Here is a 288,358-nt window from a genome sequence, read left to right as displayed (position 1 = left end):
TGGGTTGCCAAGGTTATGGCTGGCAGTCCCTTTGACAGGCCAGGCCTTTTTGCCTAAGGTGGCCAATTAGAAGCTTGTTCCAATCTACAGTCTCATCCATGCATTGACGTGGGCACTAGGAGAGGCCAGAGTGAGGTTGCTGTGTAGGGGATGGAAAGCATGCTTTACCTCAGTGGCCACCATATTTATGTCTATGGGAAAACAGCATCTATTTTGGTGGAAATTCTCATGGCACGATATTCATTATTTTAGCCATGAAAACAATGCTGCAGATGTCATCCACTTATCTCTATGTTAGTCCAGTCTGTGTATAGGCAGTGGGGTCTGGAGACCAGATGTTAGTTGGCATGCTAAATAAGAGATGTGCCAGCTGGACTTGTTTTCACTTTTCCTAAGTCTAGAAAAGTTGGCACTTCAAAAAACATGCCTGTGTTTCATCGGCCACAGATTACTTTGCACCTTCATAATCACCAGGGTAAAGTCAATGAACCATTGTTAACCCCAGATTCTTTGAATACTTTTCAGAATAAAGCATCGCCCCATTATAAAGCTAATCCTATGAGTTTTCATTTCTGGTAAAACTGAAGAAATATCTGATCTGCAAAGACTGTTTATATCAGTTTTTTACTTTTAATGTGCCAGTTGATGTGCTACTTTGTGCTGAGATTCTCTGCAGTTACTTCTATTCTAAACCAACTGATTTTCTTAAAGGACTTACGAGGCTAAATATTGAAAAAAAGTTATTTCTCTCCTGTAGCGTGAATCGGGGGAAGACCCTAGAGCTGCGCAGCCGCACTCGCGCATATGCGTACTGCGCAGCCACAGCCAGCTCCGGCGGCCATTTTAGTGGAGGCTGGAGAGCCCGACCCAGGCTGTGGGGTCTGGACCGGCCCGGGAGGGACATTGAGCTGCGGGGTCCCGGCGGAACGGCACGGAGGGCGCGGATGGCATTCTCCATGCATTGATAAATATCAATGCACGGAGAATGCCATCCGCCATCATGCAGGTATTTAACTTTTTTTCACTATTGCGCCTTTTAAGTCCTTTAAAGCAAACCTGAACAGAAAATTAAAAGTCAAAATAAATATACACGTCATACTTACCTCCCATGTAATCTACTCATCAATCTCTTTCTCCTCTCCTGCCTCCTGTTTGTCCACTGTGATCAATGGAATTCTCTGTCCTCCATTTTAAAAATAGCGATGACCCCTAACAGCTTCCAGGTCAGCACTCTGTCAAATTATGATATTGTCCACATGATCCATGGATAAACATGGACATTACCTTGTGCATTAGTTGTCCTTTTAGTTATAACTGACAGCAACTGATATATAACTGACAGCAACTGATATATGACAGTTCCGACAAAATCTTGTCAGAACTGGACGGGATCACTGTAAGAAGAAAATGATGAGCTTCTGAGCGGAACTGACAGTGAGGTACGTATGTAATATTCATTTGTAGGTACATCATGTGGCTATTTTAAATAATTTTACTCGGTTCAGGTTCACTTTAAGCATCAAGCTGTTGTTACTCTTCTGCATCTTCAAACAAGTCTACTACATACTGGGATTTTAATACATGGAGCGTGTACCCCTTGGGTTACTTGATGGGAACCTGAAGCAAGTAAAATTACTTCACATCACTTGGCTGCAAATGAATATTACATACTAACCTCACCATCAATTCCTCTCAGAGGCTCACCATTTTCTTCTTACAGTGATCCCTTCCAGTTGTGACAATATTTTGTCAGAACTGAGATATAGCAGTTGCTGTCAGTTATATATCAGCAGCTGTCAGTTACAACTGAATGTGCAAGGTAATGTTCATGTTTCCGTTTGGCTCAAGTGGGTGATATTACAGTTTAACAGTGTGCTGACCAGGAAGCTGTTATGGGGCAATGGCCATTTTTAAAATGGAGGACAGAGTATTCCATTAATCACAGCCGACAAACAGGACGCAGGAGAAGAGAAAGAGATTGAGAAGTACACTATACAGGATGTAAGTATGACCTGTGTATGGTTATTTTGACTTTTTATTTTCAGTTCAGGTTCTCTTTAACCACTTCAGCCTTCAGTGTTGTTTCACCTTATGCATCCGAACAACTTTCACCTCCCATTCATTTGCCAATAACTTTATCACTACTTATCACACTGAAATTATCAATATCTTGTTTTTTCCGCCACCATTTAGGCTTTCTTTGGGTGGTACATTTTGCTAAGAATTATTTTATTCTAAATCCATTTTAACAGGAAGTTTAAGAAAGAAATGGAAAAAAATCATTATTTCTCAGTTTTCGGCCATTATAGTTTGAAATGAACACATGCTACCGTAATTAAAATCCATGTATTTTATTTTTCCATTTGTTCCGGTTATTACACCATTTAAATGATGTCCATATCAAAATGTATGGCACCAATATTTTATTTGGAAATAAAGGTGCATTTTTTCAGTTTTGCATCCATCACTTTTTTAAAGGGACTCCGAGCAGTGCAGAAACTATGGAAAGATGCATATCATTTTAAAGCTCTCTTTCTCCTCTTTCCAATGATATATAAACCATCACCCTACGCCTTTTAGTTTTCGCTATTTTCGCGATTGAAATTGCCGCGGCCGCGATTTCGATCGCGAAAATAGAGAAAATTAAAAGGCGTAGGGCAACGATTTAGGTGTCGTCAGAAAGAGGAGAAAGAGAGCTTTAAAATGATATCCATCAAGCCATAGTTATATTGTATTACACAGGGCGACTTTTTGTCAAAGTCAGCAGCTGCATTCAGCATAATGGAGCTGCTGACACTGGGGAAAGTGTCGTCCTGTGTAAGGCCCGGTTCACATTAGCGGTGGCCGTCCGGAATCGCCGTGCCGGAGCCGCACCGCTTGCAGAACGGACGGAACGGACGCACGGCATAGCAATGAAAGCCTATGCGTCCGTTCACATGCGTCCGTTCTGCCGGACCGGAGCCGGACCGGATCCGGGCCGGATCCGGACTCCGGCCTCCGTTCCAACATGCGCTATTTTTTGATCCGGCTCCTCCGGCAGCCGTATCCGGGGCGGAGCCGGACTGCACCATCCGGCCAATACAAACCAATGGGAACCGGAGAGCGCACAACACACTGGCTGAGAAATCCGGATGTTCTACCCCACTTCCTATGCGGATTGTTGCGGCGATATTGGATGGGGACACATGGGCAAGCATTTTGGAGTGGAGCAGCACAGCTGGATCCGGATCCGGAGATGTTAGCAGCATGTCGCAGGTGGAGGTGAGTGCTAAACAGCAGAGGGCCTGATTCCACAGGTCCCCCTTCTGCTGACCTCCCAGACCCCAACATTTTTTTTGTTTTTTACGTTACTTTTGCCAAACGGATCCGGATCGCATCCTGATGAACACCTGATGCAACCTGACCAGATCCGGATCGGATCCGGATCAGAACCGTACGGTTCCGATCCGGATCCGGTCCGGATCCGGTCAGGTCATCCGGTCCGTTTGGCAAACAACCGCAAGTGTGAACCGGGCCTTATACAATATAACTATGGCTTGATGGATATCATTTTAAAGCTCTCTTTCTCCTCTTTCTGACGACACCTAAATCGTTGCCCTACACCTTTTAGTTTTCTCTATTTTCATCGATCGAAATCGCGGTCGCGGCAATTTCAATCGCGAAAATAGCGAAAACTAAAAGACGTAGGGTGGTGGTTTATATATCATTGGAAAGAGGAGAAAGAGAGCTTTAAAATGATATGCATCTTTCCATAGTTTCTGCACTGCTCGGAGTCCCTTTAAAAGCCCATCATTTTAAAAATAACAGTACTATACCTTACTACATACATATTAAAAAAAAAGTTCAGCCCCTAAGGTAAGTATTTATGTATTTATTTATTTTTGTAATTTTTTTTTTTATTTACAAAAAAAAAAATTGTGTAGCTATTGGGGAGTGTGGGAGGTAAGGGATTAATTTTAAAAGTAAAAAAAAGTCATTATCTGGAAATTTTTATTTCCAGATGTAATTTTACTATTTGGCCACAAGATGCCCTTGGAGCTTACTTCTGCATGTGTAGTATTACTATGCAAGCGGAAGTAAAGCGTGGATGGGGCAGAAGGGGATTTATGAAAGACAGAGCCGTTTCATTGACAGCACCGGTCTTTCATATTGGGACTTAAATCAATGAATGGGATCTGTGTTCCCATTCAATGATCTCCGGGCTAACGGAGGGCGGCAGGAGCGTGCACAGGAGCGCACACTATCGCGTGCCCGGCTCAGCGGCAGCAGGGCAGACTGATATAGGGAAGGCGGATATATCCGTCCAGATAGAATTAAGTGGTTAAAGCAAACCTGAAGCGAAAATAAACTTATGAGATAATGAATTGTATTTGTAGTACAGCAAAGAAATAGAACATTAATAGCAAAGTCATAGATTGTTTCCAGTACAGGAAGAGTTAAAAAAAACTTCAATTGTTATCTTTGCAAAAGAGTTGCTCTGCGCTCTCTGACCCAACTTGGGTCGAATACAATTCTGTTTTCTGAAGCACTTAAACAACCAAGAAATAGGTTGAGATATGATTTTACTGCAGGTAAGTTCAGAAAGTCATTGGCTCTGCTCTGTTTTATAGTGTGGTTTGTAAACTGCAAATATGACAGAATGATACAATGTCATTAAAAAAAGTTATATAACTGAAAATAAAAATAAGAGACTCTTTGCAACTAATGTTCTATTCTATTCACTATCCGTACTACACATACAATTCATTATATCATATTCATTATATCATAAGTTTTTTTTTTTGCTTAAGGTTTGCTTTAAATTAGCCTATGGAAGCTCATGAACTTGTCAAAGGTCAATCCATCATAGTACTTTTTGAGATTTAAAAAAAATTGATAAGTTGTATATAAATAGTTATTTACAGTTCATTAAAAGCATCAAGGAATGTTTGAAAAGCATGTAAACCCAATTATAGCATGTATATGTTACCGGCAAAGTACAAAATTCAGGCATTCTATAGAATGCCTGACCATTTTAGGCAAAGTACTAAATGTCTATTTCTGTTACGTATTTTGCCTAGGCATTCATCTATAGAATGCCTAAGGCCCCGTTCACACTTGCGTTTTGCCATGCAAACGGACCGGATCCTGATCGGATCCTGATCGGATCAGGACCTGATCCGGATCGGAACCGTACGGTTCTGATCCGGATCCGATCCGGATCCGGTCCGTTTGCATCAGGCATGCATCAGGCTGCCATTCGGATCCGTGCGAAATTGTAAGAAAAAAATGTTGGGGTCAGCAGAAGGTGCACCTGTAGAATCAGGTTCCTCCGCTGTAGGCCTCACCTCCACCTCCGACATTCTGCCAAACAGCTCCAGCACGTCTGTCACTGCTGCTCCACTCCAGACAAGCTTGGCCCATGTGTCCCCATCCGAAATGGCCGCTTGGATACGCATAGGAAGTGGAGTAGAACGTCAGGTTTTTGTAGGCAGTGTGTTCTGTGCCTTCCGTTCCCCATTGGTTTCTGTGTTCCGGATGGTGCTGTCAGGCTCAGGTCCGGCTCCGGTCCGGGTGCGTGGGCCGGAGATCTGGACCCAAAAAATAGCGCATGTTGGAAAAGAGTCCGGAGTCCGGATCCGATCCGGCTCCGGTACGTACGGAACGGACGCGTGTGAACGTCCGCATAGACTTTACATTGCTATGCGGAACGTACGTTCCGTTTGTACAGTATGCGGCCTGGATCAGATCCGGAAAATCCGGATAGCGAACGCTAATGTGAACCGGGCCTAAGACAGGTTCGGCAAAGTGCGAAATGTCTGTTTTTTTGTTATGTACTTTGTCTCTCTCCTCTCCTGTTATGTCTGCAGCTCTCTCTTTCTCTTCCTTACTTTAGTTTTTTTCAGTAGTGCTCTCTTGTCTGTGCCTCTGCTTTGCTTTGTCAGTCTCACCAATGGCTGGTCTCTTCTTTAGTCTCTGCCTCTATTTTCTCACCCCTCAAAAAAATCATGCTTATTTCTCGCTGCAAGTAGAGCATTGTATCATGACTCTAAACTTTTTTTTTTGCTGCATCATGGCTTTTCAGGCTCCTCCCCCTCACTAGCCTTCAACTGCCAAAGCCCAACTGCCACCCCCCCCCCTTCCTTCCCTGCACATGATGCCCAGCTTTTCTCTCCTCTTTCCTGGTGCGTGCGTGCATGTGTGTGTGTGTGTGTGTGTGTGTGTGCGGCCATTGGTACCTGAAAATATGTTACAATTTTTGGCCAACAATCACTACTAAGGTGTACATGCTGTAATAACCTCTCCAGGATTCACACTCTCCTTCCTCTTTTACAGGCATCCATCTAATTAGTTACAGCACCTCCTTCCTGATGGAATGATGCTTGGTGCTGTAAGCAATGAGACGGATGTCTAGGAGGAAGAAGATAGACAACCTATGGATCCCAGAGAGGTGAGTTACACCCTTAGGCCTCGTTTACACTTAATCAGTTGCTCTCAGTTATAACTGAAAGGACAACTGATTTTCAAAGTAAGTCCCATGTTTTCCTATGGCACAGATCACACTTAACGCGTTTTAACTGAAATCTTTTTCACAATCCACTGCTATGGAGAAGAAAAAAAATACGTACCAACTGATTAAGTGTAGACGGGGCCTTACCCTGAGAGCTATGTGCCCTACAGCCTACTATTAAATCTTTAGCTAGGCTTCTTCAGTTCATGTGAACAAATCTGGAATTTTAGATCTAGGAAAGCTATCTGAAACAAGAAGGTGTTATTTGGTCTATCTGCATATTATCAGTTGTATGTTTAGATATGTCCCTGGTGATAGTTTGTTTGTGCTACAAAACCGGGCACATATTCCCCAGGATCCTACACAGTCACAATTCCAGACCCAGAATATCTGACAGGATAAAAAGTAAACAAACAGCACAAGCAGTGGCGTAGCATTAGGGGGTGCAGAGGTTGCGACTGCATTGGGGCCCTTGGGCCAGAGAGGCCCCTAGGAGTCCTCACTCAACCGCAGTATTAGCCCTTTATTGGTTCTGTACTGGTAATAATCACTTCTATAGATGCTTTGAATAGTGGTCATCATTAACAAACTGTTCCCCATCCCCTCTGACTTTGTGGTTGTCCTTGGCAGGTTTTAGTGCTCCATATCAATTGTTATGTAAAGAGTGCTTGGGGGGGGGGGGGGCAATGTAAAACTTGCACTGGGGCCATAGCTTCTTTGCTACCCCACTGAGCACAGAATCAGATTCTGTATTTTTATGTATTTCTGTGGTGTCTGTAGCAGTAAGTAGGATATTGTAATCCACGATGTAAGCTGCTGACCTTAATCTCTACTATACAGTACTTCCCAATGTTGGAGAGATTGAAAAGAGGGATTCCTTTAAGTGTGAATCTATTTAGTCAATGGACATGCCCCTGACACACAGTTATGAATCCTCCAGTGTTGGAATCCAATTAAAAGCAATTCATTGGACCCTAATGTAGGCCTGGCAAATGAATGGCAATATACACCTGTTCATGACCATAATTGGTAAACCCCGCCTCCATTTCAAGCCTGAAGCCTCTACTTTAAAGTGTGGAGCTCTGTGGCCACCCCCACAGTGTTGATGCGGCCCACCCCCAGCTAGACGGCCACCTACCAGATTGCAGTTGTTGAGCTGGGGGAGGGTTGCAACAACACAATGGGGGGGGGGGGGGGCACAGAGCTATGGATTTCTTGGGAGGCTTTGGGCAAATACCGCCATGGTGTTGTTTTCAACAGGTGTGGTGTTTGCCAATTATGGAGATTTCCCGGGACACAAGTGATTTATATCCCCACTCATATGCCAGATCTACATTACTATGTATTACTATAAGGAGAAGATTATTACACTCTTGTTTACATTGGAGTTACTCTTATTTAAGAGTTCTCAAGCAAAATGTGAATATTTCAAACATTTAGAGATGTCTGGAATAAATCCATCAGCAGCTGTAAAAATACAGAAAAAACAAACAAACAAACAAACAAAAACACAGCTTTTTTCACAAGTTTATCAGAAAAGGTTAGTGCAATCCAAAATACAACTGCTTCTGCCTACCAGTAAGTAGTGTTGGGCGAACATCTAGATGTTCGGGTTCGGGCCGAACAGGCCGAACATGGCCGCGATGTTCGGGTGTTCGACCCGAACTCCGAACATAATGGAAGTCAATGGGGACCCGAACTTTTGTGCTTTGTAAAGCCTCCTTATATGCTACATACCCCAAATTTACAGGGTATGTGCACCTTGGGAGTGGGTACAAGAGGAAAAAAAAATTTAGCAAAAAGAGCTTATAGTTTTTGAGAAAATCGATTTTAAAGTTTCAAAGGGAAAACTGTCTTTTAAATGCGGGAAATGTCTGTTTTCTTTGCACAGGTAACATGCTTTTTGTCGGCATGCAGTCATAAATGTAATACATATAAGAGGTTCCAGGAAAAGGGACCGGTAATGCTAACCCAGCAGCAGCACACGTGATGGAACAGGAGGAGGGTGGCGCAGGAGGAGAAGGCCACGCTTTGAGACACAACAACCCAGGCCTTGCATGAGGACAAGAAGCGTGCGGATAGCATGCTTTGTACCACCATGCAGTCATAAATGTAATAAAGATAAGTGGTTCAATAAACAGGGACCACGCGGCAACGCTAACCCAGCAGCAGCACACGTGATGGAACAGGAGGAGGCGCAGGAGGAGAAGGCCACGCTTTGTGAGACACAACAACCCAGGCCTTGCATGAGGACAAAAAGCGTGCGGATAGCATGCTTTGTACCGCCATGTAGTCATAAATGTAATAAAGATAAGAGGTTCAATAAACAGGGACCACGCGGCAACGCTAACCCAGCAGCAGCAGCAGCAGCAGCACACGTGATGGAACAGGAGGAGGCGCAGGAGGAGAAGGCCACGCTTTGTGAGACACAACAACCCAGGCCTTGCATGAGGACAAAAAGCGTGCGGATAGCATGCTTTGTACCGCCATGTAGTCATAAATGTAATAAAGATAAGAGGTTCAATAAACAGGGACCACGCGGCAACGGTAACCCAGCAGCAGCAGCAGCACACGTGATGGAACAGGAGGAGGCGCAGGAGGAGAAGGCCACGCTTTGTGAGACACAACAACCCAGGCCTTGCATGAGGACAAAAAGCGTGCGGATATAGCAGCAATGCTTTTTGCCGCCATGCAGTCATAAATGTAATACAGATGAGAGGTTCAATAAACAGGGACCGGAAACGCTAAACCATCCCAGATGTTCATCGGTCATGTTACTTGGTTGGGGTCCAGGAGTGTTGCGTAGTCGTTTCCAATCCAGGATTGATTCATTTTAATTTGAGTCAGACGGTCTGCATTTTCTGTGGAGAGGCGGATACGCCGATCTGTGATGATGCCTCCGGCAGCACTGAAACAGCGTTCCGACATAACGCTGGCTGCCGGGCAAGCCAGCACCTCTATTGCGTACATTGCCAGTTCGTGCCAGGTGTCTAGCTTCATGCCCGGTTTCAGGTCCAGCGGTGCCAGCCACAAATCCGTCTGTTCCTTTATTCCCCTCCAAATTTCCTCCCCTGTGTGCTGCTTATCCCCAAGGCAGATCAGCTTCAGCAACGCTTGCTGACGCATGCCAACAGCTGTGCTGCACTGCTTCCACGATCCTACTGCTGCTGGTGCTGGGTTAGCATTTCCGGATGAGGTACAGCTTTGAGATGCGTTGGAGGAGAAGGAGTCAGAGAGGTAGGTGCTGCTGTTGTTATCCAGCTGTTTGCGGCGTGGGCAACACCCGCGCCGTAGCAGGTGAGGAATCGCTGCCAGGCTCCACAAGGTTCACCCAGTGCGCGGTAAGGGAGATGTATCGACCCTGGCCGAACGCACTCGTCCAGGTGTCAGTGGTGAGGTGAACCTTGCAGGCAACGGCATTCTTCAAGCTTCGGGTTATTTAGCTGACCACGTGCTCATGCAACTCAGGCACTGCAGAGCGCGCAAAGTGGTAGCGGCTGGGAACCACGTAACGTGGGATGGCCACTGACATCATGCCCTTGAAGCTGTTTGTCTCCACCACTCGATATGGCAGCATTTCGCAGGCCAGAAGCTTGGCTATGCTGGCTGGCTGTTACTGCCACGGCCCGGGGGTCATTTGCTGGCAATTTCCTCTTGTGCTCAAACATCTCAGAAACAGACAACTCAACCGTAGCGCTGCACACCGAAGGGCTGTTGGTTGTTGTGTTTGATGAACACTGGGAGACCTCAAGAGCACTAGTCCGGAAAGTGACAGTGTCAGCATCGTCTGATGTTTGTGAATGTTGTGAACCACGCAATGGCTGGGCTACTGCTGCTGCTGAGGCGGGTCTGGTGGTGAGTCTGGTGAACCCAAGGGAGGCAGTGTTGCTGGTGGTACCCTGTCCTGCCGCGTTTGCCCACAGAGTGGGATGTTTGGATAGAATGTGGCGGCTCATGCTGGTGGTGGAGAGGTTGTTAATACTTTTCCCCCTGCTCAGGCGGGTCTTGCACACCTTGCAAATCGCCATGGTAACATCCTCAGTGCAGTCTTCAAAGAAAGCCCAGACTTTAACTGGCTGAGGACTCGGACCTCGTGCGTGATGTGCTGGTGCTGCTTAACCCACTGCTGGACGCTTGAGAGGTCATCCAAGTAATTATCTGGTCCTGTTCTTTTGGATCTGTGAGGGTTGTTGTCCTGGACAACATGGGCAGTATTGAGTGGGTTTTCTTGGGTGCTCCCCTGTGGCCTGTACGTGAACCGTCAGGGGAAACACCTCTTCCCTTGCCCCTCCCTCTTTCACCGGATTTCTTCCTCATTTCACTTATCCTTAAAGTACACGCTGACTGGCAGCAGTACAGTGGCAGTACAGAAATGCTATACAGTGGTGGGTGAGCGGTGTACCACTATTGTCAGCAGTGACACAGAGCACAATGCTATACAGTGGCGGGTGAGCGGTGTACTACTGTTCCCAGCAGACACAGAGTGGAAGTAAACACAATGCTATATAGTGTGGCTGAGCCGTGTACACAGAGTGGCATTAAACACAATGCTATATAGTCTGCTATATAGTCACCCCGAACAGGGTGATGTTCTGCAGAACCCGAACAGTGGCAAACACTGTTCGCCCAACACTACTGGGAGGGAACGCAGATTTTAGTACCTAAACACACGATACAACATGTTTTCCGGGGTCGGACTCTGAGGCACATACAGATGGTCCCGATCATCATCCTCATCATACAACTCTTCTCCTGAGTCTGACCCACCCACCACCTCTGCCACCCCAACATCCCCAGACACAGACCCCTCATCGTCCTCAACATTAACTTGGGATGCTGGCCTGAGCCAGACCTCCTCCTCCACATCAGGCCCCATCATCTCCTCAATGGCAGCCCTCATTAATCGCTCTGGCGACGGACTGATGGACACAACGTTCTCCTCCGGGGAGGGCTGCTGCTGACCACTGGCTGCTGGGGTGGATGTTATAGCTTGCGTGGGGCGTTGGCTGTTGCTGTTGTTGGGAGTGCTGCTCACAGCGGAGGTCTCTGGGGAACTCATGTTGAGCTCATATAGTGGTTGACGGTGAGTGGAGTATTACTGATCCCAGCAATATACACACTGACTGGCAGAGTACGCAATGCTATATAGTGTGGCTGAGCGGTGTACACAGAGTGGCAGTAAACACAATGCTATATAGTCTGGCTGAGCGAGCGGTGTACTACTGTTCCCAGCAGAATCAGAGTGGCAGTAAACAATGGTATATAGTCTGGCTGAGCGGTGTACATAGAGTGTCAGTAAACAATGGTATATAGTCTGGCTGAGCGAGCGGTGTACTACTGTTCCCAGCAGAATCAGAGTGGCAGTAAACAATGGTATATAGTCTGGCTGAGCGGTGTACATAGAGTGTCAGTAAACAATGGTATATAGTCTGGCTGAGCGAGCGGTGTACTACTGTTCCCAGCAGAATCAGAGTGGCAGTAAACAATGGTATATAGTCTGGCTGAGCGGTGTACACAGAGTGTCAGTAAACAATGGTATATAGTCTGGCTGAGCGGTGTACACACAATGCTATATAGTCTGCTATATAGTGTCAGTAAACAATGGTATATAGTCTGGCTGAGCGGTGTACACAGAGTGTCAGTAAACAATGGTATATAGTCTGGCTGAGCGAGCGGTGTACTACTGTTCCCAGCAGAATCAGAGTGGCAGTAAACAATGGTATATAGTCTGGCTGAGCGGTGTACACAGAGTGTCAGTAAACAATGGTATATAGTCTGGCTGAGCGGTGTACACACAATGCTATATAGTCTGCTATATAGTGTCAGTAAACAATGGTATATAGTCTGGCTGAGCGAGCGGTGTACTACTGTTCCCAGCAGAATCAGAGTGGCAGTAAACAATGGTATATAGTCTGGCTGAGCGGTGTACACAGAGTGTCAGTAAACAATGGTATATAGTGTGGCTGAGTGGTGTACACAGAGTGTCAGTAAACAATGGTATATAGTCTGGCTGAGCGGTGTACACAGAGTGTCAGTAAACAATGGTATATAGTCTGGCTGAGCGAGCGGTGTACTACTGTTCCCAGCAGAATCAGAGTGGCAGTAAACAATGGTATATAGTCTGGCTGAGCGGTGTACACAGAGTGTCAGTAAACAATGGTATATAGTGTGGCTGAGTGGTGTACACAGAGTGTCAGTAAACAATGGTATATAGTCTGGCTGAGCGGTGTACACAGAGTGGCAGTAAACACAATGCTATATACTCTGGCTGAGCGAGCGGTGTACTACTGTTCCCAGCAGACACAGAACAGTAAACAGAATGCTATATAGTGTGGCTGAGCGAGCGGTGTACCACTATTCCCAGCAGACACAGAACAGTGAACAGAATGCTATATAGTGTGGCTGAGCGAGCGGTGTACCACTATTCCCAGCAGACACAGAACAGTAAACAGAATGCTATATAGTGTGGCTGAGCGAGCGGTGTACCACTATTCCAAGCAGACACAGAACAGTGAACAGAATGCTATATAGTGTGGCTGAGCGAGCGGTGTACCACTATTCCCAGCAGACACAGAGTGGCAGTAAACAGAATGCTATATAGTGTGGCTGAGCGAGGTACACAGAGTGGCAGTAAACAGAATGCTATATAGTGTGGCTGAGCGAGCGGTGTACCACTATTCCCAGCAGACACAGAACAGTGAACAGAATGCTATATAGTGTGGCTGAGCGAGCGGTGTACCACTATTCCCAGCAGACACAGAACAGTGAACAGAATGCTATATAGTGTGGATGAGCGAGCGGTGTACCACTATTCCCAGCAGACACAGAACAGTAAACAGAATGCTATATAGTGTGGCTGAGCGAGCGGTGTACCACTATTCCCAGCAGACACAGAACAGTGAACAGAATGCTATATAGTGTGGCTGAGCGAGCGGTGTACCACTATTCCCAGCAGACACAGAACAGTGAACAGAATGCTATATAGTGTGGCTGAGCGAGCGGTGTACTACTGTTCCCAGCAGACACAGAACAGTACACAGAATGCTATATAGTGTGGCTGAACGAGCGGTGTACTACTGTTCCCAGCAGACACAGAACAGTACACAGAATGCTATATAGTGTGGCTGAACGAGCGGTGTACCACTATTCCAAGCAGACACAGAACAGTGAACAGAATGCTATATAGTGTGGCTGAGCGAGCGGTGTACCACTATTCCCAGCAGACACAGAGTGGCAGTAAACAGAATGCTATATAGTGTGGCTGAGCGAGGTACACAGAGTGGCAGTAAACAGAATGCTATATAGTGTGGCTGTGCAAGCGGTGTACTACTATTCCCAGCAGACACAGAGTGGCAGTAAACAGAATGCTATATAGTGTGGCTGAGCGAGGTACACAGAGTGGCAGTAAACAGAATGCTGAGCGAGCGGTGTACTACTATTCCCAGCAGCGACACACAATGACTGGGGGGGACCCTGGCTAGCGTGGCTGGAGCGCGAACTACCCTGCCTGCCTACCCAAAGCTAAACCCACAGACAAATGGCGGAGATATGACGTGGTTCGGGTATTTATTTACCCGAACCACGTGACAGTTCGGCCAATCAGAGCGCGTTCGGGTCCGAACCACGTGACCCGTTCGGCCAATCACAGCGCTAGCCGAACGTTCGGGGAACGTTCGGCCATGCGCTCTTAGTTCGGCCATATGGCCGAACGGTTTGGCCGAGCACCGTCAGGTGTTCGGCCGAACTCGAACATCACCCGAACAGGGTGATGTTCTGCAGAACCCGAACAGTGGCGAACACTGTTCGCCCAACACTACCAGTAAGGTACCAAAAATTGCACATGGCATCCTTAAGTACATGTTGTACTTGTTTTGTTTGAAAAATCAATAAAAATTGATTTGTTAAAAAAAAATGCACATGGCAAATAAACCCCAACCTTTAAAAAGTAAGTGAAGTAATTTAGAGGCTTAACAAAAGTTTTCACATGAGTTAAAAACCACATTTAGCTACAACAGCTAAGGTGAAGAGAGGGACAGGGACATGGGACATGCATCCCAAGGCACAGTAGCAAAGGGGCAGGAAAGCAGAGGTTAACAAGCCAGAGAAAGACAAGTGTTGAGGAATGCTCTTCCCTTCCCCAGAGACTAGATGCAGTGAGGCCTATTAAGACCAGGAGCCAGCCACGGACTGAGAGGACGAGGAAGAGGAGGAGCTGATGCTTCATTCAGTTCCTGCGGATATGGGAGGAGGAGCAGTGGTGTGCTGTGTGTGAGTGACTTGTGTCTTTGTGTGTGAGGTTGTGGACACTGGACAAGTGTGCTGTGTGTATGTGTGAGACTGTACTGTGTGTTTCTGTGCCTCCATTGGGTGTATACAGTGTGCTGTGTGTGAGTGACTTGTGTGTGAGGCTGTGGCTTTTAGCCTGATGAAAGAGAGTTGAGCTCTCGGAAACGCGTTGCTGTTTATTAGAATAAATACTTTTAACTACACTACACGGCAGCCGCCTTTTATCCTTTCTACCACGCACTTGCTTGTCAGCTCACAAACTTACCTCCAGGTGCCTGCTGCTTGCTTGTGTAAGACACGCAGAGTGGAGTTTCTCTCAGCCATTACTCCTCACACAAACAGCCAGTTCCTGGCTCCAAGAGCTCCTGCAGCCTGTGGCTTACAAGTGTAAAGCATACAGAGCTGCGTGGAGTATTATAGGCACAAACTTGATCCCTCCTGCACATCCAAGACACCTCTGTGCAGACACTCCTATGCATAAATGCGGCCGCCTATAGCGGTAGGTAGCATCTGCGAGGAGTGGAAATACATCTGATCCAGGACTGAAGTTCAGTGGACGGAGGAGCATATGTGCCAGTACATCTTGTGCAGGAAGATCGCTGGAAAGACCTGGTCCCCGGTTCTGAGTGGGACAAAAGCTCTTCAGCCGACAAACCCATATGGGCTAATCGGCAAGAATCTCAGGTGAGATTATTCCACGGTTGGCTAACCAGTTTTCTCAAATTGTCTATTAAGTGCGCTCTCCCCCTCCTTTTCCCCCCTTGTCCTTTACAGATATCTTCACCACCCAGAGTGGCTTTTAAAGGAGCAGCACCAACTAACATACTTAGTCTATACTTTACATCAGTATTGCCAAGATCGCTCCCTCTGTCGAGTACAGAGGTCAAACAACCCTTTCTTCCTCAACATTTAGTTACAAAAGCTAAGGTGAAGAGAGGGACAGGGGGTCTTGCCTCCCACCAGGTCTGTGCTGAAGCAAAGGCACAGATGACATGCATCCCTAGGCACAGTAGCAGAGGGGCAGGAAAGCAGAGGTTAACAAGCCAGAGAAAGACAAGTGCTGAAGGATGCTCTTCCCTTCCCCAGAGACTAGATGCAGTGAGGCCTATTAAGACCAGCAGCCAGCCACGGACTGAGAGGACGAGGAAGAGGAGGAGCTGATGCTTCATTCAGTTCCTGGGGATATGGGAAGAGGAGCAGCAGTGTGCTGTGTGTGAGTGACTTGTGTCTTTGTGTGTGAGGTTGTGGACACTGGACAAGTGTGCTGTGTGTATGTGTGAGACTGTACTGTGTGTTTCTGTGCCTCCATTGCGTGTATACAGTGTGCTGTGTGTGAGTGACTTGTATGTGAGGCTGTGGACAGTGTGCTATGTGCATAAGTGTATGTTTGTATGCATTCACTGTGTGTATACAGTGTGAGGTGTGTCTATTTATCTAGTGTGTGTGACTGTATAGTATATGTTTGTTTCTCCCTGGTATTTGTACTATGTGCACAGTATGTGTGTGACTGAGAAGACATGCAATGTGTGTTTGTGTGTCTCTGCTATGTGTGTACAGCACCCTCCTGCCTTGCCTCCCACTAAGGTGACCCCCACTCCATTGCTAGGGCCCTCTCTCCTCTGCGTTTTTATAATGCATCTTCTAATAACATAAGCTCATGCTGCATCTCATGACATGGCAACATAATTCTGTATCCACATGTCAGGGTTACTGAATCCTGCCTACAATGAAGGGAGAGCACACTTTGGTATCTCATCCTTGTGTGTTTGTGTGTTCCCCAGAGGGACAGTCCCTACAAAAAAAATGGACAGTCCTGAGTTAGGCTCTAAGGGACCTTGCATGAAACACACTTCATATTAGGTAGGAGAAATTTCAGTATGTAATCTCTTATGTCAGAAGAATTTATGTATTAATTAAACAGGAAAATGACCTCACTCCTGGCACTGCTTTATTATGAGATTACTCACCTCTAATCCTTATCCTGTGCCACTAAAGAATTTAAGTTGCTGCACTGATTTAAGGCAGGTCTATAGGGCCTGATTAGCTAACATTCTTCTGAGGTAGATGTCACTGGAAAATATCGTAGTCCTACAAACCTTGCTTGTATTTGTGCTTCTGTGAGAGTTTGCGTGCTTAACCTGAAGTGTCAGTGAATTAGTATTTGTAAAGCTGCAGATGCCTGCATGCACCTGTAGCTTTCTAATTCTAATAAACTGAGGCTATACTACATTTACAAAATCAAAAAGTTTTCCCGTGGCTGTGTAAAACGTGATTGCAATTGTACCACTGCTGATTCTACTGACCTCTTACTGAGTCTTCCTATGGTCCAATATTACCCAGGCAAGGTTTACAAACATTTGAAAAAAGTCATTTAAAAAAAAAAAGTCTATTTATGTTCTCTATTTATCTCAGCCTACAAAAATGTTTTCTTTTATCTGAAATCGATCAATTCAATGGATTTAATAGAGTTGCATTGTGTGGGGCAGAAACGGCTTGTACATTGACGGCCCATAGTATTGCACTGCATTGAACGGTGCAACAATTTTCAAAATATTGCTCAAATCTATTGAAAATCAATGTGCTGTATGAGGTAGGAATCAATTCCTTTCTAAATCAATGACGATCAGAGAGGAATTGATCGTTTTGCTAAATTGGGTGGCAATCGATAAGTGTATGGCCACGGAACACAAGGTAATAGTCTTCTGGTTATCTCTTGCTAGGGATGCTCACTGGATTCCGCGGAATTGTTAATTCTGTCCGGAATTTGGTCAATTCCGATTCCGTTAGTCGGAACGGAATTGCTAAACCTCTCTTTTTATTTCCGCGGAATTTTCCAGAAAACACAAATCTCTCTCTCTGCTGCTTACATACCATGGCTGGGATTTGAACCCAGGTCTCAGTGTGTAGTAGGTATCTGTCTTACCCCCTAGACAGGAGGAGGAGGAGGAGGATGGATTTTTTAAAAATTTCCGACGGAATCCGGAATTCCGTGGTATTTCATACAAATCCGGCGGAATTTTCATAGCGACGGAATCCGTGATTTCCGGCGGAACGGAATTTGCTAGTTCCGATCATCCCTATCTCTTGCTCAGTAGAACAATGCCTAATTGCTAGGCAGATAGATGGTTAGATAGATAATTTCCAACATATTGGAAATTATCTATCTGGCAGGTAAATCTACCTGGTAATTATCTATCTAGCAGGTAAATCTAACAGAAAATCTAAATTGTATGGTGTGTACCTAGCATAATGCAGGGAACACACAATGCGTTTTTTGTGGTTGATTTTTTCAGCATGATCCATTGACCATTCGATTCTCTGCTCGATTTCCTCGTCTACCGCTCGTTTTTCTTATCTTTTTTCCATTCACTTCTATGTGAAATCGAGTTGAAAAGAATCGAGCGGAGAGTTGGAATTTATCAATTTAAGGCATCTATCGAAGGCAAAAACGAAACGTTTGTTTCCAGCATAACAATTTTACCCCTAGACCCTGAAAAAGCATGAGGATCAGATGCTCTGACTCAAGTCTGACTAGATTATCTGCATGCTTGTTTTAGGTGTGTGATTTAGAGATAACTGATGCCAGAAAGATCAACAGGACTGCCAGGCAACTGGTATTGTTTAAAATGAAATTATTATGGCAGCCTCCATATCACTCTCACCTCAGATTCCCTTTAAAGGGGCCCATACACCTAACGATTTTCTCACCGATATACAGCAGATTCGATCACTGTGATCTAATCTGCTGTGAAATCGTTGCGCAAACATTGACCGAACGATCGATTTCTGACAGAAATCGATCGTTCCCATCGATTCCCGTCATTCCTGTCCGTGTGGAAGATTTTGCTCGATCGCCGGCGAACCGGAAGTCCGTAGATAGCGGCGTTCTAATGCCCAACGACCGACGTAATACAGCGGCAATACATTACCTGTTCCGCCGGCGCGTGTCCCCGCTGTCACCGTTGCTCTTTCTCCACTGGGCCCTGCAGGCTTCACTTCTTCCTGTCCCGGCAGGAAGTTTAAACAGTAGAGCGCCCTCTACTGTTTAACCACTTAACGACCGCCTAACGGCGACAGGTGACGGCTGGTCGTAAGTGGAATTACATGTCAGATCACGGAGGGTGTCTCCGTGAACAATCTGCGAGCCACCGATCGCGGCTCGGAGGCTAAATGTAAACACGCGGGGAAGAAATCCCAGTGTTTACATCATACGGCGCTGCTGCGCAGTAGCGGCGTAAAGGAGATCGGCGATCCTCGGCCTCTGATTGGCCGGGGATTGCCGGCATCTGATAGGCTGAAGCCTATCCTAGGCGGCGCAAGACGGATCTCCGTCCTACGCAGCACATAGCGAGAGGGAATCGCTGCGGAGGGGGGCTTTGAGCCCCCCGCAAATCACAGGTAGCCAGCGGCGATCAGACCCCCCCCAGCAGGACATCCCCCTAGTGGGGAAAAAAGGGGGGGAAGTCTGATCGCCATGCTGCAAACCTGATCTGTGCTGTGGGCTGGAGAGCCTACGCAGCACAGATCAGGAAAAAAGAGCCTGGTCCTTAAGCGATTAAACTTCCCTGGACATGAAGTGAAGTGAAGATGGAGCCGAGTGCAGAGAAGAAGATAGAAGTGACCGGGGGACTCGCGCCGGCCGTATCAGGTAATGTATGAGGGGGGGGGGGGCGGCAGCGGCAGCTTCACAGACTGTGATCGGTTTCATGTTGAAATCGATTCACAATCTGTTTGCATTAAAGGCAGCCATACGATCCCTCTCTGATCAGATTCGATCAGAGAGGGATCTATCTGTTGGTCGATCTGATGGCAAATCGACCAGTGTATGGCCACCTTAAGTCACTTGTGACCGGACTGCTGCCTGCATTTTAACTGAAAGATATCCAAAATAACAAACTATAAATAAACATTAGCTATTCAGCTCATAACTGCTACAGTTCTACCACTGGAGAGGAAGACAATTCACGATCAAAGAAAGACAAGAAACCTTAAAGTGAATGGGAACCGCATTTAAAAAAAATGAAGCAAATACTTACCTAAGGAGAGGGAAGGCTGTGGGTCGTGTAGAGCCTTCTGTCTCCTCTCTCGGTGCCCTCTATCCTGTACTGGCTCCCCCTGTTTTAATCCCCCGCTGAAAGGGTATTTGGAAGTCTTCGGGAGCCGTGTCCTCCATACTGCACAGGCGTGAGCGTGCAAGGGAGCGTGCTTGCGCAGGCGCAGTACAGGGCCGCCCTTCTTCAGGAGCACTCGGGCTCCCTGAAGACTTCTGAAGCCTCCTTCGGCCAGGTAAAGCAGTATTTGACTAATTTAGTCAAATACTGCTACCGGACGAGCCAGCACTGGAACGAGGGGACCAGGAGAGGAGCCGGAAGGCTCTATAGGACCCAGAGCCTTCCCTCTCCTTGGGTAAGCATCTGTCTCATTTTTTTAAATGCGGTTCCCATTCACTTTAAAGTGTACTAGAGAACATTAAATACAAAGAATCAATACTTACCCGGGGCTTCCTCCAGCCCCATAAACACATGTGAGTCCCTCGCTGTCCTCCCTATGGAGCTGGAAGAAGCCCTGGGTAAGTATCAATTCTTTGTATATGTTACGGCCAGAACCCGAAGTGTGGCCACTTCTAGTTCTGGCCGGCCACTTCGGGTTCTGGCCGGCCAATGTGCGAAGTGGCCGCAGCGCAGCGGCCAATGTTAGAAATGTAATGTTTACGCCGTCTCGCTGCAGCCAAATTGATGACAACTTGCTTAATTTAATGAACTATAGCCGGCGGCAATGTAATAGATGAAGCCGCCGGCTTTCGCACTGCCTCTCTCCTCTCTCCCCGCCTCTCTCCTCTCCCCGCCTCCCATACAATATACGTAGCAGCCGGGGACATGCAGCCGGAGAGACGTTCGTCGCAGCAGGGGCAGCAGAGCGGGGAGGCTGCAGACATTGCTTCTGCCAGCACCCGCTCCGCAGGAACGGCAGGATTCCCCTGCCGCGATGAACGACTCTCCGGGACACGCGTGTCCCCGCCGGCTGCTACTTATTGTATTTTATTGTATGGGAGGCGGGGGGGGGATCGGGGAGAGGAGAGAGGCAGTGCGAAAGCCGGCGGCTTTATCTATCACATTGCCGCCGGCTATATTTCATTAAATTAAGCAAGTTGTCATCAATTTGGCCGCAGCGAGACGGCCGTAAACAAAACATTTCTCACATTGGCCGCTGCGCTGCGGCCACTTCGCACATTGGCCGGCCAGAACCCGAAGTGGCTACACTGCGGGTTCTGGCCATAACATATATAATGATTTCTGGTTTACTTTAAGGTGCCCATACATTATTATTATTTAGTATTTATATAGCGCCGACATCTTCCGCAGCGCTGTACAGAGTATATATTGTCTTGTCACTAACTGTCCCTCGAAGGAGCTCACAATCTAGTCCTGAGCATAGTCATATGTCTATATTGTGTAGTGTAAGTATTGTAGTCCAGGGCCAATTTCAGATAAAAACCAATTCACTTATCTGTATGTTTTTGGGATGTGGGAGGAAACCGGAGTGCCTCGAGGAAACCCACACAGACACAGGGAGAACATACAAACTCCTTGCAGATGTTGACCTGGCTGGGATTTGAACCGGGGACCCAGTGATGCAAGCAGGGGCGTAACAATAGGCCCTGCAGCGCCTGCGCCCGCGGGGGGGCCCGCCCCCCCCCCCCCCCCCCTGGGGCCCGCTCGGGGCCGTTTTTTGGGTGCTGGAAGGGTGGCAGCATGAGGGGAAAGCCTTGCCCACAGTCGGCGGGGAGAGGGGAAGTTCCCCCCTCTCCCTCACCTCGGGGCTCTCCCCTCTGCGCTCCCCTCCAGCTAGTGAACCTGTGTGGGCAGCGAGCAGCAGCGGCGGCAGGATACATACCTTCTTCCTTGCGTTCCATCGCCGCCTTCTCGCTCTAGCGGTTGACGTCACTTCCGCTTCCGGAAGTGACGTCAGCTGCTAGAGCGAGAAGGCGGCGATGGAACGCAAGGAAGAAGGTATGTATCCTGCCGCCGCTGCTGCTCGCTGCCCACACAGGTTCACTAGCTGGAGGGAAGCGCAGAGGAGAGAGCCCCGAGGTGAGGGAGAGGGGTGAACTTCCCCTCTCCCCGCCGACTGTGGGCAAGGCTTTCCCCTCATGCTGCCACCCCTCCAGCACCCAAAAAACGGCCACGAGCGGGCCCGGGGGGGGGGGGGGGGGGGGCCCGCTCTGAAATTCTGCAGGGGGGCCCGGTGGGGCTTAGTTACGCCCCTGGATGCAAGGCAAGAGCGCTAACCACTAGGCCACCGTGCTGCCCATCATCAGATGATGTATGGGCAGATCGACCAAGAGACAGATCTCTCTGCTAAAATCTGATCGCATAGAGATATGCTGCCTGCCCATACACCACAGACTGATTACTGTTTAATTTCAGCATGAAAACTCTCAGGAATGATATCAAAATTATTTTTAGTATTTTCTTGCTTTCAGGTGGCTTAAAAGGCATTTTATTAACAAATTGAAAGATATCACCTAGGAGAAAACTCAGGTGAAAAAGTAAATTGCATATGGCCCTCTGAGTTCAATATGCACATTGTAAGTTTTTTATCCAAATACACCTTGCCACATAAATTCCTCCTCCATAACTCCTTCAAACCAGTGGGGTTGGATATATTTTACCGAGACAATGGTAGATAAGACAGATGTTAATGGCGTTAAAGTGGTTTAGTGAATCAGCACCAGGGCTGAGCTCTCGGATTCCGAATTTCGAGTTTGCCATCGGAATTTGGCAGTAAGCTCTCGAAACCCGAAAATTCGGCAATTCCGAGTACCGAATTCGCGTTTACATTGAAGTCAATAGTGCTAAATTCCATGGTTAATTGTAAAGCCCCCTTACATGCTATCATCACCAAATTTGGCATATATGTTAAGCAGATGAGTAGGAACATGGTAAAAAAAATTTGTGAAAAGACCTTAAAGTTTTTGAAAAAATCGATTTTAAAGTTTCATAGGAAAAATGTTTTTTAAACTGTGTAAAATGACACTGCTGCAGAACAGGTTACTGCATTCCGAGTTCTGTATACATATTGTATACATTTCATGAAAACAGACAGCGTGAGGTCCCCCCTCCCAAGCCTCCTTAACCCCTTGTCCCCCATGCAGGCTGGGATAGCCAGAATGCGGAGTCCCGGCCACGTGGGGCTTCGCACCCTGAGCTATACCAGCCCGCATGCAGGGCCGGATTACCGACCAGGCAACAAAAGCAGTCGCTTGGGGCCCCATTCAGAGTCAAAGGGGCCCCATTAGCACATAAACCAGCCCTTGCCATCCTGTCAGCGGTGGCTGGATGGTATAATGGTTAAAGGGACTCTGAGCAGTGCAGTAACTATGGAAAGATGCATATCATTTTAAAGCTCTCTTTCTCCTCTTTCCAATGATATCTAAACGGCTGCTCTATGCCTTTTAGTTTTCGATATTTTCGCGATTGAAATCGCAGCCACAGGACGACTTTTCTCCAAAGTCAGCAGTGGCTGGATGGTATAATGGTTAAAGGGACTCTGAGCAGTGCAGTAGCTATGGAAAGATTCATATCATTTTAAAGCTCTCTTTCTCCTCTTTCCAATGATATATAAACAGCTGCTCTATGCCTTTTAGTTTTCGATATTTTCGCGATCGAAATTGCGGCCACAGGACGACTTTTCTCCAAAGTCAGAGGTGGCTGGATGGTATAATGGCTAAAGGGACTCTGAGCAGTGCAGTAACTATGGAAATATGCATATCATTTTAAAGCTCTCTTTCTCCTCTTTCCAATGATATCTAAACAGCTGCTCTATGCCTTTTAGTTTTCGATATTTTCGCGATTGAAATCGCGGCCACAGGACGACTTTTCTCCAAAGTCAGCGGTGGCTGGATGGTATAATGGCTAAAGGGACTCTGAGCAGTGCAGTAACTATGGAAAGATTCATATAATTTTAAAGCTCTCTTTCTCCTCTTTCCAATGATATATAAACAGCTGCTCTATGCCTTTTAGTTTTCGATATTTTCGCGATCGAAATTGCGGCCACAGGACGACTTTTCTCCAAAGTCAGCGGTGGCTGGATGGTATAATGGCTAAAGGGACTCTGAGCAGTGCAGTAACTATGGAAAGATGCATATCATTTTAAAGCTCTTTTTCTCCTCTTTCCAATGATATATAAACAGCTGCTCTATGCCTTTTAGTTTTTGATATTTTCACGATCGAAATCACGGCCACAGGACGACTTTTCTCCAAAGTTGGCAGCTCGATTCAGCACAATGCAATGAAATATAAGGAACCCAGGGGGATATAATTACAAACATCATGCTGGTAGGTGTGAGGATGTAATGAATTAGTTGTGGGTATGCTTAAAGGCATATCCACAGGCACTGCTTGGAGTCCCTTTAAGGGCTCTGCCGCTGACACAGGAGACCAGGGTTCGAATCTCAGCTCTGCCTGTTCAGTAAGCCAGCACCTATTCAGTAGGAGACCGTAGGCAAGTCTCTCTAACACTGCTACTGCCTATAGGGCGCGTCCTAGTGGCTGCAGCTCTGGCGCTTTGAGTCCACCAGGAGAAAAGCGCAATATAAATGTTATTTGTCTTGTCTTGTCAAATGATGCCGTGCGCTGCTGATTGTCTTCAAAGCCAGGCTCTCCTCCTAGGTCCCCCTCCTGCTACTGTGCGCTCTGCCGCTGCCCACTCCACCCTCCCTTCCCCCAGAGAACCACAGCTGCAGCAAGAATGATAGCAGCAGATGGCAAACGCTCACTCACCTATCCATGATCCAAGCAATAGAGATCCCATCATCTGAAACCCATCGGTCTCTTCTACAGTGCAGCCGCTCGCTCTGAACTTCCTGATTCTCAGATCAGACATGAAGTAGGAAGTAGTAATAGTAGTAGTAACAGAGCAGCAGCACTCTAGAGGAGACAGATGGGCTCCGGATGACGGGACCTCTATTGCTTGGATCGCAATAGGTGAATGTGATTCATCTGGTGCTGTCATTCTCCCCCACTGCGGCTGCCTTCTCTGCTGGACTATCGTATTCACTGGGATGGAGGCTGCATGGTGGCTGTCTAGTTTGGGAGGAAATTGGTTGTTCGGTGGTGGGAGTGGTTATGTAATTCTGTCTGGGGAACGGCTTCCGGTTTGGCGGTGTCCAGAGCTTTCTGCTATTGCCAGGCTGGAGATGCAGGGGGAAAGTGCTGCTGTGATATCTGGCGCCCTCTTCACAGGGGTGCCCCAGCCCCTGAGTGCAAATGTCCCAGCCATTCATCTCTCACTCTGCATTTTGCCGCTGCTATTCCCTGCATTGTGCACCCACAGAGGAAAGCGTGCTGTTGCCCATAGCAACCAGTAGCTCGGCTGCCCGGTGTGTGCGACATATTGCTGTGCAGCTGCATCTTCTGATTCTATTACGACATGATGGGGGGGGGCCCAAATCAGTTACTTTGCTTAGGGCCCCATTTAACCTTAATCCGGCTCTGCCCGCATGGTCCATGGTATGGGGGGGCTCTGGAGGAGAGGGGTGTCCAACCTCCCCCTCTCCCCCAGAGCCCTTGTCCAATCCATGGACAAGGGGCTCTTCCCCACCTCCGGTGCCCCAGGAGGAGGTGGGGGCCGCCGACGTCCTGGGGGGTTCATGGTGCCATCCGGGGTTCCCCTTTAACAAGTGGACCCCGGAAGCCGCCCCCTCCCCAGGAGAAATGAGTATAGGGGTACACAGTACCCCTTACCCATTTCAGCAGAGTTAAAAAAAGAAATAAAAACACGACAACGAAAAAAGTCCTTTATTGTTCTAAATTAACCAGGGATACTTACCTTGGGATAATCTCACGCCAGTATCCTCTTAGGACATCTCACCACCCTCCCACACTGACGAGCTCCCACCACTGAATGGTCACAGTCAGCCTCTGCATCTGTATAGCAGAGGCTGAGAACACGAAAATGTAGCCTTTAAAACAAGAAATTTCGGCAAACAGTGATGCAATCAAAATGGCCACTGGGAAATCCCCGATCGCTGGAGGCCACACTAGAGTGGCGAAACCAGTGATTTCTCACATAGATGGTGGGTCCAGGTGACCAGAGCAGGAGGTGCCCTAATCCCCTGGACCCACCCATTCATGTGAAATAACTTGTATTCTGACACTCTGAGGTGGCCTCCGGGGAACGGGGATTCCCCAGCAGCCATTTTGTTTATGACACCGTTTGCCGAAAATTCTTGTTTTAGCAAACAATTTTCGTGTTTCTAGCTTATGCAATACAGATTGCAGAGGCTGTCTACAGCCATTCATCCCCAGGAGTTCTGCAGGATCGGCAGGTGCGCGGGACCTCCTAAGAGGATAGAGGGGGGCACAGCGCAGGAAGGTGGGAAAGTGGGCACAGAACGGCGGGGAGGGGGGGAAGCCTCCCCTCCCTCACCTAGGGCCCCCCCTTGCGCACTCCCCCCCACCTCCAGAGTTCCAGCCAGCCAGCGGAACGGCTTACCGAGAGCGATAGCTCTGTGTGCCGCTGGTCTGGTATTCTGCACTGACACTGTCCAATCACGCTCTCACAGTACTTCCTGTGAGAGCGTAATTGGACAATGCAATGCAGGAGACCAGACCAGCAGCGGCACACAGAGCTCTTCTCTCGGTAAGTGATTCCCGCTCGCTGCCAAGTTTCCAAGTTTAGGTAGGCAGGTATATAGGTGTCCCCAGTATAGATATACCCAGGTCTATAGGTGTCCCCAGTTTAGGTAGGCAGGTCACCAGTTAGTGGGGGCCCCCCATGCTGGAAGGGGGGGCAGTGGGCACAGAGTGGCGGGGAGGAGTGGAAGCCTTCCCCCCTCCCTCACCTAGGGTCCCCCTTCCGTGCTCCCCCTCCAAAATTGCAGCCAGCAGCGGCAGCGAGCGGGAATCACTTACCGAGAGAAGAGCTCTGTGTGCCGCTGCTGGTCTGGTCTCCTGCATTGCATTGTCCAATTACGCTCTCACAGGAAGTACTGCGAGAGCGTGATTGGACAGTGTCAGTGCAGAATACCAGACCAGCGGCACACAGAGCTATCGCTCTCGGTAAGCCGTTCCGCTGGCTGGCTGGAATTCTGGAGGTGGGGGTGAGTGCGCAAGGGGGGGCCCTAGGTGAGGGAGGGGAGGCTTCCCCCCCCCCTCCCCGTTGCTCTGTGCCCACTTTCCCACCTTCCTGCGCTGTGCCCCCCTCTATCCTCTTAGGAGGTCCCGCACACCTGCCGATCCTGCAGAACTCCTGGGTATGAATGGCTGTAGACAGCCTCTGCAATCTGTATTGCATAAGCTAGAAACACGAAAATTGTTTGCTAAAACAAGAATTTTCAGCAAACAGTGTCATAAACAAAATGGCTGCTGGGGAATCCCCGTTCCCCGGAGGCCACCTCAGAGTGTCAGAATACAAGTTATTTCACATGAATGGGTGGGTCCAGGGGATTAGGGCACCTCCTGCTCTGGTCACCTGGACCCACCATCTATGTGAGAAATCACTGGTTTCGCCACTCTAGTGTGGCCTCCAGCGATCGGGGATTTCCCAGTGGCCATTTTGATTGCATCACTGTTTGCCGAAATTTCTTGTTTTAAAGGCTACATTTTCGTGTTCTCAGCCTCTGCTATACAGATGCAGAGGCTGACTGTGACCATTCAGTGGTGGGAGTTCGTCAGTGTGGGAGGATGGTGAGATGTCCTAAGAGGATACTGGCGTGGGACCACTCCTGAGGTTACTGGCGTGAGATTATCCCAAGGTAAGTATCCCTGGTTAATTTAGAACAATAAAGGACTTTTTTCGTTGTCGTGTTTTTATTTCTTTTTTTAACTCTGCTGAAATGGGTAAGGGGTACCGTGTACCCCTATACTCATTTCTCCTGGGGAGGGGGCGGCTTCCGGGGTCCACTTGTTAAAGGGGAACCCCGGATGGCACCATGAACCCCCCAGGACGTCGGCGGCCCCCACCTTCTCCTGGGGCACCGGAGGTGGGGAAGAGCCCCTTGTCCATGGATTGGACAAGGGCTCTGGGGGAGAGAGGGAGGTTGGCCGCCCCTCTCCTCCAGAGCCCCCCCATACCATGGACCATGCGGGCTGGTATAGCTCAGGGTGCGAAGCCCCACGTGGCCGGGACTCCGCATTCTGGCTATCCCAGCCTGCATGGGGGACAAGGGGTTAAGGAGGCTTGGGAGTGGGGACCCCACACTGTCTGTTTTCATGAAATGTATACAATATGTATACAGAACTCGGAATGCAGTAACCTGTTCTGCAGCAGTGTCATTTTACATAGTTTAAAAAACATTTTTCTTATGAAACTTTAAAATCGATTTGCTCAAAAACAATAAGCTCTTTTCACAAATTTTTTTTTTTACCATGTTCCTACTCATCTGCTTAACATACATGCCAAATTTGGTGATGATAGCATGTACGGGGGCTTTACAATTAACTGCAGAATTAACACTATTTAATTCAATAGAAATGCACTCGGAACACGAAAATTCAGAACACGAAACTCGGTTTTCGCATGCGGTACACGAAATTTCGACGAAATCGGAATTCAGCTGTTCCGATCAGCCCAATGTGTCCAGGAAAAAAGCATCTGCATTGGTCAGGCACAGTGGCGTAGCTAAAGAGCTATGGGCCCCGATGCATATTTTGCATTGGGAACCCCCAAGCATGCTATACATAACAATTGATACGGTTCATCAAAACCAATAGAAGACAACCACAGTGTCAAAGGTGCAAGAAGAGGATAGGGAACAGTTTGTTAATGATTACTACTATTCAAAGCATCTACAGAAGTGAATATTATCAGCAAAGGACCAATAAAGAGCTAATACTGTGGTTGAGGGTGGGGCCCCTCTAGCCCAAGGGCCCCGATGCAGTCGCTACCTCTGCACCCCCCTATTGCTACGCCTCTGGTCAGGCACCTCCCTGAATGGTGTTCTGAAGCAAAAATCTTGTAATGACAAAAATAACACACTTGTTATGGAAACCAACCCAATCCACCAGTTCTTTGAGGTATCACATTCTGCACTGAGACATTCTCCCAGGCATAAGCTACAGTTTGGTGGTTGGGATGTCCCAATATTGTCTTAAAGGGAAGGTTCAGGGAGGGTGAGGAAAAAATAAAAATCAATTTCCACTTACCTGGGGCTTCCTCCAGCCCGTGGCAGGCAGGAGGTGCCCTCGCCGCCGATCCGCAGGCTCCCGGTGGTCTCCGGTGGCCGACCCGACCTGGCCAGGCCGGCTGCCAGGTCGGGCTCTTCTGCGCTCCAAGTCCTTGTACTTCTGCGTCCCACGCCGGCGCTCTGACGTCATCGGACGTCCGCCGGGCTGTACTGCGCATGCGCAGAACTACTGCGCATGCGCAGTACAGCCAGGCGGACGTCCGATGACGTCAGAGCGCCGGCGTGGGACGCAGAAGTACAAGGACTTGGAGCGCAGAAGAGCCCGACCTGGCAGCCGGCCTGGCCAGGTCGGGTCGGCCACCGGAGACCACCGGGAGCCTGCGGAGCGGCGGCGAGGGCACCTCCTGCCTGCCACGGGCTGGAGGAAGCCCCAGGTAAGTGGAAATTGATTTTTATTTTTTCCCCACCCTCCCTGAACCTTCCCTTTAAAGGCATTCTAGATCTGCAGGGACACCTCTAGCTCCTTGTCTTACAGAGAATTGAACCAGTCTTTTTTTTTCTCAACACTAAAGTCTACAAATTCTGGTACACAGTTTAAACCCACAGTTAGCTTTGGATTGCCTTGGGCTGGGGACTCTGCTTTCCATTGGTTCCAAAAACAAGAAAGAGTCCTGTCCTGATATGACACTGTGCATTAGGTATCCAGACATGCCAATCTCATGCACCACTTCGCTGCATTTGGTTTTCAATGTGACTGAACCTGTAGGGTAATCCTTGGTGTCCCCACAGCATATCAATACACTGTTCTTGAAACTGATTTGGGGCTTCACACGTAAATGATCTATAACTTGTTTTTTTTTCGCCACAAATTAAGATTTTTGTGAGCGATACTTGTTTTCAGTAATTACTTTATTTTCTATGCATTCTGTTAGATTATTTTCTGTAGGGACTGGTCATTATCTCTGGTGCATTGTCTTCTGGTTACACACAATGCACACACAAAAAAAGAAAAAATACACTATTTCTCCAATTTCACCAGCTATAGTTTTAAAATAAGCAATGCTACTATAAATAAAATTTACCAATTGTATTTGCCCATTAGTCCTGGCTATCACAACATTTAAATGATGTTCTTAGTGCAATGTATGGTGACAATTATTATGATATTATTTTGAAATAAAGGTGTATTCTTTCTGTGTTTTTTGTGTCCCATCAATTGTAAGCCCTTATGTACTAAAATAACAGTAATATACCCTCATGGCATACATAGTTTTAAAAAAGCTAAGTCCCTAAGGCAACTATTTTTGGATTTTTTTCACAGATTTTTTTTTTGTTAATGTGTTTGCTTGGTAGCTATGGTGGGGGAGGGGGCTTTGGAGGTGATTTAATTCTATCAATGTTTTTACTAAAAAAAATAAAAATCTGTGCAGTGAAATTTAACTTTTCGCCACAAGATGGCGATAGAAACATTCCCTGGTTTACGAAGAAGTGTTTGTTATGTTTTTTTTTTTCAACTTTTATTCACGTCCATTCTTATGAATGGACATGGCCCCTGATCATGGTCATGTCCGTTCATTACAGGTACTGCAACTGATTCCGGGAAGCTTTGCTTCCCTTCCCCAACCGCTGTAACGGAAAACTGCTGGGGTGTGCAGGGCCGTAGCCCTGCTCGCACTGCCGCTTGCAAATTAGATGAGAATACTCATCCAGTTTGATTTTACCTGCACTTATCTGTATGAGAATACCTGTCCAGATACACTTAAGTGGTTAAAGGGGAACTGAAATAAGAGGTATACAGGTGCTTCTATATTTATTTCCTTTTAATCAATACCAGTTGCCTGGCAGCCCTGCTGGTCTAGTTCTCTGCAGTAGTATCTGAATAACATCAGAAACAAGCATGCAGCTAGTCTTGTCAGATCTGACTTTAAAGTCTGAAACACCTGATCTGCTGCATGCTTGTTCAGGGGCTATGGCTAATAGTATTAGAGGCAGAGGATCAGCAGGGCTGCCAAGCAACTGGTATTGCTTAAAAGGAAATAAATATGGCAGCCTCCGTATACCTCTTACTTCGGTTCTCCTTTAATAAACTGTGTCACTCAGCTATATGTTATTTTCCATATACATGCGCAATACAGTTCTTAAGTAGATTAGTACACAAAATGGTGCGTTATACCAGAATATTATTTTTTTAACAATGTTCTGGTAATATACTATGTACTGACCAACATGACACCTTTATTATTGCACATGTACTTGGAAGACAAACATATAGCCAAGCATGTTTTTTTTTTCACTTTAGACTGCTGTTCACTTGCTGTTTAAGGTAGTCTGTCTACTGTTCTTGGGCCTGTGTTTGGTGACAAAGAAGTCTGGCTGTTGCCATGTGCTGTTGGTGGGTCAGGGGTGAGCCTGGGGTGCCTAGCACCTGGGTGCAAGATTTTCTCTGGCGCCTATGGGAGTGGTTAAATTAACCGTGCCCAACCCCATAACCACACCCATGTCCTGCCTAATCACACCCACACCTTCCACCTCTTTACGCATTCATGTGATACCCCATTCCTACCCCTCTTCCATGGGCTTGCTCCTGGCTGGCCTTAGCTGCCTGCTAGTCTCTGGACTGACTCAGGCTGAGAGGCTCTGCGAGTGCGACGCAGTCACACACTGCGTATTTATGGCTGCCTGCGGCCACCCTACTCTCGCTCGCTGTTGTCAGCTCCTCCCCCCGCCAAGCCCAAGCGTGAGGTGGGCTGCCTGTATCTTTCCCATGGCACCGCGCAGCCTGCCAGTGTTGCCAACCTTTCACGTATTTTTTACTGACAAAAGATTATTTTTGCTGACAAAATTTCCCCACTAAATGCACATAAGAGACCGCATTTCACCAGTAAATGCACGTAATGACAGACAGCTTTTCCCCAGTAAATGCACATAATGAGAGACAGCTTTTCCCCAGTAAATGCACATAATAAGAGACCGCTTTTCACTAGTAAATGCACATAACAAGAGACCGCTTTTCACCAGTAAATGCACATAACAAGAGACCGCTTTTCACCAGCAAATGCACATAATAAGAGACAGCTTTTCACCAGCAAATGCACACAATAAGAGACAGCTTTTCACCAGCAAATGCACATAATGACAAACAACCAGTGTCCCCAGTATATGTAGCCAGGGATATATGTTCCCAGTATATGTAGCTAGAGGTATATGTCCAAAGTATATGTAGCCAGGGATATATGTGCCCAGTATATGTACCAAGTATATGTAGGCAGGGGTATATGTCCCAGTATATGTAGGCAGGTGTATATGTCCCAGTATATGTAGCCAGGGGGTATATGTCCCAGTATATGTAGCCAGGGGGTATATGTCCCCAGTATATGTAGTCGGGGTATATGTCCCCAGTATACGTAGCCGGAGGTATATGTCCCCAGTATATGTAGGCAGGGGTATATGTCCCAGTATATGTAGCCAGAGGTATATGTGCCCAGTATATGTAGCCAGGGGTATATGTCCCAGTATATGTAGCCAGGGGGTATATGTCCCAGTATATGTAGCCAGGGGGTATATGTCCCAGTATATGTAGCCAGGGGGTATATGTCCCAGTATATGTAGCCAGGGGGTATATGTCCCAGTATATGTAGCCAGGGGGTATATGTCCCAGTATATGTAGCCAGGGGGTCTATGTCCCAGTATATGTAGCCAGGGGGTCTATGTCCCAGTGTATGTAGCCAGGGGGTCTATGTCCCAGTATATGTAGCCAGGGGGTCTATGTCCCAGTATATGTAGCCAGGGGGTCTATGTCCCAGTATATGTAGCCAGGGGGTCTATGCCCCAGTATATGTAGCCAGGGGGTCTATGTCCCAGTATATGTAGCCAGGGGGTCTATGTCCCAGTATATGTAGCCAGGGGGTCTATGTCCCAGTATATGTAGCCAGGGGTTCTATGTCCCAGTATATGTAGCCAGGGGGTCTATGTCCCAGTATATGTAGCCAGGGGGTCTATGTCCCAGTGTATGTAGCCAGGGGGTCTATGTCCCAGTGTATGTAGCCAGGGGGTCTATGTCCCAGTATATGTAGCCAGGGGGTCTATGTCCCAGTATATGTAGCCAGGGGGTCTATGTCCCAGTATATGTAGCCAGGGGGTCTATGTCCCAGTATATGTAGCCAGGGGGTCTATGTCCCAGTATATGTAGCCAGGGGGTATATGTCCCAGTATATGTAGCCAGGTATAGGGACCCCGTTTAGGTAGTGAGTGACATGAGGCGAGACAGACCGCCCGCCCGCTCCCTCCCTCCCTCTAGCCGCCGCCGCCCCCTCCTCACCTGCAGCATCAGTCAGACCTCAGGATCAGCGGGCGACCCGACCAGAGCGGGCGCCGGACGCACCCGCTCTATATGCGGAAGTGATGTTACTTCCGCATATCAGTGCGGCGTGCTAGGTCCTAGCGCCCGCACTATTGGTCGCCCCCTGATCGAGGTCTGCGTCTGACGCGGCACCGGCGGCTAGAGGGAGGGAGCGGCGGCCAGAGGGGGTGAGCGGCGTCCAGGCGGCGCCTTTTGGGGACAGGCGCCTGGGTGCAATGCACCCACAGCACCCGCCCAGGCTCGGCCCAGTGGTGGGTTGAGGGAACATTGTCTAATTACCTTAGTGTCACTTTACCTAACTGTGTTGTGAGAGAAAACTCGGGCCCACTGTCTTTGCATTACACTGTTACATTACCATTAGCTCTGCTCACATACTATCATGGCCACACCCATTTTCACTGCGGCGCTCTCACTCCTATTCTGGTCCGGCCCCTCGGCCAAACTTGAGAACCCCATGTAGCTCTCGAGCTACTCTGTTTCAAATTCAATAATTTTTTATTGAAAAATATAAGACATCCCTCCAACTGATATGCTGCTCTATCAATCATGCACAGCTGAACTAAGCCACATCTTGTATCAAAAACCTAGCTTACATGTTGGTTAGGGAAAGCGGAGAGATACAACTTTAGCAATAAGTACAGTATTAAAAATTTCAGCCGGCTGTACGCACATTGCACCCACTCAAACAACATACACACAGCTCATCAATCTGTCATCATGCCGATCGGGAAAGCTGCCTAAAATCCTTAATCTGATCTGACATCCCCTCTAAAGTAGAAACACCTGAAGTCTAAGGCATCAAAACCATATAAGGCATGGCACAATGGCAAGAAATCCCAGGGCTACAGTTATAGACCATGGTCAGGTGTGTTCACTAAGATGTGGCCACAACATGCATGATGCACAAGTGAGGAAATAGTAGCACATTGTGCAACATGCATGCTGTGGTCACATCTTTACTCAATATGGCGCTTTAATTTGTTCACTTGTGTTAGTTTTAAATAAGGGGTAAAGTTCAGGTTAAGGAAGTGTGTTTATACTGTATGTGTGTGTGTATAGACAATTTATAGTTTGATGCTATGAAAATAGTTAGGCTAAACTATTATTTTCTATACAAATTTTTATCAAACCTCATTTTTCCTTTCCTCGTACAAGGTCTTTTTGTAGATGGCGAATGTTTTCAAGATGAGAGTGCCTTGCCTCTGCTCTCAGTAATGAGAGAGTATTTCTTTGGCTCCTCTACAAATCAGTAAGGAAAATGCTGTAATGGACTGGCAGGAAAGCTTCTCTCTCTCACTGGGCTGAAGGGGCTTACTATTTTATTCCCTTTCCTGGATATTAGTAAAACAAATGGCTGTAAATACTGAGGCTAGCAGCCTTCTTTGGAATTTAGAAGACAAAAGCAAATGTCAATGGGACTGATTCACAGAACATATCTCATGCTTTATGACTCCTAACTTATTTTTCTTCTCACATATAAAATATCTTTTAAGCACTTTCATTTAATACATACTAAGAGCAGTTATGGCACTATAGCCACACCAGCCACAGTATGCGACAGCGATCAAACGCTGCTTGTCTCAGGCAATAAGTCATTTCTATGTATATGAATACCTGAAACTATGTTTTATTGCAAAGAAAATACATCAGCAAAATGCACGTTTTACAATAATTGGTACCCAAAAGGCATCATGCAATATAAAATCATCACTTAGACAATAGAATACAGAGGTGCCAACAGAGTAAAAGTATAAAGTTTAAAGGTTATAAAATGAGGGGCAAGGGTGGACTTACCTCCCAGACAAAAACACAACTATTGTATAAGATCAAGAAAAACGGTATTTATTCTGACTCCAAAAACAGTTTTCAACGCGTTTCATGGGTCTCAAGCCCGCTTCCTCAGGCAAAAATACACAAGGAGCAAATTTCAAGTTATGTACGCTAGAGAAGCGCCTCTGTTATGAATGCTATATAAAAGGCAAATAGAAAAAAAAACGATAAACCAAAACTAGCATCATTTTCCATGGAGAATTAAAAAACCTATTATAGCTACATCCATTCCAGGCCAGGTTACCCAGTTCCTTGAGCAACAAACATGCGAGCATTGGACCAATCATCCCAGACAGCATTTAATTTACGTAAAGTATTCTACATGTTATGTTAGAGGAAATCCATCAACTGTACCTCTTCCACCATGTTCAAAATTTGATCAAATAGGATCATAGCCTGCTTCCAGCTACAGCCCAGAGGAAAGACCATACTAAAACACAATACACTCTTCTCCATAGTTTTGGGGTGCTAGAATTGGCCGTTGACAATAAAACATGCTGAACTTCAATCTCGACTGTTGAAGAAGACAGATTACGCAGGCCCTCTTTTAAGTTTTTCCAAATTTGGTTAGCCACTGGGCATTCTCAGAAGATGGGGAGGAGGGAACCATATGCTTGACAACCTTAAAACATATAGGTGAAACATTGGGGGATATCTAAGGCAATCTTAATGGGGTGTTGTACCATCTAGTGGAGAGTTTTAGAACCATATAGCCGTATCCCTAATCATTGTGATCTAGGTAGCCTAAACAGGTAAAAAGTTTCAGTGGCCGCTATTTTATCAATAAAATAGCAGGCGGCAAGTCTTCACACTAAGCAAATTGTGGCGTTGCAAAGTCGGAGAAGTCAGCATCCACTATTTTATTGGGTACCTCCCTGCACCCAACTTGACATCATTACCACAACAAATCTCTACGGCGAGAGGTTAAGATTTAGGCACTACCGACGTACGTTGGTATGAAGGGAGGGGAGGTTAAGGGTTACGAGACACATGGGTAGAGTAAAGCATCAAAAGCTGCAACTTATGGCAATGACAGTAAATTTGGGCGCACTGACGACGTTGGGAACACCAATATTTTACTATCGCAGTTCAACAGCAGAATATTGCTTATTTTAACAATATTCTACTAGCGACAATCTCCTGTGCCCTTTTTTCCAGGCGCCTGTTTTCATGTACACTTTAGTGACAAGCATTAAATGCAGGCATAACTTATATCTTATCTCATCATATTTTATGCCTATCTGGTGGGTTAAGGTCTATTTCATATTTACATTAAATTCAAGCCAGAACTGCCATGGAATAATTTGAAGGACATTTACCTGCCCTTTGTCTACTTTTATGCAATAAAACCAAGTTAAAGAATAATTTGAAGGACAAGTACAATTTGTTTGTACATGTGTTATGTATTCCTGAATGTATCTAAGAGCTCTCTGGTTGTTATACACTGTACTATACTACCTCTGCATATGATATGAGAGGGAGATGGTAAGCATCTTGCTTTTGTAGTAATGCAGTAAGAGACTGCACAGCCAATTAAAGGCAAATACTGTGTGAGTATACGATCACCAACAAGGCTGTAACTGAAAACTACCCTATAAGCTTTTTATACCTGAAAATGGGCTAAAAGTTGAGAGTTGACACAGGAAGCATGTTCGTAAAAAGCAGCTACCTTCACATACAGCCACATCAAGTATGTTTTCAGTGCTTTTTTTCTCCAGTCAGCCATTACCAATCAAGTATCAATACTAAAACTGTAACTTAAAAAAGGTAGTAACTGTAGCAGAGGTTATATGATGTATGGTATATTCCAGGTAGATGCTGAGCAGCAGTTGCTAAACAGTCATCCAGGTCAGAGGTAGCTACAGCATGGTCTTCCGTGTTTCAGTGGCGTGGCTGAGGTCAGCTGGCTATTAGAAGTACAGTATGTATAATACCTATATCTAATATATAGATGAGGCATTAATTCCACCTATTTGCAAATATGAAAAGCAAAACAGGAGGAGCGCTACGTAGTGTGATGACTTTTAATCCAGGTTAAAAATGGGCAGTATTACATGCACTTACTAGATGAAGTTTAAAAACAGCCATCTGATTTGGCATAAAGCCAAAAAGAATACATCCCACCAGAGAAACAACCTGAAGACTGCAGTGGCCAGCAGAAGTGGGGGGGAAAAGTGACCCGAGGTGTCCCCTGCGGGGTAATAATGTGCAGGTAACATCAAAATGAACCCGTAGTGTGAGAAAACGCGGAAAAGCCGCCGCTAGTATTCAGAGTAAGGCGGCTGATTCCGCGTTCAACATGACTGTTTGCGCGCATGGGCCTGCATCCACAAGCCTGACGGAGCGCAGAGAAACCGCCGCATGCCCAGTGAACTTGGCAGCGGATTCCGCGTCCGACGCGGAGGTTTGCACGCATGAGCTTGCCACCAGCAGTAGGGCTGAACGCAGAGGAACCGCCGCATGCTCTGACAGCGGTGCGGCCGGCTCCGCGTTCAAACCAACAGATACATTGCAACACATGTCTGGTGTGACTGGGACTGGTAGTCCACACAGGTTCAGAATGACGCGCGCGCGCGCTGAGAGTCAGAGCCTTTATAAAAGTCAGAAGGGTGTCAGCTGATCCAGCTGATCAGCTGACAATTCTATCAGGTTCCATTGGTTCAGCACTTAGGGGAGGCGCTGGAGAGCGCTGGTGTATATATACTGGGTGCTGGTCATTTCTCTGGTGTCTGGCGTTGCGATCACTACGTGGTAGCACTCAGACCTTGTCAGTATCTGTGATATTTTCTGTGTTATACTTCAGACTAGTTCCAGGGTGTTGATGATCAAGGAACTCACACCCAAGACTAGGGAACTGTATTACCATTCTGTTATACTTCAGACTAGTTCCAGGGTGTTGATGAACAAGGAACTCACACCCAAGATTAGGGAACTGTATTACCATTCTGTTATACTTCAGACTAGTTCCAGGGTGTTGATGATCAAGGAACTCACACCCAAGACTAGGGAACTGTATTATCACTCTGTTATATATCAGACTAGTTCCAGGGTGTTGGTAATCACGGAGTTCACACCCAAGACTAGGCATTGTTGATTATTTGTTATGACCTTCTGCTTTCCTGACTACTCTTCTGATCTCTGATTAGGTACTTCGATAGATCTGATACTCTGTTACTGAACTCTGCTTGTCTTAGGATTCCGCATCTGTTTCCTGTCTCTGTCGCTGATCTGTCTGTCTGTTGCCGACCCGGCTTGTCCGACCTCGAGAGCTATCTCTCCAGTTTAGAGATAGCTCACAGACCTGCGAGTGACATCCTTCCTTGGTGTTACTCACACCCTGTCCTTCCTCCTCTTAGTCTGACCCCTCCCTCGGAAGAGGCTCAAGCTTGCGGAAGGAACGTGTTTCTGTACAGTACTCCTTACTGTTGGGCACCTGCTCCTCAGGTGCATTACTCAAAGTATTTCTGTTACACCAAACACTCTCATTACTCAGGTGTCCAGAGGTTAGAGATATATCTGATTATCGGTGATACTGCAGATCATCAATAATCGGGTATATATCTGTATTCTCGGTGATACTGCAGATCACCGGTAATCAGATCCTCTCTGTGTTACACCGATCGTTACACGTAGATTGACGAAGGCGTGGACATGGCAAAACACATTTTGACCTTACCTGCACATGATTACCCCACAGGGGATACCTTGGGTCACTGCTGCTCTGAAGGGTTCTTGCACAGTTTATGCCTATAATTGATTGACCAGCGTCTTCACGCTGAGCACTTGCAAACTCACTCTCAGTTAATACAGTGTAATGCGTTTGCATTATTGCCTCTAATTTGTAGATCTGGCCAGATGATCATTGCATTGTACTATCCATGCTGTTCCTGTAAGTAATCTTCCTGCTTTCAGGGCAGAGACGGGAACAGCAAGTGTTATGCTTACAGCAATTGTCAGGCTTAGTTACTGTTTGATTTAAACTGTATACAGTTTACTGTTGAATGACATTTATGCAAACAATAAATCTTCCGGGGCTTTTTTATCTGTCGTCAGTGAAGCAAAGTCAATAGTGCATTATTATATTAATCTGAACATTTGTGTGGGGCTTTTCTCCTGTCGGACTCAAAGCGCTCAAGAGCTGCAGCCACTGGGACACGCTCAGGAGGCCACCCTGCAGTGTTAGGGAGTCTTGAACTCCTTACTGAATAGGTACTGACCCTAGCCAGGACTGCTTACTGCATTATTGTTCAGGAAGCAAGTCATATCATAAAATAACATACATTTTACTGTATGTGTTTCTCCCTGGTGAGTGGCTCTAGATTAGTGCCCAGGGTCATTTGCTGGAAGTTTTTTTGAGAGGCATTAGAAGAAACTAATGCTGCTAATTATTCCTTACATTGTCCTCTTTCCTTTTAGTATTCAAATTTCTGATCAAGAAATGTAGTTCTGTAAGAATAGATAGCATGATTGTTGTTGTTTTTTTATTTGATCTGGTTAGCTTGGTTTGAAAAGCTGTCTACTTCTGCCTAAAGCCGCATCTACATGCGTAGATGCGGCCGCGATGTTCCTTATCAATCGAGCCGCTGATGCGGCTCGATTGATAAGATCCGACAGGACGGATCTCCTCAACGCCGATTCCCTGCCCGCTCCCCGCAAGGGGACAATGGCAGGGAATCGAGCGGAAGATAAGCGGCGCCGGCGGGGATGAGCGGGGAATCGAATCCGGCGCGCGCGCGGCGAGCGGGGACGCGGCGGGTACGCACGGGGACGCGGAAGAGGGATCCGGCGGCTAATCGAGCCGACGGATCGCTGCAACATCTCCCCGTGTAGACGGGGCTTAAAGCCGCATCTACACGCGTAGATGCGCCCGCGATGTTCCTTATCAATCGAGCCGCTGATGCGGCTCGATTGATAAGATCCGACAGGACGGATCTCCTCACCGCCGATTCCCTGCTCGCTCCCCAATCTCAGGGAATCGAGCGGAAGATAAGCGGCGCCGGCGGGGACGAGCGGGGAATCGAATCCGGCGCACGCGCTAGTCAGCACAGTCTGATGTCTCCACTCATTTGCTGCACAGCAGTGTGTTCTAGCAATGCACTGCTGCATGCATTTTGGTGCTCTGAACAGTGTGATCACACTCAGTGTAATTGACTACCACAGTGGCCAGCAACGCAGGTGCCTTGGGTTTCTTTAAAACATGCGGCCACCTGAGTTGCTAGCCAAAGCACATGTGTGGACGGGTCCAAAGATAGATGCTGCTTGGCTGAGATAAAAAAAAAAATTCGGTATGCTGTCTTTTTTGTGTGTTTTTTCATATTTCAGATCTTGATTGCAAGATGTTGGCAAGAAGTTCAGACCCTTGGACCTTATGATGTGCTTGTCACATAGGAGGGGGCTGCATGAATTAGTTAAACAATATATACAAAGTGCATGAAGATCAACTGCAGATAGTTGTAAATCCTCAATAACAACAGATACAACATTAATCGATTATGGACCGCACCGCTCTGGCCCCTTAAGACAAGAGCCTTGTTTTAACACGGCCATTGTATGATCACTTTGATTGGCTCACAGTGATCACCTGGTAAGGAGCTAATGAAACTGGCTCCTTACCGATAGGAGGAAGTTGGTCTGTCACATGACAGCCAAATTTACTTCCTCCAGGAGGAGGTAGAGAGCCACAGATGCAGTGTAGATTCTACCCACAGCGGTCCCCAGCCAGTTAAAACTTCACTTTCCTTAGTCACAGACTCTATAGAGGGTGTGCAATCCACCAGTAATAGCTAGCATCTTGATTTACTACACTTTACAGCTTTAAGCCATTTAATTGGAAGGCTGAACATTTAGTGAAATGTAGCTGCATACCTTTTAATAACTCAAGCATGTCGATGTGATGTTTATTTATGAAACTATGCATGGTTTAATTTTTAAATACTACAGTTCCCTTAAACAGTAACTTCAAGTTTCAAAGCTAGAATTCATAAAACTGGCTAAGCCTAAAATACATCTGTTACTGTATACTTTATGGAAGTGTGTGCATTTTAATCATAAATCCAGAATATTTGTTAGTTGTGAGCAGGGGTGCTCGGATACCCCTTTTCAAAATCCGAATTGACCCGCATCCGTATATACCCAGATATCGGGATCCAGATCGGATATCCGGATCCGAACTTTTGGGTATAGAATCGGATATCTGACCCCAGTATCCGGGATATCCGGGCGGTTTCGGATATCTGGATAGGGAAACCGGAAGTGGCCTTTAAATTGCTTTAAAAACGTTTTTAAGGGTAAATGAGGCATGTAGCATCATGTTTTTTAAAGGGAAACACAAATTGATGACGTGGGAACTTAAAATCCCCCCGCCACCCAAGAAAATGGCTGTCAATTAACATCAGGACTAGGTATCCAGATAGCGGTCGTGCAGCCCACATTGTGTCCAAAGTCCAACCGCACATCTGGGACATGACTGTTTTCAGCCCAGACACCTCCAAAAAATACGCAGCAATTGTGTTTTGGGTTAAATATAGGTGGTATCAGCACAGCAGCAGTGGCCTGTGGCACCCTGGCGGTGTGAGCAGCATAGGCAGCAGGAACAGGGCAATACAGCAGCAGCAGGTGTAATGTCTGCCAGGAGCATGCCGGACGTGGCACTTGGCAGTGGCACTTTGCATTTGGCACTTTGCACTTGGCACGTAGCACTTTGCACTTTGCACTTGGCATGTGGCACTTTGCACTTGGCACTTTGCACTTACTACAGAACTAGGCTAGCTGGCCAGCAGGCAGCAGCTGGCCTGGTCTGTGCACAGCACACACACAGACACATAGCAGCTGAAGCAGGCCTGCAGCACACACTCTGACTGTCACTAAATGAAATCAAGCTAGCTGGCTGCGACCTAATTAACAATATAACAATAGTTTAGTGATAGTGAAGGGGTTAATCACTGAACAGCTTTAGGTTTATCACTGTATACAGCACTTGCTAGGCCAGCAGCACTGGAGCATGTCTCTCAGTGAGCATTCACAAGCAAGGAGATTTCTCATCATGGCAGCCCTCCTTATTATACAGGGGGGGCTGGCCATGGTTCCTTTCTGTGATTGGGTGCCAGGGTTTTGGCTGGGAGCCCTCTGATTGGCTCAATGAGGTCAGGTGGGGCTGACCAGGGTTCCCTTCTATATTTGGTTGCTAGGGCTTCTGCTGGGAGCCCTCTGATTGGCTCAATGATGTCATCTCCTTAGTTACAGTATTCGGATCTGGATATCTGCCGGATATCCGCGGATATCCGGGTATGCGACTAAATATCCGCAGATAGCTATCCGGATTTGCACAGAAATCCGGAATCCGAATCGGATAGCTGAAAAAGGTCGGATATCCGGGTTACCCAGATATCCGGAATCCAGATGAGCACCACTGGTTGCAAGCAAATAAAATTTGAAGTGGGAAATAGTAGGATTCTAACATATTAAAGATATAAAAAATGGCAATGGCCCCTTTTCAACAAACAGCAGTAAGCTTGCTTTGCGCAAGCAATGCATGGCAATTTTATTGGTACTAACACCGGGAGAAACACGGCCGATACCCATGCTACTAACAATTGGCATTTCTAGGATCTGGGAAGATCCTGGCCACCAAGAAGGTGGGAATGTGCAGCACGCCAAAAAAGGGTGTGTGAGTATGATGAGTCATAGGCAGAGCCAAAGTATATGAACCAAGCAGCGGTGTAATTTAAATTCAGTGGACCTGGCCAGCAAAACACTGGGTAAAGCTGCCTCTCCTTTAATACATAATAAAGCCTCAGTTACCATACAAACAGCCATGTGAGATGTAATATGTTAGGCATTTTCCACAACATTCACTTCACTTCTTAGATTATAATTAAGCAGGCAGATTCTCTATATAGAAAAATAGGCGGCATGTTAACCCAAAACATCACAATTAGCAGTGTATCCCCCCAAAAACATGAGTAAATAGAGTGTTGGCTCCTATCAACATAATTAGGCAATGCTTCCTACTAATTAGGCACACATTCCCATAAAAAAAAATTAGGTAGTGTTTCCTGTCCACAAAATATATAATTAGGCAGCGTGCCCCCCAACCCTCACCACCGCCACTTTAATTAGGCTGCCTCTTCCCTCAAATATAATTGGGCAGCATTTTCCATAAAAAGGTAGGCAGTGTCCCCTAAACATAATCAGGCAGAAGCAGCCCAGAATAATAATCAGGTAGCCCCCCCCCCATCCCCAAAAAATATACAGTCATAGCCCTTCTCCACCTAAATCTTCAAACATAATTAGGCAGAGCGTCCCCTTAAATCTCCAAACCTAGATTGGCACTGCCCCCCTAAATCCTCAAACATAATTAGCCTGAGTCCTCCTCTTAAATTCCTAAACATAACTAAAACATACAAAATTGTACTGCGGGTGGGCTCAGCAAGCAATTCAAAAGGTTACTATGGCTACAGTGCTGAATGCCTTCAGAAGTTCGTCAGCATCTGAGGACTTAATGGCAAACTGTGACAAAGGGAACAGGAATTGGAAGGTAATGGTACACATCCCCCATATCCCCAAACTTCTTTTCCCTCCAATCCCCAAACATGTTAAGGTGGCCACACACTATACAATAAAATGATCCGATTTTACGGCAATTCGATAAAAACGATCGGATCTCCCGAAAAATCGAAAGCTTTTTCTTCATTCAACTTTTTCGATTTTTATCTATCCTTTGATTTTTATCTATCCGGAATGCCAGATATTTCTCTTCAATTTCTCTAAAGATTGTATGGTGTGTGTTAGATTGTCAATTTATTAATATACACACCCTAGCAATTTTCTCAGAGTTTCCAATCATTTTTATCATAATTGGGGAAACATTGAACATAGGTGTGTGTGGTACATTGGTCATATTTTTGAAATGTTACAATCCGTCAGAAAAATTGATTGCAATTCTTAAATTGAACAGATATTTAAAAAAAATGTATGGTGTGTGGTCACCAGATCTCCCCAAATCTCCTAACATAAATAAGATACAGCCCCCCCAACCCCCCCCCCCCACCCCCAAAATATAAAATTAGGCATGGTCTTCCTTAAAACCACCCCACCACAACTAGGCAGGGCCCCCCATCCCCAAAATTAGTTAGACAGAGTCCCCCACCCCCTTTAAATCTTCACACACATCCCAGGTGTTAGTGGTAAGTCCCTGTAAATTAAAATGAAGACAGGATTGCACCTGCATCTTGGTTCCTCATGACTTTCCTCAGCAGTTCAGCCTAGTGTTGGGCGAACAGTGTTCGCCACTGTTCGGGTTCTGCAGAACATCACCCTGTTCGGGTTCGGCCGAACACCTGATAATGTTCGGCCAAACTGTTCGGCCATATGGCCGAACTAAGAGCGCATGGCCGAACGTTACCCGAACGTTCGGCTAGCGCTGTGATTGGCCGAACGGGTCACGTGTAGTGTTGGGCGAACATCTAGATGTTCGGGTTCGGGCCGAACATGGCCGAACTCCGAACATAATGGAAGTCAATGGGGACCCGAACTTTCGTGCTTTGTAAAGCCTCCTTATATGCTACATACCCCAAATTTACAGGGTATGTGCACCTTGGGAGTGGGTACAAGAGGAAAAAATTTTTTAGCAAAAAGAGCTTATAGTTTTTGAAAAAATCGATTTTAAAGTTTCAAAGGGAAAACTGTCTTTTAAATGCGGGATATGTCTGTTTTCTTTGCACAGGTAACATGCTTTTTGTCGGCATGCAGTCATAAATGTAATACACATAAGAGGTTCCAGGAAAAGGGACCGGTAACGCTAACCCAGCAGCAGCACACGTGATGGAACAGGAGGAGGGTGGCGCAGGAGGAGAAGGCCACGCTTTGAGACACAACAACCCAGGCCTTGCATGAGGACAAGAAGCGTGCGGATAGCAATTTGCATTTTGTCGCCATGCAGTCATAAATGTAATACAGATGAGAGGTTCAATAAACAGGGACCGGAAACGCTAACCCATCACAGATGTTCATTGTCCATGTTACTTGGTTGGGGTCCGGGAGTGTTGCGTAGTCGTTTCCAATCCAGGATTGATTCATTTTAATTTGAGTCAGACGGTCTGCATTTTCTGTGGAGAGGCGGATACGCCGCCGATCTGTGACGATGCCTCCGGCAGCACTGAAACAGCGTTCCGACATAACGCTGGCTGCCGGGCAAGCCAGCACCTCTATTGCGTACATTGCCAGTTTGTGCCAGGTGTCTAGCTTCGATACCCAATAGTTGAAGGGTGCAGATGGATTGTTCAACACAGCTACGCCATCTGACATGTAGTCCTTGACCATCTTCTCCAGGCGATTGGTGTTGGAGGTGGATCTGCACGCTTGCTGTTCTGTGTGCTGCTGCATGGGTGTCAGAAAATTTTCCCACTCCAAGGACACTGCCGATACCATTCCCTTTTGGGCACTAGCTGCGGCTTGTGTTGTTTGCTGCCCTCCTGGTCGTCCTGGGTTTGCGGAAGTCAGTCTGTCGGCGTACAACTGGCTAGAGGAGGGGGAGGATGTCAATCTCCTCTCTAAAGTCTCCACAAGGGCCTGCTGGTATTCTTCCATTTTGACCTGTCTGGCTCTTTCTTCAAGCAGTTTTGGAACATTGTGTTTGTACCGTGGATCCAGAAGGGTATAAACCCAGTAATTGGTGCTGTCCAGAATGCGCACAATGCGTGGGTCGCGTTCAATGCAGTCCTAGGCCGAAGAGGTCATAGCCTAGGGTCACAAAACCTGTTTATTTGGGCAATTTTAATGGTGGCGAGTCTGACGTACATAAATCGCAGCAATGGCCGTTAGCAACGTCTGAATCTCACGAAATGTCTCATGCAGGTAGAAGACATATTGTTAGACTTGGGTTCCAAAGATGGGTTCCCTACATCTCTGCAAACCAGAGTTACAGGGCTCCAAATTTGGTAAAATCCCCCATAGGCTTTCATTGGGCCTCCTATTTACAGTTCCAAAATCTCACATCTTTTCAAAGGGCAATTACTCAGCAGTGGCAAATTTTCTAGCATTGTAGGGACCCTTAGGGGGAACATGACTGGTGAGTTTCGGGCCCCTGGGCCAAAGAGGTCATAGCCTAGGGTCACAAAAACCTGTTTATTTGGGCTATTTCAATGGTAGTGATGGTGACGTACATAAATCGCAGCAATGGCCGTTAGCAAAGTCTGAATCTCACGAAATGTCTCATGCAGGTAGAAGACATATTGTTAGACTTGGATTCCAAAGATGGGGTCCCTACATCTCTGCAAACCAGAGTTACAGGGGTCCAAAATTGGTAAAATCCCCCATAGGATTTCATTGCCTCCCTATTTCACTTTCCAAAATCTCACATCTTTTCAAAGGGCAATGGCTCAGCAGTACCAAATTTTCTAGCATTGTAGGGACCCTTAGGGGGAACATGACTGGTGAGTTTCGGGCCCCTAGGCCGAAGAGGTCATAGCCTAGGGTCACAAAAACCTCTTTATTTGGGCTATTTCAATGGTAGTGATGGTGACGTACATAAATCGCAGCAATGGCCGTTAGCAAAGTCTGAATCTCACGAAATGTCTCATGCAGGTAGAAGACATATTGTTAGACTTGGATTCCAAAGATGGGGTCCCTACATCTCTGCAAACCAGAGTTACAGGGGTCCAAAATTGGTAAAATCCCCCATAGGATTTCATTGCCTCCCTATTTCACTTTCCAAAATCTCACATCTTTTCAAAGGGCAATGGCTCAGCAGTACCAAATTTTCTAGCATTGTAGGGACCCTTAGGGGGAACATGACTGGTGAGTTTCGGGCCCCTAGGCCGAAGAGGTCATAGCCTAGGGTCACAAAAACCTGTTTATTTGGGCTATTTCAATGGTAGTGATGGTGACGTACATAAATCGCAGCAATGGCCGTTAGCAAAGTCTGAATCTCACGAAATGTCTCATGCAGGTAGAAGACATATTGTTAGACTTGGATTCCAAATATGGGGTCCCTACATCTCTGCAAACCAGAGTTACAGGGGTCCAAAATTGGTAAAATCCCCCATAGGATTTCATTGCCTCCCTATTTCACTTTCCAAAATCTCACATCTTTTCAAAGGGCAATGGCTCAGCAGTACCAAATTTTCTAGCATTGTAGGGACTCTTAGGGGGAACATGACTGGTGAGTTTCGGGCCCCTAGGCCGAAGAGGTCATAGCCTAGGGTCACAAAAACCTGTTTATTTGGGCTATTTCAATGGTAGTGATGGTGGCGTACATAAATCTCAGTCATGGCCGTTAGCAACGTCTGAATCTCACGAAATGTCTCATGCAGGTAGAAGACATATTGTTAGACTTGGATTCCAAAGATGGGGTCCCTACATCTCTGCAAACCAGAGTTACAGGGGTCCAAAATTGGTAAAATCCCCCATAGGCTTTCATTGGGCCTCCTATTTACCGTTCCAAAATCTCACACCATTTCAAAGGGCAATGGCTCAGCAGTGGCAAAACTCACCAGTCATGATCCCCCTAAGGGTCCCTACAATGCTAGAAAATTTGGTACTGCTGAGCCATTGCCCTTTGAAAAGATGTGAGATTTTGGAAAGTGAAATAGGGAGGCAATGAAATCCTATGGGGGATTTTACCAATTTTGGACCCCTGTAACTCTGGTTTGCAGAGATGTAGGGACCCCATCTTTCGAATCCAAGTCTAACAATATGTCTTCTACCTGCATGAGACATTTCGTGAGATTCAGACTTTGCTAACGGCTATTGCTGCGATTTATGTACGTCACCATCACTACCATTGAAATAGCCCAAATAAACAGGTTTTTGTGACCCTAGGCTATGACCTCTTCGGCCTAGGGGCCCGAAACTCACCAGTCATGTTCCCCCTAAGGGTCCCTACAATGCTAGAAAATTTGGTACTGCTGAGCCATTGCCCTTTGAAAAGATGTGAGATTTTGGAAAGTGAAATAGGGAGGCAATGAAATCCTATGGGGGATTTTACCAATTTTGGACCCCTGTAACTCTGGTTTGCAGAGATGTAGGGACCCCATCTTTGGAATCCAAGTCTAACAATATGTCTTCTACCTGCATGAGACATTTCGTGAGATTCAGACTTTGCTAACGGCCATTGCTGCGATTTATGTACGTCACCATCACTACCATTGAAATAGCCCAAATAAACAGGTTTTTGTGACCCTAGGCTATGACCTCTTCGGCCTAGGGGCCCGAAACTTACCAGTCATGTTCCCCCTAAGGGTCCCTACAATGCTAGAAAATTTGGTACTGCTGAGCCATTGCCCTTTGAAAAGATGTGAGATTTTGGAAAGTGAAATAGGGTGGCAATGAAATCCTATGGGGGATTTTACCAATTTTGGACCCCTGTAACTCTGGTTTGCAGAGATGTAGGGACCCCATCTTTGGAATCCAAGTCTAACAACATGTCTTCTACCTGCATGAGACATTTCGTGAGATTCAGACTTTGCTAACGGTCATTGCTGCGATTTATGTACGTCACCATCACTACCATTGAAATAGCCCAAATAAACAGGTTTTTGTGACCCTAGGCTATGACCTCTTCGGCCTAGGGGCCCGAAACTCACCAGTCATGTTCCCCCTAAGGGTCCCTACAATGCTAGAAAATTTGGTACTGCTGAGCCATTGCCCTTTGAAAAGATGTGAGATTTTGGAAAGTGAAATAGGGAGGCAATGAAATCCTATGGGGGATTTTACCAATTTTGGACCCCTGTAACTCTGGTTTGCAGAGATGTAGGGACCCCATCTTTCGAATCCAAGTCTAACAACATGTCTTCTACCTGCATGAGACATTTCGTGAGATTCAGACTTTGCTAACGGCCATTGCTGCGATTTATGTACGTCACCATCACTACCATTGAAATAGCCCAAATAAACAGGTTTTTGTGACCCTAGGCTATAACCTCTTCAGCCTAGGGGCCCGAAACTCACCAGTCATGTTCCCCCTAAGGGTCCCTACAATGCTAGAAAATTTGGTACTGCTGAGCCATTGCCCTTTGAAAAGATGTGAGATTTTGGAAAGTGAAATAGGGAGGCAATGAAATCCTATGGGGGATTTTACCAATTTTGGACCCCTGTAACTCTGGTTTGCAGAGATGTAGGGACCCCATCTTTGGAATCCAAGTCTAACAATATGTCTTCTACCTGCATGAGACATTTCGTGAGATTCAGACTTTGCTAACGGCCATTGCTGCGATTTATGTATGTCACCATCACTACCATTGAAATAGCCCCAATAAAGAGGTTTTTGTGACCCTAGGCTATGACCTCTTCGGCCTAGGGGCCCGAAACTCACCAGTCATGTTCCCCCTAAGGGTCCCTACAATGCTAGAAAATTTGGTACTGCTGAGCCATTGCCCTTTGAAAAGATGTGAGATTTTGGAAAGTGAAATAGGGAGGCAATGAAATCCTATGGGGGATTTTACCAATTTTGGACCCCTGTAACTCTGGTTTGCAGAGATGTAGGGACCCCATCTTTGGAATCCAAGTCTAACAATATGTCTTCTACCTGCATGAGACATTTCGTGAGATTCAGACTTTGCTAACGGCCATTGCTGCGATTTATGTACGTCACCATCACTACCATTGAAATAGCCCAAATAAACAGGTTTTTGTGACCCTAGGCTATGACCTCTTTGGCCTAGGGGCCCGAAACTCACCAGTCATGTTCCCCCTAAGGGTCCCTACAATGCTAGAAAATTTGCCACTGCTGAGTAATTGCCCTTTGAAAAGATGTGAGATTTTGGAACTGTAAATAGGAGGCCCAATGAAAGCCTATGGGGGATTTTACCAAATTTGGAGCCCTGTAACTCTGGTTTGCAGAGATGTAGGGAACCCATCTTTGGAGCCCAAGTCTAACAATATGTCTTCTACCTGCATGAGACATTTCGTGAGATTCAGACGTTGCTAACGGCCATTGCTGCGATTTATGTACGTCAGACTCGCCACCATTGAAATTGCCCAAATAAAAAGGTTTTGTGACCCTAGGCTATGACCTCTTCGGCCTAGGACTGCATTGAACGCGACCCACGCATTGTGCGCATTCTGGACAACACCAATTACTGGGTTTATACCCTTCTGGATCCACGGTACAAACACAATGTTCCAAAACTGCTTGAAGAAAGAGCCAGACAGGTCAAAATGGAAGAATACCAGCAGGCCCTTGTGGAGACTTTAGAGAGGAGATTGACATCCTCCCCCTCCTCTAGCCAGTTGTACGCCGACAGACTGACTTCCGCAAACCCAGGACGACCAGGAGGGCAGCAAACAACACAAAAAACTGAAGAAACTTGAAGAGTTTATATGCAAAAATACAAAAGATTTTTATTGAAGACAACACTTGTGCAAAAATATTCATAAAAAGTATCCGTCAGGGAACATTTTCCATAGCAAAGAATGGCAAAAATGCATCAGTTGTTAACATCAAGATTAGTGCAGTTGGCTCCTGCCTTGTGCGGTTCCTGTGTTTGAAAATTGGATGAGTGGTTATACCTGACTTGATGTTGTCCAGATGTTTATTAAGAACATGTGTTAACTATACAGATTTGTCTCTATTTGTGGAGGCCTGATGAAGGGTTTATCCCGAAACAAGTCGACGTTGTCGCCTCAATTTGTACAACTGCACTAATCTTGATGTTAACAACTGATGCATTTTTGCCATTCTTTGCTATGGAAAATGTTCCCTGACGGATACTTTTTATGAATATTTTTGCACAAGTGTTGTCTTCAATAAAAATCTTTTGTATTTTTGCATATAATCTCTTCAAGTTTCTTCAGTTTTTTGCTATATATATCCTTTTTATTAGTATAAAGTCTATGTAGGTGTTGTGGCACACCTGAGAGGATATTATCATCACTTCTTTTGTTTCCCTATATACGGAATACAGCAAACAACACAAGCCGCAGCTAGTGCCCAAAAGGGAATGGTATCGGCAGTGTCCTTGGAGTGGGAAAATTTTCTGACACCCATGCAGCAGCAAACAGAACAGCAAGCGTGCAGATCCACCTCCAACACCGATCGCCTGGAGAAGATGGTCAAGGACTACATGTCAGATGGCGTAGCTGTGTTGAACAATCCATCTGCACCCTTCAACTATTGGGTATCGAAGCTAGACACCTGGCACAAACTGGCAATGTACGCAATAGAGGTGCTGGCTTGCCCGGCAGCCAGCATTATGTCGGAACGCTGTTTCAGTGCTGCCGGAGGCATCGTCACAGATCGGCGGCGTATCCGCCTCTCCACAGAAAATGCAGACCGTCTGACTCAAATTAAAATGAATCAATCCTGGATTGGAAACGACTACGCAACACTCCCGGACCCCAACCAAGTAACATGAACAATGAACATCTGTGATGGGTTAGCGTTTCCGGTCCCTGTTTATTGAACCTCTCATCTGTATTACATTTATGACTGCATGGCGACAAAATGCAAATTGCTATCCGCACGCTTCTTGTCCTCATGCAAGGCCTGGGTTGTTGTGTCTCAAAGCGTGGCCTTCTCCTCCTGCGCCACCCTCCTCCTGTTCCATCACGTGTGCTGCTGCTGGGTTAGCGTTACCGGTCCCTTTTCCTGGAACCTCTTATATGTATTACATTTATGACTGCATGCCGACAAAAAGCATGTTACCTGTGCAAAGAAAACAGACATTTCCCGCATTTAAAAGACAGTTTTCCCTTTGAAACTTTAAAATCGATTTTCTCAAAAACTATAAGCTCTTTTTGCTAAATTTTTTTTCCTCTTGTACCCACTCCCAAGGTGCACATACCCTGTAAATTTGGGGTATGTAGCATGTAAGGAGGCTTTACAAAGCACAAAAGTTCGGGTCCCCACTGACTTCCATTATGTTCGGAGTTCGGGTCGAACACCCGAACATCGCGGCCATGTTCGGCCTGTTCGGCCCGAACCCGAACATCTAGATGTTCGCCCAACACTAGTTCAGCCAATAAAACAACTCCCACACCCCAGCTGATAATCGCTCAAGATCTACCATATAGGGGAAGAGTTTTAGGAGCATCCAGTCTGGGCATTTTGACATCTGCCCACAAATGGCACAGGATGCCATTCAAGATCTTTCTAGTCTTGCATCCAGTGCTCTTTTTGAAATAACCTTCATGCTGCTGGCGGTGTGGTCGTGGACAATCAGTGGATAAAGTCAATCGCCTAACTTTAAAAAAAACAAAAACAAGAGATGGGGTTATTGAAAACTATCAGCCACTTACCGGATCAGACACTACTGAACCCAGAAGCACCGGCAGGACAGCCAGCAACAAGTGTTGCTTGAAATGAAATACATTTGGCAGCTTCCATATACCCATCACTACAGTCTTTGTTTAAGGCTGCATACTATCTTTGACAACTTATCTGTACTGTCAGAATTATGAAATAGGGCTCTTCTGGACTCCAGAAATTCCCCTAACCTACACAAAGGGGAAAGACTGTGGCTAACCCCTTACTCCATTAATACTAAATACTTACTCTGTGTTTACTAATAAGACATGGAAGGATGGGGAGGGGCTGAACTTCCTGACATAAAGGTCTGGCTAATTATTCTATTACAATTCCAAAGTGCTGGTAGAATAGTAAAGCTACTCAGGACTAGCATGCAATCTCATCGCCATTGTCTTATGGTGGCCACTAATGATCCAATCTCTTTTATCCAATCTTACCAAATCTATGTAGTATAAGGGTAAACTGAGTGAATATACTGAATGGATACTTCAGGCAGTTACCTTATATTACATAGAAATGGTAAGATTGGATGAAAAAGATTGGATCATTAGTGGCCACCTAAGTATTACAATGGTTTCAGGCCTCTTTAAAGCCCTGAGCTGGTTTTCATTGCTAGTAATGGTGAATAGGGAAGTATTACAGTACTGAGTCAATTTTTAGACTTGATGCATTTTTGGAAGAGTCTGTCATGTCACCTAGAGTTCCCTCTAGAAAGAATGAAGCTAGCAGCAAAATTAGTGTTCAGCAGCTAGTGAACATCTCTCACTCCCAAGCTCCTCCCTGTGCTGTTGGGAAATGTACACTTTGTAGGAATGCAGAGCAGCTCACCAGACAGTTAACCTGTCAGCAGGGGGACAGGTGGATAGGGTCTGATGATCTCTACGCACAATGAGAAACTAGCCACTGTCCCCTAACAACTCCTCCCTGACTACCTCGTGATGTGTGTGACCATGGGATAGGGGAGGAGTCAGTACAATTGCCAGTCCAGTAAAATTGTGGAAATGGTAAGAACTGACCTATCTAGTCTGGTATATTTCAATATATTTATTGCAAAAACAGTATGTATATGTAAAAAACTGTGCATTACAAATTAATGCACATTTATTATCAATGAATTTAGAAAAGGGAGAGTGATCTAGGACTTTAAGATTTCATAGCTACATTACATTTTAGTGTCACATTTCCCAGTGAGATGCTCTATAATATTGGCCTGTTGATATAATCTATACTAGGGAAAAATAGTAGATTTGGCAATCCATTTTCAAATTGTCTTTAGTCACACAAGATCATAGCTTGGCTGCCCACTATTAGCAACAATTCCACTCTGTGTGTAAGCATATCCGTTCTGGCAATCTAGGTCTCTGTTACTCTTAATTCCATTTCCAGTGTTTCCAGGGCTTGTGCCAGCATATTCCGTGCACACAAATAACTGAGCTAGACCATACTATACTCATACAGGCACATTAAATCTATTAATGTAGTTAGCTAGGAATTGTCACATGGCTATAGAACAAGGCTAGATTTCATAAATGAAGATTCAATCTAAAAGTGTGAGCTTAGATCAATGTAGGCAGAATTCTATCACTCATCTTTGCAGGAACATGGTAACCTAAGCCCAAGTGAAATTCAAGGTAAGTTACAACTCTCTCCTTAGTTAAAGCCATTAGTAAGTCATTGTAGAATGCACTTTTTTATTTAAATAATGTGATTTCCAAGATTAAATGCTGTTTAAATTGCATTGCTAGTTTTAGAGAGATGAATCGGAAAACTAGAAGGCCTTAATAAAATTATGGGGACTTCAAAACAAGGACCCAGGTTGACCCGGGTTCTCTTCGGACAACTGTTGAACACAAAAGGCAAGGCCATTCCTGGGTGGGTTTGAATCACCAACCTTTCGGTTAACAGACAAATGCGCTAACCAATTGTGCCACAGAGACTGTGCACGCAGTTGCTGCTAAATGATTTTATGGGGATGTATGTGTGTCTTTTGGAGGAAGGAAGTAAGTCTGCTTCAAGAAGTTTAACACCACTTTTTCCTACAGCGAAGCATTCACTGTGTGGCAGTATAGTGGTGTAAATAGTCTAAATAATTAATCAGGGATATACCAAAGACACGGAAGATCAAAAATTGAAAAATTACTTTTTCTTTTTTATTTGCAAAAAGGTGCAGAAATATATACACAAAATCTTTAATCACGTAAAAAGTGCTTATGATTGCAGTATAGTGGTGAGCATAGCTGCCTTCCAAGTAGTTGACCTGGGTTCAATTCCTGGCCAATGTATGTGCGCTTGCTTTTGCCATCCAACAAATCCCTGGGAGACAATATCCATGAACAGGGAGGAGGTGGTGGAGGGTGGCGGGATTTTTACTTTGTAATCGGTTTCGAATCCGGATAGCTGCAATATCCACGGATATCCGTGCCATACGTCCAAATATCCGCATATAGCTATTCAGATTTTTTTAAAAAATCCGGAATCCGAATCTGAATCGGATAGCGTAAAAAAAGTTTGGATATTTTGACATGCAAGCCTAGTGGTCTTAATTCTGTCCTGCCTCATTCCCTTCTCAGAGACACTTGGTAACTTCAACAGCAATCAAAGGAAATCTCTGCTAGAGAACTGCAGCAGTTATTCCATAATGAGGTTTCTAGTCTTCCCAAGTATATGCAGAAATAAAGAAACAAGTTTGATGAATGAATAAAAAGTTATGCTTTTAAAACACTTCTGCATTGTTCTAATCAAAATATTTTAGGTCCTTCATAAGGTAAGGTAGCAACTGGTATCATTCTTAGCAGCCATATAGTATATTTATTTGAAAAGTAATATCTGTTCACTTTCTGGCACATTTTGCTGGATCCAATTATTTTTCTTTTTAATAAAATACACACATATTTTGAGTGTGCAATATGAGTGTGGTTGGCATGTAAAAACACACACATGTGCTAAAGGATATGCAGACACTCTAAATGCAGCAGGATCTGGTCCATTCTAAACAGTGGAAATAATTACAAAAGCAACACAATCTGAAATGTTCAAATAATCTAGACTTACTGGAATATTTTAACATTTATATTCCTCAACAGTAAAATATGTGCTCAGGTACCAAGAAAATTTCAAAGGTACTGTATATGTTTTGCTTTGTTTTTCACTGTGTGTTTTTTTTTTCAACTGTAACTATTTATTGGTACTTGTTAGAAGACAATTTCAACATATGCATTATATTTTCCTTAAAGAGGAACTCGAGGGAAAATAATGTAATAAAACAAGTGCTTCATTTTTACAATAATTATGTATAAATTATTTAATCAGTGTTTGCCCATTGTAAAATCTTTTAAATCCCTGATTTATATTCTGACATTTATTACATGGTGACATTTTTACTGCTGGCAAGTGATGTAGCTGCTGCATGCTTTTTTGGCAGTTGGAAACAGCTGTAAACAGCTATTTCCAGCAATGCAACAAGGTTCACAGACAGGAAACTGCCAGGAGTACCATGGTCCTCAGAGTTTCTTGTGGGAAGGGTTTCTCCACAATATCAGTCATACAGCACCCCCTGATGGTTTGTTTGTGAAAAGGTATAGATTTCTTATGTAAAAGGGGGTTTCTTATGTAAAAGGGGGTATCAGCTACTAATTGGGATAAAGTTCAATTCTTGGTCGGAGTTTCTCTTTAACATCAAACAGTCTGTGAAAAATACAAATAAAGAACAAAGTAGAACATTGCATATAATAGAGACATGTAGAAGTGTAATATTCTGCTCTACTATACAATTATGCACATCTCCTGTCCAAGTTTGGCAAGTCTATCAACTCAGTTGTGCATGTGTAATAATCATTAAGCCCCTACCAGTACTGTATTAAATTCATCAGAGAGCCTGAACAGATTAAAATAAGACCAAGTCTTGCTAAAGGTTTTCAACTTATTATGAGCTGCATAGGCTAGGTCTTCCATTGTTTGAAAGCAGCAGGGTTAGTCACACTATACCAAGAAAAAAACACATTCAAATAGATAACTACTTGTTCTACTTACACAACAGATGTATTGTACTGTCCATGTTTTGATTTTGGTGAATTTTATGCTGTTCCTAGCATTTGCCATCTTGGTTCCCTCTGTCTGAAGCCAACCCTGATGTCCTTTCCTCCCTTACTCCTAGAATCTAGCTTGCATTGTAAACGTGTGAGCTCAGCAAGATCAGGTTTCAGGATCCTGTCACACTGAACTGCCCTCAGCCAATCAGAGAGGAGCAGGGATGTGGGAGGGGTGATGACAAGCTCCCTTCTTGTTGGCAATGTACCAAATAGAGCCAGGCTTACAGATGAGATTTATTACAACAGAGACATTTCTGAATAGATTGGAGTGCTTGCAATGCAGGGTTAGGCTGCAGGATGCATAATAAACACAGAGCAGTGGGTATATGGAATTTGATTTTGTGGTTGACAAGCCCTCTTGAATGTAGTTCATTTCTTTGACCAATTCCCCAGTATCCTTTCACTGTCTGACCACATTTACACCACTGAACACATTTATCAGCATTTACAATATGTCTCAGAACTGACCTCTTATATCTTTTTGTTGAGATGAAGCAGGTAAAATTCAGGTAAAAATGGAATTTCCTCATCTGTCATATGTTTTACCAATCTTTCTACACATTTCAACAGAGGACAATGCCATAGCGTACCAGAATTACTGCCATATCGCCAACATGTGTCATCAATGTTAGAGAAAATTTGTTTTAACCTAACCAGGGTTAGGTTTTGTTATTGTACAGTCGATATTCAGCTGAGTCTTTGGTACCCCATGGACCACTGCACGCCAGGTCCCTCTATGCTCTATTGCCTTGCAAAGCTTGTCCAAGCTCGTGTTTGTTGCTTTCATGATACTATACAACCATCACATTCTCTGCCATCTCCTCCTCCTTTTGCCCTCGAACTTTACCAGCATTAGGGTCTTCTCCAGTGAGTCATGCTTTCTCACTGCTGGTCCAAAGTATTTCAGCTTCATCTCCAGCATTGCTCCTTCCAGTGAACAGTCAAAGTTAATTTCTTAAAGGATTGACTGACTGGCTCTTCTGGTAGTCCAAGCAGGGAGTCTCATACGTTTTCTCCCAACACCACAATTCGAAAGCATTGATTCTTTGGCACTCAGTCTTCCTTATGGTCCAACTCACCTAAACATACATTACTATTGGAAATACCACAGCTTTGACTACACAAACCTTTGAATAGAGCCCACAATGCCAGTGTTACCTGCCTATTCCTGTTTTTTCTGTAATTCATATACCTATATGCTGTGCCCATCTCCTTATATAGCACCCCATAGTATGTTTTGCTACCTGCTGCTTTCTTTTTTTGCACAAATTGTTTTTGTTTATTTAACATCGGTTACTTAGAACATCAGTTACTTTCAAGACGAGCCTTGTATATGGCCATGCTTTCACTTTGGGCCCTTTGTGGCATTAAACAACAACTGAAGCAAGAGAGATATGGAGGCTGCCATATTTATTTCCTTTTAAGCAATACCAGTTGCCTGGATATCCCGTTGATCTTCTGCCCCTAATACTTTAGCTAAAGACCCTGAACAAGCATACAGAAAATCAAGTGTTTCTAGATCTGACAAAATTAACTGCATCCTTGTTTCAGGTGTGATTCAGACACTACTGCAGCCAAATAGATCAAGAAGGCTGACAGGGAACTGGTATTGTTTAAAAGGAAATAAATATGGCAGCCTCCATATTATTCTCATGTTAATGTCCCAAAAGAAGAGCAAATGTGATTGGCACTCAATGCTGCTGGATAATAGTGCACGCTGGATCCAGAGTTGTTAACACTGTGCTCACCACCCCACCACCAATTCAAATGTTAGGAAGATTGTAGAGAGCAGGGCACCAGTGTAATTCTCAGTTCAAAGTTTTATCCAGCAGGTACATCAAGTAATAAACAGCACACAGGAATGTAAGCGGCCTGACAGCCAATTCATAGCCCCACCACCGACCCACCCCCACCTCCCCCCCACCCCACCCCCACCGCACCCCTGCTTTGTCAGAAGCCAAAGGTGGCCTCTGACGAATTCTTCTCACTTCGCTTGTCCTTTAAGATATGTGATTTTGTTTCTTGCATATACTGACTGTCTATTAATTTTTGCACTTGCCCCTTTTCTCTGATGGCACATCTGGCACTTTACCCTCTTGATAGCAGTTTATCTGGCATATCACTTTAAATCACTCTAGTGTGGGTACAGCTATATTTCTGAATTCTGCTAATTTTTTCAATTTGTTGTACAAATGGTTCATATATTGATTGCATTGGTCAGAAACCTGGGTTTCTATCCGAGTGGGGTCCTCAGTTGAACCACAAAGATCCATATATAGCAATGTTTTTTTGAATCCTATGTTTATCATATTGTGTGATTACTATAATACTATTTATTATTATGCAATTGGGGGGACATTATTAGATTTGTTTTCAGTGTTTTTATCATTGTGTTATTTGAATTGTGAATAAATATTTTTGATTACACTTTATACAGTGGTGCTATGTTTATTGACCTCATCTATTGGGAAGAAAATAGTGTTCATCAGAGTCTTTAACATAGGAGGAAAATTCTGGGTATAGATTTCTGGTAGGGAGTTTGAAATATTCGTCCCCAAGTATCTAACATTTCTGTGGTTCCATTTAAATGGGAAGCAATGCTTAACGTGCTTCTACATGTCTAGTGGTAAAATCAGCATCACTTAGTTGATTTTGTAATCTGACAATCTACCAAATCTTTCAAATTCCGCAATTAAGTTTGGCAGATTGGTTATAGGTGCCATCAGAAAGAACAGAAAATTTTAGGCATTAGGCAGTCACTTCATGGTTGATATCTGTATACCGGTGATATCCGTTCCATGTGACAGGACAAAGAAACGGTTCCAGCGGCAGCGTGAAAACCAGTGATGGCACCCTTATCTGGTTCTGTTGCTGATGATCAGACTAAATGCCTTTAACTTTTATGCAAACTGTTGGTTTGAAAGGGCATTATTGCATGTCATTATTCTACTACCCATATTAATCTGTTGAGGACTGCCCTGGTCAAACACCAGCTCACCGATCAAATGCCTTTTCGGGCTTCGGTTGATAGTACCATACAGTGTATATTTTTGACCCTTCGGTTGATAGTACCATACAGTGTATATTTTTGACCCTGAGAGCTGAAGCAGATCAAGCACCCTAATTGTATTGTCCCATGTCTCTCTATTTGGGTTAAATCCCATCTGGTGCCAATGTATTAAATGACCCATATAATTTGCCAACCTGTTGCCTTGGACCTTAGAAAAGATTTTTAGATCAATATTGAGTAAGGAGATTGGCCTAGTGCTGCCACAGGCTGAACGGTCCTTATTAGGCTTTGCTATCACTGTATGCAAATTTTTGCATTATTGTGTGCAAATATTTATGTGAATTTTTGAATGTGCCTAGCGTAGTTGACAGTCCATTACATGGGAAATGGATGCGTGGAGCAAAAATCTACAGTTGCTCAATTTTCTTTTGGATTGGAAAAGACTACAAGAAACACATTCAGTGGAAACTATTCCATTTAAATTGTATTGCTTTCAGTACTAATGTGAATTTTTTTCAATGCATATGCGCACTCAGAGGAAATTAGCCCTAATGTAGGTTATAGTTTGTGCATATGGCTTGCGCAGATGCTCAGTCACGACGAGCTGTCTTTGAACAAAATAGAATCTGTTGTGTTTGGAAATCCCAAAATGTAATACAACTGCGGTACAAATACAGCATACTTGTACTATGAACAGTATGGATTTGAATATTGTGGACCATTTGTGCTGCAGTTCATTCTGCTTCCAATAGTTTAAGCTCCCCAAGCTTGTTGCTTTAGGGCAGGGGTTCTCAAACTGCGTGTACTTCAAGCACCTCCCAGTGGTGCCTTGGCATGCATACCCATCCTTTGTGATTTGCAATCAGGTAATGCAACCGCAAATTGATATACAATGCGGTTGCATTAGCTGCCAGTTAAAGGGGCACTATGGCGAAAAATTGTAAAATGTAAGATATGTGCAAACATAAACAAATAAGAAGTAGTTTTTCCAGAGTAAAATAAGCCATAAATTACTTTTCTCCTATGTTGCTGTCACTTACAGTAGGTAGTAGAAATCTAACAGAAGTGACAGGTTTTGGACTAGTCCATCTCTTCATAGGGGATTCTCAGCAAGGCTTTTATTCTTTATAAAGATATTCCCTTAAAAGGATTTAAACAATAATGCTGGCCAGCTTCCCTGCTCGCTACACAGTTTTTTGACAGTTGATCAGAGCAACTGCCATTCACTAAGTGCTTTTGAAAATAAATATATCCCTGAGAATCCCCTATGAAGAGATGAACTAGTCCAAAACCTGTCGCATCTGTTAGATTTCTACTACCTACTGTAAGTGACAGCAACATAGGAGAAAAGTAATTCATGGCTCATTTTACTCTGGAAAAATGTAATTCTTATTTGTATATGTTTGCACATATTTTACATTTTACAATTTTTTCGCCATCGTGCCCCTTTAACCTTTAGTTCTGGCAGCCGTGGTTGAAGTTGGACATCACAGGATTCAGGGTGGAGCGACGTATCGATGCGGCTTGGCCTGGATAGGTTAGGAATTGCTTATCCAGCTAATGGGGGTCGCTTACAATCTGGAGGGGGTGTTGAGGTGATGTTGCATTATTAGATGGGCTGTTACTAACTGCAATACTCATGTGGGTAAATGTCTATATACTCTACAAGATTGACTCTTAATCGTTGCCATTTTAATTAAAGGAAGGGGGGGAGGAGGATGCATAATGGAGGGAATGCTGCCTCACTGGAGTGGAGTGCCTAATGGGGGAAGTCACTGATTATTTGGAGGAAGGTGCTGCCTAATAAGCATTATTGCCTAATAGCATTAAGAGGTGCTGCCTAATAAGATACTGGGAAGGGTGGGTGCTGCCTAATAATGGTCATAACTGCATTTCACTAGTAGTTTTTGCTGAGGGGTGCCTTGAAAAAAATTCAAAGCCATCACGGGTGCCCTCACCCAAAAAAGTTTGAGAAATACTGCTTTAGGGTAATATATGATCCCATGCTTCCCTTGAGCCCCTCCTGCTAAGCATTATATTGGAAGAGTGTCTTAGTTACCAAGGGTGTGGTAACGTCCAACGATGTTGGGCAGCATCATCTTTGGGTATCCTGAATGTTGGGAATGGAATAGCAGTAACATAATGACCCAGATATCCACCTCAATCCAAATGAACAACATGTAAAAGATGTCTTTTGCAAACCCCTTATTTGCCCCAAAGGGTTAAAAGTAAAACAGAAATAGCATACTTAAACTCATGAAACTTTAATTGAAAAACACACAAACACATCTGCTTTTAGAGCAAAGTTTACGTATATAACTCATTGCAACTCACATCTTTTTTTCAAGACATCATGGAATTTTGCAAGGTCTGCATTCTTGTATCTTCATCAGTAATTTTGTATCTTGTTGATTCTGTATGTTGGTTTGGCACTCAGCATATTGTAGGAGATCTTTATGTTCTGTAACCAGATAATCCCCTCTACCCTCCGGGGTCAATAACAGTGCACAAAAGTTTTGGCAGTACCAGATAGTGGTGAAAACATTAGCTATTTTATTTAACAATGGCTCATAAAAACATCCAGAGACAGCTGAGTAACGGTGACAGCCTGCTGTTTCAGATAAACATGCTTTGCCAAGCTACTCAGCATGGAATGTCTGTCCAAAACAGCAGGCTGTCACCATTACTCAGCTGTCTGTGTTTGCATTTACTGTATGAGCCATTTTTCAATAAAAGATCTAACTTTTTAATTACTGTGTGGTGCTGCCAGGATCTTTTTGCAGTCTTGGATCTTGATTGCAGATTCCAGTGATGTGGCATGTCAGAAGGTCCATTATTTTCCTTCAAAGTATTTTTTAACAACTGATGGAAATCCTGGTGCCAGGTTAATTAAACCCTGGCTAATCATAATGGTATATAATGTAACCCAGGGTTACCTGCAACAAATTCAAATAACCTGCTGCGAAGATTTCTGTAAAAAGGGCCGAACCCAAACGCCCCACTGCTTAAAACTTTAATTATATATATATATATATATATATATATATATATATATATATATATATATATATATATATATATATATATATATATATATATATATATATATATATATATATACAGTGTTGTGAAAAACTATTTGCCCCCTTCCTGATTTCTTATTCTTTTGCATGTTTGTCACACTTAAATGTTTCTGCTCATCAAAAAACGTTAACCATTGGTTGAAAATAACATAATTGAACACAAAATGCAGTTTTAAATGATGGTTTTTATTATTTAGTGAGAAAAAAAACCTCAAAACCTACATGGCCCTGTGTGAAAAAGAAATTGCCCCCTGAACCTAATAACTGGTTGGGCCACCCTTAGCAGCAATAACTGCAATCAAGCGTTTGCGATAACTTGCAACAAGTCTTTTACAGCGCTCTGGAGGAATTTTGGCCCACTCATCTTTGCAGAATTGTTGTAATTCAGCTTTATTTGAGGGTTTTCTAGCATGAACTGCCTTTTTAAGGTCATGCCACAACATCTCAATAGGATTCAGGTCAGGGCTTTGACTAGGCCACTCCAAAGTCTTCATTTTATTTTTCTTCAGCCATTCAGAGGGGGATTTGCTGGTGTGTTTTGGGTCATTGTCCTGCTGCAGCACCCAAGATCGCTTCAGCTTGAGTTGACGAACAGATGGCCGGACATTCTCCTTCAGGATTTTTTGGTAGACAGTAGAATTCATGGTTCCATCTATCACAGCAAGCCTTCCAGGTCCTGAAGCAGCAAAACAACCCCAGACCATCACACTACCACCACCATATTTTACTGTTGGTATGATGTTCTTTTGCTGAAATGCTGTGTTACTTCTACGACAGATTTAACAGGACACGCACCTTTCAAAAAGTTCAACTGTTGTCTCGGCGGTCCACAAGGTATTTTCCCACAAGTCTTGGCAATCATTGAGATGTTTTTTTAGCAAAATTGAGACGAGCCTTAGTGTTTTTTTTGCTTAAAAGTGGTTTGCGCCTTGGATATCTGCCATGCAGGCCGTTTTTGGCCAGTCTCTTTCTTATGGTGGAGTTGTGAACACTGACCTTAATTGAGGCAAGTGAGGCCTGCAGTTCTTTAGATGTTGTCCTGGGGTCTTTTGTGGCCTCTCGGATGAGTTTTCTCTGCGCTCTTGGGGTAATATTGGTCGGCCAGCCACTCCTGGGAAGGTTCATCACTGTTCCATGTTTTTGCCATTTGTGGATAATGACTCTCACTGTGGTTCGCTGGAGTCCCAAAGCTTTAGAAATGGCTTTATAACCTTTACCAGACTGATAGATCTCAATTACAGTATTTTTGTTCTCATTTGTTCCTGAATTTCTTTGGATCTTGGCATGATGTCTAGCTTTTGAGGTGCTTTTGGTGTACTTCTATGTGTCAGATAGCTCCTATTTAGGTGATTTCTTGATTGAAACAGGTGTGGCAGTAATCAGGCCTGGGGGTGACTACAGAAATTGAACTCAGGTGTGATAAACCACAGTTAAGTTATTGTTTAACAAGGGGGGCAATCACTTTTTCACACAGGGCCATGTAGGTTTTGAGTTTTTTTTCCTCACTAAATAATAAAAATCACCATTTAAAACTGCATTTTTTGTTCAATTATGTTATCTTTGACTAATAGTTAACAGTTTTTGATGAGCAGAAACATTTAAGTGTGACAAACATGCAAAAAAAATAAGAAATCAGGAAGGGGGCAAATAGTTTTTCACACCACTGTATGTATATATATATATATATATATATATATATATATAAATATATATCATAATTTTAATTATACAGCATTTACGGTTAAACATAGACAATGACAGAAAAAGGTAAAGGTTTACAACAGCAGGGTACATTAAATTAAACAAGGAATATGTGAAGTTTTTTTCTATTAAAAAAATTAAATTCGGCTTTAAATCTTATTTAATTTTTGTATTTGGAACTTTTATGAAAAACCCATTTTACTTATTCTCTTGGGACAAGCTCACTATCTTCCTGCTAAACACCTATTTGGCATATCTAGTACACTAAGGAGGGCTATGCTATTATTATTCTTTTTTAATTATATTCTTTTTATTATCAACAAGAACAGGATATACAGTATGACAAAGAACAGCATCATAATATATGAAGTAAATGTAGCCACAGTGACATATAACAGTTATATATAAAAGCAAAGGTAAACAGAAGGAACAGTGTCATTACACTATAACCACTATACACTATAACCATCCAGTAAGTATGTAAATCTGTTACATGTACATGTACCTTACAGCAAAAGTATATCCAAACTAATTAAACTCATCCTTGGTAGACAAAATATAACATTTGAACCCTCTACCTTATCCCACCCCCCATTTACCCCTCCCACTTTTGATCTCCCCTGGTGAATCATCCATGCATACAGACAACAAAGCATAGACCATAATATATGTTCATTTCTCGAATAGCTAGACTCCACATTACTGGAAAAGCATGAGCTATGATCTCACAGAATTATTGGAACAGGTTAAAGGCCTAGCATTGCTATTATTTTTTAAAGAATACACTATTTATGCCACTAATTAGATGGTAGAAAAATGCAAAAAAATATTACAAAAATATTAAGACTTATGATGAGAAAAGAACACAGATACACCGGGAGCCCACTTTGGTGTATCAACGCCAGATAATCAGGATATCATGAAGATAAGTGATAAATTATACTCACAAGGCTAGGATGTTAGGGAGGCAACCACTTGTAGGAGCATGTGGGGAAGTACTGTCTCCACTCAGCCTTGTGGACGCTGTGTAGCAGTCTTGGCTTCAAGGAAAAGTTCACTCTCTAGTTAAGTGAGTTCCCCTCTTCAGGGGTTTGGCTTTAGGTAGGTTAAAATGGCTGAAGGCCCCCAGAACAGTGTGTGTGCATATGCTAGACCATATATAAAAATAGGTCAATAAATAAAAAATGGAGGTGAGAAGGTCCTACCTTCAAAAAAATGCTTTTCACGTATGAAAAGTTGAAAAGAATATTTCAAAGCTTTATTGTGCACCTTAAGACATCACGTTTCACGGCATAAGCCGCTTCCTCAGGTCAAATATCGTGCCTTATCAGGTAGACAGGAATAGAAATGTTTTGTCTTAAGGTGCACAATAAAGCTTCGAAATATTCTATTTTTTTATATATTGGCCTATTTTTTATATATGTCTAGCATATGTACACATATTTTTCTTGGCGACTCTGGCCATTTTGTACCTACCTAGAGCAAAAAAATATGTCACCACGTTGACAAATAGCACTGGGGAGAAAACTGAAGTGGAAAAATACACCCAGCACAATTCTAAATGTGAGCGATAAAAGGCTTCTGGAACAAGTGCATTCTACAAATAAGTAAAATGTTGCCTCGTGTTTTAATTCTTTCTGTAATATACCTGGGTTCACAGCAGTCCACATATGTATACACTTAGGACATTCTGTGGGGTGGGGTGGCACAGAGGAATATAATATAAACTATATACAAAGGTATGCATCATCAGCCAGGAAGTCACAAGCAATGTGTGCAAGCAGCCAGGCAGTCCTTGGGTCGGAGTACACAAGTTCTCTCTAATTACTTTTGTTTAAGAATGGGATTTTTTTAGCAACATTTCAGGCAGTAACAACATAAACTAACCAAATGCATTAAAGTAAATCTTTGATCTGCTCATTTCCTTCACTAGATATGATTTTAATGCATTTTAGCCTTTCTTTCAATATGTAACAAAATAGAGTATAAAGTAAAAACTATGTCTGTTTGGTTGAGACAATCACATCTTGACAAGAGACAACAAATAAACTTGAAACTTGCTCTAGCTTTCCCCCTTTGTCCAAATAGAAAGATTTTCACTTGAGCTCAGCTCTAAATTAATTTACTTTTCCATGAATCTGCCTTTAATTATTTTCACAATATCACATTACTAAACTGAACAGCACTGAGCATATCATGTATATAGAATGTTATTGTAAAAATTACAGTTATGCTTTTTGTTTTTCTTTGAATGTTTTTCTAGTTCATGCGAGGGTCACATTCAACTTAGAAAAAAGCAAATCATCTACTTATAAGCGAATGTCAAAGTACAAAATAAGATTATAATAGAGTTCAGTGATAATCATATACACAAATATACACTAATAATGGGCTACAAAAACCAGAGACACCCCCAATGTAGATTTTACTTCACACATTGGGGGTTGGGGTAATTTACTTCAAAAAAACCAAAGCTGTGTCCCAATAAAACCTCCAGTCAAATGTAGGGACATTTTTATTAGAACATTTTCAGAACACAACTGGGTATACACAAAACTGAAATTGGGGATGAGTTCTTCTGACTCCTCTATCCACACAGAGTTTGACATTTCATAAAGAAACAACTTCGGAATAATTTGTCTGGCGTTACATTTGTGTCATCTTATGAAAGCTTTACGTTCTTGTGCTCTGATTGAGAGGATGGTGAGTGTGGATCATCATATCATACACACCACACATCGCATATTTATGAAGATGGTCCCAGGCTGGAGAACAGAAGAAAGCATAAATAATCCATCAATATTTAATAGAAATTTGCACAAAAGGCTATGAATCCAAAACATGCTTTTATTGGAAACTTGACAATAATTCTCAGTGTGAGTGATCCTTCCTTTCGAAAGTTATGCTCTGGATTGGCTGGAGTGTATTAAAAATTGCCTGCTATGAGGTGGTAAAAGTTTGGCAACTCTTGTCTTGGTCAGATCAGTCCATCCTTAGCTAGCTTACATGAAATGTTAACGAAATACATCCTGTGCGCTGCACACGGCAATGTTACCAAAAACTTCTAGAAGCAACCCCATGGGTATGTGAGGCAGCTGTGATATCTCATACAGGACTGCATTTTACTAGTATTTACACCTGTGACATAATGTGCATTGCGCAAATAGCGCAACTCATGTTACATTGGTAACGCATGCATTTCACTCACATAATAATTATAATTAGTTAATATATTCCTCTGGTTTAACAGTTTCCTTTCCCTCCATTGTAGATCAAGTGACCACATTAGCAGTCCCAGCAGCAGCAGGTTCTGCATTATCGGTAAGTGTTTAAGAACTTCTGTTAGCTTTTGTGCATTTACAGCATACTTTCTAGGCAAATTATTGATTTAACATTATATTTAGATATAGTTTTATCTTGTGTATAAGCAGAATTTTAGTCAAAATGAGTGACATATTTTATACTTATCTATGCCTATGAGAAAGATGAATCGTTCTTTATTGACAGTTGGCACCACTATTTTGCTTCTCTTCCTGAAGCATGTACACCTTAACCACTTCAGTACCAGCAGTATCTGGCCCCTTAAGGACCAGATACTGGTGGTACCAAGAACGGGGCTTACTGACATCTCACCACATAGACCCAGACTCTCTCGCCATTTACTCCACTCAATGTATTTTACTCACAGTGATCACAGGGTCAGGAGCCAATGAAATTCTGCTGTCAGAGTGGGGGAGTGGGCTGTAGCGACGGGAGAGCGGCACGATTGGTGTTAGGGGTGGGAGCATGTGGTGTGGAGATTGAAATCTATGCCTTGGCAGGGATAACAGGTCCCAAACAGGGCATAGATTTCAATCATCAAGGTCTGGAAGCGGTTAATAAGCGGTTAATAATGTGTCCTCCCCTTCATAAGTGAGGGCCACCAGTGCCAAATAATGTGATAGATCGGTGGTACGACCTCAAGCAGAGAGGAGAATGTAGTTTGTCACAGTCTCCCACATTCCTCTGTGCATTTGGCAAAGAGTAAGGGACAGGCCCTTATTAAGAGGAGGCAGGACAAAGACCTGCTGATGTATAAATACAGAACACAGGTATGCTTTCCCCCATTCCCCCAAAAAGCTGCCACATCATTATACCTTTTGGTTAAACACAGGATTAGACTTTACGTATTGCACACTAGAGGTTCACTTTGAGGAAATGAAGTAGGCAGAGATGGTCTACTAGTTTCTCAACTTGCGGTACGCGTACCCCAGGGGGTACTGCTGATGGTTCCAGGGGGTACTCAGGCTTGATATACTTAACCAAAAATAACAAATTTAGAGTTTTAGAAAATGATAAATCTTATTTAAACACCACCAAATTAGTATTTTAGCTAATTAAAAGCAATAGTAAAAGCTTGGAAAAGGTTTAAAACCAATTATAATGTACTACGATTAAATATATATTTGTCAAGGGGTACTTGTGATAATGTTTACTATGCTAGGGGGTATTTAGTGAGTATATGGTTTTAAAAGGGGTACATACCAATAAAATGTTGAGAAACACTATATGAACTGGTCACAAAGGAGAGGTCATATGTGAGGAGTTTCAAATGCATGCTAACACTGGCCTGCATGCCAGTCAGTTAGAGAATGAGAACTGATGAGTCATCACTGTAATCTGTCCTATTGCAAGAAAGATAACCCCGTATGGTCCGTTCACATGTAAGCAGTAAAAAATACCAGGCATTGAAAAAAAACGCTGTGTTGTGATGCATTTGGAAACATTGCCATGCAGGGTAACACTCATAGAAGTGTTTTTATCCAGTTTTATATATATATATATATACTCAATCCAAGCCACAGCTGGACTAAATAGTAGTTTTTACATTTCCTGGACTTTATCTGTAACTTTCTAACATTCTGAAATGCATTCATGATGAGAAATGAATTACATTTAAATAAGATCATTTAATAACAAAAAGTTAATATATTTTGTAAAATAGTGATAACAGCAAGCAATGAGCTTGAGCACACTGTTGTGTTGGTTTGCAGTGCAGGTGGTCTGCATTTCACAAAATGCATAGAACATGTGTTGCTCTCTATTGTAGCGCTGACCATATTTAATTAGACTGAATAGGACAGTACTGCCTTATGCATAGAAATGCATGCAGCAGCACGTTGTCAGAATGCACAGCAGCACAGATCATCAGTGTGCCCATCAGATAGTGTTGTCTAACACTGAGACGCATTGCTGAATCTGCTCAGAAATGCAAACCTCCACAACAGTGTTTACAGAATGACTAATAATTGTCATTTATTAAAGGACAACTGAAGCGAGAGGGATGTGGAGGCTGCCAAAATTATTTCCCTTTAAGCAATACAAGTTGCCTGGCTATGCTGCTGATCCTCTGCCTCTAATACTTTTAGCCATAGCCCCTGAACAAGCATGCAGAGATCAGGAGTTTCTGACATTATTGTCAAATCTGACAAGATTAGCTGCATGTTTGTTTCTGGTGTGAATCAGAAACTACTGCAGTCAAATAGATCAGCAGGGCTGCCAGGCAACTGGCATTGTTTAAAAGGAAATAAAATATGGCAACATACATATTCTCCTTACTTGAGTTGTCCTTTAAACAGAAACCGTGACCAAGAATTGAACTTCATCCCAATCAGTAGCTGATCCCCCTTTTTCCACAAGAAATCTATTCTTTTTCTCAAACAGATCATGAGGGGACTCTGTATGGCTGATTTTGTGGTGAAACCCCTCCTACAGTGTGATGTCAGGACCATGGTCCTGACATCACACTGTGGGAGCCTTGTTGCATTGTGGGAAATAACAGCTGTTTACAGCTGTTTCCAAATGCCAAAAAAAGCAAGCAGCTTCTCCTTTAACTGACATCACCTGCCAGCAGTAAAATGTCACCACATGATAAATGTCATAATGTATATTAGGAAGAGGAAATATTTTTCAATGTGCAAACACTGACTAAATAATTTATACATAATTATTGTAAAAATGAAGCACTTTTGTATTACATTATTATCATTGTTACTCTTTAAGTAAGTATATACATTTGCATCCCATTTGTGCATGTTTTAAATTGTGTTTGTGTTCTGCTTATGCTTGCATTTTTATTGAGGGAATAGTGAGGAAATGCACAGGGATTGTATTTGTGCACATTTTAATCTGTTTTAATATATTTTTGATGCACTTCCATTCACTATTCATTATAGAGTAAGGGCTCGTCTCCACTAGTGTGGCGTGCGTCTCGCATACGCACACTGCACTGAGCGGGTGGGCGGGATCGCAGGCGAATCCTATGAGCCGTGCCATGCACGGCTATGGGATTCGCAGCCTCCGCCACGAATTCTGCGGGGAGTTCCGTGCAAATCGCTCCCGCAAGCGATTTCGCCGTGGCCCCGTCATCCCCTAGGGCAGAGTTTCCTTGTGCGAATCATGTGCGGGGAAACTCTGCAGAATCGCCGCCGAAACCGCCCTGGTGGAAACGGACCCTAAACTAAAACTGTATCAAAATTCAGCATGCAGTGCTATCCTGTTCCTATTTAGCCTGGAAAAAAGGCAGAATGAGAGGTCACCTGATTAACATGTATAAATACATCAGAGGGCAATACAAAAGTTTGGCAAATGAGCTTTTTGTCCCTAAGGTTGTACAACAGACAAGGGGATATGATCTGTTGTACATCCCTCTCGGCGCCTGTCGCCGAAAATGGAAGTGGCTGCCGGCGGGGATCAGGAGCATTGGAGCGAGACTGCGTGGGCACCGGACAGCTGCAGGGGGCTGGTAGAAGCCCCAGGTGAGTAAAACTCATTTTTTTAGTTGCCTTATGTGTCCCTTTAAAGGCCAGCATATATTATATTCAGTGGTGCTCGGATACCCCTTTTTATTATTCGAGTTTGGTCGAATTCGAATAGTAAATTATTCGCATTCGGTCGAATATTCGAGTCGAATATTTTTTACTATTCGATTCGACCTCGGACTTCGAGCTCACTATTCGAGTCGGTATTCGAGCTCATTATTCGAGCTGACTATTCGAATTGGCCTTAAATAGCTTCCAACACTTGTTTTGAGGGTGAATGATGCAAGAAACATCTTTTTTTCCAAGTAACAACAGCAAGTGATTATGTGGGGATGTTCCTTTAAAAAAAAAAAAAGATGGAAAGAGAAGTTGTGTCCAAAATTCTTTTCAGTACAGTGTATATACTTCTTCTTCATCTTCTATATCTTCTTCTTCTTCTTCTTCTTCTTCTTCTATATCTTCTTCTTCTTCTATATCTTCTTCTTCTTCTTCTATATCTTCTTCTTCTATATCTTCTTCTTCTTCTTCTATATCTTCTTCTTCTATATCTTCTTCTTCTTCTATATCGTCTTCTTCTTCTTCTTCATCATCTTCTTCTTCTTCATCTTCTTCTTCTTCATCTTCTTCTTCTTCTTCTTCTTCTTCTTCATCTTCTTCTGCATCTTCTTCTTCTTCATCATCTTCTTCTTCTTCATCATCTTCTTCATCTTCATCTTCTTCATCTTCTTCTTCTTCTTCTTCTTCTTCTTCTTCTTCTTCTTCTTCTTCATCTTCTTCATCTTCTTCATCTTCTTCATCTTCTTCTTCTTCTTCATCTTCTTCTTCTTCATCTTCTTCTTCTATATCTTTTTCTATATCTTCTTTTTCTATATCTTCTTCTTATTATTATTTTTCTATTTCGTCTTCTTCTTTTTCTATATCTTCTTCTTCTTCTCCTTCTTCTTCTTCTCCTTCTTCTTCTTTTTCTATATCTTCTTCTTCTTCTATATCGTCTTCTTCTTCTTCACTTATTTCTCTTTTATTTTTATTTTTTTTAAAGAAATGCAGCTATTTTTGAGCGTAATAAATAGCTGGTGGCGCACGCATGTTGGAAGCGCCATTGTATGTTCTCCCTGGCAGTGGAAACACACAGACAGCAGGAGGTAAATTCAGCAGCAGCAGCAGGAGGAGGAGGATGATTGTGTGGCAGCAGGCAGTCAATGAGGCAGGCAGCGAGACATAATAGGCTGTGGTACCTAGCGGTGGTACCAGGCCGTAAATACACAGCATGAGGTTCCAGACAGCGGTCGTGAAGCCCACATCATGTCCAATACACAACTGGGACAACACAGTTTTCAACCCGGACACCTCTAAAAATAATATCACAAAGTATTAATAAAAAGTATATATTTTTTTATCGTTTTTTTAAAGAAATGCAGCTATTTTTGAGCGTAACAAATAGCTGGTGGCGCATGGTGGAAGCGCCATTGTATGTGCTCCCTGGCAGTGGAAACACACAGACAGCAGGAGGTAAATTCAGCAGCAGGAGGAGGAGGATGAGTGTGTGGCAGCAGGCAGTCAATGAGGCAGGCAGTGTGACATAATAGCCCTGGTACCTAGCGGTGATACCAGGGCATAAATAAACACAGCAGGAGGTCCCAGACAGCGGTCGTGCAGCCCACATCGTGTCCAATACACAACTGGGACAACACAGTTTTCAACCCGGGCACCTCAGAAAAATTAAAACTTTTTTTTTTTAAGGTAAATACAGGCAGCAGGGGCAGCTATTGTTTGACGTAATAGCTGGTGGCAGAGTGGCAGCAGAAGGTAAATCTGTGTACCCTGGCAGTGGGAAACACAGACAGAGAGCAGCAGCAGCAGCAGGAGGAATGGAGGAGTAGTGTGAGTGTGGCAGCAGGCAGGCAGCGTGACATAATAGCCCTGGTACCTAGCGGTGATACCAGGGTGTAAATAAACACAGCATGAGGTCCCAGACAGCGGTCGTGCAGCCCACATCATGTCCAATACACAACTGGGAAAACACAGTTTTCAACCCGGGCACCTCAGAAAAATTAAAACTTTTTTTTTAAAGGTAAATACTGGCAGCAGGGGCAGCTATTGTTTGACGTAATAGCTGGTGGCAGAGTGGCAGCAGAAGGTAAATCTGTGTACCCTGGCAGTGGGAAACACAGACAGACAGCAGCAGCAGTAGGAGGAATGGAGGAGTAGTGTGAGTGTGGCAGCAGGCAGGCAGCGTGACATAATAGCCCTGGTACCTAGCGGTGATACCAGGGCATAAATAAACACAGCAGGAGGTCCCAGACAGCGGTCGTGCAGCCCACATCGTGTCCAATACACAACTGGGAAAACACAGTTTTCAACCCGGGCACCTCAGAAAAATTAAACCTTTTTTTTTTTTTTAAAGGTAAATACAGGCAGCAGGGGCAGCTATTGTTTGACGTAATAGCTGGTGGCAGCAGAAGGTAAATCTGTGTACCCTTGGCAGTGGGAAACACAGACAGACAGCAGAAGGGCAGTACACAGCAGCCCACTGTAGATGTAAAATGTGTGGCTGCAGGCGACGTAATAGTCAAAGTGAACCAGGCTGGCTTAGTGAGCAGGAGCCAGGAGGTGGTAAAGGGTGGTAAGGCACATTAACGATGGTTCTTCCGGCAGCCAGTTCATGTCCCCCTCTCGCCGACAACAGGGGCCAGGAACTCGCCTTCCACCCACGCCTGGTTCATCTTGAGAAACGTCAGTCTGTCCACAGACTTGTGAGACAGACGTGAGCGTTTCTCGGTGACCACGCCACCAGCTGCACTGAAGCAGCGCTCGGACAGCACGCTGGAAGGGGGACAGGACAGCACTTCCAGGGCATACTGCGCCAGCTCGCTCCAGATCTCCAGGCGCTTGACCCAATACTCCATGGGATCAACAGGGGCATCGCTGTCAAGCCCGCTGTAGGACACCATGTAGTCAGCCACCATGCGGGTCAGGCGCTGGCTGTGACCGGAGGAGGATGCTGCTGCATGCACCTCCTCTCTAGTCACTGCTGCCGGAGCCTCTACAGTCCTGTAGAGCTCGTTGCTGAGAGACAGCAGGTCTGTGGGGCGCTTGCTGCTGGATGCAGGCACCTGCTGCTGCCTCTGTGCTGGCTGGACAGTGGGGGTGGAAGGCTGGGGGAAGGCTTCCTCCAAGCGCTCAACAAGGGCCTGCTGCAAGCTCCTTATTTGTTGCGCTGGCTCTCCTCCTGCAGGCGGCAGGAACGGGCTCAACTTCCCCTTGAGGCGCGGGTCCAACATCATGCTGATCCAGATGTCCTCCCTCTGCTTCATCTGGATCACCCTGGGGTCCTTGCGCAGGCACGTCAGCATGCGCGCTGCCATTGGGAAGAGGTGGGCCACGTGTGCTGGCACATCGATGGCAGTGCTGTCCTCATCCTCCTCCTCTGCCTCCTCAGCCTCATCCTCTCTCCACCCCCGCACCAACTCAGCTGCGCTGTGCTGATCCCCCTCATCAGCAGCAAGGTCAGGGACCTCCACCAAGTCCTCCTCCTCCTCCCCCTCAGAGGTGGACTGTGCAGCTGCATGCCGCTCCTGCTGGTCCAAGGCTGCCGCTCCCTGTTTCAGCAAAGCATCGAGGGCCCTGTTCAGCAGACAAACCAGGGGCACCCACTCGCAGACCATAGCATGGTCCCTGCTCACCATGTTAGTGACCTGCAGAAAGGGAGCCAGCACTAAGCACACCTGCTGCATGTGCCTCCAGTCGTCATCGGGGACGATGGACGGGATGTTGCTGGTCTTGTCCCTTTTCTGAGCGGCGGACACAGTGGCCAGGGCAAGGTACTGGTTGACAGCGTGCTTCTGTTCAACCAGACGCTCCAACATCGCCAGGGTGGAGTTCCAGCGAGTTGGAACGTCAATGATCAGCCGATGGCGTGGCAGCTCCAGCTCCTTTTGCATGTCTTCCAGGCTCGCACAGGCTGCAGCCGAGCGCCGGAAGTGACGCACAACATTCCTTGCCGTTTCCAGCAGTTCGCCCATCCCCTGGTAGGTGCGCAAGAACTTCTGCACCACCAGGTTCAGCACGTAGGCAAGACAGGGGATGTGGGTCAGGTTTCCCCTGTCAATTGCGGCAACCAGATTGGCCCCATTGTCGGCCACCACCTCTCCGACTCTGAGGCCTCTGGGGGTCAGCCAAATCCTCTCCTGCTCCTGGAGTTTGGCCAACACATGGGTTGCCGTCAGTTTGGTCTTCCCAAGGCTGACCAACTGCAGCAGCGCTTGGCAGTGCTGGGCCTTCACGCTGCTGCTGAGGCGGGGGGGTTGGCCAGGTGTGCCGGAGGATGGCAGAGGATCGGAGGAACCTGCTGCAGTTCCCCTGACCCTGCGGGGTGGCACCACCCACTGTGTTGCTGCTGCTGCTGCTGTGCCCGCTGCTGCTCTCCCATCCTCACCCCCTTCCACCAAGCTGACCCAGTGGACAGTGAAGGACAGGTAGCGGCCTGTCCCGAAGCGGCTGCTCCAGGAGTCCATGGTGACGTGGACCCTTTCACCAACCGCGTGCTCCAGCCCTCGCTCCACATTGGCCATCACAAAGCGGTGCAGTGCAGGAATGGCCTTGCAGGCAAAGTAGTGTCTGCTGAGGAGCTGCCAGTCTGGGGCTGCACAAGCAAGCAGCGCACGCATGTCGCTCCCCTCCTGCACGAGCGTGTACGGCAGGAGTTGGGAGCACATGGCCCGTGCCAGCAAGCCGTTCAGCTGACACACGCGACGGCTGCTGGGAGGCAGAGCCCTAACCACCCCCTGGAAGGACTCGCTCAAAAGGCTCTGGCGTGGCCTTTTTCTAGCACGGGAATAAGCGGACACAGCAGAGGAGGCCACTGAGGACTGGCTGCCAAACAGGCCTCAGTGTCGGCGGCAGGAGTTGCAGAGGGGGGAGGAGCAGTGCGTTTCCGCACTCCTGCTGGTGCTGCTGGAGGAGCAGGAGGGCAGGTGGCTGCTGTTGCTGTTGCTGCTGCTGCTGCTGAAGGCTGTGCAGTGATGGGTGTGGTGCCACTGCCAGCACCAGATGCCTTCAGCCTCTGGAACTCCTCATGCTGGTGGAAATGTTTAGCAGCAAGGTGGTTGATGAGCGAGCTGGTGCTGAACTTTAAGGGGTCTGCACCTCTGCTCAACTTCCGCTGACAGTGGTTGCAAGTGGCGTACTTGCTGAAAACTATGGGCATTGTGAAAAATCGCCAGATTGGTGACAAGAACAACCCCCTACGGCCTGGAGCCGCTGCTGCCTGTCTCCCTGTGGTGGTTGGGGGGGGGCTTGGGGGCGGCTGGTGGTGGTACTGGCAGATGCTGCTGCTGCTGAGCCTGAGACACCAGCAGGCTGTGGGACCTGCCTACTGCTGCCAATGCTTGCAATGATGCGCCTCCTTGCAAGGCCCACAAGCGCATCCTCCTCCTCCTCCTCAGAGCTGCTGATGATGACATCCCCAGGTGCTGGTGGTGGCGGCACCCAGTCTTTGTCTGTCACCACGTCATCATCATCATCATCATCCTCCCCCTCCTGAAACATGTCCTGCTGGGATGATGACCCCCCAAACTCCTCTCCTGATGCATGGATGGGCTGCTTGACTGTCGCCACAGTCTTGCTGTCCAATCCCTCATCCCCAAAGTGCCCATCAGCATCTCCTCCTCCAAATCGGCAACAACAGCAGACAATACCCTGATGGTGCCTGGGGTAAAAATACTGCTGAGTGACAGGTCGACAACTTGTGACGGTGAACTGGCCTCCTCCCCAGGCCCTGCTGGGCGGCTGCTGCGAACAGGGGTGGTGGTGAGGGTGGAGGCCTCGGATGCAGAGCTGATGGCTGATGAGTGTCCTAGTACAGTTACAGTATAATAACTACAAAATACAATCACTCAGTAGTAAAGGACAGCAGAAACACTGGTATAGATAAGATGAGAAATAAAGTAACAGAGGACAGGAGGACAGCTGCCCACACAGGCAAGGCCCTGAGGCCTAAAGCTGTGTAAGCTTGCCTGCAGCAGCTGCCTTGTCTCTATGTAACACACAAGCTACTAACTAAAATACAATGTCTATCTAAATAACAACAATATAGGTGTGTATAGGAGGTGTATGTGAGCAAAAACGCTAGGTAATTGACCACTATAGAGCTCTTGCTAAGCCAAAGCACAAAGGAGCAGATCTCTCTCTGTACAAAGTCAGGCAAGGACGGAAAAACGGAACATGGCGGCCGCTATTTATAGGGTAGGGGCTGGCCAGGGTCCCCCTCTGTGATTGGCTGCCGTCAGAGGGCCTGGGAGCCCTCTGATTGGCTCTAAGGACATCAATCTGGGCTATGACGCTATTCGAGCTCGGTATTCGAGCTCGAATAGCGCTGTTTGCTCGAATAGCTCGAATAGTGAGTGGGCTATTCGAGTTCACTCGAATAGCCCATTCGAATAGCTACAGCTATTCGAGCTCGGTATTCGAGCTCGAATAGCTGTGAACTCGAATAGCCCATTCGAATAGCTACAGCTATTCGAGCTCGGTATTCGAGCTCGAATAGCTGAAAAAGAGCTCGAATATTCGAGCTACTCGAATATTCGAGCTCTGCTGAGCACCACTGATTATATTGTTATACCTTATATCTTCTTAGATAGTAAGCCATTTACACTGGAATTATTTAGACATCTAACATGTGGCCTCTATGGCCTAGTTTCAAAATCTTGCATGTAGTGAGAAAGTATGTAATGAGAATAAGAAAGCCTTTGTAGGAGAGATCTGGTATCTTTTCTCACAAGTTTAGTGTCTAGGAACACATCCAAACACCTGCTCAATGTGTTAAGTTTCCTTTGGAAGATCATTTATAGCTCAGTATTACACTAAAACATATAAAAAAAGCTTTATTGTCTACATAGCTTGTAGATCAGAAGATACAAAGTCATTTTAAAGTATGGCAAATTAGAACAATCAAGGTTAAATCAAGGATAAATATCATATAATTCTGCCATGTAGGCTAAAATGGAAATCAATATACCTATATTTTCATAAAAGTTTTTGCAGTTATTTTGATTTAAAGCAGGCAGTGCAGTGAGCTATGTTGAGGTGAAAAGTGCAATGTGAACTATCAAGGTCCATTTTTCTTTTTTGCATCAGGTCAGGTAAGGGTCAGTTATAATTTGTTAAAGTGGACCCCAATTAAAAATACAAGATTTCAGAAATAAAATCTATTTTTTAAACTATAATAATAAATAGCAGCCTTTTTTCAGCTGCATGATGCCAAATATAACATATTTTACATCTATTGAAGGAACCCCTCCCTTCCTTTCATATTGCCGGGACAGAATCCGCCAAACTGGTGGAAGAGATAAAAAACAAAAGCAAAAGACAGTCTGCTACTGATGATTTCACAGGGGAGGTGATCTCAGCTTGTGTGAAATTTCACATAGACGACGCCCATGTGAGGGAGGGTAGCTGATGACAAACACACCCATGAGCTAAAACATCCTACTAAGCTCAGAAGTAATGGCTGCCACCTGTATAACCCTAGTTATGAAAAGAGAAGGGTGAAAAGCATGCACTGAAATACTCATAGGCTTGAAGGAGTTTTTATTTATCTTTGTATGTGTCAGAGTGGTGCAACTAAATATTTTGAATTAAAAAAAATGTTTTGTTTGGGTCCGCTTTAAACTTGATCCTGAGGAAGACGGCTGAGTCCGTTGAAACATGTTAGATCTGAACCTGCTTGGACCGTGTGTGGTATTATACAAGGCTCCATGGCCGCCTATCAGCCCCTCATCGCCCCATCGTAAGCACTCTTGACACACACAAGGGAAAGAGGGAATCTGCATACCAATGTGGAACGCAAGGAAGCATTGCAAACTGAACCGTGGAAGTGACGTCATGGTCAGAGGTGACCCGACAGGAAGTGATCACGGCTAATACACACATCTGCTGGTCTACACCGGGAACACCGCCACTACATGCAGAGTTTCCGGCGGGGACTCTGCTACTGAAGTTGCTTTTATAGAAGAGTGTGTCTAATACAGACTATGAAATAGGAAATAACAAGAATTGGCTCTCGGGTGCACGAGAAATAGAAAACATTATTCATCATTAACAGTCAAGACATATATAATTAGAAAAAAACGTATGTAAAAAAACCCCATAAAAACACACACATCAGAGGCAAAAAGGCACCAAACTGTCTGCAGTCCCCCACAATTCCCACATAATGGATTTTCCTGCAACACACACAGATGGACTGTGTATATTGTGTGTGAAAGTCCACAATCTGGTCAGAGGTGACCCAGCAGGAAGGGATCGTGGCTAATACACACAGCCACTGGTCCACGCCGGGAACATTGCCGCTACATGCAGAGTCACCAGCCGGGACTCTGCTACTGAACTTGCCTTTATAGAAGAGTGTGTCTAATACAGACTATGTCATTTCTAGCATAGTCCTGAAATCATACGGTCAAAACTATGGTATATGGAAGAGACATTTTCTATCTCCATATTATCCACAGGACTGTTAGGAAGATGCTTGTATCTGCAGTGGATCGTGCACAATAACCTATATACATAAAGGGTTTTTACCAGTGTTTTTTCAAGTTTTTTAGACATATTTTCTGCATAGCATTTGGTAAAAACCTATATTTTTTATTTTTATATTTTATTTTTATTTTCTATATAGTATCTTTTTTGATGGAAACACCAGCAAACTCCATGAGAAGTGTATGTGTGTAGTGTGATTGTCCATGAGGTGTGCCTATTTTTAGGATAATACTAATAAACATAAAGTGTATTCTACTTTTTAGCACACCTTGTTTTATACATAGCTAATTGAGCTTAAAAACCAAATTATTGGTAAATAGTGGAGGTAGTGGTGGACTTACCTCCTCCAAGTAGACACACAACGACTGTAGTAAAGACAGTCTATATATTTTATTTATGAACTCCAAATATGCAACGCATTTCGCAGGTTTGATCCCGCTTCATCAGGCAATAACAACGGAGCAATAGCATATGTAGTCAGTATAAGAGCCAGGCAACTATGACTATGATGCACTAACTCAGTTGTCAGTACATGACATACTATATAGCTCCTGTTTGTCCCACTTATGAAGTAACAGGATGTATTTTGGAAACATTTCCCCTTGCCCATTTTCTTTATTCATATGTCCCTCTTTTTGGTCAAATTATATCATGATAAACGTTATGTCCAACATTGCTTACTTGTGTTTCAATGCTATGAGAGAAAGTACCATTGTGATGTGAAAAGTGAAACTATGGGCCTTGTTTAGTAAGTTGAGAAATTGCAATTTTCAGCTTGTTTCTGGCATGATATAATGGCACTGAAATAAACAGAAAAACAGTGCACAAGTGTATATATATTTCCATAGTCATTGTCATAGATTGCACTGCCTGTTGGGCATTGCAGAGCAGTCTATGGTGAGACAGCATATATCATAGTCTAATTTTAACTATCAGCATCACCAAGTGTCCAAATTACCATTTTTTAAGGACCACTACAGCAAAAAAGTAAGCAGTTTAAATCGGACAGGTTTTTGAACTAGTCCATCTCCTCATGGTTTTCGTTTTTTTTTCAAAGGCATTTCCTGCATGACATTTGCTAAGTCGAACTTCCAAAATAGTGTGCAAGCGAGTAGAAAGGCTGGCTGGTATCTTGCTATTCTGGCAGTTAGACTTAGCAACTGCCATTCAGAAAATGTTTTTGAAAACAAAGAAAACCCTGAGAATCCCCCATGAGAAGATGGACTAGTCCAAAACCTGTTGGTTCTGTTAGATTTTCCCTGTTTACTTTTTTTCTCTACAGTGGTCCTTTGATCAAATGTATGTGTCCCAAGAGCTACTATGGCATCGAGTGAGCACACTACTGAGGAAAGGGAGACCTTTTGGTGATATGCCCGTACATGGAACATCCAGACAAGCATAGAGTGCTGATAACTAGAGCTAAGGGAGACCCATATGCACTGGTTCTCTCTCTCCTTACTGCATTTTTCTAAGCTTAGGGGGCAGGAGTTACCGTAGTCAATTTTCAAAAAGTTACCAACATGCCATTTTTTTCCTCTCCTCAAAACTCAATATGTTAAGAGCCTTGAAAGCTCTTTTCTGCAGTAACAGAGCTGACAGACTGCACCAGATAACATACGGTGTTGACTGTAATCATACTAGCTTGGATGTGACATACAACTCACTAATTTATGCACTGCATCCAGGAGCCTCTAAGAACACAAATACAATAAACTCGTAATTTGGACTAAGTAATATAATAGTTTCTCATTCTGAGCAAAGTAAATAAGGCATCCTATCTGGGATACTTGGTTGTTCACAGGGTGTCTCCAAGGATGCTGTAATCTAGTTCTATGGACTCACTTTGTTATGAATTTTATACAAATCAATAATGATGAAATACAGCATCAGTTTCTAAATTTTTACTTTTCAATAAATAAATATAATGAAGCTTATTGTGAACAATGATACTTTCCCTATAACTTTATCTTAAATTAAACTGCAAAACATTGTTTTCTCAGTTCTGCAAACAACAACAACAACAAAAAGTTATTCGATAGTTCTGTTGAGTCTCCACATCCACAGATTTTCTATAGGCTACCTCTCAGAGTCATACAGTGGGTTGCAAAAGTATTCGGCTCCCTTGAAATGTTCCACATTTTGTCATATTACTGCCACAAACATGAATCAAATTTATTTCACGTGAAAGACCAATACAAAGCGGTGTACACCTGAGAAGTGGAACGGAAATCATACATGATTCCAATCATTTTTTACAAATAAACAACTGCAAAGTGGGGTGTGCGTAATTATTCAGCCCCCTTTGGTCTGAGTGCAGTCAGTTGCCCATAGACATTGCCTGATGAGTGCTAATGACTAAATAGAGTGCACCTGTGTGTAATCTAATGTCAGTACAAATACAGCTGCTCTGTGACGTCTTTAGAGGTTGTCTAAGAGTATATTTGGAGCAACAACACCATGAAGTCCAAAGAACACACCAGGTAGGTCAGGGATAAAGTTATTGAGAAATTTAAAGCAGGCTTAGGCTACAAAAAGATTTCCAAAGCCTTGAACATCCCACGGAACACAGTTCAAGCGATCATTCAGAAATGGAAGGATTATGGCACAACTGTAAACCTACCAAGACAATGCCGTCCACCTAAACTCAGAGGCCGAACAAGGAGAGCGCTGATCAGAAATGCAGTCAAGAGGCCCATGGTGACTCTGGACAAGCTGCAGAGATCTACAGCTCAGGCGGGGGAATCTGTCCATAGGACAACTATTAGTCGTGCACTGCACAAAGTTGGCCTTTATGGAAGAGTGGCAAGAAGAAAGCCATTGTTAAGGCCCCGTTCACACCTGCGTTTTGGCATGCAAACGGTCCGGATCGGATCAGGACCTGATCCGGATCCGGTCCGTTTGCATCGGGAATGTATCAGGCTGCCATCCGGATCCATGTGGTAAAAACAGCGAAATTACTAATAAAATTGTTGGGGTCAGCAGAAGGTGCACCTGGTGCACCTGTAGAATTAGGTCCTCCGCTGTTTAGGCCTCACCTCCACCTCCGACATACTGCCAAACAGCTCCAGCACGTTAGTCACTGCTGCTCCACTGCTGCCCATGTGCCCCCATCCGAAATGGCCGCTAGAATACGCATAGGAAGTGGGGTAGAATGTCAGGTGTTTGTATCCTGTGTGTTCTGTGCTTTCTGTTCCCCATAGGTTTCTATTTCCGGATGGTGCAGTCAGGCTCCGGTCCGGGTGCGTGGGCCGGATGATCCGGACCCGAAAAATAGCGCATGTTGGAAAAGTGTCCGGAGTCCGGATCCGATCCGGCTCCGTTCTGTACGGAACGTACGCATGTGAACGTCCGCATAGACTTTGCATTGCTATGCGGAACGTACGTTCCGTTTGTACAGTATACGGTCCGGATCCGATCAGGTGGATCCGGACAGGGAACGCTAATGTGAACCAAGCCTTACAGAAAGGCATAAGAAGTCCCGTTTGCAGTTTGCCACAAGCCATGTGGGGGACACGGCAAACATGTGGAAGAAGGTACTCTGGTCAGATGAGACCAAAATAGAACATTTTGGCCAAAATGCAAAACGCCATGTGTGGTGGAAAACTAACACTGCACATCACTCTAAACACACCATCCCCACTGTCAAATATGGTGGTGGCAGCATCATGCTCTGGGGGTGCTTCTCTTCAGCAGGGACAGGGAAGCTGGTCAGAGTTGATGGGGAAATGGATGGATCCAAAGGTGAACCTCCGCCCCAGTCTCAAGTCTTTTACAGACTCCAAGAGGTTTTCTTGAAAGAAAACCTCTTGGAGTCTGCAAAAGACTTGAGACTGGGGCGGAGGTTCACCTTCCAGCAGGGCAACGACCCTAAACATAAAGACAGGGCAACAATGGAATGGTTTAAAACAAAACCTATCCGTGTGTTAGAATGGCCCAGTCAAAGGCCAGATCTAAATCCAATCGAGAATCTGTGGCAAGATCTCAAAACTGCTGTTCACAAAGGCTGTCTATCTAATCTGACTGAGCTGAAGCTGTTTTGCAAAGAAGAATTGGCAAGGATTTCAGTCTCTAGATGTGAAAAGCTGGTAGAGACATACCCTAAAAGACTGACAGCTGTAATTGCAGCAAGAAGGTGGTTCTACAAAGTATTGATTCAGGGGGCCGGATAATTACGCACACACCACTTTGCAGTTGTTAATTAAAAAAAACGTTTGGAATTATGTATGATTTTCGTTGCACTTCTCATGTGTACACAACTTTGTATTGGTCTTTCACATGGATTTCCAATAAAATTGATTCATGTTTGTGGCAGTAATGTGACAAAATGTGGAAAACTTCAAGGGGGCCGAATACTTTTGCAACCCACTGTATATGAGTTTGTCAGAGGCTGTGATGTGCCCTAGAGGTGCTATCATAGTGAAACATCGCAAGTGCCATCCCTGAGTACTGAGATGTGTTAATTAGAAGAATCCCAATTTTAGATGTTCATGTCTATCAGCTTAACACCACAAGTAGGTTATCATGTATCATAAAGATAAGAGGAAGGAAACAGTGACGTAGCTAAGGAGCTGTGGGCCCTGGTGCAAGTTTTACATGGGGCCGCCCCAAGCACTCTATACATAACAATTGATATGGCGCACCAAAACCTGCGAAAGGACAACCACAGTGTCAGAGTTGCAAGAAGGGGATGGGAAACAGTTTGTTAAGGATTACTACTATTAAAAGCATCTATAGAAGTCATTATTACCAGCACAGGACCAACAGAGAGCTAATACTGTGATAGAGGGTGGACCCTTCGGGGCCCCTCTGGCCCAAGGGCCCCGATGCGGTCGCTACCTCTGCACCCCCTATTGCTACGCCCCTGGAAGGAAAGCAGAAAGAGGTGTGAGCAACCCCAAAAATCACTCACTACAAAAATGGGTGCTTTTATTGCATTTGAAAGCGCTGTAAACTAATTTGGATGCAGGCTAAAAAAATATTGTTATAAAGAACGCAGGAAATAGCCAGTAGTGGAATATCGTACGTTCATTGATACAGTATTCTACAACTTAATTCTTATAGTCAAATATCTGTAATATTTGCCGATATTTGACTATGATCGAACCTCTCCCTACACTAACACAGAACCCTCCCCCTGGTGGTGCCTAACCTTATCCCCCCCTCCACGGTGGTGACTAGCCTTATATCGCCCAGTGGGTGCCTAATCCCCCTGGTGAGCGACTAACCTTAACCCCGTGACCATCTAACCTTAGCCTCCCCCCACCCCCTCCCGGCCTAACCTTAGTGGGTGCCCAAATTAGCTTGTGCTTCTTTTAGCTGTTCTTTTATATTTCCATCATCCAGTACTGTTTAGGTTGATTACCTTGGTACAGATAACTAGGCACTCATTTTAATTCCACTTGAAAAATGAAAGATGTGCTGCAACGCAATGGGGTTGATTCACTAAGTTAAATAGCGCGAGTAACCTCCTGTTACTCGTGCTGTTTAATCGGCGCACCTTAATTGTCATTGCTTGCACGCTATGCGCGCTACTGGCAGTGTAGCGTACGTGATTAGGCTTGAGTAGCGGGTACACAGCGCACGCTATGATATTGGGCCAATCAAAGTGCGGGGATCACGTCGTTTAAAGTGACTAGACCTGCCGGGGCTAAGGGCGGGACCAGTGGAGCACTCGTGACAGGCAGTCTATTGGGCCAATCAAAGTACAGGGATCAAGTCCTTTGAAGTGACTGGACCCACCGGGGCTCAGGGCGAGACCAGTGGAGCGCTCGTTATTTGTAGGGAGTGAGCATACGTTAATAGTGCTAGCTATGCTGCACTACCCGCACCATAGTGTGTGCTGAGTGTCCGCTCCCCTGACTAAGTGCGATTACTCATGCTACGCTAGAACTAGCGTGCGTAGCATGCAAGCAATGACAATTGAGGCACGTTGATTAAATAGCGCGAGTAACAGGAGGTTACCCGCGCTATTTAACTTAATGAATCAACCATAATATGTTTAATTTTCCAGTCAGATGGAGTTTGTTGCAAATGGCATGTATACAGATTGAGAAAGACATGAACTCAACAATGTAGCAGCATGGTTTGTTGATTGTTAGCAATGTGAAATATAATTGCGGCCCCTTAAGAGTGCCTTGGCCCAGTATCCTCTCACAAGTTGAGACAGAGTATAAACAGTGATATTGGATACTGATCAGTCCTGTTTTAGTTGAATGTGACAGACACAAAGACCTCACTTTTGGAAAACACTCAGCTACATTCCCCAGAGGCAGTATGTGTTTTATTGGAAACGGAAGAAAAAGAAATTACATTGTGTAATCTGCCAAACACAGATGATTTCAGCCCTTTGGCTTCAAAATCGGACTTTTACACATTTGCCAAAATGAATGTTACCAAATAAATTTCAATTCCTTGCCAACTAGGTCAGTTTTATTGAGCCCCCAAATAAAATTGCTTATAGACTAATAAATAATGAAAACACAAAGAACCTGCTTTACTAAGCCAGAAGATAAGAAATTGTGATCCGCAAACTTAGTAACGTGTGTTAAATGCTTATAGAAAGACAAAAGAAGAAATCGAGAGCCCACAATAGTGTAGTATGTCAAAGTAATGTAAGTATAGGTTCTTTGGGCTTGATTCACTAAAGTGTGCTATTTTTTAGCACGCCAGTGAAAAGCCACGTAGCACGTGCAAACTGGCTTTGCACGCGCTTATATGTGCGCAAAGTTAAGTTTCACGCGCAATGTTTTGCGTGCAAAATCAGCCGCTTCGCGTGCTAAGTAGCGTGATAAGCATACTTTGCACGCGAAGCTGCTGATTTGCGCGCAAACGGAATGTATGGCGCAGCGCCGATCAGTAACAGCTTTGCTGTGCAAACTACTTAGCACCCTAGTTTGCACGTGCAAAGCTTTTAAGCGTGCTAACAGTGTTAGCACGCTTTAGTGAATCAAGCCCTTTGTATTAAATAATAGGTAGGTAGATTACCACACAGGCATCTACTGTATAGACAGGTGGGGAACGTGAACCTGACTCCACACAGTTTAAGAAGTCGTAGATCCGAAGAATAGGGGCATACCCCTCCACTATGGGTGGAAACAGTATGAAATAGTAGTATAACAGAGGCACCAAGAATATTAATGTATACTAAAACAGTGGTGGACTTACCTCTCCATAGATGACTTTTCAAATAAAAAAGCACTTCATTACATACTATAATGTGCGATGCGTTTCATAGGTATAACCCCCTTCATCAGGCAAAATCACATGTGTGCATCTGCACCTCCCTCCTCCTTCACACCAAAGAATCTTTGACCCCCTCCTCCAAACAGAAGAATTCTGTTTTTTTAGTGAAGTAGTGAAGTAGGCAGTCAAATAGACCCTGCAAGGGGTGCATCTGCAGGGGGGCTCAGAAGCTGCAGGGGGGCCTGTGGGGAGAGAAGTTTCGTTTCCCTGTCCTCAGAGACTGACAACTAAGGGCATAGAGAGAGAAAAAAATTCTGCTCTCTACACAATTTTTCTAATGACTGCATCTGCTCAGCCACTGATAAGGAACCATACAAAGATTTGTAGACAGTCCCTATTCAGTGTTCAGCAGGCTCCATCCAAAGTTTTGCAGGGGGCCCAGTGAAAAGCCACGTAGACACTGTGTCCGTATGGACAGTCCCTTTTTTTTAAAAATGTAACAACAGTATAGGTTGCTCTTATATTCAAAGACTGATTAATGTCAGGAGAGTGCCCCTTTAGGCATCTCTTAGTGTGGAGAGATACATATCTGTGTGCTTAAAAGATTTTTGTGGAGGTCTTTGCTTATCCCCCACTAAGACTATTGTCCAAGTGGTGTAGCTATTCCACTGAAGATTGCTCACACACACCAAAATAGAAAACAGTGTATACCCAATGTTAGGTCAGTGTATAGTATCTACTCGACCTGCATGGTATAAGTTCACATACAGCTGCTTGCTAACAAATGGCTGAGGTAACAAGGTGCAGAATATATAAGTGGTGCTATATTACAACAGTGCTTGCATATGAGATTCTGACATGTTTCACCAAACGGCTTTATCAAAGAAAGTGCTATACATGTATACAAATGCAAAGGAATAACCCCCCACCACCAAAATGTCCCCCAGCAAAAAAGCCCCAGTCAGAGCTGTCGCACCCTGTCCGGTGCACGTTTATATACTGTGAGGATCAATGTATCCGCCCATAGGGCGGGTATCTAACACATATATTTTATACTGCTTACGTGGTACTCGTGTGTCCAATATGCGCATAAAGGCTGAGAGTGGCGAACCCTGTGTCGAGCGGCTTGGCGTCTAATGATGGGCTGGGTGGTGACGCGGATGCTCTTCCTGTAAGGGAGTATACGTCACATCCACCCGCACCATCGCCGCCGTTGCTAGGGACGCCAATGCGCTACATAGTTACGCCTAGAAGCTGCGCACGCATAGTGCGCTCACCATGGCGACCGGGGACGCGTAGCAGCCGTCGGATAGACGGCTGCCACTGACGCAGGTGCGCACGTAGTATGTGAAGCGCCTGCCCTAAAGACAGGCGCTTCACATACTACGTGCGCACCTGCGTCAGTGGCAGCCGTCTATCCGACGGCTGCTACGCGTCCCCGGTCGCCATGGTGAGCGCACTATGCGTGCGCAGCTTCTAGGCGTAAATATGTAGCGCATTGGCGTCCCTAGCAACGGCGGCGATGGTGCGGGTGGATGTGACGTATACTCCCTTACAGGAAGCGCATCCGCGTCACCACCCAGCCCATCATTAGACGCCAAGCCGCTCGACACAGGGTTCGCCACTCTCAGCCTTTATGCGCATATTGGACACACGAGTACCACGTAAGCAGTATAAAATATATGTGTTAGATACCCGCCCTATGGGCGGATACATTGATCCTCACAGTATATAAACGTGCACCGGACAGGGTGCGACAGCTCTGACTGGGGCTTTTTTGCTGGGGGACATTTTGGTGGTGGGGGGTTATTCCTTTGCATTTGTATATATGTATAGCACTTTCTTTGATAAAGCCGTTTGGTAAAACATGTCAGAATCTCATATGCAAGCACTGTTGTAATATAGCACCACTTATATATTCTGCACCTTGTTACCTCAGCCATTTGTTAGGAAGCAGCTGTATGTGAACTTATACCATGCAGGTCGAGTAGATACTATACACTGACCTAACATTGGGTATACACTGTTTTCTATTTTGGTGTGTGTGAGCAATCTTCAGTGGAATAGCTACACCACTTGGACAATAGTCTTAGTGGGGGATAAGCAAAGACCTCCACAAAAATCTTTTAAGCACACAGATATGTATCTCTCCACACTAAGAGATGCCTAAAGGGGCACTCTCCTGACATTAATCAGTCTTTGAATATAAGAGCAACCTATACTGTTGTTACATTTTAAAAAAAAGGGACTGTCCATACGGACACAGTGTCTAATTGTTGTTTTCCCTATCTCTTACTCGGTTAGTGTTTGAAAAGCCACGTAGCACATGCAAACTGGCTTTGCACGCACTTATATGTGCGCAAAGTTAAGTTTCACGCGCAATGCTTTGCGTGCAAAATCAGCCGCTTCGCGTGCTAAGTAGCGTGATAAGCATACTTTGCACGCGAAGCGGCTGATTTGCGCGCAAACGGAATGTATGGCGCAGCGCCGATCAGTAACAGCTTTGCTGTGCAAACTACTTAGCACCCTAGTTTTCTAATGACTGCATCTGCTCAGCCACTGATAAGGAATCATACAATGTTTTGCAGACAAAGATTTGTAGACAGTCCCTATTCAGTGTTCAGCAGGCTCCATCCAAAGTTTTGCAGGGGGCCCAGTGAGTTCTAGTTACGCCACTGGAAGTAGGATTTTGAAATCTATGTTTGGTAATCCACCTTCCATTCTGTGATGAACTGGCAAAGTGTTTACTTTATGCAAGTCATTATTGATGATTATTTAATGCAGTTTACAAAATACCTCTATACCTTTGTGCTATAACCCATTTATTGTGTGCAACAAACTAAAGGTGTCCTCATTATTTGCAGCCCTTGATGCATGTTTATGTTATTTGCACTGTTAATTGTTTAGTTCATTCTTTTATGGTATGTTGACTTTGACATTTTTTTTTATGAATAATTATTTTTCTTTGCTAAGTAACTTTGTCCTGCTATACCAAAAACATAGCCTACTTGAAGAGACTTGAAAAATGTACATATTAAACAAACCAAAAAACCCCACAGAAAATATCAAGCACCATGAAAAAATAAAAAAAAAATTACATGGTGAGAGCAAATTACCACAAATATTAGTTGTGGAATTCTCTAGGCAGCTGATCCACCTGCTGGTTAGGAAAGAGATGCTCTAATCAATAAACATTTTTACAATTTAATAAAAGCAAAGTTTCTAGTAGCACACATTTGCACAATTACAGCCTGATATGTCAGGCCAATTGATCCCTCTCCAAATGGAATTTGATTATCTGGTGATTGATTTCTACTCAAATTCAATAGATTTCCTTAGAAATGTATTGTACATTCATCGAACAACAAACACCTCAGTGCAGTGCATTACATTACTATGCGACTGCCATCATTAGGGATGCTCAGAAAATTCATCGGAATACCGTTCGCATCGATTCCGGTGTCTCCGTTCCATCGCACCGGATCAGAATTGCTCTAGCGTTGCGAAGGAATTTCCACGGAACGATGCGTAATTCCGAAGGATGCAAATTACTAAATGGAATTCTGTCTAAAACTAGAAATTTATGCACCAGCGGCTTCCAAATACCACCCAAACTAGCTAGCTCTCCTTCCTCCCTCTCCTCCTCTTGTCTTGTCTTCCAGGGATTTGTAGGATGTCAAAAGCCAAGAGAAAAATGAGCTTGCTTAGGGATTTGTAGGATGTCAAAAGCCAGCTCACGTACATTGGCCAGGAATTGAACCCAGGTCAACTGCTTGGAAGGAAGCTATCCTCAACACTATACCACCAACGCTACATGCTGAAGTCAGCCTAGCATGTACCATTGTGAATATACCCAAGAGAAAAATGAGCTTGCTTAGGGATTTGTAGGATGTCAAAATCCAGCTCACATACATTGGCCAGGAATCGAACCCAGGTCAACTGCTTGGAAGGAAGCTATCCTCAACACTATACCACCAACGCTACATGCTGAAGCCAGCCTAGCATCTACCACTGTGAATATACCCAGGAGAAAAATTAGCTTGCTTAGTGATTTGTAGGATGTCAAAAGCCAGCTCACATACATTAGCCAGGAATCGAACCCAGGTCAACTGCTTGGAAGGCAGCTATCCTCACCAATATACCACCGCTACATGCTGAAGCTAGCCTAGCATGTAACATTGTGAATATACCCAAGAGAAAAATGAGCTTGCTTAGGGATTTGTAGTATGTCAAAAGCAAGCTCACGTACATTGGCCAGGAATTGAACCCAGGTCAACTGCTTAGAAGGCAGCTATCCTCCCCACTATACCACCAACGCTGCATGCTGAAGCCAGCCTAGCATGTACCATTGTGAATATACCCAAGAGAAAAATGAGCTTGCTTAGGGATTTGTAGGATGTCAAAAGCCAGCTCACATACATTGGCCAGGAATCGAACCCAGGTCAACTGCTTGGAAGGCAGCTATCCTCACCAATATACCTCCAACACTACATGCTGAAGCCAGCCTAGCATGTAACATTGTGAATATACCCAAGAGAAAAATGAGCTTGCTTAGGGATTTGTAGGGTGTCAAAAGCCAGCTCACATACATTGGCCAGGAATCGAACCCAGGTCAACTGCTTGGAAGGCAGCTATCCTCACCAATATACCACCAACGCTACATGCTGAAGCCAGCCTAGCATGTAACATTGTGAATATACCCAAGAGAGAAATGAGCTTGCTTAGGGATTTGTAGTATGTCAAAAGCAAGCCCACGTACATTGGCCAGGAATCGAACCCAGGTCAACTGCTTGGAAGGCAGCTATCCTCCCCACTATACCACCTACGCTGCATGCTGAAGCCAGCCTAGCATGTACCATTGTGAATATACCCAAGAGAAAAATGAGCTTGCTTAGGGATTTGTAGGATGTCAAAAGCCAGCTCACATACATTGGCCAGGAATCGAACCCAGGTCAACTGCTTGGAAGGCAGCTATCCTCACCACTTTACCACCAACGCTACATGCTGAAGCCAGTTTAGCATGTACCACTGTGAATATACCCAAGAGAAAAATGAGCTTGCTTAGGGATTTGTAGGATGTCAAAAGCCAGCTCACATACATTGGCCAGGAATCGAACCCAGGTCAACTGCTTGGAAGGCAACTATCCTCACCAATATACCACCAACGCTACATGCTGAAGCCAGCATAGCATGTAACATTGTGAATATACCCAAGAGAAAAAATGAGCTTGCTTAGGGATTTGTAGTATGTCAAAAGCAAGCTCACGTACATTGGCCAGGAATCGAACCCAGGTCAACTGCTTGGAAGGCAGCTATCCTCACCAATATACCACCAACGCTACATGCTGAAGCCAGCATAGCATGTAACATTGTGAATATACCCAAGAGAAAAATTATCTCTCTCTCTCTCCCTCTCCCTCCCTCTCTCTCTCTCTCTCTCTCTCTCCTGAAATTTCAGCTTAAAACCATCAACGGATACCGGCGGAATTTCACAGGCAATTTCGGAATTCCGCCATATTGAAAAAGCAATCCCGTTCCAACCAAACGGAACGGAATGACCAAATTCCGCCCAAAATTGCGGAAAATACAATTCCGCAGAAAGCAGTGACCATCCCTACTAGAGAGAGAGAGATGAATCTACATGGCTATCTGGGGTTCTCTTCGGACAACCGTTGAACACAAAAGGCAAGGCCATCCCTGGGTGGACTTGAACACCAACATTTCAGTTAACAGCTGAACATGCTAACCAATTGTGCCACAGAGACTGTGCACCGCAAAGGCTGTGCACGTAGTTGCTGTTGAATGACTTTATGGGGATGTATGTGTGTCAGATTTGCCACCCTGTCCACTTTGAAAACTTTGAAAAATTAATTATCAATTTACAGTGATTATACTGCACTCCAATGGTAACCCAATAGTCAGGGGATCGCAGCAAAAAAAGGTTTCACTCCACCTTGCTCCACAATTCACAATGATTCACTGCGCTTTCCAGCCCTGCAACAATTTAAAACATGCACATAGTGCCAAATATTGTCTTAAATAGATCACACGCTGCACCCCGTGCCTGCACTCCTGGGGGTAGTGCAACCACCGTATATGGGATATTTTCTCTCTCTCCCAATGTGAATGCACTCACCAGAAGCGCATCTTGGACAATAGCATATCACATGTATTAGATGTCAGCCAAGGAGGGTCTCCACATGTAAAACCAGCTTCCAAGTTTATTGCCACATATGCGCAGGTTGACAGATAGTACATACAAGCCTACCGCGGATATAACAGACTCGCACGCCACCACGCCATCTCTCCTGCTTCTTTCTCGGATTTCCGTGACGTCAGCGCGCACACCTCCGACTCCGCCCTACGCATTTCGTCACGTAACGTGACTCATTCAGGGGCTGGAGGCTGCTACCCGACGTCTAGCTAAATACCATCCGCGCCTCCTCCGCTTGTGGCTCCACCTGCACCACCACCCTCCTTTGGTTGCTAGGCTGCCACACAGCGTGCTGACTATTATATTCCGCGGTTATGGTATACATTAAAATACATTCAGCTTACAATAAAAATTTACAATAAATGATCTTATCAGCCTTATCCTCTATAATCATAGGTTACAACACATTCCCACATAAGTTTTATTACCCCAATCCATAAAATCTCACAACTCGTCTCTTATCTCACTACTAGTGCTTCTTAGTCAATACATTCTCCTACTACTCTTAACACCATTATTTATTATTAAAGTGACAGTGCCCATTACATATAGTAGCATTCACCACATGCAATGATACTCATATCCTAACCCCCCTCGTTGTGCTTTACTTACTCAATACCTTCTCCCACTACTCTTATCACCAATTATTATTAAAGTGACAGTACCCATTGCATATGATAATACTCATCACATGCAATAATACATTAATTATCAAAAAAGTGACAGTGCTAACTTCATCTAACAGTGCTTCCACTAATAATTACTATATTCACCCCCCTCATTATACTATCCCCTGTTACAAGGGGTAAATCCACATGATTCATATACCACTGCCTATTGCAATCCTAGTGACTCAATTCCTCAATATACTAACTCATCATAAACTCATTATGTGCTCTATAAACACTATAAAGTGCAAAATACAAAGTGACGTGTGCATATTACCAAGATTTTCAAAACCCATTACAAAAACATCAAACCACACTAAGAATACCAGCTACTAGCCTTAAGTTAGACCCCCCATCTTCATCCATTTGCAATAAAACAATTAATATCTAATTCAATGTTTAAACCTTTAGGGGATAACGTTCCCAGCCTGTAAATCCATTCTGTCTCTTTTCTACATAACTGCTGCAGTTTGTTACTCCCGCGCCAGTGCGATCTTACGCGTTCTACAGCAGTCACTTTGAGACTTCCCGGATCACATGCATGTACTTCAGAAAAATGGGCTGACACAGTGTGCCATTTAAATCCCTTCCTAATATTGTATATGTGCTGATAAATGCGCTTCTTTAGCGGCTGTGTTGTCCTCCCAACATATTGGTGGCCACAGCCACATGTTAAAACATAGACCACATATGTTGAAGAACATGTCATAAAATCTCTTATTAAAACATCTCGTCTAAAATACCTAGACTGGACACTATCTGTCGATATACTCACAGTCTCTCTACATATACAGCAATCCCAACATACATGGTAACCCGGCCTCTGCCATGGAATTTTAAACTGAGTGGGTGGATCCACACAGCTTGGGACCAATACGTCCCTCAGATTGGGGGCCCTTCTATAGATAAATTTTGGCCTATCAGGGACAACTCTCCTGAGCTGGTCATCTTGTAATAAAACTGGCCAATGCCTACCAATAATCCTTTCCAGCTGTCTATACTGTGTATTAAAGGTAGATATGAATGGAATCTCTGGTGGGGTTCTCATATTATCCCCATTCACCCCCCTTTCCACCAATCTACTTCTCTCCATCTTCTTCACCTCTCTTTTCAGAGCCTCCATTTGTTCAGGACCATACCCTCTGTCCACAAATCTTTTTGTTAGAACAGAAACCTGATTCTGATAGTCTGTTATTTTAGTACAGTTCCTTCGGATTCGTTGGAACTGTCCCTTGGGGACTGATTTTATCCAGGAGGGGTGATGGCAGCTGGCCGTAGGTATAAAACGGTTACAATCAGTTTTCTTAAAAAAACAGCAAGTGTACAAGTTCCCCATCTCTTTATAGATGGTCAAATCCAAAAAATTAACACTGGAGAAGCTCACCTCAGCCTCCAGTGTTATATTAGGGTGCAAAGAATTAATGTCACATAAAAATTGGGACCAGTCTTCAACCGAGCCCCTCCACATGATGAACAGATCATCTATAAACCTACGCCACTCCATCCATTAATAGCAAAGGCCCCTTACATCCTAGCAACACCAAATTTGCAGGATATGTTAAAGTTAGTGGGAAACAATATTTAAAAAAATATATTTTTTTTTGTGCTGAGTGGGACATTTCCCCCCCAAAAATGACGTGGGGCCCCCCTTCCCGAGCCTCTGTAGCCCCTTGTCCCCCATGCAGGCTGGATAGCCAGAATGCGGAGCCCTGGACGACTGGGGCTTTGCACCCTAAGCCATACCAGCCAGCATGGTTCATGGTATCGGGTGGCCTGGGGGAGAGGGGCAGCCAAGCCGGGAACAGTAAATTCGGGCGCCTGAGGCAAGTGGACAAATCGGGCGCCGCCATTCACTCCCATAATAAATATCGTTTAATTGGCGCCCGACAGGAAAAAAGGGCGCCGGAGAAAAATAACGTTTTATAAGCGGCGCCCGGAGACTTTTACTGTTTTATAACTGCTTCTCATGATTACACATTATTTTATGATTTATAATTTTTTAAACATTATTTTTAAACGAAAAACAGTACAATCTTTTTTAAAACATTATTTTTAAACGAAAAACAGCACAATATTTTTTTCACATGTTATTAATGCTTATCACAGGGGGGTCTTAGGTTTAGGCACCACCAGGGGGGTCTTAGGTTTAGGCATCAACAGGGGGGTCTTAGGTTTAGGCACCACCAGGGGAGTCTTAGGTTTAGGCACCACCAGGGGAGTCTTAGGTTTAGGCACCACCAGGGGAGTCTTAGGTTTAGGCACCATCAGGGGAGTCTTAGGTTTAGGCACCACCAGGGGGGTCTTAGGTTTAGGCACCAACACGGGGGTCTAGGGGTTAGGGGTAGGTACAGGGAGGGTTACTTACTATTTTTTTTTAAACGTTATTATACGTTTCACTTTTTAAACGGAAGATTAACGTTTTCACAATTGCCAATTTCATGCACATTATTTAATGATTTATAACTTTATAAAACATTATTTTTAAACGAAATATAGTACATTATATTTTTAAACGTTATCCATGTTTATCGTTTAAAACCCGGCGCCCTTTTTTCCCAGCGCCCCTTTTTAACATACGCAGCCAAGCCTTCCCCTCTCCCCCGGAGCCCTTGTCCAATCTATGGACAAGGGGCTCTTCCCCACCTCCGGTGCCCCAGGAGGAGGTGGTGGCGACGACTCCCTGGGGGGGATTCATGGTGGCATCTGGTAGTCCCCTTTAAGAAGGGACCCCCAGATGCCCCCTGACCCTCCCAGGAGAAATGAGTATAGGGGTACAAAGTACCCCTTACTCATTTCCGCAAAGAGTTAAATGAAATAAAAACACAATCACAAAAAAAGTATGGGTGAGGGTGACAGGTTAAGGCAGGCGGAGAGGTCAGCGGGAGGCAGCGGCTATACGTCTGCATAGGATGAGCTTCTCAGCTATACTAAGGTGTATAGTTGAAACGCATCTTTAAATTTTGGCTCCAAGGCTCCCCATTGGTTCTTTAACAGGTGTCAGGCTAGGTGAGGGTGACAGGTGAGGAAGGCAGGCAGGACAGCGGGAGGCAGTGGTATGCGTCCTAAAGGACGCATTTTCAGCTATACTAATTAGTATAGCTGCACGGGGGCGTCGTGTGTGGCGTCGAGGCGGCGGAGATCTTCAGTCAAGTTAATGAAGATCGCAAGATTAGAGGATATTGGCTTGGGACATTTCCAAGGATATTAAAGGTACAGGTAAGTATTTATGGTTAATCTAGAATAATAAAATACTTTTTTCATGGTTGTGTTTTTATTTGTGTTTTTATTTCATTTAACCCTTTGCGGCAATGGGTAAGAGGTACTTTGTACCCCTATACTCATAGGCTTTCATTGGGGCCTAGGTTTTGAGGGTACCTGGGCTCGCTACATGATTTAAAAAAAAAGAAAAGACTGCTGCGCTGCCTCCTGGCGGAATTTATTAGACCGCCAGGAGGGTTAAAAAAAATAATATTTTTTTTATGCTCAGAGTGTAGGAAATACCAGCCCGCATGGTCCATGGTATAGGGGGCTCCGGGGAAAGGGGCCAAGCCTTCCCCTCTCACCAGAGCCCTTGTCCAATACATGGACAAGGGGCTCTTCCCCACCTCCGGTGCCCCAGTAAGAGGTGGGGCGACGACTCCCTGGGGGGTTCATGGTGGCCTCTGGGAGTCCCCTTTAAGAAAGGGACCCCCAGATGCCCACCCCCCTCCCAGGTACAAAGTACCCCTTACCTTCCACAAAGGGTTAAATGAAATAAAAACACAACAACGAGAAAAAGTATTTTGTTAATCTTAATTAAGCAGAAATACTTACCTGTATCTTTAAGAGAATGTTCCCACGCCGATATCCTTGGTAATGTCCCACGGCGACAGTATCCTCTATCTTGTGATCTTCAGAAATACTTACTTGTTAATTTTAAGAAAATGTTCCCATGCCAATATCCTCGGAAAAGGTCCCACACCAATATCCTTTAACTTGCGACCCTGATTGAAGATCTTCCGACCAGCGCAACCACCGCCACACACTGCCGGTCCCCGCGCAGCTCTAGCTATACTTAGTATAGCTAGAGCCAAAAAGCATCTTTGAATTTTGGCTCCCCATTGGTCTATTAACAGACCAATGGGGATCAGAAGGATCACCATGAGCCCCTCTCCCCCTGGGAGTCGTCGCCCCCACCTCCTCCTGGAGCACCGGAGGTGTGGAAGAGACCCTTGTCCATGGATTTGAAGGCTTGGTCGCCCCTCTACCCCGGAGCCCCCCCCATGCCATTGACCATGTGGGCTGGTATAGCTCAGGGTGCAAAGCCCCGGTCGGCCGGGGCTCCGCATTCTGGCTATCCCAGCCTGCATGGGGGACAATGGGCTACAGAGGCTTAGGAAGGGGGGACCCCACATCATTTTTTTTTACAAAAATTCACACTATCGGAACTAAAAAAAAAAAAATTATTATTTTTTTCATATTGCTTCCCACTATCTTTGTAACATATCCTGCAAATTTGGTGCTGCTAGAATGTAAGGGGCCTTTGCTATTAACTGCTAAAGTCGGCGGGAATTGTTTCACTAAGAACTGTCATTTGCCACATTTACAGTAAATGTATACTTTTCCTTTGAAATTTTAAAATCCGTTTTCTCAAGAACTAAAACGTCTTTTTGAAAAAATGTTTTTCCTCTTGTTCCCACTGTTCTTCTTAACATATCTGGCAACTTTGGTGTTCCTACCATGTAGGGGGGCATTGCTATTAACTGCTGAAGTCGGCGGGAGATAATCACAAATTAATTTTTACTGTGATCCCAGCAGGGCCGGATTTCTGGAAAGGCCACAAAGGCCACGGCCTAGGGCGATAAAATCAGATAAGATAAGAAGGGCGGCATGACTTGGAGAGAGAAGAGGTCATATGTCAAAATTAATCACCTCTTCTGGTCCCGCAGCGCAGCCAGCCAGCGCCCTGCTCTGCACTAATAGCTGAATTCCAGAGTTCCCCAATTCCAGCAAGTCTCTCTCTCAATCAACATCTGCTGTCACCTCATCTGATGATCAATTCCTCTTATCATGATCATACAAGTTGATGTGAGAAATACCAGGGATTTACATTACAAAGCAGATAGAACTAAGTTCTGCTGAGTTTTAATGCAGGCATTCAAAGACATCAGTGAATCCTGCTAATTTCTTCACTTTCTCCTTTACAGCTGTGACTGACACTGACCCCAGCAGCTTTTAATTACACTTTCTTATCTCTAGTCTACTTAAATTTATGGCTTTAGGGTTTTTTTTCTTCCTAGCCAGCAGTGGTCTCAGTTAACTCTTTCCTGACTCATTTTCTGTTCCTACCATCTATGAGAGGAATAAAAATGCTGTTTGCTTTACTTTCATTGCTAAACTGTGACTGTCACCTGAGCTGTTACTACCTCTATGCTAGTCTGTATAGTTTGGCATCCTTCTCCTTTCCTGTAGCAGTAAAGCATTGTACCATTTTAGCCATCAGCGAAAGCATAGTTACATAGTTACATAGTTATTTTGGTTGAAAAAAAGACATACGTCCATCGAGTTCAACCAGTATAAAGTACAACACCAGCCTGCTCCCTCACATATCCCTGTTGATCCAGAGGAAGGCGAAAAAACCCTTACAAGGCATGGTCCAATTAGCCCCTAAAGGGAAAAATTCCTTCCCGACTCCAGATGGCAATCAGATAAAATCCCTGGATCTAATCATTAGGCATTACCTAGTAATTGTAGCCATGGATGTCTTTCAACGCAAGGAAAGCATCTAAGCCCCCTAGCAGAGAGTTTTGAATGAGGATGATAACATTTATTGGCTTAAATGAAAAAAAGTAATCTTTCTGTGAATAAGCCTTCTTAAGACTTTGTTCCTGTATACTGTCAATATGTTAGAGCACACCACCATATGTACTTTCAGCATTCAAAAGAGATACATAGATTTTTCAAATATAAATAAATATCAATTCAGATGCTTTAAAGTGGAGCTGAACTCTTGCACAGGACAGAAGGAAAACATAGAAAAATCTACCTTGTATTTTTTTAGAGAGCCTGTGTAATTCCCCCTCATCTGTGTCTAATCTGACGTTGTAATTTGATCTCTCCTGTGTCCCCTGACTGCCACAACATCTAAGCTAATTTGAAAGCACAGGATGTTAACAATATGTCTGCTTCCATGAAAGCAGGAAGTAGACACTGCCGATTGATTGCAGGATTTGTATCAGCTGTAACAAAGAAATGTTTTTTTAAAGGTTATTATGTTATTGTGTATCTTTTGAAGCAGAGAGGAAGTTCTGAGTTCAGGTCCGCTCTAATTACAACCAAACATCCAAAGTGGGTATTGACAGGATGTTTGCTACTTACCTGTTCTCTGTTTCTCTCCATTGAGCTGTCCTGTCACCTGTTTGTGGCTCTGACTGCAGCCAGTCTCACAGAGGACAAAGAAGCAGCGCATGCTCTGGCCACTCACGCTCCCTGTCACCTGTTTGTGGCTCTGACTGCAGCCAGTCTCACAGAGGACAAAGAAGCAGCGCATGCCCTGGCCACTCACGCTCCCTGTCACCTGTTTGTGGCTCTGACTGCAGCCAGTCTCACAGAGGACAAAGAAGCAGCGCATGCTCTGGCCACTCACGCTCCCTGTCACCTGTTTGTGGCTCTGACTGCAGCCAGTCTCACAGAGGACAAAGAAGCAGCGCATGCTCTGGCCACTCACGCTCCCTGTCACCTGTATGTGGCTCTGACTGCAGCCAGGCTCACAGAGGACAAAGAAGCAGCACATGCTCTGGCCACTCACGCTCCCTGTCACCTGTTTGTGGCTCTGACTGCAGCCAGTCTCACAGAGGACAAAGAAGCAGCGCATGCTCTGGCCACTCACGCTCCCTGTCACCTGTTTGTGGCTCTGACTGCAGCCAGTCTCACAGAGGACAAAGAAGCAGCGCATGCTCTGGCCACTCACGCTCCCTGTCACCTGTATGTGGCTCTGACTGCAGCCAGTCTCACAGAGGACAAAGAAGCAGTGCATGCTCTGGCCACTCGCACTCCCTGTCACCTGTTTGTGGCTCTGACTGCAGCCAGTCTCACAGAGGACAAAGAAGCAGCGCATGCTCTGGCCACTCACGCTCCCTGTCACCTGTTTGTGGCTCTGACTGCAGCCAGTCTCACAGAGGACAAAGAAGCAGCGCATGCTCTGGCCACTCACGCTCCCTGTCACCTGTTTGTGGCTCTGACTGCAGCCAGTCTCACAGAGGACAAAGAAGCAGCGCATGCTCTGGCCACTCACGCTCCCTGTCACCTGTTTGTGGCTCTGACTGCAGCCAGTCTCACAGAGGACAAAGAAGCAGCGCATGCTCTGGCCACTCACGTTCCCTGTTACCTGTTTGTGGCTATGACTGCAGCCAGTCGCACAGAGGACAAAGAAGCAGCGCATGCTCTGGCCACTTGCGACTTGCGCAAGTTTTCTGCTCCTGCCCAGATGTGCACAGCAACCAACGCCAGTATAGTGTTATGCATTCTTGACAAGTACATATATCAACGTCATTTCTCAAGTATGCATTCCCAGAACACTATTGGCTGCTCTGCACTTTCGGGCAGGAGCACAAATTGCAGGAATTATTGAGCAGACAGAGCATCCTCTGATTCTTGGCTGAATGGGAGGCAGAGCAGCACAACTGAAATGAGCCCATTCAAACCAATGATCGATAGTCAGTGTTGGTCAGAATGTTTTTTGGTAGTGGTGGTGGCGGGGGGGGGGGGGGGGGGGTAGATGACAGCAGGCCTAGGGCACTGGAAAGTACAAATCCGGCCCTGGATCCCAGCGATCATGAGCGTGATCACAGCCTGAATATTTGTAATCACAGCATGCCTCATGGCCGATTTCCGTGCTCCAGAATCGATCACGGCGTCGAATACCGAAGCTGAATAGTGAAAAAATGCTCGTGAATCACGGCTATTCCGTGATCACGGAAAATATATGCCCATCACTCTTATACCTGCCTGAACTTTTGTGGAAATTTGCGTTCACGAATCTTAAATTTGATGTTCGGCCCATCACTAATGCTGAGACATTAGACATATAGCAGATTCAAACAACTAGAACTTTTTCGTACCTTGTAGGTTTGAGTTCTAGAGAAACAGAGACAGATAGCATTATGAATCAGATGTCATTCACAAGGGAAATGTTCTAGGTTTAAACTTTCCAAAGAAACTAAAAAAAATGTTGAGATAATAGAATTTTTATAGAATTAGTCATAAACCATATGTTTGTTAGTATGCCAGATATAGCTAGCTTCATAGTGTTTCTATGGGTACACAGCCATTTGTGCTGATGCCGAAGGCAAGTATTCTTCTTTGACTTTTTCTTATGGCAGTGGACAGCTTTCAACAGCAATCACTGTTACTTCATAACTGCCGAAATTCAGCTGAATAGGAAGGCTTTGGGGCCACTGCTGTAAGAAACATACTTATCAGAATTAAAAGGACAACTGTAGTGAGAAGAATATGGAGGCTGCTTTATTTATTTTCTTTTAAACAATACCAGTTTCCTGGCAGCCCTGCTGATCTATTTGGCTGCAGTAGTGTCTGAACACCACCGGAAACAAGGATGCAAGTAATCTTGTCAGTTCTGGCAATAATGTCAGAACCACCTGATCTGCTGCATGCTTGTTCAGGGTCGATGGCTAAACGTATTAAAGGCAGAGGATCAGCAGGATAGCCAGGCAACTGGTATTGCTTAAAAGGAAATAAATATGGCAGCCTTCATAGCCCTCTTACTTCAATTGTCCTTTCATTTTACAAAACAGCCCACAGTTGAATCATGGCCACATACAAGGGTCATCTTGAAAGTAACCAATGTTTTCAATTAATCAACCTAGGAGACAAATTGGATCGGGCCCTATGTATCCTCTGATTATTTCTCCACATAATCACCTCCATTTACCATATATTTTCCATGGGTTTTCAAAAATTGCGTTGCAGTTGCATCAGCCTCCTCATCTTTACAGAGTATACAAGGTGGTGCGGGGGGGGGGGGGGGGCAGATGGGACACACCGCTGTCCCATCTACCCTTCCCCCCCGCTCTCTAATCCCCCCCCCCCCCCCACCGCCGCGCAATCAACTTCCAAAATTAGCGACAAGCTTTTGTCGCTATTCCGGAGGGTAAAAAAGGAGAGAGGTATTCTCTGCTTAAACGCCCTCTTGGGACATTCTTGCAGGCCTTCTCCAGCTTCCATTGGGCAGCTCTCTCTCTCCCCGGCCATTCCCTCTCCCCGCCTCCCTGCATGCTGCTCTGTGTTTAAGACACAGAGCAGCTTCTTCCAGCGCCGTGACCTCAGGGATCACAGAAGTAAGACAGTGCTGGACACAGGAGCGGTGGAGAGCTGCGGGGATTGCGGCTACCTGATCTGCCCAGCCCCCGAATCAGGTAGCATTGTTCTTTTTTCAATTTACTTCCCCACCTTGGGTTCTCTTTAAGGGGGACGGGTGAATTTTGCATGCAATATGCAAATTTATGCTGCTAGAAGTACTCTTGAGCATGGAAAAATGTGAACACAATTTCATGAATTTTAGCTTGTGAATTGCAAATGTGCAAAAATATGCTCACCGCATATTGAATGGAACTCAATGGAGAATTCTCCATTGAGTTCCATTCAATATGCGGTGAGCATATTTTTGCACATTTGCAATTCACAAGCAAATTTTAATAAGTGTGAACCTTATAGATTTCCCTGATTGTCTTGTGACCCCACCTCCCTTAAATACATTTCCCTGGTGGTCTAGTGGTCCCCACTATTCCCCCACATAGACTTCCCTGGTAATCTAGTGGCTCCCTCCCCCCTTGTATACTTTACCCAGATAGTCCAGTGGTCCCTCTCCCCAATCCCCATGCATGATTGGCAGCATGCGTGGTAAGTATGATCACATCTGTCCACTTTTCCAGCTATGATTGGCACTCCCCTGCCTGCACTCCAGCTAGCCCCATACAGCCACATGGCTTAAAGAGACTCCGTAACAAAAATTGCATCCTGTTTTTTATCATCCTACAAGTTCCAAAAGCTATTCTAATGTGTTCTTGCTTACTGCAGCACTTAATACTATCACAGTCTCTGTAATAAATCAATGTATCTTTCCCCTGTCAGACTTGTCGGCCTGTGTCTGGAAGGCTGCCAAGTTCTTCAGTGTTGTGGTTCTGCTATGAACTCCCCCTTCCAGGCCCCTCTATGCACACTGCCTGTGTATTATTTAGATTATGGCAGCTTCTCTCTTCTCTCTTATCTTTTACAAGCTGGATAAATCGTCCTCTGAGCTGGCTGGGCTTTCACATACTGAAGAATTACAGACAAGGGCAAAGCTGTTTGCACTCTGCAGGAAGAAACAGCCTGACACTTCAGTGGAAGATAGCTGCAGGGGGAAAGAAACACACAAATGATCTCTTGAGATTAAAAAGGAAGGCTGTATACAGCCTGCTTGTGTATGGATGTATTTTCTATGTGTGGACATACTGTACATCAACCTACTTCCTGTTTTGGTGGCCATTTTGTTTGTTTATAAACAAACTTTTTAAAACTGTTTTTAACCACTTTTAATGCGCCGAGGAGCGGCGAAATTGTGTCAGAGGGTAATAGGAGATGTCCCCTAACGCACTGGTATGTTTACTTTTGTGCGATTTTAACAATACAGATTCTCTTTAATGATATCAAGCCAGGACCAAATGCTTGTGGCTGCATGAGGCTGGCTGCAATAGAGGACTAATGAGAGTGGTGATCGTTGGTGATATGAGGGAAGGTGAGATCATACTTTCCTCTGCAGAAAGGGAGGAGAATCTGACTCCAGGAAGGGCTTCTCTTTTTAGTATAGCTAAAATCCCAGAGGGTGATGAGCACAGTCACATGCTAACACAAACTTTGTGCTTAATACTTGTAGTGTACATAGATCTATGTCCTTTTCCTAAACTGGTACAGAGGATGTAGATGTACTGTAGTATAGTCACAAGTGATTAAAATTGGGAGGAGGGAGTGCTTGCAAGCAGCCCCGGGCCCCCCATGTGTCGGGTTCCTCGGGTGGCAAAAGTGGGGGGGGGGGCGGCACCCGCCAGGCCTTTGGTGGGGGAGGCGCCGAGCTGGAGGGTGTAGCAACCAGGAAGTGGGGCAGCAGGCACAATGGTGGGGAGGGGGGTTGGACCCTGTCACCTAGGTCCCCCCGATCCGCACTCATCCTCCAGCTATTAGCGGACTGTATAATTATCAGGCAGCCGGCGGTAAAGCGATGACTCACGTCCTTGACGTTCCAGTGCTGCGTTCCTCCGCTTTTCAGTACCTACAATGCCACCCACTAGTACAGTATAAGCAGTACAGTGAGCAGCATTGCAGGAAATGGCGAGCAGTGGAATGCAGCGCTGGAAAGTCAAGGAGGTGTGTCATCGCTTCCCCGCCCACTGCCTGACAATTATACAGTGCACTAATAGCTGGAGGGGGAGTTCGGATCGGGCGGACCCAGGAGAGGGGGGGGGTCCGACCCCCCCCCCTCTCCAACGATGTGTGTCCACTGCCCCATTCCTGGCTGCTACCCCCTCCAGGCTACCTATACTCGGGGCATTTATACTACCCATCAGGGGGGGGGGCGGGGTTTTAAACGGCAGCATCACAAGTTTGCCTCAGATGGCAAAAAATCTAAAACCAGCCCTGCTTGCAAGCAAGAGGCCCTGCAAATGCTTCATAGCACTGTATTTGCGGTGTACCACATTCATTGCCCCCTTTGGTGTTCCACAGGGAGGTCAGTAATTTGGAAGGCTTAAGTGATGTCTGCTTAAACTTCTAATGGGGAAATCAGATAGCTACCCCTCTCTCGGGAATAAGTATAGGATTATTAAAATGTTTGCCATTTCTTTACATTTTTTAAATCCCCAGTTAATTTTCCCGATTGACTTGGGGAAATAAATTATGGTGTAACCAGTCTTGCATGTTTTAAACCAAAATTTTAAGGAGAAAATCATGGACTCCCTCCACCTCTACAAGGAAACAAAAACATATAAAATCATGTTGTATGCCAGAAGGTTCACTCTTTAAATAAAGTTAAGTTCACACTGGATCTGTTGTGATGCCCATGCAGCACATCACAATGATTTTGAAAATCAATGCTTTGCTGTAACGCGTACTTTGTTGTACCGTGATGTCATTCATTTGTAATAGTGAGCTATCATGGTTCCCCCACACTTCTACGTAATGTGAGTGGTGTCCAGTAGCGCACAGTTCAGCTTGTGTAGTTATAAGATGCACAGCATTGACCAGCCGTACATGTGAATGCGCACATTGTCCGATCATTGGTGCATGATGCTTAGCAATTATAAATTATGTAATTATGTAAACATATTGTAACGATCAGTGTAACACAGAGAGGATCTGATTATCGGTGATCTGCAGTATCACCGAGAATACAGATATATACCCGATTATTGATGATCTGCAGTATCACCGATAATCAGATATATCTCTAACCTCTGGACACCTGAGTAAGATGAGTGTTTGGTGCAACAGTAATACTTTGAGGAGAGCACCCGTATCGAGGGTGCAAGGCAGTAAGAGATACTGCCCAAGAACAAGCTCCTTCCAATGGCCTGAGGCTCCCCAAGGGGAGGAGTCAGGCTGAGAGTGGGAAGGACCAGAGTGTGAGTGACACCGATGGTGGAGTGTCACTGACAGATCTGTGAACTATCTCTGAACAGAGGAGATAGTTCTCGAGGTCGGACAAGCCAGGTCAGCAACAGATAGACAGATAAGATACAGTCTTAAGGCAAGCAAGGTTTGGCAACGGAGTATCAGATATAGCAAAGTACCAAATCAGAGATTAGAAGAGAGGTCAGGAAAGCAGAAGGTCATAACAAATAATCAACAATGTCTAGTCTATTAGGTGTGAGCTCCTAGATCATCCACACCCTGGCACTAGTCTGAAGAATAACAGGATGGTAAGGCTAATTCCTAGTCTTGGGTGTGAGCTCCGTAGTCATCAACACCCTGGAACTAGTCTGAAGTATAACACAGATGATACACAGTATTTCTAGTCTTGGGTGTGAGCTTCGTAGTCATCTACGCCCTGGAACTAGTCTGAAGTATAACAGAATGATAACACAGATTCCTAATCTTTGGGTGTGAGGTCCTTGATCATCAACACCCTGGAACTAGTCTGAAGTATAACAGAATGATAACACAGATTCCTAATCTTTGGGTGTGAGGTCCTTGATCATCAACACCCTGGAACTAGTCTGAAGTATAACAGAATAATAACACAGTTACTGACAATACAGGTCTGAGTGCTACCACGTAGTGATCGCAACGGCAGACAACCAGAGAATGACCAGCACCTAGTATATATAGCAAAGCACTCTCCAGTGCCTCCCCTAAGTGCTGGACCAATGGGAAGTGGTACTACAGTCAGCTGACCGGCTTGGTCAGCTGACTCCCTTCTGGCTGTCATATAAGTTCTGCCTCTCAGCGCGCGCGCGTGCATCCTTCTGAACCTGTGTGGACTATCAGTCCCAGCCACACCAGACATGTGATGTAAAGCACCCGCCGCGCTGGACGCGGAATCCGCCGCACCGCTATCAAGGCATGCGGCGGTTTCTCCGCGTTCGGCCATACTACTAGATGTAGGCCTATGTGTGCCAACCGCCGCGTGGGACGCGGAATCAGCCGCCTTGTTCTGAATACATGCGGCGGCTTTTCCGCATTTTCTCACACATATCCTCACTATAGGGAAACATAATTCATTAATATCAATAACTGGTGCCATGTACTAGATGAATTACCATTTAAAATAACTATGGACAACCCAAACTTTACATTATCTGTTGATCTTAATGCACTTCAGTAACATTTACATTTTGTGAAATTTCCAAATTTTCCAGTTAATGTTTGAGTAAAGTATACAATACAATATACTCATTGTTACCACTCACTGAAAATACCATTTCAGTAAGGTAAAATTTTGAAAACTGAGAGCAAGCTCAGACTGCACTTCTTTGCAACCATGGCAACAGTACTGCACTTTTTTTTTTTTTTTTTAAATATACATTCTGTGTGTGAAACTTCATAAGTATGTCTACTTTAACTCAAGCTCTCCCTTAGTGAAATGGACATTTCTTCATTCTTACAAATTCAGAGGTTACGTTATGTATGTCATTACTTTTTAAAGAGAACCACAGCTAATGGAAGGAAACACAGTACAACAATATCACATTCTAGTTATGTTTAGGTAATCACATTTCTAGCATATAGAGTTAAACATTGTAAATATTGTAGTGGGAACACACCAACAATATTATACAAGTCAACCAAAAGTGCTATAGTAAACAAAAAAGAGCTCCCTCCCATCACCCTCTAAAAATTGTATGGCTGAAGCATAAACCGGTATCACCCAGAATTTTGAGGATATCAGTAAATAATCAGTTTTTGCAGCTTTTCCTCCTTTCTAAATAAACGGAAAGAAACTCAATACAGCTTTTCACACAATAAATGGAATACTAATGTTTTCAGTAAGGAAGCCTACAATGCAGGGCCTGGAGGAAAAAACAAATTTAATTTCATCAGACTTAATTATAGGCAGTTACAGCAGGTGAAGAGTACTCTGGGAAATGTGGTACCACAAAACATGAATGAGGTAGATCTTTATGTAGCCTAAAATGGAATACTGACACTAGGCTGAAGGTAAAAAAAGTGATTTTTGGAGCAGAAGAGATTCTGTGAGGACAACCTAGTTTGCAAGAGACTCAATTAACATATTTAAAGCAGAACAGTACATCAAGGTTTATATATCTAATGCATATATATTGTATGCAGGGCCGGATTTACCATAAGGCACTATAGGCACGCGCCTACAGGCGCCTGATGATGGAAAGGCGGCTCACTCCTCTCCCCAAGTTCCTCCCCTCTGTCTTACCTATGCAGAGTCCAGTGCGGAGTGTAAATGAGAGGTTACTCACCCCGGTCTTGGCATTCCACTGACCAGATCTCCCTTCAGCCTGGGCACATCTAGCTACTTGATACTTGGAGGCACATCTAGCTACTATATACTAAGTAGCTAGAGGAACCTCAGTATTGAGGATAGCTCTGGCTACCTAATACTAAGGGGCACCAGTAGCTACCTATGACGGGCAAGGGAAGTAAAAGAGAAGAAACAGCTGGGACAGCCAGCACACTTGTAGGTTTATAGATTCATGGAGGGTAAAGTATAGGGTGCCAGGACATATGTGCCTTTAGGCTCCAGTAATGTAAATCCGGGCCTGATTGTATGATAGCTTTTTATGTATACTGTTATTTAGCACCTTTTTACAAACAGTATAACTGCAGTAAACAGATAAATCATTGTGAGATCTGTAACATTTTTTCATTGGAGCGATTTTCCACATGGCTACCTATCACCTCATTATTACAGGAATCTAATGTAACAGTTCCTGGCACTGGGAGAATTTGGCTCACAACTATGCTTTCTTTATGATGTGTCTTTCCAAGGAAAATGAAAAGTCAGGGTTTCCCAAGAGAATTACAATGGCTAGAAATTCCTTACTAACTAGTTCAAGTTATTATGAAAGCATTAGGACAGCCCATAAAACCTAGAATACAAACCTAACAGAAAGCAACACTAGTTAATCCTGTAGCGATCCTGTTTTTGCCATGAGTCCATAACTGTTCATTTTCATCCCCAAGATCCCCAAAAAAACAAATGCTGGGAAAAGTTGTAAATTTATAGACTGATAGCTTAGAAGGCAGAGCACCCAAGTGTTACTTCCTCCAGTCATATAAGGCTTACAACTAAATATCCTGTTTATAAATTAAATGGGGCCTGGAAAAAGCAGAAGATTAAAGGACCTTACGCACATTCACAACTCTTACTGCCATGAAATCATCTTTGGGGAAATCTTTTTTAAACTAGTAAAAATAAATATTTTATTCAAACACATGCAGGAAAACTAGAAGGAGAGGAGCCTAAGAAAGATGAGTATGCATAAAACATAGTAAGCTCTTTAGATTGTGTCAATACCATAAACAGTTTAAGATTTAGACATGTATGATGCTTAAAAAAACAAATAGTGAGAGAAGTTATTGCATCACAACAGGACACTTTCACAGCGTTGGGGTGCGCATGACATCTGATTATGTACAGGATTTAAAAATCCATCAAAATGTATTAAAATTATTACAGAGTCCATATAAGAGTCCCTGCACACAATGTTGACTGAACTGTCAATTCTTGTTAGAATAAACCATGTCTTTAAGCCTTTTCTTCCAGGGTCGGACTGGGCCACAGTAGAACAGTTTTTTCCCTCGGTGGGCCCCCCCTCCAGGTCTCTGGTGGGCCCCCCCCCCTCCTTGTCTGACAGAGCTCCAATTGCTGCCTGCAGCACAAATATTCTCTTCTCAGTGCTGTAATCACTCATGCTGAGAGCATGCATGTCAGAGGTGCAAGAAGGGGATGGGAAATAGCTTGTTAATGATTACCACTGTTCAAAGTACCTATAGAAGTGATTATTATGAGCAAAGGACCAACAGAGAGGTAATACTGTAGTTGAGGACATTACTTTATATTGAAGAAGGGGACTCTATGCAAAGTTTTGCTGGGCAGCAGTGTCTCTGAATTACAATGCTGCTAAGATCATGTACATTTGGTCCTGTCCATAATACATCATGACCACGCCAACCTTCCGGTACATGGTCACGCCCTTTTTTCACCGCAATCATGGGATGTGTGGGCCCCAGGTTGAAATTTCTTTGGTGGGCCCCCAGTGTCCCAGTCCGACTCTGTTTTCTTCCATTCTGAACTTTTGTCTGAACTGTGGTAACCCAGATTTGTCTGACTACAGTATGTTTGATCTGTGTTCCATGTATTGATGTCAGCTTGTGATATTGTTACTAGAGTTGGGCCGAACGGTTCGCCTGCGAACGGTTCCATGCGAACTTCAGTGGTTCGCGTTCGCGTCCCGCAGGCGAACCTTTGCGGAAGTTCGGTTCGCCCCATAATGCACATGGAGGGTCAACTTTGACCCTCTACATCACAGTCAGCAGGCCCAGTGTAGCCAATTAGGCTACACTAGCCCCTGGAGCCCCACCCCCCCTTATATAAGGCAGGCAGCGGCGGCCATTACGGTCAATCGTGTGCTGCCTGCGTTAGTGAGAGTAGGGCGAGCTGCTGCAGACTGTCTCTCAGGGAAAGATTAGTTAGGCTTAACTTGTTCCTGTCTGGCTGCATACCTGTTCTGTGAACCCACCACTGCATACCTGTGCTGTGAACCCACCACTGCATACCTGTGCTGTGAACCCACCACTGCATACCTGTGCTGTGAACCCACCACTGCATACCTGTGCTGTGAACCCACCACTGCATACCTGTTCAGTGAACCCACCACTGCATACCTGTGCTGTGAACCCACCACTGCATACCTGTTCAGTGAACCTGCCACTGCATACCTGTTCTGTTCAGTGGACCCGCCACTGTATACCTGTTCATTGAACCCACCACTGCATACCTGTGCTGTGAACCCACCACTGCATACCTGTTCTGTGAACCCACCACTGCATACCTGTGCTGTGAACCCACCACTGCATACCTGTTCAGTGAACCTGCCACTGCATACCTGTTCTGTTCAGTGGACCCACCACTGCATACCTGTTCTGTGAACCCGCCACTGTATACCTGTTCTGTTTAGTGAACCCGCCACTGCATACCTGTTCTGTTCAGTGGACCCGCCACTGTATACCTGTTCAGTGAACCCGCCACTGCATACCTGTTCTGTTCAGTGGACCCGCCACTGTATACCTGTTCAGTGAACCCGCCACTGCATAACTGTTGTGTTCAGTGAACCTGCCACTGCATACCTGTTCTGTGAACCCGTCACTGTATACCTGTTCTGTTTAGTGAACCCGCCACTGTATACCTGTTCAGTGAACCCGCCACTGCATACCTGTTGTGTTCAGTGAACCTGCCACTGCATACCTGTTCTGTGAACCCGCCACTGTATACCTGTTCTGTTTAGTGAACCCGCCACTGTATACCTGTTCTGTTTAGTGAACCCGCCACTGCATACCTGTTCTGTTCAGTGGAGCCGCCACTGTATACCTGTTCAGTGAACCCGCCACTGCATACCTGTTGTGTTCAGTGAACCTGCCACTGCATACCTGTTCTGTGAACACGCCACTGTATACCTGTTCTGTTTAGTGAACCCGCCACTGCATACCTGTTCTGTTCAGTGGACCCGCCACTGTATACCTGTTCAGTGAACCCGCCACTGCATACCTGTTGTGTTCAGTGAACCTGCCACTGCATACCTGTTCTGTGAACCCGCCACTGTATACCTGTTCTGTTTAGTGAACCCGCCACTGCATACCTGTTCTGTTCAGTGGACCCGCCACTGTATACCTGTTCAGTGAACCCGCCACTGCATACCTGTTGTGTTCAGTGAACCTGCCACTGCATACCTGTTGTGTTCAGTGAACCTGCCACTGCATACCTGTTCTGTGAACCCGCCACTGTATACCTGTTCTGTTCAGTGAACCCACCGCATCAGTGCGCATACCTGTGCAGTTAAGTGAACCCACCTACCTACGTGAGTGCACGCAGTGTGATATACCACTCCGTGCATACCCGATATGGACAAAACAGGTAGAGGAAGAGGTAGTGCCAGAGCCAGAGGAAGGCCACCCGGCAGGTCTGCGCGAGGTCGTGTAAATGTAATTTCGTGTGGACCTGGCCCACAGTACAGTGCTCGGAAGAAGGCACGTCCCATCAACTCCCAAGATTGTCAGGACGTGGTTGAGTATTTAGCGACACCGAACACCTCATCTTGCTCAGCCACCAGCGCTACTACTAGCACCACTTCCGCTGCATTTGACACTTCGCAAGAATTATTTAGTGGTGAAATCACTGATGCACAGCCATTGTTGTTACAGCCAGATGAATTTTCACCAGCTCATATGTCTGAGTTACGCGGCAACACTATGGATGTAACGTGTCAGGAGGATGAAGGACCTACTGATGGTGCAAGTTTGGATTTGTCTGAGGCAAGCGAAGCTGGGCAGGATGACTACGATGATGACGGTAATAGGGATCCTCTGTATGTTCCCAATAGAGGAGATGAAGAGGGGGACAGTTCAGAGGGGGAGTCAGAGAGTAGTAGGAGGAGAGAAGTTGCTGAAAGAAGCTTGGGCAGCTCTTCGTCAGAAACAGCTGGTGGCAGAGTCCGGCACCATGTATCGCCACCTATGTACAGCCAGCCAACTTGCCCTTCAGCATCAGCTGCTGAGGTCCCCATAGTGCCCACATCCCAGGGTGGCTCAGCGGTGTGGACATTTTTTAATGTGTGTGCCTCAGATCGGACCAAAGCCATCTGTTCGCTCTGCCAACAAAAATTGAGCCGTGGAAAGGCCAACACTCACGTAGGGACAAGTGCCTTACGAAGGCACCTGGAGAAAAGGCACAAACAGCAATGGGATGGCCACCTGAGCAAAAGCAGCAGCAGCACACAAAAGCAAAGCCACCCTCCTTCTCCTCTTCCTCCTCCATCAGGTGCATTATCTGCTTCTGCCGCTTTCTCCCTTCCACCTTCACAGGCACCCTCCTCCACTCCGCCTCTGCCCTTGAGCGGTTCCTGCTCCTCTGCCCACAGCAGCAGTCAGGTGTCCGTGAAGGAAATGTTTGAGCGGAAGAAGCCAATTTCGGCCAGTCACCCCCTTGCCCGGCGTCTGACAGCTGGCGTGGCGGAACTGTTAGCTCGGCAGCTGTTACCATACCGGATGCCTGGTCTGCCAAGCACGGGCAGGGCCGCTACATTACCTACACAGCCCATTGGGTGAACCTGGTGGTGAACGATGGCAAGCAGGGCGCAGAGGACCAAATTGTGACACCTCCACGGCTTGCAGGCAGGCCTCCTGCCACCTCCTCTCCTCCTGCTACATGCTCTTCGCTGTCCTCCTCCTCCTTGGCTGAGTGGCAGTTCTCCTCTCCAGCTACACAGCCCCAGCTCCGCAGGGCCTATGCTGCATGCCAGGTAAGACGGTGTCACGCCATCTTAGACATGTCTTGTCTCAAAGCGGAGAGTTACACTGGAGCAGCTCTCCTGGCTGCTCTTAAGAAACAGGTGGATGAGTGGCTGACCCCGCACCACCTGGAGATAGGCAACGTGGTGTGCGACAACGGCAGCAATCTGCTTGCCGCTTTGCATATGGGGAAGCTGACACACATACCCTGCATGGCACATGTCATGAATCTAGTGGTTCAAAGATTTGTGGCAAAGTACCCTGGCTTAGCGAATGTCCTGAAGCAGGCCAGGAAGTTCTGTGGGCATTTGAGGCGGTCTTACACAGCCATGGCACGCTTTGCGGAAATTCAGCGCAAAAACAACATGCCGGTGAGACGCCTCATTTGCGATAGCCCGACTCGCTGGAACTCGACCCTGCTCATGTTCTCCCGCCTGCTAGAACAGAAGAAAGCCGTGACCCACTACCTCTACAACTACAGTAGAATGAAACAGTCTGGGAAGATGGGGATGTTCTGGCCCGACAACTGGACACTGATGAAAAATGCATGCAGGCTCATGCGGCCGTTTGAGGAGGTGACCAACCTGGTGAGCCGCAGTGAGGGCACCATCAGCGACTTAATTCCCTACGCTTACTTCTTGGAGCGTGCTGTGCGTAGAGTGGCGGATGAAGCTGTGAATGAGCGTGACCAGGAACCGTTACGGCAGGAACAGGCATGGGACCAATTTTCATCAGACCCAGCTGTTTCCTCAACACCTGCGGCAGCACAGAGGGGGGAGGAGGAGGAAGAAGAGAAGTCGTGTGCAGAAGACGAGTCAGACTCAGAGGATGATGAGCAAGGTGTTTCTTTGGGGGAGGAGGAGGAGGAGGAGGGGACAGCGGCAGGAGAACAACCTCAGCAGGCATCGCAAGGGGCTTGTGCTGCTCAACCTTCCCGTGGTATTGTTCGCGGCTGGGGGGAGGAGGTTGACTTACGTGACGTCACTGAGGAAGAGCAAGAGGAGATGGAGGGTACTGGATCCGACTTTGTGCAGATGTCGTCTTTTATGCTGTCCTGCCTGTTGAGGGACCCCCGTATAAAAAACCTCAAGGGGAATGACCTGTACTGGGTGGCCACACTACTAGACCCTCGGTACAGGCACAAAGTGGCGGACCTGTTACCAACTCACCGGAAGGTGGAAAGGATGCAGCACATGCAGAACCAGCTGTCAACTATGCTTTACAATGCCTTTAAGGGTGATGTGACGGCACAACGCCAGCAAGGTACCACTGCCACTAATCCTCCTCCCGTGTCCACGCAGTCAAAGACAGGACGCTCCAGCGATCTCATGGTGATGTCGGACATGCGGACGTTCTTTAGTCCAACGCCTCGCCGTAGCCCTTCCGGATCCACCCTCCACCAACGCCTGGAACGGCAGGTAGCCGACTACCTGGCCTTAAGTGTGGATGTAGACACTGCTGTGAACAGCGATGAGGAACCCTTGAACTACTGGGTGCGCAGGCTTGACCTGTGGCCAGAGCTGTCCCAATTTGCCATCCAACTTCTCTCCTGCCCTGCCGCAAGCGTCCTGTCAGAAAGGACCTTCAGCGCAGCTGGAGGCATTGTCACAGAGAAGAGAAGTCACCTAAGTCACAAAAGTGTTAAGTACCTCACCTTTATCAAAATGAATGAGGCATGGATCCCGGAGGGCTGCTGCCCGCCCCAAGACTAAGTCAGTCCCCGCACACACAGCATCTCTGCCTGCACGCCATGTGACTGGCTGCCTGGCCTGCCCCAAGAAGACTAAGTCGCTCCCAGTCCCTCCACACAGCATGTCTGCCTGCAGGCCGCTTGACTACCTTCTCCGCCACCACCAACAGGGTCCGAGACTCCAGGCGGATTGCTGAATTTTTTAGGCCGCTGCTAGCAGCGGCCGCTGTAATAATTTTTCTGGTGCGTGTACATGACTGCCTAATTTTTCTGGCTGCACTGCGGGCAGCTGCAACAACAAAAGAAAAGGCATGTACATGCGCCCATTCCCCTTCGTGATCATTACCTTGCCGTGGTGAAGGGGCTTGCGTATCACAATGAAGCAATGACCGGCGCCTAGATGAGTGTCTCGGGGGGCACACCCACGATAATAAGGTCGTTGCCTCATTGTGGTCAGACCAAATTTGATCAGCTGGACAGTCACTGTTCTGTCATTCAGCTACATCAGCCAGGCGACCATATGGGCTGTAAAGCCACCAAAACCTGCACTCTCGCCATGGTGCGCACCAGTCCAGCACGGCCGTCACTACACAAACAGCTGTTTGCGGTGCGTTACACGGTGAGTTTGGTGTGTCAGTGTGAAGCAGTACCTTAATTACACTACCTGATTGATGTATACACATGCAAGATGTTTGAAAGCACTTTAGGCCTGTTATTTAGCATTCAATGTGATTTCTGCCCTTAAAACGCTGCTTTGCGTCAAATCCAGATTTTTCCCCGGGACTTTTGGCATGTATCCCACTCCGCCATGCCCCCCTCCAGGTGTTAGACCCCTTGAAACATCTTTTCCATCACTTTTGTGGCCAGCATAATTATTTTTTTTTTTCAAAGTTCGCATCCCCGTTGAAGTCTATTGCGGTTCGCGAACTTTAACGCGAACCGAACCTTCCGCGGAAGTTCGCGAACCTAAAATCGGAGGTTCGGCCCAACTCTAATTGTTACTGCTGTCTGCCTGCCCCTGACCTTGGCTTGTGGCCTGATGATGCATTGATTGCTACTTGACCTTGGATGGTGCTCTGATGATGCATTGATTGCTGCTTGCCCTTGCCCTTGATGTGTGACCTGATGATGCATTGATTATCGCTTGCCTTTGACCTTGGCTAGGACCCATCTAAGCTGGTCTGCCACCTGCCTATTGACCTTTGACACACTATGTCTGCTCCTCTGTGTCTGTCAACCTGTCGTCCCTCCATTTTGCAGTGTCACTCTTCACTGAATTCCTTCTCTCTCTCCCAAACCTTATATAAGACTCTCAAAATCCTTCAGAAGCGATCCCGGCCACTGCTGCACACACTTCCTGACCTGTCAGGAAGTGTGTGCAGCACAGGAAGTGTGTGCAGCAGTGGCTGGGATTGCTTCTGAAGTATGGTGATTGTATGCTGCTACATTATTATCCTGTGCTTCACGCTGTGATTATTTTAATGGGACTGTTATATTAAATGTGGTTTTATACAAGAAAAGCTGTTTGTGTTGTTGGCAAGTCGGAGTGGACATCTGCTAAGGGGTTGCTAAGTCTGCAGAGCTGAGGTTAAAGGCAAAGCGACACCATTATCTGTCAGTGCACAAGCCAAAATCCGGTAAGCAGAGGATATAGGGGGAGCGTGACCCCTGACACCCTGGTGACAGGCACTACCTTGGCGGCTGTGGGCTGCATGTCTAGGGGCTACACGCTAACGGTGCTTGTATTGATGTATACAGTCTATGCTATGTTTGTTTATTTTTAATGTTCATGCAGGTGTTATGTGATCAGAAAAGTAGATGGTGTATTATAAAGGCTGCTACACTGACACACTGAGCGCTAGTGGATTTTGTGATTCGTTATTGGACTGTTTGGGTGGTCTTGCACAGCGCTCCACCATTGGATAGGTACTTTATCACGCCTTATTTAATCTTAAGCGCGGTTCACACCGTCTGTGTTTGCCTATAAAGAATGACCACGGCACCTTTATTTGTAAAGAAAATATTGTTGCCATACATTGTATTAGGAACATAATTAAAATTTTTAATAACCGGGACAAATGGGCAAATAAAATGTGTGGGCTTTATCCACATTAGCACATTAATTATTAGCAAAAAGTACCACCAAAAGAAAGCCTAATTGGGTGGGTGGCGAAAAAAACAAGATATAGATCATGTTGTTGTGATAAGTAGTGATAAAGTTATTGACAAATTAACCACTTGAGGACCGTAGGCTTTACCCCCCTTAAGGACCAGACCCTTTTTTTCCATACAGACCACTGCAGCTGTCACGGTATATTGCTCGCTCATACAACCTACCACCTAAATGAATTTTGGCTCTTTTTCTTGTCACTAATAAAGTTTTCTTTTGGTGCTATTTGATTGCTGCTGCGATTTTTACTTTTTATTATATTCATCAAAAAAGACATGAATTTTGTCAAAAAAATGATTTTTTTTAACTTTCTGTGCTGACATTTTTCAAAGAAAGTAAAATTTCTGTATACATGCAGCACGAAAAATGTGGACAAACATGTTTCTAATAAAAAAAAAAACATTCAGCCTATATTGATTGGTTTGGGTAAAAGTTATAGCGTTTACAAACTATGGTGCAAAAAGTGAATTTTCCCATTTTGAAGCATCTATGACTTTTCTGAGCACCTGTCATGTTTCATGAGGGGCTAGAATTCCAGGATAGTATAAATACCCCCCAAATGACCCCATTTTGGAAAGAAGACATCCCAAAGTATTCACTAAGAGGCACGGTGAGTTCATAAAAGATTTTATTTTTTGCCACAAGTTAGCGGAAAATGACACTTTGTGACAAAAAAGAAAAAAAAAGTTTCCATTTCTGCTAACTTGCGACAAAAAAAAAAAATTAAATCTGCCACGGACTCACTATGCTCCTCTCTAAATACCTTGAAGTGTCTACTTTCCAAAATGGGGTAATTTGTGGGGTGTGTTTACTGTCCTGGCATTTTGGGGGGTGCCTAATTGTAAGCACCCCTGTAAAGCCTAAAAATGCTCATTGGACTTTGGGCCCCTTAGCGCACTTAGGGTGTAAAAAAGTGCCACACATGTGGTACCGCCGAACTCAGGAGAAGTAGTATAATGTGTTTTGGGGTGTATTTTTACACATACCCATGCTGGGTGGGAGAAATATCTCTGTAAATGACAATTGTTTGATTTTTGTTTACACACAATTGTCCATTTACAGAGAGATTTCTCCCACTCAGCATGGGTATGTGTAAAAATACACCCCAAAACACATTATACTACTTCTCCTGAGTACAGCGATACCACATGTGTGGCACTTTTTTGCACCCTAACTGCGCTAAGGGGCCCAAAGTCCAATGAGTACCTGTAGGATTTCACAGGTCATTTTTGTTTCAAGACTACTCCTCACGGTTTAGGGCCCCTAAAATGCCAGGGCAGTATAGGATAGGAACCCCACTAATGACCCCATTTTAGAAAGAAGACACCCCAAGGTATTCCGTTAGGAGTATGGTGAGTTCATAGAAGATTTTATTTTTTGTCACAAGTTAGCGGAAATTGATTTTAATTGTTTTTTTTTCACATAGTGTCATTTTCCGCTAACTTGTGACAAAAAATATAATCTTCTATGAACTCACCATACTCCTAACGGAATACCCTTTGGTGTCTTCTTTCTAGAATGGGGTCATTTGTGGGGTTCCTATACTGCCCTGGCATTTTAGGGGCCCTAAACCGTGAGGAGTAGTCTTGAAACCAAATGTCGCATAATGACCTGTGAAATCCTAAAGGTACTCATTGGACTTTGGGCCCCTTAGCGCACTTAGGGTATAAAAAAGTGCCACACATGTGGTACCGTCATACTCAGGAGAAGTAGTATAATGTGTTTTGTGGTGTATTTTTACACATTTTCATGCTGGGTGGGAGAAATATCTCTGTAAATGACAATTGTTTGATTTTTTTTACACACAATTGTCCATTTACAGAGAGATTTCTCCCACCCAGCATGGGTATGTGTAAAAATACACCCCAAAACACATTATACTACTTCTCCTGAGTACGGCGATACCACATGTGTGACACTTTTTTGCAGCCTAGGTGCGCTAAGGGGCCCAACGTCCTATTCACAGACTAGTAAAGATAAAAAACACAGGCACACCGGGAGCCCAATATCGTGTATTATCGTTGTGTGAGATGATCTATTAGAGACAAAATATACTCACAATTCTGGGTTGCTGTTTAGGCAACCACCATCAGAACATGTAGTACCGTCTCCACTCGGCCTTGTCAGGTCGCTGCTCCCAAAAAAAGTACTACTATAATGAGCTTACAGTAAGTATACCCCCACGTACTGGGGTGTTGATACGTATCAAAACACTGTAGGAGGCGCCCTTAATCTCGTTATAACATATACAAACCAATCTGGCGCCCACGCTGCACATCTTCTGTCAAACAGCACTTTATTTGACCTGAAGAAGCGACTTGTGGTCGCGAAACGCGTTGTCTAGTTCATAGTGCTATAAATAAACCCAATTTATATGAAGTACGTGTGTACGAGCCTTCATAACAGGTAAGACACACTACGCTTACCTATGATTTGTTTGTATCTGTTATAACGAGATTAAGGGCGCCTCCTATTGGTCCTATTCACAGGTCATTTTGAGGCATTTGTTTTCTAGACTACTCCTCATGGTTTAGGGCCCCTAAAATGCCAGGGCAGTATAGGAACCCCACAAGTGACCCCATTTTAGAAAGAAGACACCCCAAGGTATTCCGTTAGGTGTATGGCGAGTTCATAGAAGATTTTATTTTTTGTCACAAGTTAGTGAAAAATGACACTTTGTGAAAAAAAACAATAAAAAATAATTTCCGCTAACTTTTGACAAAAAATAAAATCTTCTATGAACTCGTCATACACCTAACAGAATACCTTGGGGTGTCTTTTTTCTAAAATGGGGTCACTTGTGGGGTTCCTATACCGCCCTGGCATTTTACGGGCCCAAAACTGTTAGTAGTCTGGAAACCAAATGTCTCAAAATGACTGTTCAGGGGTATAAGCATCTGCAAATTTTGATGACAGGTGGTCTATGAGGGGGCGAATTTTGTGGAACCGGTCATAAGCAGGGAGGCCTTTTAGATGACAGGTTGTATTGGGCCTGATCTGATGGATAGGAGTGCTAGGGGGGTGACAGGAGGTGATTGATGGGTGTCTCAGGGGGTGGTTAGAGGGGAAAATAGATGCAATCAATGCACTGGGGAGGTGATCGGAAGGGGGTCTGAGGGGGATCTGAGGGTTTGGCAGAGTGATCAGGAGCCCACACGGGGAAAATTAGGGCCTGATCTGATGGGTAGGTGTGCTAGGGGGTGACAGGAGGTGATTGATGGGTGTCTCAAGGTGTGATTAGAGGGGGGAATAGATGCAAGCAATGCACTGGTGAGGTGATCAGGGCTGGGGTCTGAGGGCGTTCTGAGGGTGTGGGCGGGTGATTGAGTGCCCTAGGGGCAGATAGGGGTCTAATCTGATGGGTAGCAGTGACAGGGGGTGATTGATGGGTAATTAGTGGGTGTTTAGGGTAGAGAACAGATGTAAACAATGCACTTGGGAGGTGATCTGACGTCGGATCTGCAGGCGATCTATTAGTGTGGGTGGGTAATCAGATTGCCCGCAAGGGGCAGGTTAGGGTCTGATTGATGGGTGGCAGTGACAGGGGGTGATTGATGGGTGGCAGTGACAGGGGGTGATTGATGGGTGATTGACAGGTGATGACAGGTGATCAGTGGGTTATTACAGGGAAGAACAGATGTAAATAATGCACTGGCGAATTGATAAGGGGGGGTCTGAGGGCAATCTGAGCATGTAGGCGGGTGATTGGGTGCCCGCAAGGGGCAGATCAGGGTCTGATCTGATGGGTAACAGTGACAGGTGGTGATAGGGGGTGATTGATGGGTAATTAGTGGGTGTTTAGGGTAGAGAACAGATGTAAACAATGCACTTGGGAGGTGATCTGCGGGTGATCTATTGGTGTGGGTGGGTGATCAGATTGCCCGCAAGGGGCAGGTTAGGGGCTGATTGATGGGTGGCAGTGACAGGGGGTGATTGATGGGTGATTGACAGGTGATTGATAGGTGATTGACAGGTGATTGACAGGTGATCAGGGGGATAGATGCATACCGTACACAGGGGGGGGGGTGTCTGGGGGGGGTCTGGGGTGATCAGGAAGGAGCAGGGGGCAGTTTAGGGCATAAAAAAATAGCGTTTACAGATAGTGACAGGGAGTGATTGATGGGTGATTAGGGGGGTGATTGGGTGCAAACAGTGTTCTGGGGGGTGGGCAGGGGGGGTCTGAAGGCTGGGGTGGGAGATCAGGGGGGCTGTGGGCAAAAAAAAAATGCGTGGTGCATACTTACTACTGCTTCCTCCTCGCTGGTGGTCTCTGGAACAATGAGACCACGAGGCGAGGAGGAAGCATGTATGAAGCACTTTGTTTACCTAGCAAAGTGCTTTATACACTTAATTTAGCTCGATTGCGGATTTTCTCCGCCCGCCGGCGCTGCTAATTGGCCGGGGACTGGAGTCTAAGTCCCCGGCCATCGATCCCCGGCGGAGGATCGCGTCACAGATGACGCGATCGCTCCGCCCATGCCCGTACAAGGACCGCCACCTCTGTGCATGCAGCGGTCCTTGCGGGATCCACTTTCCGGCCGCCCCTGTGCAGTGGGTGGTCGTTAAGTGGTTAATAGGAGGAGAGCTGAAATGTGAAAATTGCTCTGGTCCATAACTGTAGTGGTCAAGTGGTTAAAGTTAGTTAAAGATAGGAAAAAATGTGTTTTAAATGTGGGTAAATTTATCTTACTGATCGGTAGTTCAGCTTTACATACAGTATATCCCTAGAAAAAGCAGAGAATTTGCTGCTGAATTTTCCTGTTGGTCAGTACACTGACAGTTTTATGACCAACAGGAAACCCCAGGGCAAGTTGCAACACTTTTGTCAGGGATTGCTGTACAGCCACAATTTCTGCACAAAGCTTTAGATTTTTCCAATCACAAAAGCAGTGCTTTTTTTATACTTAAAACAGTGTGATGCATAGTTTTGAATCATTGGACACTGACACGCAGGGATGTCTGCACATTACAACTAAAAAAATATTAATTAATAATGCAATTTACAATATGGCTCATGTAGCATCTTGTATTATGTTTAGCGAAAGCTGGTGCTGTCCAAGGTACTGAACAAGATTTGATCAAATTCTAAGCTGTTAAAAATGTTTATCTAGCAATTCAGCATAGGATGGATTGTATATCTGGTGAATAGAATAGAATAGTAACGACATAAGAGTTAATTTTTAAGCAATTATATGTGTTTTCCTTGTCTGCTGTGTAAGAGTTGGTCCGTGAATATACCCCTTTGTCAGTAGTGACAGTACATTCATAGGCTGGGGACAGTTATAGAAGAATTTAAGAGCTAGAACCATACTAGAGTTATTGAAAAGTGGGTGTACAGTATAGCGAGCTCTACAAACTGGGAGATAGTGAGGCAATGCAAAGCTAGGGCACACTGAGAAAACTGTAAAGCTGTACACGCATTGTGGGAAACTGGGGCATATTCTGGGCAATAAAAAGCACTATTCTCCGCGCAAAGGGTTTAAAAGAGTTCCATCAGATGCCCAGAAGTAAAAGTCCTCAGAGAGACTCCAAACAAGCATAAATTCCAAACTTCAGCGCTGCATAGTCTCTTAAATTATGAATCCGTCACCAACACCACTCACAGTGCAGGCTTACCAGCTTCTAATAAGACCCAGATTATAAGGTCTGCACGTTCAATATTCCCCACGATCAAAGTCTTCCTTGTAGTCACTTTTCAGATATCATTCCTCAAATGGTACTCCCAGCATGAGAAGATATAACAAACAAGATCTAAGTGCTCTCTGTTTTGATTTAAAAGCCGGCACATTTATTCATAAAATACAAGGTAAACAAATACTTACATAAGGGCCCTTATTACAGGGACCCTCAGTTGATAAAGCGTATAAGAATAATGTCAGCAGGATGCCACTCTCCCATCTGCCAACCGTTTCGCGAAACGGTTGGCAGATGGGAGAGTGGCATCCTGCTGACATTATTCTTATACGCTTTATCAACTGAGGGTCCCTGTAATAAGGGCCCTTATGTGAGTATTTGTTTACCTTGTATTTTATGAATAAAAGTGCCGGCTTTTAAATCAAAACAGAGAGCACTTAGATCTTGTTTGTTATATTATATCTTCTCATGCTGGGAGTACCATTTGAGGAATGATATCTGAAAAGTGACTACAAGGAAGACTTTGATCGTGGGGAATATTGAACGTGCAGACCTTATAATCTGGGTCTTATTAGAAGCTGGTAAGCCTGCACTGTGAGTGGTGTTGGTGACGGATTCATAATTTAAGAGACTATGCAGCGCTGAAGTTTGGAATTTATTCATATTCTGGGCAAGCAGAATAGCTTGGATACAAGTTGAGATGCACTGGGTAGCTGTAACATATTTTTGGAACGGTAGAAACTGATACACACTTTAGGGAGTGGTTCATCTCCAAATATTGATTGCTAAAGGTGATGCACAAAAGAAAAAGGTGCTTTTGATGGTAATTTAACAAAATTGTGTTTTCCGTTTCTCTATAACCTGTAGCTAACACTTTCAAATTAGGAGTACATATATTCTAATATCCTGGTTGTTGAATAGTGTTGGCTTGCCAATCCATTGCCAATAATGCCCAGCATCACAAAGGTCAGCTGGGCTGAGATGGCCAATCAGAAGCAAGCTCTTGTGTGCATATGTAGTCAAGTGAGCATGTGTATAAGTATTCGTGTCAAATGTTCACAGGTGAGCAGTTGTTCACAGACACATATTCATATCAGATTTAGCTGATGGCGATATTGGGCAATGTTCTCTATTACCTGCTATTTCACCTAACGATAGCAGATGGCATTCACCTAATTGATCACTTAGGGCATATTTAATATTTTAGTGACAAAGCTGCATCTGTGCAATTGTTTATCTTACCAGTGTTCATCTACTGTATATGTATATTTATTAGGGCAAACCTTAGAATAAAAAGGAGGGAGTAAATGACTTTACATTTTGTAGGAACTTGACAATCTATTCCTTACGGCCCGTTTCCACTAGAGCGAATCTGCATGCGTTTTCTGCATGCAGATTCGCATAACCAATGTAGATCTATGGGCCTGTTTCCACTTGTCAGAAATTCTGTGCGGTGGACTGTGCAGAAAAAATCTGCACAGCAGAGCCATCAGAATTTGCACACCGCAAGGCTAGTGTGGGATTCGCATGTAAGTTTGCGTACATTTCGCCTAAAATCAATGTAAAAGCACACAGGCACTGACATTGTTAAATTTGCATACTTACAAAAATACGCGAAAACATATATGTTTTCATGTAAAAATTTTCATACAAACGCGTACAAATTAGCATCCGCATGCAAATTAGTTTTTGCGTTTTCCGCAACGGAATCACACCGCACCAGTGGAAACGGGCCCTTATAGGAAGACTAACATTATTCCCACAGTGAAAACACAATTTCTGGTAGATGTCCCCTTGTTTTTTTTTAAGATACGGTGTTCTAATTGTTATAGAAGCTGCTGAGAATTATCCTGATATATTGATGTGTGATGTGTGATAGTTTACAGCCTTCATCTGCATTGCTTAATGATCTGAAGTCCATAAGTCACAGTGCCCCTCTAAGATATTGATGATGATGAAACACCTGATCTGCTGCATGCTTGTTCAGGGTCTATGGCTAAAAGTATTAATGGTAGAGGATCAGATAGCCAGGGAACTGGTATTGCTTAAAAGGAAATAAATATGGCAGCCTCCATATACCTCTCAATACAGTTGTCCTTAAAAGGCTGTCATATTTATTTCCTTTGAAACAATACCAGTTGCCTGGCTATCTTGCTAATCCTCTGCCTCTAATATCTTTAGCCATAGACCCGGAACAAGCATGCAGCAGATCAGGGGCTTGATTAACAAAAGTGTGCTAAGTGTTAGCACGCCTGTGAAAAGCCACTTAGGAAGCGAAAACGGAAGCTTCGCGGGTTAATACGCATGCAAACGTTTGCACGCGTAAACTTTTACGCTAAGTTGGTGCTCGCAAAACCAAAACATCGCACCTGATGCGCCTAAAACGGCGCACCGGATGCGACGTTTTGGGCACACCCGGTGCGACGTTTTAAGCGCACCCGGTGCAATGTATCACCTGCACCGTGCTGCGCTAAACTTTACACGCGCAAACTTTTGCGCATGAACAGTAATAGCTTTAGATGTGCAAACTACTTAGCACCCTTGTTTGCACGTCCAAAGCCTTAAGACGTGCTAACCAGGGATGATCAAATGTACCCAAATTCGATTTGAGTACATTCGAATTCGGGTTCGGGGCAAATTCGGGTTCGGCCATGATCACGACCAGTACAATTTGATTCAAATTTGAGTCGTGATCGGTAATTAAATTCGGGTAATAGTCGTGATCACGAATTCGGATGGCCTTAAAGCAAATTTTTTTTTAAAGGGAAATCACAATTAAATAGGTGTAATTTAAAAAAAAATTGATGGAAATCTTCTCCTTCTCCTTCTTCTTTTTTTCCCTTATAGAACTCAACTGTTGTAAACATTTTTCTTCAACAGCATAGCTAAATTTGTAGCGTAATAGCTAGTAGTGCACGGCAGCAGCACATAATTCTGCGGACCCTGGCGGTGGGAACACAGACAGCAGGAGGTTAAATGCAGCAGCAGGAGGAGGAGTGATGTGTGGCAACAGGCAATGTAACGGGCCATGGCACCTAGCGCTGGTACCACGGCTGTAATAATAAACACCAACAGCAGGAGGTTCCGGACAGCAGTCGTGAAGCCCACATTGAGTTCAATACACAACTGGGACAGCACAGTTTTCAACTCAGACACTTCAGAAATATATAATTTTTTTTTTAACAACAAAATGTAGCTATTGTAGTGGCGTAATAGCTAGTGGAGCATGGCAGCAGTGCATAATTCTGTGGACCCTGGCGGTGGGAACACAGACAGGAGGAGGTAAAATACAGCAACAGCAGGAGGAGGAGGAGTGACGTGTGGCAGCAGGCAATGTAACGGGCCATGGTACCTAGCGTTGGTACTACGGCTGTAATAAACACCATACAGCAGGAGGTTCCAGACAGCAGTCGTAAAGCCCACATTGTGTCCAATACACAACTGGGACAGCACAATTTTCAACCCAGACACCTCAAATTTGTTTTTTGTTTTTTTACACAAGAACAGAAATAGTAGCTATTTTGAGGGTGTGTTAAATTGCTAGTGGCAACAGCGCATAACGGAGTGGACCCTGGTGGTGGTGGTGCTGGGAATACAGACAGGAGGTTTAATGCAGCAGCAGAAGGACATACATGGCAGCAGGCAGCCTAGGCCCTAGCGGTGGTACCACAGCACCTAAAGAAAAACCAGGCCAAATTTGCAGGGGACTGAAGTTGATGTTCTGAAAAAATAATTCCCAGGCACTTCATGTCCTACTGTCACCGACAACAGGTGCCTGGAACGTGCCTTCAATCCAGGCCTGGTTGATCTTCAGGAATGTGAGTCTGTCTACGGACTCTATGGACAGACGAGAGCGCTTCTCCGTGACCACGCCAGCGGCCGCACTGAAGCACCTCTCGGACAGCACGCTGGAAGGGGGGTCAAGACAGGACTTCCAGGGCGTACTGCGCCATCTCACTCCACATCTGTAAGCACTCGACCCAGTACTCCAAAGGGTCCACAGGCTTCTCGTCGCCAGTGTCAAGCCTGCTGAAGGACCCCATGTATCCGGCCACCATCCGGGTCAGGAGCTGGCTGTGACTTTGAGAGGAGGATGCTGCTGCACGCACCTCCTCTCTCGGCTGCTCTACCGTCATGTAGAGTGCCTTTGTCAAGGACAGCAGGTCTCTTGGGCGCCTGATGCTGCTGATGCTGGCTGCAGGCACCGGCTGCTGTGCTGGCTGGACAGGGACAGAGGGGGTGGAAGGCTGGGGGAAGGCTTCCTCCAATCGCCGAACAAGGATCTCCTGCAACTCCCTTGTTTGCTACTCACGGTCTCTAGCAGGCAGGAACTTAGCCACCTTCCTCTTCAGCTGTGGGTCCAGGATCATGCTGATGCAGGCGTCCTCCCGAGCTTGCATCTGCTTAACCCTGGGGTCTGTGCGCAGACACCGCAGCATGTGCCTTGCCATGGGGAACAGGGTGGCACTTCCAGCAGAGACATCAGGGTCAGTGTCCACAAGTTTGCTGTCCTCCTCCTCCTCCTCTGGCCCCTGAGCCTCTTCCTCCTCTCTCCACCCTCTCACCACTACTGCTGCACTCCGCTTTTCCCCCTCAACAGCAACATCCAGCACCTCCAACTCCTCCTCTTCCAACAACTCAAATTCCTGCGCAGAAGTGGACTGTGCAGGCGGCTGCTGTTCCAGCTGTATCAGGGCCTCCTCTCCCACATCCATCAAATCACAAAGTGCCCTGTCCAGCAGACAATCAAAGGGCACCCACTGGCAGAGGGATGCCCGTTCCTCACTCACCAGGTTGGTTCCCTGCAGGAAGGGAGCCAACATCAAGCAGACCAGCTGCATCTGCCCCCACTGTGCGTTGGAGATGAGCTGGAGTTTGGTGGTGCCGGTGACAGTGGCCTCAACAATGTAGCAGTGGACAGCCCTCCTCTGCTCAACCAGTCGCTCCAACATCGCCAGGGTGGAATTCCAGCGAGTTGGCACATCAATGACTAGCCGGTGTTGTGGCAGGCCCTCGCGCTGCTGAATGTCGGCCAGGTTTGCTGCGGCATCGACTGAGCGCCGGAAACTGCAAACAATTTTCCAAGCCGCTTCTAACACATTGTCCATCCCCTGGTAGGTGCACATGAATTTCGGCACCACCAGGTTCAGGACATGGGCCAAGCAGGGGACGTGGGTCAAGTGTCCCCTGCTGATGGCAGCCAGCAGGTTTGCTGCATTGTTGGACACCACCAATCTGACTCTGAGGCCTCTGGGGGTCAGCCACATCTTCTCCTGCTCCCTCAGGTAGTGGAGCATGGTGGCTGCCGTCAAACTGTTCTTCCCCAGGCTTCTCATCTCCAGCAGCTCTTGGCAGTGGCGGGCCTTCACGCTGCTGTTGACAAGGGGTCGCTTGGCGGTGGGAGCTGCTGCTTCTCCCCTGACCCTGCATGGTGGCACCACATAGTGGACAACTGGTGCCACTGCTGATGCGCCCGAGGATGGACCTGCTGCTTCCTCGCTGGCGCATTCCACCAGGCTGACCCAGTGAGCCGTGAAGGACGTGTAGCGGTCTTTCCCAAAATGGCTGCTCCAGTAGTCCATGGTAATGTGGATTCGCTCACTCATGGTGTGATCGAGCGAGCGGCCCATGTTCGCGATAGCAAACCGGTGCAGTGCTGGATCCCATACTTCAGGAGCGTTCTCATGTCACTCCCCTCCTGCACAAAGGAGTATGGCAGGAGCTGGGAGCACATGGTCCGGGCAAGCAACCCATTCAGCACATGGATGCGCCTGTTGGTGGCAGGCAGAACCTTGGTCACACCGGGAAAGGACTCGCTGAGCAGGGTCTGGTGGCGTTTGCCTGCACGGGAGGATGAGGAGGCCACTATGGAGGGAGCAGATGATGTCACTGAGGACTGACTGCCCGGGGAGAGGGGAGCAGTGAGTTTCTGTGCTGCTGCTGCTGATGCTGGATGAGCAGGAGGGTGGGATGGTGCTGCTGCTGCTGCTATCCTTTCTTCGCATTCCCGGCTATTGCAGAGGGGAACGCAAAGAACGGATATGCTTGGCAGCCCTTCCAAGCGTATCCTTTCTTCGCGTTCCCCTCTGCTATAGCGGGGAATGCGAAGAAAGGATACGCGTGGCCAGAGCCGCGCAGGCGCAGTGGCCGACGGCAACACCGAAAGTAGCTGGCGGCGGGAGAACGGAGGCTCATCTTAGAAGTCGAGGTCCGGGACGTAGCGGCGGCGGGAGAATGGAGGCTCAGGCAGGACCGGCGTGGGACAGGACAGCTGCTGGGGGCTTGGGGAAGCCCCAGGTAAGTGAAACAATGTGTTAATTTTCTATCTACAGTTCCGCTTTAAATACTAGTAGTACTAGTAGTGTAGTCTACAGTAGTCAATAACTAACTCGTGTGACAGACAGTGACAAATAAAAGTCTTTCACACACGGACACAATCAATAGGGTCAGGCAGATGACAGTCACAGATCACAATGGATGCTGCCCTCTGTAAAATAACTAACACAGTACTGAAGCTAATAAACTCACAGACTAACAATAGTACAAATTAAGTAAAGTAGTACATAGGTAAATAACAACTAACTATAACTATAATCCCTAGTATTATTATTTATTGTATTTATAAAGCGCCTACATATTACGCAGCGCTGGACAATAAATATATACAATGATACAAGGATGACAGACATAACAAGGTTATACAACATAGAACAAAGTTATACATGCAAATTGTATAAAATACATGATCATGCAATATGGGCTGGTTAGGTAGGCCCAGTAATACAAGTACAGGCTGTCATAGGACAGGAGCACATGATACTGTAGATAGTAGTAGTGTAGTAGTAGTAGTAGTGTAGTAGTCTAGTAGTCAATAACTAACTCACTTTCCTGGAACTAAAGAAAGACCTGAAGAAACGTGCACAACTGGACAGCGACATCTTTTTCTTGACTACATGCAAAAAGGAAAAACTTATACCTCAAGGACTAAGGATACAGAATCCCACCCTGCATACATACAATAGCAGGTTTGCAGAAGAAATCTGCAGGAGGAGCTCGGAGAGAATACGGAATAACCTTTTAAGAGTCTGCTATAACCGTAAGAGGATTACAAAGGATGAGATACAGAGCCTGAAACTGCCTCTGAATGATGACCCCACTGGATATACATGGGATAAACTACAAACCTTCTATGGGAAAGTACAGAGATTCCTAATTAACAACAAAAAGAAAAAACTTCAGAGACTTAGAATTAAGAGTGGACGCCTGGATGCACAAGCAGCAGAAAAAGAGCAACCCACAGGTGTAATGAATCTTTCCTCTTATCGGGCTACTGAAGCTGAAATGTCAGTACTCTCCAAAGGCCTGTCATTCTGCCCTGCGAGACCCATAGACAGGATTGCACTCTGTGGAGATATGGAGGAATTTTTCAGAAAGCTGCGACTCAAGGAACACTACCATGATAAGGAAGCCTGTGATACAATGGATAATGGACCAAAACGCACCAGATCTAAAAAGAAAAAAAAGAAAAAAAGATGGACCCCCAAAGAAGGAAAAAACCCGGCCCTGGATAATTACATCAACAAATTCAGACGCAGAATCTCTGACAGGATCCTGAGTAAAAGAAAGACACTGGCCCAGAATGTAACACCACAGGAGCAACAGGCCATCAGATCCCTTAGGGAGAATAAGGACATTATTATTAAACCAGCGGATAAAGGTGGTGCCATAGTCATAATGAACACCAGTGACTACATCCAGGAGGCACAAAGACAATTATCCAACACCGCTCACTATGCCAAATTACAGGGGGACCCCACAAAAGGCTACAGGATGGCACTTAATAGGATGGTTAACAGATTGCCTGCAAACATCAGACTACATGTAAGGACCCTTATCCCTGAAGAGCCTAGAACAGCCTGCTTTTACATGCTTCCCAAGATCCACAAAGAGGGAAACCCAGGCAGGCCCATAATCTCAGGGAGCGGAACTCTTACAGAGAACATCTAAGGGTGGCTGGAAAACCTCTTGAAACCTCTTGTCTGTAAAAGACCCAGCTACTTACAGGATACCACCCACCTCCTGAACATACTGACAGCCATCGGCCCAGTACCTTAGGGAACCATACTGGCCACGATGGACGTGGAGTCCCTGTACACGAACATTCCCCATGATGATGGTATTGCGGCCTGCCGTAAATATCTTCAGGGTCAAGGCATACCTGTAAAGCCTATTACTGGACTGATCAAATTCATTCTCACTCATAATTATTTCACTTTTGGACAGGAACTCTATTTACAGCAGATGGGCGTGGCAATGGGTTCGTGATTCGCTCCACAGTATGCAAATATATTCATGGCCAAAATCGAAGAGGAATACCTCAATGCATGTGGCATAAAACCCTTGGCCTACTTTCGCTTCATTGATGATATTTTAATCATCTGGTCCGCAAGTGAGGATGATCTTCTCCAGTTCCACAGGAACTTCAATGCCTTCCATCCTACAATCAAATTGAAACTTACCTACTCTCACACAGAGATTAACTTTCTGGACACCACCATATACATCAGGGGTAACAACATACAAACCTCTGTGTATCGCAAACCTACAGACCGTCCCACATACCTAAGATATGACAGTTTTCATCCCAAGCACATTAAGAACTCTATAATTTACAGCCAAGCTATAAGGTACAACGGATTTGTTCTGACAGGATGGACAGAGACAAGCACCTGGATCACCTTAAGAACACTTTCATTAAACAAGGTTACAGTCCTCCCATGGCTGAGGCCCAAATCAGGAAAGCCAGCAACATCCCCAGGACTGAACTCCTGAAATATAAGCAAAACCAGAAAGAGGAACGTGTCCCTTTGGTTGTCACTTACAACCCACACCTGGAAATCTTAAGGAGGATTGCTAAGGAACTTCATCCCATTTTACACAAGGATCACAGACTGAGAACGATATTCCCTAAACCTCCACTCTTGTCATATCGGCAACCACACAATCTAAAACAGATGATTGTCAGGAGCTCTTTGAATAGGCCTCAACAAAACGGAACATCACCCTGCCGACAAAAAATATGTGGGACCTGCAGACACATTTACTCCACTGACAGGGTAACGATACCAGGTTCACAACAGGAGTACAGAGTACAAGGTAAATTTTCCTGTGGGTCCACCAATCTGGTATATCTGATCATGTGTGCTAAATGCCCCAATGTTATGTACGTGGGAGAAACTGGACAAACACTGCGCAAACGTATGAATGGACACAGGCACACTATTAATGATACCAAATCTGGACTCCCAGTTGCTACACACTTTCGGTCCAACGGACACAGCATGGATGATCTTCGTGTCACTGCCCTGAAGGGCGGCTTCAAAACGTCAAATGACCTATTAATAGCAGAAACAAAATTTATAAATTGGTTCAAAGCTGTGCAGAAGGGTTTGAATAAGGACAACAACTTTCTATATTGGTATGAGATTGATGATATATGAACTGTCTCAGCCACTCTAGCTGAACTTGTGAACTAAGAATTTACGATACCTCTGGGTCAATCCTAAATACCAGATCTGTGAGCAATGGAGTAAACAAGGATCCTTATCTTACCCCATTTAGATGGTCTGTTTGTATTAAGGCATCTTAATGACGTATTTATGCTTGAAAAAAAAATATCTGTTTTCCCTTTTGATGTTGCATGTATATAAGCTGTCTGTACCACCAGCTTGCAAACTAACAGGATGTAAACCTGACGAAGGCTGCAAGGCCGAAAACTTGTTTATTCTTATTCATTTGTAGTTAGCCAATAAATGGTATCATCCTGATTTAAAACTTCTAACTAACTCATGTAACCGAAAGTGACAATCAAAGTCTGTCACACATGGACGCAATAAGTAGGGTCAGGCAGAGATGACAGGCAGTCACAGATCACAACAGATGCTGCCCTCTGTAAAGTAACTAACACAGTACTGAAGTTAATAAACTCACAGTCTAACAACAGTACAAATTAAGTAAACTAGTACTAGTACACAACTAACTATAATCCCTAACCTACCTAAGCTAGTAGGCTAAGGCTACCTAGGCTAGCAGGCCTAGCCTGCACACAGACCTAACACTAGTCTAGCACAGTATACAGTATATACACTGACTGAACTATAACAATCAAATCACTATCTAACTATAAATGAGTACAATAAATGTGTTAAAAATGTGTTCAGGATGTAAAACGCTCTGTTTTCACAGTGAAAAGCACTTGCTCAGACACGCAGCAGCACTGGAGATGCTCTCAGTACCACACAGTTACAAGCAAGGACGGGTTCCGCAACATGGCCGCAGCCTTATATAGAGGAGGGGAGGGCCAGGCTCTCCTCCTCTGATTGGTTGCTAGGGCCTCGGCTGGGGGCCTTCTGATTGGCCCAATGACGTCATCCCCTGGATAACGAAGCCGAATTCGTGATCACGCGTTAACACCCGTGATCACGGCCGAATTCAAGAGGCACTATTTGGATACATTCGAATTCGGGATCAGTATCGATCTTCGAATTCAAATTCAAGTTTGGGAACCATGAAAAACAACCTGTGATCACGGGTAAATTCGAATTTGCGATCTCTGGAGAGCACCCCTGGTGCTAACTAGGTTAGCACCGGTTAGTGAATCAAGGCCCAGGTGTTTCTGACATTATTTTCAAATCTGACAAGAATAGCTGCATGCATGTTTCTGGTGTGATTCAGACACAACTGCAGCCACATTGATCTGCAGGACAGCCGAGCAACTGGTATTGCTTAAATACAAATAAATATGGCAACCTCCATATACCTCTCAATACAGTTCTCCTTTAAAAAAGACTTTTGTTTTAGAATACAACTATAATCCAGCCTGCTGTAGCCTGTATTTGTGGAGATTTTCAAACCACAAACACACAGTAGACTGCAAAGAAATGAGCAGTAGCTAGCTAAGCTCTCTCTACACCTATCACATCCACTAACTCTTTGTGAGAATCCGCTCAGCTGCCTGCGCAGGCAGGCAGCCTTTTGACCATTGTTTAGGTTTGCATGCTGCAGGACTCTGGAACAGAGACCTGTCTTTCCATTGCAGGTTCTGGTCTGTTCTCTTGCTGGGGAATTTGCATACATTCGCAAATCCCCTACCTGCCTTCTTTGATGACTGGCACTATAAGAGCTTTATGTTTCCCAGAAGGCTTTGCTGGTCATTTCCTTTCCATGGTCTGTTCCTGATGGACACTGCTGGAGTGTCAGCCATTGCTATCTAGTATAGTTAATTCCTGGGGGTTGCTTTAGGCTCCCCTTCTAGCCCAGTCAGGTTGTATTATCTGTATTGCCTGTTCTGTCTTGTCTTGCCTGTTGCCATTGTCCTGCCCCAAAGGTGGTCGACAGGAAATGGTTCTGATCTCTGTTCTTGGAGTATAGCTGGTGCAGTGGTTGCTACCAGCTATCTCTTCTGTTCTGTCTCCTGGGATCGCGCTAGCTACTTTTCGCTAGCGCTGGGGATCCTTCTGTTCTGCAAATCTGTACCTGGATCGCGCTAGCCACTTTTCGCTAGTGCTGTGGATCCTATCTCTCGCTTGTCCCTGTTTTCGTGTGTCTGTCTTGTCTGCTACGCTTGCTGGTGGCTCGGTGAGGTAACCGTTAAGCAAGCGCTCGCGTCCTCTGTTTCATGTTTGTCTGTCGATGGTTAGTTAGGCGTGCTTGTCTCTATTGTGCTTATCACGTGGAGACCGCGCATAACCGCGTGCAGTGGTGCTCAGCAGAGCTCGAATATTCGAGTAGCTCGAATATTCGAGCTCTTTTCCAGCTATTCGAGCTCGGTATTCGAGCTCCGAATAGCTGTAGCTATTCGAATGGGCTATTCGCGTACACTCGAATAGCCCATTCACTATTCGAGCTATTCGAGCAAACGGCGCTATTCGAGCTCGGTACCGAGCTCGAATAGCGTCATAGCCCAGATTGATGTCCTTAGAGCCAATCAGAGGGCTCCCAGGCCCTCTGACGGCAGCCAATCACAGAGGGGGACCCTGGCCAGCCCCTACCCTATAAATAGCGGCCGCCATGTTACGTTTCTCCGTCCTTGCCTGAGACTTGCATAGAGAGAGAGTTGCTCCTTTGTGCTTTGGCTTAGCAAGAGCTTTATTGTGGTCATTTACCTAGCGTTTTTGCTCACATACACCTCCTATACACACCTATATTGTTGTTAGTTAGTTAGACATTGTATTTTAGTTAGTAGGCTTTTGTGTTACATAGAGACAGGCCAGCTGCTGCAGGCTTACAGCTTTAGGCCTCAGGGCCTGCCTGTGTGGGCAGCTGTCCTCCTGTCCTCTGTTTATTTCTCTCTATTCTATACCAGTATTTCTGCTGTCCTTTACTACTGATTGTATTAGTATTGTAGTTATATACTGTAACTGTACTAGGACACTCACTGTCACTGTTCATAGGCTACTAGCTGCTCCTGCGTGTGTGCACTCACTGTCTGTGTACACACTACACACACTCTATTTCCAAGTTCTGATAACTGATTGATTATTGTAATTGAATATTGTAATTAGTTAGTTGTACTCACTGTTACTACTTACTGTACTAGGAGTCTAGGACACTCAGTCACTGTTCATAGGCTACTAGCTCCTGCGTGTGTGCACTCACTGTCTGTGTACACACTACACACACTCTATTTCCTTCTGATAACTGATTGATTATTGTAATTAGTTAGTTGTACTTACTGTTACTACTTACTGTACTAGGAGTCTAGGACACTCAGTCACTGTTCATAGGCTACTAGCTCCTGCGTGTGTGCACTCACTGTCTGTGTACACACTACACACACTCTATTTCCTTCTGATAACTGATTGATTATTGTAATTAGTTAGTTGTACTTACTGTTACTACTTACTGTACTAGGAGTCTAGGACACTCAGTCACTGTTCATAGGCTACTAGCTCCTGCGTGTGTGCACTCACTGTCTGTGTACACACTACACACACTCTATTTCCTTCTGATAACTGATTGATTATTGTAATTAGTTAGTTGTACTTACTGACTGTTACTACTTACTTACTTACTGTACTAGGGACACTCACTCAGTCACTGTTCATAGGCTAGCTCCTGCGCGTGTTTGCGCGTGCGTGCACTCACTGTCTGTAGTGTACACACACAAAATTTACTTGTGATTACTGATTATTGTAACTGCTAGTTGTACTTCCTGACTGTTACTACTTACTTACTGTACTAGGGACACTCACTCAGTCACCTCACCCACCAACCCACTCCATTAAAGTACCCCACTTTTCACCCGCCCTTTTAAAAAACTTTTGTCTATACGCCCAAAACATCGAAGATGTCTGGAAGTGGCAGCCAGCGCGGTTTGGGCAAGGGGAAGGGCAGCAAGGGAATCAGGAGGAGAGGGAGCAGCATTGTGGCAAGCCGCGGGCGCGGGCGCGCCACCATGCACAGTTCCGCAGCAGCAGCAGCAGCGTCAGTGGCTAACATTCCTCCCATAGCCACTGGCCGTGGACGCCTTGGGCGCCGCCCAGCAGGAGCATCTGCAACTCACGCTGCAGAGACACAGCAGCAGCAGCGTGTAGCACCTGCTCCGATTTTCCTCCAGCCGGGTCGGAAACGTCCCATTGAGGAAAAGCATGCAGACACTGTGGTGCAACTCATGACGGAGGATGAGCAGCCCGCCATCAGCTCTGCATCTGAGGCCTCCACCCTCACCACCACCACCACCACCCCTGTTCGCAGCAGCCGCCCAGCAGGGTCTGGGGAGGAGGCCAGTTCACCGTCACTCGCCGACCTGTCATTCAGCAGTCTTTTGACCCCAGGCATCATGAGTAAATTGTCTGCTGTTGTTGGCGATCTTGAGGAGGAGATGCTGATGGGCACTTTGGGGGATGAGGGATTGGACAGCAAGACTGTGGCGACAGTCAAGCAGCCCATCCATGCATCAGGAGAGGAGTTTGGGGGGTCCTCATCCCAGCAGGACATGTTTCAGGAGGGGGAGGATGTTGATGACCCGGTGACAGACAGAGACTGGGTGCCACCACCTCTAGGGGATGTCGTCCTCAGCAGCTCTGAGGAGGAGGAGGAGGATGCTCTTGTGGGCCTTGCAAGGAGGCGCATCATTGCAAGCATTGGCAGCAGCAGTAGGCAGGTCCCACAGCCTGCTGGTGTCTCAGGCTCAGCAGCAGCAGCAGCAGCATCTGCCAGTACCACCACCAGCCGCACCCAAGCCCCCCAAGCCCCACCCCCAACCACCACAGGGAGACAGGCAGCAGCGCTTCCATGCCGTAGGGGGATGTTTCTGTCACCAATCTGGCGCTTTTTCACCATGCCCACAGTGTACAGCAAGTACGCCACTTGCAACCACTGTCAGCGGAAGTTGAGCAGAGGTGCAGACCCCTTAAAGTTCTGCACCAGCTCGCTCATCAACCACCTTGCTGCGAAACATTTCCACCAGCATCAGGAGTTCCAGAGGCTGAAGGCATCTGGTGCTGGCAGTGGCACCACACCCATCACTGCACAGCCTTCAGCAGCAGCAGCAGCAACAGCAGCCACCCGCCCTCCTGCTCCTCCAGCAGCACCAGCAGGAGTGCGGAAACGCACTGCTCCTCCCCCCTCTGCAACTCCTGCCGCCGACACTGAGGCCTGTTCTGGCAGCCAGTCCTCAGTGGCCTCCTCCGCTGTGTCTGCTGATTCCCGTGCCAGCAAAAGGCCACGCCAGAGCCTTTTGAGCGAGTCCTTCCAGGGGGTGGTTAGGGCTCTGCCTCCCAGCAGCCGTCGCGTGCGGCAGCTGAACGGCTTGCTGGCACGGGCCATGTGCTCCCAACTCCTGCCGTACACGCTCGTGCAGGAGGGGAGCGACATTCGTGCGCTGCTTGCTTGCGCAGCCCCAGACTGGCAGCTCCCCAGCAGACACTTTTTCTCCCGCAAGGCCATTCCTGCACTGCACCGCTTTGTGATGGCCAATGTGGAGCGAGGGCTGGAGCACGCGGTTGGTGAAAGGGTCCACGTCACCATGGACTCCTGGAGCAGCCGCTTCGGGACAGGCCGCTACCTGTCCTTCACTGTCCACTGGGTCAGCTTGGTGGAAGGGGGTGAGGATGGGAGAGCAGCAGCGGGCACAGCAGCAGCAGCAACACAGTGGGTGGTGCCACCCCGCAGGGTCAGGGGAACTGCAGCAGGTTCCTCCGATCCTCTGCCATCCTCCGGCACACCTGGCCAAACCCCCCGCCTCAGCAGCAGCGTGAAGGCCCGCCACTGCCAAGCGCTGCTGCACTTGGTCAGCCTTGGGAAGACCAAGCTGACGGCAACCCATGTGTTGGCCAAACTCCAGGAGCAGGAGAGGATTTGGCTGACCCCCAGAGGCCTCAGAGTCGGAGAGGTGGTGGCCGACAATGGGGCCAATCTGGTTGCCGCAATAGACAGGGGAAACCTGACCCACATCCCTTGTCTTGCCCACGTGCTGAACCTGGTAGTGCAGAAGTTCTTGCGCACCTACCAGGGGATGGGCGAACTGCTGGAAACGGCAAGGAACGTTGTGCATCACTTCCGGCGCTCGGCTGCAGCCTGTGCGAGCCTGGAAGACGTGCAAAAGGAGCTGGATCTGCCACGCCATCGGCTGATCCTTGACGTTCCGACTCGCTGGAACTCCACCCTGGCGATGTTGGAGCGTCTGGTTGAACAGAAGCGCGCTGTCAAACAGTACCTTGCCCTGGCCACTGTTTCCGCCGCTCAGAGAAGGGACAAAACCAGCAACATCCCGTCCATCGTCCCCGATGATGACTGGAGGCACATGCAGCAGGTGTGCTTAGTGCTGGCTCCCTTTCTGCAGGCCACTAACATGGTGAGCAGGGACCATGCTATGGTCTGCGAGTGGGTGCCCCTGGTTTGTCTGCTGAACAGGGCCCTCGATGCTTTGCTGGAACAGGGAGCGGCAGCCTTGGACCAGCAGGAGCGGCAAGCAGCTGCACAGTCCACCTCTGAGGGGGAGGAGGAGGAGGACTTGGTGGAGGTCCCTGACCTTGCTGCTGATGAGGGGGAGCAGCACAGTGCAGCTGAGTTGGTGCGGGGGTGGAGAGAGGATGAGGCTGACGAGGCAGAGGAGGAGGATGAGGACAGCAGCACTGCCGTCGATGTGCCAGCAGACGTGGCCCGCCTCTTCCCAATGGCAGCGCACATGCTGACGTGCCTGCGCAGAGACCCCAGGGTGATCCAGATGAAGCAGAGGGAGGACATCTGGATCAGCATGATGTTGGACCCACGCCTCAAGGGGAAGTTGAGCCAGTTCCTGCCGCCTGCAGGAGGAGACCCAGCGCAACAAATAAGGAGCTTGCAGCAGGCCCTTGTTGAGCGCTTGGACGAAGCCTTCCCCCAGCCTTCCACCCCCACTGTCCAGCAGCCAGCACAGAGGCAGCAGCAGGTGCCTGCATCGAGCAGCAAGCGCCCCACAGACCTGCTGTCTCTCAGCCACGAGCTCTACAGGACTGTAGAGGCTCCGGCAGCAGTGACTAGAGAGGAGGTGCATGCAGCAGCATCCTCCACCGGTCACAGCCAGCGCCTGACCCGCATGGTGGCTGACTACATGGGGTCCTACAGCGGGCTTGACAGCGATGCCCCTGTTGATCCCATGGAGTATTGGGTCAAGCGCCTGGAGATCTGGAGCGAGCTGGCGCAGTACGCCCTGGAAGTGCTGTCCTGCCCCCCTTCCAGCGTGCTGTCCGAGCGCTGCTTCAGTGCAGCTGGTGGCGTGGTCACCGAGAAACGCTCACGTCTGTCTCACAAGTCTGTGGACAGACTGACGTTTCTCAAGATGAACCAGGCGTGGGTGGAAGGCGAGTTCCTGGCCCCTGTTGTCGGCGAGAGGGGGACATGAACTGGCTAAGAACCATCGTTAATGTGCCTTACCACCCTTTACCACCTCCTGGCTCCTGCTCACTAAGCCAGCCTGGTTCACTTTGACTATTACGTCGCCTGCAGCCACACATTTTACACCTACAGTGGGCTGCTGTGTGCTGCTGCTGCTGTCTGTCTGTGTTTCCCACCGCCAGGGTACACAGATTTACCTTCTGCTGCCACTCTGCCACCAGCTATTACGTCAAAAAATAGCTATATATCTGTGTAATTTCTTTTACAAACAAAACCAAAAAACCATTAAAAAAAAAAAGGTTTAATTTTTCTGAGGTGCCCGGGTTGAAAACTGTGTTGTCCCAGTTGTGTATTGGACACAATGTGGGCTGCACGACCGCTGTCTGGGACCTCCTGTTGTGTTTATTTACGGCCTGGTATCACCGCTAGGTACCAGGGCTATTATGTCACGCTGTCTACCTGCTGCCACACTCACACTACTCCTCCATTACTCCTGCTGCTGCTGTCTGTCTGTGTTTCCCACCGCCAGGGTACACAGATTTACCTTCTGCTGCCACTCTGCCACCAGCTATTACGTCAAAAAATAGCTATATATCTGTGTAATTGGTTGTAAAACCAAAACTACAAAACCATTACAAAAAAAGGTTTAATTTTTCTGAGGTGCCCGGGTTGAAAACTGTGTTGTCCCAGTTGTGTATTGGACACAATGTGGGCTGCACGACCGCTGTCTGGGACCTCCTGTTGTGTTTATTTACGGCCTGGTATCACCGCTAGGTACCAGGGCTATTATGTCACGCTGTCTACCTGCTGCCACACTCACACTACTCCTCCATTACTCCTGCTGCTGCTGTCTGTCTGTGTTTCCCACTGCCAGGGTACACAGAATTACCTTCTGCTGCCACACTGCCACCAGCTATTACGTCAAACAATAGCTGCTCACATAATTACTCCTCCATTCCTCCTCCTGCTGCTGCTGCTGTCTGTCTGTGTTTCCCACCGCCAGGGTACACAGATTTACCTTCTGCTGCCACTCTGCCACCAGCTATTACGTCAAAAAATAGCTATATATCTGTGTAATTGGTTGTAAAACCAAAACTACAAAACCATTACAAAAAAAGGTTTAATTTTTCTGAGGTGCCCGGGTTGAAAACTGTGTTGTCCCAGTTGTGTATTGGACACAATGTGGGCTGCACGACCGCTGTCTGGGACCTCCTGTTGTGTTTATTTACGGCCTGGTATCACCGCTAGGTACCAGGGCTATTATGTCACGCTGTCTACCTGCTGCCACACTCACACTACTCCTCCATTACTCCTGCTGCTGCTGTCTGTCTGTGTTTCCCACTGCCAGGGTACACAGAATTACCTTCTGCTGCCACACTGCCACCAGCTATTACGTCAAACAATAGCTGCTCACATAATTACTCCTCCATTCCTCCTCCTGCTGCTGCTGCTGTCTGTCTGTGTTTCCCACCGCCAGGGTACACAGATTTACCTTCTGCTGCCACTCTGCCACCAGCTATTACGTCAAAAAATAGCTATATATCTGTGTAATTGGTTGTAAAACCAAAACTACAAAACCATTACAAAAAAAGGTTTAATTTTTCTGAGGTGCCCGGGTTGAAAACTGTGTTGTCCCAGTTGTGTATTGGACACAATGTGGGCTGCACGACCGCTGTCTGGGACCTCCTGTTGTGTTTATTTACAGCCCTGGTATCACCGCTAGGTACCAGGGCTATTATGTCACGCTGCCTGCCTCATTGACTGCATGCTGCCACACACTCATCCTCCTCCTCCTGCTGCTGAATTTACCTCCTGCTGTCTGTGTGTTTCCACTGCCAGGGAGCACATACAATGGCGCTTCCAACATGCGTGCGCCACCAGCTATTTGTTGTTACGCTCAAAAATAGCTGCATTTCTTTAAAAAAAAAAAATGAAAAGAGAAATAAGTGAAGAAGAAGAAGACGATATAGGAGAAGATGAAGAAGAAGAAGATGAAGAAGAAGAAGATGAAGAAGAAGAAGAAGAAGATGAAGAAGAAGAAGAAGAAGAAGAAGAAGAAGAAGAAGAAGAAGAAGAAGAAGAAGAAGAAGAAGAAGAAGAAGAAGAAGAAGAAGAAGAAGAAGAAGAAGAAGAAGAAGAAGAAGATGAAGATGAAGAAGATGAAGAAGAAGAAGATGAAGAAGAAGAAGATGAAGATGAAGAAGATGAAGAAGAAGAAGATGAAGAAGAAGAAGATGAAGAAGAAGAAGAAGAAGAAGATGAAGAAGAAGAAGAAGAAGAAGAAGAAGATGAAGAAGATGAAGATGAAGAAGAAGATGAAGAAGATGAAGAAGAAGAAGATGAAGAAGATGAAGATGAAGAAGATGAAGAAGAAGATGAAGAAGATGAAGATGAAGAAGATGAAGAAGAAGATGAAGAAGATGAAGATGAAGAAGATGAAGAAGAAGAAGATGAAGAAGAAGAAGAAGAAGAAGAAGACAATATAGAAGAAGAAGAAGAAGATATAGAAGAAGAAGAAGAAGAAGATATAGAAGATAAAGAAGAAGAAGAAGAAGAAGAAGTATATACAGTACTGAACAAAATTCTGGACACAACTTCTCTTTTCACCTTTTTTTTTTTAAAGGAACATCCCCACATAATCACTTGCTGTTGTTACTTGGAAAAAAATATGTTTCTTGCATCATTCACCCTCAAAACAAGTGTTGGGAAGCTATTTAAGGCCAATTCGAATAGTCAGCTCGAATAATGAGCTCGAATACCGACTCGAATAGTGAGCTCGAAGTCCGAGGTCGAATCGAATAGTAAAATTTATTCGACTCGAATATTCGACTGACCTCGAATAATTTACTATTCGAATTCGACCAAACTCGAACTTTAAAAAGGGGTATTTGAGCACCACTAACCGCGTGCACTGTTGCGAATGAGTGCGGTGTTCGCGGTTAGCTAGCGTTTGTTATTTTCCGTATCTCCTTATTGTATTATTTGCTGTGCCTTTGCTACCCTTGTATTCTATTCTGATCTGCCTTGTGTCACGTCTGGCGATCGCACCTCTCGCGATCGCGTTCCTATTTCATATCTGCTGTTGTGTGTGCGCGGTCGCGGGGTGGCGACTGGATTGGCGCACACACATACAACCTGTCCCTTTGCTCAATCTCATTCGCAATCGCCTCTCTTGCGCTTGCGTTCTGCGCTTCGTACAATTCCTGTCTGGCACTTGTGGAGGTACAGAGGATTGGTTCCTCTGCACTCCCCAGCGCCATCTGCCGACAGGAATTTCCCTCTACAGGTGCGTAGCACCTTTTGCTGGGTGCCTGCAAATATACGCTTGTGGAGGATTTCCGCCGTGTCAGCGCACGTGTTGTGCGCTGATCACGGAGAAAGTTCCACAATCGTTACAGAATGACCAGCCAAACCCAAAACCCCAGTGTAGATGGAATTTCTGATTTGTACGATTTTGTCGAGTTTGGGTCCTGTGTCTTTAAGAGCTTTAAAAGGCTAAATTCAGAGACCAAGGCGGAATTTCTTTCTGAATGTGTGAGGTTTTGTCTGAATCCCACCTTTCAGATTTCTGATCCGTCCACGTCGGCTCTTCTTTTTGCCTATGTGCTCTTAAAAGACGATTTGATCACCTGGGCATATGATTTGTTAAAAATCAATTCCTGGAATGGTAATCTGTATCAGTTTCTTGCAGTGATATTCTCTCACTGGTTTAAACTGCCTGGCTTGCCACCTGCTCTGATTGAGTGTGTAGCTGCTGATAAGTCAGCTGATCTTTTCCTTCCATGCAAAACTTTTCAGTATGACAATCAGTTCAATGTGTCTGTTGCCACTTCAGGTTTTAAACAGCAGACATGCAAAGTGGCTAAAAAGAGAAACACTAAAAAACGCAAGCATCGGAATAAAACACTCCCTGTTGATGTTTGTAATGATGTTGTTCCGTCTCCGGCTTTTTTGCCCCAATCCAAAGCTCATGTGGATCCTGCTATAGGTAGGATCGCACACTATATTAAAGCAGTTAAACAATCTGTTCTTGTTCCTGAACTCCACCCCTATGGAGATTATTTGGATACTGGCCTGTTTGAACCCCCATTTGCTTCCTGGGATATTGGGGCCTTGCTGGAAGAATTCGATTTTGATTGGAAAGCCTTTTGCGATTTTTATATCGCAAAAAGCGAAAATGTCTTGAATGCTTGTCTCGATTCAATGTATTTTCTGATTGATTCCGATGAATGTGACAAGGATGATGTGAATCTGGTGATCTATGTATGGCAAACGATTTTGGATGAGTTGCACACACACCAACCAATTGATTCCAATAAAGAGACATCATTGTCGGATGATTGTTCCTGCCTTTCTGGGGTAAAGCATGAGAGTCTTGACTTTGTGCAATCTGAAATGAATGAGTGTGCCGCTGTGGTTGATTACTGTGCGAATCCTGAAGGATTCTCTCCTGACAGTGTGCAGTTTGAATCTGTGCGATCTGATGCCTGTTTCTCGGATGTTCCTGCAGATTGTGATCGGCATGAGTCTGCCGGTTTCCTCAAGGATGTGTGGGATCCTTTGTCATTTAGTAACAGATCTTTGAGATCTTCCGTCTGTGACCCTGCTATGGGGAAGAGTTCTCGACTATGCAGCGTCAAAAGTAAAATTAATATGCCTAATAAAGTTTGTCCTGTTGATGTCACTATTTCTTCTGCAGATAAGTCTCTGTCTCGCCCTGTTCACACCTGTAAGGGCCCGTTGCCTGGGGACAGTTGCTCCAGCGTTTCGGTCCTGGATGCCTTGCAGTCTGCTCCGCAGATCGCGGAGGTTTGCGCTATGGAAGCGTCAGTTTCACAACCTAAAGTGATTTTTGATTCGCAAGTTTTGTGTCCTGGCTCCTCGGATTTGACATTGTTAGCCGAATCTAAGAGTGAGACAGCGCTTCAGTTTTGCGAATCTGATGCTGAACCTTCTTTGCCTTATTCAGAGACGCTTTTTCTGAACCTGCCCTGTACCATGAATAACAAAACGATGTCCAATCACACTGACATTTGGGAGTCCCTTTCTTGCTTTGAAGAAAGTTCTGACTCTCCACCCTGTACTCTGGATGAGTCAATATTGCCTTGTACAATATCTCCTGCCCTGCCCCTAGAGGCTCGTCTAGGTATTGCTGCTATTTTTACCTGTCTTTCTGCAGTTTTGGAGTTGCAAGCTAGTTTGACTGCTACGCAGAATTCTGGGTGCAGCGAGATTAAAGTTAGGGAGTCAGTGTGTGGTCCAGTGAATATTCCTGTATGTTCCACTCATGATGATGAAATTCAGTCTCAGTTTATGGTGGAACCTTCCCTGGGACATCTGCCCTGTTCCCAAAATAAAGTTCCAGTTTTGCCCTGTAACATGGATAGTACAGAATCCTTCTTAGAAAACTTGAAAAATGATGTTCCTGAGGTCTTGTTTGATGTTCTGGAGGTCTCCGAGTTCCTCCCAAAGGGTGTAGAACTTGTAGGAGATGTCTCCTGCCCCCCAAGTCCTTCTGAGGTGTTACCCTCTTCCGTAGGCATTGCTGCCTTGCTGACTACTTTTGCAGCTCTTGTGGAGCTTCATTCATGTGTAGTCAATGATGATATTACAGTTACAGAAAATTCTGAATTTGAGTCCGAGTCTTCTTTTGAAAGACCAGTACCTGTGACCTTTACTCGTGATGATTTTCTGCCCGGTACTGGTTTTGGTCTTGTCGTGTCGGACTCTGAAGTTGGCAGTTCCCCGACATGTCCTGAGGTTTCTCCTGTACTAGTGTACCCCGATGTGCTCTGTGACCCAGAAAGCCCAAGTGTGCCTCGGTTACCAGCGTACTCAGATGCTTCCTCAGTGGAGACATGTTCCGATATAGCCTGCCTGCTTGCATGCCCAGAAGTGGTTCCTGAAAGTCCTGATCTTGATGGGTGTCCTGCTAATTTTGAGTCTGGAATGATCATAGGTTCCATAGGGGTTCTTGGTGGTTCTCCATGTGAGCCTGGTGAGCGTTCTGGCTTCTTGGGATCTCTGCGGAGCTTCAAGGCGTTCTGGGAGATTCCGGGAAAGGTTTTGCTTGGTGCCCTGAATACGATCAGCAATGGCTTTGGTGTTGTAAGGGACACTTCGAACAGGTATTGCGGCAGGTTTGGTATTCTTGGACGCTCCTTGGAAGGTGGTGGGTATTGTCTGGAGGGTGTCGATGGCTTCTTCTCTGGTGTCCACAGTCCTGATGGGTGTTACGCTGAGACTTGTAGTGCTGATGGGCATGTTTTGGTGGCTTCTGCTTCCGATGAGGTCGGTTTCGGATGGACTGACTCTGGAATTGGGCCTTGCCCCGACCTTCTTGAGTCTTCAGTTAGAGTTTTGTGATGATACCAGTTTGGAGGGATGTCTGGAATCCATCCCTAGAGGGGGGGGGGGGGGGGTACTGTGAGAATCCGCTCAGCTGCCTGCGCAGGCAGGCAGCCTTTTGACCATTGTTTAGGTTTGCATGCTGCAGGACTCTGGAACAGAGACCTGTCTTTCCATTGCAGGTTCTGGTCTGTTCTCTTGCTGGGGAATTTGCATACATTCGTTATGCAAATCCCCTACCTGCCTTCTTTGATGACTGGCACTATAAGAGCTTTATGTTTCCCAGAAGGCTTTGCTGGTCATTTCCTTTCCATGGTCTGTTCCTGATGGACACTGCTGGAGTGTCAGCCATTGCTATCTAGTATAGTTAATTCCTGGGGGTTGCTTTAGGCTCCCCTTCTAGCCCAGTCAGGTTGTATTATCTGTATTGCCTGTTCTGTCTTGTCTTGCCTGTTGCCATTGTCCTGCCCCAAAGGTGGTCGACAGGAAATGGTTCTGATCTCTGTTCTTGGAGTATAGCTGGTGCAGTGGTTGCTACCAGCTATCTCTTCTGTTCTGTCTCCTGGGATCGCGCTAGCTACTTTTCGCTAGCGCTGGGGATCCTTCTGTTCTGCTACTCTGTACCTGGATCGCGCTAGCCACTTTTCGCTAGTGCTGTGGATCCTATCTCTCGCTTGTCCCTGTTTTCGTGTGTCTGTCTTGTCTGCTACGCTTGCTGGTGGCTCGGTGAGGTAACCGTTAAGCAAGCGCTCGCGTCCTCTGTTTCATGTTTGTCTGTCGATGGTTAGTTAGGCGTGCTTGTCTCTATTGTGCTTATCACGTGGAGACCGCGCATAACCGCGTGCACTGTTGCGAATGAGTGCGGTGTTCGCGTTTAGCTAGCGTTTGTTATTTTCCGTATCTCCTTATTGTATTATGTGCTGTGCCTTTGCTACCCTCGTATTCTATTCTGATCTGCCTTGTGTCACGTCTGGCGATCGCACCTCTCGCGATCGCGTTCCTATTTCATATCTGCTGTTGTGTGTGCGCGGTCGCGGGGTGGCGACTGGATTGGCGCACACACATACAACCTGTCCCTTTGCTCAATCTCATTCGCAATCGCCTCTCTTGCGATTGCGTTCTGCGCTTCGTACAATTCCTGTCTGGCACTTGTGGAGGTACAGAGGATTGGTTCCTCTGCACTCCCCAGCGCCATCTGCCGACAGGAATTTCCCTCTACAGGTGCGTAGCACCTTTTGCTGGGTGCCTGCAAATATACGCTTGTAGAGAATTTCCGCCGTGTCAGCGCACGTGTTGTGCGCTGATCACGGAGAAAGTTCCACAATTGTTACACTCTTCCCAACAGATGCTGGTGTGTCAGAGAGCTAGTCTTATACTCAGGGAACTGTCTGTTGTTTAATTGGTTGTAGTTATATGGTTTCTGGGTCAATTGTGCTGCTAAGAATCATGGGAGGCCTAATATGGGGAGAGAAGACATTACTTCTTATCAATTTTAAAATTTTCATGCTAAGCTCATGTCGAATACAGCAGTTATTTTCGAAATTTAGTATTTAGGTGAAAATATGGAACTTTCCCTTTAAATTTCACTATTGGGCAAAAATTTAAGCTAAGTTTTGCGAAAATTCGACGAAAGCGAAAACGGGATTTTCGATGCGAAAATGACTTTGGTGAAAATTCACAATCAACACTGATGATGAAACTTGCTGTGGCCTTTCCATTGTTTTGTGCCATTTTGTACATCATCAGATGCATAACCGGGCATAAAACAGAGAGAACGCTCTCCATATTGTTTGGGGCGTGGTCTTTTAACTCCTGACACAATAGTCACTCCCACTTCAAACCATAACCTCCCATTTCATTAGTGATGTATCTTGTATCTGGCACTACAGATGTCGTTACGTGGCAACAAAGTGCTTAGCAATGCATTCCTCACCCCTCTGGGCAGTAAATGCTACTAAGTGGATTAAGCTGGGCTCAGAATACACGGGGGTGGGGTACGGCCAGTCCAAATTAAGCTGAGCTAAATGTTACATTGCTATTATATATACAGCACTTCAAGCTGGAAGGCAAGAGTAAATACTGGGGAAACATTGAAGGCGACCCACATCAGAAAAACAAAACAAAAAACAAAAAAATGATTTGTATCTAAAGCACGTCACACCACAGAAGGGGGAATTGTAATAAGTGTGTACCAGCAAATTAACCTTACATATTATTATATTTAAACTGCAGGAAAGTCCTAATTCCTGTATAAGCATGAAAGGCTGATATAGCATAAAAAACTATCACAAAATGTGAAAATGTAAAAAAAAAAAAAAAAAAAAACAATAACTAGGATTTAAGGAACACACTTAATTTCTATCATTAAAGGACAACTGAAGTGAAAAGTATATGAAGGCTGCAATATTTATTTCCTTTTAAGCAATACCAGTTGCCTGGTTGCAGTAGTGTCTGAATCACACCAGAAACATGCAGTTAATCCTATCAGATCTGACAATAATGTCAAAGACACCTGATCTGCTGCATGCTTGTTCATGGTCTATGGCTAAAAGTGTTAAACCCCATCTACACGATATGATTCTTTGTGCGATTCGATTACGATTATATTTACGATCCGATTAAATCCAACATGTCCGATTGGGACTCGATTCAATTCGATTTGCCATTGTTTTGCAATGACAAATCAAATTGAATCGAATTCCGATCGGACATGTCGGATTTAATCGGATCGTAAATAGAATCGTAATCGAATCGCACAAAGAATCGTATCGTGTAGATTGGGCTTAAGAGGCAGAGGATCAGCGAGATAGCCAGGCATCTGGTATTGCTTAAAATGAAATACATATGGCAGTCTCCATATCCCTCTCACTTCAGTTGTCCTTTAAGGCCCAGTGGTTCCAATCCATTGAGTTAACAAATACAGTAAAGCAGGCTTTACATTGTAGAGATTTAAGCAGTTAAGCAAGGGTTTAAAGCGAATCCGAGATGAAAAACTAACTATAACAAGTAAGTAAGTTGTCTATATATATTATCTAAAGTTTAGATCGTTTACACAGCAAATCTATCTGCAAACAGTTTCAACAGTTTATGAATATTTATTCCCGTGATACAATGAGGGCAGCCATGTTCTGTTTGTCACATTGTCACAGGCTGAGAGCTGGAGATGCTATCAGCTTGCCTCTGTGTAAATTAAGTCCCCTCTCCTCCTCCCTCCTCCCCTCTGCCTCTGAAATCAATGGCTAGTAACACCTCCCCCTGCCTAAACTGAGCTCCTATAAGCTCTTGCTATTTTCTGAAAATGCCAAGGCACTGTGAAAAGCTGTGGGCGAGGCTTGTTTAGTTTATAGGGAATTAGAGTATTAAAACAAACAAAAAAGTATTTGGCTTGAGGAATGCCCTATAAACTATATGTAAGGAACACAATTATGCAATGAATAAAAGTTCATCTCGGATCCACTTTGAAGTGAATGTTTACCACCTAAAAAATAGTCAGATACTCACCTAAGGAGAGGGAAGGTTCGGTCCTAATGAGCCTTCCCTCTCCTCTCCCGATGCCCAGTCCCACGCAGGATCCCCCGTAGCAGTATCCGACCAGTTCGGTGAAATACTGCCACTTCCGCAGCTGAAGGGATGTTTCGGAAGCCTTCGGGAGCACTCGGGCTCCCGAAGACGGGCCGCTCCATACTACGCATGCGCAAGCGTCATCTATGACGCAATCGCACGTGCGTAGTATGGAGCGGCCCGTCTTCGGAAGCCCGAGTGCTCCCGAAGACCTCCAAAGTCCCTGCGGCAGCGGACGTGAACGGGGAGCCAGCGCAGCACCGAGGGCACCGGGAGAGGAGAGGGAAGGCTCATTAGGACCGAGCCTTCCCTCTCCTTAGGTTAGGATCTGACTTTTTTATTTTTTACGCGGTACCCATTGGCTTTAAGCAGTTGGATTCCCATAAAGTTAATTCATCAGATTAGTTACCAAACAGAATACTTATAGGTGCTCCGTTACCCGTGTGGAATGTCCTGAGATGCTCCACAGTATTCACCCTTACACAACAGTTTTTCCCAATAAAAAAAAACTTGCATAAATTAACACATAATCACATAGACTTCAAAGGTTGTATGCCGTCTTATAATATCATGAATCACAGCCCAGCAGTGCACTACAAGATCTTCTACACAATTAATTGTTAGAAAGCAGCATCACCTGATACATTTGTTCAGTGTCTTACAACAATCATATGGCTGATATCATGGTTGCCATATACTTAGTATATATTTATGGTGTGCCAACACACAGTGCCATTAAGAGTATGCACACTGGATTTTGTTTTTCTTTTGTAAAAGAGGTATGGGTATAAAACATTTTTTTTGAGTTATCGGATACTGCATTCCATCATCTGAATATTTATTACAGAACATTTTTTTTTCATGTAAAGAACAACTAAAATGTACCTTCTAAAGTAAAATTATCAGCAATTAACTATGACTATGGGATGAATTATTGGTATTCAGTAGGATTAATCTGTCATATTTCTGCCTTCAGATTTCATTCATACTGGCTCTGCTGGACCACAACAATGAAGCTCGTCCTGGGCTTGCTTATGATGCTTAGTTGGTTGCAACTTTCATACACTCAAGACACTGGTAAGACTTTACAATATGTTCCCACTGCTGAATATTTTCTTTATTTCTCATAATGCTGTCCGGTCTTCTGAATTTCAGATATTCCCGAATATGGAGATCTTATATTTCTTCTCGACAGCTCAAACAATATGGGAGAAAAGACCTTCAACCAGCTGAAGTCCTTTCTATCAAAAACGATTGGTAATATGCAGATAGGAGTTAATCAGTATCGTATTGGGCTGGTACAGTACAGCGATGATATAAATGTTGCTTTTAGTCTATCAACGTACAAGACAGAAAAACCTATGCTGAACTATATCAAAAATAAGTTTTTATTTCAAGGTGGATTATTGAGGACTGGAAATGCCATAACAAAGATCCATGAAATCTTTGTTGGGGACAAAAATGGAAGAGACAAATCAAAATACCCACGTGTTCTTGTTGTAATCACATCTGGATCATCTAGTGATGATGTGAATCCATCAGCTGTTGCTCTAAAACAGGATGGCATCAGAATTATTGCTGCTGGAGTAAAGGATGCTTCCTCCGATGATCTGGCAGCTATGGCAACATCTCCTGAATTTTCTTTAAAGATAGTCAATCTTCGAGACTTAAATTCATTTTCAAAGGATATGATGACAACCATTCAAAAGGTGATCAGGAAGAGAGATGTGGAATTTGATCAAGGTGAGGAAATGTAACATAGCATAGTCTTATAGCACTTATAGCACTTTGTAAATCAGTGTGTTATTAAATAAAGGTACAGTTAAAATTTTTACTTGGCACTGTAGCTATATTTCAAGTTTTATTTTTTGCCAAAACTCAGTATAGATAAAGTAAAATTAAATTTTCATGGGTAAACATGTGTTACTGAGATTCTAAGTGTTGTGCTCTCTTTCTTAGTATTGTGTCGATACTAAGATATGGGCACTGAGGGCTGTTTCACACTGAAAATCGCAGAAGAATCATGGCAATTATGCCGCAATTCTCAATCAAGGAACGAGAATAACTCCTGAAATGCTGCATGCAGCACTTTTGGAATCGCAAGTGCAGCACCATTACTGAAGCATCGCCACTGGTGTGAAACAGCACCTACTGATAAACTGTGTAAGGCACTATCTTTATGTTTATATTTTCCTTATCCTATCAGATTAAAGGCTTTTTGGGGCTAAATTATTTTAGTGTCTTTTTCATTATCATTATGTATTTATACAGTGCTAAGTTCTTTTGCAGCACTGCACGCAGTATATAGTCATGTCACTAACTAAAAGCAGCTAGAGTGAACAAAATAGGGTTTTCATCAAAGTAGTATAGTTCATAAAGCATCTAGAAAACCCTGGTGGAGGGGTCCTGAGAATAATACTTGATGCTAAAGACAACTATAATTGTATAGGAGAGGTTATGTGCCTTACCTCTCTTGAAGAACAAATCAATGTTATTGGAAAACAATATATAGATTTAAACACATAAAGACATTGCTTTTCATGGGTCCTGGCCTGCTTCCTCAGGAATGCTTTAGTGGCAATACCATCTGAGCATGAGTAGCTCTACACCATATTGCCATTAGGGCACTGTATTGACCTGAGGAAGTGGGCCGGCACCAGTGAACCGCATTGTCCTGAGTCCCTACCATAGTCCAAGGTCACTTAAAGGATACCAGATGCGAAAGCATCTGGTATAAACTGAAGCTGGTAGATGATCGTGCGCTCCCCCTCTTCCACAATAAGCACGTTTCCAATGAAATTGTAAAGATATAGATCCCCTCTCGGGTACAGACTCACCAGATCCTTAGGTCTCAAGTGACCAAATCGCGCATCCGGGGGTGTTGGCCCCCCCGTCGCCTCTCTGGCTACTGTTTATCCTCCAGTGATTGCTGGCTCTGCTGGGCTCCGCTGGGCTCTCCTCCTCACTCATGCAGGATGTGGAAAAAATAAAAACAAGAGGACCTCTTGTTTTTATTTTTTTATTTTATTTTTTCCACATCCTGCATGAGTGAGGAGGAGAGCCTGTCTGTACCCGAGAGGGGATCTATATCTTTACAATTTCATTGGAAACGTGCTTATTGTGGAAGAGGGGGAGCGCACGATCATCTACCTGCATAAACTTTACCAGTACAACCTGGCATATCCTGCAGCACCCCATATAGTTGTTTATTCATATTTGGACTTTTGTGGCTAGGTGCCATTGGGACTTTATATACCCAGAGAGGTGGTTGTGCCATCTGGGGTGGTTACAAATTAATTGTGAGCGCTGAAATTTCCTTTTCATAAACTGAAGCTGTACTGGGTAGGGCGGTATAATCAAATACTCACCTTACCTTACCTTACCCTCTGCGCCTCACATTACCCTCCGCCGATCTTCTCTGGTCTGTCCCATGTCCTGGGTGACTTCGGCTACTCCAAACCCGGACATACTGCGCTGCACATGCATTCTGCACCCCTATGGCTGCATAGTGTCGTCACAGGACAGGAGCGCACTCACTCTTGTGTCCCGGCATGAGTGCTAATTGGAGATGTGGGGGAGCGAGTGCGCTCCTGTCCTGTGATGTCACTCAGTGCAGCCACAGGGGAGCAGAACAAACATACTGCGCATGCACGGTGCGGTATGTCCGGGTTTGGAGTCGCCGAAGTCAGTCAGGACGATGGGACAGACCGGAGAAGAGCGTATGGGGACGGAGGGGAATGGGAGGCGCGGTGATTATTATGCCCACCTACCCAGTACAGCTTCAGTTTATATCAGACGCTTTCGCATCTGTTATACTTTAACTTATCAGTGTGCTTTAGGGATGTTGGGAGAAAACCAGAGTGCCTGGAGAAAACCCATTCAAAAGCAGAAAGAACATGCTAGCTCAATGCAGATAGGGTCCATGCAGAGATTTGAATCTGAGACTCTAATAATGCAAGGCAAGAGTGCACTTATTTCATGTCAGCTCATATTTCACTAAACTTCAACTCTTTGAACAAAGTTTTGAGCAATATATGTACACAAAGTTTTGCACATTACGCTGTATGCATGAAAAATGTGTTAACTGTTATCGGTAAGCAATCATTGTATTATGTATTAAAAACACTAATGGACTTAGATTTGTTCATTTACTTTGTTTCTCATAAGTAACAACATGCATGGGGCATACATATTTGGGTATATAACTGTACCTTTGAGCACTTCATAGATCTTCTCTAACTACCATTATTTGATTGACATTTTTGATTTTCCAGTTCTGCCAACTGTCCTAAGCAGAGATGGTTAATTAGGTGCAAATATTGTCTTCTTGCATGCAAATTTCATTCAAAATACTTGCAGCTTGAAATATGACCAATCAGCATAGGCAGGAAGTTATTTGATAGGTCCAATTTCAAGCTCCATACCATTTGTATGAAATTTGTATGCAAGCAGAAAATATTTGCATTGACCATAAGTGCTCTGCACCTCAAGGTAACTTTTTATCAAATGACATGATCCCACTTTTAAAACTTGTAGTTACTTGGAACAAATTACCTGTATGCTGTGATGAGAACCTACTCCATTTGACATTAGTGTGTGCCTCTATGGTGACAGGGGCAATCACAGATAGATACAGTGAAGCTTTTCTGTTTAGCACAATACACCAGGCCAGGAAAATATGAAGTGCTGGATAAAGCCAACCAGGAAAATATGCATAGCTTTGGTAAAAGGAGAGTGCCATACTGTAAAATAATATTTAAACATGGAAAAGCAATGCCAAAATTCATTGAAAGTTGATATGACTGTACCCAGTGACTCTGCACAGACTGGTATAAAAAGATGAAGAGGAGACTGCCTCATTCATATAACAACTCCTGAACTGAACTATTGTAGGGTGTTTCCCTTTTTCTGTCCTGGTTGCATGATATGGAACAGCAGACACAATTGGCTTTCCACAGTGCTTTTGAGTAGAAAAGAAAATGTTTCCTGGCTAATGACATTACACAATTTTGTAGAAGTCTGTTGGCTAGTAGATAAAAGTTCAACCACACAATCTTTTTACAATGTTTTTTGCTAAACTATATTGTGATAATTGTGGTACACTATTAATTAAGAATTCGTCTTTCAAATGTAACAGGTGCCTTTTGTTATATATTGCTTTTAAGCATATTTTGTGATTACAGCAGCTGGATTGTGTCAAGTGTTTTATTTAATGAAAATAAGTTTGATATCCTGAGTATAAAAAGAAAAACCTATTGTATCACTGGATGTGTAGGATGCAGCAGCCAGCATTTGTCTCCCTAAAGCAGGCAGCTTGCTGCAAAGCCCCCCTCCCTCCCACCACCATGCAAAGGGATCCCCTCTCCCTATCTCTCTTTCTCTCCCCCTTCCCCAGTGCTAAAGAAGGGAGATTGCTGCAAAGCCCCCTCCCTCCCATCACCACACTGAAAAGAGGATTCAGTGGTGGATCAGCGAGTTACTGCTTCCCCTTCAGTGCTCACTCTGCATTAAATTACACAGAGGGGGAGAGATAGAGAGACACACATTTGTGTGGTGGTGGAAGGGAGGGGGCTTTGCAGCAAACTGTCTTCTTTAGCACTGGGGAAGGGGAGAGAAAGAGCCACCCCCATTCCTGGCTATACAATGTGAAATTTTGGATTGACTCAAGTATAAGACGGCCTCCACACTTTTATACTTTGAGTCAGTCCTACGCTTCTCAACTTATAGTGGATAATATACAGTAGTCATTTTTATTGATTAGATATGGTTTGGAGCAGCAAGGGCTTAACAGTCGTGTAGCTTTGTACAAAGCCAGTGGTGGCTGCATTTTGATCAAAGGTGGACACACTGATATCATTTTATGGAAGTTCATTGAAAACTACAATATGAGTTGTACAGAAAAAAATGTAAAGTTTTTTTTTTATTCATTTGAGAAATCCAGATCCTAGGGTTTTTTTTTTTTCAATAAAAGATTTGCATGGTGTGTTTTTCTGTAACACATATTTTCTACTTTTCCCTGTTTCTCAACCCATACTCTCTTTGTTTTCCTTTTTCTCAAACTCATTCACCTTTTCTGCTTTTCTTCATTGTTTGAATATATCATCGATTTTATGTATTTGCACATTTTTATGTCTTTCACTAGTTTTGCACTGGGGAATTGTACCTTGTCAATTCTGTCCTGGATGCTGGGGACTTCTCCTTTGACCCAGACAGCTTTACTTTACAAGTATACAGATTCTACTCTAGTTCCCTGTAATGATCACATGGGGTGGTTCAACTACTGAATACCACCTCTCCTCTAAATAAAAAAAAAATCTAATCAAGCCACATACATACTCTAATATTAACTTTATTTTTATCACATAATTAATGTGTACACAGAGAAAATGCTAGTATATTATATCAATAAACCATTATTCTACTATCACTTTACCTAACCCTCTTCCCACACACTAACCCACCTTATACCTACTTCTAACACTAACTTATCCATCTGCAGCTAAATTGTCCCTCCACTGATATCACTGTTTGTCATTGCTACATATATTTTCTAGTTTTTGCACTAGCACCCAAATTATACACAACATTGTGGTTTATGTGACGACAATATTACTGCTCAATCGTCAGCGCCCCTGCTTTTTAATTAACTGCCAACATTAGATTTGTCGACGATATAGATGTGTTTTTAAACAAGAACATAGTTTGAAGCAGAAAATACCTATTGCTTATCTTCTAAAGATTTATCTGCCCTAATGCCACTTCCAGGGTATTTACAAGTCTTTTATTTGGCCACACCCCCTATTATGTCATTATCCAATATGGTTCTTTCTGTTCCTTGTTTCTGAGGCAAATCAGTCAATAATGAAATGGCAATGAGCATGTTTGAGCTCAAAAGCTGAAGGCTTCTCACAGCGTCTGTTTCAAGAATGTGACTGCATTCAGTCATGGCCCATGGCATTTACAGGCATCATACGACTAAGAATATTGTTTAAATGTTTAATCCAGGCATAATAATTACTCTCAAAACTACCATTATGATTGGGATCTAAATATGGAAAGGCTTTAATATGAAATAATATATATCTTTTTGCTTTTCAGGAAATGTAATAACGACCATCCAAACACCTCTTATAACAACCACAACTGATGTCCCTAAAATCACAGATAATGCAACAGCAGGTAATGAGAATCTCCAAACATCTTACTGCAGTAATACAGTAGCGTCTAAAATGTTGTGGATATAGTTAATTTGCTTCTTCTTTCGCCTGCAGTTTGATGATAAAAATATGTTTTCATTGCAACTATAGGCCTTGATTCATCAAGCTGCTCTGCTTAAGCAGCACAGCTTAAAGGGGCACTGTGGCGAAACATTTTAAAATTTAAAATATGTGCAAACAGAGACAAATAAGAAGTATGTTTTTTCCAGAGTAAACTGAGCCGTCAATTACTTTTCTCCTATGTTGCTGCCACTTACAGTAGGTAGTAGGAATCTGACAGAAGCGACAGGTTTTGGACTAGTCCATCTCTTCATGGGGGGGGATTCTCATGGATTTATTTATTTTCCAAAGCACTTAGTGAATGGCAGTTGCTCTGTCCAACTGCCAAAAAACTGTGTAGCGAGCAGGGAGGCTGGCCAGCATCATTGTTTAAACCCTTTTTAGGGAATATCTTTATAAAGAATAAAAGCCTTGCTGAGAATCCCCTATGAAGAGATTGACTAGTCCAAACCCTGTCGCTTCTGTCAGATTTCTACTACCTACTGTAAGTGACAGCAACATAGGAGAAAAGTAATGTATGGCTCATTTTGCTCTGGAAAAACTTCTTATTTGTCTATGTTTGCACATATTTTTCGCCATTTTTCGCCACAGTGCCCCTTTAATGTAAAGGAAGCGCTCGCTGTGCACGCCTTACAGAACAGCACTCACTGCTATGTAAGTTACATAGCAATGCACGTAACTTTAACTGCGGGTGGTCCTGTGAAGTATCGCGACCGCGATACTTCAATAGTGGACACTACTATGTTAATTTACATAGTAGTAACTATGTTAATTAAGCATAGTAGCGCCCACTAGTGAAGTATCGCAGTCGTGATACTACACAGGACCGCCCACAGTTAAATTTACACGCATTGCTGTGCAAGCAACACGCGTAACTAAGGAAAGCATGCTCCTTACATAGCAGTGAGTGCTGGTATGTAAGGTGTGCATAGCTCCCTCACATTAAGTTGTGCTGCTTTAGCAGCGCAGCTTGATGAATCAAGGCCATAGAGCCATTTTACAAATCACACATCAATTCTAACAGAGTGCCTTAACAGTGGACAGTGCCATCTAAAAGCAAGATAACAATTTCCACAAATTGTATGGAACTGTCAAAAATAGTTTTGCTCTTAAATAAACACCTTTGGTATATTTTTCTAGAATATAGCTATGTTATCAATTACCACAATAATGTGAAGAAACTTATTGTTTTTCTATAGTGTAAACCTTATCATTAACTATATAACATTATTTTAACAATTTTACTCCTCAATGCATTAATACTTATACATATATTTTCATGTTTCCTTTTTAAAGTTTGTGACAAAGCTCTGGCTACAGATATGGTGTTTATGGTGGACGTATCCCAACAAAGCCCGAGGGACAGCAAAGACTTAAACAATTTTTTAAAAAATGTTGTGTCTGGCTTGGAGGTTAGCAACTACTGTGTCCATGTGGGAATAGTAGTGTTTAACAGCGTAGCAAAAAAAATTGCTTCCTTGGATGTGGGAATCAACCAGTCTCATGTGGAACAATTACTGGAAGGAATTGAAATTTCGAAAGAGAAGATTTCTAACATTGGTGCGGCCATTAATTTTACAAGACTGGAAGTGTTTGGGGATTCAGAGGCTAGCAGAAAGAAGGAGGGAATACTACAGATCGCTATCCTGGTCACCCACAGGTCCTCTGGAGACAATGTTTCAGAGGCAGCTTATCTACTTCGTCAAGAAAATGTCAAAGTCTTTACAGTGGGGATCGCACAGTCCAACGAAACACAGATGACCCAAATTGCATCTCACCCAGCTAATAGTTATCATATTAGGGCCAAAACATTTTCTGAGCTGTCAAAACAAGCTGATATCTTACTGAAAAAAATTACAAATGCAGCTGATCATGTTACTGTTGCAGAACCCGAGATTACAAATCTGATTAGAAAAGGTAAGAATGCTTTACTTATTAATTACAAGGGCATTTTGGTAGCAGTGTATTTCTTCGGTGGAAATGATCAAAGTAGGGGAGCAGAATTCTCCTTGTTAATCAGTTTTGTAAAATTAAATATAAATGTATTATCAACCCAAAAAAAAAGGAAACCTACTGATTCCTATAATGAGAAATAAAATACAATTTGAACAACATACAATAATGTAAAGGGGGAAGAGGCGCCCAGAGCAGATAAAATACGTTAAAAACAAATAAAATGAAAAAAGTGAGGTGGCTTACCTCAATGAAGACAAATTCACGTATTAATAGAATTTTATTGCACTGGCAACGCGTTTCGTGGGTGCATACCCACTTCCTCAGGCCAAATAGCAGTGCCTAATAGTGCTTGTAGCCACAAATAAGGCGCCTTATTTGTGGCTACAAGCACTATTAGGCACTGCTATTTGGCCTGAGGAAGTGGGTATGCACCCACGAAACGCGTTGCCAGTGCAATAAAATTCTTTTAATACGTGAATTTGTCTTCATTGAGGTAAGCCACCTCACTTTTTTCATTTTATTTGTTTTTAACGTATTTTATCTGCTCTGGGCGCCTCTTCCCCCTTTACCTTGTGCCTTCACCCTCCTTTTGGAGGGGGATCAACCCTCTTTGACCAGTTTTGGTCATTTGAGGTTTGCTTTTTATCAAAAGTGCGACCATCACCAGCTCCGTCTGGTCACCCGAGTGGAGTCGGGGTTATACATCTCCACCTGCTTCTAGTGGTCGGTTGCCCTTCTGCAACCCACCTTTGTGAGTATAATACATTCGCATATTTTACATGCTTCTGGTACTGTGACATACTGCACCATTTGGGCTCCTGTTGTCTCTGTGTTTTCTTCCTGCAGGGTGCAATTTTTATTATCCCTACTTTTTGTCCGAACATACAATAATAAGGACAGAGATCCACTAAAAACTCAATCATTTCATATGTAGGACAGGAAACTCATGCTGGAACGCTTTCTTCTTCTTGTTATTTTTATTTACATAGCCCCAACACCAGAGGCAAAAAGCCTCTACTTTGCTACTATTTGTATTAAATCAAGCCAAAAAAAAACCAGTCACATGCTAATAGGCTATTGTTAGACCTTACTGCTGGCCATAACTGTAACTGAATCAGGTCAAAGGTCTGCCTCACAGAAGCCAAGCACACTAGAAAAAGGGTTGGGAACAGAAGCCAAGCAGCAGATTACAGTTAGCTATAGTACACACATTTAGAGAGAGGGAGCACTGGTGTGTGCATGTAATAAAGGCGCTGGGAGATTTGGATGCCGAGTGAAGCCAAAAAACAGCTTACCCTGCTGTGGAAAATTTCTTGGCGACTTTAATTACTATTCGCCCCTTCATTGGTGTAAGCCATAATTTGGTTTCCAGTTATTGAGTTATTGCTGGCGGACAAATTATGTTTTTTTGTTTTTTGTTTTTTTATTTGGGCTCTGGCTTTTGGCAGTGCCCGGATTACTAACTGTCTCGAGCACTGGCACATGCATGGTGCATATAACCAGGAGCTAGATAGCAGCCTTTGAAAAACAAAAGTAGAGTTGTCTGAAAAATAAGAATTTTACTTTGACATATGCAGACCTTATCATGGTTTACTTGATGGATATTTTTTAAATTTTTCATTTACTTTGGTCAGCAAGGTCAGATGGTTTTACTTTGGCCAGGATAGGACCAGATGATGCAAACGCAAGTGTAATGTTTGTATAATAAAGGGTATGATGTACCCTTTATTCCATGTTAAGGGTACATCATGGTTTCATAACCATAGACAATACAAGGCGTGTATAGTATGGTGCACTTCAATCTGCTTTGTATTTAAAAAAAAAAAAAAAAAGTTATCAAGCATTACTAAAATGTGTTCATGCAAGCTACAAGTTCCATTTAAATGCTGAAATGGATAAATAGCTTGGGAGCTCAGATTCATAGAGACCCACAAGCATCCCTTACACAAAAGGCCGTCTCCCTCCTTACCTACATCACTGAAAAATTCAAAAGATGGGCCAAGCTTCCTCTGTCAGTGGCAGGAAGAATTCATGTGGTTAACATAATATCACTACCTAAAATTCTGTATGTTTTGCATCATTCTCTGGTCTACATCCCCCATGGTTTATTTAACCCTTTAGCAGTCAATGTATTTAGAGACTTGCAAGTGCTCCAGGCAAATTTATTTTAGCACATTTTTTATTTCTTATTTGTTACATTTCCTTGCTACTGCTACATTTCCTACTATTACTACATTTCCTTGCTACCACTAAGTACTGCTTTAATGTGTATTTCTGGCCACTTGTCACTAGGGGGCGGTGTGAAACAATAACAGATGACTTCTGCTTTTAGTTTCTATATCCTCTGCTAGCAGAGAGACATCAAAGCATTCCAAGAATTTACAGCACAATGAGTTCTGATGGCTAAGGTCAAAATCAGTGCACTATCTCAAATAAGATAATTCATTTGAATGTGCTAATGGGTTAAAAAAAAAACTTAAAATGACTGGTAATTAGTTTTGTCTGGAAAGCTTGTAGGATAAAGCTCAAATACCTGCTGCTTCAGAACCCCAAGGAGATGGGTGGTCTCATCCTAACCTCCTTTTGCCTATGGCTGTCCACTCGAAATAGGGAATGATACCTTTGCATTAGATGTTCTGCGGAGTTGCCATCTAGATGCAGGCAACAACATACAATAGTGCACCAGGCAATAGCAATATGGAAATAATTGATTACCTATCTGAAATTGAAGGGATTAAACTACTACACTACACTCTGAGATAACTCCACTTTAGCTGAACTACTACCACTACCAGATGCTCATTTTTTAATCAACAAAGGGATTGTGTTTCTTGGCCACATTGTCAAAAGTGGAAGAGTGATGCTTTTGATGATTTTATAGGTCAATACTCAGGCCCTGCTACTCAAAGATTTAGATGTTTGCAACTTTTACATGCCATGCATTCCCAGTTTGCCAGCACCTCTGTGGTCCAACATAACTCTCCTGTGCTAGATTTTTAAAGATGGCCCAGTTAAACGCTTCAGTGGTAACATCTACAAAGCTCTGATTGAACACGTTGCTCTTGACAACATATATTAATCTAAAGCTAAATGGACACCCCCGATTAGCGACCTAGGTGATGAAGAATGGAATGAAGCGCTATCAATAGCCAAGCGAACTACACCCAGTTTACGCAAAAGGCTTACACAGCTTTGCATTCTAAATCAATCCTACCTGACCCCTCTAGGCTGCATAAAATGAATAATGAAGTTCCTAATAGTTTTTGGTTTTTGAAAATCTTTTTATTGAGTTTCAAAACATAACACAACAACATGGAAGTGCCCGATACTTGCCCTAAGTGTCAAGCTCCCACCCCTTCTTTTTTTCAATCTTATCTGGAAATGATCCCCCCACCCAGTAGCCAAATAAAGTATTTTGCCATGTGATATATTCACTGTTAGATACAACCATTGTTTTGTTATGTACCGGAAAATGTTCAATACATGTACAATACAAAACTTTTTTGTTAGAAAACAAAATGTTGAAATAGCTAGATTGTTAGGTATGAGGGTAACTTCATAAAGACAACAAAGCCATCAGTGGTTAGAGTGTCCAGTTGCATGTAAAAGGTGAATTGAAAAGAAAAAATAGCAATTCATGCCTTTGCAAGTTCATCTAGTGCAGAGGTGCCCAAACTGTTTTGGCTTGTGAGCTACTTAACGATTAGCAAGTCAAATTGATCTACCTAGGTTCAATTTTAGGAGCACAATTGTATATGTTACAGCCAGAACCCAAAGTCTGAACACCTCGGTTTCTGGCCGGTCAAATCTAGAAGTGGCCGGCTGATGCGGCCAATGTGAGAAATAGACTTTAATTGTGGACTTTGGCTGGCCAGAACGCGTTGTGGCTAAGTGCACTGCCTGCACTTCTCAGACCTCACATCAGGGCAACCGGACTGGAGAGGCGGAGAGAGGCATATCGGCTCACATGCGACCCGCAGGACGCGACCACTTTCATGTCAAAGTGACGTCATTGATCACTTCCGCATGTGAAGTGTACGGGTCCAGGCGGGTTGTAGGCGCGCTGCTCTGCCTCTCTCTGCCTCTCTGGTCGCCCTGATCTGAGGTCTGTAAGTTAGCGCACGCAGCCCCCACATGCAAAGAACCCAGAAAAGCCCCCCAGCCATGCAAAGCACCCAGCAAATGCCCCCTCAGCCATGCAAAGCTCCCAGCAAATGCCCCCCTGCAATGCAAAGCGCCCAGCAAATGCCCCCCAGCCATGCAAAGTGCCCAGCAAATGCCCCCCCGGCCATGCAAAGCACCTAGCAAAGCACCCCCAGCCATGAAAAGCGCCCAGCAAATGCCCCCCAGCCATGCAAAGTGCCCAGCAAATGCCCCCCAGCCATGCAAAGTGCCCAGCAAATTCCCCCCCCCCCCCCAGCCATGCAAAGCGCCTAGCAAAGCACCCCCAGCCATGAAAAGCGCCCAGCAAATGCCCCCCAGCCATGCAAAGTGCCCAGCAAATGCCCCCCCGGCCATGCAAAGCACCTAGCAAAGCACCCCCAGCCATGAAAAGCGCCCAGCAAATGCCCCCCAGCCATGCAAAGTGCCCAGCAAATGCCCCCCAGCCATGCAAAGTGCCCAGCAAATTCCCCCCCCCCCCCCAGCCATGCAAAGCGCCTAGCAAAGCACCCCCAGCCATGAAAAGCGCCCAGCAAATGCCCCCCAGCCATGCAAAACACCCAGCAAATGCCCCCCAGCCATGCAAAGCGCCCAGCAAATGCCCACCAGCCATGCAAAGCGCCCAGCAAATGCCCCCCAGCCATGCAAAGCGCCCAGCAAATGCCCCCCAGCCATGCAAAGTGCCCAGCAAATCCCCCCCCAGCCATGCAAAGTGCCTAGCAAAGCACCCCCAGCCATGAAAAGTGCCCAGCAAATCCCCCCATCCATGCAGCCCCCCCCATCTGTGACTAATCACCACTGTAATTTGATCTCTTCCGTTTCACCTGACTGCCACGGCAGAACAGCTAATTTGAAAGCACAGGATGTTAACATGTCTGCTTCCATGAAAATGGGACGTAGACACACTGCTGATTTGTTGCAGGATTTGTATCAGCTGTAACAAATACATTTTTACTGTAAAAGTTATTATGCTGTTGTGTATCTTTCAGAGCACAGAGGAAGTTCCGAGTGCCAGTCATAGTGCTGTACAGGACCCGGGATGTTATGGGATTTGTGCATTTTGGACTTTGGCCGACTGACTTTGGCCATTTTGCAAATTGCAAATTGCAAATTGCATTTCTGGTTTTGGCCGTAACGTATATATAGGGCTTGATTCACAAAGCGGTGCTAACACGCCTGTGAAAACCCCCGTAGCATGTCTAAATGAGCTTTTCGCGCGCTGATTTGTGCGCAAACCGCATCGCGCGCAAAGTTATGTGCGCAAAACTTTACGCACGCACTGCACAGAGCGCAGGGCGCTCCGCGCGAAGTGCCCATTAAAGCCTATGGGACTTAGCACTCGCATAGGACTTTGTGCGCGGTACTTAGCGCGCGATCTGATTGAGAAAACCGGTGCTAACCTACTTAGCACCCTGGTTAGCGCACCTAAGGACTTTAGACGTGCTAAGTAGGTTAGCACCGCATAGTGAATCAAGCCCATAGAATGGAAAATGTAGTGCGGTCAGGATCTACCATGAAGTCCTTCGTGATCTACTGGTAGATTGCGATCTACCCAATGGGCACCACTGATCTAGTACTTATGATGCAGTTTATTTGTCCATAACTATAAATACTTGAATATTTTTCAGGATGCCTGAACACAGAATTAGCTGATATCCATTTTCTCATCGATGGCTCTGGAAGTATTTATCCTGCAGACTTTATTGCAATGAAAACATTTTTGGTGGATCTGGTGGAAATGTATGACATAGGACCTGAGAAAGTTCGGGTTGGAGCAGTACAATATGCTCAGGACAGTCGGCTGGAATTTAGTATTGATAAAGAATACAGCAAAACCAATTTGAAACTGGCTCTACAAAACATCAGACAGATAGGAGGAGGCACTAACACTGGAGCAGCTATTAATTTCACCCATAAATTAATAATGGACCCTCAACATGCAAGAGCTGAAAAAGTCCCTGTGTATCTAATTGTCCTTACAGATGGTGAATCACAGGACAGTGTGAAGGAAGCTGCTCAGATACTCAGAAGAGACAAAGTCAGTGTGTATGCCATTGGAGTTAAAGAAGCTAACCAGACTCAGCTGGAGGAGATTGCTGGAGATCCTAAACAGGTCCATTATGTGTACAACTTTGATGGCTTGAAAGACATAAAAAATGTGATAGCCCAACAAATTTGCTCTGACAAAGGTAAAGTATGATTGTAAAAATATGTGCACATTCCATTATGTTTTTCAGTGTTATTAAAAAATTGGCTTCCCATTTATATATTTTTGGTCTTCCAACATTGCCTTAAAGTGAAAAGTCACTTCCAGTCATTTCAACAGTAGGCGTTTTTTTTTTTTTTTTTTGTACAGGTTCACCCAGATCCTCATTTTGTCTATTCTTTTAATTGGCTGAAAAGTGTAGAAAGTAAGGTCTTCAAAACAGTACAAGCCTCTTTACCATCAAGTGGAAGCTAAAGCTTCTGATTCTCAATAATGTAAATGGCAAAAAAGCGGTTATTCTGAATGATGTGTTGGAGTTCACTGGACCCCAGAGAAGCTTGCTATTGTTTGCCTAAAAATGGGTGGGCACAGTGCTTTGGGTCAGGATTATGTTTACTGATGATGTGTTGTTTCTTGGCATCATGTTACCAGACATATTCTCACCTAATGACCTCCGGTATGGAGGAGAGTACAGGGTAAAATGAGATTACTTAGAAAAGGGAGTGGGGACGCACTTGCTTAAGGCTGGTACACATTCTCAATTATGATTGGCCAATCACTAACTGACAAATTTTACCACCTGCATGTAGTATACCTACACAATCGGTTACAGTAGTATAGTATTCAATAAATGTTTACCCATGTACTACATGAAGGTGGTAAAATTAGTCAGTGATTGGCCAATCACAATTGAAGGTGTGTGTTGGGCTTTACTTGTAAAGTAAACATATATAAGTGAAAACATGCATCAGTAATATATTATTACTTATGACTCAAGTTTAGGGCATATTTAAAATTGATTAAATTTATAAATAAACATTTCATTATGCAATTTTAAGTACCTGTTTATTCACACGAGTACCTTTGCAGTTAATAGCAGTGTATCCAGCCACTCTCCACTAGCTGGTGCTGATGCGGATTCCCTGCGGAACCCTCACCCAGTCACTGGTTACTTGGCATCATGTGATGAAAGAAACTTGAGATCGGAGAGTATAGTGCATCTGGAATACTGATGAATAAACAAAAAATGATAAATATGCTCCTTAGAGTTAATTTAAGATGTTTGATTAGGTTAGAAATTTGGTTTAGTGAATAGATTGATATTCAATTATGTTAACAGGTCAACCCCAGGTTAAATGTTGGTTACGGGGTAAGGTCTAGGGGAAGGCCTAGTTGTTGCATAGGGTAGTTTACTTAAAATTACTTTTTCACACATGATAAAATAAGTCTCAGCCACAGCTGAAAGCAGTGTGCAGAATGTGAGGCCCAAATGAAGTTGAAAATTAAAATATATTCCCATGTTTATTATTGAACACATGATCATGGCAGGGCTTGACATATTAACTCCCAGGCCTGCGCATTCCTTAACTTTAAGGGTGAAGAAAGGAGTTTGTTTTTTACCTGGTATACAGTATGTATCCTCCAAACTGGATCCTTGTTTTCAGATTTATGAAGAGGAGTCAAAAACTTTGCGGTTTCCTGCTTGATGAAGTGCAAATCCAAAGCTGAACCATAAAATATAGTTCTGAAGTACAATATACTGTTCATAAGCCTTTTTGTCTAACCATGGTCAAAGTTTAGCTAATTTTTCCTCTTCTCTTTAAAAAAACTTTTCAGCACTTTGCAATAGGAAAAATACCAAAAAGCAAGTGAAAAGGTGCTATCAAAATTATTTGGGGTATTTTCTTGTTTGCTGGTGGTTTTAAAAGGCATTCTATTGAGAAGAAGGTGTTAAAATATTATATAGAAAAAAACTCATGAGAAAAGTTAATTACATATGGACCATTCTTTGCAAATAACATTGTAATGGAATTCAGTATTGCACTTGGGTGAGGGCCCTGTTCTATAACATGCAAGCATTCAGTTACTGCTGCAGTATTCATTTATCCTCCTCTGGAATGCCCTTCCACAGCACATTCGCCACTCTGCCACCTTTGAAATCTTTAAACGCTCCCTCAAAACCCACCTTTTCCAACAAGCATACTCTCTAGCTTAGGCCATGCACCCTTCAACCTCGCATCTACATTTACTCCTAACTAAATAACCTAATGCCTGTACATATTCTGTATACTGCCCCCACCTCTTGTTTCCACCCCATTCCTTTAGATTAGGGGTGTCAAACTAAAATACAAAGTGAGCCGACATTGAACTCTGGGACCAAATCTTGGGACAATATCAATGTCTATTGCAGGGGTCAGGAACCTTTTTGGATGAGAGAGCCATAAACGCCACATATTTTGAAATTTCTGTGAGAGCCGTACAATATGTTTCAAACTAGGACAGTGCGCATGTGCAGCAGAGGGCTCCTGTCCTTTGTGCCATGGTGATGTGTAGACAGTTGATCCGCCAGGCAGGGGAAGTGTCAGACAGGTCTCCAACTTCTCTTGGGTTTCAGCAACATCAGTAATTTTCCCTAGAGCCAGACAGGAGAAATACCGGCTTGTACAATTAGCTAGCTCATTTGGGGGTTGATTCACTTTGTAGGATGAGATCCCCACACTTTGGCCCAATAGGCTGCCTGTCAAGTGACAGGCAGCCTATTGGGCCAATCAAAGTGTGGGGATCTTGTCCTACAAAGTCACTGGAGTTGACAGAGACTTTGGGGGAGCGCAAGTAAGTTTGTAGTGCATGATACAGCAGTAGCGTGCCTACTTTGAAAATTTTACTTGGGCTGCCACACTAAGCTGTGCTGCTTGAGCAGTGTAGCTTATTGAATCAACCCCTACTGATTTGTCTGAGAGCCAGATGTAGCCATCAAAAGAACTACATCTGGCTCCCAAGCCATAGGTACCCTACCCCTGGTCTAGTGGCTATTAGACACCAGGGCACCTTATAATGTTCCCTGGTGTCTAATAACTCCCTTCCATACCCTATAGAGTTCCCTGGTGTCTAGTGACCCCACCTTCCCTGTACGGTTCTCTGGTGTCTAGTGACCACTCCTCCATACAGTTCTCTGGTGTTTACTGGTCCTCCCTCCCCTATACAGTCCCCCGGTGTCTAGTGGCCCCCTCCTTCCCCTATACAACTACTTCCCTCCCTCCTCTATACAGCTCCCTGGTGTCTCATGACCCCCTCCCTCCTTCCCATATGCAGTTCCCTTGTGTCTAGTGCTTCCCCCTCCCTTCCCCATATGGCTTCCCATGTGATCTAGGGCTTCACCTCCAATATAGATTTTCTGGAGGACTAGAGTGGGCCAAACATAATGCAAAGTGAGGAAACTACCAGAGGGCCAAATGTGATGGCTCTGAGGGCCAGATTTGGCCCACAGGCCGGATTTGACTGTGCTTTAGATTGTAAGCTCACAAGGGCAGGGCTCTCACCCTTTTGTGTCATGGAATGTTATTTTAATTGCTTGCACTCTGTTATACATTTATACATTTTAGTCATCATGTTAATTTTGCTATTGTAATCACCTGTTCTGTATTTTGTACCAGTGTTCATATTTGATGTATATCATTGTCTGTATCATTATGTATCCCTTGTTTGTTTTCTTACATTGTACAGCGCCACAGAATATGTTGGCGCTGTATAAATAAAATAATCCAGGCACAATATCCAGGACTTTCCTAAATGCATCTTTGAAACTCTAATCATACAAATGGGCAGTCATAGGACAAATAAGGCAACATCTAGAAGGGGTGAAGGGGATGAAAGATGAATAAATAACGATACCCAATTCAGTTGTGGATTAGATTTCATGCAAGCCATTGAAATTGCAGAAAAATGACTTTTGTTATGAAATGTAAATGAAATAATGTCGATAAGGTCTTAAAGAAGAACTTTAACCAAAGATTGAACTTCATCCCAATTAGGCAATACCCCCTTTCCCACAAGAAATATTTTCCTCTTCTCAAACAAATCATTGGGGGGAGTTTGTGTGGCTGATATTGCGGTGAAACGCCCTCCCACAGTGTGATGTCAGGACCATGGTCATGACAGTTTCCTATTTTTGAACCTTGTTGCATTGTGGAAAATAACAGCTGTTTCCAACTACCAACCAAGCAGTATCTACCTCTGTGCATATATGTATAAAACAAAAACAATGTTTTAGCCTATCACATTGTTAGTGGGTATGTTTATAGATCATGTCTGCCAGTAGGAAAGATGATGAAACACAGGCTGATGAATTACACTGCGAGAATCAATCATTTATTGATCTATCGTCTATTTTTTACCTTCTTACTTTGCAAATTATTGTTTTTTCCCCCTACTACTATCTTTCAGTAAAGTTCCCCTTTAGGGTCTCCTTTTTTTCTTAATTGCTTCTGGCAATCAGCAGGGTTTGTTTTATTATTTACAGTTTTATTATCACCATCCACATATCCATTGAAGACATTTCTGCTCACTTCCTGTTCTCAGTGATATTTACAGGAAGTCAAAAAGTTGTAAGTATCGTGAGTAAAGAGCTGACACTATCCACCATATCACCACCTTGCAGGCCAATTATTTCCAGTGAAACAAAGTGCATCAGCAGGATAGCATACTGGTAAGGCTGTTGCCTTTTATGTAGGATTTGAGCAATTGACCATGGTTCAAAAAACGGACTCAAGACAGTATGTAACACAGTAAGGAGTCTTTGAGCAAAGATCCCTAATGAGCCAGGTCACCTGTGAAGCACAACCTAAGTGGCGGCAGCCCTGAAGCGCTTTGAGTCAGCCAGGAGAAAAGCGCAAAATATAAATGTTACATGTCTTGTCTTTATTGTGGACCACAGATTTATCATAATATGAATATTTACTTTCCTGTTATCATTAACTTGTACATTAACTGTGAAGTAGACATAACATTCTTTCTTTTTCGTAGTGTGTGAAATGGTAGCAGCAGATGTAATGTTCCTTGTGGACAGCTCTGGAAGTATAGGAGCAGAAAATTTTGCCAAAATGAAGACATTTATGAAAAATTTGGTGAACAGGACAGAAGTTATAGAAGACAAAGTACAATTTGGAATAGTCCAATTCAGTGGTGATGTCAAGGAGGAGCTCAAACTAAATAAGAATGGAACAAAGGAGATCATCTGGAATGCTGTAGATAACATGATACACATGAACAAAAACACAGAAACTGGTAAAGCCTTGACATTCATAGCTGACTACTTCACAGAAGAGAAAGGAGCTAGACCAAAAGTTAAAAAAGTCCTGATATTGATAACAGATGGAGCAGCAGATGATGTGGTGAAAACTCCAGCGGAATCTCTAAGGAACAGTGGTATAGTCATTATCTCTGTAGGCATTTTCAATGCAAACAAATCTCAGCTGTTGGAAATTAGTGGATCAGAAGACAGAGTTCATTATCTGGAGAATTTTGACATTTTAGAGAAAATAGAAGATGATCTGATAACTGAAATTTGCACTAATAAAGATGGTCAGTATAAATAACAAATATAAAATGTTCAGAGCACAGAAGTTTAAAGGTGACCACACGCACCATACAATTTTTTATATTTCTTTTCGATTCCCGAATTAGGATTTTTTTTCAATTCATTTTAACTTTTGAAACATTGAACAAATGTCTCTGAAAACTCTGAAAAATTGCTTAGGTCTATAAACCAAGAAATTGACAATCTACATCATTCATTCAATTTTCTAACACCCCCGAACAAATGATATAGAAAAAAAAGGAAATGACCTCTCTCTCTCTCTCTCTCTCTCTCTCAAAAAAAAAAAAAAAAAACAACTTTCAATTTTCCTATACACCTGAAAAACAGTAAAATGTAATATTTTTATTGTATTGTGTGTTGCCACCTTTAGGAAGGAGAATAAGAGGTTTAAAACAAGAACTACTTTATCTATTACATTAATTTATCATACTTCATTTATTGCTATGTATCCTAATAGCAGAATTAAAATACCGTATATACTCGAGTATAAGCTGACCCGAGTATAAACCGACCTCCCAAATTTTACCTTAAAATTCTGGGAAAAATGACTGACGCGAGTATAAGCCGGGGGTAGGAAATGCAGCAGCTACTGGTGAGTCTCAATAGTCTGATTGCAGAAATAAGCTGAAAGTGGACCTGAACTCTTGCGCATGACAGAAGGAAAACAGAGAAATTCACCCTCATTTGAAAGCACTGGATGTTAACCCTATGTCTGGTCAGTTGTGGAAAAAAGAAAAAAGAAAAAACCCGCAGGGGTACCAGGAGCCCTTATGGTGTATTACCTTCAGATAAAGGAATTAAAATTAAGAGTAAATATACTCACAAGTGTAGGTTGCTATAAGGCAACCACTTGTACAGGCGTGTAGGGAAGTCCCGTCCCCACTCGGTCTTTGTAATGCTCGGTCGCTGCTCCTTGGAAAAAGGCTTCACTTCTTGTTAGTTGTGAAGGACCCCACACGTGGGGTAATACAAGATTGTTTTTCGAAGGGGATAGGAGGCGCCCGTATAGTGTGTTTGGTGTTCCCTTTATACAAAGAGACTCCACTTGATGAATGGTTAAGAGGGTTTATTTAGCACAATAGACAACGCGTTTCGCGGTCCAAGCCGCTTCCTCAGGTCAATTACAGGTGCTTTTAAAATAAATAGGTGAAATCAATAAAAACAATAAAAGAAAACATAATAAAAAACACAATAATGAAGGCGCTCAGAGTTGTGAAACATAGGTGCTGACATATGGTAATATAGATGTTCTTAAAATAATAATAAATTAAGTTATAGCAACAGACTGTTAGAATCCATGGGATCCAATACTGGGTCATAGTAGTATGCATATAAAAGAGAACAAGAAATAATAATACCGATACAGAGGTTAATTGGTACACGTTAACTAGAACGCTATCTAATGGTGTAATAGGTGGTAGTAGAAGGGAGTATGTATATAGATTCTAGGTAGTGGTGGGATCTATGTCAGAGGTAAGATGTGTGTATGAAGGTAAGTTTCGTGAAGAGCTAAAGGTCTGGATGATCTAGGGGGGGGGGGGGGGGGTTTGGGAACGGGGAGAAGATGAACTAATGCATAGTAGGAAAACTATATATGTATATGTATAGACCACAGGAGAGGGGGGGGCGGGGTTTGGGATATACTAGTATGCTCGATAATGGTGTGGGGGAAGCTGTTCCCAGTGTAGCTGAGGGTCCAACCAGATAAGGTCGTTATGGGGGTCTATGGTGCGTGTGGGGACGCCCCAGTGATGGGTCCTATTGAGATGTACAGGGAGGCCAAGGCTAGTATAGGGTGAGCCAGAAGGGTCACCTGGGACAGAATTTATATATACTCTTAGGGTGGTATTAGTAAGCAGGAAGGGTCGCCCAGGACTGGTACTAAGTATCCTTTTTGGGTGGGTCTCAATATGAGCCTTTGTGTGGGAATCTGTGATGTAATATATGCAGATAGTTAGGTCCGAGTGGGGACCCCATGTGGGTATCTGGAGGCATCTTACCTTGTGGGAGAGCCCGGAGAGCCTGAGCGCCAAGCCGATGGCCTGATTGATAAGGGTTTAAATGTGTATCGGTTCCGGAAGTGGAGCACACGCCCCCCGCCTGGTCCGCTCCACTTCCGGAACCGATACACATTTAAACCCTTATCAATCAGGCCATCGGCTTGGTGCTCAGGCTCTCCGGGCTCTCCCACAAGGTAAGATGCCTCCAGATACCCACATGGGGTCCCCACTCGGACCTAACTATCTGCATATATTACATCACAGATTCCCACACAAAGGCTCATATTGAGACCCACCCAAAAAGGATACTTAGTACCAGTCCTGGGCGACCCTTCCTGCTTACTAATACCACCCTAAGAGTATATATAAATTCTGTCCCAGGTGACCCTTCTGGCTCACCCTATACTAGCCTTGGCCTCCCTGTACATCTCAATAGGACCCATCACTGGGGCGTCCCCACACACACCATAGACCCCCATAACGACCTTATCTGGTTGGACCCTCAGCTACACTGGGAACAGCTTCCCCCACACCATTATCGAGCATACTAGTATATCCCAAACCCCGCCCCCCCCCCCCCCCCTCTCCTGTGATCTATACATATACATATATAGTTTTCCTACTATGCATTAGTTCATCTTCTCCCCGTTCCCAAACCCCCCCCCCCCCCCCCCCTAGATCATCCAGACCTTTAGCTCTTCACGAAACTTACCTTCATACACACATCTTACCTCTGACATAGATCCCACCACTACCTAGAATCTATATACATACTCCCTTCTACTACCACCTATTACACCATTAGATAGCGTTCTAGTTAACGTGTACCAATTAACCTCTGTATCGGTATTATTATTTCTTGTTCTCTTTTATATGCATACTACTATGACCCAGTATTGGATCCCATGGATTCTAACAGTCTGTTGCTATAACTTAATTTATTATTATTTTAAGAACATCTATATTACCATATGTCAGCACCTATGTTTCACAACTCTGAGCGCCTTCATTATTGTGTTTTTTATTATGTTTTCTTTTATTGTTTTTATTGATTTCACCTATTTATTTTAAAAGCACCTGTAATTGACCTGAGGAAGCGGCTTGGACCGCGAAACGCGTTGTCTATTGTGCTAAATAAACCCTCTTAACCATTCATCAAGTGGAGTCTCTTTGTATAAAGGGAACACCAAACACACTATATGGGCGCCTCCTATCCCCTTCGAAAAACAACCCTATGTCTGCTTCCACGAAAACAGGAAGTAGACACACTGCAGACTTATTGAGGGATTTGTATCAGCTGAAATACTGTAAAGAAATGCTTTTCTTTAAAGGTTATTATGCTGTTGCTTATCCTTTAGAGCAGAGAGGAAATTCTGAGTTCAGGTCCGCTTTCTGATTGGCAGTGTAATAAGGTGCACCACCACCTGGAGCTGAGCGGTGACGGATTTTGTGAGTAAAGATTGATTTTCTGTGTGCCGCTGTCCCATCCCTCCAAGCAGAGCAGAGTGAAGCAGCATGTATAGTGTGCTATGGTGAGCAGCCGGCGGCATCTGAGCTGAAGCCTGGCTGCATTGCTCCCACCTGTTGTCTGCTGCCCGGGTCTCGATATGTATGGTGGCTGCTTCCTCCTGAGTGTCTCCGCTATTCCTCTGTCCCCTCATGTCGCTTTCCCCCGCTGTCAGTGCCTCGAGCTCGGGTCACATAGAAAGGGGCAAGGAATCCTCTGTAAACTGCTGGTCATAGTGTAGTCTTACTCCTATGGCTCCTTCTAGTGGAGCCAATCTGCCACTGCAGGAGTCATAGCAATTAGACTACAACGAACAGTTTACAGAGGATTCCTTTGCCCATGCTGTGTGACCGAGCTCCGAGGCACTGACAGCGGGGGAAAGCGACATGAGGGGACAGAGGAATAGCGGAGACACTCAGGAGGAAGCAGCCACCATACATATCGAGACCCGGGCAGCAGACAACAGGTGGGAGCAATGCGGCCAGGCTTACCGGCTGCTCACCATAGCACACTATACATGCTGCTTCGCTCTGCTCTGCTTGGACGGGATGGGACAGCGGCACACAGAAAATTAATCTTTACTCACAAAAGCCATCACCGCTCAGCTCCGATGAGCCTGTGGCAGGTGGGGGTGCACTTGGGGGGGTTGCTGTTTGTTAGAGACTCAAAAATAAGCCGAGACCCCCACTTTTGGGCCACTTTTTTGGGCTCAAAAACTCAGCTTATACTTGAGTATATATGGTATACCTAGAGCAGGATCATCCTCCAGGCAACCTAGGCAAGTGCTTGAGGCCCAGGGGGCGTCAAGGAGCCCCACTTGCCACCTTCTTTGACCTCTCTCCACTTCAGCTTACCAAAAGGACCACAAGGAGGCCCCAAAACTACTACCTTGGCTATTGCCCCATTACATCTTAATCCATCTCTGAATATACTACATTAGATGAAATCCATAAACATTAACACTAGATAAGTCACAGTGGCTGGCTGGTGTAATGGTTAAGGGCTCTGCCTCTAACACAGGAGACCAGTTGGAATCTCAGCTCTTCCTGTTCAGTAAGCCAGCACCTAGGTAAGGAGTAAGGAGTTATTTGGGCAAGACACTGCTACTGCCTACTGAGTGTGCTCTAGTGGCAGCCCCGCAAGCGCTTTGAGTCCGACAGGAGAAAAGTGCTAAACAAAAACTGGAATTATTATAATTATTAGAGGGTGAGCAGCAGGTGCCATTTTAAAAATTAAGATTCCCAGTATATAGTGATGTTGGCATGCCTCTGAAGAACATTAACATTGGGTTTCATTCAGATCTAGAGATTATGAGATTGATTCACAAAACAAATTGAACTATTAAACATGCCTGTAAACATCAATACTAGAAAAACAAGTAAGAAAAAGTTCTGTATAGTTCCCATAGCCATCGGGTCAACAAACAAACAAACAAAAAAAAGAAACAAGCACCAGACTAGCAAAATGGTACTTCCTGCGCCTGGTATTATCAAAACTCAGTGATACTGTGATGTAAGAACAGTTTGCATATTTAACTTGGAGTTCCTATTTATTTAAACTATGGTATTACTTCATGTTTAATTTAAACTTGCATGAAAACAATGACTTTTTTTCAGCATTCCTTCTTCGATGTTCTAACTGATCTCTTCTTTGTCATAGAATGCAGAATACAGGTGGCCGATATTGTCTTTGTTATTGACTCATCTGGCAGTATAGGTAACAAATATAGTATAATAAAAGACTTTGTCATCTCTGTGGTGAGCAAATCAGATGTTGGTCCACAAACAGTTCAGTTTGGAGCTCTAAAGTACTCAGACAATCCAGAAACATTATTCTATCTCAACCAATACCAGAACAAACAGAGCATCATAAAAGCTATCCAAGATGATCAGCTGTTAGGTGGCAATACATATACTTCAGAGGCTTTAAAATTTTCCAGCAGCTTTTTCACACAGAGACACGGCAGTCGTCATCGTTCTGGGGTCCCTCAAATTCTGATTGTTATAACGGACGGTGAATCTCATGATCGCATGAATCTTAATGAAACATCTAGGGGCCTTGAAGATGCTGGCATTACCATGTTAGCAGTTGGAATTGATCAGGCAAATATGGATGAGCTGAGAACAATGGCAGGGACCAAAGGAAAATGGTTCTTTGTTGAAAAATTTGAAGGGCTAAGTGACATCGTTCAAGACATATCAGATGCTGCATGCAACAGAACAGGTGAGTTTAAATTCCTAATTTCTTACAGAATTTGTAGGGAAGTGTGAAATAACACTGAACAGAAAAACAGTGATAAAATTAATAAATAGTATCTTATCGCTATGGGCAACAGGTATTGAAGGTGTGGCTGCATCTTAAGGTTTGGTATAGGTGACGCAATAATGGGCTAGGAAGGGGCTAAATCGATTTGTGAGCACTCACTACATGCAACAAACTCCCAAGTAGTTACATATACATAAATATAAATAAAGTAATTGTGACCCGCTGTAAAAAAACAAAAGTCAGATGCTTATCTAAGGAGAGGGAAGGTTCTGTGTCCTAATGAGCCTTTCCTCTCCTCTCCCGGTGCCCTCAGTGCAGCTCAGGATCCTCCGTTCAAATTCCCTGCTGCGGGGGACTTCGGAAGTCTTCGGGAGCCGAGTCCTCCCAAAGACAGGCCCCATACTGCGCACGAGCGATTAGCGTTAGAGGGCACTCGCACATGCGCAGTATGGAGTGGCCCATCTTCTGGAGCACTCGGGCTCTCGAAGACTTCCAAAACCTGCCTTCAGCAGCGGAGATAGCAACATTTGACCAAATTGGTTGAATGCTGCTACGGGGGATCCTGAGCTGGAATGGGCACCGGGAGAGGAGAGGGAAGGCTCATTAGAGCGGTGTAAAACCCTGACATAATATTCAATAAAAACATGTTTTCCTACTTTTTATATGCCATATGGTTATCATATTTGCATTTGTGCATAAGTATTATTATTCATTTAGAAATTGTAGGTTCCTAAAAGTACAGGTTTTTGCTTTGTGAGCTGACTTTGCATTTTATTAATAACTGGTTTAATTCATTATGTATTGAAGGTAGACATGCTTTCAGTTTATCTCTGTCTCCAGCAGCTTCTCCACAGTCAGAGAATGTGTCACATTCCTCACTTGATACATTTAAGTAAACACAAGATAACATTATCTACAACTTCAGATGCATCCAGATTTCAATGCACTGAACTTTCAAGCTGTGTGTGTAACCCTTCAAATGCTGGTCTAGCACACAAAAAAAATGCTGGTTGCATAAAATATGCTGTAAGTAATTTTTTAGAGTAAAGAAGAAATACTGGGTTATATTCCGCTTTAGGACTCAGAGCCTTCCCTCTCCTTAGGTAAGTATCTGACTTTTGTTTTTTTAAAGCGGTTCCCAATGACTTTAAAAACATAAAAGTCAAAAATTACATGGCTATTTCAAATCCGATGATAAATTATCCAGAAGTCCAGAGCGCCTCTCTACTAACTGAGATAAAAAAAAAAAAACACAATGGCCTAAATTCACTAAGCTGTATCAAACACTTTATCGAGCGTTTGATATTTTACCTCATGAGTAAAATCTAATTTTGAATTCACTAAGGTGTTATAGATTTATTGAACGTTTTATCGATAAAACATTCAATAAATCTATAACACCTTAGTGAATTCAAAATTAGATTTTACTCGTTAGGTAAATTATCAAATGTTCGATAAAGTGTTCGATAAAGCTTAGTGAATTGAGGCCAATGTGATGTTGGCGCTAATGCATACAGTAGGGATAGAGTACCCAAAAGTCCCATGAAATTCAGATGATGAGCACATTACACTATTCTCACTAGGAGACATGTCTTCAAGAGCTTAATTATTCTACACAAATTCTCTACAAGCATAGTTCAGACACAAATTTCATAGTAAACTACCCACAACTCCTTTAGTTTAGCTCAACTGACCGTATTGCTAAGAAACAGAGAGCAACATCTCATTGTGTAACTTAAAAAAAAAATAAATTCTCACACACAGTTAAAATTCTACTTACAAATCAGTCTCTTGTGTACATCATAACATCATACACTAGGAGGTTGATATCCAAGTCAGCCTGGCTCTGCCACTTGGCCACTTCCAACCCTCGTCAGTAGATCATTAAAGGTGAATACACTATGTTTACTACAAACAGAATGTATATCTTCATCCTGGTATGATCAGGGTCACAAGCTCAGCCTTATGAGTTTGTTGCAAAATGTAACCTATCAGAGGCCTGGAGTTAACACTTTATAGCAAGGAAAACAAGGGAGACACTCTCTGATGCAAGAATAATTAAAGGGGACCCGAGGTGGGTGTAAGGACTGGTCACTTTACAGACTCACTGGACTCTCGAGGATGACCTAGAAATAATACTCTGTGATTTCTTTACCAGTACTGGCTTTGAATCTGGTCAGCCACAATAAGAGACACACACACAGGTTGTGACTGATAAACAGATTGAAAATGTATTGCCTTTGATCATTATTTATACACAATTTTGTACATCCTGCGCAAACTCAATAGACATAGAAATTCCAGCCCCGATTTACATGTTACAAGATTTACATAATACATGAGAGGACTTTCCCAGCATAACCCATGACATATCTAGCAGGTGCTATTGACAGTTAGAAGTTACTCTCGGTTTTATTCGGCCGATGGCAAAAATAGGTCAGGAAAGCAGAAGTAACAAAGCAGTCTTGCATGACAGCTACAGTCTTCAAGCTCTTAGCTAGTTAGAAACTCACTATATTATACATGGATTCTAAGATGGCTGCAGAAGAGACAAAATGGCTGCTGACAGTGTATATACTTATGCTTATGCTTAAAATTCCTTACAATTCCCTCCTTTTTAGACATTTTCCAAAGGAAAAATGGCTACACAGACTATGCTGGTAGCGTCCCCCAAGGATTAGTATCCTGGGGGATGCCAATCTAATTGTATCTTTATGAAAAAAGATAATCATATCAATGTCAATTATTTAGCCTTATACAGAACTACTGTATCAGTGGGCAAGATTCTGGCCACAGTCTCCCAATGAGATAATGGACATAACATGAAAAGTTGTTTGCAAAATTAACTCTAGCACAAATACATGAATAGCAAACTGATCTTGAACAACCATTTAAACAATGGTCAACCAACTCAAACTAACCATGAAAGAACTAAATCAGAAAGTACCTCAGGAAAAAACCCAACAATTATTTTTCCTGATGCAGATCAGACCTAAGAACACCTTTCTTTCCTGATGTAATACAACAAAAATCTTATGTGTACCGCAGGCGAGGGTACACTCATGCGTATAACCTAGCCTGCGGCATGAACACTTCCCCTAGATCAATACAAGAAAGAAACTGCCTTATATCAGCACTTCCTCCAAGAGAAGCTTCCATCTGCTCCTGTCTAGAAAAAGGCTTTTCTAAATACTAGGCCTTAGGTAGGCCAAGGTCAAAAACCCTTATGATAGCAACTAACACAGGCATAAGGTGGCTATATTTGGGAGAGGTTGTTTTGACTCTACAATTTAGTTCACAAACCGTATGTGAGGCATGGCAGGCCACTCAACTTCCATCAGCCACTGTACTCCAAGCTATCTCTGCGTCCTTTACTCAGAGTCACACACTCCTGTTAACCCAGGGGGTGGACACCAACCCAAATACAATCATACTCAGGCCTTAATGCCCAGAGTACAGAGGCTGAGATCAGAAATACAGGAGTACTGCCAGAACTCACCAAACAAATCAAAACATAGCTACAGGCCTCAGTACAGGACGTATTTGTGAGAAGGAATGCACAGATCACAGCAGGAGACTTAGGGAACAAGGTTACATGAGACCATCAACATATCTGGCCTTCCAATTATCCCATATTAAATATACCAATCCGGTTGCTCAAGGCAACTGTGTTGCTGTGAAATTGTAGTCCATCACACCAATCATACCGACCGAAGCCTGTTATGCTTGCTCAGACAAACAGATACAACTCTGATTTAACAAGGGAAGGGAATGTTAACTAATTGACCTTTTTACCACAGTAATGGTAAATATCTATACAGACACCCTACAAATCAGAGCAGAAAAAGATGTAACTAATAGCAACTGAAGTCATAGATACTCTTTCAAAGATTTAACCATACTAGACGGACTCTGCTAATCACACATATGGACACTCAGCAATTATACTCATAGTCAGGATAGGACAAAATATAATACTCTAGCAAAGCTTAGCAAGACAACTATGGCCAACTTGAATCTACTAAAGACCAAGGTACCAAAAATAGGAGACTTGTACCCTGAAAATTGCCCACTGAGATCAGGTCTGCTGAATTATATGTGTAGCAACACGTAAGCGTGGGTATGTAGATATATATATATATTTTACTGTCTGATAAATATACACTTTTATAGTTATCTGGGTTGAAGAAAGATGTGTGTACATAAAGTTTAACCAAAACAAAGCACCACACCGGCCCATTTCACTGCTGATCCAGAGGAAGGCGAAAAACCCTCATAAGGCATAGTTTTATTAGCCCCATAAAGGGAAAATTCCTTCCTGACTCCAAAATGGCAATCAGAAAAAATCCCTGGATTATTCAGCATTTGGCCTTAGTTAGTAATTGAGATAAAAATATCAGCTCATTACATATCAACCCATTATCTAACTTACAAAAACCCTAATTCTAATTTTTACTTAAAGAATGATATAGCAGAGATGAAGGCTGTTACTAATTCAGAAAGCAGTAACCCATAATGTGACTTACAACTAGCTCTCTTTCTATCATATCCTTAATATAGTGACCCACCCCTCATAGCAGCTGATTCAATCATTGATCTAAGATCGGCATTAAAAATATCCAATCCTTGATCAGACAAGTGAACCCTATCCGGGCGGAATAAGTTAGGCCGGGAACCCTCAAGCTTATTATGCCAGTAAGAAAAACCCCTTATAGCTGGCAGGGATCTAGATAATGCCCTATTAATGAATGTCTTAATGGCCCTTAATCTATCTTGGGGAAAAATCCACACCCGTCTGGGAATGATTTCAGAAAAAACCAACACACATTGGGGAATGATCTCATGAATGCGCATAAAATCATATTTCATGCGGTGTAACAAATCAATAGTGTTAGCTTTACCCACGTCGTTCCCACCCAAGTGACAAATAAGAATGTCTGGCATAGGAAATCTCCGCATTAAAGAAGTAACCCTACCAAAAAACATATTCCAAATCATCCCTCTAATACTGAACCAATAGATCATGAAGTTATTTTTAGATAACCCAAGGTTTTCCCCATAGTCACTATTAGTAGCTTTCCTACGAGCCCAATACACATAAGAATGTCCCACAATCCATACAATCTTCCTGGGTCTGAGATCCAGATCTTGTTCCATTCTTCAACAGATGACACACGCAACTATGGAACTGATGAAAAAGTCTCTTTTTGGGATTCAGGCCTTAGTCGAACTATTTCACCCAAAACAGTGGATCCAGTAAGAAATCCTTCTGTTAAAGATAGACTCAGGATAGCCCCAGACTCCCTCTGGATGGATGACTTCCGGATGGCTCTGGTCAGGTAGTCAACCCTTATCCTCCTCAGGATAGATGTCTGACAAGTTGTTTCTGAAAGAATAAAGAAAAATGTGCGAGCATCATGTTTTTCCCAAAAATCCAATAAATCATTTATTTCTCCTAGTATTTGTAATACTAATATGATTCATACTCTCCACCATGAACTTCAAAACATACTTAGCGGATCTTTCTGTGATCCTAACGGATCTCTCGCAACACCCCGTTCGCATGTCGTCGAGTCGCTGTACCCGTGCGAGTATGTGACTCCATACATGGCAGAGAGGATAAATTCCCAATGAATTTTTACACCATAATGAATTCCCACTTTTCCATTCTTCCATTACAAGTCACACTCTCATTCCATCATACCTTCCACAATCATACCAAACCCTAAATAGTGATGTATTTAACCAGTTCGCATTCAGTCGTTTTTCGCTTCATGCATCCGAACAATGTTCACCTCCCATTCATTAGCCTATAACTTTATTACTACTTATCACAATGAACTGATCTATATCTTGTTTTTTCCGCCACCAATTAGGCTTTCTTTGGGGGGTACATTTTACTAAGAGCCACTTTACTGTAAATGCATTTTAAAAGGAAGAATAAGAAGAAAACGGAAACAAATCATTATTTCTCACTTTTCGGCAATTATAGTTTTAAAATAATACATGCCTCCATAATTAAAACCCACGTATTGTATATGCCCATTTGTCCCGTTTATTACACCATTTAAATTATGTCCCTATCACAATGTATGGCGACAATATTTTATTTGGAAATAAAAGTGCATTTTTTCCGTTTTGCATTCATCACTATTTACAAGCTTATAATAAAAAAAAAAAAGAAATATTTCAATCTGACATAGATATTTAAAAAGTTTAGACCCTTAGGTAAATATTTGTGTTTTTTTTTTTTTTTAATTGTAATGTTTTTTTTTTTTTTTAATTAAACATTTTATGTGGGTATTTTTGGGAGGGTGGGATTGAAATTGTATTTTTTTTGTAAATATATGTGTATTTTTATTTTTATTTAACCTTAAGATGTAGTTTACTTTTTGGCCACAAGATGGCAGCCATGAGTTGTTTACAGTGACGTCACTCTAAGCGTACCACGTACGCTTAGAGCGACATAGGAAGCAGAAAAAGCGTAGCTTCCGAGAGAAGCTGTCGCTTTTTCTGCGGGGGAGAGGAATCAGTGATCGGGCACCGTTGCCCGATTCACTGATTCACTGGCTAGCAAACCGCCGGCCGGGAGCGCGCGTGCACGCGCGCGATCGACCGCGTGGACGCGCAGGAGCGCACATGGCTTCCTGGACGTGAGTTTCACGTCCAGGAATGTCAAATAGTTAAAGAACTTAGGTGGCCCTAGTGCAATATGAACTTAGGTGGCAATATCTCACTACCCCTTCTTACTACACCACTACATGAAATGACATGACACAGATCACTAGGCCTGGGCAGGGCGGGCTCTTTCCCCTCTTTGACCATACATTAAAGTTATTTTAATGTCTGGTCAGAATTAGTGAAAGGCTAATATGAGCAGGGTCACAGTACAGCGGAACAGTGGCCAGCACTGTCTCCCTGTAATAGGGTTGGGTCCCCTTTTAGATTTAAAGCTACAGACATACAAAGAACATCTATAGTGTCCTTTTCCCCATAGTGCGCTTAAGGTACTATACCTATGGTTGTCCCCAAGACACACTTCTATAGGCACACATACAAAGAACAGCACTACAGAGACTAGGCTAAGGCCTCCTTACTAAACAGACACTGACCTACAGATCAAGCAGAACTGAAATTAAAAATCCTGTCAGGGGTAAAGCATCTAAACAGTACACTATAAAACAGTGTATTTTTTTCCTGGAGTCTTCAGAACAGTGAAAAGTCCGTAAAATAATTGTCATACCAACATCAAATGATTCTGCACTTTGTAAAAAAGTTCAAGCAAACTAAAATAAACTATTTTCCTAAGGATGAAAAAATGTACTTATTTTCCTATGCTGAGTGTAAGGATTTATTTCAATTTACTTTAAGGGTTTTGGGCTTAAAAAAAAACCATATGTTCTCACTAAAAACATGAGTGACTTAGAGTCAGAGCCTTAAACAGCTCTCTGAATTTAAAGGAGATGGATTTATTAACAGGAAGAGGGGTTATTAAGGTCAAAACCCCACTATTGGAAAGGAATTCCCATAATCTAAAGGGTGATATGAAATAAACAGCAATCGTGACCCAGAACTACACATGCGATCTTAATTGACCTAAAACTGTATACCTGTCCTGACTATTTAATATGTCCTCAATGTTTTCCATACATTTTCCCAAATGAATATGGCTTTCAGAGTTTCACAATATCCACTAAAATATAAGTACAAACAGTATACAATGCATTATTTTTTTTTTTCAATGGTTGCATGACATTTAGAAATATTGAAGTTACAATAACTGTGCTTTATCAGAGTGGCTTGGAGGAGGAGCAGTTTTCTTATTAACCTCTAGATGGCGAAGAGGCTGAGAATCCAGAGGGTGTGCTGGAATTTCTTGCACTGGGTGACCAGGCCAGTGAAGAATTAAATCAGACACAGTTTAGTTAGAACAGCAAGTAACACTTCAACAATGAGTTGCAAACATCATTAAATGCCTTTTCTGCTGCGATTGATATAAAAATACAGCCTACCAACTATGATACGATATTCAAGAAGGATTTATTTATGGAGAACTATTGAGTAAATCATTTGAATCTATATGCTTCAAAGTTACAAGCTATATAAATTCCGTTCAAATATGAACATTGTTCTAACAAACTTATGGCAAACTACCATGACATGGGGAAATGATTTAACTCTACTCACTTGTATAAGTCTGGGTGACAAAACGCCATTACCCAATTAACCCACTTTAGACCAAGGGAATTAGGTTGTATTAAAACTCAATTCATTTTACACAAAAAACTATACTAACACGGTGGTGCAGCAACCAGTGCTTTCGCTTTGCAATGTTATTCAAATCTCTGTCTGGTTAATATCTGCCAGGAGTCTGCATGTCCTCCTCATGCCTGCATGGGTTTTTCCCAGGCACTCAGTTTCCTCACCCAAAAAAAACACAGACAAATCAACCGGCTTCCTTCCAAATTGGCCCCAAACTATGATATATGATTACACTATACTACCTATGAAAAAATATCAGACCCCTTTTGGACACGATATAAAAACTCCAAAAATCTATTCTGCATTATGGGAAACTTCATTCAGATACATATGGACCTGGGTGACAGTTGGTATCAATTAATTAATCTGATTTAATTTAAAGATACTAAGTTTCAGGAGAAAAATCATTCTTCTTAAAACTTCTTATACTAGACTTGTGGATTTATTTAGAGACTGCCACGTGTGTAGTGAACAACACAGAAGCAAGTATATTAAAGTATTTACTAATCTCTGCATCTAACTAAGAGAAACCTAAGATGTTGTTTAGATAAATTTGACAACTAAATTACATTCTCACACATTACGTATTCAGAAAAGCTTTTGCACTTTCATTTTCTTCAGCAGGAAAAAAAATGACAACTAGTACATTTAAATTACTTCCTCATTTTACTGTTGGTGGCATAACTTCCTCAGAGAGAGAGAGAAAAAAAATCACTTTTAAAAAATGACTTTTAACCCTTGTTTTTCCAGACTCTGCCACTAAAAAATACATCCGTATATATGCAGAAATACCTGATATTTCTCCACATCTACGGACATATATGTTTCTTAATTAATCTAATGTTTTAATGTTAGACCCCATTAGATTAAAAAGTAATAAACTTTTTACTTCCTCACCACACAGATGTTGGCGGGCGCAGATTAGATCACTTAAGAATGACGTGTCCTCATCTTTAACCCTTTCAAACTTACAGGGGAATTCTAACACTATTTAATACGACAATTTAAGTATTTCTGATTATTTCAAGATTACCTCTAAAAATCATTACCTATAGGAGTGTGTATCTGTTTAATTAACTATTTGCTAACAACTAATTTAAAGAAGCAATGTCCTAATGAGAAAGAAGAAAATCTATTTTATTGAGGCAGATATACCCATAGTTTCAACATATAATTTAGCGGGTGCCTAGTGACGTAACTAAGGAACTGCGGGCCATGGTGTAGATTTTACATCAGCCCCCCCCCCCCCCAAGAACTCTATACAGGGCAATTGATACAGCGTGCCAAAATTTGTCAAAGACAAACACAGTGGCAGGGATGCAAGTAGGGGAGTGTACCCCCTCTATTTCTACGTCCCTGCGGTTATCACCTCTCTATCATACATCACAAGCATGCACTCAATACAACCTCCCACTTTACACACATATGTGTCAGGTTGTACACAATATATATGAATACATTATGATACATGTTCTTTTATAACTAGATCCTAATTTATAGGAAATAATTACATTACTGTATTTCGGAAATGTTCTCCTACAAAAAAGTTTATACTAAATGACCCATGGATAATTCAGATAATTTCTGACGGTCAATGTACAGATCTCAGTATAAACAGATATTTATTGAATATGGCATCTGAAACCAGGTTTGTACGTACATAGAATTTATACTGTAGATTTTGATAAGTGACCGTTCTCATCCGAATTTCATGAGTGTCTTCAATATTAATTTTACTACTCATCTTTCAGAAATACAGTAAGAATCTTATACCATCGCTTGCGCAACCAGACGGACATAAAACACACGTTGTTAGTCAACTGTTCGGTAATAATAATGCGGGGCAAATTCTAACCAATTCTTCGCTCCTTGGTACATATATTGATAATCCCAGTTAGTATTATATGACAAATCCTTTTTTCTCTTTAAACATAAGTCCTTAATTAAGTCCATATGCATTAGACTATTACTACCAATTAAGGGGAATTGTGGACTAAAATTCATTTCCCTTGTCTTTTCCACTATATTTTCTACCCAGGGATGAACTACATATCTTTTTCCAGATACTCTTATAACAAAATCTACACATGACTCAAAACTCATAGGCGTAGGGGCAGGAATTAACTTAACAATGTTCTGGCCCTCTTCACTCAATTCAAGTTTATAATATACTTTCTTGGCCATCTATTCAGGTTACTGTATTAGTAGAGAAATATATTATTGAAGTCTAGGGATTCTTATATATATTATTCAAGTCTAGGGATTCTCTTTAAACCCAATCTATTATTTAGTAAAGAACACAATACAGTGGAGCCAAATCACTCTATATAATGATTTGGACTTGAAGTTCCACACAAATGAAAAACAAAAACCAACAACTTATCTTATACTTCTATGCAACAGATAAGATAAGCAGACAACCAGACAAACATATATTAGAAATCACAAAGTATTTGAACCCACATAATCAATATGTACTATGGTGCCTATCAAAACCCTTATACTTAAACTCTTATGGCCTATAAATTCCTATATTCCTTACCAAAAGGAAAATAAACTTCTTCCCTTAAGAAGCCTATTTGCTGAGTTGATCAAACCCAGATAGACAGATTAGATTTTCCCAAAAAATCTAACACCCACTTCATTCAGACTTTTACCTAAAAAGTCCGAAAATTTAGACTTACCAAAAGTCAACCTATCAACCTATTACCTGTCATCCTCCCCCCCTTTTTTTTTCCAAATTAAGGTATATATATTTAAAGTATACTATCAAAAATCCAGACCCCAAGTCTGAATATTATTCAAACCCTGAGTTGCCTGCATCGACACCCACACCAATTCACATAAGTAACAAACAGTCTTCAAGACAAAGACATAATTAGTACTTACATGAATTGGAGAAGTGAGGTGTTCGAAGAATCCCAGGACGAGATCCCCAGCTGTAAGGACTGGTCACTTTACAGACTCACTGGACCCTCGAGGATGACCTAGAAATAATACTCTGTGATTTCTTTACCAGTACTGGCTTTGAATCTGGTCAGCCACAATAAGAGACACACACACAGGTTGTGACTGATAAACAGATTGAAAATGTATTGCCTTTGATCATTATTTATACACAATTTTGTACATCCTGCGCAAACTCAATAGACATAGAAATTCCAGCCCCGATTTACATGTTACAAGATTTACATAATACATGAGAGGACTTTCCCAGCATAACCCATGACATATCTAGCAGGTGCTATTGACAGTTAGAAGTTACTCTCGGTTTTATTCGGCCGATGGCAAAAATAGGTCAGGAAAGCAGAAGTAACAAAGCAGTCTTGCATGACAGCTACAGTCTTCAAGCTCTTAGCTAGTTAGAAACTCACTATATTATACATGGATTCTAAGATGGCTGCAGAAGAGACAAAATGGCTGCTGACAGTGTATATACTTATGCTTATGCTTAAAATTCCTTACAGTGGGGATTTAAAAAAAAAACCCACAAAAACAATGCTACCTGATCGGTGTGGGGCGGGGGAGTAGGGGGGTTAGGCTGATCAGGTACAATACAATACAATAACATTTCTATAGCGCTTTTCTCCCATAGGACTCAAAGCGCTTAGGCTCTCTCAGATTCAGTAGTTAGTAGGATGAAGTATTCACACAACAAAAGTTATATTTCTGCAAATGCCAGACTGAACAGGTGGGTTTTCAGTCTGGATTTAAACACATCCAGGGATGGGGCTGTCCTGATCTGTTGAGGTAAGGAGTTCCAAAACATAGGGGCAGCATGACAGAAGGCTCTGGGACCAAAAGTTTCCAAGTGGACTCTGGGTATGACTAGATTATTAGAACCTGTGGATCTGAGAATGCGGGGATTGCTACGCAGCTGTAACATATCTTTCAAGTATCCAGGGCCTAGATTATTCAGGGATTTAAATGTCAGTAGGCCGATCTTGAATAGGACCCTCCATTCTATAGGTAGCCAGTGAAGGGAATGCAGGACTGGCATTATGTGGCAGTGACGGGGTTGGTTGGTTAGCAGTCTGGCAGCAGTATTCTGTATCAGCTGTAGGCAGTACAAGACCTTTTTTGGAAGGCCAGTGTAGAGAGCATTGCAGTAGTCCAGTCGGGATGTGATGAAGGCGTGGACTAAGGTTGGCAGATCTTCTGGGGGTATGAGGTGCTTGATTTTTGCAATGTTCTTCAGGTGAAAATAGGATGATTTCACCACCGCAGAGATTTGAATTCTGAAGTTTAAATCCCCATCAATTAGAACTCCCAGGCTACGCACATGATCAGAGCTGCGTAGATCCGTGCCTCCTATTCCCAGTGGTGAAGACTGCAAGTTAAGTTGTTTTGTTATCATGCTCTGTCCTCCAATCAGAAGGACTTCAGTTTTGTCTGCATTTAGTTTCAGCCAGTTGTCATTCATCCATTGCTGTAGTTCACGTAAGCAGGCGTTTATAGTTAGAGTTGGGTCTGTCACACCAGGCTTGAAGGAAAGATATAGTTGGGTGTCGTCTGCGTAGCAGTGGTATGTCAGGCCATGTTTTTGGATTAGTTTTCCCAACGGTAGCATGTAAATCGTGAAAAGCAGGGGAGAGAGGATTGAGCCCTGGGGCACCCCATACTTAAGTGTTACAGGGGTGGACAGGAAGGGCCCCATAGACACTTTGTGGGTTCTGCCACTCAAGAAGGATTGGAACCACTGAAGTACTATGCCATCAATGCCGCAGTATTCCTGTAGCCTGTTTATCAAGATGTCATGGTCAACTGTGTCAAAGGCTGCAGAAAGGTCTAGCAGTATGAGGATCGAGCACTCTCCTCTGTCTCTTGCCATGAGCAGGTGGTTGCATATTTGGATGAGGGCAGTTTCAGTGCTGTGGTGTTTCCTGAAGCCAGACTGGAATGGGTCATAACTGTTATTTTGTAGGATTCTGGCTTCTAGCTGGAGGTATACAGCTTTTTCAATTAGCTTGCCCAGAAAGGGGAGGTTAGAGACAGGTCTGTAGCTGGTCATTGCATCTGGGTCCAGGGAGGGTTTTTTGAGGAGAGGCCTGATGATTGCTTCCTTCAGTAAAGCAGGAAATATCCCTGATTGTAAGGAACAGTTAACAATTTTGAGGAATACCGGTACGAACAGGTCGGGGCAGTTCAACATGAACTGTGTTGGGCCAGGATCCAGGTCACAGGTAGTTAGGCGGACGTGAAGGAGGATGCTTGATGTGACTTCTTCATCAATTTCTTTGAAGTTTGACCAAGGTGTTACGTTGTCTCTGCTAATGGTCTTCGGCGCTATATTAGGTTTAGATGCTGTAAGTTGGATGGCGGACCTTATAGCGGAGACTTTGTCTGTGAAGAAATGGGCAAATTGGTCACAGAGGTCCTTTGAAGACTCGATATTAAGTTTTTGACATGCTGGGTTGCAGAGTTTTTCCACTGTGCGGAACAGTTGGGCTGGTTTGTTAACTGCATTTGCAATCTCTTGTGATAGAAAGGATGATTTTTTTTCCCGTGATTACCTTTTGGTAGCTCTTCAAGTGGAAGATTAAGGCATGTTTGTCTTCTGGGGACTGAGATTTGCGCCACAGCCTCTCAAGTTTTCGGCCTTGTCTTTTCAGCTCTTTTATAGCGTTATCAAACTACTGTGCATGATGGTGTGGAGTAAGATATTTGGTGCGCAGAGGAGCAATGGTCTCAAAGGTGGAGGACACACATTTGTTGTATTTAAACACCAGAGTATCAGGGTCCAAGCTGGAGTCAGTCAATTCATCAAAGCTAAGGTTATCTCGGATATGTTGAGGTGTTAGCCCTTTTAAGCGGCGATATTTTAGCCACCATCCCTGCCGCTCCTGTAGCCTGCTCTCCTTTAGTTTCTGTTTTGTGACCTCTGGGGTTGCGATGCTGGAGGGAGAGCTGCTCTGTGTGTCTCACAGAGCAGTGTGCAGGGAGGCAGGGGTGCTGGCTTGAAGAGGCAGAGCTGCTCAAAGGCAGCTTGGGAAGGCCTGCAGGGACACCCCCAGTTAGCGTTTGAGCAGGGAATACCTCTCCTCCCTTCCCCTCGAGATTGGCGACAATCGCATGCTGCCAATTTTGGGGGGGGGGGTGATAGCGTGGCAGTGGGGGAGCAGAGAGTGGCAAGGGGGAGCAGAGGCATGCAATACAGCAGGGAACATGCCTGTGTGCCCCATCCCCGCACGCAATCACATGTACCTCCACGTGCAGGAGTGTTAGCGATGAGTGTGTGTACACGCAACAGTGGCTTTCCTTCCTTGGCATTAAATTAACATCCAGGAACCTAATGTGGTTAGAGTTGAAGTCTCTGCCATATATAACCTCATACTGATATGGCTGGTGTTCACTGTTGTTAATTGAGATCCCACAAAGAGAAATGTACTAAGAGAGGCCTGCTCAAGGATAAAATAAGGAGGTGAAAACTGATGTAAAATGTACGACAATACCCTGTTGTTATAATTACACCACACAGAAATTGCAATTGGGAGAACCAGATAATTTTGTTTTTATAAAGCTTTTGAGGTGATAATCAATATTTTGTTGCACCTTTTTAATATCTGTATTAAAAAGCTACAACTTTATTGAATCTACCTAAGTTGTGTTTATTAAAGTTGTATAATACAGTATGTTGTCCTGAAATCTCACTTTCAACCACTGATTTTATTTTGCAGCCTGTAGTGCTGAAGACACAGATTTGGCTTTCCTGATCGATGGATCCAAAAGCATTGTAGATACAGATTTCGCAGAAATGAAACAATTTATGATATCCATTGTTGATGATTTTGACGTTCGTCCTGGTAAAGTTCATGTAGGAATTGCACAGTTTAGTCACAAATACCGATCTGAGTTTAAATTTGCAACATATACAGATAAAGCAACATTAAAAGAAAACATTCGAAACATCACTCAAATATCTGGCACAACCCTTATTGGAAAGGCACTGACTACAGCAGGCTCTACACTGCTGAGTCCATCTGCTAACAGTCGTATTAAGGAAGGAATCCATCAGATGCTAGTGGTGATAACTGACGGAAATTCACAGGATGAGGTTGCTCAACCAGCACAAGCTCTGAGAAGTAAAGGCATTGATATATATGCCGTGGGAGTTGGACGAGTGTCTGACAGTCAGCTTGTTCAGATTGCTGGCTCACCATCATCAAAATTTTCTGTTGCCGATTTTACCAAGCTGAAAACAATCAAGGACAGATTAGTGCGAGAGGCTTGTACACCGCGAACAGCTAGCAGTAAGTATAACCTCCTTACATAATTCACTGTATTATCATCTTTTCTGCAATAATATCTTACAATTAATTATACAGCCCAAAGCACTTATAAAATACGTGTTTTAAATTATGTAATATTTGAAGGGCTTGTTATCAAAACCTGGCATAATTACCCCTGATAGAATGCCCGTCTTTCAAAGACAGTTTTACATTATTGACATGGTACTTGATAAATCTGTATAAAAAATAACATAACTGTTTCCAAACTAATCATAAAATCTTGCTAGGTTTTAGACATTGGTTGCTGTAGAGGTTAGTATTGATGTTTCTTATTCTAGTAAAGAGTAATTATCACACAATGCATTAATGCCATAAACTTCCCAAGACCTTGTTCACACTCGGATCACCAAAACGCAATTGGCAGGCACAACATTTCGGCAATTGCACTTTTACTGCCAAAATGCTGTATACAGGGTGTTTGCAGTCTGCACGCACTACAGTGAGAATTCTCCCTTCGGGATACATTTGTCACAGCACTTTGCTGATTGCCGGTGATCAGCAAAGCACTGGAATGTTACCCAAAAGGGCCAGAGTGTGAACCAGCCCTTAGTGTCTTTAATAATGGTTTTATTTTATATTTCAACACTTTCACTGATTTGACTTAACTGATTCTATACGATGAAGCACCTGCAAAACAATTTAACATTCATTTTGAACCTAATTATGCAAATAGACTAACATCTATAAAACTGTGCATAAATAATATTATTTGGTATTACTGAATGATTTATTACAGCTTTCAATCTGCCTTTAGATGTCTAACTTAACCTAGAGAGTGACTGACTTAACCTAGTGGGTACCTATATACTTGGAATACAGTTTAAGGCTGCATCTAGGCAGCTTTACTGTTACTCCACTCAGCGTCCTCTTGACAATGCTGTAAGGGCCCACATAGCTCTTTCCTCTTTCAGCAAGAGGTTAAAATAAGTTCTGGGCAATAGGACAGCAGCATAAATCTCTGCCCTTACAATACCATACACCCCATTGGGTTCAAGGCATGTTGAGCTCCCTTGCCCACCAGAAGGTCAAAGTGTTATGTGAGGGAGGGACGTCTTTACTGTCACACCTCTCATAACACCAAGTCCAATACAGACAGACATAGAGCAGCTGATAAACAGATCAGGGGTGCATGAGATCTCCCTCTGCCCATTACCAGGTCGCATGCCTGGGGGTGGGAGCTAGTACTGTTCTAATGGGGTATCTCCACATTTCCATTTGTTATACTATCCTAAGTGCTAAAATGCTTAGCACTTTGGAAAGCTTACAACCTGGGGTTACTTATTGCAGTGCTGAATTGTATTGCACCTGTTCACATATGATATACAGTAGCTCTTACATTAGCAGAGCTAAAATAAACATTTATTGAGGTTTGGTAACCTACAGTATTTTGTCCTATATTGTTCTGTAAATTGTCCTACATAAATGTAAGAAAACAAGCACAAGGGATGATAAAGGATGATTCCGCCGTAAGTCTTGGAAGAGGTTCTTTACAATATGAATGACTAAGCTTTAGAGGGATCTAGTTCCTAAGGAAATTTTAGTGACATTGGTAGCAGTATTTAAAAAAAGGACAAAATACATTTTTCTTAACAGATATACTCCACAATATTGTGCACTTCTATTATAATTTTAGTTATTTTGGGGATCAGGCTGGAATTTCCACTGTGAGGTAAAATTAGCTTCTAAGTTGTGTTTTATTTTGCCTTTCTGATATCAAATAGCTTTGGACCAGGAGAGGTTGAATTTGATGTCTGTGGTTTTCCGTCAATCTGTTTATTTATGTACCTATACTACTTTTTTTTTGTTTTCCCTCAGATTGTTCAGTTGATGTTGTGGTGGCTTTTGACATTTCTACATATTCTAACGGTGCCAAATTATTTCATGGTCAAAGACATCTGGAAAACCATCTTGCTGGTATTTTAAATACCATGACAAAGAATGTGAGAAGTGCAAGCTGTAACCCTGGTGTGAAGCCTCAGATCAGCATTGCTTTCCATATGCCAAACGCAAAGACCAAACTCCCTGAACACTTCCAAATTTACAGCCCTGATATAGCTAGAAACTTAAAGACTATGGAAGTAACTGGCCCCTTCTATCTCAATTCCTCTCAGCTGGACTCGATGTGGAGCTTATTTCAAAACAGGCAAACAGTAAAAGGCAAAGTATGCATCAGCCATTGTTACAAAATTCACTTAATCAATTGCGTATTTCTCATTAATCTCTCTCTCTCATTAATCATTCACTTTCTACATTGCAGATTCTAGTTCTCTTTACTGATGGCCTAGATGAAGATGTGGAAGATCTTGAGGACACAGTAGAAGCTCTTCGAAAAAAAGGTCAATTGTTATGCATAAAAATGGAGGGCTTGATTCTTAATCTCTTTGTGTTTGATTTCTAATTAGTAAAAGAAAAACAAAACATTTTTACTATTATTAGAAATGGTAATACTTAGGAGAACTAATGGAGAAGCATGTGCTTAGTTTGTTCAGCTGATTGTGATTATGACCAGCAAATCAGAACCTTGCAAATCTATCAGCTGTTCAAACTGAGCACATGCTGCTCCATGAGTTCTCCTAAGCATTGCCACCCATAACCACTATCTATCACAAATCAAAGACTAGCTCAGTGAAAATGAATGGGTGGGTGTTCGGCTTTAATTGAAAAAAAAAATACAAAAACAAGCATCACACATGAATAAAAGACTTGTATAAGTCCAAAAAGGGTGAAATAGAAATGAAGGGGGGGGGGGGGGGGTGCTAGTATGTTCAGCTCCAGCTCTCCTCCCTGACTAAGGATTGTTAGGATGAGCTATTGGTTGAAGGCGCCAGGAACGGAGAAGAAGTTGTCCCTGTGTCCTTTTGTCTGACAGTGATCCTGAGTTGATATTTTGTAAAAAAAATATATTTTTTGTGAAGTTTTACAGAATACAATCTTGTCAATGTTAAGTTTGTGCAAGTAGGGGGGCAGAGGAAAAGGAATAAACTGACACCCTTCCCGTTTCCACATTTCATTCTCATGATCTGCAGTGTAGTGCACTGCTAGCATGCTAGTGTTCTGGTGTTTATGATGATGACAAATTGCTACAGCAGTCTTCCGGGCTCCCAAGCTGTTGGACGCTGGCAACTGGTGACCGAGTGATAACCGGTAAAGTTCAGTTTGAAATAAATGTTTGGTTTGGGGGAATAAAACAACAAGGAGTGAATATTTTTCAAAACCTGCATTGAGGAAGAATATACATAAATATAATGGGATTTACAGAAGCATACAGAATAGATGTGACACAATCTATACCATCAAGTAATTGATATAATTAGGGATGAGGTAAGACCAATTAAAGAAGCAATGGTGGAAGTGTAAAGGTGGCCATACACTTATAAATTTGCAGCAAATTCAACCATCAGATAGATTTCTGTCAGATGCCTGTCAAGTCGAATCTGACAGGAATCTATCTGATGTGTGCCACACACTAGGAACAGATTTCCAATAGATTTCAGCATGAAATCAATTGGAAATCTATCTAAATGCATTATTGGACCATTAAATCCAATGCAACTCTATAGGTCATCGATCTGCAGCCAGCAGCAGATCAACCTAGATCTTCCATCCTGTCAGATAGATCAAATCCATCGAAATCGATCGAAATCGGCCACAAATCGATCGATCGATAGATTTGAAAGAATTGATTTCTCATCGATCGATTCTTTAGAACTGATCGATCGAATGATGGCTGAAATCGACCAGTGTATGGGTCCCTTAACAATGAATTAATCAAATTGCAATCAACTCAAAAAAAAACTTAGCACACCCAAAAAAGGAACAGTTCACGCACTGGAAATACATAATAAACAGATCATGGATATGACATCGTTTAAAAATGAAGAATATTTAGGTAAGAGGGATACTAACATTAATTCCCGAACAGAGTAAGAAACTTGGGCTCAAGAGACTTTTTTCAGGAAGTTTTGCAACATAGGAGCAGAGAGCCAATTTGGAAAAGATAAAATCACAAAATAGGAAAACCAACAATTACAGAACTGCTTTCTACTACTACAGTCCTGGCCAAAAGTTTTGAGACTGTCAAAAATATGAGTTTTCCCAAAGTTTTCTGCTAAACTTTGCTTTTAAATCTATATTTCAGTTGTTTATGTGATGTACTGAAATATAATTATAAGCACTTCATATATTTCAAAGGCTTTTATTGACAATTACATGAGATTTATGCAAAGAGTCAGTATTTGCAGTGTTGGCCCTTCTTTTTCAGGACCTCTGCAATTTGACTAGGCATGCTCTCAATCAACTTCTGGGCCAAATCCTGACTGATAGCAACCCATTCTTTCTTAAGGGGCCCATACACTCAGCCGATTTTTGGCCAATCGATCTATCAAAATCAATCGATCGATTGGTTGATTGCAAATCGATTGACCAACCGATCGAGTTGCGGCCAATTTCGATCGATTTTTATCGATTTCAATCGATCTGGCAGGCTGGAAAATCTAGGTCGATCTGTTGAGATTTCTTATCATTTTGCATTGACCCTAATGGAAATCTGATGGCAAAAAAATGCCATCATATCGATTTTCAATAGATTTCAAACTGAAATCTATTGTAAAGCTGTTCCTAGTAAAAAATGTTCCTAAACACATCAGATAGATCAGAAATCTATCTGATGATCTATCTGCTGCTAATCTAACGAGTGTATGGCCACCTTTAATCACTGAGTTTCTCAGAATTAGTTGTTTTTTTGTTTGTCCACCCGCCTCTTGAGGAATGACCACAAGTTCTCAATAGGATTAAGATCTGGGGAGTTTCCAGGCCATGGACCCAAAATTTCAACGTTTTGGTCCCCGAGCCACTTAGTTATCACTTTTGCCTTATGACACGGTGCTCCATCATGCTGGAAAATGCATTGTTCTTCACCAAACTGTTGTTGGATTGTTGGAAGACGTTTCTGTTGAAGGGTGTTTTGGTACCATTCTTTATTCATGGCTGTGTTTTGTGGCAAAATTGTGAATGAGCCCACTCCCTTGGATCAGAAGCAACCCCACACATGAATGGTCTCAGGATGGTTTACTGTTGGCATGACACAGGACTGATGGTAGCGCTCACCCTTTCTTCTCCTGACAAGCCTTTTTCCAGATGCCCCAAACAATCGAAAAGGGGCTTCTTAGGAGAATATGACTTTGCCCTTTGCCCCAGTCCTCAGCAGTCCATTCACCATACTTTCTGCACAGAGATGGCCTTATAGTATGCGGGGCCTGGGGTAAGTGTCATATGCAGGGCCTAGAGACATATGCTGTGGATACACACAGACACACACACACAGACACACACACACTGTGGAATCACACACTCTGTATAGGTTAGATAGGTTGGTGCCTGCAGTATAGTTTAGATAATTAGGTGCCCCCAGTATAGGTTAGATAGGTAGGTGCCCCGCAGTATAGATTAGATAGGTGCCTGCAGTATAGATAAGCTAGGTGCCTGTAGAGTTGAGCCGAAATTTTCGTAATTTCGCATTACTATAATTACGCATGCGAAATTTGCGATTACGATATTACGGTAGCGTAATTGCCATTAAAATCGTAATTGAAAATACCGTAAGCGTAATTTTCAACGTGTAATTTCGCGTTTCGTTCATGCCGTAAATTCGCATTAAACGCTACCGTAATTTCGCGTTTAGCCGTAACGCTCCGTATAATATAAAAAAGCCGCCGACTTTAAGGGTTAATAGCAAAGCCCCCTTAAATGCTAAGAGCCTCAAATTTGGAGAATATATTAAGGAGATCAGGAGGAATAAGAGGAAAAATTTTTTTTTCAAAAAGACCTTATAGTTTTTGAGAAAATCGATGTTAAAGTTTCAAAGTAAAAATGTATACATTTAAAAACCCGCCGACTTTAATGGTTAATAGCAAAGCCTGATTAAAGTTTAGGAACACCAAATTCCTAGGGTATATTAAGGGGATCAGTGGGAATAAGAGGAAAACATTTTTTTTCAAAAAGACCTTATAGTTTTTGAGAAAATCGATTTTTAAGTTTCAAGGGCAAAAATGTCTTTTAAATGCGGAAAATGTCAGTTTTTTTTGCACAGGTAACAATAGTGTATTATTTTCATAGATTCCCCCAAGTGGGAAGAGTTTTACTTACTTCGTTCTGAGTGTGGGAAATATAAAAAAAAAACGACGTGGGGTCCCCCCTCCCAGACCTTTTTAACCCCTTGTCCCCCATGCAGGCTGGGATAGCCAGAATGCGGAGCACCGGCCGCGTGGGGCTCCGCACCCTGACTATACCAGCCCGCATGGTCCATGGATTGGGGGGTCTCGGAAGGGGAGGGGCAGCCAAGCTTTCCCCTCCCCCTCCGAGCCCTTGTCCAATCCAAGGACAAGGGGCTCTTCTCCACCTCCGATGGGCGGTGGAGGTGGAGGCCGCGATTTCCTGGGGGGGGGGGGTTCATGGTGGAATCTGGGAGTCCCCTTTAAAAAGGGGTCCCCCAGATGCCCACCCCCTCTCCCAGGAGAAATGAGTATAGAGGTACTTGTACCCCTTACCCATTTCCTTTAAGAGTTAAAAGTAAATAAACACACAAACACTTAGAAAAAGTATTTTAATTGAACAAAAAACATAACCACGAAAAAAGTCCTTTAATATTCTTAATTAACCATTAATACTTACCTGTCCCTTTAAATAAATGATCCCTCGCAATATCCTCGGAAATGTTCTATCAGTTACAATGTAACAAAGTTATTACAATGTAACAACTTTGTTACATTGTAACTACGCCGCACCCGACGTCACTCGCCGCTCAGCCGCCGCACGGACCCGACAGAGCTCTGAGCTATATAGCTCAGAGCTCTCTAAGCATCTTTGTATTTGGGCTCCAAGGAGCCCCATTGGTCCTTAGCAGACCAATGGGGTTCCTTCTGATTTGAAGGAACCCCATTGGTCTGCTAAGGACCAATGGGGCTCCTTGGAGCCCAAATACAAAGATGCTTAGAGAGCTCTGAGCTATATAGCTCAGAGCTCTGTCGGGTCCGTGCAGGACGCTAAGTCCCCGCCGGCTCCGCTGCCCTCCCCGCCTCTCCCACATGTCACCCACATGTCACCCACATGTGGGTGACATGTGGGTGACAGATGTGGGCAGGGTGGACAGCGGGAGCTGCGGGGACTTAGCATCCTGCACGGACGCGTAATTGCTGCGGCGGCTGAGCGGCGAGTGACGTCGGGTGCGGCGTAGTTACAATGTAACAAAGTTGTTACATTGTAATAACTTTGTTACATTGTAACTGATAGAACATTTCCGAGGATATTGCGTGGGATCATTTATTTAAAGGGACAGGTAAGTATTATTGGTTAATTAAGAATATTAAAGGACTTTTTTCGTGGTTATGTTTTTTGTTCAATTAAAATACTTTTTCTAAGTGTTTGTGTGTTTATTTACTTTTAACTCTTAAAGGAAATGGGTAAGGGGTACAAGTACCTCTATACTCATTTCTCCTGGAAGGGGGGGGTGGGCATCTGGGGGACCCCTTTTTAAAGGGGACTCCCATATTCCACCATGAAACCCCCCCCCAGGAAATCGCGGCCTCCACCTCCACCGCCCATCGGAGGTGGAGAAGAGCCCCTTGTCCTTGGATTGGACAAGGGCTCAGAGGGGGAGGGGAAAGCTTGGCTGCCCCTCCCCTTCCGAGACCCCCCAATCCATGGACCATGCGGGCTGGTATAGTCAGGGTGCGGAGCCCCACGCGGCCGGTGCTCCGCATTCTGGCTATCCCAGCCTGCATGGGGGACAAGGGGTTAAAAAGGTCTGGGAGGGGGGACCCCACGTCGTTTTTTTTTTATATTTCCCACACTCAGAATGAAGTAAGTAAAACTCTTCCCACTTGGGGGAATCTATGAAAATAATACACTATTGTTACCTGTGCAAAAAAACCTGACATTTTCCGCATTTAAAAGACATTTTTGCCCTTGAAACTTAAAGAGAACCAGAGATGAAGCATCCTCATGTATTTTATTACATTTATCAGTGGGAACATGACAGTAAACACCTACCCTGCTTTTAGTTTCATTGTTATCTGCTTAATTAGTCTATTAGCAACTGTGATAAGAATCCACCGACTATTCAGTCGAGGTTTGACCTGGAATCATTATAGCTGAGTCACTCTTCTGTGTAGTCTTTTCAAGCCCAAGCCTTCCCCTCTCCTGGCTTAGATTTCCTGCTTTGCATACTGAGAGCTGTGATGATATGGGAGAGGCTGCTGCTCCTGAGAGAGAAGCTCTGTGGCTGTAATATGATCCCTGTGTGCTCTGTGTGCACTAGATACTGATAATAACGGCAGTTTCATTCCTATGAGAGAGACTTCCTACAGGCAAGCTGTACATCATACCAAAATGAAAGCACATAGATGAAAGGCTGCATTTAGCCTAGATAGCAGCATAGTCTCATATAGCCTAGACAGCACATCCAGAACAACTGATAACCCAGAAGGAGAAGGGATATGAGCCGGCGGCCATATTTGATTTTTCCTGGAGCAATAATGGATAAAAAACACTAAAAAAGGTACACCAGAGCGGCAAAATTATCAGGTAGAGCATTTATTCTTTACAAGCTATCAACTGATATGTTTATTTTGTGTGAAACGTTCATCTCTGGTTCCCTTTAAAAATCGATTTTCTCAAAAACTATAAGGTCTTTTTGAAAAAAAAAATTTCCTCTTATTCCCACTGATCCCCTTAATATACCCTAGGAATTTGGTGTTCCTAAACTTTAAGCAGGCTTTGCTATTAACCGTAAAAGTCGGCGGGTTTTTAAATGTATACATTTTTACTTTGAAACTTTAACATCGATTTTCTCAAAAACTATAAGGTCTTTTTGAAAAAAAAAATTTTCCTCTTATTCCTCCTGATCTTCTTAATATATTCTCCAAATTTGAGGCTCTTAGCATTTAAGGGGGCTTTGCTATTAACCGTTAAAGTCGGCGGCTACCTAACATTGATCCATGCGTCAATTTTTCCGCTTGGGAGCATGGCCATACGCATTAATTTCGCAATACCCAATGTAATGCGAAAATTACGCGAAAATTATGGTTACGCGAAATTTCCCTAAATCCTTCTTCATTACGATTATGTACTTACGGCCATAATCGTAATTACACTAATTACGCGAAATTTAGCGAAATCGTAATTACGTCATTACGCTCATCTCTAGGTGCCTGCAGTATAGATTAGATAGGTGCCTGCAGTATAAATTAGATAGGTAGGTACCCTGCAGTATAGATTAGATAGGTGCCTGCAGTATAGATTAGATAGGTAGGTGCCCCGTAGTATAGATTAGATAGGTAGGTGCCCCGCAGTATAGATTAGATAGCTGCCTGCAGTATAGATTAGATAGGTGCCTGCAGTATAGATTAGATAGGTAGGTGCCCCGCAGTATAGATTAGATAGGTTCCTGCAGTATAGATTAGATAGGTGCCTGCAGTATAGATTAGATAGGTAGGTGCCCCGCAGTATAGATTAGATAGGTGCCTGCAGTATATATTAGATAGGTGCCTGCAGTATAGATTACATAGGTAGGTGCCCCACAGTATAGATTAGATAGGTGCCTGCAGTATAGATTAGATAGGTGCCTGCAGTATAGATTAGATAGGTAGGTGCCCCACAGTATAGATTAGATAGGTGCCTGCAGTATAGATTAGATAGGTGCCTGCAGTATAGATTAGATAGGTGCCTGCAGTACAGATTAGATAGGTAGGTGCCCCGCAGTATAGATTAGATAGGTGCCTGCAGTATAGATTAGATAGGTGCCTGCAGTATAGATTAGATAGGTGCCTGCAGTATAGATTAGATAGGTGCCTGCAGTACATGTTAGATGGGAAGGTGGCTGCAGCGGTGGGGAGAGCGGGCATAGTTGTTAAAAACTCACGTTTCTTCCTCCGATGCTCACAGCTTCCATCTTTTTCCTGTCCCGGCATCTGTGTATTGGTAACAGCGCCCCCTGGGATGACGTGACCGCATGTCACCACAGGGGGTGCTGTTACCAATACACAGATGCCGGCACAGTAAAGAGAATGAAGCTGTGAGCATTGGAGGAAGAAACATGAGTTTTTAACTACTTTGCCCGCTCTATCCACCACTGCAGAGAGTGCGGGGCCTCTTCAGGCGCGGGGCCTGGGGCGATTGCCCAACTTGCCTACCCCAAAGGCCGGCTCTGTTTCTGCAGAAGATCAATCTGTCCCTGATGTTTTTTTGGGAGAGAAGTGGCTTCTTTGCTGCCCTTCTTGACACCAAACCATCTTCCAAAAGTCTTCGCCTCACTGTGCATGCAGATGCGCTCACACCTGCCTGCTGCCATTCCTGAGAAACCTCTGCACTGGTTGCACTCTGATCCCCCAGCTGAATCCTCTTTAGGAGACGATCCTAGCGCTTGCTGGACTTTCTTGGACGCCCTGAAGCCTTCTTAACAAGAATTGAACCTCTTTTCTTGAATTTCTTGATGATCCTATAAATTGTTGATTTAGGTGCAATCTTAGTAGCCACAATATCCTTGCCTGTGAAGTCATTTTTATGCAACGCAATGATGGCTGCACGCGTTTCTTTGCTGGTCACCATGGTTAACACAGGGAGATCAATGATTTCAAGCATCACCCTCCTTTTAACATGTCAAGTCTGCCATTCTAACCCAATCAGCCTGACATAATGATCTTCAGCCTTGTGCTTGTCAACATTCTCACCTGAGCTAACAAGACGATTACTGAAATGATCTCAGCAGGACCTTTAATGACAGCAATGAAATGCAGTGGAAAGGTTTTTTTGGGGATTCAGTTAATTTTCCTGGCAAATAAGGTCTATGCAATTCATCTGAACACTCTTCATAACATTCTGGAGTATATGCAAATTGCTATTATAAAAACTTAAGCACCAACTTTTCTAATTTCCAATATTTTTGACAGTATCAAAACATTTGGCAAGGACTGTAATGTACTGTGTAAAATACAGGAAATGGAGCATAAAAATGATGAAAGCAAGAATAAAAAGGCTTTTAAAGCGAACCTTAAGTCAAGTAAAAAAAATGAGATTTACTCACCTGGGGCTTCCCTCAGCCCCCAGCAGCCTATCGGTGCCCTCGCAGCTCTACTCCGATGTCCCAGGACCCGCCGGCGAGCACTTCCGGTTTGGCCGTCACCGGCCGACAGGCATGGGAACGCGAGTGATTGTTCGCGTTCCCAGCCTGTATATCGCCCCCTATGCTGCTATTGCGGCCAGGAGGTCGCAATAGCAGCATAGGGGGCGATATACAGGCTGGGAACGCGAACAATCACTCGCGTTCCCATGCCTGTCGGCCGGTGACGGCGAAACCGGAAGTCGTCGCCGGCGGGTCCTGGGACATCGGAGCGGAGCTGCGAGGGCACCGATCGGCTGCTGGGGGCTGAGGGAAGCCCCAGGTGAGTAAATCTCATTTTTTTTACTTGACTTAAGGTTCGCTTTAAAATTAAAGACCATAGCAAGTAATTTTGTCAAGATTCATCTCAAAGAATGATTGCTAGATGCAGACTGCTCAAACAATTTGCTAGAAAAATTGCAGCAGAAAGGACTGAGCTGCAGATGGGGACAACCACTGTCACTCTTAGTGAAAATGGGGAACAAAATAATAGTACTAAAGAAAATCCTCCTCAGAATCCTTGAGGAGTAGTCTCACTGGTTCACTTAGTGGACCAAAAGGGAACCCCGGTGGAAGCTCTGAAGATGCTTTCATCAGAGCTCCAGTTTTCAGTAAATAGAAGAAGAATCGGCAGATACGCATCGCCATGACAACTTACCTGATCTAAGCCCTTGTTTTTCTGGGTTAGTTCATCAGAAGGGGTAATAAACCTCATGTATTTATTTGTCTTTATAAGATATACTCAGAGATATTTATATTTGGGTGCCTCCACCCTTCTTCATTGCCCACTACACCTCGTTTGGAGGTGTCCTTCCCACAAGTGTGGTGCCATCAACAGCTAGTAAGCACCCCAGGAGAGCGACCACTCAGTTCGGTCAGGACCCGGAGTACCGAGCGGGTACGGTGTTTTCCCCATAGGTGATAAACGGTGGTTGGAGGTTCTTTAAAGCAAATAGTGAACCCCTTTTTCTTTATATATGTTTGTTATACGGCAGTAACTGTGAGCACACTGACAGGACACAATTGGTCCAGTGTGGTTCCCACATAATTATCTGTTGGACGCTGAGCCTGCAGTCCAGATGGTAAGATAGATACATTTCCAACATGTTGAACTTTAACTATCTGGCAGGTAAATCTAACAGAAAATTGTATGGTGTATTCCCAGCATAACACCTCTTTATCGGTGTGCTCAACAGCAATTCATTTTTCTTGTGTTATTTATCACAAGTATGACCATGTGGTACAATATAACTATATAGTGGTTGCTTGAGGACAAGCTACAACCCACCCTGTGGTAAAATTATATGCGCAGGTGTGTGTGGGGGGATGAGCAACAAACCTCTCTGTGAACTGTGTGTTGCCATATACAGATATACAGACACATATTTAATGATTTATATGAAGTAACTTTTTTAGTCTTTATCATTAGACAGTTAGGTAGTTTTGGTGCCTTGTCTTTTGGGACCTCGTATGATTAAAATGATTTTAGGTCAGTTGCTTGCTAGTCCATAATCTGAAAACAAACAATATGTTATTTATATATGTGGATATCGTTTCAGGATTAAGTGCACTAGTTACTGTTACACTGGAAGGAGCAAAGAATTATGATGAAATCCAATATATAGAATTTGGTAGAGGCTTTGAATACGACTATCAAATGCATGTTGGAATGCCAGATATTGGAATTAAACTCTCCAAGCAGATGGTAAGCTGAACATTAACCAAAGTCATGCGTGTTAGATTATATTTACATGTATTTTATCTAAGACAAAGAGGGGTTGATTTGGTAACATCTTCTCAAGCTGTTGTCATACCAGTGCATTCATTAACCACCCTGGCGTTCTGATAAGATCGCCAGGGAGGCTGCGGGAGGGTTTTTTTTTTATTAAAAAAAAACTATTTCATGCAGCCAACTGAAAGTTGGCTGCATGAAAGCCCAGTAGAGGGCGCTCCGGAGGCGTTCTTCCGATCGCCTCCGGCGCCCAGAATAAACAAGGAAGGCCGCAATGAGCGGCCTTCCTTGTTTTGCTTAGATCGTCGCCATAGCGACGAGCGGAGTGACGTCATCGACGTCAGCCGACGTCCTGACGTCAGCCGCCTCCGATCCAGCCCTTAGCGCTGGCCGAAACTTTTTGTTCCGGCTACGCTGGGCTCAGGCGGCTGGGGGGACCCTCTTTCGCCGCTGCTCGCGGCGGATCGCCGCAGAGCGGCGGCGATCGGGCAGCACACGCGGCTGGCAAAGTGCCGGCTGCGTGTGCTGCACTTTATTTGAAGAAAATCGGCCCAGCAGGGCCTGAGCGGCAGCCTCCGGCGGTGATGGACGAGCTGAGCTCGTCCATACCGCCAGGCTGGAAATGTGAGTTTCATTTTACATTTGATATCATTCTGCATTGCTCAAATGTTTATTTTTGTTTTGTGCTGTTTGGGTGTATTGGCTCAACAAAGCAACAGTTTTCCAAGGCGATGAACATGCTTTGCAGTTTATGTTAGGTTATTATTAATATGTGTTTTATAGTTCCCCAGTGCAGTACGAAGTCATGATGCCACTAACTGTTTCTCTGTCCCATTATGGTTTCTTTGGTGGAAGGGGGGAGACTAACTCATCAGTTTGCTTTTGCGAGTAGCATACATTTAAAAAAAAATGGTTGTGTTCCCACTTTTGAGCTCTGCTAGTTTCCCGATCATGCATAGTGACTGGGAGGATGAACAGACCCCTGCTGCATCATTAGCCATCCTGTTATATCAGAAATGAGTGTGGGGATACCTTGCAAGGGGGGTGGGGGCTGACAAAGCCACTTCATATTCACAATACTGTTCAGGCACATTGTTGGTCTCCCTGTCTCTAATTCTTCACCGAAATCCCTAGACACAAATGAGGAAGGAATAGATATATCTGCTACACGTTATGGAGGGAGCAAGGTTGGTGCAAACAGCAATGATGAGGGTGCAGGAGGGCAGGACCTTAAAGAGGGAGGAAGGGAAGGGAGGAAGAAAAAAGGAAGGTCACTCCTCCCCTTTATATTTCCGCAAGGCAAATTCTGTCCTCCTCTTCTCAGTGTCCCCGTGACCCAGTAGGAATGCTGATAATTGAAAAGTGTTGGGGTTATGTTATTAGGGAGCCCAGCGTCCTTTCCTTTGTAAAAGCATCGACATGTGACAAGAGACGCCGCTTTTACCAAAGAGGGGGCGTGCTGCAGCTGGGCGTGCTGCAGAGGAGAGGTGACATCGCCGGAACGTTGGGGGTGTGTCTACTGCTGGTATTAAAACATCTGGCTGTCTAAAGTGGGGCATCTCTGGCTATCTGAATGGGAAAAGGGGGCACATTTGACTGTCTAAAGGGGGCACATCTGGCTATCTATAGGGGGGAACAGGTTACCTATAGAGGGAACATCTGGCTATCTATGGGAGGGAAGGGGACACATCTGGCTATTTAAACAGCATTTCTACATTGGCTCCACCCATGACCACGCCCACAAACGAATGCAAGGCCAGGTCCATTTTTGTGCAACAGGACTGTCCAGAGTGAAGCAGGTCAATTCACCAAATGCTGTTCCCCATGCTGCACCATACCTGGGTGCCGCCATAGACATATTATGTTATTATGTCTATGGCCACACAGCAGTGTAATTTAGGTGCCGGTGATCGCCGGACCCCACATTACTTCTCCCTTCAAGTTGCTACGACTCGAGGGGGAACAATAATTAATGCCACCCATTATTTGAGCAGCAGCAGCGTTAGCCGTCATTTGTCTCACCCTGAGCCAAAGTGACCATGCAGAGAGAATACAGGTCCCCGGGCACTGAAAACCCTAGCTACCCTTTTGCAGATTTATTTTTGCTGATAACAATTTAAATATGTATAAATACATTACAAAATAAGAGATTTCTAGGCACTGCTGTACAATACATGTGTGTAACTCAAGTCATAAAAATAACTTCAAAATCACTTTTACATTACAGTCTCATGTTGCTGAAAAAATATGCTGCTGTGTGTTTTGTAAGTGCATCGGAGAAAGGGGAAATCCTGGATCATATGGAGACCCTGGACAAAAGGTACTCCAAAGCATTCTCTCTTTTCATATTTTAGTTAATTTCTCAGTGAAGTCAAGACTCACCAGAAACATAAAAAACATATTTATGCCTTATAGCTCTAAATCTGTTATTGCAATATAATTTCCCATGTATGAATGCAACATGCACATTATATGTTAATATTATTTATCATATGATAGCTAATGCTCCGTTATTTATAGGCCATTTAAGCTTAAAAAAAAAATGAAACAGCACTGTACAAGGTTAATATTGGATGGATTAATTCCAGATCAGACTATGACTCTGGTTCTAACATACAAGAGATATGTATTGTCTGCCGTTGACATCATTGTTCTCTTACATTACAACATCATGCACTCTGATTCAATACCTCTATTAAGGAGTTAATGAAAAATGGCACAGGCTTGAATAACAATGGTGCAAACATCAGTCCCCTAAAGACAAATATTCCTTCGTTATTAACCTGTAGAACTACCCTGCAGTTAACGGCAATAAAAAGTTCTCCTTTCTATAAGAGAAGATTGCATATGTGGTTACTTAACCGGTCCAACATCCCAAATATCTTATCTTTAAATGACCTGTTTAAGAAAGTCTAATGCTGGGTATACACGGTGCATTCCCGCACTCGATGCCCCGCTCGATTCCCGGCCGCTCGATTATTTCCGAGCATTTCCGAACGCATTTTGTTGATTGTTAGGTCGATTCTCATGCAAAGTATGCCAAATCGACCTAACGATCCATTGAAACGGGAATCGGACATGCCGGAAATAATCGAGTAGCCGGGAATTGAGCGGGGAATCGAGTGCGGGAACGCACCGTGTGTATCCAGCATAATGTAGTCAGTCTCTTATCTAATCTACAGCATCTACAGCATCTGAGCCCAGGGCAGAGCTATGGAAGCAGAAACAATCTAACAGTGTGGTCTGATTTCAAGGAAACTATTGAACAAGATATCTCAAACATCCTCCTAAACTACCCTCAGACCATCTGTGACCTGAACTCTGGCCCAGAATGGTTCATCTTGAAATGCCTTTGAGTTGTTTGTATCAAAATTCTACATTTCACAGAAATAATGGCACTTTTCTGGAGATATTTATACATGTAACAATCAGCTAAATGATTGCTTTTTTTATAAGTGTATTCTAGTTTCCCATAATTGAAGAAATATGACAATGACCACATATTAAAGGAGATAGCCTTACTTATAACAGAGAGATTAATCTAAGCATTAGGTCCGGTTCATGCTTGGGGTAAATAACGGTCCGTTCATGGATCGGAACAGATCCTAACTGATGCAAATGGATCCATGTTTAACCTACGGATCCATTCACATCCGTCTACTTTAGTTCAAATGGATTCATTCCGCACCATTCACTGAATGAAACGCAAGTTTCCCGCTGCACCAATTTTTCCGGACCGCTGTACCCAGAGGAACGGAAACGGAAGCTAAAGCATTGCATTGGGGGCAAGGAGAAAACACTAGTGAAGAAACGGACCATTTTAAGGGGCAAAATTCACTTTGGGGGTCTGTGGGGGATGTGGGGAAATGGAACGCAAGCAGCGGAACAGAAACAGAGTGAAAACGGATCTGATCTACCAGTGATCAGATCTGTTTTCATTGATCCATTAGCCACTGTAATGCAAGTGTGAACCAGGCCTAAGACAGTGTTTGCCACTTTCTTAGTTCAAATGTTATTGGCTACAATGGAAAACTGTGCTGTTGAAATAAACACACTGGGCCTGATTCACAAAGCGGTGCTAACAGTTAGCACGCTGGTGAAAAGCCCTTTATCACGCCTAAACTCAGTTTAGGCATGATAAGTTTAGGTGTGATAAGTTTAGGTGTGATAAGTTTAGGCATGATAAGTTTAGGTGTGATAAGTTTAGGCGTGATAAGTTTAAGCACCAACTGCGTTAGCACCGCAGTGCACAGCTGATCAAAAGTTTTGCGCTAGCAACGTCTAGTGCACTTTGCATAGAGTTTAATGGCGCTGCTTTGCGTGCGGGACTTTGTGCGCTATCTACACTTATCTAAACTTATCACGCCTAAACTTATCACACCTAAACTTATCACACCTAAACTTATCACGCCTAAACTGGCTTTTCACAAGCGTGGTGCAATGGTTATCACACCTAGGGCTTGATTCACAAAGCGGTGCTAACAGTTAGCACGCTGGTGAAAAGCCCTGTATCACGCCTAAACTCAGTTTAGGCATGATAAGTTTAGGTGTGATAAGTTTAGGTGTGATAAGTTTAGGCATGATAAGTTTAGGTGTGATAAGTTTAGGCATAATAAGTTTAAGCACCAACTGCGTTAGCACCGCAGTGCCCAGCTGATCAAAAGTTTTGCGCTAGCAAAGTCTGGTGCACTTCGCATAGAGTTTAATGGCGCTGCTTTGCGTGCGGGACTTTGCACGCTATCTACACTTATCTAAACTTAGCATGCCTAAACTTATCACGCCTAAACTGGCTTTTCACCAGTGTGGTGCAAAGGTTATCATGCCTAAAGTCTTTTAGGCGTGATAACTGAGTTATCACCGCTTTGTGAATCAGGCCCCTAAAGTCTCTAACTGGGTTAGCACCACTTTGTGAATCGAGCCCACTGTTTGCCAAAGACTGAAACTAAAAAGTAGGAGTAGTACCCTGCCACAGTATAAGTCAACAGCCCAAGTGCAACCACTATTTATAGCAAGACCTAACAGTGACCTAACAGCGATACGCTGTTTCAGTCAAATGACTAGAGCTTTACATTACCACTTTATTTTAGTAGCTACTCAAAGCAATTCTCACCACCATAATAAAAACAGACATGTCAGATATGGAATAGTAACATTTTATAGATTATTAAAATTAATTTTTACATAAAGGGCTAGTTACATAGTTACATAGTTATTTTGGTTGAAAAAGACATACGTCCATCGAGTTCAACCAGTACAAAGTACAACTCCAGCCTGCTCCCTCACATATCCCTGTTGATCAAGAGGAAGGCGAAAAAACCCTTACAAGGCATGGTCCAATTAGCCCCAAAAGGGAAAAATTCCTTCCCAACTCCAGATGACAATCATATAAAATCCCTGGATCAACATCATTAGGCATTACCTAGTAATTGTAGTTTACACGGGCAATGCTGGCTTGCAGACAAAAGGGATCCATACTTTGGTTGCTTTGGTATAGACTCTTTCACACCAGTTCATTGTGTCTTGGTGCACTGCGGAAAAAAAAGCAGCCACAGCAAATGTTCTCATATGCACACAGGCCACAACAGAGTGGAGTGTTGGAAATACAGTATATTAATTTGCATCAAGGCAAGTGAGTCAGTGCAACATACATATATGAACTGAACAAAAGTACTTTTTATCTTATTTCTATAGCATGAATGTCTGCAGGGATAACAGAAAATGTGTACTTTTGTGGTGCTTTATTTCATGGTTATGTTAATTTTAAAAGTCAGATGCTGAAACAAATAAATGAACATATTTTGCCGTTTCAATCATGCGCTTATTTCCATCCAGGGATGGCCTGGCCGTAAAGGGTCTCCTGGACATGAGGGCGAACAGGGTGAGGAGGTAAGTTTTCTTTTTAAAACACAATGGCGTCAATTCACCAGAGAGGATTTACTAAGAGAAAAAAGGTAGGTAGTTTATCTCATGAGGTATTTTAACACTCTGGAGTCAATTCACCAGTGTGAGAGGACAGAGAGAAAAATGTTGGATAGCAGGGGATAATGGAGAGATATGCATGAGGAAAGTGTGAGAAAGCAGAGAGTTAGGTAATCGGTATTAATGATTTACATGGGATACTTTTCCTCTCTGTAAGCTTGAAAGTGAAGCATTGTGGGTAGGAGGCGGAGTTTTACCACTACGTGACCAGAGTATTCCCGCCTTTTACTGCCGGATCATATCATAAATCATATCACGAGTGAGTCTGAACTTCTTCACCACCTCTGTCTCAGTAAAATTATCAAGAACTGTTCTCTCACGAAAAATATGAGAGGCGATTAAACAGACCCTCCGCCTGCGCCTTCGTCTCCTCATAATAGAAGCAAGCTCTAAGGCCTAGTGCACACCAGAGTGGTTCGGCTGCGTTTTGCGATCTGCTTGCGGCTGCGGATACGCTTGGGGTATGTATTTCAATGGGCTGGTGCACACCAGAGCGGGAGGCGTTTTGCAGAAACGCATACTCCCGGGCTGTTGCAGATTTTGGATTGCGGAGGTGTTTCTGCCTCAATGTTAAGTATAGGAAAAACGCAAACCGCTCTGAAAAACGGCACTTCAGAGCGGTTTGCCAGGCGGTTTTTGTTACAGTAGCTGCTCAGTAACAGCTTTACTGTAACAATACATGAAATCTACTACACCAAAAACGCTTCACAAAACCGCAAAATGCTAGCTGAAACGCTACAGAAAAATAAGAAAAAGCGTTTCAAAATCTGCTAGCATTTTGCGGATCTGCTAGCGGTTTTTGGTGTGCACCAGGCCTAACAGCGTAAGCTCAAAAGGTTCCATCTTCCACAGCAGAAGCTGCTGTGTGAAAACCACGATATCTCCAGGTTCATTCAGGGGATAAAGAGATGAAAAAATAACGAATGGCCACACCCCCTTTCTTCCCTGGTGAATTGTGATTTGGAGAAAAACTAACTACTAACTATCACTTATTTATCTCATACTTATCTCACATTTATCTCTTGCATTTCTCTCTGTCGATATTTTCCCCTATACTTCTGTAGAATTGCTATTTGGAGATATCACAGGAGGTAAATTACCTCCCAAGAGATAAATAGGTTGGTAACCTCTGGTGAATTGACACCAATGACATGGCAACGTAAGATGATGGTTGTATGGTCACACAATGTAATATTTATACATTTTTTTATGTAACTGTAGCATCTTCCATGATGCTGTACATAGTACAATACAGACAGCAGTGGGTACCATACAGACATACGTAGCTGAGGCACAGTGCAAGTGGAACACCCAGCAATTATTGCTGAGCAATACACATGAAAAAATACAAGTTTAGTTGAAGCAATAGTATTGTAATGCCTGGGGATATACTTTCTGCCCACCCAGAGCAACAAGGCTAAGTAGCTGGATAATGGAAGAGGCTACACAGGTTGCCCAGAGCAACTGCAGCTCTGGGCTTCCGTTATCACTAAAAATAAGACACAATGGTAACGCAGTGCGATGCTGCACTGCCTATGGTCTGAGTAACAAGACAAAGAACGAACAGACAGACTGACTGAAAGACTGTTGCCCAGGGTGGCTGCCATCTGAGCCTCTGGCTAAGTAACAAGACAGACAACAGAAAGACAGACAGAATGCTTGCAAGACTAAACGCTGCCCTAGCGATAGCAAGCATTGATACAGATACAAGACAGGACTACAGATTGGAGCATAACTAATAGCAACTGCAGCTTATAGTTACGTCCTCAGAAGCAGAGCAAGCAGGTTAACTACTAGTCACCAGCAAGCATCCACACCGGCAAGAACAAGACTACAGGAAGGAACGTAACTAATAGCAACCGCAGCCTATAGTTACGTTCCCAGAAACTAGAGTAGCAGGAGTACTACCAGTCACTAACATGGTGATGGCAGAATCCAAGCTATCAGGATAGTGGACTTCACTGACCCACCGCGGATGCAGCAAACGTCCATCAGGCATAGAAATACAGAACAAGGCAATATACAATTTACAATAATAACTTTACATAGTATGGACCCAGCGTCAACTAAGGTAGCTGAACGCTAGGTCGGGCGGAGTCTGAAATGGGAAGCAGACCTTAATGTGGACATCAGCCAATGGATGCAGGCATGCAAATTCCCACACAGCTGAATTACTCAATCCTGAGCTAGTCTGATCTGTTAGCTGACTGTGAACAAATACATGCAGTATTATGCAACAGCATGCATGTAGGAAATCCAGGGCTATCTGGCTGCAGTTCAGCTGCAGCAAGCAATGGGAGAAATCAGGACAGCATCCTGAGCTGCTCTGAACTGCAGAGTGATTGTAAATGACAATGAGGCTTATTGCGAATGCGCAACCGAATGCAAGCAGACAAGTCAGAACTGCCAGTCTGCAGCTCCACTGCAACTGACAAAACATGTTACAGGAGAGATCCTGACAAGTATCCAGGCATTCATATATATAAGAACATGTTCACTTGATAGAGAAAGTACCACAAAGATGAGAAATTCTAGCTGGAGGACCCTGCTCTTTACGAGCTTATAATCTAGAGAGGGGTGGGGTTGAAACACCAGGCAAAGTAAAGAAAGAGCTAGCAGATGAGGCTGAGATCAGAATGCAAGAGTATGTGCACCAGAGAGTCCAATGGCTTCTGGTGCACATAGCATGCAATGAATTTAACACACTATACCCCATTACTTTTCATAAATATGTAGTAGGTTTAGTTTAGATAGATTTCAAAGATAGAAATTGTTGTTTGCTTTGTGGCTTTCAAAATTTCATACTGTGTTTACAGCATTAATTTATGACATATTTCCAGAAAAGTACTGTTTCAAGTTAGCCATCAGATAAAATGAAACATTTGGAGTCAGGGCCGGATTTACCACTAGGCACTGTAGGCACGTGCCTAGGGGCGGAGCCGTTTGTGAGGGGCGGGCGGATCACCACCCACTATGCCTCTTTCTCCCTCCCTCCCTGTAGTTGTTAAAATATGGCAGCGCAGCAGGCAGCGGCTCCATCCTTCGGTGAGCGGCGCATTTAAATGATGTCCTGCGTTCCAGACCCTGCGCTGATGTCACTCCTCAGCAGCACCCCCTGCATCCTCTCCATGTCACGCTGTGTGTAACCATGGAGAGTACGCAGGGGGCGCTGCTCAGGAGTGACGTTAGCTGCCTGGAACGCATGGAGGAGAGAGCATCGTTCCTGTTACCGGCTTCCCGCCGAGGGGGAGACTTGGGCGGCCGCCCCTCCTCCGGATCCCATTTGCTCTCCTCTGCATGGCCTTCTTCTACCCCCAAGTTCCCCTCAGCCGCTGTCCGGAGCCGCGCGGCATACTTGGGAGAAGAGGGACTTGAAGTTTCTGCGGCTCCGCCCCCTCTGACCTGCCTGTATCTGAATTCGTGCACACGACAGAAGGAAAACAAGTAGAAGTGCACCGTATGTATTAGAGAGTTTAGTCCAATTCCCGCAAATCTGTGTCTAATCACAATTGTTATTTTTCCCCTGTCACCTGACTGCCACTGTACTTAAAGGAGTCAAACAGATAATGCTACCACCAGTATTACTTTCCCAGGGCTTCCTCCAGCCCCTCACAGCCGCTATGTCCCTCGCTGCAGCTCCACTCTCCGTCGCTGGCCCCCGCTCCCAGACCTCACCTGTGCGAGCGCCGCTGACATTCACCTCCACGTGGTGCCGGGTGTACCGCGCAGGCTCAGTAGTTTTGCTCCTGCACAGTATGCTCCGGACCATGTGGAGGTGATTGACAGTGGCACAGTAGAGGACACTGGCAAGGCACCGTCAGGGACCGGGAGCCAGCGGCAAAGTGCGGAGCTGCGGCAACGGACATAGCAGCTGTGAGGGGCTGGAGGAAGCCCTGGGTAAGTAGTACTGGGGGTAGCATTATCTGTTTGATGACTCCTTTAAGCTCATTTGAAAGCACAGGATGTTAAGCCTATGTCTGCTTCCATGAAAGAAGGAAGTAGACACAATGCAGATTTATTGCAGGATTTGTATCAGCTGTAACAGATCTTTAAAGGTTATTATGCTATTCAGGACTGTGGATTTAGTACAAAAATCTTCCGACTCCTCAGTTTATACAACCTCTGACTCCAGGTACCCAAAATTGCTCCGACTCCTCGACTCTGACTCCAACTTCACAGCCCTGATGCTGTTGTGTATCTTTTAGAGCAGAGCGGAAGTTCTGTGTTCAGGTCCGCTTTAACCCTTCCACTGACTGGTCTCTGCATGTGCTCTCTTTACCAGCAGCAAAAGCGCCATTTGCAGGGGGAGCACTGCCGCCAGTTTGAGGGACCCCTAAATTGTTGAACTGGCCGTGGTGTCTATTAGACGCTGCACCAGTTTTCTCCCAGCTACCCGCAGCTCGCCTCAGCCTGCGGGACTCTTCCAGGAAGCAGAGCAGGGCTACGGGAAGATGGCGTTCGAAGCCCTGCACTGAAGAATATTTAATACAATACAATACAATAACATTTCTATAGCGCTTTTCTCCCATAGGACTCAAAGCGCTTAGGCTCTCTCCAGTCTCCAGTACTGGGCTTAGGGTGCCAGCTTCCTTTAGCCCTTGCGATTATTTTCTGGTGAAATGCTGCCCTCATTGCAATTATTCTCTGGTGAAACATTGCGGCATTACGATTTTTTTATGGTGACATTCTGCACACATTATTATTTTCTGGTGAAACATTTCAGCATTACGATTATGGTGACATTCTGTACACATTATGATTGATTATTTTACGGTGAAACCTTGCGGCATTATGATTATTTTATTGTGAAAAGCTGCCCCATTACAATTATTTTATAGTGAAATGCTGCCCCATTACGATTATTTGGCACCTATTGGGGGGGAGGACATCCACATTTTCACAGGGGAGCCCAGTGATTTCTAGTTACGCCCCTGCACCTAACTATCCCCACTGAGTTCTCTCTGCTGTCTATACCTATCTACTGTATTTTCCCACCTACCTACCCCCACTGACTTCTTTCTGTGCCCTCTATACCTACCTACTGGGCTCTCCCACCTACCTATCTGGATATCTACATTACATTGTGTGGTTTTATTACATAAGAAAAGGGGGCGTGACATTAGAGGGTGTGGTCTGTGTTAAGGGGCGGAGTTTAGGGCGCCAGAGCTTATGTGCCTATAGGCTCCTGAGCTGTAAATCCGGCCCTGTTTGGAGTTCACACAGCATTTATTGATTAGTTCCATAGAATTAAATAAACCATTGAGTCAGTAAAAGGGCAAAACCATTACTTGGCTAAGTTTCTATTTTCTTCCACTCTCTCTCTTTTTTTAGTACATTTTTTTTTATTTACTGTTCAGTCCAAGTTGGTGAAACCCATATCTGTATATGACAGGATAGCCTCTAACACACCCAATCACATAGCACTCACCATCCTCACAGTAGTGTAATGGGATGTCTTGACACCCTGTAGGAAAAGGCACAGGAGACAAAAACGGGAGCCCAATAGTGTGGTATGTTAAGGGTAAATGTGAGTATAAATAGATAAGATGCTACTCACAAAGGAGGGTTGCAGGGGGGCAACCAACCACAGAAAGCAGGAGGAGACCATAAACCCGACTCCACTCGGGGTGGCCCTTGGTGGATCTGGATGCGGTCGCTCTCCTGGAAAAAAGGAGACAGATGTCCACCGCGGTGGAAACCACGTGTGTTCTGTCATAACCCCTCGAACAAGATTATGTACGGGGGTGTACTATGCACAATTGGGGGAAAGAGGCGCAAGGGCGCCTCTTTCCCCCAATTGTACCATACTCACAGACTTACTGCGTTGAGCTTGACAGCACTTTGGACTGATTTATAGGTCTCTCCTCCCCTCTTATCTCCACATGTTGCCACTAGTAAGAATCCAGTACTCTTCAGATAACTTCAATATCCACAGTAACTGATTTACACCATTTATACTGCAAGTAAAAAGGCCTCCTATAACATAACATTGTTAAGTTTTCATAATAAATTCATAATTAAAAAACCATTGCACTTATGGATTGGATGTAGTTGAAAATAGAGTGTTTGAAACAACCCTACCCCCCCCCCTCGAATGTGGTGGCCACTGGCAGGCTCTCCCCCCCTGTTTCCCCGTTTGTCACATACATCCCAATGTCCCAAGTGCTCTTAGCCTGGCTACTGTGTGCTCAGCCTGAATCTAGTCTCATATAGATGCTGGCTCCTCACAATATGCACATGTGTCTGATTTATTTATCTGGGGTAAACCCTACATGTTTTGCCACCACTCATAAGGGGCATAGACCTGGATATGGTGTGCATTGCTTTACGTGCAATAGGTGCCTCCTCCTCAGCTGACAATACAAGACCATCATCCTACTCCTCCCCCTCACACCACCTCTGCAGTTTCAGTCTGTCCCACAACTCCTCCCTTCTCCTCATCCAAATACCAGTGCAAGTAACCAGCACACCTGGCGCTGCACTGCCTCCCATCTCCACCCCTATCCAGGTCCCAGCATTGCAAGTCAAACTCCTACCCTCTCGAACAACACAAGCCTTAAACATCCCCCTCCCACCCCATCACATGCTTTTTCCCCACTTAACCCTCCCCTCTAAAGTACAGCATGTCTTTCCCTCTCTCCCGCCTATGTATTCAATCCCACCTCTCCCTGGTGAGAGGACAGCCTAAGGGAGACCCACTTACAATTACAAATCCAAATGTGCAATACATATTTGGTGAATTACACATAAGTAAGAACATTATTTAGACTTATGTAGTAGCGCTAGCACACTCAAATGTGCTTCCTTTTGTCAAATTTAAATTTACACCATATTACAGATGCAAGGTCTCCTGAGTAAAACAAATACAGCATTTTTGCAAGCTCGTCTGATTTATTAAAGAAAAAAAGTTCAACAACATTCATATCACCTACTGTATATGACAAAGTAATTGCATCTTAAACGTAATGCTTTGTTGTACCGCCTTTAGTAGCAACAACTGTAATCAAATGCTTCCAGCAAAAAGAGATCAGTTGTTGTCATCTCCTAGGAGATATGTTGTCCCCTTATTCTTCAGAATTTTTTTTTAATTCTGCCGTATTGGAGGGATTTCTAGTACAAACTGCCTTTTTAAGGTCCCACCAAACCGAACGTTGAATACCCAACTCTGAAATGTTATGTTCATATTTTCAGCAACGTAAATTGAACTTGTTTTGCATTGAATACATTGAAAGTGAATACACTTTCTTTGACCACCTTCTCGTTCTTCTCATATACCAAACTAAACTGCAGATTCCGTACAAAAATGGTGAAATTGACATTTTTGGAAATACTTTAAGCAGACAGACAGGCTCTTTACAGACATGGAAGTTAAGTAATTTCTAATACTTGTGTTGCTGGATTATTGATCTTGATTGTTTGTTTCTAAGGGTGCAAGAGGACTTCCTGGTCCAAAAGGTGAGATTGGAGACAAAGGATGTGCAGGATTGAGAGGTTATAAGGTAAGTCTGAAGTCTTTATTGTGGTCAAATCACATATGTCTTTTTATGAATAGCACTGATTATGTATGTATTACAAATGCTATAAGACCTAGTTCACGTTATAGACCACCAGCACAATCGCAAGTGCTGAACACTTTTGAAACCACTTTTTCTGACATTTTTAGAGTGATTTGCGATTTTTCAAATTGCTTTTGTTTGGCGATTATGTTTGTTTTCTTTTTTTACCACACAATCAGGAAGTGAACTCTTTGACCTGAAACTGAATCTCTTTAATGTTATTTTTTAAGAAAAGCGCTCACAAAATTGCTCTTCCAAGTGCTTTTTCAAGCGCTTCGCGATGATCCTATTCCTTGCATTGAAATGCTCAAATGCTCAAGAAATGGTGCAGGACCCGCGTTTGCGATTGAAAAGAAAGCCCATCGCTCATGTGAGAACACTCACATTGAGAATCATTGCACAAGCAATTTTAAAAATCACCAGCGTTTAAAAAAAATCAAAACCACTCATAGGGCTTGATTCACAAAAGTGTGATAACTGCTCTCACAGCAGTTATCATGCGATCTGCCGGCGCGGCGAGGTTTGCACGCGTACACCATTTCTCCGTGTGATAAAGGTAGGTTTGCCCGCCCGCGTGCGTGAAACACACAGCTGATCGTACGCAAACCTTCCTTTATCATGCGGAGTAATTATGTACGCGTGCAAACCTCGGCACGCCGGCAGATCGCGTGATAACTGCTGTGAAAGCAGTTATCACACTTTTGTGAATCGAGCCCATAGTGTGAACAAACCCTAAGTCTTGGTATTATAACTGTTTGATGACATAAATTCATGCTGGCTATTTGAATAGTAATACTTTTATAACTATCCATTCTCCATTTTTTACGTGGGATGGAGAGAATAACTCTCTGCAACAATTATGTGAGGTCATGCAAAATATACAAAGCAAAGTGCTGAGTTCATACACCCATAACAATCAGACCTGATATTACAGCAATCTGACCACAATAGTATTAAATCTACTTGGTTATAAGAAGCCTAGTTGAAAATGGTAAATATGCTGCAGATTTTCTGAAAGTCTGGGAAATGTCTGTACAACACTGTGTTGGTCCCTCACACCATCCACACATCAGACCAACAGCCTTTGATAACCAGGTGACATTCTGATCCTACTGACAGATTGTCGCAGTTTAACCACTTGTGTATGCTGTGTCTCTGGCCCCTTAATGACCAGAGACTTTTTTGCTAAAGAACAAGGTGTGATCACTGTGATTGGCTCATGGTGATCACGATGTGAGGAGCCAATGACATTGCCCCCTGATCAAGAGACAGAGCTCTGCTGTCAGCAGAGCGAACAGGCTGCAGTGTTGTGGTGTTGTTGTGAATGACGGGAAGGGCAGGTGAGCGGAATGCGGAAGTTGAAATCTACGTCCTGGCAGGAATAAATTGCCACATACCGGTAGATTTTAACTACTGCTGCCCAGAAGCAGTTAATGATGTTTTGTGAAAGGACTTCCATATAATCTTTACATAAAGTTTTATGGAATTTTATTTGGTAACAGAGGGACCTCTGAGAGTGTGCACTGTTACAAATATGCACTAGACATGGGAATAAATAAAACATTCTCAGAGTGCCTCCAATCAGTAGGACAGCAGATTTAGGATCCACTGAAAATATCTGTGTGCTAAAGACTGACCTGATGATTTATAAATCACAGTTCAGATAGTCCAGTCCTCACAAGACCAACCCCAAATGACTGAACTTTGCTTTCTAGCGTCACTCTTTTTTTTTTGGCATTAGTAAATAATTCAAGTGTAGTTGAACTGACATGTGACATGATGAGATAAATATGGGTACAAAATGTTTCATTCCTAATTTGAAATTGCCCATGTTCCCTTTTTATATAATTTTTTTTTAATTATTTCAAGGGTTACTGTAATATAACCAGTGCTTTATCTGTGCAGTCAGAGAAGTTGAACTGCAGTGGCAGCTCCCCCCAAAAGTACATTTCTGTTGCATCCCTTTGAACACACACTACTGATAACAAGATAGCACTGAAATGTTTGAAAGGTCACTCTTTGTATTGGAGTTGAATGAACCAGATTTTATGTTACACTTACATGGCTGTTATTCGCAGTGCAGACTTAAAGAGACACTGAAGCGAAAAAAAATGATGATATTATGATTTGTATGTGTAGTACAGCTAAGAAAAAAAACATTAAGATCAGATACATCAGTCTAATTGTTTCCAGTACAGGAAGAGTTGAGAAACTCCAGTTGTTATCTCTATGCAAAAAAGCTATTAAGCTCTCCGACTAACTTAGTCGTGGAGAGGGCTGTTATCTGACTTTTATTATCTCAACTGCAATTGAACTGTTTACTTTTCCTCTGCTAGAGGAGAGTTCATTACTTCACAGACTGCTCTGAAAGACTCATTTTGAATGCTGAGTGTTGTGTAATCTGCACATATTATAGAGTGATGCAATGTTAGAAAAAACACTATATACCTGAAAATAAAAGTATGATAATATTTTCTTTGCTGCTAATCTTCTAGTAATTATTCATAGTACACAACCAATTCATTATATCATATATTTTTTTTCGCTTCAGTGTCTCTTTAAGCAGGCCATACACGCATTGATTTTTCCTGGACAGAAATCCACTGCCGCTGAGCTGCATTGAGTATAATTTTGATTGATTTGTGGCAAAAATTCATTGAAATTACTACTGGACCAGGTGGAAGATTTCAGTTGATTAGATGTGGCAGGGAAGTGGCAGTAGATGAACAGCCCACAGCGTTGCAGTGTATCAAACAGTGCAACGCTGCAGTTCACCAGATTTTTTATAGATTTCATCCTGAATCATGTTGATTAGAATCAGATCAGAGAGTTATTGATCAGTTTGCCACATTGGGTTATTGGGTGGTAATCTATACATGCATGGCCAATCTATACATGCACAGGTAGCCATACACTGGTCGATTTGCCATCAGATTCGACCAACAGATAGATCCCTCTATGATCGAATCTGATTAGAGATGGGATCGTATGGCTGCCTTTACTGCAAACAGATTGTGAATCGATTTCAGCCTGAAACCGATTCACCATCTGCTGAGCTGCCGTTGTCGCCTGCCCCCCCCCCCCCCCCCCCGCATACATTACCTGAAGCCTGGTCCCCGGCATCTTCTCTGCATCACCTCCCGGCTGGCATCTTCTCCGCATCACGACATCCGGCATCCGCATATAACTTCTGTCACTGCAGTGACACAGGAAGTTATACATGGATGCCGGATGTCGTGATGCGGAAGGTGATGCGGAGAAGATGCCAGCCGGGAGTCGGGAAGTGATGCGGAGAAGATGCCGGGAGCCAGCTTCCGGTAATTTATACCTGCTTCGATCGTACGCCGCTAGCGATGCGCTCCCTACCCGCGGACGAACGACGGTAATTTCCCGCACGGAGCGATCGACGGGATCGATCTATTTCGGGACGAAATAGATTGAAATTTAGCATTCAGCGTGAACGATGTGACAGCAGATTCGATCCCAGTGATTGAATCTGCTGTCAATCGGCGGGTAATCGGCCTAGTGTATGGCCAGCTTTAGAATTCAATCCCTCCAAGGTGGAGGAAACAAATATTATACTCCAGGAACTTTCTTATTATTACACATACAATTATGTCATAATTTTATTTTCAGTTAGGGTTTGCTTTAACTAAACATACAGTAGATTGCCTTTTCAATACAGAATTGTAGAATCTGACTGTTAGTTTAATGTTTTGCTGAAACCAAATCTTGTTTTTCTTTGCTTTTGGGTGTGTGTGTAACAAATTCTGCTTTATTCTTAGGGACACAGAGGATTACCAGGAGACATGGTAAGTGCTTCTTTTAACATTTTTTCTTTTAAAAACCTAATCATTTCACCAATATATAACAAGGGATGTTGGAGGGTTTGATAGTATATAACAAAATTCAGTCCATTTATTTATTTTGCAATGGTCAAGAATTTTCTGGAAGCAAATATAAAGGAAAAGTAAAGCAGAGTATGCTTCAACAAAGACATTATAACAGTGAAACAGTGTAGTAATATAACTGTTTATCATCTATTGGCTGCGAAAGTCTCCAGTAGGGATGGTCAATACGAAGCAAAAAAAATTTAATTGATGCTGTATTATGCACATTTTGTATGCAAATTTATGCAGTTTGAAAATGAGCCAATCAAATCCTGCTGAAGTAAAATTTGATTCGATTCCATTTTCAAGCTGCATACATTTGCATACACAATTTGCATAATCGTGCATCAACTTGAAACTGTTTGCATCTCATTGACCATCTCTAGTCACAAGATCTTTTTTAACAAACTCGGCAAATGCCCACATCAAGCACTTATTATTTAACTAAAAAGGTATGTGTTCTGCCTCTCCAGTCTAAGCACTACAATGTGATCTCTGTAACTCACGGTTGTGTTGAGATGTGTGTAATCGCAGCCTTAGGTAGATTGGCGGACAGTGACTCGATCCAAACAACACCTTGCAGATCGTGAAGAAGTTTATTCAAACTGTGCAGATCATACACCGATGAACAAATGGATAGTTCAAAAAATCATAGTGTGAGCAGCTAGCAGAAGCATGTAGCTGAGATGCAGGGTTGAGCTAGAATGAGCAGTGAGGGAGGAGACAAAGAGCTGAGAGGAGGGTAAGGGAAGAGAGAGGAGACACACTTGAAAAAAGCAAACTATGCATGTGTAACATGACACTCCCCGTCGAAATCTATGATTTCTAATAACAATAATAACTTAAGTTCAAGTTCAAATAATAGTTTCCTTCTTGGAACACCTGCAACAAGAGAAACAGCAAAAAAGGAAACAGGAAAACATTACTACAATACTTGTAGAAGTACTTTTTCAAGTATAGACATGGACTTCAGAGGGGAAGGCAGCAACAGCACCAATCCTTACCTCCCTTTAACACAGTTGCTTTGAAGGTCTGTCTTCAGAGGGGAAGGCAGCAACAGCACCAATCCTTCTTACCTCCCTTTAACAAAGTTGTCTTGAAAGTCTGTCTTCAGAGGGGAAGGCAGCAACAGCACCAATCCTTCTTACCTCCCTTTGTACTATGAAGTCAGAGTTAGGAGTCTTTCTGTTTAGGCAGAAGCAGTACCAGTTCATTTATGGGTCTGAAGTAATGTCTTGCAGAACCTTCTTTCATTACTTTGACTTCTGCTTTCCGCACTTTGCCATCATTACTTGGAACAGTCTTTGTAACAAGACCGATAGGCCAATTGTTACGATGGGCGTCTTTTTCCTTGAGGAGAACAACGTCCCCGATTTGCAGGTCGGGTTTACTGACTTGCCATTTTCTGCGACTTTGAAGGTTGCAAAGGTACTCCATCTTCCAACGGCTCCAAAATGCATCAGCAAGATGTTGAACCCTATTCCATTGGTATTTGTAAACATTGGTACAATCAAAGGCCTGAGGTGGAATAGTATCTACTCCGATCTTTTGAGTTAGAAGGGTGGCTGGAGTTAGCAATACTGGAGACTCTGGGTCTGAGGAAACGGGAACAAGAGGTCTCGCATTGATTATGGCAGACACCTCGGCAAGGAAGGTGACCAAGACTTCATGTGTGAGATGGGAAGATTTGTGGTCCAGCAGCATAGAGTCCAGGATTTTTCTCGAAATCCCGATCATGCGTTCCCAAGAGCCTCCCATATGCGAAGAATGAGGCGGGTTGAATTCCCATTTACACTTGTTGGTATTAAAGAAGTTCTCTATCTTCTCTGCTCCAGTAAAATTTGTCCCACAGTCAGATCTGAGTAACTTAACAGGTCCACGAATGGAAACAAATCTTCGGAAGGCATTAATGAAGCAAGAAGAGTCCATTGATTCTATAACTTCAATGTGTACGGCACGAATGCTCAAACAGGTGAATAGCACAGCCCAACGTTTATTATTAACAACTCCGCCACGAGTCTTACGTGCAACTATGCTCCAGGGGCCAAAGACGTCAATACCGACATTGGTGAAGGGTGGTTCGGTACTCAATCTGTCTGTTGGAAGCTCTGCCATCTGTTGATTGAGATGCTTTCCTCTTAGTCTTTGGCACTTGACACACTTATGAAGTATGGAGGATATACATCTTTTCATCCCGATTATCCAGAAACCAGCAGCCCTCACTGCTCCTTCTGTGAAGTGCCGGCCTTGGTGTTGAACTTGCTCGTGGTAATGTCTGACTATCAGAGCAGTAATGTGGTGACGGCCTGGAATGATGAGAGGATTTTGCTCTTTGCTAACCACATTAGACCTTGCAAAGCGACCACCAACTCGAAGTAGTTTGTTTGGATCAATTGTTGGATTCAACTGGTATAGAGGGCTATCTTTGGATAGATTTAGTCCTTTTGACAAGTTGTGGATCTCTTGTGAATATACTTCATGTTGGACACATTGAATGATGACTCTTTCTGCTTGAGCAACCTCTGCAATGGTGGGAAGCCCTTTACAGATGTGCCACTTACGACACTCTTGATTAGTGTCATCTTTGCTTGCGAAGTGATGAGCAACGTGAATAAGACGTGCAGTCGCTCGTACAGCAGAAGACCACCTAGAAAAACGTTCAAATCGGTGAGGTTTCAGTCTTGTCTTTGCTTCCACGGAGGTGCTAAGTGTAACTGCACTGGCCTTGATTTCCTTGTCACACTCTGGATGGATAAGTTCAAAGGTAGATTCTACAGGATTTGAGAAGAATTCTTCGTTCAAAAGTACTGGTGGATTTATCCATGATGTATTCAGAAAGGCGGCAGCAGGCACTGTGCGACTGCCTAGGTCAGCAGGGTTCTGGTCCGTGGGTACATAGTGCCATTGCTCTAGCGTTGAGAATTTCCTAATACGATCCACACGGTTGCCAACATACACATGAAACTGTCTTGTTCGATTGTGTAGATATCCTAGCACTATCTTGCTGTCTGTGTAAAAGTCAAATGAATCAATGTCAAAGTCTGTTTCGTGCTCAATAAGCTCAGCAATTTCAACAGCTAACATGGCTGCACAGAGTTCGAGCCTTGGAATGGTATGTGCAGGCTTTGGAGTTAACTTGGTTTTGCCCATGATGAATCCTACATCTATTTCACCGTTGGAGAGTACAACTCGAAGATAGGCTACTGCAGCTATGGCTTCCATGGATGCATCGGAAAAGACATGAATCTCCAGTCTGTTAGCATTCTTTAAGGACGCAGGAGTGTAAGAGCGTGGTATCTTAAACTGTTCCAACGCCTGTAGGGACTTCTTCCAGGACTCCCACCTTTGTTCTTTTTCTTTGGGTAAAGGGGTATCCCAGTCGGTGTTCTCTGTCGTGAGTTGTCTGAGTAATATCTTACCCTGAATGGTAAAGGGTGCTATGAATCCCAAGGGATCGTAGATACTGTTCACTGCGGACAGTACTCCTCTTTTTGTGAAGGGCTTTTCGCAGGCTGATGTTTGAAATGTGAACATGTCTTGTTTCACATCCCACAGCAACCCAAGGCTGTGCTGTGTGAGGGAAAGGTCAGATTCTGGTTGGAATTCCTTAGCACTGGCAGCATGATCATCAGAAGGAAATGCTCCCATTACCTCATTGCTGTTGGAGATGATTTTATGTAGTCTGAGGTTGGCAGTAGCGAGCATGTTCTGAGTCCTGGTGAGAAGGTCAATGGCCTCTTCTGCTGTTGGTAGAGACTTGAGACCGTCATCCACGTAGAAATTCCTTTCAACAAACTGACGAGCATCAGTTCCGAACTCTAGTTCGCCTTCTTGGGCAGTTTTTCTCAGTCCGTAAATGGCAACTGCGGGGGAAGGACTATTCCCAAAAACATGAACCTTCATCTGATAGTCAATGACCTCATCGTTGACATCATTGTTGCAATACCATCGGAATCTGAGGAAGTTTCTGTTATCTTCACGGACGATGAAACAATGAAACATTTGTTGAATGTCTGCCATAATGGCAATTGGCTCTTGTCTAAAGCGGAGTAGGACTTCTAGGAGGTTGTTGTTCAGGTTAGGTCCAGAGAGAAGATTGTCATTGAGAGAAACGCCTTCGTAACGAGCACTTGAGTCAAAGACCACTCTAATCTGGTCAGGCTTGCGAGGATGGTAGACCCCAAAACACGGAAGGTACCAGCATTCTTCTCCTTGTGAAAGAGGGGGTGCAGGTTCAGCATGATCTCTCTCGAACACCTTCTGCATAAAGTCAACAAAATGTTTCTTCATTTGTGGTTTCCAGTTCAGGTTGCGCTCTAAAGAGTTGAACCGCAAATCTGCATGTTGTCTATTATTTGGCATTCTCTTCCTAGGAGTGCGGAATGGTAGCGGTGCCACCCAGCTGTTAGAATCATCTTGGTAGAACTCTTTACTCATGGTTCTCAAGAATTCTTTGTCTTCTATTGTGGCCGCTAACTCATTGTCTTTTGTGGTTACCTCAAACACTGTGTTATCAATGTTGTCATCTCGAAAGATAAATGCTTTGCCATCCTCTAGTAAGATGCTTTCTTGTCTACCTTTGGCACACAGCCTTTCTTTCACATGATAGTGATGTTGTTGTCGTGGAAAGTAAGTAGTACGTCCATTGGGCAGGATGTGTGTTTTAAAGGAAGAAATCGAGAGATGTTTCTTGGCATTGCTAACGCAGACGTTGCCTATAATGACCCAGCCTAGATCCAGACGTTGGGCATAAGGTGCATCATTTGGACTGTCGATTTGATCGCGGACCTTGTGAACCCTTAGGATGTCTCTCCCGAGTAGCAACAGGATATCAGCATTTTCATCTAAGGCTGGTATTTGATCAGCTATGTCCTTCAAGTGATCATGGTGCAAGGCAGCTTCAGGAGTGGGAATCTCATCCTTGTTGGTTGGGATCTGATTACACTCGAGGATGGTAGGCAAGGGTATTTCCAAGTTGCTATTGAGAGGAGTAACTACAAGGTCACTGGCTCTTCTACCCAAGACTTCTGTAATTCCTGCACAAGTACCTAGGGTATAAGGTAGAGCTTCTCCTGCAATGCCTAAGAGATCAAAGAACCTTGTACTTGCAAGAGATCGGTTGCTCTGATCGTCAAGAATGGTGTATAGTCTTATGGCTCTTTCAGGTTGGCCCTTTGTGTATACATGAACCAAGCATATCTTAGCACAGGATTTCTCACAAAGTCCTTCTCCACAGACTTCAGTGCATGTTGAGGACACTGGGGTGGAGGTAGCTGTTTGTTCAGCATGCTCCCCGCCATGCTTTGCCCTGGGGGGAATGTCTGTGGATGCCAGAGTAGTGCTGTTTTGGTACAGATGAAGGGCTTGTACGTGGTTATCACTACCACAATCCTTGCATTTAATGATGGCCTTACAGTCCTTTGCAAGGTGTTCCGTGGAGGCACAGCATCTGAAACAAACTCCAAATTCCTTTAAAAGTTCCTTACGTTCCTGTAGAGGTTTCTTTCTGAAACCGATGCACTTCTTAAGTGAATGTGGCTTCTTATGTATGGGGCATTGCCGATTCGGATCCTCAAGTTTCTTGTTTTGTCCAGTCTGTTGAAGAACTGTAGCAGGAGCAGGTTGAACATCTGTCCTTTTTACTGACACTGGGCACCTGCGGTCTCTGTGGGTTGTGTGTGTGTTTGCAAGTCCTGGAGATGGTGGACTGAGAGGATTACAGTCACCGTAGAAGAAACTTGGATCATTCTTAGTATCTGCAATTCCCTTTATGAAGTTACAGAAGTAGGAGAAGGGTGGAAAGGCAACGTCATACTTTTTCTTGTAAGTAGATCCCTGACTAACCCATTTTTCTTGGATGCCATAAGGTAGCTTAAGGACAATAGGGTTGATGCCACGAGGGGTGTCAAGGTATCTAAGCCCAGGTAGGCGGGTGTCAGCTTTAGCTAGTTGGAGCTCTAGTAGAAGATCACTGAGTTCTTGAAACTTTAGATTGTCTTTAGCTGTAATCCTTGGAAAACTTTGCAACCTTTTGAGTAAGGCATCTTCGATGGCTTCAGAACTGCCAAAGCTGCGTTCAAGTCTGTCCCATGCAGCGTTGAGACCTGTAGCAGGATTGGAAGTGTAAACTGTTTTAAGTCTCTTGATACGTTCAGCAGACTGGGGACCTAGCCACCTGATGAGTAGGTCCAGTTCCTCTGCAGCAGTGATATCTAACTCGCTGATTGTGGCCTTAAAGGTGTATTTCCAGCCTCTGTAATTTTCCGGTTCATCATCAAACATGGTGAGGCCCGTTCTAGTGAGTTCTCTGCGAAGGATGTACTTGGCAAACTGTGACATGTCTGTGTTTTCAGACTTTGGGAATACAACTGCAGGCGGAACAGGGTTGGTTGTAATGGCAGGTGCAGTGATGTTGAGTGACTTGGGAACATAAGATGGTGCCAAGGCATTTAACACCGGAGCTGGTGTACAATCCAAGGGTGTGTTGGTTTGCAGCTGTAAATTAGTGGGTTGGTTAGTAGGTGACAGGTCGATGGGATAGTGAGGTGGAAGGCCTTTTCTATCCGTACGTGTTTCTGTCATTTGAGTAGGAGCAGAAAACGTAGAGAGAACGCCTTGGTTAAGTGCTTTGGCTGCTATGACAGAGCTATGTTTTGACGAGGTCTGTGATGAAATTGATGCATAGGATTTAACAGAGTGATTGCTACCGACATCTCTTTCATTGTCACTTACAGCTTGCTCTAAGACTCTTAGTCTTGCCACGTCTTTGGCGTGCTCACATTGTTTTTCCAAAACTTCCATCTGTGCATTTTTCCATGCAGTCTCAGCTTCCATCTCTGCCTTCTTCTGCGCAGCCTCAGCTTCCATCTGTGCAGCTAACGCTTCCATCTCTACCTTCTTCTGCGCAGCCTCAGCTTCCATCTGTGCAGCTAAAGCTTCCATCTCTGCCTTCTTCTGTGCAGCTAAAGCTTCCATCTGTGACTTCTTCTGTGCAGCCTCAGCTTCCATCTGTGCCTTTTCTTGGGCAAAGGCTGCCTGGATTTTAGAAGCTTCAGCATCAGCGCGGGCTTTGATGAGTTGTTGGCTGAGAGTAGAAGATGTCGATCTTACAGATTTAGAAGATCGTGTGGAGCGCTTAGAAGCTGTGGAGAGATGGGATCTGGATTCATAGAGACGTGCAATTTTTACATCTGTTTTTGCCCTTGTTTGCATTACTAAATCATCTCTTTCAAGATTGAGCTCATTCAATTCCCTTAGTTCTTGTAAGGAATTTTCTGTGTTGTACCGCTTTAAGAGATCAGCATATTTGTCAGACAGTCTTTGATAGTTCTCATAAGCAGTATTCAATTGCTTAACAGCGCCCTCTAGGTGCAATACCTCATGAGTTGGTTGAGACAGAGCTGACATACATTCAATTGTCTTAGACCATACGTGGCTGATGTTACACAGCAGCTCCTCCTTGTCAGCCTCATAGTTCTCTTGAACTTTCCAAGTTGGTTTCACTGAACGTTTTAGCTTTATGTGGCTTTGAGGATCTGTGTCCTGAGCTGTAAAAAGTTCAGGCTCTTGCTGTGCATTAGGTTCTTCAGCTTGTACATTGCTTTGCTGGTGCATTGTGATGTTAGGCAGAGGGTAGAGTGAGTCACAAGGTGGTGTTTGCATAGAAATGTATCAATCTTCTGGCTCAGGGAGCTGGTTTCCTAGGCAACCAGTGGGAGGGGGAGCAAGTGTCCAGTTTAGCAATGGCTTTGCAAAGTTAACTTTGAATGCATATAGAACTTAGATTCACTTTCAGACAGAATTAATGCAGACAGTCTATTCTAGGAGCACATTAATGACAGTTGCATGAACAGTTTCTTCATTAATCTATGCAGCAAACTGATGAATCTTATGCTGAGATTTGCTGGCTGGCAGGAGTATGCAGGCTTTGCACATATATTCTGCTATATTCCAGTGTCCATATACATCTCACTACACATGCAAGCTGGTTAGAATCCTCTGAAAGATGTTTAGCTGATCTTTTAAGATCCTTTCACAGATTTTTTGACTGTTCTGCCTCTCCAGTCTAAGCACTACAATGTGATCTCTGTAACTCACGGTTGTGTTGAGATGTGTGTAATCGCAGCCTTAGGTAGATTGGCGGACAGTGACTCGATCCAAACAACACCTTGCAGATCGTGAAGAAGTTTATTCAAACTGTGCAGATCATACACCGATGAACAAATGGATAGTTCAAAAAATCATAGTGTGAGCAGCTAGCAGAAGCATGTAGCTGAGATGCAGGGTTGAGCTAGAATGAGCAGTGAGGGAGGAGACAAAGAGCTGAGAGGAGGGTAAGGGCAGAGAGAGGAGACACACTTGAAAAAAGCAAACTATGCATGTGTAACATGACAGTATGGATAGTTGTAATATACAAAGTTTCAATCATTTGAGATCAACATTCCATAGCAATTTTACTGCTATATTTGGGGAAAGAATCTATTTGTTGTGGGAAAGATTTCCTGCTATTTTCTCAGCTTTAAACCATAGGTGGTTTCGCCTCTTGGCAGGATCACAAAATATGATACTAATGTTCTATATTTTTATTAAACGGCTATCAGCTGCTTTTAAAGTAACCCTGGAAATTGGCACAAAAGGTACCAAAATCTAAATCCATTTGAGGCGGTTAGTGTTAGGAAAGCCAGAAGGAATCTTAAGACTCTGACACTATCTTAAAAAGTGAGTTTCTGTGATTACAAAAATAATACAACAATAAAAGAAGAATACAATGATATGTGTATCACCATAGGAAACCCGGAGTAAGTAGAATATTGGAGCTGCCATCTGTATTCCTTTAAAAAATGCCAATTGCCTTAACATACATCTGCAGTTATTAAGTATTCTGTGAACTTGTTAGACTCAGTGTGAGTACCATAGAAGGTATTGGAAGTAAAGGATCATCACAACCAGTAGACAAGGATATTAGCATCTTCCATATTCTAATCACTTCAGTCTTCCTTTTAGAAGGAATTTAACACCTAAGTTTCCAGGACTTTTTTGGGCTTTTTGGCTGGAACCAATTTTGTTGTTTTATATAAATTATTTGTAACTCGATATGCATTAACATAAACATTACAGTTTTCACTATTATTGCAGAATTATTATTTCTGATCAGAGGAGACAAAAAACAGACAGCTGATTTTTCTTGTCATTTTAGAATGAAGCAGGGGAACCTGGGCTTGATGGAATTCCTGGAGAGCAGGTATTGCATACAAATACATGTACTAATATTGATTGAGTAGTAGTTGATTTGTTACAGTAAGCTGTCTTATGGCTGGCTCATACAAACTGACAGTGGTGGTCTCATTGCTTCTCATCTTCACCAATGGAACAGCAGAGCATTGGTGGGTGATTGCAGGCTTTTGGGATGGGGCGGTGATATGACACCATACACATGCATGTACATCTGAGCAGGCAGCAGGAGGACATTGGTGGCACAGTAAGCACACTTTATATCAACCACTGATACAGAACAGCTATGAATTCCAGCATTCAATAAAAAAAGTAAATCCCCGGCAGATTGTTTGTTGAATCACAAAGCAACCACTTGGTAAGCTTAGGGTTCACCATGTGTTGTATGAACCTTCACATATGTGTTGCATCACTGGATTTCTGCAAGCAATTCACCTACGTTTCACCCATGCCAAGCAGGTGAGACTGAATGAACAAGGATTCATACCCATTGATTGTTACACATAGCAATTTCTAACTGAATGGAATAACTCACTGCAAGCACATTGCAAAGAAAAGGCAACCAGCTAGTCGTGACATGTGGGTCCCATCTACAGTATGTACTGTTCAAGTTGAGAACAAGAACATTGTGGTGCACAGTCTGAAGTTTCATAGTCTAGCCTTGCTTTAGTTATGTTTTTATTGTTATTTTAGGGTGACTCTGGAAACCCAGGAAGCAAAGGAGAGTGGGGTGAAAGAGGAGAAGCAGTAAGTCAATTATGACATTCTATCTAATGTTTGATCCTTGTAATAAACTGATTATGTTGAGTATGATCATTGTAATGGTACTACTGTTGCTGTTGGTCAATGGTCATGAGAATGATGATATAGTCATATTTCCATTGTTATTTACTTAACTAATTCACTACTGAGGGGGTTTTCATCTGTACTTCTGCACCAGAGCAATTTTCACCTTGCAGTTCTCCTTCTATTAATTTGCCTATAACTTTATTATTACATATCACAATGAAACAATCTATATCTTGTTTTTTCGCCACCAATTAGGCTTTCTTTGGGTGGTGCATTTTGCTAAGAATTATTTTATTCTAAATGCATACTAATGGTAAATAAAGAAAAAAATGGAAAAAAAAAAAATTATTTATCCGTTTTTACCGTAATTAAAACCCACACATTTTATTTGCCCATCTATCTCGGTTATTAAAACGTTCAAAATATTTCCCTAGTACAATGTATGGCGCCAATATTTTATTTGGAAAGAAAGGTGTGTTTTTTCAAGTTTGGCGTCCATAACTAATTAAAAGCCCATAATTTCATAAATAACTTTAATATACCCTATCGACATACATATGAAAAAAGTTCAGTCCCTAAGATAACTATTTATGTATTTTTTTTTGTCTTTTTTTTAAATAAGCATATCATTTATTTAGGTGACTATGGGAGAGGGTGGGAGGTAAGGGGTTAATTTTAAAAGTAATGGTGGGTCTTTTTATGAAAAAAAAATTAATGTAAGTGTAATTTTACTATTTGGCCACAAGATGTCCTCACGCATTAAAGGGGAACTTCAGCCTAAACAAACATACTGTCATTAAGTTACCGTACATTAGTAATGTTAATTAAAATAGATAGGTAATATAACCTCTTACCCACCCTGTTTTAAAAGAAGAGGCAAATGTGTGTGATTTCATGGGGGCAGCCATCTTTTTCATGGGGGCAGCCATCTTTTTGGTAGAAAGGAGGTTACAGGGAGCATGAGACACAATTCCAACTGTCTTGTGTCCTGATCACTCCTCTCAGCTTCAAATCTCAAATTCAAAATCAAAAAAACAACAAATTTGCGCCAAAACAGCAGAAGGAGAACAACCTCAGAAATCCCATCATGCTTTGCACAGCACCAGGGGTAAAATGCCCGGGCAGTTTTTTTCTGTGCAGCTAAAAATGAGGCTTGGGTAAGAAAAACTAAGTTCTGATGCCATGAAACTGTTAAAGAAACACCAAGCCTTTTCAGTGCTGCTGAGTAGATTTTTAATCTGGAGGATCACTTTAATTCTTATTAGCATACTATAAGTACACTTCACAGGAAGTGAAGCATGGACGTGTTACTCCGGTAGTTACAATGACGCAGGCATCTCATTGATGCCCGCGATCACTGACACGGGGACTTAGATTAATAAATGGGAACTGCGTTCCCATTCATTCATCTCCCCTTTAACGAGCAGCGATAAGTACCCGTATTTGTATATATTAGGAGACCAAAAAGAGATATCCTTAGTAGTGCGCCACTACACCATAGATTCACCAGTATAGATACAAGGATGAATGCGTAGATAAATCATTTGAGGAGAACAAAAATGTTTTCAAAGTTGAGCTTAAATATTTAATATATCAAAACGTGCAAAAAAGTATTTCACAGATTTGCAAAAAAATTCATCATTAGAACCAACATCCCATATAAAGGTGCAAAAAGACACATAGCAAGATCAATTGTTTAGTAAGGTGACAACGTCGACTTGTTTTGGGTAGACCCTTCTTCAGGCCTTCACAAACAATTGTGTATATCTAAAATATAATATAAAACTACAACATTAAAATACATCAACTGCAAGATGAATGATTACAGCACCAGAGAGAAAATGAAGAAAACCACTACAGAGATTGAGATAAGAATGGAAATATGTGACAACCGTGTATAGTCCCAAATAGCAAGAATAAGAAAGGAGCAGTGAGACTAAGAAGCAATGTTGCAGACCAGGGCCGGATTTACAACTCAGGAGCCTGTAGGCACAGGCCTCCTGGTGCCCTAAACTCCACCCCTCAACAGACCACACCCCCAAGTAAAAAATATACTGAACGCTAATCTCTTCATCAGGTCACTGAGGGCCTGAGCCCACTGCTGTATTTAAAAAAAAGAAACATATAAAAACGCATGCATGTTTCAAATGCATTTTCCTCTGCTGTAACCTGCACCCCAACCAATATTACACTATATCACCCCTCTGCTGCAGCCTGCACCTCTACCAATATTACCCCTCTGCTGCAGCCTGCACCTCTACCAATATTACCCCTCTGCTGCAGCCTGCACCTCCACCAATATCACCCCTCTGCTGCAGCCTGCACCCTCACCAATATTACACCTCTGCTGCAGCCTGCACTCCCACCAATATTACCCCTCTGCTGCAGCCTGCACCCCCACCAATATTACACTATATTACCCCTCTGCTGCAGCCTGCACCCCCACCAATATTACCCCTCTGCTCAGGGGCGTACCTTGAAATCCCCGGGCCCCCCTGCAAAAAAAAAAAAAAAATCCGCCCACCCCCACTCAGGGACAGGAGGGGTCGCAGCATAAGAGGAGAGTGTGGCAGATCGGTGGGGAGGGGGGAAATTCCCCCCCCCTCCCTCACCTCGGGCTCTCCTCTCAGCGCTCCCCCTCCTGCAAACATTGGTGGCAGCGGGCAGGCAGCAGCAGCGGCGGTGGCGGCAGGATGAATACATTACCTCCTTCTCGCTGGAGGACTTCCGTTCTCTAAGAGCTTCTTGCAACTTCCTGTGTAAACAGGAAGTTGCTCTTAGAGTACGGAAGTCCTCCAGCGAGAAGGAGGTAATGTATTCATCCTGCCGCCACCACCGCTGCTGCTGCCTGCCCGCTGCCACCAATGTTTGCTGGAGGGGGAGCGCTGAGAGGAGAGCCCGAGGTGAGGGAGGGGGGGGGGAATTTCCCCCCTCCCCACCGATCTGCGACCCCTCCTGCCCCCAAAAGTCCCTGAGCGGGGCCCTAGGGGGGGCCCCCCCCCCGCGACGGCAGGGGTCGCATCCCCTATTGGTACGCCAGTGCCTCTGCTGCAGCCTGCACCCTCACCAATATTACACCTCTGCTGTAACCTGCACCCCCACCAATATTACACTATATCACCCCTCTGCTGCAGCCTGCACCCCCACCAATATTACACTATATTACCCCTCTGCTACAGCCTGAATCTCCACCAATATTACCCCTCTGCTGCAGCCTGCACCCTCACCAATATTACACCTCTGCTGCAGCCTGCACCCCCACCAATATTACACTATATCGCCCCTCTGCTGCAGCCTGCACCCCCACCAATATTACACTATATCAGCCCACTGCTGCAGCTGACACACACACACACACACCTATGACACAAACACGTTCGCACACGCACCTCTGACACAAACACGTTCGCACACACGCACCTCTGACACAAACACGTTCGCACACACGCACCTCTGACACAAACACGTTCGCACACACGCACCTCTGACACAAACACGTTCGCACACACGCACCTCTGACACAAACACGTTCGCACACACGCACCTCTGACACAAACACGTTCGCACACACGCACCTCTGACACAAACACGTTCGCACACACGCACCTCTGACACAAACCTGTTCGCACACACGCACCTCTGACACAAACACGTTCGCACACACGCACCTCTGACACAAACACATCTCTGACATGCACACACCTCTGACACAAACACATTCGCACGCACACACCTCTGACACAACCTCTGACACAAACATACTCGCGTGCACACACCTCTGACACAAATGCACACACCTCTGACACAAACACACAGCATGCACACAGGTGACTCCCAAGGTGTGCCAGAGAAATCAGTTAATATACCACTCGTAGCCAAACGAATTTCATGTACCCTCCTAACATAATACATAACTATTGACAAAACTATACCATGCACAAAGGCAGCTGTATTCTAAATAAAGAGCCATGTGCTTTGGAAGACATTCTAACAGCCAATTAAAAAGTGCAGTTGGTTATATAAAAGTGCTATTGTACATGGTAGCAGCAATACAAATAAAAAAAGTGCTGATGCAGAAACAAAACCAAAACCAAAGTGAAAAACCAGAACTCAATCAGCTCATAAAGAAAACACCATGTGTGTGTGTGTATGTGTAGGAAATAAAAAGTTGAGAAGGGATGTGAGGGGAGAAAGAGGAACGATGTGAAAAAGAATGTGCCCACTACAAAGTGAAGTCTCCTGCTCTGGTGCTAAGGTGTCAGCTTACCGAAGGAGGTCAAATGAAGTACCCTGTCCAGGAGCGCACTGTCCAGGAGGAGGGTGTTAGACGGGAGGATGACTGGAGCCTAGAGGAGCAAGAATGAACTCAGTCACCCAATGCCCTGCACTCTGCAGTGCGCTCCCCACGAGGTATAATGTGTATGCAAACATCACCTGTAATAGCATGGACCAGGCAGGAGTGTGATTGTCTGAATGCAAACTCTGCAGGGTGTGAGTACAAGCGTTGCTCTCTGCCTCAGATGCAGGTGTCCTGTGCTGTGCTCCATTCTCCCTCTGATGTAGGATGCAGGAAAGGGCACTCACCCTCTGTCCTGCTGGCAGCGGCTCTGCATACACCGGCGGCGACCTTCTGTAGTGAAAAGGTCCTGACTTGATGACCTCATCAAGCAAGGGCCCTTAAAGAAACACTACACAAGATTGCCGTCACTGTAGTGCAGAGCCGCCGCAGGGACAGAGCGCTGCTGCCTGCTTTCTACATCAGAGGGACAGAGGAGAAAGGCGCACAGCATGGGGACACCTGCTTCTGAGGCGGAAAGGAGCGCGGCGGCGGTAGGGGGAAATCTTTATTGGTGGGAAGGTAGCACAACAGCTGCACCTTGTATCTCGCCAGGGGGCATTATGGGACCCGCCCCTCCCACTTAAAGGCGCCTGTAGGCACGTGCCTACAGTGCCTTATGGGAAATCCGGCCCTGTATGCAGACAAACTGCGATAGCAGAAAAGGAGAGAGACCCTATGAGTGAACCATAAGGAAGATTGAGGTATTGATAATAAAATACCTAAACTGCATAGACAGCAACAGATGGAACAACATCTGGACAACAATTAAGCCAGGAATCACCACCTAAAATAATATAAATACATCTTAAAAAGATACCTCTACATAGTGTACCAGAGTAGAACAAAACCTCAATGGAGACAAAACTCAATACGCTATAACAATTAACCTCAGCCCAATAAGATATAAAGGTGCAAAGCCAACCAGATAATGAGCAAATATCAAGGACTAGATCAGGGGTAAGGAACCTATTGTTCGAGAGCCAGAAGTGGTTCCTTCGATGGCTACATCTGGCTCACAGATAAATCAGCAGGGGTTATTTCACTAAGCTATACTGCTCAAGCAGTGCAGCTTAGTGTGGCAGCGCAAGTACATTTTTCAAAGTAGTCTCTACTGCTGTAGCATGCACTACTAACTTGTTCGCGCTACCCCAAAACTAACAGCTGCCCCAATTGTCCCACTCTGGACCCTGTCAGGTCCAGTGACTTTGTAGGATGAGATCCCCGCACATTGATTGGCCCAATAGGCTGCCTGTCACTTGACAAGCAGCCTTTCGGGCCAAAGTGCGGGGATCTCGTCCTACAAAGTGAATCAACCCCCAAGTCAGCTAGCTAATTGTACAAGCTGTTAGTCAGTATTTCTGTTATCTGGCTCTCAGGGAAATTGCTGAAACCCAAGAGCAGCTGAAGACGTGGCTGACACTTCCTCTACCCGGCAGTTCAACTGTATACACATCTCCATGGCAACAGGGGCATGAGCCCTCTGCTGCGCATGCGCACTGTCCCAATTTGAAATATATTCTATGGCTCTCACAGAATTACATTTTAAAACATGTGGCTGTTTATGTCTCTCTCAGCCAAAAAGGTTCCTGACCCATGGACCAGATGGTAACTGAATTATTAAAGCAATATATATTTACTTTCACTGTAAACAAACACCGCACACAGGCAGGACAGTCTCAGGGAGAGTGGTAACTGATGGCGACTGAGCCCTCATTAGGCTCCCTGCACACTGCATGCAATTTCGATTCCGATTTTTAATAGTTTTTTACATCCGATTCCGATTTTAATCGTTACTGCATGCTGCATTTTTTTCCTCCGTTTTTCTGTTGATTGGATTCAGGGAAAATCGGAATTGCAAATCAGAATCGGAATCGCAAAACGGATTTGCAGTGTGCAGGGAGCCTTATATAGAGGAGTGGAACGCTCTAAATCTAATCAAAACAGATACAAATTAGCTGCTAAGCACGGGAGATGGGCCTGGAACACATGATGGAACACAAGGAGTGGACGTCATATCCGCTAGAAGTGGAAGTGCAATGCGTTTCACATCCAGCTAAAAGAGAGTGAAATGCGTAAAAGAAAAAGTGGGACGCAACATTAAACACACGTAAACCGAGGAGTACTAGGTGTACTAGGTGCGTGCGCAGGAGCGACCGGCGGCTATCCGCAGCCATTGACGAATATCCATGTCTCTGGGCAAGAACTGAAGTCCTGCGAGGGATATCTTCCCACATCCCAAAACATAAGTTGCAAATTGGCTTCACCCCAAATTGGCCCTAGACTATGATACATGCACTACATGATACATACATAGACATATGACTATGGTAGGGACTAGATTGTGAGCCCCTCTGAGGGACAGTTAGTGACAAGACAATATACTCTGTACAGCCTATGAATACATATATATATATATATATATATATATATATATATATATATATATATATATATATATATATATACACACAGTATAACTTTTCAAGTGGTTAATGAGCTAATTACATACAACATAGTTCATGTCTGCAAATTTACTAGACAAAATTGATCACTTTAAATTTGTAAACTACGCTATTAGTTGTAGCTTTCAAACTGAAACTGGCACAATTCCATTATGGTCCCATCAACACGGCATTTTTCTGTAACATACATTTTTGGAGGTTGTTGATAATGTTGTGTCAGAAATATGTATTATGTATATACTAATTATAGCCTCAATAGAATCATTTGCAAATTGCCATTACCCAAGCAAAGTCAGTTATAGAGGACAGGGGATATGCGTACAAACATCTGACGGTCACCTAAAATAACAATGACCAATCACACTACTGTCTGTATGAGGCTTTACACTCTATCTCATAGATAGCATTTTCCAGTCTGTTCCAGTCTAACCACATTTATTTCTACACAAAGACATTGATCTCAGAGTCAGGTGGAGGAATCTTTCTTTCATATTTTTTAATGAATGTAGTTGGGGTTCAGGTGTTAGCTAGTTTGGCAGTTGGGTACAATCTTTTACGTCTTTTAAAACAAGAGGCTTTTAGTTTTCTGTTGTTTTCAGTGCAGCTACCATATGACTGAATAAAATACTATTATTTATTCCCCCAACAGGGCAGTCCTGGGATAAGAGGACCTCCAGGAGATACAGGAAGTAAAGGTTTCCGAGGTGACACGGTAAGAATGGATGTTTGTAGCACTAAATGCATGTTACACTTCGTATTTAAATTATTTAGTTGTAGTAGTTGTAGGTTGTATGTTGTATAAGAATATTAATTTATTTTTTTATTTTACATTTTAAAGGAGAACACCACAAAGTTTTAATGGATTGGGCACAAAATAACATTTATTTACACTTAAACACGTTAAAAATGTTTGATCTTCTAAAGTTATGAGCTGAAATAGTTTTATGACTCTTGAAACTCATTCCAGTTGCCATTGAATGAGTCTGGGAGGTGGATGCAGAATGGATGCAGAAAAACGGACTCCAATGAATGCCTATGAGAAAATCTGCATCAGAAAATCGCGTTTAGTGGAAACAGGCCCATAGACATTCATTGGAGTCAGCTTTTCTGCATCCATTCTGCATCCAATCTGTGTGTAGTGGAAACAGGCCCTAAGCCTGATGACTTGATTGGCAAAACAAAGAGGCATAGTAGGCCTGGTAGATTTTCACGTTCTGATTATCACAGCTGGAGGTATAACGATTAATACCTATTCAATCTTCACTGAGCCTAATGCTGGGTACAGACGGTAAGATTTCCGTGCGATTTTCCGCCCCGATAGTTTTTTCCGCCCAATTCTGCACTTGATTCTGCACTTGATTCTCTTATCTTTGCTTGTTTTTCTTATCTTTTTCCATTCACTTCTATGAGAAATCGAGCGCAGAATCGATCAGGAGTAATATCGGACATGAGGGATTTTATCAATCGGATCCATCTATCGCACGGAAAATCGTACCGTGTGTACCCAGCCCCATACAGGCACTCAACAACGGCCTTTTATGCAGCACAATTGTTGAACAGCTTTTGTTGTGAAACAAGTTGAAACAGTTAAAAAAAAGTATTTTGCTATTGTTCAAAAAGATGATAAGACTGATAAGAAGTCAATCCAACTGTGCTGCATAAAAGGCCGCTGTTGAGCGTGTGTATGGGGCTTAACTCCATGACACACATTCTTTGCAAATTACACACAGGGGAAGTTCAAAATAATTGCAATGCGTTTTAAAACTTGGGTATACTTTAATTTAAGAAATCATGGAGTCCTGTATAAAAAATAGTTATATTGTTAAAAACTACAGCTGTATGTATTTATTTGGAGTAGTTTAGACTAAGCAGAATGGAATTGAGTGCATTTGTTTACTGATGTGACATAATTTACTTGCAGGGAGAGCCTGGATTTCCCAGTAATATCCCTGGAGCGAAGGGCTCTAAAGGAGATCCTGGAACTGAGGTGACTATTGAGCATATAGGTTATTATTACAGATGTATAAAAGTTATTATTATTTTTATTTATAAAGCGCCAAAATATTACGCAGCTCTGTACAATAAATAACAGATCAAATATATGGGTAACAGACTGTACAGGATCAAAACAAGAATACGAGATGACGCTGCACCAGAGGAAGGCACAAGTATGATGCCATGATCAGGGCCGGTTCTAGTAACAATGGAGCCGAGGGGCAAAATTAACTCTGGGGCCCCCCAATAGACACCCCCCAATCAAAAATCGGCAGTAGCGACCCTTTGTTGCAGACAAATTTCCACCCAAGGACAGGGGCTGACACCACCAGGCTCACCTGAAGACTCTGCAGGGGCACCGGGGAACAACAGTTAAGTTGGGGGGGAGACACCTTGGGGGCCCCCTACAGGCTCTGGGGCCCTAGGGCAATTGTCCCCTTTGCCTCTATGGTAGCACCGGCCCTGGCCATGATTGTGCAGTCAATGGGGTGAGGTCTTTTAGAGACCAAGTAGTTAAAGACAGTCAGTGGGATCAGTGCACAATAATGAGGGTGCATGATAAAGTAGGATACACAAAGGGAGAGGACCCTACCAAATGACAGGGAGGGGGTAGGAACGCACTGGGTAGGGGAACAATGTATGGATGTTGGGATATTGATGGGTAGGCCGGCATGAACAGGTGCATTTTGATGGCTTGCTTGAAGGGGTTGAAGTAGGGTGCAAGTCTAAATTGAGAGTGGAAGGGAGTTCCAGAGAGCAGGGGCAGCTCTAGAGAAATCCTGGCGTCACACATGGGAGTGGGTAATGTGCAGTGCAGTCAAGCATAGGTTGCTGGAGGATTTTAGCGGGTGGACTGGTGTGTGTGTGTGTGTGTGTGTGTGTGTATACATATATATATATATATATATATATATATATATATATATATATATATATATATATGAAAAAGTTCAGAAACATAGGTCAGCCAAGTCCTGTGGATGGATTTGATTCTGGAGCAGATAGAAGGTCATTGGAGGGATTTACAAAGGGGCACCGCAGAGGGGGAGTGATAAGATAAGTGAATAATTGAGTGAATAATTCTGGCTGCCGAATTCATGATGGACTGAAGGATGGCGATTCGGATATCAGGAAGGTCTGACAGAAGGACATTGAAGTAGTCAAGGCAGGAGATTATAAGGGCATCATAATATTCAATGCTTTTCCTGTGTGAAAAAAATACAGTTTTTGCAAATGTTCTGCCAGTGGAGTTTTGCAGGAGTAACCTTTTACTTACTATAGAAACATGATCAGTTATGAATATTATTTATCAAGAATTGTATGGTGTGTGATGGATTGTCAATTACTTTATGTAAAGTTCCAATCAATTTTTTTGAGCTTTCAATTATTTTATTCATACTTAGGCATAAATTGAACATAGGTGTGTGGTAAATTGGTCAGATTTTTGAATCGTTACAATCAGTCAGAAAAACTGATTGCTATTCTTGAATTAAACAGATATTTAAAAAATTGTATGGTGTGTGTGGCCACCGTAAGGCCTAAAATTGTGATTCTCCTTTTTTGCTGCGGGGATATTCTCTGCACAGCTATCTAACACTACATGCTGCTACTGATGTGGGTCAGCATCACCTCTGAGTGTTTTCTTTTAGTCTAAAAAACGTAGTCTGTCTCTCACAGGCTTAGCCTGTGTGATATGGTTTTGTGCGAACAGAAAACTCAGCACTCATTGGTAGCACACTCCTACCCCGGCATTTACTGAAATCATGGAATTGGGCATTTTAGGGTACCAAAATAGAATTTAGATCTTTTTTATATTGCATACCATGTATTTGCCTTTTGCAGTGTTGGAAGAAAACCATGGTAGGAAAAACTCAGAGACTATCCATACACTGTAACAGATGCCTAATGCTTTGATCAGGGCTGTTTCAACTATTATTGATACCCCAGGCAAGAAATCCTGTTGCCCCCTGTATGAGCAAGGCCAAACTGTGTAGGCATCAGTGGGTTCGTGCCTGCGCAGTGGCATGTAGCTGCTCATGCATGGAGATAAAAAGCCGTGCATGAGTGGCTCCATGCTAGTGCGCCAGAAGTACTTTGAACCTGCTGTGCTTGAACACGGAGGAGAGCATGGCCATGAAGGTGAAGAAAGTCCCCACAAATCACTTTATGTGCATGTGTACACCTTGCTGCTATCAATACCTCCCCACTCTGCTTCGAGACGACATGCAGAGACTCCAGGCAGCAGGCGGGCTTTGGCATAATTTAGAGAGCTCTGGGCAGCAGAGCTGAGTTAAAGGAGCACTATCAACACCCACATGTTCTAAAATGACAATATACAAATATTGTCTATGTAGCAGTGTAAACATTTTCCTTTTCATGTGCAATATCAGATGCAAAAGCTTTAATTCCCTGTGTGTAGGATTTAGCTCTATTGACACAATACATTTGCAAAGGGGTGTCTGCTGCAATGCACAGCCAGTTTTGATTTTTTTGCATATCAGACTACAGAGTATTTTTCCTGAAAGCAAAAAAAGTATGAAAAGCTGTTGAGTCACTGACAATTATAAATGTTTAAAGCAAGTTACATTTCCTCCTCTGCTCTTCTGCAGACAGCTCAGAAACACAGGCAGCTTCTGAGAGCTTTCTCACACACAGTTACACACAGAGATAACAGTGAGGGAATTACACTGTCAGGGAATTCCCCCTCCCCTCATTGTTCACTCTCCCGTCAGAACTCAGCAGACTTCCCTCAGTTCAGAGTGAAAGGAATTTGTTACAGTAAACAAAAGAGATAAGCAAATTAAATGTATACATCATTATGTACCAGCACTTCAGGAACTCTCTCAAACTCAGGTTAAAAAACACGTTAATCGATAGTGTCCCTTTAAATGCTGTACCACCCAGTGTGACTCTGCTGCCCGAAGCTTTCTTCTAAAGTGTGCGAAAGCTTACCTGGAGTCTCTGCATGACTGAGGAGCACTGTGTGCAGTGGGACTGGGCACAGGGAGGACTACAGCCGGGCCCCCAGAGTCACGGGTGCTCCATGCAAGGGCCTGTAAAACACCCCTGGCTGCGATTGCTACTCAGAAAGATGCAAGTTCATTCCCTGCCAAAGTCTGAGACTGGTCTCTCTTCACAGGGAGCTCCACTTTCAAAATAAATGTAAGTAGGGGATTCCTGCCCTGACTAACTGCTGTTAGTAATGGTAACACTAGGTGGGTTATCACAAAATCTGGCCCTACATAGAATAAGCATTGTGACTGAACTTCACATAACAGCAGGAGACCTCTGGTCACCCAGTGGGGAAGCAGAGTCAAGTCATCCAGAACAGAATGTTGGTTTCTGCTTTTAGTGGATGCTGGAAGCTTTATTAATGATAGTAAGGGGTCCAAATGGCTGGAGTGTTCCATTGAACTCTGTTATTTTTGGTACTTGCCTTATTTTTAATGTGCACATTGTCTTTCCTGGTTATTGCTGTTATTCATTAAGCTCATATTTCATAAGCTGACAAGTAAGTTCTCAGAACTATAGATTAATGTATATGATTATAAGACGTCTGTTTTATTTTCCTTTCTCTAGGGAGAACCTGGAGTACCAGGAACTCCTGGGGGACCGGGAACCAGAGGAAAAGGAGTAAGATATCCCACTAATACAATGTTATTCAGTGTATTCAAACGTTTTCTTGGTTCCAGACTTAACAGAACCATTTTATTGCGCTATTTTTTTAACATGATTAAGCTTTCTCCATCCAGAATAAAGCTTACTCTGGACCAGAAGCATATGCAATAATAATAAGCTTGAAATTCACCATGGACCAATTTGGTTTTGCTGCTTCTATAACTTAAGTCCAGTGCCAACGTTTACAATATGTGTCAGAGAAGCAGCTATGTTTGTTCCTATCTTGTAATTCCATAATGTACTCCAAAAGACACACAATTTTCTCATATGGAAGCCAAGCGGTTTTGCCAGGGAGAATGCATTTGTTTGAACAGCGTTAGTTGAAAGTAGTTTGACGTGCTTGAGAGGTCATATTTTTATGACTGCTTGTATGTATGCGTGTATGTGTAAGTAAATATGTAGATTCTTCTTTTAATGATGATCTTATATGTTTGACAGTTCCCTCGGGAATTCTGCACAAAAACTGCTGAAATGAAAGTAATAGGCCATTGTTTTGAATTAGTCTGAGTAGACTGATATACTTCACTAAAGAAAGAAACAGTAAAATGCAAATACTTCAAACACTGAACTGCCCTGCTCTGCAGATATGAAAGAAAAAGCAGCAACACTACCCCTGATACAGATATAGGAATGGAGGCCCATAATACATAATTTCAGTGAATGAAGCATCTGCTGTGCTGCTGTCCATGTCATTATCATTAGGGATGAGCTTACAAATGTGAATCTCTGTTCTGAACAGAAATGGAGTGTAATAAACTCACCTTCCGATCGCACCTGCAACGATCGCCGCACTTCCGGGTCCCTGCCGCCCGCTCTGCATAGCTCGCCCGCGGCGAATCAGCAGGTGCATGACGTCACTGGTTGGCGGGGGGCACCGTTCTCTTTGGCCGCAGTACTCCCTCCGGCGGCAGAGATAGTGTCAGCTTAAACATTGGGCTGTCAGGGTGTTGGTCAGCTGACTATTGGTTAGCTGACAGATGGAACTATTTTGATGTGTCAGCTGACCTCCTATCAGCTGACACTTAGGCAGGGATCTTCTGTGTGCTGATTGGTTCCTGTGTGCATGTGGCCGGCCACTGACTGGATGCCTGATATATTTAAAGTTGCTGAGTGCACTCTGACTTTGCCCGTGTTAGCGTTTGCTTCTGCTTACTGCTGAGTGCTCTTTGAAACTTGTGGATTGCCTTTCTGGACTTTGACCTATAGCATGTTACTGGATTCTGCCTGTTTGCTGCCTGGACTGAACTATTGCTTGTTACTGGATTCTGCCTGTTTGCCACCTGCCCTGACCATTGGATTGCCTGACCTTGATTTCTGCCTAGCCTTCTGTACCATGATATTCATATCAGTACTCCTGTGTTCCTGGACTTTGCTCAGTGGGGTCCTGGTGGGTTGTTTTACCGACTCTACGATCAGCTCCTATATCTTGCACCTATAAGGCCTGGGTGTATCCGAAGTCGGGCAGGTGTTGTTTCCTCATCTCCTGTTCAAGCAGGGATGTGCCACATAAGGGTGAAGAAGGTGGTGTTTGATTGGGACATAGGGGCTGATCTGCTGGTGAACAATCTGCCAGGCCTTAATTAGCCTATATACTATACATAGCACATACCTGTATTTACTGGAGCAGGGGGGTTAACACACCCGTGTTCCATTACTCCAATACTTCCTCCTTCACAGCTGGAAGTAGGATGTATCAAAGTGATGGAACGTGACAATGATCGCAACTGCCAGAGGCGGCATTGAGGGTCCTTTTCAACTGGCTATGATCTGCTTCAAAAAGGAAATCTCAGCCATTTTGCTGATCGCTAGAGCACCACGATTTACATGTAAATCAAGGTGCTCATTTCCCACTACTGTGCATTGCTTTTTCCCTGCACGCAAATGCCGGGCTGCTTGATTCTCGCAGTGATTGCGCTCGGTTCCCGACGGTAAGCAGCACAATCAGTGATAGTGTAAAGTGCTGCTTGCTTAAATGCAACGCAGCGCAATTGTGGACAGAAGCGCAAGCAGCAATAATAAAGAGCCTTAAGGGTGAATAAACCTCCTTGCTGCAGCCTGCATCTATAAAGGCTCTGTTTCTGACACATTCAGAATGGAGTTTCAAACACGTAAGCTCATCCCATATTATTTCATTCAGCTATAAAGAGAGATAAATCATGAGTTTAAACAGATAAAGCAAGATAATGTGTAAGATAAGTTTTGTGACTCCACTGTCTCATATCTGTACATTGGTGTGTGCTCCTTTTTTTTTTTTTTTTTTCTTTAACACAATGGTCTGAGGAGATATTATGTTACTGTAAGAACTCAGGGTTTCTGGTGAATCCTTTCTTATGGTGGAAATACACGGTACGTTTATTCCCGCTGAATCGAGCCGCTGATGGGGGCCGCTGCTAAAATCCGACGTGCCCGATCACCCGCCGGATCGATTCCCCGCTCGATACCGCGGGCAGGGCAATAGAAGAAAACGAGCAGAAGATAAGAAGCGCCCACGGGGACAAGCGGGAATCGATACAGGCGCCCGCGGGGACGTGCCGGAATTGAGCCAGCAGCTCGATTTAGCGGGAATAAACGAATGCCCAGCATGATACTTTGGCCCACTGTTATGTTTACATATAGACTATATGTTTACTTTTTATGTACTGATTTATTTTTCATTACTTATGGCTGTGGCATTCTTTGAATGTTTTCCCCCTTTGATATCAGCTTCATGGAGATGTCAAAGCCTGCAATTGTAATGAACACATATAGCTGATGAGACTAACAATTGTATCTATAAGAATAATAAGGGTTTGAATCCTGGCTAGGGTCAGCACCTATTCGGTAAGGAGTTCAAGGCAAGACTCCCTAACACTGCAAGGTGGCCTCTTCTTGAGCGCATCCCAGTGGCTGCAGCTCTTGAGTGCTTTGATCTCAACTGGAGTAAAGCACTATACAAATGTTCAGATTATTATTAATATTTACTTTAGTTTTAAGGGTTACAAATCTAGGTTTTAAAATGGATTTATTTGCTGCTATACTTTATGTTTATTCAGCTCATATGCTGAGTAACAAAAACCTACTGAACGTCGTATCTAAGTTTGCATCTGTTCACTGCTGTCAGTGGAGTTTGCACAGCCATGTACAAGTTTTTTTACTGTCTAACTGGTCCCACTTTACTGACACCAGAAAAGCTGTGATTTACAGCACTGGATTATTAACGTTTAAAGTGAAAAAAGGACACAAGAGAACAGTACTATTGGTACACATCTTTATCTTGCTGTGCTACATGTCACTTCAGGTACACTTTAAATATTCAAAACACATTGATAAGAGAATAAAAATTAACTGATTCATGGCACAAAAATGTAAAAACACACTTTTTAAAAAAACAACATTTTCTTCAATAAAACTTTTTTTTTTTTTAATCAAATTTGGAAACGGAAAACTGTTTCAAACAACTGTAACAAGAGGTATATAGAGGCAGATATATTTATTTCCTTTTAAGCAAGACCAGTTGTCTGGCTAGCCTGCAGATCCTCTGCCTCTAATACTTTTAGTCATAGTCCCTGAACAAGCATGCAGCAGATCAGGTGTTTCTGACAGTATTGTCAGATCTGACAAGATTAGCTGCATGCTTGTTTCTGGTGTTACTTAAACAATACTTCAGCTGAATGCACAACAGGATGAAAAGGCGCCCAGAAAATGCTAAAATTAATTAAAACAATAAATTAAATAAAGGTTGAGGTGGCTTACCTCAATGAAGACAAATTCATATAAAAATTAACTTAAATAGCACTGGCAACACATTTCGTGGGTCCCTGCCCACTGCCTCAGGACAAATCAAGTGCCGAAAATCATTAACACAAAGCGCTAAAAAAAACTCTGAACACTAATAATGGGTACATCCATACAAGTAGAATAAAGTAATTACAAATACAAGCATATTGCATGACATTGCATAACAATGCATAAAATAACATAAAATTGCATAAAAATGCATGCAATGACACAAAAATAAATAAATGGACAATTAGCACAATTCTAGCACACACTATGGGTGCATGCTGTCTATAGCGTATGTGCATGAAAACCACACCCATATAACACTGCCTTATACAATAAAATAATATAAAATAAAAAGTCAATAAAATAATATATATATTATAATATATATTATAATATAATATAACACCCCCCCCCCCCCTCTGCTCAGGGTAGTGGATACCCTTGGACCCCTTTTACAGGCCCCCAGGGCCTTTTTCTCGAAAAGTGCAACCATCTCCGGCTATCCTGGACCCCCGAGTGGATTTGGGTTTATTAAACTCCACCAGCCTGCAGTGGTTGGTTCCCCCTTTACAACCTCCCTTTGTCAGTACCCTCTGTTTATATATGTTTGCTTCTTCTATCATTTGTGACATGCTGCACCACCATTTGGGCTGTGTTTTTTCGTTCCAGGGTGACTGTTCACCCTCTACTTTGCCTACTTCAGCCAAATAGATCAGCAGGGCTTCCAGGCAACTGGTATCATTTAAAAGAATATAAACATGACAGCCTCCATATTCTTCTCACTTCTGTTGTCCTTTAAGTATTGTGGATTTGGACAGGCAATTATATTTTCCTCATACATTTACACACTGAAGCGTTTGACTGGATGAGACGATGCAGAATGTGTACAAATATTATTATCTTCAATGGTCATGCTAACTAACTTAATTTTTTACCATATATCATTATATTGTAATATGTAGTAATGCACTTGCTTTCATTTTTGAATTGTAGAATCTTCCTGGCAGAAGAGGTGCTGATGGACCACTGGTAAGCCATTTTATAATGTAATACAGGAGGGTAGGTATCGGGTGCTTTTTCCCTTCTGGAATAGGCACAGTGCAAAGCAAGTCCAGAGTTACTATCTTTATGGTTGTATTTACAGTAATCGTGCCGTACAGGCTATTTACGACCTATTTACACCATGGACTGGTAATAAAACATAAAAAATAACTTGCAACTAGGTAGGCTACTAACTTAACTTACATTTGTGAATCCTCTCTAGAGGGTACACATACGGTACATCACCCAAACGGGTGGTCTAATTTACCCACCAAATCACCTTGTAACCTCTACTAGCATTGGTGACCTGCCTGGCCCACCTTGTCCATATTTACTGGGTGATGTATTTATATCTATTCCTATGCACTGAGACACTTTAACCAGCATCATAGCATTGCCTAACAGAAAAAAACACTTGCTTAATTACTTTATCAATTGTCATGAAATGCTTATGAATTTGTTTGTCAAAGATGGTTTATTTCCTCTCCAGAAGGATGTAACTTACTGTTTTCCCAAATCAAAATAAACAACTAAAAACACAAGCCAGTCTTTTTACAGCTCAGCTGTGTGCTTCTCAGAGTTGGGATAATTATAATGAGTTCATAATCATTATATTTTCTCTCAGGGAGAAAACTAATTAATCCTGAAGTTAGGCCAGTTTTCTCACCTGAGTACGTCTCAGGAAAAACACCAAATCCCAAAGTGCATTTGTTTGATTGTCAGCGCACAGCAGAGCAATTTAGGATACACACACACACACACACACACACACACACACACACACACACACACACACACACACACACACACACACACACACACACACACACACACACACACACACACACACACACACACACACACACACATAAAATCTGAAAATCTGTCTGTGCCAAACACACAAAGTAATTGTGCAATTCTCTGCTGTATGTACTACATCTGATCCAATAATGTTAGCACACTTAACCACTTGAGGACTGCAGGGCTAAACCCCCCTAGTGACCAGGCCATTTTTACCTAAATTGGCCACTGCAGCTTTAAGGCCAAGCTGCAGGGCCGCACAACTCAGCACACAAGTGATCCCCCCCCCCTTTTCTCCCCACCAACAGAGCTCTCTGTTGGTGGGGTCTGATCGCTCCCCCCATGTTTATTTTTTTTTTAAATAAATATTATTGTTAGGTTTTTTTTTCTAAAATCCCCTGTTCCTTTAAATTTATTCCCTCCTTTCCCCCCTCCCCACAGCCGGCCAATTATGGCGATCGGCTGTCATAGGCTTCTGCCTATGAGAGCCGATCGCTCTCTTGTCCCCCATGGGGACAGCCGTGTCACACGGCTGTCCCCAGTGCAGCGCTGCTGCTCATCGCAGCGCTGCACCAAGTTAATAGACGGCGTAATCGCCGGCTAACAGTCTCCCGAGCGGCAATAGCCGCTCGGAGACTGAAGGCGGGGCGGAGCTCCGCCCTCCGAGCATGAGATGCGCGCGCACCATGCGCGTGATCTCATGCTAAACAGAGCCCCAGGACTTTACGCCAATTGGCGTTAGGCGGTCCTGGGGCTGCCGCCGCGGCCACGCCTACTGGCGTGACGCGGGCGGCAGGAGGTTAAAGAAATGATAAAACCCATACATTGACAAATTCCTATAGGTTAAATGCTAAATTCATATATATGCAGATGGAAAAAGTTTTGAAATTTCTCCCTTCTACATGTTAGTGGCATGTTTGCTTATAGTAGCTGTGTATTATTGTCACTAAAAGATTCTGAAAGTAAGTAGGGTAACTTGCTGATAGGTCAGAAATAGAAGTCTACCTTCACTCAGGTCAAACGCCCAGTGGAACACAGGGGAATAGCTCTGTATTATATTTATACACACATGCATGTATTTGAATACATAGCTTTTATTATGCCAGCTTCTATAATGATATAACTGATCTTTAGGATTTGCCAATGTATCATTACAGGTTTTCCTAGGGCATTTGATCTAGTGGTCAAACATGGCTCCCTTTCAAAATGGAACAAATATTTAGGTTAGGTTCACTGAAGGCATTGCGTTCCTTGTAAACAGAACATGAAATTCACGTTGCATCTTATCTGCACATTGAAGCATACAAGCAATGTAAAGTATGTATCACTGTTTTGTGGTAACGCACTGCATGCAGTGTGTTGGGATGTCGCAGGTAGTTATTCCGCACCCACTGCACTGTGAACGTTGCTATAGGTCAGTGATGGCGAACCTTTCAGAGGCCGAGTGCCCAAACTGCGACCCAACATCGACTTATTTATCACTGAGTATCAATGGAGGGGCGTCTCCAGTACAGGGCTCCAGTACAGGGCTTCGGACGCCATCTTCCCGTAGCCCTGCAGGCTGAAGCGGGGCTGCGGGCTATGAACTAGAGCGGCGTCTATTAGATGCCGCGGCCAGTTAAATCCGGGACATATTGCAGCAGCGATGGCATGCCTTCAGATGAGGCTACGCGTGCTGGGTCTGGCACGCGTGCCATAGGTTCGCCATCGCTGCTATAGATTATGCACCACTGTGAACGTAGCCAATGATTACAATATTTTACATCAATAATTCAGCTGTTCTTTCATTTACTTTTATTACGCTTAGACCATGTTCACAGTGGCCGTTGTGTTGTATTCCCTGTGACAGCAGAAACATACACATTGGATCAGGACAGCGACACCACACATTGGGCTTGATTCACTAAACCGTGATAACTCATAAAACGGGTGCACTATCAGTTTTGCATGCGTTTTGCAAAAACGCTTGTGCGACCGTGGTATGAGTTATCGTGGTTTTGTGAATCAAGCCCATTATGCTCTCATTAAGTCGGGCACAGTGAATCATACAGTCAATTAAAATATATGCTTTTACTGTTAACCCACGTGTTTAGCAGTAATGCACTGCATGCAATGCCACAACCCATTATATCGCAATGCTCCCGCCGCACTGTGATTGTCTTATAGGTGGTGCATTGCAGTAAGTCTCATTACAAAGCAGATGTTACACAGCATTGCAATGCAGCACTGTGAACGTGGCCTGAATCCCATGTGGGGAGGAGGCTCAGAAGGAAGACCTTTCTACCCAACTACAACTCCAGCTCTTCAAGTTCCAATCTCTTCCAAAGCTAGCTGAGAGATCTAATCACATCTGCATGTTCTGGTCTGCCTGTGGCTTTCTGCCACCTGGACCTACTTTCCAAGAAACGACCCCAAAGACATATTACAATATGGTCAAAACACATTTATTTGGTAACTTCCGAATAAAAAAGCAACCAGTATATTGTATTATCATGAAATATGGTCTAAATATTTGGTTTCGTAATGGATTAGGTGCATATTGCTATGTATACAGAAGGATTTTTATTTGCAAGAATAACAAGCATTATTATTTCTCTGCAGGGAAACAAAGGAACCACTGGGGCACCAGGATTTAGGGGTGATCAAGGAGTGAAAGGACCACAGGTAAGTGGCTCTTTTTATAATGCATACACTGCAATGAATTCAATGCCCCATTGGTGAATTCGTTGTTTTTCATTGTAGTTTGTTGTTGTGTTGTTGTTTGCACAGTTGTTGGCCTGGTATCTTTTATTGCTAAATATTTATACATGTGCCACCATGAAGAAAAAAAAGGGGTCATGCTCTTTAGGATGAAACAGGAAAAAGGGGCTCAGGAGCAATTGGGGTAATAAGGGCGCTGCCAGAGGCGCCCATTTTAAAAGCCACCATTTACAGCAAAGTAGGGGAAAATTGTGGGGCATTCAGATATGTAAATTATGGCATTACATAGCGGCCACTGAAGTTGCAAATCGCAGCTTTGCAGCACCACCTTCAGCCTCCCAAATTTACTTTCTTTGCCGCAAATCAGGGCTTTTTCGGTGGTGTATCTGGGTGCCCAAATTTACTTTCTTTGTCACGATTTGCACCTTAGTCAGGTTAAGGTTGTGGGTTAAGTGTTAGGAACCATCTGGGGGGAGGGGTTAAGGGCTAGGCATAGGTAGTGGGAGGTCTTAGGGTTAGGCATTGGTAGAGGGAGGTCTTAGGGTTAGGCATAAGTAGAGGGAGGTCTTAGGGTTAGGCATAAATAGAGGAAGGTCTTCGGGTTATGCATCGGTACAGAGAGGTTTTAGGGTTAGGCATCAATAGAGAGAGGTCCTAGGGTTCTATTAATAGAGGGAGGCTTAAGGGTTGGGCATCAGTAGAGGGAGGTTTTAGGGTTAGGCATAAGTAGTGGGAGGTCTTAGGGTTAAGCATAAGTAGAGGGAAGTCTTAGGGTTAGACATCGGTATAGAGAGGTCTTAGGGTTAGGCATCGGTAGAGGGAGGTCTTTGGGTTAGGCATCAGTAGAAGGAGGTCTTAGGGTTAGGCATCAGTAGAAGAAGATCTTTGGGTTAGGCATTGATAGAGGAAGGTCTTAGGGTTAGGCATTGGTATAGGGAGGGTTCTGTGTGAGAGTAGGGTTAGATTAAGACATAGTAAAATATCGGTAAAGAATACTATTGGAATTTAGTAGAATATCTGTAATTTACCAATATTTTTCCAGGTGCCTTTTTTACTTGTATGCCTTTAGGGAGATAGTAAAACATACATAAATAATAAATAAAAAACAACATCCCTACCAACTGTCAGGTTGTGCAGGGATATCTATGAATGATAGTATACATAGTTACATAGTTATTTGCGTTGAAAAAAGACATACGTCCATCAAGTTCAACCAGAAAACAAAGTACAACACCAGCCTGCTCCCTCATATATCCCTGTTGATCCAGAGGAAGGCGAAAAACCCTTCCAAGGCATGGTCCAATTAGCCCCAAAAGGGAAAAAAATCCTTCCCAACTCCAGATGGCAATCAGTTTAAAGTACATTCCACTCATTAGCCAGAAAGAAATGAAAATGGGATGAAATCTAGCAATTACAAAAGAAACCATACCATTGATATATGTCAGGAGAAGCCTTTCTGTTTTTAGAAATACAAGAAGGCTAGGTTCACAGTGGGACATTGTGGTGCATCATAGCGCCTGTAACGCAGAATGTTGCACTGAAATGCAAAAGCAATGCAACATTCAGTACGGCCGTTAGAGCGTGGTCTGATGGAGTGCGGTATCCCAACACACTATATGCAGTGTGTTTACCGCATAGTGCCCAAGTTATTAGTACAGTGAAGCATACTTTTCATTCACAGTATGCTTCACTGTATGCAACGCAATGCGTGGATAACGTATAATGCCGCTTTCCCGTTCCATTGCATTATTGTTGTTACACGAAATGCAATGCAACTCTCACTGAGATCCTAGCCTTAATGTATACACCATCTTATATCATTATGTACAGATGAACTAAAAACAGATGCACATCTTTTGCATAATGTAAAACATTGCATTTGCTGAGGAAACAAAGTGAACTTCCTTGAGTTTGCAAGGGAACACAGAATAGAGACACCAAGAGCCCAATATACTGTAGTATGTACTGGTATGTGAATATGACAAGTAAGTATCTATTTATACTCACAAACATGGGTTACCATCCAGATAACGACTATATCAGCAGGTGAGGAGATTAGACTTGTCCCCACTCAGGATTAAGAAGTCGCTCTCTGTGGATAGGAAATAAGGGGCAACACCCCTCCACCAAGGGGGGACTCAGGAACTGTATAAGCAGACAGAGGCGCCAAAAGGATAAAATATTAAAACGTTTAAAATGAGAGGAGGCAGAGGTGGACTTACTGGGTCCAGTAAAAAATGAAAATTTTTAGTTTTTTTTTAAAAAATATTGTTTCCCACTATCTTTTTAACATATCCTGCAAATTTTGGTGCTAGGATTTAAGGGGCCTTTGCTATTAACTGCTAAAGTCGGCGGGAATGGTTTCCCATGATCTGTCATTGACCGGCATTTAAATGTATACTTTTTTCCTTTGAAATTTTAAAATCGATTTTCTCAAAAAGGATAAGGTCTTTTTTGAAAAAAATGTTTTTCCTCTTGTTCCCACTGTTCTTCTTAACATTCCCTGCAAATTTGGTGTTTCTGGCATTTAATGGGGCTTTGCTATTAACCGCTAAAGTGGGTGGGCGTTTAATTTTCCCACAGTCAGAAGGAGAACTAAAATCGATTTTCTCAAAAACTATAAGGTCTTTTGAAAAATGTTTTTTCCTCTTGTTCCCACTGTTCTTCTTAACATAACCAGAAAATTTGGTTTTTCTTGCTTGTAAGGGGGCTTTGCTATTAAACGTTAAATTCGGCGAGCAGACATTTTCCAAGCAGCAGCAAAGCAGGGCTTAAAAAGATAAATAACGTTCAGGCAGGACAAAAAAAACAGGTTTTAAAACGATAAATTACGTTCACAAGGTCTGCGCCATTTTTTAACCTTTAAAACGATAAATATTGTCCGACAATGCAAGTTAATGGGGCGCCATTTTTTAAATATCTGCACTGTGCGCCATTTTTAACTGATCCGGGACTTACCTCCAAGCCTCCTCCAAGCAGACACACATGAGTTTTGTGTATATTCAAAACAACAAAAATGTATTTATATACTCCAGAAAGTGCAAGTGCAATGCATTTCGCAGGCATCTCCAGCTTCATCAGGCAATAGAAACATAGCATAAAACTCAAATAGGTCTGGTGCAAAGCTCAGAGGCGCTGAGCTTTGCAAAGTGATAAAGGAACAGATGATTGCAGTAATATGAAATAAAAAATAGCTTGTGTGGTATCAATATATTATAGCAATCTTTAAATAAAGATACATTTAGCATAGGGTTTATATCAGTAGTAATGGCATCTGAATTCCTGGTTAAGAGACAAACTTAAAAAACCACAGAACTTTGGAAAAGATGATGAATAGGTGGTATCAAGTAATTGTATGTTATAGTGGTAAACAAGGCAGTTATGATCTGTTACTGCATTGATAGGTGGAACCATTAACCCCCTTGCCGTTACAATTCTGGCGGCAAGGGCAGTGCTGGGCCGAAATTACGCATTAGCGTAATTACGCATCGTAATTCACTACAAATGCACCGTAAGCGTTACGTGTAAGGTTACGGTATTACGCGTAATTAATCACGCGTAGACCGTGGGTTACGTTTTTACGCGTAACAAATTACGCGTAAGACAGTAAACTCCCATTGAAATTACACAGTCTGCCGTAATCGCGTAATATTACGCTCCCGTATAATATAAAAAAGCCGCCGACTTTAAGGGTTGATAGCAAAGCCCCCTTAAGGGCTAAGAGCCTCAAATTTGGAGAATATATTAAGGAGATCAGAAGGAATAAGAGGAAAAAAAATGTTTCAAAAAGACCTTATAGTTTTTGAGAAAATCGATGTTAAAGTTTCAAAGGAAAAATATATACATTTAACCTCCTTGGCGGTCTGATTCTTTCCAGATTTTAGGGTCTAAAAGCGGTGCAATTTTTTTTCACTCTTTCAGACCCTAAAACCTGAAAAAAATCATTCTGGCAGGGAGATCTGCAGCAAAATTAAAAAAAAATTACCTTCCTGGGCTCCTGGGCTGCAGTTTTCTCTTTGCCCACAAGATGGCGCTAATATACATATAAACAAACTTCTCTATATTTCTCTAATATAGAGAAGTCCGTTTTCAATGTTAGCCCCGCCCCCGATGACGTCACGCTGCCACCACCGCTCTGCTGCCACCACCACGGCTGCGCTGCTCCAACTGGCTGCCGGGTCCCCGGAAGAATAGCGGGGACATGGGGGATCCCGGCGGCCAGGGAAAGACCCCACACTGCCGGGGAGAGAGGCTGGAGTCCCACTGCGCAGCGAGATCGCGCGCGGGACTCCACAACTGCAGGTAAAGCTCTGCAATGCCTACCCCGACCTGAGCTCGGGATCACCGATAGCAGCTGCTTTTTTCTACCCCGAGCTCAGGTCGGGAAAACCGGCAAGGAGGTTAAAAACCCGCCGACTTTAACGGTTAATAGCACAGCCTGCTTAAAATTTAGAAACACCAAATTCACAGGGTATATTAAGGGGATCAGTGGGAATAAGAGGAAAATTTTTTTTTTCAAAAAGACCTTATAGTTTTTGAGAAAATCGATTTTTAAGTTTTAAGGGCAAAAATGTCTTTTAAATGCGGAAAATGTCAGTTTTTTTTGCACAGGTAACAATAGTGTTTTATTTTCATAGATTCCCCCAAGTGGGAAGAGTTTTACTTACTTCGTTCTGAGTGTGGGAAATATTGAAAAAAAAACGACGTGGGGTCCCCCCTCCCAGACCTCTTTAACCCCTTGTCCCCCATGCAGACTGGGATAGCCAGAATGCGGAGCACCGGCCGCGTGGGGCTCCGCACCCTGACTATACCAGCCCGCATGGTCCATGGATTGGGGGGTCTCGGAAGGGGAAGGGCAGCCAAGCTTTCCCCTCCCCCTCCGAGCCCTTGTCCAATCCAAGGACAAGGGGCTCTTCTCCACCTCCGATGGGCGGTGGAGGTGTAGGCCGCGATTTCCTGGGGGCGGGGTTCATGGTGGCATCTGGGAGTCCCCTTTAAAAAGGGGTCCCCCAGATGCCCACCCCCCCTCCCAGGAGAAATGAGTATAGAGGTACTTGTACCCCTTACCCATTTCCTTTAAGAGTTAAAAGTAAATAAACACACAAACACATAGAAAAAGTATTTTAATTGAACAAAAAACATAACCACGAAAAAAGTCCTTTAATATTCTTAATTAACCATTAATACTTACCTGTCCCTTTAAAAGCCAGTTCCCACGCAATATCCTCGGAAATATACGAATCAGTTACAATGTAACAAAGTTATTACAATGTAACAACTTTGTTACTTTGTAACACCACCGCACCCGACGTCACTCGCCGCTCACCCGCCGGCCGCCGCATACACGCTAAGTCCCCGCCGGCTCCCGCCGTCCACTCCGCCCACACCTGTCACCCATATACATGCTGGCACCCATGGGTGCCAGCATGTATATAGGTGACATGTGGGAGAGGCGGGGAGGGCAGCGGAGCCGGCGGGGACTTAGCGTCCCTTCACCCGACAGAGCTCTGAGCTATAGCTCAGAGCTCTCGAAAGCATCTTTGTATTTGGGCTCCAAGGAGCCCCATTGGTCGTTAGCAGACCAATGGGGTTCCTTCAAATCAGAAGGAACCCCATTGGTCTGCTAAGGACCAATGGGGCTCCTTGGAGCCCAAATATAAAGATGCTTTCGAGAGCTCTGAGCTATAGCTCAGAGCTCTGTCGGGTGAAGGGACGCTAAGTCCCCGCCGGCTCCGCTGCCCTCCCCGCCTCTCCCACATGTCACCTATATACATGCTGGCACCCATGGGTGCCAGCATGTATATGGGTGACAGGTGTGGGCGGAGTGGACGGCGGGAGCCGGCGGGGACTTAGCGTGTATGCGGCGGCCGGCGGGTGAGCGGCGAGTGACGTCGGGTGCGGTGGTGTTACAAAGTAACAAAGTTGTTACATTGTAATAACTTTGTTACATTGTAACTGATTAGTATATTTCCGAGGATATTGCGTGGGAACTGGCTTTTAAAGGGACAGGTAAGTATTAATGGTTAATTAAGAATATTAAAGGACTTTTTTCGTGGTTATGTTTTTTGTTCAATTAAAATACTTTTTCTATGTGTTTGTGTGTTTATTTACTTTTAACTCTTAAAGGAAATGGGTAAGGGGTACAAGTACCTCTATACTCATTTCTCCTGGGAGGGGGGGTGGGCATCTGGGGGACCCCTTTTTAAAGGGGACTCCCAAATGCCACCATGAACCCCGCCCCCAGGAAATCGCGGCCTCCACCTCCACCGCCCATCGGAGGTGGAGAAGAGCCCCTTGTCCTTGGATTGGATTGCGGGCTGGTATAGTCAGGGTGCGGAGCCCCACGCGGCCGGTGCTCCGCATTCTGGCTATCCCAGTCTGCATGGGGGACAAGGGGTTAAAGAGGTCTGGGAGGGGGGACCCCACGTCGTTTTTTTTTCAATATTTCTCACACTCAGAACGAAGTAAGTAAAACTCTTCCCACTTGGGGGAATCTATGAAAATAAAACACTATTGTTACCTGTGCAAAAAAAACTGACATTTTCCGCATTTAAAAGACATTTTTGCCCTTGAAACTTAAAAATCGATTTTCTCAAAAACTATAAGGTCTTTTTGAAAAAAAAATTTTTCCTCTTATTCCCACTGATCCCCTTAATATACCCTGTGAATTTGGTGTTTCTAAATTTTAAGCAGGCTTTGCTATTAACCGTTAAAGTCGGCGGGTTTTTAAATGTATATATTTTTCCTTTGAAACTTTAACATCGATTTTCTCAAAAACTATAAGGTCTTTTTGAAAAAAAAAATTTTCCTCTTATTCCTTCTGATCTTTTTAATATATTCTCCAAATTTGAGGCTCTTAGCACTTAAGGGGGCTTTGCTATTAACCCTTAAAGTCGGCGGCTACCTAACATTGATCCAGGCGTCAACTTTTCCGCTTGGCAGCATGACCTTACGCATTAATTGCTAGTAGGAATTTACGCGTAAGCCTATAACGTAACAACCTGAATTACGGTATTCTTACGCGTAATTGCGTAAGGGCAATGCGTAATTACAGACATGTACCGAAATTGATTGTCTATGCCGTAAGCGTAATTTCGTAATGCATAATAGCGTAAAATTACGCGTAATGATCCGTAAGCGTAGCTTTTTCCATTACGACCAGCACTGGGCAAGGGGGCAGCGCAGTACTTTTTTTTTTATTGATTTTTTTTTAATTATGTAGCAAGCCGAGGGCTCACTACATGATAGCCGCTGACAAGCGGCATCCCCCTATCCACTCTGATCGCCGAAGGCGATCAGAGTAAGCAGGAAATCACGATCAGAATGGGATTTCCTGCTGGGCATGACGTCATGACGTCAGAGGGAATCCTGATCCACCCCTCAGTGCTGCCTGGCACTGATTGGCCAGGCTCCGCAAGGGGTCTGGAGGGGGGGGCGGCGCGGCAGGTAGCGGCGAATCGGCGGCAAGTGGCGGCGAGCGGAAACTGCACGCAGCTAGCAAAGTGCTAGCTGCATGCAGGAAAAAAAATTGTGAAAATCGGCCCAGTGGGGCCTGAGAAATCCTCCTACGCAGGTTACCCCGAGCTGAGCTCGGGATAACCGGCAAGGAGGTTAAAGTCTACCTGTCGAGCATAAAATCAAAATCAATTCTTTATTTTTATCTGATAAACAAGTAATAAGGATGCTAACCAGGCAATACAAAAGTTAAAAATCACCCTCACTTTACTTATCCATAAAACATCATTCCCCAGTTTCCCTAGCGCTTATTTGGCACATCTGTCGCACAAAGGAAGCTGCATGGCAAGCTGAGTTTTCTCTTTTTCTTGCTTACATTCCTCCCCTTTTCCCCTCAGACATAACTAATGCAGCCTGATTGCCTGAAGCCTCTTTCCCTCCCGTTTTTGCTTCCCACACCTCTGTTCCTCTCTGATTGGCCAATATTTCTCATGCTGAGAAAATCACTCAGAGCTGGGTGGGAGCGTCTGAAGACTGGGAAGAGGGTGGGCAATGCATACACACAATCAGGCAGAGGAGAGTAAGGGAAGAAATTACATCAGGATTGGCTTCAAAATAGACACAGTTAAAATAAAAAAATCCTAAAAAGGATTTTCTCTTTTTTTACTATAGAAGAATCACTAAAATCAAAATGTGGACTGTGCAATACATATGTTATGTAAGTTGAGCAAGTATTTATCTGTATATTCCTGCATATAAGACTACTTTTTAACCCTTGAAAATCTTCTGAAAAGTTGGGGGTCGTCTTATACGCCGGGTGTCATTGATGTCAGGTGATACGCCCTATCCTGTTACCGACTCTCAGATCTCCCTGCTGAGGGAGCGCAATCTATTCTTCCATACCGCTCTGATAAACAGGTAGACAAGGAGAGCTGACCAGTCTACTTAAGGAGAGTTGACCAATGCAGCAAGTCAATTGACTATATACTGTTATATACTGGGTAACATATACAGTACAGCACCAGTATCTGTTCATACACAGCACCAGTATACGATTTTTTTATTTTTATTTTAATTTGGTGCGCATTGGAAGAGGGGTAGTCTTATACGGCGAGTATATCCCAAACTCTATATTTTAACTGGAAAAGTTGGGGAGTCGTCTTATACACCCAGTCGTCTTATACGCCAGAATATACGGTACTTATAAATGTTTTGTTTTTTTCTGAAATCATAAACTGTAGGATAAGAAAGTGAGGGGAGTGAAGCCAACAGACCAACTAGATAATTAAAAATATATCAAAAACTTTATTAATCAAAAAAACAAACACCCATACATATTAACATTTAAAAATAGCTAGGTGGCCACCCCGCAACCAAACCGCATCTTCACATTCACACTGACACAGCAACTCCCAATATCTGGATCCACAATGAGATCAATTGGGGCATATGCCAGTTACTCATAAAGAGGCCCAACTGGTAATCTGTTTGCAGAATGCTCCTCCAGGTTCCTGAGAGTAAGCACCAAAGATCAATTGTACCAGTAATCACTAGTTGCAATCATAAATGTAGGTTGTCAATAGGGTACTCCAGCACATTCAGCCGCAATCTCAGTAGAAAAATCTATATGACATTTTAGTGAAGCAGCAGCAGCAGCAGCAGCAGCAAAAGCCATTAGAAAGCACAAGCAGCAGTCTAAGCCACAAAGCAACATTCCATGCAAGCACAGTGTCTGTCTTAGCTTACCATCCAGGTGTTAACAATTGTTCATGTCGATCTACGCGACTATAATACCTCATATAGATGCTGCTCCGCAGACATGCGCAGTGTTGCCAACTCATCCCTTTATTTACTGACACATATGAATTATACAGGTTTCGTGGCTAGGTAGATGCAGTTAAGGCACTGATTATGTGTAAGAAGCCCCAGAACCTGTGTAACTTAGATGTGTCAGTAATTAAAGGGATGAGTTGGCAACACTGGACATGCGGCTAGGTGCGTGATGAAAAGTTGTCCCCAATATAAAAAGATCCTTTATGTCATTAGAATGAGGGGGAAATAAAGGGAAGAGGAGGAATATATTATAGATAAAAAGATCCCCCAGCATACAACTTTTTGGCAATGGCTATTAAAGGGCCAGTGCTCCTAAGGTTTGTGATATCTCCTACCTATAACAGCAGAACATTTTTTGAAAGTTTTGAATGCAGGATTAGCATCTTTATCACTCGATACACTCAGAGCAGTTGCTGTTGAAATTTGATTATGCCAGGGGTGGCCAACCTTTTTAGTCCAAGTGCCATATTGCAGTTCTTGAGAGTGCTAGGGGCCAAACAAGCAAAATTAAACACAATTTTTACTCATAGCCGCAGTTTTGTCAAAAAGAGAATTTCCGTGGGAAACAACCCATATATTGTGGGCAGTTAGCACAGTGCCAGCTGCTAATCAGTGGCTGTTACTGCTGCTGGCCCCTGCATATAGCACTGCAGCTACGGCCTGTGGGCCACATGAAATTAACAAATGTACAGAGATTTTGGCGCCATCAGAAATGTCTCGATGAGCCGCATTTGGACTTGGACATGCCTGCTTTATGCTTTCTACAAAAATGCTAATTGTTCTTGTTCTCCTTAACTCAACTGGCAACCCAGTAACACCACACTCAAGAAGTCCTACCCCAGAGCTATATCAACACATGCCTTGAACTGATGAAGGCCAGAACAGCCGGAAACACACCTAGCTTTCCTAGAAATATTACTTTCAATTATTCCTGAATGGAAAGACTAATATTTGGGAATAATTTCACTAAGACCTAAATCAGAACAACAGCAATAGTACTGGAATGTTTTATATTTAGCTAACATTACCTATCAAGTTTATCTATCTTCCTCAACGGCACTAGCTCCAATTTTGACATGGGCTGAGCTGTTCAGATCAGTTAGCATGAAGTAAACGCATTTCTGACAAGTGTATAAACAATGTGAACAGAGAACATCAGTCAACCTTACACTTGGAAATAATATTTGCCTGCTTGCTGAGTTACAGCCAAGCATAGAACTGTGATCAGTTAGTGGTGTAAGGGATTATCAGCTCAGTTCTTGATTCCATTAGGCATTGCACTCAGTTCACATACTGCACTGAAAATACTGTAACCAGAACCTTGCTTTGTAATATTTTTTGTACTGATATGATTCACAGCATTCAGTTTCAACAAGGATTTGTAAGCAGTAGCGCGTCTTTGACTTCTCAAATTCCCATGTGCTTTATGTTACGTGGATGATCCCACAATGCGGAGCTTGTACTCTTGTTGATGCAGTGGTGCTGGGGATGGCTGTTCACATAGATACCAAAACAACTTTTCATTTTACTGAGAGTTTGCTGCTGAAGGACAGAGTATGGGCACAGGCATGCATGTAATGTTGTCGATAGCACATATTGTGGATTGTAACTGAGAGATGTGACACAGCAGTTCTGGCATTGTTTCTAAGTTGGTGACGAGTTCTCAAACGATATCAGATATTTTAACTTTGCTATTGTCAGCATGGAAAGGTTTAAGTGCAAGAACACCAGAGGATTGTCAAATATGACAACCAACCTGACCAGAGATAGTAACTACAGTGCAATGTTCATCCAAGGCGTATGTACAGTATGTACGCGTCGCCGGTGATTTGGGCGCCAGGAGAGCCTAATGACGGCTCTGCCTGCTGCCGCAAAACTCCCTGTCCAGCAACGGCCAGAGCCCTAAATTACCCTTATTGCTCTGTGCAGCATTACATTGCTGCTATGGGGTGCCTGGTTTTGGTGCCCGGCGGTGAGTGCCGTGCGCTGAACCTATCTATTTTGCATCCAAGTTCAGCCACACATTGGGAAGTATTTGGAGCCCATGTTTTAGCAGTGCTTTATGTCTAATTCATCTCAATAGTGGCGCTCATGCTTGATACACAGCCATAGCAGTTAAGGCACCTGTTTTTTCACTAACCTGAGGAAGCAGGCAAGCACCTGCAAACGGCGTTGTATGCTCAAATAAAAGACCTTTTTTCAATAAACTGGTCCAAATTCTTAAAGAGAGCAAAGATTACCTCTTTGTTTATAAGATTAACAGCTTAATAGCCTGTCTTTTATGCATTGGACACCTCCAACCACTGTTTTAAGTATCTTGTCATACCTCTTTAGAGGTGACAGTTTTTTGTTTAGTTTGTCGTAAAGAAGATTTAAGTGCAAACAAACAGTTCCTGTTATAGACCTAGAAAACCGAGCCGGTATGGTTAATTTTAGTTACCTTTGACCTCCTGATAATTTCCTCCCTCACTTTTTTCTACTGTTGCTAATTGTGTATTTATTACCCGCCCTCCTCCCAGAGTCTTCAGACACTCCCACTGAGGTCTATACTAGGAAGTGCACTGTCTTATGTCATTAGAAGGAGGGGGAAATAAAGGAAAGAGGAGGAATATATTATAGATAAAAAGATCCCCCAGCATGCAACTTTTTGGCAATGGCTATTAAAGGGCCAGAGCTCCTAAGGTTTGTGATAACTCCAAACTATAACAGCGAAATATTTTTTGAAAGTTTTGAATGCAGGATTAGCATCATTATCACTCGATACACTCAAACCAGTTGCTGTTGAAATTTGATTTTTATGGTGACAATCCCGCTTTAAAAGATCACCAGGCTAGCGACAATCTGCTTTATTTATGTGAAGCAGTCAGCCTCATAGCATCGCCGCCTCGATTCCAGACTCCACCCGCCGCTCTCCGCCTCTGTTAGCTTCTGCCAATAGGAAGCCAAGCTGCGACTCAGGAAGTACCTACTGACAGCCTCACATAAATAAAGCCAGCTAGCAACCAGCAGATTGTTGCTAGCCTGGCGATCTTTTAAGGGGGTGCAGCGTGGCGCAGCGGGGGGGGGGCTGGCAGCAGCGGTACAATGACTCAGAAGCATGTCATTGTGCACATGACATGCCTCTGTGTTCTATTAGGATTATAATATGCCACCTCGGGTTCTCTTTAAGAATCTTACACAATTCTGCTCCATTGGTCTCCTTTTATCTTTTAGATGAGCCCTGGGACAATCACAGAAACCATTGACACAAGCTAGCATCTCATGACAGCTGGGCCCCCTAAGCCCCTGGGCCCCTGCAGGCTATTGTTATGCCCTGGTAGTATAAATGTTCAGCTTGCAGTTATACAGAATGTCTTCTAGTACTGCCGCAAAAAAAATAATTGACTACTGGCAAAGCAATTTTGTCTGGAGAGTTTAGTTACACTTTCAGAGATTACATACAAAACTGGACAAAAAGCAATATAGAATAGTCTTCTTGTGTTAAAAGACATTTCCTTCTTGTTTTAGAGATAGCTTAGAAAGACGAGTGACATTCAAGGATGTAAAAAGCTGCATTGGTTGTTTCAAAATGATAGCATATGACAGGTCCTGAGATAAGGCATGGAGTCCAGTGAGTAAAAGACATAACTCATAAAGCCCAATTAGCAAGATTTCTATATACTTTGGAAAGAGCTGTGAGAGTCCTTGAAAAATATGCATTTGCTTTGTTGCTCTGGAGCCAGATACTTCAACCACTCGTGTAGCATTGCTGTATAAATATACTTCAGAATAGTGTGCCAAGCCTAACAAACAGTCAAGCCATAAAACTCCTATTGCCGGAATCTTCAGAAATAAATTATCAGTGCAATGCTATACAGCTGTATGTTTTCACTTTCTTTATGGTATTCTTCTTTCTTTTACTAACAGATCAATAAAACAAGTAATATAAAGACAATTTATGATCTAAAATTCTGCCAATCAGTACTTATAAATATGGCTGTATTGTTTTGTATTATTAGCACTACCACGCCAGTGTATGATCTGGCATTGTATTACTACCTGTATTGTGTTGTGTATCTTATTGCTTATTACATTTATTGTTGTATCTATTGTCTATTACCTGTATTGTGGTGTTGGTCACCCCATTATCATTGTCTGTAATCCTGTGTATTGTACAGAGCTGCGTAATATGTTGGCGCTATATAAATCCAATAAATAATACCTGATAGAATCTCAGAGGTAAGATAACTTTTTATAAGCCACGCTCCGAAGCAGGTTATTATCCGAAGGGTGCCGTCATAGCAGCAATACTATGCTGCACGCCCCGCGTAACGGTAATTTGGGGCTCCGGCGGCTGCCAGACCCCAAATTATATCTCCCTTCGAGAGTTGTGACAACTCGGAGGGGAAATAGCATTATTAAGTGTAACTGTTGGGCATAAAATCAAAAATCAATTCTTTAGTTTTATCTGGTAAACAAGTAATATGGATACTAACCAGGCAATCCAAAAGTTAAAATCTCTATTACTTTTCTTGTTTATAAATGATCATTCCCCAGTTTACCTGACTCTTATTTGGTACACACAAAATTTGGTACACAAAAAGGAAGTTGCAGGGAATGATGGGTTGTCATTTTTTGCTTCTGTACATTAGTTAAGTCTGAGGGGAAATAAAGAAGCAAAAAAAGACAACCCAGCATGCCCTGCAACTTCCTTTGTGCGGCAACGTACCAAATAAGAGTTAGGTAAACTGGGGAATGATCATTTATAAACAAGAAAAATTAATTGAGATTTTAACTTTTGGATTGCCTGGTTAGCATCCGTATTATTTGTTTACCAGATGAAACTAAAGAATTGATTTTTGATTTTATGCCCGACAGTTACACTTTAGGAGCACATCTCCTCCCTTGGCATCAACAATAAGCAATTTTATCCAGGCATCCAGGCAAAACCTGTCATTTTGCTGTTTGTGAAGCTCACAGTGAAGCATTAAGTTGCCTTTTCCATGCCTGGAAATGTCAGTGAAGCACCTGGAAAATATCTGAAAACCTCCCAAAGAGGTAGTTAGACAACTAGACAGATATGGCTTGATGCACTACAGCTGGTAATATTGCCGTGTGCAGACACCGCACAGCAATTTTACCGCTACTTATGCCAGCAGAGTACCGCAGAGTGTGCTGGTTGCACAACGCGTGGTACTCTGCTGAGGTAAGTACCACTAAAATTGCAGTGCGTTGTCTGAATATGCAGCATTACAAGCTATTTAACCACTTGAGGACCCACCCTTTACCCCCCCTTAAGGACCAGCGCTGTTTGTTGGGATCTGTGCTGGGTGGGCTCTGCAGCCCCCAGCACAGATCAGCTGGCACGCAGAGCGATCAGATCGCCCCCCTTTTTTTCCCCCTATGGGGATGATGTGCAGGGGGGGTCTGATCGCTCCGGTCTGCAGGCATGTTGCGGGGGGAGCACCTCAAAGCCCCCCTCCACGGCGAAATTCCCCCCCTCCCTCTCCTACCTGTCATGCCCAGTGATCCAGGACGTCCCCTGTCACATGGCGGCGATCCCCGGCCGCTGATTGGCCGGGGATCGCCGATCTGCCGTAGAATGTAAACAAAGGAGATGTGTCTCCTACGTTTACATTTAGTCTGCGAGCCGCGATCAGCGGCTCGCAGGCTATTCACGGAGACCCGCTCCGTAATCTGACAGGAAACGGCCGCTCGCGCGAGCGGCCTTTCCTGATTAATTAGGGAGGCACCTGCCGTCGCTGGTCCTCCAGCTACCACTTTGCCGCCGCACGGTATGAGTGTGCAGTCGGCAAGTGGTTAATGCCTCAAGCCCATAGTCTGGAAAAAAAATTTAAAAAAAACATTTTGCACCAAGTCCTTTTTGAAGGACCGAAAAATGTAATAAGGTACAAATTATAAAGGTTATTTTTATGAATTCATAAATCTAGTGAAACGTCTTCAAACTTTTGCTCCAATTAAGTGAATTTCCTTGGCTCCCAGCACAAGAATAATGCCAGAAATAGCATGTGGGGTGGTGAGAACCCTGGAGCTGCTCATTTTAAGTTCCTTGGCGAAGTCAGTATGTTGCTGCTTCTCTCTACCGGAACAGTTCTGAAGAGAACGTTCCATGATGTACTTTTATCCCTATGGCACAGTATTTCAATTTCCTTTTAATAGGTGTTATGTCTATTGACATTATTAACACCAAGAAAAAATTTCAAAGCAGATAATTTTCCAAGCACTCATCTTTTACAAATAACCAACACATGCATAGAGCTCTTCTCTTAATGTCAGTCAATTTTAGCATGCCTAGTTGGCATCTGGGCTTTGAACGCAAACAGTCCTTCATAATGCTTTTACCTGTAGGGGACCCATATCCAACCATGGCTACACTGTAACCGAGTCTGATTCTAGTTGGAAAAACTAGGTGCACTTTTTCATGGTTCTATTTGAGTAATATATTTTTGAATTCTATTTTTGAATAGATTTGCTGAAAACTAATTTACTTTGTTTTGAGCTACTATTGTTGTGATTGTTGGCTTTTCTCACCAGCCTCCATTTTGTTCCCGCCAACAGCTTTAAATTATAACCTTTTCTAAGCAGCATCTTTGTAATTTGATGTAGTTTCCACATTATGTTAGTTTAACCAGTAGATTATACTAGAAAGCTATTATCTATTTATCTAGTATCTGTATAGTTTATTATGTTAAATTTTTAGCCCAACCAAGACTGTAAAGTTGTGGATTGTGAAAATGTTGTTTTTTTAATTATTAATTGAAATGAGAACCAATTAGTAAGATCACCTGTCATAGGAATTAGCCTACGAGAGGGATCAGTTTGTGAGCCACTCGAGGGGATAGGTCAGTGACAGAGCTGTCCCCCGTACAGCACTACAGTAGATTGCAGTGCTATACATGTAAATACCAGACTTTTTTTCACTAACAGCCTGTCAGCCGCGATCGCATGCTGGCAGGCTGATCACGGAGCTCCACGTCTTGCCAGGGAATGATCACGCGTGCGTGTTCCCTGCTAATCTCCGCCCTCAGGAATTGACGCCAATCAGCGTTAGCTGGTCCTGGGGGAGCCACTCTGTGGCTGCCAATTGGCGTTGGGCGGTTGCAAAGTGGTTAAAGGTGTGAATAAAAAGTGGTTATAGGTGTGAATAAAAAGTGGTTATAGGTGTGAATAAAAGCACATTGTGCTGTGTCTACTGCACATTTTTATCTTCCATTGCAGATCTTTTAGTTTGTAAATACCAATGCCTCTGAACTTTTCCCCTAACTTTTCCTTCACTTTTTTTTCTAACATTTTTCTGACAATTTTTTAACTGAGATCACAATAAGCTTATATCATGTTACATACTTAGATGTCTTCACAGTCACAATAGTAAGCAGTATTTTATCCATGTACTGTATTTAACAACTAATACAATCACAATAGAAGAGGATGCCAAATTTCTGTCTGGTGACCACATCTGTTAGTCATGCTTTTCCCTCAGGCAGTATTCATAGACAGCAGTTTTTAACCACATTATTGGAAACATACGTTCTTTAAGTTCACTGAACTAGATGCAGCTCACCCAATAAAGGACAAATCACAGCATTGTACCAGCAGATAATTAAGGCAAAATCTTTATTGATCCAAAGCCTGTGAAAGCCAAACCCCACACTCTAATGCTTTCCTAGTTCTGTGTAGTGGAATAGCTTATTTTTACTTATGCAGAACTAGTCACTGTCATTAGCTATAAAGGTGTACAATGTTGTGTTATGGTCAGTGCTGTTACGGTATCTACGCATAACAGTTACTCAGTCTGACCATTTGATACTGCATCAGGCATCAATTTAACCACCCAATGGCACGCAGGCTGGCATGTTATCTGGAGATTTGATGCCTGTTGTTTGGCCTATTACTTGGCTTGGGATGTACTTGCTACAGTGTCAATAGCCCTGACCTCAGATATAGTGACATGTTGATCCATTACTATATCATAGTGTATACCGAATGTTTATATATGCTAATTAGAAGATGTTGATGGCAGCAATTTTGAATGTTCTGGGGGTGTATTAATATGGTTTAAACCGTTTATAAGCCTGTTGTGCACATGGATTCAATGTTACCATTTTGTTTAATACCTTGACAAAGGGGACCTATCGAGAACCCCGATACAATTGGTGGTTGCCCAAAATGGACTTTCTACTACCGAGTGTGCAGACCTTTTTGATTATATGATTGACTTTTGCACCGGGCCAGCACCTCGTAATTCTGCATGGTATGCAACTTGTCCTGTGTTCTTTGATTTTGTTGTTATTGCAGACACCAGGGCGACTATCAGATCAGGTGCCCTTTTAATTAGGATGTGTCCCAGCATTAATCTTAGTTGTCCACAAGGGGTGTTAATGTTAGTTGCCCAGGGGGAGTTAAGGTTAGTTGCTCGGGGGAGGGTGATTAAGGTTAGGCACCCACCAGGGAAGGGTTCTGTGTGAGACTAGGGAGAGGTTAGGTCATAATAAAATAACAGTAAATATTACCAATATTTTACTATATGAATGAACTAGCCGAATATCTGTAAATTTACAGATATTACATAGTTACATAGTTATTTGAGTTGAAAAAAGACATACGTCCATCGAGTTCAACGAGAAAACAAAGTACAATATCAGCCTGCTCCTTCGCATATCCCTGTTGATCCAGAGGAAGGCGAAAAACCCTTACAAGGCATTGTCCAATTAGCCCTAAAAGGGAAAAAATTACTTCCCGACTCCAGATAGCAATCAAATAAAATCCCTGGATCAACACCACTGGGCATTACCTAGTAATTATAGCCATTGATGTTTTTCAATGCAAGGAAAGCATCTAAGCCCCCTTTAAATGCAGATATAGAATTTGCCATAACAACTTCCTGTGGCAATGCATTCCACAACTTAATCACTCTTACTGTAAAGAACCCTTTCCTAAATAAATGGCTAAAAACGTTTTTCCTCCATGCGTAGATTATGTCCTCTAGTCCTTTGTGGAGGCCTAGGGACGTTAAGCTCATCCGCCAAGCTTTTGTATTGCCTCTGATGTATTTATACATATTAATTAGATCCCCTCTAAGGCGTCTTTTCTGTATACTAAATAAACCCAGTTTATCTAACATTTCTTTGTAAGTGAGACCTTCCATCCCTCGTATCAATTTTGTTGCTCGTCTCTGCACCTGCTCTAAAACTGCAATATCTTTCCTGTAATGTGGTGCCCAGAACTGAATTCCATATTCCAGATGTGGCCTTACTAGAGAGTTAAACAGGGGCAATATTATGCTAGCATCTTGAGTTTTTATTTCCCTTTTAATGCATTCCAAAATTGTATTTGCTTTAGCTGCAGCGGCTTGGCATTGAATACGATTATTTAACTTGTTATCGATGAGTACGCCTAAGTCCTTCTCCAAGTTTGATGTCTTCATCTGTATTGCGTTTATTTTGTATGGTGTTAGACCATTGGTACGACCAAAAAAGCATGACTTTACATTTGATAAGATTGAATTTCATCTGCCATGTATGTGCCCATATAGCCATCCTATCCAGATCCTGATGCAATATGTCACTATCTTCCTGAGAGTTGATGATTCTGCACACTTTTGTATCATCTGGAAAAATAGCAACATTGCTTTCTACTGCATCTACTAGATCATTCATAAATAAATTGAAGAGCACTGGACCCAGTACTGACCTCTGTGGGATGCCACTGCTAACAGTCACCCATTTTGAATATGATCCATTGACCACGACTCTTTATTTTCTGCCCATTAGCCAATTCCCTATCCATGCATACAGACTCTTCCCCAGTCCTTGCAACCTCAACTTTTGCACCAGACTTTTGTGGGGAACAGTGTCGAAGGCCTTTGTCCAAGTATATGACATGTCCAGCATTCCCAATATCCACATTAGCGCTCACTACCTCATAAAAGCTGAGCATGTTAGTCAACCAGGACCTGTCTTTAGTAAACCCATGCTGATGCTGAGAAATAAGATTATTTTCTACAATGAAGTGTTGTATAGTATCTCTTAGTAACCCCTCAAGTAGTTTACACACAACTGATGTTAAGCTTACAGGCAGCGATGGGCTCACAAGTACTTACGAGTGACTAAGCACTTAAATTTGTGATTTAAAGAGGAACTGTCGCGAAAATCTTAAAATTTAAAACACATACAAATAAGAGGTACGTTTCGTCCTAAGTAAAATGAGCCATGAATTACTTCTCGCCTATGTTGCTGGCATTTACAGTAAGTAGTAGAAATCTGACATTACCGACAGATTTTGGGCTAGTCCATCTCTCCATAGGGGATTCTCAGCATGACCTTTATTCTTTATAAAGACACTCCCTGAAAAAGATTTATACAAAGATGCTGACCAGCCTCCCTGCTCATCGTACACTTTTTTGGCAGTTGGACGGAGCAACTGCAATTCACTAAGTGCATTTTGAAAATAAGGAAATCCCTGTGAACCCCCCATGAGTAGATGGGCTAGTCCAAAACCTGTCGGTTATGTCAGATTTCTACTACCTACTGTAAGTGACAGCAACATAGGAGAAAAGTAATTTATGGTTCATTTTACTCTGGAACAAATGTACTTAATTGTACATGTTTACATATATTTTTGCAAAAGAGGTCCTTTAAATGAGGCTTAATTGCCTCAGGTGTGCGGCTGGATCTGAAGGGGTTATTTACCCATAAGTCCGTCATATATCGTGCGCTTCAAACAGCTTGCAAGCGTCCTATTGGACGTGTTCCAAGCCTCACTACATGCACTTCCGCCTTCAAGCTAGAAGGAGGAAGTGCGCGGTGGTGAGGTTTGCAACGTGTCCAGTAAGATGCGTGCAAGCTGTTTGGAGCGCACAATATATGACGGACTTATGGGTAAATAACCCCTTCAGATCCAGCCACACAAGCAATTAAGCCTCATTTAAATCACAAATTTGAGTGCTTAGCCACTCATAAGTACACCTGAGACCATCACTGCTTACAGGTCTATAATTATAGACCTGTAGATATTCTAATACTGCTATCCTGCGTCATTTGAAACAGGTGCTCTTATCAAATGTATGCAATTGAAGGATGCCTGCATTTTTTTACTTATATGTTGAATATATTTACCTTTAAAAAATGTTCATCTTGACAAGAAATTAGATCTGCAGATATCTACAGTGACTTGCATGGGCCGAAAACGCACATGCAAACATTTGCATCATATGTGAAGGGGACCATTGATTTACACAAAGTAATCAAGGGAGAACCCTTACATTGAAGTATAACACAGTTTTTATCCAGCTAGCTCATGCACTTAGGTGAGGAGACCGTGCCCACACACTGTGCCACAACACTCCCACAGTCCCCAGGAGCCTATCATCAGATACAGTATCTCACAAAAGTGAGGACACCTCTCACATTTTTGTACATATTTTAATATATCTTTTCATGGGATGACACTGAAGATATGGCATTTTGGTACAATGTAAAGTAGTTAGTGAATAGCTTGTATAACAATTTAAATTTTGCTGTCTCATCAAAATAACTTAATGCACAGCCATTAATGTCTAAACTGCTGGCAACAAAAGTGAGTACAACTGTAAGTGAAGAATGTGAAAAATGACCAACAGAACCTGGGCCCAATCAGCACTGCTGTGTCCCCCGCTGGCTGGCTGCCTCTTCCTCCTGTGCAGTGTACTGACTGGCACCTGCCCTGTCATCCCTGCGCACAGCTGTGTGCTGGGATGACAGAACGAGTGCCCGATTGGCATTGTACCACTGTGTCCCTGCTTGCTTGCCATCTCTTCCTCCTCTTTAACTTCCGCTAGGGCTTATTTTTGGGGTTGGGCTTATATTTCAGGCATGCTCAAAATTCCAGCTAGGGCTTATTTTCAGTGTAGGGCTTATTTTTGGGGAAATGGGGTAATGTGTCTCTTCTAATAAAGCCTCCAGAGAAACCTGGAAGAATGCTGAATAAGAAGCAAGACAGAAAAATTCCAGTCAGCGAAAATTAACCTCCTACTTCCAGAGTCTTTGGTAGTAAATCAAGTTTATTGTGAAATGATTTCAAGCCTGAATGGCTTGGCTGTCTTGTTGCTTGTTAAAGTAAATGGGAACCGTCGCCTAAAAAAAAATAAAGTCAGAAACTTACCTAAGGAGAGGGAAGGCTCTGGGCCCTATTGAGCCTTCACTCTCCTTTCCCGGTGCCAGTTCCAGCTCAGGATCTCTAGTAGCAGCATTTGACCAATTTGGTCAAATGCTGCTATCTCCGCCGCCAAAGGGAGGCTTCGGGAAGTCTTTGGGAGCCTGAGTGCTCCTGAAAACGGGCCGCTCCATACTGCGCACGTGCGAACGCTTTCTATTGCACAACCATATGTGGGCAGTATGTAGCCCACTGTCTTCGGGAGGACTCAGCACCCGAAGACTTCCGAAGTCTCCCGCAGCGGGGGATTCAAAGGGGGGATCCTGAGCTGCACCGAGGGCACCGGGAGAGGAGAGGGAAGGCTCATTAGGACCCAGAGCCTTTCCTCTCCTTAGGTAAGTATCTGGATTTTTTTTTTAAGAGACGGTTCCCATTGACTTTAAGACAAATGTGACACGGCATGTAATAGCAGCAATTTGTTATTTCCCATACTGCAGCAATTATTCTGTTCAACATTCCTGGTTTATTGCAGTGGAGTTACTTGGCTGCTAATTCATTGCTTGTGGTGATGTGACGTGAATTTATCAGCATCTTGTACTAGTGAAATAGTCGCTGCCACCAACAGATGCTACAAACTATTGCTCAAAAAAGGATTTCAGCTACACATCTAAAAAGAAAAGATTTTGAGAAAATTTAAACTATGACATATCTCTACTCATGCAGCCTAGTACTACGGCTTTAAATTCATCTGGGGAAATGATTCCACACAGAATTTCTACTATGATCTTATAAAATTCATATCTTATAAAAACAAAATATTGTATGAAGAAATTAATATGCCACAACATTTTTGTTGTGTAATGCTTAGTGTACCTGAGACGAGAAGCGTCTTAGGTACCATACTTACTTGGGGCTTTCTTAACCTGATCCACGCATGCGCGATGAAGCGCGACTTGGCCAAGCTTTTGGGCCATCCAGCGGGGGACACGGGCCACCTGGGGAGACGGCGAGGGACGAATGGCCCCAAGGGGGCTTAAGGAAGCCCCAGGTAATTATGGAACCTGAGAAGCTACTCGTCTCAGGTTCTCTTTAAAGTCTATTTCTAAGCACAGGTAGTTACACCAGGCAGCAAAGTAGTCCGTCACCCTTAGGGATTGACAGACCATCATCCCTTGTGGTGTGTGCTGGTGAAGACCTGTGCCCACTTAGATTCCACACCCTAAGGGTGCCCACACCGATTACTGGTGCTAAGATCAACATGACCTTGACAGTTGGATAGTTAGGATAGTTAGGATAAATAAGAAAATACAATTTATTAATTTTATTAACAATCATTAGACATCAAATCCCTAGTTCATGTACAGTTTTAATATGCATTTGATAGATCATTATTTTACATTTATAAGCAAATATCACCTGTGCTAACGTCAATCTCCACAACAATCATGTATGAAACAGGCCACTTTTATACAAATACAGGTTCTAAACTAAGTCTATCAGTCCATCCTAAAAGTTGTTGAGATGCATCACGTTCAGTGCATTATCACTAACCCTAATAAACCACAACCTTATATGATCCTCTGGACCTTAATCACCGGAGGGGTGGCCTGGCTACCCCATCCCTTACTAGGTATTCCCTCTTCTACCAAATGTAGTGGTCAGGTGTCTTTATCTCAGTCAGCACTAGTCAACTCAACTGTAATGTTGCTTTACGACCATGCAATAAAGCTTTATCAAAATAAATGTGAAAAAATGACAGGGAACTTACACACATGGACAACAACTCTGGCAATACAAGTTGGCAGTATCAGCATGCCCATGTTACTCCAGCAACAACGTGGGGCGCATGTATGCAGATTGCAGATGTAGCCAAGAGCCAGCAACGGACATGGACAGGTAAAGTATACTGCACCGGGCAACTTTTACATTGGGGGGACAGTGCAGAGGGTTTCATTGTGTTCATCGATCGCCCCGATATCGATTGCCCCGATATTGCTTGCCATTACTGCCTCCCACCTGATCGACAACGATGGCTCGAAACTTTGCAGCATGTCCAATTGAATGGGCACGCTCTTGGTAGCACTGATTTTCATCTGATTCGATAATTATCATCGAATCGGATGGTTGACTGGCCGCCAAGTCGATAGATGTATGGCCACTAGTGATGTGGCGAACTGTTCGCCCGGCGAACATCCCTGGGGGCTTTACTACTTCCGGGTCGCTCTGACCGGAGTAGTACGCCTGCGCTGCCCTGCGGAGCGCGTCCCAGATCGCGCTCCTGTTGCCGGGCACTCTCTGCGCATGAGCGTGACGTCGTTCATGACGTCACGCACATGCGCAGAAAGTGCCCAGCAACAGGAGCGCGATCTAGGACGCGATCCGCCGGGCAGCACAGGCGTACTACTCCGGGTCAGAGCGACCCGGAAGTAGTAAAGCCCCCAGGGATTCAGAGATGTTCGCCGCCGAACGGTTCGGGAACCGTTCGCAACATCTCTAATGGCCACCTTAAGCTTCCCACTGAAGAAGAAAGTGCTGTGTTTAACCTCATTGAATGCTGTTCTGCTACTATTGTTTTCTGGTAGTAAGTTTAAGGCTGTAAATAATATTTTAGAGCAAAGAATAAATGCAGAGTTTCATACTACTTTAAAGAAATTTAATCAATAAACACAATTGAATAGAAGACGAAGGAGCTCTCACAATTTATGTTTGAAATTTGACATCCAACTAACTAAATTCCACTAAAAATTAGATTTAGCTGAATGAACACAGCCCGGCTTGACTGCAGCCAGCCATGCTAAATCCAAACCTCACTATGTTTTGTATAAATACATGTCATCTCAGCACTGACAGCTTGGGCATGTTTGCCTTAGAACCAGCACCAAGTAATTAATTGAATGTTGGCAAATGCCTCAGGTTATTCTTCACTATGCCCTTTGTCCTAATGTACAGTACTCAAGAATCACTTCCCTTTAAATTCAGCATGAACCACCCTTCCCCCCAAAAAAATACTCATCCAACAAAGATGCACATGAGCAGTTTCATGCATGCAGCCAAACTGAGATATAAAAAACCCTCTTGCTGTGTTTGAAAGATGAGGTGTGTGACGTGGTGGTTGTGTGATTGTATTTGCGTGCTGCAGCCAAAATGTTTTTTTTTTATTATTGTATACATAAATAGAGAAAACATCTATGGAAATAAATAAAGATCTAACTGTTTCTTGAACTATTCTTTTTACTACTTCAATAGGGCGATGTGGGAAAGATTGGCTCTAAAGGTGAAAAAGGAAGTAAAGGATCAAATGGCCTTCCGGTAAGACATATCAGTACAATAAAGTATTTTATTCACAACTATTTCTTGTGACTTTTAATCATTTGTACCCCTATTCCTCATCATAAAAGCAAATAAAAAAGACTTATTGAGTCTCCCTCCAATTTTATAATTTGCTAGGAATTCTCCAATCACTATGAAAATATACAGTACAGTCATAAGAAAAGAAAGTAGACCCACTTTCAACTCTAAGATTTTTCATATCAGGATATCTTAAAAAAAATAATCTGGTATCTAGCAGATCATGAATTTCTCTATATGCCACGGTTCTCGAGAGTCAAATGTGAGGCAATCTGTGCAACAGCTACATCCTAAATTATTCTGGGTCATAGAACAGGACAATGATCTTAAAATTTCCCCTGGGGGGTACTCACCTCGGAAGGGGGAAGCCTCGGGGTCCCAATGAGGCTTCCCCCTCCCCAGGCAATCCAGTGCTGGCTCCCCTGAAGTCTCCAGCAATCCAGGCTCGACAAGCCTGACAAGCTACATTTATTTACCTTCCCTGGCTCCAGCGGGGGTGCTGTTTTCGGCTCTAAGCACGGAGATAGGCGGAAATACCCGATCTCCATCGGGTCCGCTCTACTACGCAGGCGCAGGAGACTTGCGCCTGCACAGTAGAACGGCCTGACAGCGATCGGCTGTCTCCGAGCGGAGAGCCGATACTGCGCCTGCGCTGGAGCCAGGAAGGTAAATATTTACATCCCCACTGTTCCAGGAGCTTTTTCGTTGCCGCTGTTGGACACAGGAGGACGGGGAAGCCTCAATAGGATCTGCCGGAGGTTTCCCCACCCGAGGTGAGTACCCCCCAGGGAAACTTTTTCTCATTACAGGTTTTCTTTAAGCACACCTTCAAATCTACACCAGAATGGCTCAAAAAAGAATACATTCAAAGTGTTGCAATGGCCAAGGCAAAGTCCACACCTGAACCTTTAGAGAACTGTGCATAAAAATGCCCACAGACCTCAGTGAACTGGAATAATGCTGTAAAGGGGAGTGGGCCAAGATTCCCGGCCCACTAAGTTTGAGACTGATAGTCATTCTTGGCCCACAATGTGGGAGACTGATAAAGTCATGCAGGAAATGATTACTTCAAGTTATTGCTACTAAAGGTTTTTCTATAATGTATAGGATCGCGGGATATACATAGTTTTTTCATACATGGCATTTCCATTTTGGTTTCATTTTTTTAAAATAAGTAATAACACAGCAGAATATTTTGTGTGGTTTACACTTTAAGTTAGTTTGTTTTAAATAATGTCAGAACAGCCTAGATTTAAATAATTTCAGAACTTGCTAAGGACCAGATGATTTTGTATTATGGTAAAAATCAAGAGTAGTGCACAATCCCACCAGTAAAGCCTGGTACAAACTTTCAATTATGATTGGCCAATCACTGACCAATTTTACCACCTCCATGTAGTAAAGGGTTTACCTTCACAATCTGCTCAAAGTATACAGTATAATTGTAATGATCTGGGGGCGATCTCCAAAGTCAGGGCACACCATGTGCGCTGAAGCAGAAGGAAATCCCCACAATCACAGAAGCAGAGCACCCAGTATATATTTGTAGAGGAGAATTCCAACCAGCAGGTGGAGCTGTGGAGTACAGAGGAAAAAGTCCTCTGCACATCCACAGAAATTGCACGATTAAGCAACACTGGGAAATAGAAACAGAGTAGCAACTCAGAAGAGAGCAAAAACAGAGACAAACTATATGAATGTCTACCAATCTGGTCGCCACCCAGCGACGGTAGACATATCACAACAGAACAGACCAGAGTGAGAAAGTCAATTGCAAGAGAGGCGATTGCTATCAGCAACACAAGACGAGTAAGAATAAAGACAGACTGTATGAATGTCCACCAATCTAGTCGGCACCCGGCGACGGTAGACATATCACAACTGAGCAGACCAGAGTAAGAAAGCCAACCGCAAGAGAGGCGATTGCTGTCAGAAACATAAGACTGAGCAAAAACAAAACATGAATAAGAAATGAAAGACACAGCAAACAACCACAATCTGAACGCCAAGAAAAATAACAAATGAACTAACTAAACGCAGTCACCGCATGATATGCGCAACAGTGACAAGGGAGTTAATAGTACGGTCACCGCACATTAAGCGCAACAGTGACAAAAGCGTACCAACCCTAACTAACAAATGAACACGGAAAACACAGACAAACAGATAGCGAGAACGCTTGCCAATCGGTTGCCTTAACACCAGACAAAAGCAAGGGTTTACTTTAGACAAAACAAACTAAACGATTCACTATCAACCACCACTGGAGACAGTGAAATCGCAAGTACAAAACAAGACAAAACTAGACAGTACAAATATAACACAAATCCGACAGCACTAATAGGAGTGCAAAATGCACTCCCCAATAATTAACTACACTAGAATATTCAGTAATAAGGGACAAAGAGGCTGAGGCTCTAAAGTCAGTCTTCACCAAACAAAACCTATGGGGAGCAAGGAATTCTGGAAAGAAGTGACATTTATACTGGAAACCTTCAAAGGAAGCAGACAAGCAGATTACAGGATAAGTAGATGCAATTCAGTCAGCCCTGCAAACTGACAAAAAGGCCTCTTTTCCCTGGACTGAACTATGCAGCCTGCATAGGAAATAAAACAGTCCAGGGAATCAAGGCCAGCAGAGCAGATTCTGACAATAATATCTATTGACCCTCATACTACATGGAGTTGGCAAAATTAGCCAATCATAATTGAAAGTGTGCAGTAGGCTTAAAGAGAAACTCCAACCAAGAATTGAACTTTTTCCCAATCTGTAGCTGATACCCCATTTTACATGAGAAAGACAATGATTTTCACAAACAGACCATCAGGGGGCGCTGTGTGACTGATTTTGTGCTGAAACCCCTCCCACAAGAGGCTCTGAATACCGCGGTACTGCTGGCAAACTGCCACAATGTAACAATGTTCAGAGACAGGAAATAGCTGTTATTAGCTGTCTGTAACAGACAGAGCAGCTAGAAACAGCTAAATAACCTGCCCACAGTAACAATGTCACCATGTAATAAATGTCAGAATGTTAATCTGGGAGAGGAAAGATTTTACAATGAGCAAACACTGACTAAATCATTTATACATAATTATGGTAAAAAATGAAGCACTTTTTTTACTACATTATTTTCACTGGAGTTCCTCTTTAAGCCTTCAGAGTGCTGCTCATTTGTAAAGAGTCATATCAAATAATTTCAGAAGAGAAAGTGGTTGCACATATCCAAAGCTGCAAAGTTGCAAATACCTTTATTGTAGCAGTTAAAATTCACATGCAACCAACCATTAATGACAAACAGAGATCAGTGCAGAGGGGAAATGTACTCATATCTAGACTTATCCTCCATGCATACTACATTAAGCTGATGGCAATTCACATTAATGTAAAAATCATCTACAACTCTACACTGATGTAAGAAAACATTAAAAAACAAAAAACTAAAATCTACACGCTGAAGAAAATCAATCTGAGTGTAAGAAGCATAACAATTAAGAATAATAATTGTGTTTTATTTAGGGTGCTTTCGGTGTTCAAGGCAGCATAGGCGGTCCTGCGAAGCCTGGACCCACAGGAAAAAAGGTGATCACTAATTTACTCATATTTTTTTCTGTTACTGTATGTGCACATGATTAGGTCCTTCATTACAAATGTTATATTATTACCGTATTTTTCGGACTATAAGACGCTCTGGATTATATGATGCACCTAGGTTTAGAGGACAAAAACCAAGGGGAAAAAAATATACTAAACCTGTTGCATCCATGGTGACCTTCTCCCTTCCATAATTATGTCCCCCTTGAGCATTCCTTGTACCTCTTGTGTCCCCCTGTGTCTTCTGTCCTCCTGTGTCCCCTGTGTACAGTGTCCTCCCCATGACCCGATGTGTCCAGTATCCCCCCTGTCTTCCGATGTCTTGTGTCCCCCTTCCTATGCCCCCTCTCTGCTTCTAATGTAAGGAAGTAGGCTTCAGGAGCAAACTACCAATCAGATGGGGGGGGGGCGGCGCTGCCCCAGACTGCCAATCAAAGCCACTCACTATTCCCTTCTTACTTTTTAACAGGAGCCGATGATCTCAAGGGCGGGACCACGGCTCCATCATTGGGGCCATTCGCTGCACGCCCTCAGTAACAATTCCAGTGGCAAAACATAAAAATAGCCCAGTAGGGCAAGTAGGAAATTACAATCAGTAGTTTAACAAATCATTTGTGAAATGGTTAATAAACTCTGTTACACTCCCAAGTATGGAATGTCTCTCGACAACCATAAGCTCCTTTAAGATACTGCATAATAATCTGAAAATTAAGTCAATTGATGCCTGTGAACCAGGAGGAAACTTTGCAGATTCAGAGCATATTGTTATCTTTTTAGTTTCCAGTTTAAGGTCATAAATAAATGGCAGCTAAGGGTAAGTGTGGAAGTCAAGTCAAGACCAAAAACCTTTCTGAGAGGACTGCTCGCATGCTGGGTAGAAAAAGCCTTTGTAAACCCTCATATGTCTGCAAAACATCTACAGAAAGGAATGGCTTGCACAGGAGTGGTGTCGCCACATTCAGTTGTGCACAAAAAAAATCTACGGTACACGGAAGACATAATAACATGAAAAATAAAACTATGGGGACAGTGCAAAAACCTTTCAGTAAGCTGCAGTACCATGCATATGTATTATTATGTATTATTAGCATGTACCATAGCTCACTGCTGGGAAAAAACAGTCTTTAGTGCAAGCTGGTATGCTATGACTAAGCATTGTTTGTTGTGTTCTGCAACTGGCTGAGTTAAGAGCGTACTTGCTCAGCTGTGGGTTCGTTAAGAAATGTTGCAATGGGCTAATTTGTTCAGCTCCATGGAAAGCATAACGAATAGGGTGTGGCTCCTCCCCCTTAAAGAGTCTTGCTTCCACCAGCAGACGAACGCTGTTAAAACAGCGCAGGAGATTTGGGCGCAGCCGGCGCCACCATAGGCTGTAATAGGAATTACAGCTATAGCTGCACTCGGTGAGTAATTTCTATGCCGTCAAAGATGGAGCACAAATTACTACAGAAACACTGTAATTCAGCAGCCAGCAATAGCTGGTAGCCGAATTACATCATTCCCCACCATCCATGACGACCTGGAATGGGAATAGTAACTAGTGCTGCCGAGACTTGTGCAGGAACAGGGATAGCCGTATTATTGTCTTTACCCTGCGCCCAAAGCTCCCAGTGGCAATTTCATAGGCATGCCCAGAAGAGGAGTGTGGCTCCAAAATGGAGCAGTGACATCTTTTTCCCCCTCAGAGCTCCTTTCACACCACTGGTGGGCACAGGAGCTCTTTGTACAATGTCTGGTGGGGTGTCAATAAGAACAAGGATTCATAGTGTGATCTGATTGCTGCAAATTTGGAGTGATCAGTTAAGCACCCCTCTTATATCTAATGTGTAGAGGGGTCTCTTGAGACATTATACACATTGGTGTAATGTGTACAACTTAAGAGATAATAAAAACACAAGAGAGGGGCCCTTATGCAATTCACTTTTTCTTTTCTTCTGAGATCTCTTCTAGGTGATATTTTTACACCTTGTCATAAAATGCCCTTTAAACCACCAACAAGCAAGAAAATGCTCGAAATAATTTTCTTTCTTTTTTTTTTACCAACTTTTGGGTGCTTTGTCAATTTTAAAATGCTTAAAAACAAGAAATATGAAAATGATCTACTAGGAGATAACTACTTCTGCTTAGCTAACAGCATAATACCATCTTCTCTTTTCATAGATTTAGCAATGTCGTACGTAAATTGGCTTTTTATGTAATACGCTAGTATTGTATAACTGTGTTTCTATTTATTTTCTTTGGCAGGGTGAACCTGGAGATCCTGGTGAAAATGGAGAACCTGGACAAAGAGGACAAAGAGGGCTTGATGTTAGTTAATTAATATATTATTTAAAAAAAAAAAGAAGGGGGGGGAAGAGTTGGTGATAATTAATAATTCTAGCTGAACGAGAATTTACACTGGAACTAACCAGTCTAATGTAATGTAATGTAATGTACATTCACACGTCTGATTTTTCCAAATGACCGGTCGTTCGGCTGATAAGGCTGATTTTGGAACCACCCTTATCAGCCGAACGACTGTTTGTACACGCACTCGATTTGACGTCAAAACGACCGGTCCGAACCGGTCGTTTGGAAAAATAAGACGTGTATATGCACCATAAATGGATGGCCAGCAAGCAATCTCATCAGTTCTTTAGCTACTGTGGGGGACATTTATTATCAAGAATGTCTGAGACTAAATATTGGTAGGTTTTTAGAAAACCATGCAGAACTGTTTCAGACAGACTTCTTAAATGATTTAAAATAGGAGGAGTAAGGAAGGTTTCTCAGACAAGGTTTCTCAGTGCAATGTGTGTGGAAATTGCTGTTGCTGAGGTACTAACCAACACATCTGCTGTATTGATACTGGCAGGCTCTGAGTGAGGAATTAGGCAGGGGGGAGGAGCACTCACAAACCATGCCTAGCCTGCACTGCAGCACAATCTGTAGAAGTGCTATTAAGCACTTCCTAATCTGTGGCAGTTTAAGAAATGGATTTGCACTTTTCTTAACTGTAGTGCAGTTCTTGAAATCCATGCTAAGCTGCCACTATTAAGTAGGATTAAAGAAGTTTCTTATTATCATGCAGAACTGTTCCCCCTGTTGGTTAGAACTGTTTAAGAAGAAAAAAACTGTTGGTAATGCTTTGATAAATCTAGCCCTGTGAGTGCTGAAACACTGTCTTCCATGTTCTATCCTCCCTTTTGGGGAGTACTACAGTTGCTGATCAACTGAGCCTTTTTAATGCAAGAATGGGTTTACCCACGCCATAACTACTCACATTATACCAGTAATTTTTACTCCGTGGGTGACACTTGGGTCCTGCACAAAGTTAATACAATCAACACTGTGTCTGGGGGCTACACTACATAATTGAGCATGGCTACATTAACATCTAATTTTCTATATTGTTTAGCTTAACATACACTGTAAAGCCTAACTAAAACCTATTGTGCTGCCTATATTTCTGCTTAGTGCCCAGTAGAGATGACTGGACCTAATCTAATTAATAATGATCCTTCTGATTTTACCATTGATATGACACTACAATGTAAGTTAGTCTGATAGCTTTCCTATTAGCAATTGTGGGGGATGTTTCCCAACTACAGCAACTTACAACCTGGCTCTTTTTTTTTCTTTTACTTTGTTGTTATCCTACCTAATAATAGGCAAGTGTCTCTGTGTCCCATGTCCCTTTGTGTGTTTTTTTTTTGTTGTGCGCATGTGCAGGGATGGATGCAGAGACACTGCCAAGAGCTGGGGGAATGATGCGCAGCAGTGGAGGACGGGGCCAGAAGGGGCGGCGTGCGCTGACCAAGGGGAGAGGGAGAGCAGTGCGCGGGTGGCGGCCACAGCCTAGCACCCGTTTTTAAACGGGCCTTAGGCCTAGTAACATATTATATAGATTATTTTACTTATCCATTGAGATAAACATTAAACAAAATGTACACGTGTGTAGTAATTGTCAAGAACCGGCCCCACGGTATGCCTGCAGAAACGGTTCCCGACTGGTGGTTGACCAGATCACGAGCGGAATCAGCCTTAATCAAGCTAACACAAGGCTGTCACCCCTCAAATACACTTCTCACTGCCACCACTAGCTGCTGCTAGACACTTCAACCAATCCCACTCTGCTGTTGAGTGGTCTGCACTTAGTCCAGCATTTTCGTATTTGGGTCAGCTTTGCGCTTTAGGCCAGAATACGAGAACGCCACACACACAATCACACAGTAGCATGGCACCATCAGGCACTGAACTTGTTACGCAAATTACACTGCAGTCTCTCCAAGACTATCAGCTGTTAGTACATCAGAAGTCAAACTTATTAAATAAATATTTAATATTCCAGAAATAAGTGGAACAGTGCAGAAAGTAATATATACAAAAGATTTACAAAAACAAGGTAAAAATTACAAAGACACACAACAAGACAGTTTGCTCAAAAATAAAACCGGGAATAAAAACGTTACCTAGCATGAAGGTCTAAACATTGTTTGCGGGAGACCGCAGCGGCTGGTTGGAACGGGGCAGTTCTAGCGTCTTTTGCTATCTCCAGGGAACTACAACTCTAAATCTTCCTAGCTGGTGTTTTATAGCAAGATTTGTGGCCGCGGAGCCACTCAAATGTCCAGATCCAGTAATAATCAAATTTCCTCAGGTGTGACAGCACATCCTTGCTTGCTATGATATGCAAATTTCCAAAGGTTCCTGTTTTAGCTTTCAACTGTCCAGACTTCAGTCAGTCTGATTGTATATTGGCTGTTTACATATACACAGAGTTTAAACACATCAGACCACAAATGCTGCTTCTTAGCAGGCTTTAGTGTCCAAAGGAAGCAGAAAGCAAATGTACTGCCATACAGACAATCACAGTAGCAGCTTCCTTCAGCCAGGTGACAATTATACCCCCAAAGCCAGCTGCCAGACTGGCCTCTTAACATACATACACATCTGAAATAGTACACAGCAGATAGAAACATGAAAAATATGGCTTCTGTATTATATGCAATATCACAACTGGCTGCTATATTATGACAGTAATGTCATGTTTAATTTGATGTATTTATTTTTTCTGTTTTGAAAGGGAGAAGATGGAAAGTCTGGATATGGTGCTAATGGAATAAAAGGAAGAAGGTGAATACTTGTTCTATGCACCAACAAACATTTAAACAAACCAAGGCTGAGTAGCTAAAAGTATAATTGTAACAACAATGGAGGCAGGTAGAGGATGCTGTCTCCTAATGGAGACAGGTAGAGGGTGCCACTGCTTCATAGGATTATAATGAAGTGTTCATTTCTAAAGCCTTGTTTACTAATGCCAGGATACATTAGGGCATATAGTAATTGAGTTATAAAATAATTAACATTTTATAATTAATTTTGAAAAGAAAATATAATCAGTCATTAAAAGCTTTAACTTGGATGTCCCACTGGGCTGTAAGGCCCACCAAAAGTTGTCTTTAAGAAAACAAGCAGGACATTTTTTTTAGTGATGTAGTCCAATCCAGATTGATATGTGTATGTTGACTGAGATATATTATATGCATAAAAGATGCTTTAAGAAATATGTGTAATATATTTTAAGCTTTGAACAATTAATAATATATGTTAAAGTGCAATTTTTATAAAGCCCTCCTTTCATTACTGCGCACCCACTTACCTGTTTTCTTGTGGACAGTATTGTGTTTGTCACAATTAAGACTGGCATATATATTCAGCAGTACTATATCAACTACAATTCAGTCTGTGTCAAGCAAGTGTTACTAATAGCTCCAAAAAAAAGTGTAAAACTATAAATGCTTCGGAGCTTCCAGGATACCAGAAAAAAACAAAGGGAAAAAAACCAGGAGCTTATAGTGCAAACTGTCAAAAACACCTATTATTATTATTATGATCAGGAACAGAGGCGCCAAAAGGATAAAAACAATATTTAAAAGTTTTAAAATTATTGCTTAGGAGGCAGTGGTGGACTCACCTCCTACAAGCAGACACAACAACTGTGTATTCACAAAAGGGACATTTATTGGTATACTCAAAAACAGATCGCAACGCGTTTCGCAGGTCAAGCCCGCTTCATCAGGCAATTACAGGAAGGAGCACACAACTGGGGGTAAGAGGCAACACATTTGTACAATCCTGAACAAACTGCATATAACTAAACAAAACAAAAATATTTGTATGGGGGGATTTTCTGTTGTGATTAAAATTAACGGGAAAGAAGTGACCGGTAGTTATATTATGGGGGTGGAAGGAAGGACCGGGGGGGGGGGGGGGGGTCGGGGGGGGGAAAAAGGGGGGGGGGAGAAAGGGGGGGGTTTGGGGGGCGGAGGGCGGGGGGGGGGAAGTGATAATAAAGAAGAGAAGTGGGGGGGGGGGGAAGAGAGGGGGGAAAACTTTGTATTAGGGGAAGCAAAATAGTGGTAATTTTAAGTTTTAAAACATCAATATATAATCGTGACACTAATATTCATAAACATAATAAAACCTTAATCACAATCATGTGGTGAGTAGCATAATTGTACACACACACAAACAAACACAAGTGTATTAGGAGTGGTTATCCTATATTGGGAATAGTGCACCGAAGTACAGGGATGGGGATAGTACATTAAGTGTTAAGGAAAGATATGCAGAGTAAATATATTTGATGTTTAAAACTTAAAATTACCACTATTTTTGCTTCCCCCTAATACAAA

The 288,358-nt window shown here is 43.8% G+C and overlaps 1 protein-coding gene across 1 annotated transcript; it reads left to right on the top strand.

Annotated features, from left to right (window-relative positions):
* Positions 1-67,491: 67,491 nt before the first annotated feature.
* On the top strand, positions 67,492-283,988 carry LOC137543662 (collagen alpha-6(VI) chain-like; the record flags this gene model as incomplete). The annotated part of the gene is made up of 26 exons (XM_068264789.1): positions 67,492-67,542; positions 150,888-150,988; positions 151,067-151,654; positions 157,010-157,090; positions 158,485-159,105; positions 164,934-165,494; positions 170,315-170,872; positions 176,055-176,618; positions 191,600-192,172; positions 194,027-194,373; positions 194,469-194,547; positions 204,923-205,068; positions 207,323-207,415; positions 210,928-210,981; positions 218,502-218,573; positions 222,416-222,442; positions 231,717-231,761; positions 232,445-232,498; positions 239,991-240,053; positions 241,263-241,328; positions 244,916-244,969; positions 249,773-249,808; positions 253,223-253,285; positions 277,985-278,047; positions 281,607-281,669; positions 283,926-283,988. Coding segments are annotated over exons 2-26 (5,001 nt in total), but the record flags the coding sequence as incomplete, so codon positions are not given.
* Between the last annotated feature and the right edge of the window lie 4,370 nt (positions 283,989-288,358).

This window comes from Hyperolius riggenbachi, unplaced genomic scaffold (genome assembly GCF_040937935.1).
Source record: "Hyperolius riggenbachi isolate aHypRig1 unplaced genomic scaffold, aHypRig1.pri scaffold_146, whole genome shotgun sequence".
NCBI classification, from domain to species: Eukaryota; Metazoa; Chordata; class Amphibia; order Anura; family Hyperoliidae; genus Hyperolius; species Hyperolius riggenbachi.
Note: the sequence above shows the minus strand (reverse complement) of the source record. Positions and strands in the feature narration are given on the sequence as shown.